This window comes from Budorcas taxicolor, chromosome 10 (assembly GCF_023091745.1).
Source record: "Budorcas taxicolor isolate Tak-1 chromosome 10, Takin1.1, whole genome shotgun sequence".
Lineage (NCBI taxonomy): Eukaryota > Metazoa > Chordata > Mammalia > Artiodactyla > Bovidae > Budorcas > Budorcas taxicolor.
Window position 1 is genome coordinate 50,402,881 of NC_068919.1, and position 288,358 is coordinate 50,691,238.

Consider the following 288,358-nt stretch of genomic DNA (forward strand, 5'->3'; position numbering starts at 1 on the left):
GATGTGAATCGTTTTTAAAGTCTTTATTGAATTTGTCACAATATTGTTTCTGGTTTATGTTTTCGTGGGTGGTTTTTTTTTTTTTTTTTTTTTTGGCCAAGAGCCATGTGGGATCTTAGGTCTCCAATCAGGGATGGAACCCCTACATTGGAGGGCAAAGTCTTATCCACTGGACAGCCAGTGAAGTCCCAAGAATCTGTTTTTTAAAGATAAGTATTTGGCTCTTACTGACTTCTGAAACATGGATGTTCTCTTGGATAAGAGCCTGACCTAGGCAAACTGGGAAAGACAGAGGATTTGAGATTTGAGTGCACGCACCTGGAACAAGAGAGCTTCTTTTTTCCATAAGAAAAAAAAATCTTTCTGTGGTTGATTTCCTTAAGCGCACATTTCCTCTTCATAATTCCAGCCATTAATCACCAAGCAGTGTTTAATGAGCACCTGTGGGGATCATAGATTCCACTGTCCAACCTGAAAACTCAAATTTGAGGTCACCTCTTGATTTGGGGTAAGAAGTACAATGTACCCACGGGGTCTGGTCCTGACTCATCTGGCATCTCTGTTTTTGACAGAACTGGGATCAAGGCACATGACTTCAGTGTCTTCTCTTATGTGTCTGTCTGTTCTTGAATCTAGGGTCTCTTAACCTTCGCACTGAAGACATCTGGGTATGAATGGGTACTGCAGGGGAGAGCTATCCTGTGCATGGTAGGAAGTTCAGCAGCATCTCTAACTTCTACCCACTAGATGCCAATAACACTCCTACTCCAGCTGTGACAACCAGAACTGTCCCCAGACACGGCCAAATGTCCCCTTGCAGGGGTGGTAGGTGAGAGTGAGGAGTAAACTGTCCCTTTCTGAGAGCCACTTCCCTCTAACCCCTGAGGACCCCAAGTCTGAGAATCCTACCAGGAATTACTTGGACACCACTAGACATGTTTCTCAAGGAAACCCATGTACTTTAACCAAACCAATGTTCTCCACACTGGCTACACCCATTCATAATCACCAAGATGTTTGCCAGGTTGTTTTTTTAGAAATTCCCCAGAGATCTTTGTTTGTAGATAGGTCAGACAACCTCTGAACTAACTGGGCTTCACAATCTTATTACTCATAAAAACTCCAAACAAACATGTCACTCTAAATTTATTTCAAATAGGAAATGCCAGTAGTTTCAGAGCAAGAAGAAGTTCCATATGTCGGTCTATTACTGTCTATTAAAGCCCCCTGGAGACATTTCACATACGCTTTTTGTTGTTCTGTTATCATTACAAAACAGTTGAGAAACTGGATAGTCTGGGAATTCTGAGCTTTATAACAGTTTGACTGAAGTGTATCACTTGCTGTAGAAGAATTTCTCATGCTTGTAATTCACAGACACTTTTTTTTACACTTTTAATTTTATATTGGAGTATGGTCGATTGACAGTGCAGTGACGGTTTCATTTCAGGTGGACAGAAAAGGGACTCAGCCATACATGCACATGGATCCATTCTCCCCCAAACTCCCCTTTCATCCAGACTGCCTCATAACATTGAGCAGAGTTCCCTAATTCACCGACTCTTGACTACAGTGACAGGGAGGAGCCTGACCAAGAGGAAATTCCTAGAATGTACAATGCTGGGATGGTCAGGAAGATCAAGACTTGGCAAGACTAAGGGTGGCCTAGGAAGGGTCACCCTTAGTCACCTCTGATAATGTTCTTCAGCAGATGAAAAATCTGGGGCTACCTCTTCCCTTTGTAGTGTTTTTGGGATTAAAATCAAACCGTGGCAGTCTTTATAACTTAGGATCCAGAAGAATGTTGCCCAGGCTGTGTGCAAATTCTGGCAGCTGCCAATCCCGCTTCTGGCAAGCCAGGAGGAGCTGGTCAAACTTTCTGTGCAGTTATTAATCTGATATGTATAGGATGCATTCAATGATGTTCAACTTTCTATGGGACCTTAGGCGACTCAGCTTCCCTAAGATTTTGTTTTCTTATTTGAAAGATGAGCAGCTTGATATTTACCCCAGATGGTCACTAGGAGGATTCAATTAGATAATGTGTGTGAGGATGCTTTGTGAAAGGTAAAGCCCAGTAGGTAGCCAACTGTAGACCCAGACCTGAGCACGCTATTACATGATTGAATTCAGTTCGTATTTCTCTGGTTTTTCCTCTGGCTGCTCTGCCTCCAAGTCTGGGTTCAAATCTGGGTGGTGGATTTCAATGAGAAGAAAATAGACGAGGCCTCCAGCAGCAGCACCAACCAAAGGGCCCACTACAGGGATCCACCAGAAGTTATTCCCAGCTCTGAAAGCAAACAAAGAAATAAGTGACACATCGCTTGGCCTTCCTTCTAGGATCACTGCCAGTTACTCACTAACCAGCTAGTTGTTCTCCTACCCATGGCTCTTTTTCAATCAGCAAGAGCTAAGTAGGATGGCACTCATGGTAGCTTGGTAACCAGTATCCTTTCACTGGCCTGACCCTCTTGAGTTGGATGTGCCGGGCTTAAAGGGAGGAGCATTCCCTGCCTGGCCTTACTGGTAAGCAAGGTCATTTGCATCCTATGATTGAGGGGATGCCAGAAAAATGTCTGTGTTAATTGCTTAAAGGTACTATTTAGTAGGATACTGATTTCAGTTGACCAATTCCATTGTTCTATTAATACCTGTGAGAGAAATGTCCCATTTATTTCCCTTTCAGAAAACATAGCCCCTGAACCCATGGCAACAGTTGAGGGCATCTAGGGCAAGTTCAGGTCAATTATTCAGGAGTGGCCTTTCCTTCATACTGAAGTGGCGAGTCCTGGGGATTGTGAATGGAAGGGGGATGTGGAGAGATTCCTGGACGTGATTGGTGGATGAGGGCAATCACAAGATAAACAGTCAGGATACATTTGTCAATGAATGAATTAAAAACTCAAAGGTAGATATATGAATTAAATACTAAATATAATTTAATTCCATACTTATATTTTGAGGTCACAGCTTACTCAGATGTATTTTCTGATAAGGATTCCCTCTCCCCTCCAGAAGTTCTCAGTGTCAGTACACTATTATTGGAGGTCTAGTTCTGGGAGAAATCAGGTGTCTCTGTGAATTGTCACCATCTCTTTTGGGGACAGAAAATCCATTCAGATAATTCAGTGGAAAGGACCATGAGTGCTCTGAAGCAAGTAAAACTATATAGTATAGTTGTGTAGTTGTTTAAGGATATGTGCATTTGAGATAAAACTTTTTAAAAGAAGGATAATTATGAACAAAAAGTTCAGGGTAATGCAGAGGAGGCGGAGGAAACAAAAGGAGCACAACTCTGCAGAGGAATTTCACAGTGTTTTATTTGGGGGGCATATTCATGGCTGCTATTTACAATTTTATTTTTAATAACTATTTCCATGGGACTGTTTGTTTCTAACTTTTATTAGAAAGAATAATAAAGGAAATATATTATTTAATATAATATTTTTAATAAAATTATTTAAAAATAATAAAGGGGGGCCTATTCTAGAATCCGTGAGACCTAGTTCTAATCTCAGGAGTGTCCTGGGTTTAGAGCACTTAGCACATTGCTGTGTGTGTGTGTGTGTGTGTGTGTGTGTGCGCGCGTGCGTGTGTGCCCAGTTGTGTCCGCCTCTTTATGACTCTACAGACTGTAGTCGCCAGGCTCCTCTGTCCATGGGATTCTCTGCTCCAGTGGAGTGGGCTGCCGTTTCCTCCTCCAGAGGATCTTTCAACCCAAGCATCAAAACCAAGTCTCCCGTGTTTCCTGCACTGGCAGACAGGTTCTTTACCACTGAGCCACCTGGGATCTCAGGACTACAGAAGGCCTTTGAGCAAGCCTCCCCATCTCTGAGCTTCATACTTCCATCTATACCGCGGTCCTTTCCTAATCCGTATCATGCAAGCACTCTCTTAGTTCCTGAATCTTAGATCGTAAATGCAGGCTCCAGGGAAGAGCACTGAGATTGAGCACAGTGGCCACCAGATGGCACTCGTACTGTGCAGGAAAGAGGACGTTGCACTCCACTCTTCTCACAGACCCTTATCCTGTGCCTCCAAATTTTCTATGAAAAGAATTTTCTGTGAGAGGCACCTTCTCTTCAGCACATGCTGCTGTTTAATCAGTCGTGTCCGACTCTGCGAGCCCCCTGGTATGTAGCCCACCAGCCTCCTCTGTCCATGGGATTTGCCAGGCAAGAATACTGGAGTGGGTTGCAGTTACCTTCTCCAGGGGATCTTCCTGACCCAGGGATCGAACTCATATCTCCTGCTTAGCAGGTGGATTCTTTACCACTGAGCCACTGGGGAAGCTCTCTTCAGCACATGGAGTGAGTTTAACCACCTTATTTGGTCCATCACTTCCTTTTTTCCAGCACTGATTTGTGGTGAACCTCTCACTGTCATTTAACAGATTAGGGGCCAAGATACCTGCCAGCATGCATGTCCTTCTTTCACTGTCTGGACCCTCTTGAACTGGATATTTTGTGCTAAGGTCACAAGGCTTAAATGGAGGAGATTTGATGTGGCTTCCTGCCTGGCCTTACAGGTAAACAAGGTCATTGGGGTGCTATGATTTGAGGGGATACCATAAAACTGTGTCAGTTGCATAAGGTACTATCATCAAGGATTCATTTCTTTGGCTAAGTTATTTTTAAAATTAACAATATCCCTGAGATCCTTCACCTATTAAGCTATTAACACTTTAATGTGAATTAGTGAAGACCACGTGCTTACATCCTAATGTGTGTGTGTGTGTGTGTGTGTGTGTGTGAGTTGCTCAGTCATGTCTGACTCTTTGCAACCCCATGGACTGTAGCCCACTAGGCTCCTCTGTCCATGGGATTCTCCAGACAAGAATACCAGAGTGTGTTCCCATTTTCTCCTCCAGATTATCCGTTTGACCCAGGGATCAGACCCAGGTCTCCTGCATTGCAGGCAGTTTCTTTACCATCTAAGCCACCAAGGAAGCCCAAGAATACTGGAGTGGGTAGCCATTCCTTTCTCCAGGGGATCTTCCTGACCCAGGGATGGAACCCTGGTCTCCCTCATTGCAGGCAGATTCTTTACCATCAGAGCCATCAGAGAAGCCCTTTTATATCCTAGTACTTAAGGGAAAGCAAGAGTAAGCTGGGGTCTGTCTTACCCTTGTCAGACCCTGGGGAACCTCTTCCCCTCTCATCCTCACTTCTTGCCATACAGGGGCAAATGAGGGTCTGAGAATAAGGCAGTCTAGGTTTCATCTGAGATCCTGGATGTGGATTCAAACTAGGAAATCTCCTGAGATGCTTGTCTTGGGTGGAAAACCCTGAAAGGACGGAACTCTAGGGACCCTTCGGAGTCCTGTTACCGCTCAAAGATTTTCTTTTGAACTTTTGGTAGAGGATTATCAGCCAGCCTAGCTATCTCATAACTGGTATCTGCCCCTTCTACTCCTTTTTGATTTCTTTTATATAATGATGTCAGATTAATTTTTGGTAAATTGAAGTTCTAAACACATCAAACTTTTGCCCTAAATCCTTTGCTGCTCCCTGTAATCTACAGAAAAGAGAGGAACAAAAATCCCAGAGTCTTGTTCTAGAAATCTAGACCTCTATGATCTGAAACGATTGCCCTTCCAAGTTTCTTCATACAGCCTTCCAACTAGACTAGATCATGTGTCATTTTGATATGCTGTCTTTAGATACAGATGCCTCTCTGCTTGAAATAGCCTCTCTGTCCCTGGCTGAACATGTCCAAATACTATAAAATGCCCCTATTTCTACTCCCATAGTTCCTAAATCTGAAGCTGCAAATCTTCTCTCAACTCCTGGGGTTAGTCATTTGACAGCTTCAACCTGTGTAAGAGGCTATGCTCACCCTCTGAAACAGAACATAAACGAAGCAGTGAAGGGCAGCAACAGTAAAGGGCATCTTTAGCACTGGGCCTTGAATAAGGAATTAGGAAGCTGCATGGATGAATGAATGCATGCATGAGGGGGAAAGTCCTGATCCTAAGGGATGCGGTGCTCAGAGTTTGGCATTAGGTGATTTCAGTATCACAGATGTGGGCTCCTAGCTATTTGGCTGATAATCCTCTACCAAAAGTTCAACAAAGCAAAGAGAACAGGGAAGACCTGTTTTAGAACCACCATCACGCTTAGAGCTTTGGGTGAATCACCAAGCACGGCTCAAAGCGAGGCCAGATCACTCTGGCGCGTCTTTGTTTTAGGGGTCTGTGTGAAGCTCACAGAGATGTCTTGGTGGTGAGGTGAGGACAGTAGTCTCCTGGAGTGAACCTCAGGAAATTGGAATTAAAGGAAACTCATGGGTTAATTCTGGGCTTTGGAAATAAGGAGACCTTTAACATGTTCTCAGTGGTCCATTGAAAGAATACGAAGGATCCCTCCTAGCTGTGAACATTTTTTTCCACCTTTTCATGCTCTAGTATGGTCATTCTGGAACAGAGCTCCTCAACTGTGGCACTCAGCATTTTTGTTTGTGGGGATCTGTCCTGCGTACTGTAAGATGCTTAGCAGTATCCTCCGTTGGACTCTACCCACTAGATACTGGTGACAAGTTCTGCCCCCACCATGCCCAGCTGTGACAACCCAAAGTGTCAACATGCATTGCCAAACATCCTTGGGGGCAAAATTGCCACTGGCTGAGAACCACTGCTCTAGAAAATTCATTGTATTGTTTGTTCCTTAAAGATAGGGTATGTTGGGGACTTTCCTGATGGTCCAATGGTTAACAATCTGCCTGGTAATGCAGGGGACATGTGTTCAATTCCTGGTCAGGGAACTAAGATCCCAAATGCCACGGAGCAACTACGCCTGCATACCACAATGGGAGAGTCTGTGCACCGCAACAAAGTATTCTGCATGACGTGGTGAAAATCCCATGTGCCGCAACTAAGACCCGACACCACAAAAGAAACAAAAAAGACAGGGAATGCTGCTTGATTCTTTTTGTATCCTTCATCTCCTAGAACATATGTGGCACAGAGCATTTATCCATCCTTTTGTTCAGTGGCGTTCACTGAGGCTTCTATGTGCTGGACCCTATTTCAGTCACTGCAGACAAAGCAGTGACCACGCGGTGAAGGCCCCTGTCCTCACAATGCTTACTCTGTAGCGGCTCCAGCGCTGCCAGTGGTGGTGATCAGAATAGTGCCCGTGATTGCTTTCTGTCTGTCTCTGTCTCCCTCCCCCTTCTCTCTCTCTGTCTTGCACACACACACACACACACACATCATAAATCACCAGGGATACGTTCCACACTTACGACGAGGGTGCTCTTACCCTCACCCTCCCATCTGCGCTCTCTTGGATCTCCAGGTCGAAGCCCAGCCCTCCACGTTGAGGCGCAGCATGAATCTTCCTCCCTCTTCCCCGATCATTTTTTTACTTACGTGAACACCTCAAACCCCCAGCCTGCCAAAGCAGTGAAAAGTCTGGGACTCAGGTCTCGAGCCGGGTTCATGGCACAGCCACTGTTCATTCCCAGAGAGGAGGCGATGGTGACAATCAGGAAGCCAATGACAACAGGCTCTAGGCCTCTGGGGACTCCCAAGTTTCTCGAGTCAAAAAAGGCAAAGATGACAATGAGGAGGAACATGGTGGCAGCTACCTGGGTAAGGAGAAAATGTATGAGGGGTTCAGCTTGTGTTCTTCCCACTGGCCCACCTCAAAATGCACCCCCTACTGTTAAAAAACAAACCTAGTAATAAGCAACATAACACTGGCTGAGCACTGTGTCAGAGCCTTTTCTTCTTATTGGCAGTCCTAGGCATGAGTGCTAATATCTCTATCCTTTACAGACTAGTTACCTGACTGAGGTGACACAGTCAGTGGCAATCAGGTGTGGATGCAGAGAGCTTAACTCTAGAGACTGTATCTCAACTGCACTGACCTGTTAAGCTACTACCAGGTAAATAGAGGGCAAGCTGCAGGCTGGAAAAATGAACAAAGGGGCTCATTCAAGTTGGTGAGAAAAACGATATGAGACGTCAGTAAATACATGGGCAAAGAAAATGAAAAGACAGTTCATAAAAGAAAAAGAGATTTGAAAAACAAGTGGGGACAACTGATTTGTAATGAAAAAAATCCAAGCAATACCAAATATTAGGGAAATGATATCAGTTCTCTCAGGCTTTCCTGGTTGAACTAATCATGTTTTATACTTTTGAAAGGCAATTTAACAATGATTTAGCAATATGTATTTTAAAAAGCCCATAAATGTGTGTACTCAATTGGACCCAGTTGGATATTTGAGAACTACACCTTGGAAATAATCTAAAATATGGAAAAATCATAAAATGAATATGCAAATACATATTTAAGCATTATTTATAGTACTGGAAAACTGGATTCCACATCAACAGGGCAAAAGCAATTGTGTAGTGCCCATTCTATAGTCTATTATACAGCCACTAAAAACAATAAATATGAAATCTGTGTACAATGTGATGATTAATATTTACCTTGGTTAACATGAAATATTTTTCTAGGTTAACATGAAAATGAACAGGTATGTTTTCAGAAAAAAAAATTAGAAAACAAAAACTATGTGGTAACATTTAAAAAAAAAATTGGAGGCTTCCCTCGTGGCTCAGTTGGTGAAGAATCTGCCTGCAATGCAGGAGACCTGGGTTTGATTTGTGGGTCATGAAGATCCACTGGAGAAGGAAATGACAACCCACTCCAGTATCCTTGCCTGGAGAATCCCTGTGGACAGAGGAGCCTGGCGGGCTACAGTCTATGGGGTCACAAAAGTCAGACACGACTGAGCAACTAAGCACACACATGTGGTAAAATTTAAAAATACTTATGACACTAGGTAAAAAATTATATATGCATTATGTTTTATACTTGAAAATAACATAAAAGACAAGTTGTAAGGGATTATGCAAACAGTGATAGCAGGTATCTTGAAGTGGTGTGGTATAGTGGGTGTTTCTCCCAGACTCTACTTTAAAATTTCTAAACTATTATTTGGAAATTGTATTACTATTTTACTTTAACAACTAAATGACAGCCACTATTTACCAGATACTTATTATGTGCCAGGTACTTCATTGCTTTTTCTCATTAGAACCTCACACTAATCTGTGAGATAAATCCTATTTATTCACAATTTACAGTTGAGGAAAGGAGGATTGAAAGAGGTTAAGAAACTTGCCCAAGGGCACAGAGCTCCTAAGCAGAAGAATCAGGATGAGACTCAGACAACTGATTTAAGACCAGAATAGTTGTGCTTTTGGCTACATGACAAATGCTTGGATGCCCCTTGTTTAACTGTCAAAAAGGAGAGACACTTCTAGCTGCCTAGAGAGTCTAGATAAACCTATACATATGGGGAGACACCGAGGACCCTCAGCTCGCCTACCACACTTCACAGTTCTTGAGCTGATAACAAAACGTCTTTTCTCCAGATCTGTACATTTACGGGGTTGCAAATAGTCAGACACGACTGAGTGACTGAACTGAACTGAACTGATACGTTTACATGATGTGGACAAATGAGACAGTTTCGCAAAGCAAACCCCATTTGCCCATACAGGGTTGAAATGTCCACTCCTCCACTTTTCTCTGAATTTCAACGGATGTGAAACAAGGGTACTTTTTAAAGAGGAAGTAGGAAACTCAGTGGTTCAACTTTGGCCAAGCACAAGAATTTGTCAGCAAAGCTAGGGTTATGCTTAGGGACCTCCAACTTTGGAAACACAGACTTTCCTTTCTGATAGGCCTGTAATGTTCCTATGCATCCTCCTTATTAGATTATGTCTTTTCACTGAAGTTGGGTCTTGTTGCATATACACTTACTTGTTCTGCAAATGCATTCACCAGAGACAGATACGGAGCTGGGTATGTCGCGAAAATGTGTGCTGTTGCGTTTTCTCCCACGATGAGCAGTTTTCCACCAGCAAAAGACATAAATGCATCTATGGAAGACAGAGCTCTGGCACGTTAGTGTCCTCTGGGCAGAAGAGAGGGAGACTTATGCCAGGTCTTGTGCTGAGCAAGTACAGACAAATAGCCAGCTTCAGTTTGGCAGATCCATATCATTTGCCTCTCTTCGTCTCTTAGTATGGTAGTTTTAGAGATGCCCAGAGAGCTCCCACGGAGAAGGCGATGGCACCCCACTCCAGTACTCTTGCCTGGCAAATCCCATGGACGGAGGAGCCTTGTAGGCTGAAGTCCTTGGGATCGCTAAGAGTCAGACATGACTGAGCAACTTCATTTTCACTTTTCACTTTCATGCATTGGAGAAGGAAATGGCAACCCACTCCAGTGTTCTTGCCTGGGGATTCCCAGGGACAGGGGAGCATGGTGGTCTGCCGTCTATGGGGTTGCACAGAGTCGGGACACGACTGAAGCAACTTAGCAGCAGCAGAGAGCTCCCAGGGTGACGGGTCAGAGAAAGAAAGCCCTGGCTGCCCTGGATAGTTCTCTCCACACTTGAGCCAAATCCTTATTCAGTGGGTCTTGGGAATCAGTTTTCTCTGAGGGGAATTGTTGGAATTTGCAAGATTGACTAAAAGCCAAAGTGAAGCTTAGACCTGCTCTAGGCAGAATCCATGATTCCCAGAGGGTTCTCAGTAACCCCTAATAGCAGTCCAGCATTTGAGGCATCAAGTACAGTGAAGACGCCCTTAGAGCAAGAGACACAGCAGACCCTGGCATAGCCAGTGTGGTCTAGGTTGTCCCAGACCCCCAGGCCTCTCCTGACCCAGCCGCTGACTCTCCAGTTTCTGGTCTCATCGTGAGTTTCTCCTTTAGTTTTCTTACACTCGAATTCTTAGGATAGTCTGCAGGAAGAGGTGCCTTTCCACAGGCACCTCTATTAGGCTTGGCTCATAAATTCTACTTTCCTAATTGTTCCAGTTTGAGAGTTATAAGGTATTGAGATTTACTTTGGGTTAGATAGAAGGAACTACCGTAACAGTTGATTTTATGGAACCCCAAGATTTTTTAGCTTGAAGAGGTTCTGAAGACATCTAGTTCATTCTCTCATTTTCCAGAGGAGGAAACAGACCAATAAGGTCAGATGACTTATTGAAGCGACACAGCTACTTAATTCATATGGAACTAAAGTCTGGGTCTTCCATTGTCAGAACTTTGATTCCCCCAGGACTGCTGCCAAATGGAAACCCTGGCTATTGGACAAAAGGGAGATGGGGTTCCCTACCCACCCCATTTCTCTGCTGTGTTCCTTCCCTCAAAGGCTTTGCTCTAAATTCCTTCTCTAAATATTTACTCATCATTCCCTTTGAGAGAAGTCAATGGTTTCTCTCCCAGCCAATTCAGAAAAAGCTATGGAGAAGCCAGTGGCCTGTTGCTTGCTTTGGCATTGTTTACATTGTAGTACTGGTTGGGTCTAAAGACAGAATTCCTTTATGTTCTCCCCTTCATTTAAGTTGTGATCATTTTCATTAAGAGGCTTCATGAATGTGCCTGAGAATAATGTTAGCTCCATTAACTAGAACTTAGGACCCTTAGAAGGGCTTCCCTGCTGGCTCAGATGGCAAAGAATCCACCTGCAATACAGGAAACCCGGATTCAGTCCCTGGGCTGGGAAGATCCCCTGGAGAAAGGAATGGCAACCCACTCCAGTATTTTTGCCTGGAGAATCCCATGGACAGAGGAGCCTGGCAGGTTACAGTCCATGGGGTCGCAAAGAGTTGGACACGACTGAGCAGCCAACACTTTCACTTTCATTCAGGACACTTAGAACTGCCTGTCAAGTGTATGACAGACTGTGTCCTGTTCTATCTCACCTCTTCCTGCCAAGTAATCCTGAATTTCAGCTTACACTCAGCTCTCCATAATCTCTGGACTCAGGGCCCCTACTCACCATAGTAAATGCCAAAGAGGGTTGCAGCCCCTGCAAAGGCTCCCAAGAACTGGGCCCCGACATAAAAGGGGAATTTGAACCACTTCATCCGTCCAAAAAGACACATTGCAAAAGAAACAGCTGGGTTGATGTGACCACCTGCAAAGAAGACAAGGTGATTAAGAAAGTCAGAGGGCAGGCCAGGGAGAACTGTTGTGAAGAAAAGCTTGTCTAGGGACTGCAGGCAGAACTCAGTCTTCTAGGTAAGGAACCATATGTGAGGACACTGAGGGGTGTGTGTGTGAGAGTGGGGAGGAAGAGAGGACTGTTAATCCTCATGGCATCATTAGATGCTTTTCAGGAAGTTTAGCTTTCTCAAATTTATAAAGAAACTTGTACTCAAGTGGCTTATTTTCCGTCTCTGTCTATTTATATGTCTATCATTCTATCTATCTATCATCTCTCTCTACTGGGCTTTTAGTTCGGTTTAGTCGCTCAGTCATGTCTGACTCTTTGCAACCCCATGGACTGCAGCACACCAGGCCTCCCTGTCCATCACCAACTCCCAGAGCTTGCTCAAACTCGTATCCATCGAGTCAGTGATGCCATCCAACCATTTCATCCTCTGTCGTCTCCTTCTCCTCCTGCCTTCAATCTTTCCCAGCATCAGGATCTTTTCAAATGATTCAGTTCTTCCCATCAGGTGGCCAAAGTATTGGAGTTTCAGCTTCAGCATCAGTCCTTCCAATGAATATTCAGGACTGATTTCCTTTAGGATGCACTGGTTGGATCTCCTGGCTGTCACTCTCAAGAGTCTTCTCCAACACCACAGCTCAAAAGCATCAGTTCTTCAGTGCTCAGCTTTCTTTATAGTCCAACTCTCACATCCATACATGACTACTGGAAAAAACATACCCTTGACTAGATGGACCTTTGTTGTCAAAGTAATGTCTCTGCTTTTTAATAAATGTCTAGGTTAGTCATAGCTTTTCTTCCCAGCGTCTTTTAATTTCATGGCTGCAGTCACCATCTGCAGTGATTTTGGAGCCCAAGAAAATGAAGTCTGTCATTGTTTCCATTGTTTCCCCATCTATTGCCATGAAGTGATGGGACCAGATGCCATAATCTTAGTTTTCTGAATGGTGAGTTTTAAGCCAACTTTTTCATTCTCCTCTTTCACTTTCATCAAGAGGCTCTTTAGTTCTTCTTTGCTTTCTGCCATAAGGGTGGTGTGTCATCTGCATATCTGAGGTTATTGATATTTCTCCCAGCAATCTTGATTCCAGCTGTGCTTCTTCCAGCCCAGCGTTTCTCATGATGTACTCTGCATAGAAGTTAAATAAGCAGGGTAACGATATACAGCCTTGACGTACTCCTTTTCCTATTTGGAACCAGCCTGCTTTTCCATGTTTGGTTCTAACTGTCACTTCTTGACCTGCATACAGATTTCTCAGGAGGCAGTTAAGGGGGTCTGGTACTCCCATCTCTTTAAGAATGTTCCACAGTTTGTTCTACTGGGCTTTGCCTATCCATAAATCAATAACCCCAAAGAGATTGATATAAACTGTTAGCTTCAGTATATTTTAAAGTCAATGTGTTTATATAATATATTTAGCAGATTTAATTCTATATCTAGTAATTCCTAAGTCCATGTCCAGAGGATATAGCAATAATATTAGGACTGAAAAAGAGACTTATCTTTAATGGCCCTCCCTTGGTGGGCTGTGCCTCTCACTGAGGTAAGGGGCTCAGTTTATTTTGAAGTGGTCACAACATCTGAATGGATTCTCTGTAGTTTCTCTGCATAGACAATGTATATCTCACACACAGAAATGGAATAACATTTCCTTCGCTCCAACCTAAACTCTGACCGAAGAAATCATCCTCTTTGATTCTTATCCATTTGCAAGTTCAGGCAGAGGGCTTGTTCCGGGGGTAGGCTACTGCTATCCCTGGCTAACTTTGCTGTAGCAGCAACAACCACACATATTGAACACTTGCCAGATGCTGTCATATGGGTAATTACATGTACTTGATCCTCCTAAGAAACCAGTGAGATGGGTCCTACTCCAGTTCACTGGTGGGGAAACTGAGAAGTAACAGTTTATGGTCACATGGCTAATAAGTGGTAGGTCTCGGATTCAAATCCAAACTTATTTGAACTCTAGGGCCTATGTTCTATGTTTTAACTTTTCTAGGTTTTCTTTACAAGTTCATAAAGGTTTTCTCTGCCTTAGAAGACAGGTGAAAAAATTTCAAAAGTTGAACATATGGGCTTGATTCCTAGGGATGAAGGACACACATGTGGAGAGTATAGAAGACGTTTAGTATGTGTGTTGGGGGGATTAGAGTGACTGTCCGTGTAACCACACCAAAATGTGGCCCCCTGGGTTATGGAAATAGCTGTAAACAAAGCAGTGATAGTGATGATGATGATGACTCGTTGCCATTTGACTCCACACAGAACCTATGGATAAGCTTGTTTTTGGAGGCCTCCCTCCTCTCATTGCCTCCAGGAAGAAAGTTGTACTTTTCCTGAATCTCTAAGCCAAGGTGGGCTTGCAGTGGGGAGGGATTCTGACAGCTGGCTAAACTATGAGGGCCCTGTCTTCACCTGACTCTGCCCCTCAGGGGCTCATATGAGTAAGAAAATGTCAATACATCAAAGCACAGGTGACTTCCTGAAGACTTACACACACATCACCTGTTTTGTTTTGCTTTTAAATCTAAGACAGTCATAATTCTGGAGACTGGCAAGAGTACAGCTTACTAGGAAGCTGGAAACAGGGCTTAGAAGAGGGGACCACACAGGGCAGGGGAAGAGTTCCTGGAGCCAGCCCTGTTTCTCTTTTCCAGAGGCTAGTTGGAGGGTCACCGCCACCCAGCCAGGCTGGAGGGAACCAGTTTGAAAGGACCCGGGGACATAAGAAATCACCTCCACTCAAAAATATCTCCCCTCAGATGAGTCCGCCAATGGGAGAGTTATTATTTACCAAGCTCCTTTTCCAAAATAAAACTTGCTGTAGGTTTAAAGCATAAAAGATTTATGCTTTTAGTCTCTCAAAAGCACTCTGAGGCCAGAACTATTATTCACCTTGACCTTCACATACCAAAAGGCACTTAGTAGGTGTTCAAGATATGAAAGTTGGAGATATAAATATCCATAGGTCTTTATTGAGATAGCTCAGGCCATAAACATCGACAGAGGGAAAGCTGTTTGAGGGTCAGAGAGGGTATGTCTGGGAGGGCACTTTGCAAAGCAATGAGGAGAGTTTCTCTTTGCAGAGATGCGTGATCACTCGGCTCACCCTTACCTGAAGGACAAGACAGAGCAGCACTGTGGGAGAAACAGGAGTGTTAGAGTTGGAGAGGGCCACGGGTGGGTGGAGCTGAAGCCCAGGAGGAGGCCCGAGATGAAAGTCTTACATGAGCAAGGTGATCTGGTTCAGGGTTCTGTCCTAGATGAGTCCCCTTCTCCCTGCCACCCACAGACAACTCTATGATGGAGATAATCCTACTATTTGAGCTCTCATTAAGCAATCTTGCTTTTTTCTGGAGATTTTTATTGCCTATAAAATGCTGCATCAGAAACAGCTGCCCTAGTCTAGGCACAAGTCAGCAGAGCAATTGCTGAGTGTGGGGTGGTGCATAATCAAGGCATTGCAAGTTCTGATTGGCCAGACTGGATTGCCAGACTCCTGGCAAGCTCACAACGGAGCAGGGTAGGTGACTCCTGTGCAGAGAAGTAACGCTTTATGTTCCAAAACCAGAGGTCAGCTGACCTTCCCAGTCTGGACCACAAAGTGGGCTCCCCTTTATGTTTATGCCTAATATACATTGGTTATTTTTGGAATTCCCAAAGAGGGCCTCACAAGTGTCCGCAAACCAGTATGTTGGTTGCAGCCACTATGAGAGAATCACTCCCCCACCCCCAATCTTCCTCTCCTATTCCCGGGCTGTTAAAGCCAATACCGAGTCTGCACTGATGTCATCATTGGGCCAGGGTGTTATCTGTGCCTGTTTCCCCATTTCCCTGGGAGCCTGAATAGCACTTAGTTCCAAACAGAGATGGGAAATAAGCTCCCTTTCTCCAGCTCAATACTGCCATCCCAGGTGGCTCAGGGGCAAAGAATCCGCCTGCCCATGCAGAAGACGTGGGTTCAATCCCTGGGTCAGGAAGATCCTGTGGAGAAGGAAATGGCAACCCACTCCATATTCTTGCTTGGAGAATTCCATGGACAGAGGAGCCTGGCGGGCTATAGCCCATCGAGTTGCAAAGAGTTGGGCACGATCTAGCGACTAAACAACAGCAATAGCTGCCTTCTATTAGCCAGGCTCAGAAACTGTTCTCCTTGGATTTGGGGATCTCACAATCTCTCTGAAACAATTTGGTCAGCTCCCAAGCCTTGCTCAGAAACAGCGCTTCGTGAAAACCGTCCCCTTACTCCTCTGAGCATAGGGGCTTGATCAACCCCAGGCTAAAGGCCAGATGGGAAGACCTCACACCATCTTTCACTCCCTCCTCTCCTTCCTGCTGGTCTCTGCCCCTTTTCCTCCCATGATAACTCCAAATATATCGATATATGCAAACAGACATTGACTGCGGTGGTGGTGAAGTGTCAGCTACATTGGTAAGGTCTGGGACCAATTTATCCAAGTAAATATTTGATTATATTCAATTCAGGGAGTTATATAGGTGAAATACTGCAAAACCACATCTCCACCTTTAAAAAGTAGCTGAGAATATGCCTACATTTATATTGCATGGTTTGTGGAAACCACACTTGTCTGAATGTAGTTGGAAGGGTATGGGGGGAGGCAATAGAGCATTCTGCATGCTTGTTTGAAGCCAAGAAGGTATTCTGTCTCTGGTGTCAAGGCCTGCACTGTCATCAAGCCTTGGCCCATTCAGGATGGCCCGTTGGTTATTTTTGCATCTCGGGTAGGCAGTAGAGTGCAGGGATCACAGCAAAGGCTCGGCATGAGTTTGAACAGAAACACTGCTCCTACCTAACAAACCACATACATGGGAATCTGTAACCTGGACTGCCTCAGGATCTGAGTGCCCATATGATATGGAAAGGCTGCTGCTGCTGCTGCTGCTGCTAAGTCACTTCAGTCATGTCCTACTCTGTGCGACGCTATAGACGGCAGCCCACCAGCAAATGACTGTTCTGTGTACCTAGTCCCCTTAGGGTCTGAGTGGGTCTGGGGAGTCATTCTTCAGTGCTACAATGGCAGTGCTTGTCACCAGTCCAGCCAACTCACCTGCAGGATCCTCCCCTGGGCCGTCCTGCCCTGTTCTGGACCTGCACAGCCCTGTCTAAACTGCCTTTCCCATGATAGATCGTTGGAAGTGTTGTTTAGTAATGGGGACCTATGCTTTGCTGTCTCATGAACCTGGGCCAAATCTTTGATTTGCCTTTTTACCAGCTGCGAGATGTCTGGCAATTAATTTAACCCCTTGGGGGCTTCCCAGATGACACAGTGGTAAAGAATCCACCTGCCATTGCAGGACACACAGAGACACAGTTTCAATCCCTGGGTCGAGAAGATCCCCTGGAGTAGGAAATGGCAACCCATTCCAGTATTCTTGTCTGGGGAATCCCATGGACAGAGGAGCCTGGTGGGCTATATATAGTCCATGGGGTCGCAAAGACATGACTGAGCACAAACCCAAAGCAAAAAGCAAAAATCTTCAGGCCTCCAGTTTTCTCTGTAGAATGGACAGTAATACCTGCCTCAGAGTGCTGCTGTAGGAGAGAGAGGAGATGATACAGAAGAGAGAGGAGATAAATTGTATACAGCACCCCGTACAGTGCCCAGCACACTGGGGTCCCCATCTTCCCTTATCCCCAACAGTCTTACCTTAGTGTTCTGAGTCCCCAAGACAAGGCTGCTAAGGATTCTGCAACCCTTTGGGAAGTGGGTAGTTTTCACAGTTCCTTCTTAAGGTCCCAGGCTGCATTAAGTCTCATTTCATTTTGCTTCTCAGAACCTCGAGAATTGCTTTTAATTAGTCTACCACTCGCGGCAGGGTTGGACCAAGACCTCCTGATTAGCCCTGCACCTCCATGAAAGCACCAGCTACTTTGCAAATGGCCCAGGGCCCTCTGTGATTGCTCTGATAAAGGTCTAGGGAATTGCCTCTGTTGGAGTGATCTTCACGGGCCATTCGCAGAATAGATGGGAAGTGGTTTTCAAGCGTAAGATGGAGCTTATAAAAGAATGTATTGACAGGTGCAGAATACGATTCAGTGGCCAGATTTAGGAATCAGTTCTGAGCTCCAACCCTCATCTCTGTCTCTTGCTACAGGTTGCCAAAGCGGCAAGTCACTTAGCATTTATTTACTGGCCATTTAAAATTGGTCATTTATAAAAATAGAATCAAAGACATATTCTTGCAGGACTGCTGAGGTCTAAAACAGTTAAGGTATGTAAAGCACCCGGAACAGTGATAGCACACTGGGATGGCTGAGTTAGTAGTCATCGTCATAGTTTCTGGTACTTACCAGAGACACCTGCACTCACATAAATGGCCATTCCAACTGCCATTGAAAATCCAGTATTGATAGTGATGATTCCTCCGAAGTGTCCTCGACTGAGAACAGCTTGGGCAACAGAACCACATCCAAGGACCTGGAATGAGAGGAAACTCAATAAGTGAGTGAAGATGGCCACCATCAAAGACAATGGGAAGTCACAGTAACAAGAAGCATTTTTCTTTTTTTTTTAACCATTTATTATTATTTTTTACTTTACAATATTGTATTTTTCAAGCACATTCACAAACCAGGCTGCCACAGGCCTCGTATAAATCAGCTTATAATCTTCCAACTGGGCACAGGTAGCAAAATGCTGGTCCCGAGGCTGCATCTGGATGATGGATGAGTTTTGTTAGGCCTTCACAGTGTTAAAATTTTTAATGAATCTATAAATTGGGTAATTTGGTAATCATTTCATTATATATAAATATCTAATCATTATGTTATAAAACTGAAACTATGGACTTCCCTGGTGGCTCAGACGGTAAAGCGTCTGCCTACAATGCAGGAGACCCGGGTTCAATCCCTGGGTCGGGAAGATCTCCTGGAGAAAGAAATGGTAACCCACTCCAGTATTCTTGCCTGGAAAATCCTATGGACTGAGAAGCCTGGTGGGCTACAGGCCATGGGGTCGCAAAGAGTTGGACATGACTGAGTGACTTCACTTTCACTTTCTTTCACTTTTGTATGTCAATTATACTTCAGAAAGAAAGGGAGAGAGGAAGGGAGGGTAGAAGGTGGGGAAAGAAGGGAACATTTGGTGAGGGAGGGTTATTGGGAAAGATGAAACAGTTGCATAAATTTCAACAGGACAGCACACGACCATTGGCCATCCTCATGCTGTGGTTTAAAGAGCCAGTGTTGTCCTGAAGGAATGTCTGGGGCTGGAGGATCATTAGATCATTGCTCCTAGATGTCAAGTAGCCAAGTTTTTTCTAGAATACAGATCCCAGTTTGGGTTTCTTAACTAAAGAAGAGCACCACCTGGAGGGAGGACTCAGCATCAAGTAATGGATATGATTTGAGGGTATGTGAAGCAAGTTTTCAGAAACAAATGTATTCAAGGAACAAGAGACAAAGAATAGGAAGGCTTCTTATCAGGATGATAATAACCAACTACGGTGTCTCTTCACCAAAGGATGAGAAGGGAAGTCTGAACCTGAAATGAGAGAGGATGCACATCAACCATTTCCTGATAGTGATGAATTAATTCTAAATAGCTCCCTTGGGGCTCATTTGTGAAGTCCTTTAAAGAAATATGATTTACAAACAAGGGATGTTTAACACATATAGAATGGTTTTGTTTTACTCCTCCCTGAAGGCAGAGAAATTACCTAGATGATCTTTTAATATCCCCTCCAGTCCCTGATTCTAAGATATATTGACTTAACTCTAACTGCTAGACAGTAGGGAGAAGGACCTGACATCTGGAGGGATGCACCAGGGCTGCACATCACAGGCATGGGGCTATCTTTGATGTTAATCACAGATCTGGCTCCAGACCCTATACTGAGAGCCAAGTTAAGCTGTAGCAGGAACATGGTTCCCTTTCCCTTTTTAAGAAATGAAATATTCCCGAGTCCATCTCACAGCCTAACAGTTCCACCTAGACTTGACATTATTTTTTCTAGAATCCTTATCTGTTATAATAAATGTCAGAATTAAAACCACACTGCTGTCTTTCTTTTTAATTTAAGATCAATTAAATGCCCCAAGTACAACTTCCAAGCTAACTGTCATTTAGGCAGCCTCTTCTCAAAAGAGGAAAAAAACAAAACATTCCTGACAGCTTAGAAGACCTGATTTAGACAACCAGGGGTAAGGAGAGACACACTCAAACACGGGCCAGTCCTGAGCTATTACCACTTTCCAAATAAACTTCTTCCCTCTTTTATGGTGTGATATTCATGGACTTGTGATATTCTACAGGGGGTGTAAAAGCTTTAAAAGGTCTGAGTGGACCTGGGGAGGCTTCTGTTCTGTCAAACTTCATTGTGATTAATACTGTCCTCTTCCACCCTAGATGCTGAAATTGCTTTTTTGTTCTTTTCTAGGGAGGATAACTGATGGCATCACTGACTCAATGGACATGAGTTTGAGCAAGCTCCAGGAGTTGGTGATGGACAGGGAAACCTGGCACGCTGCAGTCCATGTGGTCACAAAGAGTCAGACACGACTGAGCAACTGAACAAAACTGAACTGATGCTGTGCACTGCAGGAAATGAGCAGGAGAAATAAACAAGGTGAGCACTTCAGTTTGCCTAGTCAGAAATTGCTATTCAGAAGCTTTCAGCCCATGTTGACATCATTTCTTCCTGGTTTTATAGCCTGAAAATTAATGAGGCAGACAAGTAATTGCCTGCTAGGATCTTCTCTTGCCTGCTTCCTCTGTCCTGCATTCACAGCAGCAGGGAAGTAGACCTTGGATATCCTGACATTATCATACTCTGATCACTAGGGAATTGGTCACTTACCCTTGTTTCCTTCTTCTGTAACTTTCTTCTTTAAAAAAATGAGAGAACTGTCATTTATAGTATTGCTGATAGAATTTCCAACATGATTCCATGCTCTCACCATTAAGAACTGCCTTATTGTTCCCCTTCTTAGACACAGAAACAGCCATGCTGTCTCAATTTTTTTGGTCTTCACTATCAAGTAATCTTTCTGGACTCATCACTCTTTCATAGTCTTCTCACTAAGCCTAGTCTTTTCTCTCTGTAATTCATTTGTACTGTCTACTGAACAATTTGTGTTCAGTTGTTTTCCAAGTGCCTGATCCTGGCTTCCTTATCTAGAAAACAATCTCTTAGATTCCTTTGCATACCAACAGGCAGTAGTATGCTCAGTTCAGTTCAGTTGCTCAGTCGTGTTCAATTGTTTGTGACCCCATGAATCACGGCACACCAGGCCTCCCTGTCCATCACCAACTCGTTGAGTTTACCCATACCCATGTCCATCGAGTCGGTGATGCCATCCAGCCATTTCATCCTCTGTTGTCCCCTTCTCCTCCTTCCCTCAATCCCTCCCAGCATCAGGGTCTTTTCCAGTGAGTCAACTCTTCGCATGAGGTGGCCAAAGTATTGGAGTTTCAGCTTTGGCATCAGTCCTTCCAGTGAACACCCAGGACTGATCTCCTTCAGAATGGACTGGTTGGGTCTCCTTGCAGTCCAAGGGACTCTCAAGAGTCTTCTCCAACGCCACAGTGCAAAAACATCAATTCTTTGGCACTCAGCTTTCTTCACAGTCCAACTCTCACATCCATACATGACCACAGGAAAAACCATAGCCTTGACTAGACGGACCTTTGTTGGCAAAGTAATGTCTCTGCTTTTGAATATGCTACCTAGGTTGGTCATAACTTTCCTTCCAAGGAGTAAGCGTCTTTTAATTTCCTGGCTGCAGATACCATCTGCAGTGATTTTGGAGCCCAAAAAAGTAAAGTTTGACACTGTTTCCACTGTTTCCCCATCTATTTCCCATGAAGTGATGGGACCAGATGCCATGATCTTTGTTTTCTGAATGTTGAGCTTTAAGCCAACTGTTTCACTCTTCTCTTTCACTTGCTTTCATCAAGAGGCTCTTTAGTTCCTAAAGGTGGTGTCATCTGCATATCTGAGGTTGATATTTCTCCCGGCAATCTTGATTCCAGCTTGTGCTTCTTCCAGCCCAGCATTTCTCATGATGCATTCTGCATAGAAGTTAAATAAGCAGGATGACAATATACAGTCTTGACGTACTCCTCTTCCTATTTGGAACTAGTCTGTTCCATGTCCAGTTCTAACTGCTGCTTCCTGACCTGCATATAGGTTTCCAAGAGGCAGGTCAGGTGGTCTGGTATTCCCATCTCTTTCAGAATTTTCCACAGTTTATTGTGATCCACACAGTCAAAGGCTTTTGCATAGTCAATAAAGCAGAAATAGATGTTTTTCTGGAACTCTCTTGCTTTTTCAATGATCCAGCAGATGTTGGCAATTTCATCTCTGGTTCCTCTGCCTTTTCTAAAACCAGCCTGAACATCTGGAACTTCACGGTTCACATATTGCTGAAGCCTGGCTTGGAGAATTTTGAGCATTCCTTTGCTAGCGTGTGAGATGAGTGCAATTGTTTGGTAGTTTGAGCATTCTTTGGCATTGCCTTTCTTTGGGATTGGAATGAAAACTGACCTTTTCCAGTCCTGTGGCCACTGCTGAGGTTTCCAAATTTGCTGGCATATTGAGTGCAGCACTTTCACAGCATCATCTTTCAGGATTTGAAACAGCTCCACTGGAATTCCATCACCTCCACTAGCTTTGTTCGTAGTGATGCTTTCCAAGGCCCACTTGACTTCACATTCCAGGATGTCTGGCTCTAGGTGAGTGATCACACCATCGTGATTATCTTGGTTGTGAAGATCTTTCTGTACAGTTCTTCTGTGTATTCTTGCCACCTCTTCTTAATATCTTCTGCTTCTGTTAGGTCCAGACCATTTCTGTCCTTTATCGAGCCCATCTTTGCATGAAATGTTCCCTTGGTATCTCTAATTTTCTTGAAGAGATCTCTAGTCTTTCCCGTTCTGTTGTTTTCCTGTATTTCTTTGCATTGATCACTGAGGAAGACTTTCTTATCTCTCCTTGCTATTCTTTGGAACTCTGCTTTCAGATGCTTATGTCTTTCCTTTTCTCCTTTGCTTTTCACCTCTCTTCTTTTCACAGCTATTTGTAAAGCCTCCCCAGACAGCCATTTTGCTTTTTTGCATTTCTTTTCCATGGGGATGGTCTTGATCCCTGTCTCCTGTACAATGTCACGAACCTCTGTCCATAGTTCATTAGGCACTCTGTCTATCAGATCTAGGCCCTTAAATCTATTTCTCACTTCCACTGTATAATCATAAGGGATTTAATTTAGGTCATACCTGAATGGTCTAGTGGTTTTCCCTATTTTCTTCAATTTAAGTCTAAATTTGGCATAAAGAGTTCATGATCTGAGCCACAGTCAGCTCCTGGTCTTGTTTTTGCTGACTGTATAGAGCTTCTCCATCTTTGGCTGCAAAGAATATAATCAGTCTGATTTTGGTGTTGACCATCTGGTGATGTCCATGTGTAGAGTCTTCTCTTGTGTTGTTGGAAGAGGGTGTTTGCTATGACCCGTGCATTCTCTTGGCAAAACTCTGTTAGCCTTTGCCCTGCTTCATTTTGTACTCCAAGGCCAAATTTGCCTGTTACTCCAGGTGTTTCTTGACTTCCTACTTTTGCATTCCAGTCCCCTATAATGAAAAGGACATCTTTTTTGGGTGTTAGCTCTAAAAGATCTTGTAGGTCTTCATAAAACCGTTCAACTTCAGCTTCTTCAGCGTTACTGGTTGGGGCATAGGCTTGGATTACCATGATATTAAATGGTTTGCTTTGGAGATGAACAGAGATCATTCTGTTGTTTTTGAGATTGCATCCAAGTACTGCATTTTGGACTCTTTTGTTGACCATGATGGCTACTCCATTTCTTCTAAGGGATTCCTGCCCATAGTAGTAGATGTAATGGTCATCTGAGTTAAATTCACCCATTCCAGTCCATTTTAGTTCGCTGATTCCTAGAATGTCAATGTTCACTCTTTCCATCTCTTGTTTGACCACTTCCAATTTGCCTTGGTTCATGGACCTCACATTCCAGGTTCCTATGTAATATTGCTCTTTACAGCATTGGCCCTTGCTTCTATCACCAGTCACATCCACAGCTGGGTATTGTTTTTGCTTTGGCTCCATCCCTTCATTCCTTCTGGAGTTATTTCTCCACTGATCTCCAGTAGCATATTGGGCACTTACCGACCTGGGGAGTTCCTCTTTCAGTATCCTATCATTTTGCCTTTTCACACTGTTCATGGGGTTCTCAAGGCAAGAATACTGCAGTGGTTTGCCGTTCCCTGCTCCAGTGGACCATGTTCTGTCAGTATGCTCGTCTGTTCTGCTTCCTCAGGTGGTGTGTTTCCCAAGTCCACCACCACTCCTTCTGTGCCTGCCATCACAGACCTCCAATGTCTCTTCTGCCTTCATGCCAGGATCCAGCATCTGCTTTTCCAGAAGACTTAGAAAATCACAAAACCATGTAGGCAAGGGAGGGTGTTATAAAGCCATGGATCTAGTCCTCACTGTGCTGCCCAAAATCCTCTATGAAATTCTCCCAACTATTTCACCAAACCTTCTCTTCTCTCATTAGTCCAAGGCACCCAATTCCCTTTCTGCAAATAATACCTCCTTTTACTTGACTCAGCACCTGTTAAGTAGCCTTGAAGACCAATGGCAATTCAGAACATCACATAAACATTGCATTCCAGTTATTCAGTGATACGTAACTATTCCCAAACTTAGTGGTTTAAAATGGCAACGTTTATTTTGCTTGTGAATCTGTCATTTGGGCAAAGTTTGGTAGAGCATCTTATCTCTGCTCCAGTTGGTATCAGATGTGATGATTCAAAACTTGAAGGACTGGAATTATCTGAAAGCTTACCTAGTCACATGCCTAGAGGTTGATGTCGGCAGGCAACTGATGCCTCACCTGGGATGGTGGCCAATACACCTACACACGGCCTCTGTGTGGCTTAGCCAGGTTCCAGGGGGTGAGCACGGCAAGCCTCCAGAGCCTGCACTCTTAAACCCTGCATTATGCTGCCTCTCAGCCATGACTGTGTTGCTTCTGAATTCGATAGCACACAAACTACAACATCCTAAATAACTATTGACCTGGCCCATGTTGGTTGCCTTTAGCGACAGGGAGCTTATTACCACATCAGGTAGCTTGTTCTATATATTTTTGGTGTTCCAGTGGTTGGGGAGCCCTTCCTTACATGAAGTTGTAGTCTTTTATCCTGTAACTTCTTGGGGCCTCAGAGAAGAAGCACCTTTTACACACCAGGCGTTCCACTAAGCGGAGGGAGCGAAAGTCCTCCCTGAATTTTTCCTGCTGAGAGTTTGTCCCTTCATCTTGGATCCTTAGGGCTCCTCAGATCCCAGTGAGTCTCACCTGGGGTGCGCTCAAGGTTGTCAGCACCTCTCTTAAAACACAGAGCCCATGAATGGGCACAATTCTCCCTTATCTTTTTTTCCTTATTTTTTTTAAGCCTTTAAAAATGTTTTTTATTTAAGACTGAAATCCTGTGCAAATTCTCTTAGAGAATTCTCTAATTCTCTAAATTCTGTCTTAGAGAGAATATGAGGAATATATAAAAATATAAAGAAAAAAACCAATCACAATGCCTTTATCTATGAACAGACATTATAAAACTTTGGCTTATTTCTCCCCAGTAATTTTAAAAATATTTATTTATTTAAGTATAATTGACCTACAACACTGTCAACAACAACAACTGACCTACAATGTCAGTTCCAGGTACAACACAATGATTCATTGTTTTCATACATTACCATGATCTCTGCAAGTCTGATTGCCATCTGTCACTATACAAATTTATTGTAATATTACTGACTATGTTCCCCATGCTGTACTTTTCATTCCTGTGACTCATTTATTTGATAATGTGAACTTTGTACCTCTTTAATTTCCCTCACCTATTTCACTCATCCCTCCACTGCCCTCCCCTTTGGCAACCACTTGTTTGCTCTCTATATCCTTGAGTCTGTTTCTGTTTGTTATGTTTGTTCATTTATTTTGATTCTATATTCTCTGTTTGACTTATTTTACCTAGCATAATACCCTTGAGGTCCACCCATATTGCCACAAATTGCACGATTTCATTCTTTTCTTATGGTGGTGTCGTATTCCATTGCACAGACATACCATATCTTCTTTATTCATTAATCTATTGATGGACTGTTAGGTTGTTCCTATATTTTGGCTGTTGTAATTAGTACTGCAGTGAACATAGGGGTGCATATAACTTTTCAAATTAGTGTTTATTTTCTTTGGATAAATACCCAGGAATGGAATTGCTGGATTATGTGGTAGTTCTATTTTTAATTTTTTGGGAAACCCCCATCCAGTTTTGTGGCTGTACCAATTTACATTCCCATGAATAGTGCATGAAGGTCCCCTTTTCTCCACATCCTTGCCAACACTTGTTATTTGCTGTCTTTTTGATGATAGCTATTCTCACAGGTGTGAGGTGACACCTCGCTGTGGTTTTGATTTTCATTTCCCTGATGATTAGTGATGTTGAATATCTTTTCATGTGTATGCTAACCATGTCTTCTTTGGAAAAATGTCTCTTCAGGTCCTATACACATTTTTAAAATTTTATTTATTCTTTATTGAAGGATAATTGCTTTACAGAATTTTGTTGTTTTCTGTCAAACCTCACTGCACATTTGTTTTTCAATGTTAAGCTGTATGAGTTCTTTGCCTATTTGGGATATTAACCCCCTATCAGATATATTGTTTTCAAATATTTTCTAATTTGTAGGCAATCCTCCCTTGTTTGTACATCATATCATATTATGCCATCATATTATGACATGGTAATTAATTACATACCTTCTGTTCATTGCTTCTATTGCCATCTAGTGGGTCACTTAACCACAGGATGTAATTCAACTATTCACATATTAATGCCTGGTTTTCCCAGTTTTATAAGACTCAGGATCATGTAATGAACTTCTTTGACTTTGCAACAGCATCTAGTATATTGGAAGTAATTAAATAGCCAGATCCTAGGTGTTATTTCCAATTATGACACTCGGTATCTGTGTAAATGAACGTGTTACTTCTCAGTCTCAGCTTGCTCATCTATTAAAAAATAGCACCTGCTTGCCTTGTTTCATAAGATTTTTCAGAAAAGTTTCAAATGGGGCAACCCTAATAAAGGCACTATTTAAACAACAAAGGACAATAATAGGTGAAGGATATTTCTGCCTTTAGTATAAACTCAAAAGCAAAACCCCAATTCAAGGTGAATTCAGGCAAAGGGACTCATGGACTTAACCCCTAACTCACTGCTGCTGCTAAACCACTTCAGTTGTGTCCGACTCTGTGCGACCCAATAGATGGCAGCCCACCTGGCTCCCCCGTCCCTGGGATTCTCTAGGCAAGAACACTGGAGTGGGTTGCCATTTCCTTCTCCAATGCGTGAAAGTGAAAAGTGAAAAGGAAGTCGCTGAGTCGTGTCTGACTTTTTGCAACCCTGGACTACAGCCTGCCGGGCTCCTCCGTCCATAGGATTTTCCAGGCAAGAGTACTGGAGTAGGGTGCCATTGCCTAACTCACTGCCTGGCTGTAAAAATGGGAGAGAAAACACATCTATGACTGAAATTATAAATAGCTGTTATTTCATTCCAAACATGAGATCAAAATTTGTGGAAAGAAGAGAAGTGGGAAAATGACAAGAACTTCAAGGTGTTCTGCATATTTGTGATTACTCTCCAAAGTGAGGTCATTTCATAGCTGACAAGATTTTAGTGCTTTTGGTAGTAAAGCAAGACTAGAAAAGAGGAGGGGGGTAATTAACCGTAGCTGTCAGGATCTGTGCATGCAGGAGTGGGAGAAAGCATTTCATTGGAAAAGGAAGAAAGACATTTGAAAGGCAGAATTACTACAAAAGATTGACTGGTGAGTGAGGTACCCTCAGTCATTCTCAGTCACCAAAGCCCATGTTCGGAATTTTTTTGGTACTCTTTCCTCTTCTCTCTCTTCACCCATGGCCAACTATTTCCAGTTATCTCTTCTGTGGGTTCTGACCTGTGTCCCCAGTTCCAGTATCTCCCCACTCAGCTATTATGCCAGATGAAGCACAACTTGCACACTGTCCCACACCCATTGCTCAGGAAGTACTAGCACCAACCCCTCAGCCTGGCTCTCAGGGCTCTCCGGTGCCATGCCTCATGATTCCCAGCCCAGTGTTCTCCCCAGAATAAATCTCCCCATCAGCCAGGCTGGCAACGCACTCACTTTGAGTCCTTCGAACTTGACGCTCATTTTCACCTTTGCACACCTACTCATGCCATCCCTTCAAGCACAATATCTTTTCTGCATTTTCACCGGCCGATATCAGCCTATTCTTAACACTGAGCTAAAATGCTACCTTTTCTGTAGGGCTTTCTCTGGCAACTGAAGCCCCCAAAGACCTCTCCTGCTTATTTCATCACGTCTTTACAATGTCGTTTTATGTTATCCCCACCTTGCCTTGTGGCACCCCACCAAGACCATAATGCCCACCAGGTCACTTGTGCTTCTTTGTATTCTGTGCTCAGACAGTATTTATAAAAGATATTAAAATATCTAAGCATAAATGGGAAACAAAATCCTGCCTAAAATGTCTTTTCTTTCTTTTTTAACATATGTATTTATTTGGCTGGGTTGGGTCTTAGTTGCGGCACGTGGGGTCTTCATTTTATCATGTAAGGTCTTTTGTTGTGGCACAGGACTCTGTAGCGGCAGCACGTGGGCACTGGAGCATGCAGGCTCAGTAGTTGCAGGTGCATGAGCTTAGTTACTTTGTGGCATGTGGGATCTTAGTTCCCTGACCAGGGATCAAACCCGAGTCCCACATTGCAAGGTATGTTCTTAACCACTGGACCACCAGAGAATCTCCAAAATGCCTTTTCAAGAGAAAAAGTTAGTTTGGGGGCACGATGTAAAAAGTGGGAGGTGTAATTTCTGAGGCATACCTCTTGAGACTGTTGGAAAGTTCCCAACTGAGCCGTGAATCCTATGACAGGCCGACTGCTGGACACAATGTGAAACCTCACGTGATTAAGTGATTACCATAAACTGAAATGCTGGCGGTGAGGACAAAGATTCATGAGTCCACAGATTGTGTTTCATATGACCCTTCTCAAATTTCCTTTGTATCTACTATTTCCTTCAAAGTGCTAACCAAGATATTCCTAGCACAGATGTATGGCAAAACCAATACAATATTGTAAAGTAATTAGCCTCCAATTAAAATAAATAAATTTAAATTTAAAAAAAAGTAAATGACCACTCATCAAACCAAAAGTAGGACTATGTAAAGGAAACATGGTGTCTAGAATACAAAATTTTAGAAGGTGCTCAAGCTTAGGTGCAGACCCTGCACTTGGATGAGCCTCAGAGTACCGCCTTAGATTTTCCACCCTTGACAAGTGCACTGCCCAGAGCCAACACTCAAAAAAGGTCCTGGACGACAGAAGAAAACTTGTGGCAATACAAACGTCCTGTATCTTAACTGGATCGATGTCAGTATCCTGGTTGTCATTTTGTCCTGTTGTTCATAAACTATTATTGGGTTGGCCAAATCTTTCCACAAGGTGTTATGGAAAAACTCGAAGGAACTTTTTCACTAACCCAGTGGGAGAACCCTATCAGGTTCAATAAAGGGAAAGGGCATGTGGGCTTTCTTTGTGCTGTTTCTTACACCTGAAATTATTACTTCAAAAGTTTAATTAAAATTTTAAATGTTCTTCAATTTATATAAAAAAAAAGAAAACACAGTGCCTAACAGACACTTAAAATATTTGCTTGATATATAAAAGCTAAGCCCTTTCAGAAAAGCAGTTAGTAAAGGTTGATGATTCCTTAGTAAAATGTTGGCAAATGCATGTACTCTGGGGCCAGGGATTACTGGGGAATTTTGTAGTTAACACAGGTGATTTGTGATTCCCTGTGCACATCAACATTGTCCAAAGAAGGAAAAAATTAACATGTCTTATATCTTCAAGGTGTTTTGCCTATTTGTTATTATTCTCCAAAGATGGGTCATTTCACAGTTGGCAAGGCTTTAGTGTTTGGATGTCTGGTGGTTAGGACTTGGTGCTTTCTCTGCTGGGGCTCAGGTTTAATCCCTGGTTGGGGAACTAAGATCCTGCAAGCTACACGACGTGGCCAAAAGAACAAAAACAAAAAAACAACAACAAAGAAAAAAGAAGAAGAAAAGAGAATTGGTGAATATTATTGTTATCAGGGTCTTTGCAGGGCAGGAGTAGGAGGAAGGATTTCAGTGGAAAAGGAAAAAAGACACTTGAAAGGCAGAATTCCTACAAAAGATTGATTGGTGAGTGAAGTAACCCCAGTCATTCCCAGTCATCCAGGTCATATCTTCTAGAATCTTGTGTTTCAGTATTTTCAGAATTAATGGATACTAAAAAATAGTTTCTATCCTATAGAGTTCCTGAAAATGTTCAAAGTTGAAAGAAACTCCTTGGGAAACATTGTCATGGAATTTGTAGTAAAGGCTGAATGAAACATTGACTATCTTTACTCATCTGTTTAGGGTTATGTGAGTAAAAGAATACAAATACCAGCTACCATCTATTTGATGTGTGCTTTGTGCCAATTCTATGCTAAGGGCTGTAACACAGGTACAGTATTATTTCATCATCATCCCATTAACTTAGGATCCCTCTGAAAGGGAAGTATTATTATCTCCATTTTATTGATGGGGAAATTGAAGTTGGGAAAGGCCAAGCAATTTTCCCAGTGTTACATCATAAAAGGAAAGGAGACAGAACCAGGGTTTGATTGCAGGCCTGTCTTACTCAGAGGACTGTACTCCTAACCATTACATATTGGACAGAGCAAAAGGTCATCAGAAGCAAGCAAGGTCCCCAAGAATTCACAGAAAGTTTCAGGGAGGACACTGGGTTTTCCACAGGAGGTACGATGGGGATACGAGTTTTCCTATCTGCATCCTGAGAATAAAGACTGTCTGGGAATGTGGAAGGGTTTGGAGGCAGCAGTCATCTATTACCAAACCACCCATTATTCACGGCCTCCCTGGAGACCAGATACAGTCTGAGGAGAAAGTACTGAGGTTGAAGCTCATTTGGAAGCCTCCTCATAGAGCCTGCTCTTTGTGACAGGACGAGTGGCTTTTCTGTGACAACATATGTGGTCACTGTGGTTCAGAAAAACACCAGCACTTGTGCTTTATTGCTGAAGCTTCCCATGACCTGGAGAAAATTCCTTTTCAGCCCCATTTCCCTTCCTTTCTCAGAGATCAATGAGACATGTTGGTGATTAAGTGCAACTTTTTCAGTTCATGCACAACCTATTTTTTTGATTCCTGTGTGCTTGATTTTTCACTCCCCTTGCAGAGAGAGCTTCCACTAGACCAAGTGCTCACCAGGGAAGATTAGACCCGAAGGCAGAGTGCACCCTTTCCCTCTCTTGTGTTCTTTTGCTTGTTTCTTTCCTCACAGCGTCTCCCTGTCTTATAGTCATCAGCTGAAGACACACTCCTCCCCCTGATGCTGACCAAGCCTGTCCACTCCTGGCTGAAAGAACGGTGGAGTGGGCCTTTTCCACACTTACAATCCACACCCATGAGCCATGTGGATATCTTGTAGAGCTGGCCAACATTTAGGGCACTTATTTAGCATTCAAACCTATCACAACGACAAGACTCAAGAAGTCAAACAATTCCACCTCTCTGTCCGGGCCCCGTGTGCCCCTTTAATACATTTTACTGAATCAGAGCCAAAGAACTAAGCCAGGTGATCATTCCAAAGTGCTCTAGTACCTTCAAAGCACACCTGGCTAGTGTTTTATTGTGCTTTTAAATACTTGTCTAGGAAGCCAATACCCTCCTTTAACCCAGTGGTGCCAGTTTGTGCCCACTGTGGGCAGCCGCAATGTGATGCAAGAACAGGGATTGTGTATGACTGTTCACCTTATATTGCTGCAGATCTTCCTGGAAATAGGTAAGGAATATATTTTGAATGAAAAATATTCTTCAGTAGGTAATTTGTTATAAAATGATATAAATATTCATAGAACAGAAGTCAGCATTAAAAGAACATATCTGTGGCAACACATATTTTAAGTAAACTGATTTGTTTTGTGTATAGGTGGGTGAGTGTAGGTGTTTTTATCAGATATGTATACATACACTCCATATATATATATATGATATAAATACCTCATTTAATCCTGATAAAAACCTAAGGAGGGAAAAAACTGAAACCTTAGGCCAAAGAAATTAAGTAATTTACCCAAGGACTTACAGTGAAAATATCTTTTTGAATCCCAAATTAACATTTCCATCCAAAGTTGATGTTCCTTCACTTACATGAACAGTCCTCAACTGTACCTGAGTTAAATAAGTCATTTGTCCAGATTTGTATTTCACAAGTCTGTCTTTCAAAAAATCAAATTGCTGTGTAGCAGAGGGAGCCCAGCCTGGTGCTCTGTGATGACCTGGAGGGATGGGACGGGGGAGGGAGGAGAGGGAAGGAGGGGATGTATGTATAATTATGGCTGATTTGCATTGCTGTATGGCAGAAATCAACACAACATGGTAAAAATTTTCAATATATATATATTTAAATTTAAAAATAGAAAAAATGAAATGCAAAAAAATAAAAATCAAACTGTAGGAAACAAAGATCTCCAAGTCTACAAATACCTCTCATTGAGATTTGGTATTCACTTTTATTCATCCAGTCCTCTCTGTTCATGTACCTTTAAAAATTTAAGTGCCATGCATGCTGCCTGGTGTAGGAGGGATGCGAAAAACCAGACACAGGGCCTCTCAAAGCTCGCAGAGCAGTAGGAGAGGTAGGAGCTGGGAACTGCTGAGAATCAGGAAAACTGTATGAGGTTTTATGTTACAAGCTTGTTACTCATGAATGGTGTAAGTATTTATGCCTAGTGAAAGTGCACATGGGATGTAGTTTTGTAAACATTACTAACTAGATGACAGAAAATTTGACATTTAAGTCTCTGTAAATTTTTGAATTACTTGATTAATACCCCAAATTATTGAGCCACCTGACATTAAATCTGAGATATATTAATATATCATATGCATGTATAACAGATTGGTCTCATGAAGAACTTGACTATGATAATATAAGATCAAGATTTATCTTCTGATATTGCCAGAAATAAAATGACTTTTATACTATTGCCTCAACCAATTTTGCCAGAATGAAAGGATGAAGCCAAAGCAAAAACAATACCCAGCTGTGGATGTGACTGGTGATAGAAGCAAGGTCCAATGCTGTAAAGAGCAATATTGCATAGAAACCTGGAATGTCAGGTCCATGAATCAAGGCAAATTGGAAGTGGTCAAACAAGAGATGGCAAGAGTGAACATCGACATTCTAGGAATCAGTGAACAAAAATGGGCTGGAATGGGTGAATTTACCTCAGATGACCATTATATCTACTACTGCGGGCAGGAATCCCTCAGAAGAAATGCAGTAGCCATCATGGTCAACAAAAGAGTCCAAAATGCAGTACTTGGATGCAGTCTCAAAAATGACAGAATGATCTCTGTTCATCTCCAAGGCAAACCATTCAATATCACGGTAATCCAAGCCTATGCCCCAACCAGTAACGCTGAAGAAGCTGAAGTTGAACGGTTTTATGAAGACCTACAAGACCTTTTGGAACTAACACCCAAAAAAGATGTCCCTTTCATTATAGGGGACTGGAATGCAAAAGTAGGAAGTCAAGAAACACCTGGAGTAACAGGCAAATTTGGCCTTGGTATGTGGAATGAAGCAGAGCAAAGACTAATAGAGTTTTGCCAAGAAAATGCACTGGTCATAGCAAATACCCTCTTCCAACAACACAAGCGAAGACTCTACACATGGACATCACCAGATGGTCAACACCAAAATCAGACTGATTATATTCTTTGCAGCCAAAGATGGAGAAGCTTTATACAGTCAGCAAAAACAAGACCAGGAGCTGACTGTGGCTCAGATCATGAATTCCTTATTACCAAATTCAGACTCAAATTGAAGAAAGTAGGGAAAACCACTAGACCATTCAGGTATGACCTAAATCAAATCCCTTATGATTATACAATGGAAGTGAGAAATAGATTTAAGGGCCTAGATCTGATAGACAGAGTGCCTGATGAACTATGGACTGAGGTTCATGACATTGTACAGGAGACAGGGATCAAGACCATCCCCATGGAAAAGAAATGAAAAAAGCAAAATGGCTGTCTGGGGAGGCCTTACAAATAGCTGTGAAAAGAAGAGAGGCAAAAAGCAAAGGAGAAAAGGAAAGATATAAGCATCTGAATGCAGAGTTCCAGAGAACAGCAAGAAGAGATAAGAAAGCCTTCTTCACTGATAAATGCAAAGAAATAGAGGAAAAAAACAGAATGAGAAAGACTAGGGATCTCTTCAAGAAAATTAGAGATACCAAGGGAACATTTCATGCAAAGATGGGCTTGATAAAGGACAGAAATGGTATAGACCTGACAGAAGCAGAAGATATTAAGAAGAGGTGGCAAGAATACACAGAAGAACTGTACAGAAAAGATCTTCACAACCAAGATAATCACGATGGTGTGATCACTCACCTAGAGCCAGACATCCTGGAATGTGAAGTCAAGTGGGCCTTGGAAAGCATCACTACGAACAAAGCTAGTGGAGGTGATGGCATTCCAGTTGAGCTCTTTCAAATCCTGAAAGATGATGCTGTGAAAGCGCTGCACTCAATATGCCAGCAAATTTGGAAAACTCAGCAGTGGCCACAGGACTGGAAAAGGTCAGTTTTCATTCCATCCCAAAGAAAGGCAATGCCAAAGAATGCTCAAACTACCGCACAATTGCACTCATCTCACACACTAGCAAAGTAATGCTCAAAATTCTCCAAGCCAGGCTTCAGCAATATGTGAACTGTGAACTTCCTGATGTTCTAGCTGGTTTTAGAAAAGGCAGAGGAACCAGAGATCAAATTGCCAACATCCTTTGGATCATGGGAAAAGCAAGAGAGTTCCAGAAAAACATCTATTTCTGCTTTATTGACTATGCAAAAGCCTTTGACTGTGTGGATCACAATAAATTGTGGAAAATTCTGAAAGAGATAGGAATACCAGACCACCTAACCTGCCTCTTGAAAAATCTGTAGGCAGGTCAGGAAGCAGTAGTTAGAACTGGACATGGAACAACAGACTGGTTCCAAATAGGAAAAGGAGTACGTCAAGGCTGTATATTGTCACCCTGCTTATTTAACTTCTATGCAGAGTACATCATGAGAAACCCTGGACTGGAAGAAACACAAACTGGAATCAAGATTGCCAGGAGAAATATCAATAACCTCAGATATGCAGATGACACCACCCTTATGGCAGAAAGTGAAGAAGAACTACAAAGCCTCTTGATGAAAGTGAAAGTGGAGAGTGAAAACATTGGCCTAAAGCTCAACATTCAGAAAACGAAGATCATGGCATCTGATCCCATCACTTCATGGGAAATAGATGGGGAAACAGTGGAAACAGTGTCAGACTTTATTTTTAGGGGCTCCAAAATCACTGCAGATGGTGACTGCAGCCATGAAATTAAAAGACGCTTACTCCTTGGAGGAAAAGTTATGACCAACCTAGATAGTATATTCAAAAGCAGAGACATTACTTTGCCAACAAAGGTCTGTCTAGTCAAGGCTATGGTTTTTCCTGTGGTCATGTATGGATGTGAAAGTTGGACTATGAAGAAGGCTGAGCGCTGAAGAACTGATGCTTTTGCATTGTGGTGTTGGAGAAGACTCTTGAGAGTCCCTTGGACTGCAAGGAGATCCAACTAGTCCATTCTGAAGGAGATCAGCCCTGGGATTTCTTTGGAAGGAATGATGCTAAAGCTGAAACTCCAGTACTTTGGCCACCTCATGTGAATAGTTGACTCATTGGAAAAGACTCTGCTGCTGGGAGGGATTGGGGGCAGGAGGAGAAGGGGACGACAGAGGATGAGATGGCTGGATGGCATCACTGACTCGATGGATGTGAGTCTGAGTGAACTCCAGGAGTTGGTGATGGACAGGGAGTCCTGGCGTGCTGCGATTCATGGGGTTGCAAAGAGTCAGACACGACTGAGCAACTGAACGGAACTGAACTGAGGATGTGGAAGAGAAAAGGAACACAGTCTTGTGTGTAGGACTTTGATTTCCATTAGCCAGTCCTCTTCTAAACAGGTAATATCAGACAGCAGGCTTAGACCCTCAACAGTCTCTCCATCTGTGCTTTTCTGATGAGAATATTTTGTCTTTGTAGAATGTGGTTCCGGACACCTTCAGAGCAGAGTCACAGACTAATGGGCCATGGTTGAAGACTGCCTTTAAGTAGGATTGACTCAAAGATGTGTTTTGTTTGGCCCACATGGTGATTTTTAGAAATTGCTGCTGGTATTTAAAAATAGAAAAATTACACATAGAACTCTGGATTTCTGATCATTCTTGCAAAACTGTAATATTTGATGAAGCTTTACCTCATTCCTGCTTACACACAGTGGAGATGGTCTGAATGGCAAACAAAATGCCCTCTAAGGCATGGTGTACACTGCCCACTTCCTCCCTAACTCTACCAGGCCCATTTCATTCAGATATCTTACCTCTCTGGTTTCAATAAGCTCTGGGGCTATTGAGTACCATTTTAAATCCTAGGAAGATAAACCCACTTAGATTTGGGGGCTTGTAACTTTCTGTCCCCACAGACACTATGGTGTTAGCAAACCTGGCCTGAGACACAAGACAGCCTCCTATTTCCTGGAGGAAGGATCTGTGGCCACCTTCAAATGAATGACTAACTATGGGTAAAACTTTATCTAAGTAGGTTAAGTAATAGGAAGACCAGAAAACACAGTCCTATTCTTGAAAAGAAAGTCATTTTGGGGGCTTGCCAGAGTGTCTCCTCTCCCTGTAAGCATTCTGTCTTTTGTCCCTGGAGAGGAAAAAGAATAAATCCCCACCTGTCAGGACCCTGGTCTCGGCAAACCTTGGTGCTCCAGCCTGTGCTGTAGGTGTCTGTTACCAGAAGTCCCACATCCTACTCCATCTGTCTATATATTAATATACCTATTTATTTTATGTGACTTTGTCTATTGGAACATGTAATAATAATAGTAACGACAACAGAAACAAATACTGCTTATTGAGTATAATAGCATATATTAGCCCATTAATTCTCATAAGGACCCAATGAGTCCAGCTCCTCTTATTGTCTCCACTTTACATATAAGGAAACAAAGATTAGAGAGGTTAAGAGGTCAAGAGAATTTCTCACTTTCACAGAGGCAGCAAGTGATAAGGTCCAGGTTTGATTGTCCTTTATTTTGGCCACTGGATGGGTGAATGAGCAAGCATTCACAGCATGTATACAACGGACAAAGTGTCTCATTTCTATTACTTCCATAATAGAAGCACCAATACTTTGGCCACCTGATGCAAAGAACTGACTCATTGGAAAAGACCCTGATGCTGGGAAAGATTGAAGGTCAAAGGAGAAGGGGGCAGCAGAGGATGAGATGGTTAGATAGCATCACTGACTCAATGGACATGAGTTTGAGCAAACTGGGAGATAGTGAAGGACAGGGAAGCCTGGCATGCTACAGTCCATGGGGTTGCAAAGAGTTGTACATGTTGACTGAACAACATTCCTCTCAATATTAAATCCCCATTTAAAAAGTGGAAAACTGGGTGACTTAACAAAAAATCCTATTGCTAACAAGTGGCAGAATCTGAATCTGGAGACAGCTTTTCTGATTTCCAGTCCTGTGTTTCTCCTGTGACAACTGCTGCTATCTCCTTGGGGTTACTTGGTTTCTTTATTAGAACAGAATGTCTCTTTATGCACAGCTTTCCAGTTGGTTAGATTTCCAATTGGAAAATAAAACTTTCTCACTCATAACAAAAATAGTCACAAAGAACTTAGACTGAAATCTGGACATTCTGGTTAAAAATAAAGTATTGGGTGGCATGTAACCTGAGATAATATCAGAACACAATCAATCACAATCAATCGCCTCTAAGAATCAGTTGTACTTCAAAAGAGATGATATTAAGACAGGCTCATAAAAAGAAAGGAATCTGAGATTTGAGAACTAAGTGAATGGGCAAATGGCCAATCTTATAGCTCTTTAAGTAGAAGAGTACCCAGAACCAACACAGTTCTCAGAAATGAGAGGTGGCGAAACTCCACTATTTCCACTAAGCTGAAAAGAATAGTGATCTCCTTTTCTGATCGGCACCCAGTCACTCATTCCCTCAGCTCACCCCAAATAATGCCAGAATAAGAGTCAGAATAAGAAACTAATGAATAATTTGTTAAGGTGTATGTGTGTTCATATCAGGATAACTATGGGGCTGAGTGTGCTGGATATGGATGGGAGGTTGCTGAGGACAATTCTCACTTCATTCAGAGTGGTCCAACAATGTGAAGTATATTTCAGGTCACTCTCAGTCTGGAAGATCCTTGAAGATGGAAGGGTTTAGAGCCCTGATTTGTTTCTCAGTTTCATTCCAGAGCTTGCAGTTCCTAACATATGTTCCATGGATCAGCAGTTCCATGAGACGCTCCTCACAAAATGGGGGTTGTCACCAAGTTAGTCTGGGGACAGCTGTATGTTCTAGTCCCCTCTTAGAGATTAACAGTAAAGGTTAAAGGCTCCAATAATTCCTACAGTTGAGAAAACTGCTTAGCTTGGTTTATCCCAGTGTTTCCAAAGTGTATTTGGGGAGGACAGCATTTTCTTTCACGTAGTTCTTGCATGCATTTTACAGAACTAGTGTTCTTCAGAACAGTTTGAGCAACTCCCTAAATCACTTGGAAGAGATAAATTCCAGTGAGTGAGCTCTTTTATGGGGAGCAGAGAAGTGAAGAAAATATTCATGGACATGTAGAAAATTTTCAGTTATAAAGGGCATATGATAAAATATGAGAATTAGTGTCCTTCTCACTCCAGATTTCATATTTTATTCTCTACAGGTAACTAATAACAATATTTTCTGGTATATCCTGTTAAATGTGTGTACATTTTATACAAATGGGAATATTTTCTACCTGCTTTTTCATTTTAAAAGTTTAGTGAGTCTTTCTATATCAGCATATGAATATTGGCCTCATTATTTTTAACAGCTGCATAAGAGTCCATTACAGCAATATACTCCAATTTCTTTAAAATACCTGTTGATGGAGGCATAGGGTTTAGGGGGAGGTTTCCTGCAAAGAAAGAAATTAAGCCATGTAGACTTATTCTAGGACGAGGACTAAGCCCTCAGGTCCTTTTTGGTCTTGATTGACTGTCCTGGTCATGTAGCTTAGAGTGTATCAGCCCATCTATCAAGATGGCTAGGGGATGGGGTGCACATTTTGCTGGCATATTTACTTTTAAAGCATTTGCTTTGCTTTGCAGGGTCAGTGCACATAGCAATCCTACCTCAGACATGAAATAAGGAGCCCACTAGATGCATAAAGTCACTGCTGGGTGCTTTTACATATTGATTGATTCTATGGATTGTGATCTCATTTCTATGAGGCTTCCCTCCCTCATAATCCTCACATTATGAGTCCTCTGCATCACAAGGGTGATAAATAAGGAGGAGACAGCTTCTGCTCTCATCCCACATTCTCCTTTCTTGTCAAGTAATGAGAACATGTTGCAACAAACTTTGTCACTAAAAACTAAGCAGCTGCACGTCTGGAAAGGAAAAAACAAAAATACTTTCCTTTCAAAACCCAGCAATCCCACTGCTGGACATACACACCGAGGAAACCAGAATTGAAAGAGACACATGTACCTCAATGTTCATCGCAGCACTGTTTGTAATAGCCAGGACATGGAAGCAACCTAGATGTCCATCAGCAGACGAATAGATAAGAAAGCTGTGGTACATGTACACAATGGAGTATTACTCAGCCATTAAAAAGAATACATTTGAATCCGTTCTAATGAGGTGGATGAAACTGGAGCCTATTATACAGAGTGAAGTAAGCCAGAAAGAAAAACACCAATACAGTATACTAACACATATATATGGAATTTAGAAAGATGGTAATGATAACCCTGTATGCAAGACAGCCAAAGAGACACAGATGTATAGAACAGACTTTTGGACTCTGTGGGAGAGGGAAAGGATTGGATAATTTGGGAGAATGGCATTGAAACATGTATACTATCATGTAAGAAATGAATCGCCAGTCTAGGCTCAATACAGGATACAGGATGCTTGGGGCTGGTGCACTGGGATGACCCAGAGAGATGATATGGGGAGAGAGGTGGGAGGGGGATTCAGAATTGGGAACTCATGTACACCCGTGGTGGATTCATGTCAATGTATGGCAAAACCAATACAGTATTGTAAAGTAAAAAAAAAGTAATGAAAATAGCAAGTTTTCTGGGACAAAATTAAAACTCAGGGATCACAGAGCTTATTTTTGGCAGAATCAAATATGGCTTTGAGTCTGCAGCCCTTAGATCAGTGACTCAGAACTGACTTTTCTCCCCAGGTCCTTTGGAACTCTGGAATTTCCCAAGTTAGTCTGGCCCTTCATGTTCACTGCTGATAAGGGGAAGACTGCAGGAAAGCCCTTCTTCAGCTGATACTGACTCAGAGTCTAAGGATTTGAAGAGATTCAGCCTCATTTGGAGAAAGCATAGGGTTTCCCTCTGACCTGCCTCTTGAGATATCTGTATGCAGGTCAGGAAGCAACAGTTAGAACTGGACATGGAACAGCAGACTTGTTCCAAATAGGGAAAGGAGTACGTCAAGGTTGTATATTGTCACTCTGCTTATTTAACTTATATGCCAAGTACATCATGAGAAACGTTGGACTGGATGAAGCACAAGATGTAATCAAGATTGCCGGGGGAAATATCAATAATCTCAGATATGCAGATGACACCACACTTATGGCAGAAAGCAAAGAACTAAAGAGTCTCTTGATGAAAGTGAAAGAGGAGAATCAAAAAGTTGGCTTAAAGCTCAACAGTCAGAAAACTAAGATCATGGCATCTGGTCCCATCACTTCATGGCAAATAGACGGGGAAACAATGGAAACAGTGACAGACTTTATTTTGGGGGGCTTCAAAATCACTGCAGATGGTGACTGCAGCCATGAAATTAAAAGACGCTTACTCCTTAGAAGAAAAGCTATGACCAACCTAGACTCCATATTAAAAAGCAGAGACACTACTTAGTTAACAAACGTCCATCTAGTCAAAGCTATGGTTTTTCCAGTAGTCCTGTATGGATGTGAGAGTTGGACTATAAAGAAAGCTGAGCGGCAAAGAATTGATGCTTTTGCACTGTGGTGTTGGAGAAGACTCTTGAGAGTCCCTTGGACTGCAAGGAGATCCAACCAGTCCATCCTAAAGGAAATCAGTCCTGAATATTCATTGGAAGGACTGATGCTGAAGCTGAAACTCCAATACTTTGGCCACATAATGTGAAGAACTGACTTATTTGAAAAGACCCTGATTCTGGGCAAGATTGAAGACAGGAGGAAAAGGGGACGACAGAGAATGAGGTGGTTGGATGGCATCACCGACTCAATGGACATGAATTTGAGTAAACTCCAGTAGTTGGTGATGGACAGGGAGGCCTGGGGTGCTGCAGTCCATTGGGCTGCAAAGAGTCGGACACTGAGCAAAGTCCATGGGTTGCAAAGAGTCGGACACTGAGCGACTGAGCTGAACTGAACTGAACTGGTAGGGTTTCCTAGTCACTCATGGTCACATATTCCAGGTGGGAGAAAGGGAGCAGAGAGCTCTTCACCACTGCACCCACACTCATCAGTCTTCTCCTTTTCAGTTTTCCACCTTATGGTAATCATTTCTGGTTGGTGATATACCTGGGCAACCTAGCAGAAGCAAATGCACACCTGTTCTGGAAGAGCAGTGCCATAATTTGGGCCCTAAAGATTTCCCACACTGAAGAATAAACCTTCCTAAAGAGCTTACAGTACAAATCCATGAAACACTAAAGGAAATGATCCTTTGTGAATGAAGCAGTGCATAAAATAAGCAGGAGGATTACCAACTCCAAAACTTGAGATGATGGGAATAAAGATGGACAGGGAGGCCTGGCGTGCTGCGATTCATGGGGTCGCGAAGAGTTAGACACGACTGAGCGACTGAACTGAACTGAACTGTAAATATGTTAGGCTTCAGTTAAACAGATTAAAAAAATAAACACCTAAGAACTAAATAGACATTTCTCCAAAGAAGACATACAGATGGCTAACAAACACATGAAAAGATGCTCAACATCACTCATTATTAGAGAAATGCAAATCAAAACCACAGTGAGGTACCACTTCACACCAGTCAGAATGGCTGCGATCCAAAAATCTGCAAGCAATAAATGCTGGAGAGGGTGTGGAGAAAAGGGAACCCTCCTACACGGTTGGTGGGAATGCAAACTAGTACAGCCACTATGGAGAACAGTGTGGAGATTCCTTAAAAAATTGCAAATAGAACTACCTTATGACCCAGCAATCCCACTGCTGGGCATACACACCGAGGAAACCAGAATTGAAAGAGACACATGTACCCCAATGTTCATCGCAGCACTGTTTATAATAGCCAGGACATGGAAACAACCTAGATGTCCATCAGCAGATGAATGGATAAGAAAGCTGTGGTACATATACACAATGGAGTATTACTCAGCCGTTAAAAAGAATTCATTTGAATCAGTTCTGATGAGATGGATGAAACTGGAGCTGATTATACAGAGTGAAGTAAGCCAGAAAGAAAAACACCAATACAGTATACTAACACATATATATGGAATTTAGAAAGATGGCAATGACGACCCTGTATGCAAGACAGCAAAAAAGACACAGATGTGTATAACGGACTTTTGGACTCAGAGGGAGAGGGTGGGATGATTTGGGAGAATGGCATTCTAACATGAATCGAATCGCCAGTCTATGTCTGACGCAGGATACAGCATGCTTGGGGCTGGTGCATGGGGATGACCCAGAAAGATGTTATGGGGAGGGAGGTGGGAGGGGGGTTCATGTTTGGGAACGCATGTAAGAATTAAAGATTTTAAAATTTAAAAAATAAATAAATAAATAAATAAAAATAAACACCTAAGGAGAGAAAATAAAAGCAATTAAGCACAAGAACCAAATAGAATTTCTAGAAATGAGAACATATTAAGGAAACTGAAGACGTAATAAACATATTAAACAGAAGCCTAGATATAACTGAATAGGGAATTAGTGAATCAGCAGATTTGAGAGCACTACACAAAATTCATCATGGAGAGGTTTAGATGGATTTGTGAAAGTGGTTGGGAGAGGTAATGAAAAAAGTGAGAGCATCAAGCATATATACAAGCATATATAATAGGAATTCTGAAAGAAAAAAAATAGAGTCCGGAGGAGAGAAAAGATAATAAAGCTGAGAATCTTCCAGCATTGGTGAAAATTCCAAATCTTAAAATTGAAGATGAACAATGAATCCTGGGCACTACAAAAAAAATAAATTCATTCCTAGTCATATTATAGTAAAGTTTCAGGAAAAAGGGGAAATTTGTAATAGTAGTCAGAGAAATGCAGATTATTAAGGACAAAAATTAGACCAATAATAGACTTGTCAATAGCAATAATAAAGATACTGAGATGATACCTGCAAATTGCTAAACAAAACCAACCATCAACCTAAAACTTATCAGCTAATTTATCATTGAAGCTTGAGGATGAAATAAAGACATAGTCAGACAAACAAAGACTACCCTTCCTGAAAAATTTCTTTAAGAAACCTTTCTTTTTTTTTTTTTACTGCACAAAGAAGCCAGCATCTGAAAGAAAATAAAGGGTGAATGCAGTAATGATTAACAAATAAACTGGTAATTGATAGTAAATTCAAATAAGTATTCACTATTCAAAACACTAATATTAAGCACAATGAGTATAATATTAGATAATAATGTCATAAGACGGAGTAGTTGATTACAATTAGGCTTTTAAAATATTTTTGTGTTGTTCAGAAGGAAAGAGATGTTAATTCATTTTAAAGTTTGTTAGTGCAATAATACATTATGATGATAAATGTGATGAAAATGTAGATCTGGACATTTTTGGTGCATTAATTCTTGGCTGAAATTAAATAAAATTACTTTTAATTTTCTGCTTTTTGGCAAGTTGGTTAATACACAAAAGTAATATAAAACAATAAGTTATTTCTGTCTTTTACATTTTTATAAATTGCTTCTGAGAGACCAACAGAAAAACAAAACAGTCTGTGACACAAATGTAATCTGTTAATACAAATGTAAAATGTAATATGTTGAATAAAATCTAGCATAAAATATAAAAAAAAAATGTAAGGATAAGCACTTAAACAATAGAAAGAGTAAGCGGAGGAGAAAAGAGAGAAATAAAGAAAACTGATGGGAAAATCAACTCAATGGGATAATGTAAGAAATGTCAAAGCAGAAGCTAAGTGGAAAACATAGAAACCACATTAAAAATTAAAGAACAAAATGCATATATATGTATGATTGAGTCATTTTGCTGCATAGCAGAGATTAGCACATTATAAATCAAAATACTTCAATAAAAAATAAATGAAAATTAAAGGGCATCACCACAGGTACAGCAGAGATTTTTAAAAGCTGGAAGCCAATACTATGAAAAATCATTTCAAAATTACTGCTTTCACTATATAAATTTTGAAAATATTAAAAAAAATTTAAAACTACAGTTGAAAACAGGAATGAAGCACAGTTCTCTGGAAAAAAAATAAATTGCCAAAATAGAATTAATAACAAAATGTAAATGAAACATAGCTTTAGAGAAATCTACTTTCAAACATCTCTCTTTCTTTTTCATTTCACATGCTAAGTAATCTTTAATGAACTGGCAATCCTCATTTTATACAAAGTGTTCCATAAAACAAAAAGTGGGAAAAAATTCCAATATATTTCATGAAGTTAATATGCTGCTGGTAATAAAAGTAGACAGGACAATATAATAATTGAAATTATAGTCCAGATCCTTAATGAAACATTGCAAACTAAATGCTGTGATTAGATGGGAATTAATCTCAGGAATGTAAGGATGATTTAACACTAAAAATATTTATCAATGTAATTTTCTTTATCAACAGATAAGAACAGAAACCCATGTGGTTATCTCAATAGATGTAGAAATGTATAATTTGACAGTTGTTCCTAATCAGAGTTTTAGTAAATGAGAAAGAGATAGGAATTTCCTTTCTCACAACAAGAATGTCTACCCAAAACCAAGAGAAACTATTGTTTAATGGTAAAATATAAGAAGCAGATTTTTAAAAGTTGGGGATAGAACAAGAATGACACAATTATAACTTCTAGTAACATTGAACAAGAGGTTCTGATTATAATAATAAGAAGAAATTAAATATTTAAGGACTAAAAAGAAAGAAAATTAAAAGCTCCCATATTCTCAGAGAAAAAGGTATTATCTATGTCAGTACAGTCCAATAGAACATTTTTCAGTGAGTGAAAAGTTCTATTATTATATCTCTGCTGTCTGATATGGTAGTCAATAGTCATATAAGGTTCTTGAGCACATAAAATAGAACTAGGAAGGGTGGAAACTAAATTTCTTATTTTATTTAAGATTAATTTTAATTTAAGTAGCCACATATGGGTAGTGGCACTCAAATTTGACAGCTTTGAACTATACAGAATATCTAAGACAATCTTAGACTTATTTGAATTAATAAGAGAATGACCAAGTTTGCTGAATACAAAATCAATATATAACACTCAGTATTGTTTCTAAACACTAGTAATAACCAATTAGAAAATATCATTTAAAAGGTACTATTCACAGTAGTGATCATAACCAGAAGATAGCTAGAACTATATCAAACAAAAATAAATGTATGACTAATACCAAGTAAATTATAAAACTTTGGAAAGAAATACGAAAGCAGACCTATGAATGAAGAATTATTTATGGGTGAGCAGATTCACTATTTCAAAATATCAGTTCTGTCCAGAATACTATAAATTCAGTGCAATTCCAGTCAAAATCTCTACAGGGTATGTATGGAACGACAGATCCTAAAATTCATGTGGAGGACTAAAAGGCTAAAAATAGCTAAGACAATATTGAAAAAATAACAAGGAAGAAAAATACCAGATAACAAAAATTATTTAGAAAGCAATCATAACAATAATATGTGGCAGTGGTATGGGTTTGGACAGAGAGATCAATGGAACTAAATTAAGTCTAGATATACACCACATTTATATGGGAACTGGTATATAATAGAGATGGCATTACAAGCAGTAGAGTCAAAGTGGTACTGGAACAATTGGTGATCCTTCCAAATAGAGACACCTACTCTACATTCTACCCCAAAATAAATTCTACACAGGGAACTATACTCAGTATTTTATAAAAATCTATAATGGAAAAGAATCTGAAAAATTATATATATATATGTGTGTATATAACTGAATCACTGTACTGAAACTAGCACATTGTAAATCAACTATACTTCAATAATTTTTTTAAATTCGAATAATTCAAGCACCTAAATGTGAAAAGCAAAATACTAAGCTGTAATTAAAACACAAAATATTTTTCAAGTCTGGTTTTAAATATCAGTATCCTATAACCAATAAGAAAAAGTAGAAAAACAAAGAAAAAATATGCAGAGGATATGAAGAAGCAATTTCCAGAGGAGAAAAATCTCAAAGTTTAGTAAACACTAGAAGATCAACTGCACTAGAAATTCATTAAAATTTCTAGTGAACTTTTATTTCCTGTATATCAAATAGACAAAAATAGAAAGTTGAAGCATATCAAGAGTTGACGAGTATATGGAAATGGGAATTCTTATATTACTGCCTATAGTAAAAGTTTGAAACCACTTCGGAGAGCAATGTTAAAATACACATAAAGGTGAAGATCGACACACCCAAGGCCAAAAAACCTACTTCTAAAAGAGGAACTCATGTACTAGGAGGCTTGAACAGGATGTCTTTAACAGCAGAGTTGGTAGCAGTGACATGCTGCAAACAACGTTAACAGTTCGTGACGCAAATGGATATCCACACTCGCTGTCTGGCACAACAGTTAAAATGAATCACCCACATCAACATGGCCCCAAATAGATAAATCTCAAAAAATGCCTTTGAGGGAAAAAAATCTCAAACAGTAGAAGGTATAAAAACTATGAAGCCACACATATAAGTTTATGAAACATCCAAAATAGTAACATAGATTGTCATGGGAGGCAATAGTAAAATGCAAAGCATGTGTAAGAATGAAGAGAACCCAGAGAGGTCTGATTCTAAATCCAGCTCCACCACGCGTTTGCCTGTGAGCAAGGTGTTCCATATGCTAAGCCTTCATTTCCCCACCTGTAAAATAAGAACAGTTTCCTTATCTCACTAGATTTTTCCAGGATTAAAGTGAGTGTTAATGCCCTTCGGCATCCTTTGACTTCATTACATAACTCTATCTGGAGTGAGAGAATCTTCCACTTCAGGCCCCTCTGCACCCACGTTGAAGGCACAGGGCAAGAGCCCACATAAGACCTCATGGCTGACTCTTCCACACTTAGAACCCTGGGCTTTCTTAAAGTGACAGAGCACCCACATGCAGAAGTACAGATTCAGGAAAGGCAGAGTACTAGACATACGCTGTAAATAAACAAAAGAAGCAGATAGCGTTGGCGGTGGATCTTCTTTCCCATGTTCCGCTGTGGTAGAAAGAGCATTGGACAGAATTCTGTGAGCGAGCCCATGGGTCTCTGTTTCCTCATCGGAAAGACATGGGGATCAGACAACAGAGACAACTGCATCCCAGTGTAAGGGCCTATGGATGAGGCTCCTTCCACGGCTCTGGGTAACAAGCCATCCAAGATCAACAGAGGCTCCCGGCTTATTGGCCCGCACATTGACAGCTCTAGCTCTGTGGGGTCCACAGTCCTGGAGGTTGTAGGCCTGGAGTAGGGCGCAGCTTTGCAAAGCTACAAGCTTGAACCAAGCAGAGAGGAGACAGGACAGGGGCATTTCCAGCCAGAGAGGAAGACAGAAGATTTATGAAGTCTCTTAAGGGCCCCTTCCTTTTAGTTCCTTTGTTCTAAGCCACAGATTGGTCTCACAGAGGAGGATCTAGAAAATAGAAATATTAGGGGAAGAACAGAGTGCCATGCACGGCCAACATGTTCATCAGAGCCATGAAGAGATGGCTGAACCACCTTAGAGTTCTGATGTTACAGGGGGGTGAATGTGATTGTAGGTGGTCATGCCTGGGTGCTCAGTTGCTAAGTCATATCTGACTCTTTGTGACCCCATGGACTGTAGCCCACCAGGCTCCTCTGTCCATGGGATTCTCCAGGCAGGAATACTGGAGTGGGCTGCCGTTTAAGAAGTCTAAAAACGTCATGCTAACAGACCTATGAAACGCTCATGTCATGGTCATGTCTGTCCTATGTAATAGTCTTTTGACACTCTACTGTCTAATGTATTGTAGGCTATAAAACTGACAAAGTTCTCTTGGACTTCCACATGAAAGGTGTTACTTCTCACTGAATACTGGTATTGAGGTGGCCAAAAATTTCACTTAAGTTTTTGTGAGATATAATAGAAAAACCCAGATGAAATTTTTGGCCAAACAAATATATTAGGAATGACTGAAGTCAAGATATTAAGCCTAGCTCTTATGTTCTTGGGCTGGGTGACCTTGGGTGAACCTCTTGATTGTGTTACATCTGTTTTCCCATCTGGCAAAATGGAGTTCATCATATTTCTCTTTCTCTCTCTCCTTCCCTCCCTCTCCCCCTCCTCTCCATGGAGAGTTACACAAAATAAGCAACAGCCCAGATGAAAAAACACTCCATGCCTCTTAGAGAAAAAGCAGAGTGGAAACCCAAGGCCCAGTATGTGTATAAGACAGGACAACTGGGCTCCATGCTGATTCCTAGGACCTATACTTGCATCAGCCTGTGCCTTAGCTTCCCACCAACAAGAAGGGCAAAGGACATCCACCCTTACTCTTACCTCACAGTTGTCCTACCAGTCTCTAGGAACTCTAGATAATGTAGCAGGCCAGGATTGCCCTAAATTACACCCTGCAAAGTGGCCTTAGTTTAAGAACTGGCTAATTTTAAGAACTTTCCTATTTCACACTGAATGCTAACCCTATATTCTTTAGTTTCAACAGCTTCCTAATATGGACCAGACCTATTCCAAGATCTGAGCACACTTTGTAATAATCATTTGAGAGCCTCTGCCCTTTCTGTAACCAGCCTCTGCCCTTTCTATTTGCCTTCAGGGCACAGATCAAAGGTATTACTTTTAGCAAAAGTACTTGCATTATTTCATTCTTAGATAGGCTAAAAAGTAGATGTCTAATGTACAGGCTTGACGGGGTGAGGGAAAAAACGTAGGGTCTTTCCCAATATACAAGTAGATGCCATCCACTTCTAAGTCCAGCCCTGGAAGGATGTCCTTCCACCATAAGGGGAAATATGGCTGCTGGCTGGGCTGTTCACCTTAGCATCTCCAATAGGATGGGCTCTGTATGAAAGAATCCTGGAATGTTTGGAGAGAGAGGAGGGTACACAGAATAGTGAGGAGTGAACATAGATCCTGTGAGAAATAATGAGAGATCTTGGGAAGTTCAGCCTCCTAAAAGAATTATTAATTCAATACACATTGATGGGCTTATTTTATATATGGGCAGAGTTCTGTAGTCAATTCTAGGGAAAGGTATGGGCACGATGCCCAGGAGGGGACAAAGCAGCTATTTTTAAATAGTACAGAGACTCTCAAGTAAGAGCAGAAGGATCAAGGGGAAAGGGAACTAACATGTAATGAGCTTCCTGTGTCAGGAATTTTACATGTAGTGTATATTTAATGTGCAACCTGAAACCCACACGTCATGGGCCCACATGCAGGGGGCTGAGAAGACTGTTATCTGCCTTCACCTTTACACCCTTCCACCTGAATTGAGTAGTTTTTTCTTCTTGGTGGCCCAGCTAACAATCTGGTCTCATCAGGTGCTCATCAATTAAACACATATGCACACAGTGTTAACTCAAGGCTCCAGTCTATGGAAATATTAAAGCAGAATCTGATTTACTATCTATCAAGGACACTACCAAAGGAATTCCAGCAATGGGTAGAAGTATGCGGAAAGTGTAGGCTTTATAATTAGAAAGAACCCCAGTTCACTGCAAAACCCACTGGTTTGGGGAAGTTACTTCATTTCTTTGAGCCCTCATTTCTCCAACTGTTTACAAGTGATAAATGTAGGTAAAGAAGCTAACAAACAGTAGATACTTATTACTTACACCCTGTATTTGCAGCTCAGTGCTTCTAAACCTCTTCTCTGTGATAGGAAAGATGCATTGCAACTTGTCTTCCTCACACCAGTAAAGGCAAAAAGGCCTGTCTATCCCAATGTCTGGACTTCCCTGGTGACTCAGCAGTAAAGAATCCGCCTGTAATGTAGACGATGCGGGTTTGATCCCTGGGTTGGGAAGATCCCCTCGAGAAGGAAATGGCAACCTACTCCAGTATTCTTTCTGGGAAAATCCCATGGAGAGAGGAGCTTCGTGGGCTACAGTCCATGGGGTCACAAGAGTCGGACACTACTTAGTGACTAAATCCCCACCACCATCCATCCCAATGTCTAAAAGGCCAAATTAGAGCTAATTTTTTTAGGTTATGACTTAATTATTTTAATATACAGAGAATTTTTCATGGAGCTTCTCTTCCCTTAATGCTAATAGTAGCCCTTATCAGTCATTTATACCACAGTGTGAATGACCTTGAGATGCTTCCCTTAAGAGCACTTTTCAAGATTGGGGTGAAAATGGCATCAGACTCCCAGTGTCTGGGTGAAAATTATCTTTACAAATAAAGTGAGTCCTTCATATACACTCTGCCATTTTTTAGTGCTCCCTTTGCTCCATGCCTTATCAACCTGCAAACTTTTTACTAAAGAAAGTAAGACAAAATGCACGTTTTCTAATAAAGCAGAAATAATTACTTTGGATAACCTTTGAGCAAGACCATGTAGATTTATTAAAAACTAAAATTTTAATTTACATGTATATTGAAAAAATACATTTTTGCAGAATTTCCTTGTTTATACATTCCCACAAGCCTCAACAAAATTGAATATTATAATCAGAAAGATTTCATCAGGGTTCATTTTAGAACAGTATAAATAGAAATCAAACATTTCAAGAAATGATTGGCTTTAGCCGGAAGATACAAAATTTAATTTTTCAGCAGTGTCGAGATATTATTTCTATAGCTGCCACCATGAATTGTAGGGGAAGAAACATTACTATTTGTATGAGCAGAATAGTGAATAGCTAAATTTCACTTTCATTTACTCAATTAGACAGGATGAGATTATGAAATAGATTCTTATGAAGAAATAAAGAGGGTTTTAACTTTTTTTTGGTTACAAAATACACAGATGTTTAGCTCACTTCCTCCTCTATTTTATTTGCAGAGCACTTAGACTTGTAACTGAATTTACTTCACTTCTCTGTATCACAGGTCACCCTGAGGATAAAATTAAGCTGGGGTAACCACCACTCTTCCCTTTGGGACCAAATTGTCAAGGAACATAACCACAGGATTTCTGACTCCCTGAGGGCAATTTTTCAGTAAAGAGTGACTAGAATCAGAAGAATCTTGGACTTTTATTTTCTCTCTTTTTTTCCTTCCAACGCCCTTCTCCCCAACACTGCCCTCATCTAACTAAGTCACGTAAATGAGAGGGGAGGATGGTCAAGAGGGAGTATAAGAAATTGTCCTAATACCTTGAAGATACTTGAATGAATCATATACAAAGAGGTTTTCAGAAACCAGAAAACATATCGCTCTGTCTCATTTTACACTAGTTCAATTTTTTGAGTCCATATTCATTTCTTAGTCTTGGATTAGTCTCCTGAAATGTTATGTATTTACACAAATCAAAGAACTTTAAAAAATGAGGTATAATTAGCATATAGCAATATGGTAGTTCAGGTGTACAATATACTAGTTCAATATTTGTTTATATAGTAAAATGAGCATCACAATAAGTCTAACTAATGTCTATCTGCATACATAATTATATATTTTTTCTTATGATGAGAACTTTTAAGATATAATCTTAGCAGTTTCCATGTATGTAATATAATACTATTAACTGTAGTCACCATGATGCATATCACCCAAGAACTTTTAATGTACAAAGTTTATGGATAATCCTCTATAATCTTAAAAATGAAATTATTCATAAATGGAGTAGGGAATCTTTGAGCAGATTTTTGTCGTTTTAAAGCAAGTTAAAATCAGTAGCGGCTACTCATGAAAATAATTGCACATTTAACTTTTGCTCACTAATGGTTTGAGCCCAGCTAAAAATTCAGGATACAGAGAATGATGGAGCATGCAACAGGATGAAAACCTAGAGCCCATGCCGCTTAAGTAAACTTTCCAGACTTTTGTTAATAGCTGTGCTAATCTTCAGGCAAAATCCTCAAAACGTTCTTAGAATACATCCTTCCTTTACATCTGACAATTTTTTTATAACTGTCTAATTGAAACTCTTTAGAGATTAGTTTGAGTTAAACAGAGGAGGAAAATAATAAACTTACAGCTGGACCATTGCACAGTACACTATTTCTACCTAATAAATTAGTGCATTTTTAAATTTAGTAAAAATCAAGTGATCTGACAACATAATCTTTGCCAAGCACTTGTGATAACAAGCTGTCTCTTGGCACCTATATTTATTGATTATTGATAAATCAGCTTAACATTTTTGGGGAAATAAGCAGTGTATAAATCAGTTAAGCAAAGGGAAAAATTTTCTAACAGCTAACTTTAGTCACAAAGTCATTTTAGAGCCCAAGTAAATCTGTAAAATGAAGAAAGTATTTCATGCCCCTCTTCCTCTCTCATCCACTTTTGTGGCTAAATGGAGTGAGTAAGCAGAAACCTAAAATGTTGGCCACTGAGTAGCCAAACAGCCTGGAAGTAACTTGCTGATTGCTGAAAGAAGTGAGTCTAATGACGAACTCAAAACAAAGATAAAAATTTTTATCATGAGCTAGGTTACAATGAGGCATCCTTGGTTCAAAATTCAGGAAATACTCACAATCATTATAAATGTACCCAAGAACTCGGAGAGTGTTTCCCTGGCTAAAGTGTTCTTCAAGACCAATCTCTGCTTCAAGCTTTTTTTCTTTTGTTCCATCTCAGGCTGCATCTTGGGGCTTCTTCAAAGACCGCTCGTTTCACCAACACCTGCTTCTTCTGATCCCTACTTCACTGGCACATAAAAGTTTTTAACAACTGCTCACAGGTTCCTAGTGATGTCTGATTCGGGTATCCAGTCCCAATTAGAACCTGTGGTTTACTCCTCTGGTGGTGAAGTTGTCATTCCGTGGTTGCTGCTGTTTATTTGAAATGGCGAGGTAGAACCTGAAATCCTGAAAACAACCCTTTTTGTGCCTGATGGATTAATCATTACCTTTCTTTTCATGGTACTTTTTTCTCTGTTGGTTTTTTTTTCAAGAGATGAGAGAAGAGATGTATTGGTTTCGTCGTTGCCAAACCACAGCGATGGGCTCCAGTCCAGGAGAGATTTACATGTTGCACAATTGCAAGCTTCTGACTTTTTTTTTTTTCTGTTTAGAAATGGTTGGTTGAAGTGTAGCTTGGAATTGTCAAATTAGGCACATATACATCCAGTGTAAACATTCTTCTCTGAAGGCACTTTCATGCACATTATAGAACATGAATAAAATATAGATGTGTTGTTCTGCAAAATTAATCACTCTTTTTCTCTTCCAATAACATTTCAGTGATTTAATTGCAGCTCCCTGATGATGTTGAGAACCACTGCATTTGTTCTAGAGATGAAGAGATTACCGTGTGTGTGCTCAGTGTCTCAGTCACTCTTTGTGACCCCCATGGACTGTAACCCACCAGGCTCTTCTGTCCCTGGGATTATCCCAGGAAGAACACCAGAGTGGGTTGCTGTTTCCTTCTCCAGGGGCTCTTCTTGACCCAGGGATCCAACCTGCATCTCCTACATTAGCAGGCAGATTCTTTACCACTGAGCCACCTGGGAAGACCTGAAGAAATGAACGTACAGAGAGACAATTGCAAGTTTCACATGGCAAGTCTGTAGAACAGAATGGGATCTCCTGTTCAGATCCTGTAGCTGGGATTCATCTACCCAAGATAGCTTGGAATCAAGAATCAAGATGATGGAGAAACCAACTTCTTAAGAAGCATTCTAGTTTGAAAACCAAGTTGCCTTCCTTCATTTACCACGAAATACTTAGGCAAAATCTATAGTAAGTAAACAACAGTAGCTTGAAAGTCTATACTGCTTAGAGATCACTGAGTCAGAAAGAGCTCAACCTGAGTATGTCACCCCAATTAAACAAGAAAGGGAGTAAAGATACCTAAACAAGTCTCCTGGGTTATATTTTTTAAGTTTGATGAATAACATCCCTACAGACAGCAAACTGTATTCAAGACTGACTTCTCATCACATCGAACATTCAAGTCTTATTTTTCAAAACTAGTTTGAAGAGGTAGAATCCAGTGGTTGTTTCTGAATCCCAAAACAGTTCCATGGAATTAGTACCTATGCTGTGTGCTTCTTCCCAGCTCTCCCACAGAGAAGCCAGCTCTATTTCAGGCCCTCCCCTGTCTTTGCAAGAGGCCCACAGTTATTCCCAGTTAAGGAGGCAGACTGGAAGAGAAGGAAGGGCCTGGAGAAAAGAGCTGCAGGTATTTCAAGGACAGAAGACATACCTAGTGTATAATTGAAATCAAGAGTTTAGGTCTAAAGAGATTATAACTTGCCTGAGAACATGCCATTGCCAAAACAGTAATGAAGTATTTGACTAACTCCTGGTTAAGTTATGGATACTATTGTCTAGAAGAGTTATTTATGACCACACTATTCCCAAGTACCACTGGATGGACCAGAGAAACAGGACTTTATTGTTGTGTTTACAACTAATACCACACAAGGGTGTTCTTTGCTGTCCTCCCTCACCTAACAAATATTTATGGCGTATTCATTGTGTGTTGTGCCAAGCACTGTACTTAACACAAACACGTGGAGTTCTTGCCCCTTACAGAGCTCAGAGTCTCATGAGGGAAGCAAGCATGAGTGAAATAATCATACACACAGAAATGTGAAATCACAACAGAGATGTATGCTATGGGGGTAGAGGACATATTTCTATGAGCAAATATAAGCAGGGAATTTCACCTTGCTAGAGATCTCTGATAGCTTATCTTAAGGATATCATGTCTGAGCTGAGATCAGAAGGAAGGATAGAGGTTAATCACATGAAGTGGGGAATGTCTTGGGGGGTGAGGATGGGAACAGTATAATGCGTATCCAAGAATGAGAGAAATGATGGGCTCCCAGAGGCAGCAAAGGAGTACAGAGCAAAATGAGCCTAATTCAGGGGACAGACCATACTGAGCCTTGTAAATCATGTTCAAGATAAGAGCAAGAATAAGTCACTGAAGCGGTTTAAGCAGGAACAGGACACCATTAGATTTGAGTATTTAAAAAAAATTATTTGTTATTTTTGGCTGCACTGGGTTTTCACTGCTACGTTTGGGCTTTGTCTAATTGTGGCAAGTGGGGACTCTTTGTTGAGGTGTGGGGTCTTCTCTTTCTGTGGAGCACAGGCTCTAGGCATGTGGGCTCAGTAGTTGCAGCTTGTGGGCTCTAGAATGCAGGCTTAATAGTTGTGGTGCATGGGCTTAGTTGCTTCATGGCATGTGGAATCTTCCTGGGCCAGGGATTGAACCCATATCTCCTGCACTGGCAGGCGGATTCTTAACCACTGAACCACCAGGGAAGCCCCCAGATTTGAGTTTTTAAAAGATCATCTTAGCTGTGAGTGGAGGGGGGTACTAGAGAGGGCCTAAAAGTGGATATTTGTAGACATTGGGGGATATTACAGAATGCCAGGACTAGGTGGTAGCTTAGAACACTTTTTAACACCATACACAAAAATAAACTCAAAATGGATTAAACATCTAAACGTAAGACCAGAAACTATAAAACTCCTAGAGAACATGGGCCAAACACTCTCTGACATACATCACAGCAGGATCCCCTATGACCCACCTCCCAGAATATTGGAAATAAAAGCAAAAATAAGCAAATGGGACCTAGTTAAACTTAAAAGTTTCCGCACAACAAAGGAAACTATAAGCAAGGTGAAAAGACAGCCTTCAGAATGGGATAAAATAATAGCAAATGAAGCAACTGACAAACAACTAATCTCAAAAATATACAAGCAACTCATGCAGCTCAATTCCAGAAAAATAAATGACTCAATCAAAAAATGGGCCAAAGAACTAAATAGACATTTCTCCAAAGAAGACATACAGATGGCTAACAAACACATGAAAAGATGCTCAACATCACTCATTATCAGAGAAATGCAAATCAAGACCACAATGAGGTACCATTTCATGCCAGTCAGAATGACTGCAATCCAAAAGTCTACAAGCAATAAATGCTGGAGAGGGTGTGGAGAAAAGGGAACTCTCTTACACTGTTTGTGGGAATGCAAACTAGTACAGCCACTATGGAGAACAGTGTGGAGATTCCTTAAAAAACTGGAAATAGAACAGCCTTATGACCCAGCAATCCCACTGCTGGGCTTACACACCAAGGAAACCAGAATTGAAAGAGTGTGCCTAAATGTTCATTGCAGCACTGTTTATAATAGCCAGAACATGGAAGCAACCTAGATGTCCATCAGCAGATGAATGGATAAGAAAGCTGTGGTACATATACACAATGGAGTATTACCCAGCCATTAAAAAGAATACATTTGAATCAGTTCTAATGAGGTGGCTGAAACTGGAGCCTATTATACAGAGTGAAGTAAGCCAGAAAAAAAAAACACCAATACAGTATACTAACGCATATATATGGAATTTAGAAAGATACGTGAGACAGCAAAAGAGACGCAGATGCATAGAACAGTCTTTTGGACTCTGGGGGAGAGGGAGAGAGTGGGATGGTTTGGGAGAATGGCATTGAAACATGTATAATATTATATATGAAATGAATCACCAGTCCAGGTTCGATGCATGATACTGGATGCTTGGGGCTGGTGCACTGGGACGACCCAGGGGAATGGTATGGGGAGGGAGGAGGGAGGGGGGTTAAGGATGGGGAACACGTGTATGCCTGTGGCAGATTCATGTTGATGTATGGCAAAACCAATACAATATTGTAAAGTAATTAACCTCCAATTAAAATAAATAAATTTATATTTAAAAAAAGAAATGGAAGAGTTCTTTATATCTTAAACTTGGAAGGGCTTTATGGATTGGATATGAAGGATGAGGAAAAGGAACTCAAGTTTAATGGCTATATTCCTGGCTTGTTGGGAAAGAGGGGCTAAGCACCCAGAGAGGAAATGTTGGAAGAGGACCAGGGCTGCAAGGGAAGGTCATGAATTCTGCTCGTGCAGGTTGAGCCTCAGGGTCTCTCTAGTGCTTCTGAGAGGAGATGTCAAGTAGGAAATGGTCTGTATTCAGAAGAAAGGTCTGTGTGTTGATTGAGGTGATAACTGAAGCCTTGAATAAAGATGAGGTTACAGGCTTCCCAGGTGTCACGGTGGTAAAGAATCCCCTGCTAATGCAGGTTTGATCTCTGAATGGAAAAGATTCTGTGGAGAAGGAAATGGCTACTCACTCCAGTACTCTTGCCTGGAGAATCTCATGGACAGAGGAGCCTGGCAGGTAGGCTAGAGTCCACAGGGCCGCAAAGAGCCAGACACAACTAAGCATGCATGCCATATCTAAAATAAAATAAAATTGAATAAAATTTTTAAAAAAGATAAGATTACCTTAGGAGAGCATTTATTGAAAGCAGAAGTTGAGCTTGTGGTACTAAACATTTCAAATCTTTATAATTTCTTTCCTTTTACCTCCAGAGGACAGTTACCCTTTTCACCTCCATCACCATAAATTCATCCTCAAACCTAATTCACTCACATTCCCCTTTGCAAAGCACCCTCATGCCAAAGGTCCTGTTGGGTAATGAGGCTGCTTAATTTCTTTCATTTACTCATCCAGAAAAACCTTTTATTATTTACCATACATCACGCACAGCATTAAGCAGTAGGGATTCAAAAATAAGGTAGACAGATCTCTACTTTTAAGAATTTATACAGTCTAAGTGACAAACATCTCCAAATGAATACATCATATGGTAAAGCAGAAGCATGTGCAAAATACTAAACCAAAACTCCACTTATCACCACATAGACATCCTAGAGGCTACTGTGCAGCGCCAACACTATGACTCATTCGGCCACCAACAGTCCTAAAATTGTGCATACCTAGACACAGTGCCAGGCTAAATCTTTGGAGCTAGCCTACCTAGCTCTTTAATTTATTTATTTACCTCCGTTTCCTCATCATCTATTTTTAAAAAATTTTTATGAGAGTATAATTGATTTCCAGTTTTATACCCAGCTCTTCTATTTCCCCCCTTCCTTCTCTGTCCCTCCCTAACCTCAACATTGTCTTCTCTGCTTTTTACTGAAGAAGAGAAACCATCTTTTCCACCACCATGGCATTCAACAAGTCTGTTGTTCTTAAGGAGAACTGTCTCTTACTCCGACCTGACTTCCCCAACCTCTTCTACTTTGGCCAACCGAATCCCCACTCTAGTTCAGAAGCCCCTTTGATGGCCACTGTTGGGGTTGTGTCACTATGTCCTCTCTCAAAATCTTTCATACCAGACTACATCCCACTGACTAAAACTTCCAGTTCCCACCTTTCACCCACTCTCTTTCACCAATCTGCTTCACATCCTCTTCAGATTACAGTCTGTCAACTCCTCCCTCTCCACCTAGCTCTTACCTCACTATCACCCAGGTTAATGATGCACTTAACCAGTGTCTCTGGTTCCATTGACCCCTTGACTTTCTTCTACACCCACATTGCCAAAGCCCAACTCTGAGTAAATTCAACCATTGATTTCTCTCAAATTCTTTCCTCCCACAATGTTGAATAATGCTGAAAAATTATATAAAGGTACTGATTGACCCTAAAGATAGCTGTGATCTAGCATCAGCAATGGCCCCATATCTTTAGTTAACCTTTTATAGCAAAGGTTCCAGACTTTAGGATGCTTTCATATCACCCAACTTCAGAAACTATGATTTGGTAGATCTGGGATGGAGCCCAGGAATCTTGCATGTATTCCTGGTAGTTCAGATCCTACACACTATTTCATTCTGCTGCTGCTGCTGCTAAGCTGCTTCAGTCGTGTCCAACTCTGTGCGACCCCATAGATGGCAGCCCACCAGGCTCCCCCGTCCCTGGGATTCTCCAGGCAAGAACACTAGAGTGGGTTGCCATTTCCTTCTCCAGTGCATGAAAGTGAAAAGTGAAAGTGAAGTCACTCAGTCGTGTCTGACTCTTCACGACCCCAGGGACTGCAGCCTACCAGGCTCCTCCGTCCATGGGATTTTCCAGGCAAGAGAGTCCATTCTATGCAGCAGCAATATATCTCTTCCATGCTCCCCCAGTTCCCTGTTCCAATCCTCCCACTCAGCTGATGATCTTTTATCCCAATCCACTGAGAAAACAAACAGGTTCATTAGCTATAATACTTTTGTACCTCTTCTCTTCAAAAAGTTGCCCTAATTTTATTTATAATGTCCTCCTTTCCTTTCCTTTCCTTTCTTTCTAAAGTTAGCTCTGATGCTGGTGTACTGTTCCAGCCCCTCTGAAACCTTCCAGTTAACATTTTCCTCACTCTCTCAATCTCTTTCCCCCATTGGCTTCTTTCCTGGGTCATCAAAAAAGGTTCAGGTCTTAATTCTCCTGCAAAATGTTCCTTCAGAAGTGTTTCACCTTAAATTTCAGTCTTAATCCATTTGGGCTACTATAACAAGATCCCATAGACAGGGTGTTTTAAGCAACAATCATTTATTTCTCACAGTTCTGGAGGCTAGAAGTCTGAGATTAGGATGCGAGTAAGATTGGGAGAAGACTCTTGAGAGTCCTTTGGACTTCAAGGAGATCCAACCAGTCCATTCTGAAGGAGATCAGCCCTGGGATTTCTTTGGAAGGAATGATGCTAAAGCTGAAACTCCAGTACTCTGGCCACCTCACGCGAAGAGTTGACTCACTGGAAAAGACTCTGCTGCTGGGAGGGATTGGGGGCAGGAGGAGAAGGGGACGACCGAGGATGAGATGGCTGGATGGCATCACTGACTTGATGGACGTGAGTCTGAGTGAACTCCGGGAGCTGGTGATGGACAGGGAGGCCTGGCGTGCTGCAATTCATGGGGTCACAAAGAGTCTGACACGACTGAGCGACTGAACTGAACTGAAGGTTGGGAGAGGGCGAGGGTTTCTTTCCTGGTGTAGACAGCTCCCTTCTTGTTGCATCCTCACATGACTGAAAGAGAGCTCAGTCTTGATCCTCTTTTAAAGCTACCAATCCCACCATGGAGACTCCACTCCCTTAACTTCATTCAAAACCAGTCTCCTCTAATCAAAACACCACATTTGGGAATTGGGGCCTTAACCTAGGAATTTTGGGATGACACAAACATTCAATTCATAGCAACCATTTCATCTGTCTCTTCTGCCTTTTTTCATTTCTAGTGGGAAAATATAACCACTTTACCTTGAGAAAAATAAATCATACTAAATTGAAAAAAATTCAGAAGTACTTAAATTAAAATAAAAATCTCTCATAATCCCAGCCCTTGTAGTTTATCACTATTAACAGGTTGAAATATACCCCCCTAGAATTTTTCAGTAGATCTACATAAATATTTCTCCCTTTTTCCCTAAAAGTGGGATTATATTATACATACTAGATTAATGTATTTTATATTTTCCTGTCATTTTCTATGCCAATGTATAAATAATCTTTTTAATGACTGTATAATATTCAATTATACAAATGTGCCATAATTTAAACAACTTCCTTTCAATAGACAATTAGTTGTTGCCACCTCCCCCCACACACATTAAATGAATATCCTTATATATATACTTATCTGTCTGTCTCTTAGAAGAATTGTCTAGAAGTTGAATTACTGGTCCAAGAATATGCATATATAAAGTTTTTAAAAAGTACCTGCTTCTGCAGAACTTACCTGGTGGTCCAGTGGTTAAGACTCTGCACTTGCTGTGCAGGGGCATGGGTTCAATCTCTGGTCAGGTAGGATCCTACATGCCTTACAGTGAAGCCAAGGGGGAAAATGTATCTATTTCTCTCATTCTCTTTAATATTAGTTAATGTAAATTCTTTCTAATTCTCTCACTATAGCAGTTAAAAAATAAAATTGTTTTCATATGTATTTATTTGGTTAACTGTGAAGTGGGATAGAACTAACACCCCAAAAGTACTAGAACTAACACCCAAAAAAGATGTCCTTTTCATTATAGGGGACTGGAATGCAAAAGTAGGAAGTCAAGAAACACCTGGAGTAACAGGCACATTTGGCCTTGGAGTACAGAATGAAGCAGGGCAAAAGCTAATAGAGTTTTGCCAAGAGAATGCACTGGTCATAGCAGACACCCTCTTTCAACAACACAAGAGACGACTCTACACATGGATATCACTAGATGGTCAACAACAAAATCAGATTGATTATATTCTTTGCAGCCAAAGATGGAGAATACAGTCAACAAAAACAATACTGGGAGTTGACTGTGGCTCAGATCATGAACACGTTATTGCCAAATTCAGACTGAAATTGAAGAAAGTAGGGAAAACCACTAGACCATTCAGGTAGGACCAAATCAAATCCCTTATGATTATACAGTGGAAGTGACAAATAGATTCAAGGGATTAGATCTGATAGAAAGAGTGCCTGAAGAACTAAGGACAGAGGTTCGTGACATTGTACAGGAGGCAGGGATCAAGACCATCCCCAAGAAAAAGAAATGAAAAAAGCAAAATGGCTGACTGAGGAGGCCTTATAAATAGCTGTGAAAAAAAGAGAAGCAAAAAGCAAAGTAGAAAAGGAAAGATATACCCATTTGAATGTAGAGTTCCAAAGAATAGCAAGGAGAGATAGATAAGAAAGCTTTCCTCAGGGCAAAGAGATAGAGGGAAACACAGAATGGGAAAGACTACCTTCAAGAAAATTAGAGATACCAAGGGAACATTTCATACAAAGATGGGCACAATAAAGGACAGAAATGGTATGGACCTAACAGAAGCAGAAGATATTAAGAAGAGGTGGCAAGAATACACAGAACTATACAAAAACCATCTTCACGACCCAGATAATCACGATGGTATGATCATGTACCTAGAGCCAGACATCCTGGAATGCGAAGTCTAGTGGGCCTTAGAAGGCATCACTACGAACACAGCTAGTAGAGGTGATGGAATTCCATTTGAGCCATTTCAAGTCCTAAAAGATGATGCTGTTAAAGTGTTGCACTCAACATGCCAGCAAATTTGGAAAACTCAGCAGTGGCCACAGGACTGGAAAAGGTCAGTTTTCATTCCAACCCGAAAGAAGTGAAGTGAAGTCACTCAGTCGTGTCTGACTTTTTGTGACCCCATGGGCAGTAGCCAACCAGGCTCCTCCATCCATGAAATTTTCCAGGCAAGAATACTGGAGTGGGGTGCCATTTCCTTCTCCAGGGGATCTTCCTGACCCAGGGATCGAACCCAGGTCTCCTGCATTGTAGGCAGACACTTTACCATCTGAGCCACCAGGGAACCCGAAAGAAAGGTAATGCCAAAGAATGCTCAGACTACTGCCAATTGTAGTAATCTCACACGCTAGAAAAGTAATTCTCAAAATTCTCCAAGCCAGGCTTCAGCAATAGGTGAACAGTGAACTTCCAGATGTTCAAGCTAGATTTAGAAAAGGCAGAGGAACCAGAGATCCAATTGCCAACATCCACTGGATAATTGAAAAAGCAAGAGAGTTCCAGAAAAACATCTATTTCTGCTTTATTGACTATGCCAAAGCCTTTGACCGTGTGGATCACAACAAACTGTGGAAAATTCTTCAAGAGATGGGAATACCAGACCACCTGAGCTGTCTCTTAAGAAACCTATATGCAGGTCAGGAAACAACAGTTATAACTGGACATGGAATAACAGACTGTTTCCAAATCGGGAAAGGAGTATGTCAAGGCTGTATAATGTCACCCTGCTTATTTAACGTTTATGCAGAGTACGTCATGAGAAATGCTAGGCTGGATGAAGCACAAGCTGGAATCGAGATTGCCTGGAAAAATATCAATAACCTCAGATATGCAGATGACATCACACTTATGGCAGAAAGCAAAGAAGAACTAAAGAGCCTCTTGAGGAAAGTGAAAGAGGAGAGTGAAAAAGTTAGCTTAAAACTCAACATTCAGAAAAGTAAGATCATGACATCTGGTCCCATCACTTCATGGCAAATAGATGGGGAAACAGTGGAAACAGTGACAGACTTTATTTTATTGGGCTCCCAAATCACTGCAGATGGTGACTGTAGGCATGAAATTAAAAGACACTTGCTCCTTGGAAGAAAAGCTGTGACCAACCTAGACAGCATATTAAAAAGCAGAGACATTACTTTACCAACGAAGGTCTGTCTAGTCAATGCTATGATTTTTCCAGTAGTCATGTATGGATGTGAGAGTTGGGCTGTAAAAAAAAGCTAAGCACCGAAGAATTGATGCTTTTGAACTGTGGTGTTGGAGAAGACTCCTGAGAGTCCCTTGGACTGCAAGGAGATCCAACCAGTCCATCCTAAAGGAAATGAGTCCTGAATATTCGATGGAAGGACTGATGCTAAAGCTGAAACTCCAATACTTTGGCCACCTGATACGAAGAACTGACTCATTTGAAAAGACCCTGATGCTGGGAAAGGCTGAAGGTGGGAGGAGAAGGGGAAGAAAGAGGATGAGATGGTTGGATGGCAGCACCGACTAAATGGACATGAGTTTGCGTAAACTCCAGTAGCTGGTGATGGACAGGGAGGCCATCAGGTCGCAAAGAGTCGGACACGACTGAGTGACTGAACTGACTGATTGAGGTTGGGTATCTTTCATGTGCTAACTATTTGTGTCCTTTTATACATTTTCAATTTATGTCCTCTACCCCCTTTCATCAGTTTCATTTTTAATAACTTTTGTCACTCTTTACAATATAAAAATATAAATCTTTTATCTATTATATATGGCAAATCATTTTCTATTTAATCCTTTATGTTTTATTTATAATGATGATGTGTGGCTGCCATATAGAACTTTATAAACTAAGTAAACTTAAGTCTATAAATATTTTTGTGTATGGTTACTAAATTTGATATGGTAAAAGATCTGGCTAAAATTTAATTTATTTAAATTTATTTAATTTGTCTAAAATTATGCCCAATTAAGCTTTGTTTTATATTTTATTGTAATATTTCCATGATTTTACTTTACACACTTAATTTTTAATTTTTTTAGGATATATTATGATATATAGTGTAAGGCAGAACTCTAACATTATTCCAAAATATTTTGGCAAGTTTTTCAACACTATTTGGTTTGAAATTCCATCTTGCCTGTATAAAAAAAATCCTGGAAGTAAAATAGTGATTTTAATTACTGTAGTCCTACAAGACATTTTGATGTCTTTGTGGTAGAATAGATCCCTCCTTATTACTATTTTCAAATATTTATTAGATAAGTGAACTTTAAAATCATTTAAAAAGTTTCATATCCTCCCAACTCTAATTAATGAAAGAGCATTAACTTTATGGATAAAGTTATACTAATGAATAGTCCCTTCAGAAATATGATTCTTATCTCTCCATTTATTCAAGTCTTTCTTATGTCCTTAAGTAAGTTTACATTATTTTCTCCACTGAGTCTTGCAAATTCTTAAATTCTTATTTCTAGGCATTTGGTATTTAGTTGTCTCTACTTGGGGAATTAGAATGAGATCTTCTTTATAATTCTAACTGATCATTACAAGCAAATTTCTGCATGTATGCCTTTAATATTCACATCCTAATAAGCTTTATTACAGTTTTAAATAGTTATCTAGTTGACACTGTAGAGAACAGCATTAGTGTCCTACTTGGCATCTTTTAAGCCCTGTTTCAAATAGTACTAGATTTTTATTGGGATAGCCACTGCTTTTTCTGAGCAACTATAGGCTTTAGGTAGAACACTGATTAAGGGTAAACATAAGTTTAAGGTTTAAGGGTAAAAATAGACTAGTTTAACCTATGAGAATCATTTTCCCACCCTTGAAACCATGCCTGGTTCAGGAATAATAATGTGGTTTAATTGGGGCCAATGAAATTTGAGAAGAAACTTTCTGAGGCTTTGGAAAGAAATTCCTCAACTCTCTGAAAGCTGTAAGAAACCAGTTCTCTGTCATTCCCTGGACATGAACAAGGAAGCTTGTAGCTCCAACTATTGCAGACACCCATCCCATAACTTTGAGGGGAGCTAGAAGGTAATGGCAACCCACTCCAGTACTCTTGCCTGGAAAATCCCATGGACGGAGGAGCCTGGTGGGCTGCAGTCCATGGGGTCGCTAAGAGTCGGGCACGACTGAGTAACTTCACTTTCACTTTTCACTTTCATGCACTGAAGAAGGAAATGGCAACCCACTCCAGTGTTCTTGCCTAGAGAATCCCAGGGACGGGGGAGCCTGTTGGGCTACTGTCTATGGGGTCGCACAGAGTTGGACACGACTGAAGCAACTTAGCAGCAGCAGCGACAGCAGCAGCCTTCTAATTAAGCTGACACAGGGACCAGAATGCAGCTGAGTCCTTAGTGATATCACTGAATTACTGGATCAATCAACCCTGAGGCCCATGCCATTTCTGGACTTGTAGTTATGTAAACCAATAATGTTTAATATTTTCAAAACCAGTTTGAATGGAATTTCTGTTCATTTCAATATTAAAAAGCCTAAATTTTTTCATTATCTTAAATTTTTAAGATAGAATATAATGAACTATAAATAATCATCCTTTGCTCTTTTTTCTTTTTAATCTTTATATTTATTTATTTTTCTTGCCTTAGTATATGGATAGAAATCATTACAAAAATATTGAATCATAATTATAAAAACAGGCATCCTTGTTCTGTTCTTAATTTACAGACAATGCCTTTAGTGAACTGTTAAGTTTCATGTTTCTTGTTTAATCATGAGGAGACTTTTTAAAAAAATGTAAGCAATGTGATTTTTAAAACAGAAATGAATGTTGGAATCTATCAAAATGTCTGTTGAATATTTACTGAGGCTATTACATTTCAAAAAATTCTTCTATTTCTTGTTATGTTATTACTTAATTATACTATATTTTAAATGTTCTTATATTCCTGAAAAGATCCCTATTTAGTCATGATACACATACACAAATACTACTAGGTTTAATTTTTGAGTATATAGTTTTTCATTTTCTTTTGGCTTTGAAATTAGAAGTAGGTGATTTGTATTTTATTTGTCCAATTTGATATCAGACATACTGTTTATGAACAAAAAAACTAGAAAGTTTTCCATATTTCTCTATCCTATAGAACAGTTTAAATAACCTAAGAATGATATGTTCCTTAAAAAAATAATGGGTTCCATTTATACACAAATGTGGACTAATCTGGGCGTCCCAGCTGGTGCTGGTGGTGAAGAACCTGCCTGCCAATGCAGGAGACATAAGGGACATGGGTTTAATCCCTGGGTTGGGAAGATCCTCTGGAGGAGGCCGTGGCAACCCATTCTAGTCTTCTTGCCTGGAGAATCCCATGGACAGAGGAGCCTGGTGGGCTACAGTCAATAGGGTTGAAAAGAGACACAACTGAAGTTACTTACCATGCATGCACACAACCAATCTCCTCTTTGATTAGCAGATCTTTGAGATTTTAGTACCTAAAATAGTTACTGTTACTTATGTGTCTTAAGTGATTTTTTGGCTTCCCTTGTAGTTCAGATGGTAAAGAATCTGCCAGCAGTGCAGAAGACCTGGGTTTGATCCTTGTGTTTAGAAGATCCCCTGGAGAAGAGAATGGCAATCCACTCCAGTATTCTTGCCTAGAGAATTCCATGGACAGACCATGGGGTCGCAAACAGTTGAACACGACTGAGTAACTAACACACATAAGTGATTTTTGGTCAGTCTTTTCTAAAAATTCTTTTATTTGCCTTCGATTTTTAAAATTAGTAATCCTGATGTAGCAAACAATTTTAAAGCATCCTTTTTCATTTTAAAACTTACTTACTTATATTTTCCTCTCTTTTTGCCTTGATCCCTACCAGACAGATATCTCTTTCATAGTTATTTCTGAAGAACAATGTACCGATTTTATTTGTAAGTTTACATTTCTCCTGATTTAGTTTAATTTCTTTCATTGTTCTTATGTCTTTAAGTTTACTGATTAATTCATTTATATTCTTTCTTGTAGAAGTAATTAAGGTTATAAATTTTCCTCTGAGAACTGCTTTAGTTGTATATATATGTTTTGGTATATTGTGTTCTATTATTGTTCATTCTTAGAAAAATCTGTCATTTCTGTTTGATTTCCCTTTTACTACATGGATATTTGTTGGTGTGATTTTTTTTAAACATACTATCCAAGGAAGTTTTATTATTGGTATCTAACTTTATTATAGAATATTCAGAGAATGTATCATAAGGTTTCAATTTGTGGTCTATATTGTAAAAGTTCTTGTGGCCTAATATATAATCAAAGTTTTCTAATACTCTTCCATGTTCGGTTCTTACTGTTGCTTCTTGACCTGCATACAGCTTTCTCGGGAGACAAGTAAGGTGGTCTGATACTCCCATTTCTTTGACAATTTTCCAGTTTGTTCACACAGTTAAGTACTGTAGCTTAGTCAGTGAAGCAGAGGTAGCTGTTTTTCTGGAATTCCCTTGCTTTCCCTATGATCCAATGGATGTAGGCAGTTAGATCTCTGGTTCCTCTGCTGCTGCTGCTGCTGCTAAGTCGCTTCAGTCGTGTCCAACTCTGTGCAACCCCATAGACGGCACCCCATTCCAGTGTTCTTGCCTGGAGAATCCCAGGGACGGGGTGCCTGGTGGGCTGCCGTCTATGGGGTCGCATAGAGTCGGACACGACTGAAGCGACTTAGCAGCAGCAGAGCACATTTTAAGGGTTCCCCTAATTAAATCCATCTCAGCCAGGATAATCTCTCTTTTGTTTAACTCAAAGTCAATTGATCAGTGTTGCCAACTGATATAAATTATAGTTGCAAAACCCTTCAGCCATGTAACCACACAATCACAAGAATGATGTCCCATTGTATTCAAGCCTGGCCCATGCACAAGGGAAGTGCACTATAGTGTATACACCAATGGTGGGAAACTTAGGGACCAACTTAGAATTTTGCCTAACACATTTAACCTATCAAATCCTGAAAAAAGTATGTTCATATCTTTCATCCTGATAATGATTTTAAGAAATTCGTGTGTTATTGGAAGATTTTCTTTAATATATGTCTGTACTAGGCAAAGAATAGCAAGGAGAGATTAGAAAATCTTCCTCAGTGATCAATGCAAAGAAAGAGAGGAAGACAATAGAATGGGAAAGACTAGACATCTTATCAAGAAATTTAGAGATACCAAGGGAACATTTCATGCACAATAAAGGACAGAAATGGTGTGGACCTAACAGAAGCAGAAAATATTAAGAAGAGGTGGCAAGAATACACAGAAGAACTATACAAAAAAGATCCTAATGGCCCAGATAACCACAATGGTGTGATCACCTAGAGCCAGACATCCTGGAATGTGAAGTCAAGTGGGCCTGAAGAAGCATCACTATTAACAAAGCTAGTGGAGGTGATAGATTTTCAGAGCTATTTCAAGTCCTAAAAGATGATGCTGTTAAAGTGCTGCACTCGATATGCCAGCAAATTTCGAAAACTCAGCAGTGGCCACAGGATTGGAAAAGGTCAGTTTTTATTCCAACCCCCAAAAAAGGCAATGCCAAAGGATGCTCATACTACTGCACAATTGAATTCATCTCACATGCTAGCAAAGTAATGCTCAAAATTCTTCAAGCCAGGCTTCAACAGTATGTGAACCGTGAAATTTCAGATATTCAAGCTAGATTTAGAAAAGGCAGAGGAACCAGAGATAAAATTGCCGACATCTACTGGATAACTGAAAAAGCAAGAGAGCTCTAGAAAAACATCTACTTTTGCTTTATTGACTACGCCAGAGTCTTTGACTGTGTGGATCACAACAAACTGGAAAATTCTTCAAGAGATGGGAATACCAGACCATCTGACCTGTCTCCTGAGAAATCTGTATGCAGGTCAAGAAGCAACAGTTAGAACTGGACATGAAACAACAGACTGGTTTCAAATAGGGAAAGGAATACATTAAGGCTGTATATTGTCACCCTGCTTATTTAACTTATAAGCTGAGTACATCATGAGAAATGCTGGGCTGGATGAAACACAAGCTGGAATCAAGATTTCTGGGAGGAATATCAATAATCTCAGATATGCAGATGACACCACTCTTATGGCAGAAAATGAAGAAGAACTAAAGAGCCTCTTGATGAAAGTGAAAGAGGAGAGTGAAAAAGTCAGCTTAAAACTCAACTTTCAGAAAAGTAAGATCATGGCATCTGGTCCCATCTCTTCATGCAAATAAATGGGGAAACAGTGGAAACAGTGAGAGACATTTTTTTTCCCTTGGGCTCCAAAATCACTGCAGATGGTGACTGCAGCCATGAAATTAAAAGACACTTGCTCCTTGGAAGAAAAGCTGTGACCAACCTAGACTGCATATTAAAAAACAGAGACATTACTTTGTCAACAAAGTTCTGTCTAGTCAAAGCTATGGCTTTTCCAGTAGTCATGTATGGTTGTGAGAGTTGGACTATAAAGAAAGCTGAGCACCGAAGAATTGATGCTTTTGAACTGTGGTGTTGGAGAAGACTCTTGAGAGTCCCTTGGACTGCAAGGAGATCCAACCAGTCCATCCTAAGGGGAATCAGTCCTGAATACTCATTGGAAAGACTGATGCTAAAGCTGAAACTCCAATACTTTAGCCACTTGATGCAAAGAGCTGACTCATTTGAAAAGACCCTGCTGCTGGGAAAGATTGAAGGCAGGAGGAGAAGGGGATGACAGAGGATAAGATGGTTGGATAGCATCACCGATGCAATGGACATGGGTTTGAGCAAGCTCCAGGAGTTGGTGATAGATAGGGAGGCCTGTGTGCTGCAGTCCATGGGGTTGCAAAGAGTCTGAACTGAGCGACTGAACTGAACTGATACTAGGCAATATTGTTTGTGGGGTGGCTCTGCACTGAGTCCACATGGCTAGGCTCAATGCATCTCCCAGAATTCCCCTTTCTGTATATTTCTCTTGGGGTGGGGCCACCAAAGAGCTTCTCACTGGATGTGGACAGCAGAATTACAAGAGTAGCCATTCTGTAGCTAACACGGGTTACTGCTTGTCTACTGGCTCACCTTGCTGGTGTGAGGCAGTAACCAAGCTGTACTGACTCCGCCTTCCCCTGGTTCCTACTTCAGTTTCTCTGTTCCTGCACTAGCGGGGTGTGTGTGTGTGTGTGTGTGTGCGCGCGCACGTGCGTATGCATGCACATATGCCTCTATGAGTGTGTGTGTGTGACCGAAGTATCCTAGCTTCTGTAGGATGTTCAGACCTTCAAGGTCAGGGCCAATAAGAGCTGACAGCTTTCAGCAGTTGTCAGTTTGTGCTTGTGGACTCCTGACTATGCTGGTAGTTTCCAGCTTGTTCTTCTTCTCCCTCACTTTTTCATCTATCTTCTGCCATGTGGACCTCACATATGCTCCCCTGTGCTAGTAGTTGAACAAACAAAAATTAAACACAAATTAAAACCCCAATGAGATCACAATTCATACCAATCAGATTGGCCAAAACAAGAGATGTTATAGTATCTAGCGTAAGCCAGGATTTAGAACCACTGCAATACCAGTCCCTTGCTGGTGGCAGTATAGATTAATATAATCCACTTTGTGACCACACCCAGTTTGGCATTATCTAATAAATTTGAAGGTGTGGATACCCAACGACTCAGCAATTCCACATGAACAAATACACCCTGGGAAAATAATTGCTTAAGTATACCTACAGGAATGTACAAGATGATTCCTAGCAGCACTATTTCTAATAGTAAAATAACTGGAAACAACGCAGATGCTCAATCGATAGTTAAATGGATAAATAAACTGAGTAAAGTTTTACAAGGGGATGGGCTTCCCTTGTGGCTCTGCTGGTAAAGAATCCACCTCCAATGCGGGAGACCTGGGTTCGATCCCTGGGTTGGGAAGATTCCCTGGAGAAGAGAAAGGCTATCCCTTCCAGTATTCTGGCCTGGAGAATTTCGAGGACTGTATAGCCCATGGGGTCACAAAGAGTCAGACATGACTGAGCGACTTTCACTTTCTTTCACTTTCACCATAAAGAAGTTGAAATTAATGAATTACAGTTACAAAAAAACAACATAAATGAATCTCAGAAATATAATGTTGACCCAAAAAAGCATGTTGCGGAAGAATTTATAAAGAATGATTCCTTTTACATTAATGAAAAAACTTATAAAATTGTTAAACAATTTTTAAGACCCAAGCCTAGGTGGTAAATCTATGAAGAAATGCAAACAGACGCAGAATTATTAGAGTCTATGTCTCAGGACAGCAGGAGAAGAAAGGGATTTGATGGCTCAGGCAGGGGGCAGTAAGGTAATGATCCTATTGCTCATCATAAACTGGGAGATGTGTTCACAGGTGTTCATTATATCATTAATTTTTATACCTTGCATGTGTTTTATTAATGAAGAGAAAAAATGAATAAAACATGGAAAAAATAATAGAAGAAATGAGCTCTCTGTTTACTGATTCACCTTGTACGTCTTTGGGAGATAAATCTTTCTTGAATTTTTTCTTAAAAAAATTTGGCCATGCTGCATGGCTTGTGCAGTTTCATCCCTGACCAGGGGTGAAACCTGGGCCATGGCAGTGACAGCCCTAAACCCTAACCATGAGGCCATCAGGGAACTCCAAGAGAAATCTTCCTGAAACATGATTCAGTTACAATTTCCCCTTTTCTAAAGCTCAGTGATTCCCTATTCTCCAAAGAGTGAAGTCCAGTCTTCCTAGGCTGATATTAAAGGTCTTCCCCAAATCTGACTCCTCCTGACCTGCCCAAATAGATATGTCAATATCCCCCAAATGAAGCCCTCCATTTCTTCTGGAAGGGCCCTTGTAGGTGGCACCAAGTGTCTTGCTCATTTCTGCCTACAAGGTCTTCCTTCTGCTTTCTTCAGTCACCTCAAATGCCCTTCCTCTGCCTCTGCCTCTCTTCCTGTCCAGACCTTGCTCACTTCTTCTTCCTAAGGCCGTGACTACTTTCTAACTCATTTATGAACCCTCCGCTCCCAATTCCACTGAACAGTGAAATGTCTTGCAATCAAATGCCCCCTTTATGGTGTGTATTACTCACTTAACCCTTAATTATATACAGCTTCTTATCTTTTTTTGTCTGACTGTGTATATGTGTATAGGCACACATGTGGCTTTTTGTCCCTCCCCAAATAGATGATAAACTCATCAAAAATAAGGACTATGCTTTATAATTCTTGGCATGGCCTAAAGGGCTTAGCACAGTAAACACTTGTCATAACAAAAGATCCTGTCGCAAAAATTTTTTAGTGGCATGAGATACTTTGAAAATGCCTTAAACTCGAACCAAATATGGAAACAGTTTTCAAAATTAGTTTTAATTTTGAAATAATATGTGCTATGACTTTCAAATTTTCCAGTTGTACTTCCCCTTCAAAAATATCCTCCCTTACTTGATATTCTGATGTAGCCATTTTTACCCAGGTACCATGTTTTTACATGACTCAAGGTATAAATTTTAACTGTTCAGCTTAAACAAAATTTGCCAGTAATGTGAAAAACAGACCTTACATCCTATCCACTCCCCTGTGTCCTAAAAGACTCAACTTATCTATGACCCTTGACCAAGGGGCTTCAGGAGTGAGGTAAGGAATAGTGTATCTTAGGGGTTGATGAGAGGTAGATAAGTTTTCAGGATAGGATAAGAGAGAGAGTACAGAGCCACTTCATGGTGGTCCTGTCAAATATTCTGCCCTGGAAATATCACCTTCTTTTAATGTACTCCACTTTCATGAATGAAGAAAATCTTTATATCTGTCTTTATCAAACATACAAATCATCTCACAATAAGATTATCATCAAAGAAGTACAACTTAATACTTATAAAGAATCAACTGTGGGCAGAATGCTATTGTTTTCTTTTTTTAAATAACTCTTCACAGTGTATCAAGTATTTGCATAAATTATTTATTTGCATCTCAATTGTATAAAGTAAAAGGAACAGATATAAACTGCAATTTCTTGTTCCTTCTCTCTTATACTACACTGTGAGTGTTTAGAGGATCAGAAACCATGTTGACTATTAGACACCCAGTATGTGGTATGTCCGTGGCACAAAATCTTTGAATAAACATATGTTGAAGTAGGGAGTAAGGCGGAGAAGGCAATGGCACCCCACTCCAGTACTCTTGCCTGGAAAATCCCATGGACGGAGGAGCCTGGTAGGCTGTAGTCCATGGGGTCGCTAAGAGTCGGACACGACTGAGCGACTTCACTTTCACTTTTCACTTTCATGCCTTGGAGAAGGAAATGGCAACCCACGCCAGTGTTCTTGCCTGGAGAATCCCAGGGACGGGGGAGCCCGGTGGGCTGCCGTCTATGGGGTCGCACAGAGTCGGGACACGACTGAACTGACTTAGCAGCAGCAGCAGCAGCAGCAGCAGCAGGGAGTAAGGAGAGCCCTCTCTTTGCAGTTGAGAGAACTGAAGCCTAAGACAAAGCAGCAACCTGTCTAAAACCATGCAGTTAGTGAGAGAGTGAGGATTCAAATCTGAAACTTTGGACTCTGTGTCCAGTGTACCTTCTACCATTGCTCAGACACAGTGAAGAGATCTCATTTGTCATAAAGTGAAAGGAGATTTTGGCTTATGGGTAGATTTTTATTCAACCTTTCTCAGTTTCTTTTTGAGTAGGCTGTTTTGTAGAGTGAACACACTATAGCTGGGGAAAGATTCCTTTGGTAGAATTGCAGCTCTCTGTGAATGAGGCTGAGGCCAAGGGATTGATCTTGCTAGTGCTACTCGGCCTAGATGACTCCACAGCCCCAGCCATGTGCATCTCCAAATTACACACAGCTGATCACATAGGCCAGGGGTGATCTTGTGCAAATTCATCTCCAGAACTACAAAAATAAAACACACACACATATACACACAAAAGCTTGTGCCTTGTGGATAGTACATTAGCAACAACAACTGTGTGTAGGGAAGCCAGTATTATAACTGCAACTTTAGTTTTTCAAGAGCCTACATAATTCATCAGGTTTGGGGTCAGGGTGAGGGGTCACAAATTCCACAAGGACGCCCATTCCCCTGGAACTTCATATACTCCCTCCACCAGGAAGATGTTGGACACAACATCTCAAGAGAGGCATTAAACACATCCCTACGCTGCCCACTCCCTCTCAACAGTTGGGATAGGAGTCCAGGGCCTACTTTTTGAGCTCTGCCGATTATTGTTGTTCAGTCACAAAGCCATGCCCTACCGTTTGCCACCCCATGGACTTTGTGACCCTATGGACCCTCCTCTGTCGTCTGCTATCTCCCAGAGTTTGCTCAGATTGATGTCCATTGAGTTGGTGATGCTATCTAACCATCTCATCATCTGCCACCCTCTTCTTTTTTTGCCTTCAATCTTTCCCAGAATCAGGGTCTTTTCCAATGAGTCTGTTCTTCGCATCAGGTGGCCAAAGTATTGGAGCTTCAGCATCAGTCCTTCCATTGAATATTCAGGGTTGATTTCCTTTAGGATTGACTGGTTTGATCTCGAGCTCTCCAAAGGCCTGCTGGTTCTGTATAGTAGCCCAGCATGCTGTTCATGTAGTCCCAAGACACTGGGAATTCCTTCTTGTTCTAGCAAGTAGCTATCACTCTTTTGGTTGGTCACATTGTCAGTTGTGTCTGTAAAAGTGCTAAGTCAGGCTTTTCTTCCAGAAGTTACTTCACTAATTACAATGCTAACTGTTTCATTAAGTATAGAGGGAACAGAAATCTCCTTTTTAAAGCTCTTTGCAAGGTAGCTCTCTTCTCCTAACTTCATATTCATTGTAGCACAATGGGGAGAATCAGCACTGGTCACTGATCCATTTCTCAGGAAAGGGCAAAGTAAAGGGTAACCTTTACCTTGATTTTAGAGAAAACATGGCATCCTAACCTAAAAAATACCCTGGAAATCTCCATAGACTTCTGGGAGACTCCCTTGAGAAAATGAGGCATGCATGCAAGGTTAACTTCCTTCACCTCCTGAATCCACCAAGGATTTTATTATTATTTCAGTTTTTAAAAATTTTGACTTATTAGATGGTAGAAAATATATTACAGTGACCCCAAGAAATTTTAAAACAAAACCATATAGTTCAAACAGACCATTATCTAGAAACCCACTGCAGACTATAACACTGGCAGTGAAAACTTTGTCCTTGGTGGTGACTTAACAGTGTGTTTTGAAGTGCCATATTCTCAATGGAAGTGCACTCTCAAAACACCTCTAAACATCTTTGTACTAAAATTTTAGTACAAAGAATATGGAGACTATGATAGTGGCTGCTTATATAGACCTTTTGCAGATTAATCTCTGAACAGTTGATTGAATCTCCACCTAGCTGAGGTACATTGTAATAGTTGAATTGATGAAAGCAACCAATCAATTAATGATCCCATAAACAGTAGAGAAAAAATTTAAAGTCAACTCCATTTGATCTGAATTGAATGTAGTAACAGCTAATGTGTGCTTGCCCAGGGGAATCTGATTCCATGTCTGTCATGCCCTCTATGATCTCAGCTTATTGATCTTCTGAGAACAAAGATAAAGAACATCTGTTTACCCAAATGTTTGCTCAGAGAGCATTTAAGGGAAAGTGTGTTGACTAAATGAAGGAAGGTCACTTTTTTTTTTTTTTGCTATTTCTGTGATATCAAAGGATTTGACTGATGAAATTTGGTGTGCTACTAAAGGACATGAAGGAAACCTTGAAACAAAGGTTTAGTTTGAAACAAAACTTTAGTTGACTTGAAACAAAAGGACAGTCAATTACAATTATCAAATGATCATTTGATCTTTAATTTTAAAATAATGTATTTGGTACATGGAGAGAGGCAAAGTGATATCTTGAAAGTGGGTTAATTTACTCTCTGAAAACATATCGGGCATGTTGCTTGTATTGCCTATAGTTATGACATAATGCTCTTATCCACATTGATTCAGTTCAGTTTAACAAACATTTCTTGAATATTCAAGTGCTTGGGACTGTGCTAGGTCCTGGGCACATGAAGATAAATAAAAAGCAGACTGGGCCTTCAAGGTGATCTCAATTTAATTAAGAAACCACATAGATAATTTGATACATGTATAAATGGTTGAAACAAGTGAACTCATAGTCCATGGAATTCCCAGAACTTTTGCCCCAAAAGGATATCAAATAGAGAGGCTGATTGACTCTCTTATGAAAGGAGATTGTCCTTTGAATGGAATCTACTGAGACCTAGGAGGTTGTCTGCAGCCTCACAGATCTAAAACATAATTTCATAGTGTCACTAAAATGTGACTAAGCCCTGGAGGACTGACTCTAGTTACCAAATTCATCAGAGTCTGACTAACAAATGGGATGTCTGTTTATTAATTTACAGTGAGAAAAACAACCATGTTAGTCCTCTTGGCTGATGAGCAAACATGTCTTTAGCAATAGTCCTCACGGAAGCCAAATCATTCTTGAAAGTTTGGAAAACATGGATCAGAACAGAGAACTGGCTGCCCCAGCACCTGCTCCATCCACCCACAGGCTGGCGCCCTTCAGGATGGCTTTGCTTCCCATTCCAGCTCAGAGATTCTCTCTCCAGGGTACAGGTCCTCCTGGTCCTCATTTTCTTGGCTCCTTTTCATATTCTCTTTTTATCAACCTTTTCAGTTTTCACCTTTCAGTCCATCTGCTTTGGGGTTGGTGTTTCCTTAGATGGCCCCTAGATCTTGACCTGACTTTGACTTCTCAATGCTGTTCTTCAGTTAACTCTTGACCCTTCTCAAGTCCCACATCTAGCTCAGCAACCAGAATCTGTCTCCATCCAAAGGCCTAGTATCCCCATTCCCATCACTTTGTCCTGGAGGGGATTCAGAAAGTAACCTGATGGGTGATGTACCTATTTCTACTACATAAATCTGCCCACAGAAGAAATGAGACCATTGTGTCCAGTGGTCATGACCCCATCAGCAGTACTAGAGACCATTTCTTCTTTTGAGAGAGTTCAGTGTGGGGTTGAATTTGCAGTCCCTAGAGTCAGAGAACTTGGGTTCTATTTTCTCTTCACCACTAATAGTTATGGTGCCTTGGGCAAGTTATTAACTGCTTTGCACCTCAGTTTCCTCATTTGTAGAAAGAGGATTATAATAGTTCATACCTCAGAGGTTCTGAGGTGTGAATGAATTATTTTATAGAACACAGTCTATACGTCACATAGTAGACACACAATACTGTTTCTGTTGCTGCTCTTGGTCTATACCTCTTCTGGATTCCAAGTGGCTCTTTTCCTTTATGAGAGCACAGTGACCTCAGATATTTCACAATGCAATTGAGTGGGTTATAGTTTCAGAGTAACACCCTCTTGATTTGATGCAGGACAGGGTTAGATTAGATAGCTCTTGCATACCATCTCCAGGATACACAACTTAGCACTTGCCTAATCACAGTCACAACAGCCACCACTTATTTAGCACTTTTAATGTGTCAGGCACCATATGAATAGCTTTATGAATATTACCACATGTAGCATTGGCAGCATCCTTATAAAGGGTGGTATTGTTTTTGCCATTCTAAAGGTGAGAAAACTGGACTTCCTGGTATTAGGACATTTGCTTGGAATGGACAGCAACTGAATGCCCTCTGAGTGAAGACTCATTTACTAATTTAGAGTTAATAAATTCTTGACCTAGAGTTCCTAAATGCCTCTCCTTTTAGGGGCAGGATTGGTCCTGGGCTAGACTCTTGGGTAGAAGTCAATCCATCATACTGGTAGAGGACTGTAGGTGACTGTAGATCAAGGGCAGCATCCTCACATCCACCTCTATGGCTTCCATGTCCCTTTTCCAGCTACCTTCAATTCCTCGCTGGGAAAACAGTCCCCAAAGACTCTGTGGTTGACTGCCCCCTCAAGCCTGAGTCTGGCTTCTGGGTTTAGGCACACGCAAGTGCTACTCTTGGAGGCCCTAAGTCCTGAGGTGAACTGGCAACTTTTTATTCTGGCCCCACCTGGCTGGCTCTGTATCATAGGCTTCACCCCTTATCTTTTCCAGCCAAACTTTTTATCCTTCTACTTTTGCCATTTCCTGCTGCTGCTGCTAAGTCGCTTCAGTCGTGTCCGACTCTGTGAGACCCCATAGACAGCAGCCCACCAGGCTCCCCCGTCCCTGGGATTCTCCAGGCAAGAACACTGGAGTGGGTTGCCATTTCCTCTCCAAGGCATGAAAGTGAAAAGTGAAAATGAAGTTGCTCTGTCCTGCCCGACTCTTCATAACCCCATGAATCGCAGACATCTTTAGGGGACCTTTACTCAACCTACCATGGAGTTAATACCCTAAATATGCTTATTTAACAACCCAGAAATTATTTCTCAAGCATCACTCTTATCTTGCTATCTCCTGTATAAGTTTATAATTATATCCTCTTGCTTATCAGATCAAAATATTGGGCTGGCCAAAAGTTTGCTCAGGTTTTTCTGTAACATCTTACATTACAGAATCCAGCATTCAAAGCCATTAGCCAATGGGCCCAAATTCATCTCTCTAATCTCATCACCAGCATTCCCCAACTGGGTCACTTAAGTCATTCCCCTGAGAATACTTTATTATGGTCTACCCTGTTCATACTGTTCTTTGCCGAGAATAACCTCCTGATTCACTCCTCTCCACCACTGTCATTTCCTCCCTTTTGATCAAAGACTTTCTTTCATATCATTTATCATCCATAATGTTTTCCTTTATGAAGGCTAAGACTCATTGTTTTGGAGAAGGAAATGGCAACCCACTGCAGTGTTCTTGCCTGGAGAATCCCAGGGACGGGGCAGCCTGGTGGGCTGCTGTCGATGGGGTCGCACAGAATCGGACACGACTGAAGCAACTTAGCAGCAGCAGCAGCAGACTCACTGTTGACCAATACTGTAATCATGTTTTATTTTGACTTATTCTCTAGTTGAGGATGAATAAATATTCCAAGGACAAAAGTTTCTTTCACATTTCTCAAAATGCCTAGAGGAGCTTGTGAATGAATAGTTCCTTTTCTCTCTTCCATGTTTACCCAGAAAACAATTCTATACTCCACACATACACTGTGTCTTTCATTCTGGTCCTTTCTCCACCATCCAACATTAGCTATTCTGAAATATTCTGAAATCAAGTTACTCACACAAAGAAAAAACTTTCATGGACCAGAATTTTTTTAATGTTCAATTTTTAAAGAAAACTATCTTTATTTCAACCTCTGGTATTTAAAAGTCTGAGAGGTATTTTTCAGATTCCCACCCCCCCTACCACCCACCATCAGGGATAGAGGAAAGGCACAATTTAGAAAATCTTGAAGTGGAGGATTACTTTACCTACAATACAATTGGAATTTGTTGTTTATCTATGGTGAGTTAGAAATACCTGCAACCTGTCCCATCCATGGTGGGGAGGAGGGGGAGTTTAGTCAAAGATCCTGGAGAACTTCTTATAAGATTCTCTTTAGAACTCTGGGCAAAGCTCCTCGATGATAATAGAACTCCTCCACCCCTACCTTCCCAACTTCTTCTCTTGGCTTTAACTGCAAATTGTTTTTCCTCTAAGAGCCCATTTTCCTTTGTGACTCTATTTCCAATGGCTCATTCTTCTACATTCCATTTCCTGCCTGCATCTCTGAGACAAGGGAAAGAGACCAGAGCCCCTGAGTCTTCACTATTTGCTTTCAGCTCCAAATTGTTGGGGTCACACTGTCTTCCACTGTCATGCTGTTTGTTTTTGTCATCCTTTGGTCACATCCATACTTGCATTCCCCCAAGAGTGTGTCAAGTTATTCATGCCCCAAACTGAGTTCAGTCTCTTTCCGGTAAAGTCTTTTCTCCCTCCTGTGTACCTATATCTATGAATGGTGTTACCATTTACCCAGTCATTTTATCTGGAAACACCCTTCAACTCTCTCTCTCCTGAAAATCCTATTTGCAATCCATCACTGTATTCTCAGAATCCTTTACTGCAGCCTACAACCTCAGTTTTCATAAACTAGTCCCACTTACTCTTCTGGGTTCAGATCTCATTATTTCCGCCTGAGAACCCTGCCCTCTATTTTTATACATCTGTAATTTAACATATGGTACCCATCTATGCCATGTCATCTCCAGCTTCCACACCTTTACATGTGCAATTTCCTTGGTATAGAACAGCTTCTCTGACTTCATCATCCTAGTTAACTTCCATTTGTCCGTCAAAGTTCAGTTCTAATATGACCTCTTTAGAAGATTACCCTGGTCACTGACCCCACTGTTGCAGGAAGGGGGAGCACTTCCAGGGCCCGAAACTGGGCTCTTGTCTAACACTTGGAAATGAATTGTCTGAGGAAACACATGTGCTGACAAAGCAAGGGATTTTATTGGGAAAGGGCACCCGGGTGGAGAGCAGTAGGGTAAGGGAACCCAGGAGAACAGCTCTGCCACATGGCTTGCAGTCTCGGGTTTTATGGTGATGGGATTAGTTTCCGGGTTGTCCTTAGCCAATTCTGACTCAGAGTCCTTCCTGGCGGTGCACACCTTGTTCAGCCAAGATGGATTCTGGGAGGTGGTCAGACATGTCTCCTTTTGACCTCATGTCCATTGAATCAGTGATGCCATCCAACCATCTCATCCTGTGTCATCCCCTTCTCCTCCTGCCTTCAATCCTTCCCAGCATCAGGGTCTTTTCAAATGACTCAGTTCTTTGCATCAGGTGGCCAAAGTACTGGAGTTTCAGCTTCAGCATCAGTCCTTCCAATGAATATTCAGGACTGATTTCCTTTAGGACGGACTGGTTGGATCTCCTTGCAGTCCAAGGGACTCTCAAGGGTCTTCTCCAACACCACAGTTCAAAAGCATCAATTCTTCAGTGCTCAGCTTTCTTTATAGTCCAACTCTCACATCCGTACATGACTACTGGAAAAACCATAGCTTTGACTAGACAGACCTTTGTTGGCAAAGTAATGTCTCTGCTTTTTAATATGCTGCCTAGGTTGGTCATAACTTTTCTTCCAAGGAACTAAGATTAATCGGGATTAAAAGGATGAAATGCTAGTATACAAGAGATATATGATATTTCAGTATACATCATATGTATCTATATAAAATCATAAAACTGGAGAAAGAATGGAGATAGCATATGCCCACCATTTTTTTGGTAACTATTTTTAGTAATCATAATTAGTCATGGTAGTATTAGACTATACTGTTCTAAGTCAAGATAAAGCGAATAAGTGCTGATGGGATATTGTGATTCTGATTATATCATCCCTTGTGTCCTTGAAAATCAAGATTCTCAATGTGAAAAAAAGTGGAAACAGACGAAATAGGAGTTATGTAAAAATTTTGTAGTCTTGAATCTGAATTGGAAACTTCAGTATGTATGTAGGTATGTGTATATATACTCTCTGCGCACTGAAAGGCCTAGAAATAATGACCAACTTAATAATATGAGGCTTGGAAAACTGTTCTACATTAAAGGAATAAATGTTTCTTGGAGAAGTGACTGATTGCAGATTTGGAACAGGAATTAAAGTATCATCTTCTGAATTGTCCATTATCTTTGTTGCTGCTATTGTTTAGTCACTAAGTAGGGTCTGACTCTTTGAGATCCCATGGACTCCTCTCTCCATGGGTTTCCCCAGGCAAGAATACTCGAATGGGTTGCCATATCCTTCTCAAGGGTATCTTCCTGACTCAGGGATCAAACCTGTGTCTCCTGCATTGCAAGCAGATTCTTTACCACTGAGTCACCCTGAACCTGGGAAAATAAAACAATAAAATAAAAATCCAAGAATTTGTCCTTCTCATCTATATAAACTACCCCACAGGGTAAATAATACATGAGGTGAATGTCTTCCTACAAACTTAATCCAGTTAGTACACAAAAACAGCTATTTTTTTAAGCTATTTCAAATCCTAAAAGATGATGCTGTAAAAGTGCTGCACTCAGTATGCCAGCAAATTTGGAAAACTCAGCAGTGGCCCAGGACTGGAAAAGGTCAGTTTTCATTCCAGTACCAAAGAAAGGCAATGCCAAAGAATGCTCACACTACTGCACAATGGCACTCATCTCACATGCTAGCAAAGTAATTCTCAAAATTCTCCAAGCCAGGCTTCAACAGTACATGAACCGTGAACTTCCAAATGTTCAAGCTGGATTTAGAAAAGGCAGAAGAACCAGATGATCCAATTGCCAACATCTGTTGGATCACTGAAAAAGCAAGAGAATTCCAGAAAAACATCTACTTCGGATTTATTGATTACACCAAAGCCTTTGACTCTGTAGATCACAACAAACTGTGGAAAAATTTTCAAGAGATGGGATTACCAGACCATCTTACCTGCCTCCTGAGAAATCTGTATGCAGGTCAAGAAGCAACAGTTAGAACCAGACATGGAAGAACAGACTGGTTCTAAACTGGGAAAGGAGTATGTCAAGGGTTATTTAACTTATATGCAGAGTACATACATGCAAAATGCCAGGCTGGAAGAAGCACAAGCTGAGATCAAGATCGCCAGGGGAAATATCAATAAATTCAGATATGCAGATGATACCACCCTATGGCAGAAAGCGAAGAAGAGCTAAGTAGCCTCTTGATGAAAGTGAAAGAGGAGCGTGAAAAAGCTAGCTTAAAACTCAACAGTCAAAAAACTAAGATCATGGCCTCTGGTCCCATCACTTCATGGCAAATAGATGGGAAACAATGGAAACCGTGACAGACTTCATTTTCTTGGGCTCCAAAATCACTGCAGATGGTAACTGCATCCATGAAATTAAGACACTTGCTCCTTGGAAGAAAAGTCATGACCAATCTAGACAGCATATTAAAAAGCAGAGACATTACTTATCAACAAAGGTCCATCTAGTCAAAGCTATGTTTTTTCCAGTAGTCATGTATGGTTGTGAGAGTTGGACTATAAAGAAAGCTGAGCACTGAAGAACTGATGCTTTTGAACTGTGGTGTTGGAGAAGACTCTTGAGAGTCCCTTGGACTGCAAGGAGATCAAACCAGTCAATCCTAAAGAAAATCAGTCCTGAATATTCATTGGAAGGACTGATGCTGAAGCTGAAACTCCAATACTTTGGCCACCTGATGCAAAAAACTGAGTCATTTGAAAAGACCCTGATGCTGGGAAGGATTGAAGGTAGGAGGAGAAGGGGACGACAGAGGATGAGACGTTTGGATAGCATCACCAACTCGATAGACATGAGTTTGTGCAAGCTCTGGGAATTAGTGATGAACAAGGAAGCCTGGCATGCTGCAGTCCATGAGGTCGTAGAGAGTTGGACACGACTGGGTGACTGAATTGAATAAGAGAACACAGTGTCACATATAACTTTACCAAAGAGATTAAACTTGAGTCTGATTCAAGTCTCTGGATCCAGCTGCCAACTGGCAGAAAACACAGAGGACAGGGAAACAAGCTAAACTGCACAGTGAGGACAAAATTAGTAAAATCCAGGCTTTGTGAAACTGCGGGTTGAATGACCCAGGTTTTTTAAAAGATGAATTATAAGGGAAAGGAAGGAGTTGAGGGAGAATCTGTGGATTAAAAAACACCTAAAGGAGATACCAAGTTTTACAAAATGAGCAAGATTACATGGTACTATCTAGAACCACACATGAGTCATCACAAAATCTTGAGCAAACACAAGGAAGAGATCACTTACAAAAATCAGGATAGAGAAATGGGCAGGCTGTCTTCAGGATGGATATCTGAAGGGGTTTCTAGAGTGGCTGCAAAAGTTCTCTTTCTTGACTTGGACAGTGGTTTAAAAAGTGTTCTGTACTTTCTGTTCTGTGCCTCTGAGGCTTTCTTTTAATTGTTAAAAAATAAACCAACTGGCGTGCTGCAGTCCTTGGGGTTGAAAAGAGTCAGAGATGACTGAGCGACTGAACTGAACTGAAAACCTTCAAAATGTTCATTTCAGTGAATGAATGTAAGAATGCTTGCATGAATTAACAAATGAAAAGCCTAACAAGTCATGAGGCCCAAAGTATAGCTTTCTTTTTTTTTTTTTGAGCTTTGGTTCCCAGATTTGTGAAATGAATTGCTTAAACAATAAACTTGAGACCCTTCCAATTCTGTCACTTCAATAACTAATGCTTCTAATAGCAAACATCTGTTGATTATTTTGTTGTTGTTTGCTAAATCATGTCCATGTTTGCAACCCCATGAACTATAGCATGCCAGGCCTCCCTGTCCCTCACTATCTCCTGGAATTTGTCCAAGTTCAAACTGGAAAAAAAAAAAATTCAAATTGAAAGAAAAACTAGAAATTTCAACAACGTTCACAAAGGGTGGCGGCTGTCTTCTTTTAACTTATGGTTATTATTATTTTGCCTAAAGAAAGGTGAGCTAATATTTTGGAAAGCTTCATCAATGGGCCAACTTCATCTGGGTCTCTACTTTATGTCTTTTACTCTATGAAAATGTCTTTTCAAAGCAGTGTTACCGCCCACAGAGAATTTAAACAGGTGTCATCATTATTTTCTTCCAGTTTCTTGAGCTCCTTCTGTTTTCTGTGACAGTAGAGCATCAGCTGTTTCTGCACCTCGCTGCTAATGATGGGCTCTTGGGCTGTAGCTCCCTGGCCCCTTTGCTGAATCTTGATGGTGATTTTGACCATTGAATCGGTGATACTATCCAACCATCTCATCCTCTTCTGCCTTCTTCTTCGTTTGCCTTCAATCTTTCCCAGCACCAGGGTTTTTTCAAATGAGTTGGCTCTTTACATCAAGTGGCCAAAGTATTGGAGCTTCAGCTTCAGCATCAGTCCTTACAATGAATATTCAGGACTGATTTCCTTTAGGATTAACTGGTTTGATCTCCTTGCTGTCCAAGGGACTCTCAAGAGTCTTCTCCAGCACCACAGTTCAAAAGCATCAGTTCTTTAGCACTCAGCCTGCTTTATGGTCCAACTCTCACATCCATGCATGACTACTGGACAAACCATAAATTTGACTATATGGACCTTTGTCAACAAAATGATGTCTTTGCTTTTTAGTACACTGTCTAAGTTTGTCATAACTTTCCTTCCAAGAAGCAAGCATCTTCTAATTTCATGGCTGCAGTCACCATCCACGGTGGTTTTGAAGCCCAAGAAAAGAAAATGTGTCACTACTTACTTTCCCCTCTTCTGTTTGCCATGAAGTGATGGGACTGGATATCATAATCTGTTTTTTGAATGGTGAGTTTTAAAGCCAGCTTTTTCACTCTCCTCTTTCACCTTCATCAAGAGGATCTTTAGTTCTTCTTTGTTTTCTGCCATTTGAGTGGTATCATCTGCATATCTGAGGTTGTTGATATTTCTTCCAGCAGTCTTGATTCCAGCTTGTAGTTCATCCAGCCTGGCATTTTGCTTGATGTACTCTGCAAGTAAGCTAAATAAGCAGGGTGACAATATACAGCCTTGACATACTCCTTTCCCAATTTGGGACCTGTCTGTTGTTCCATATAAGGTTCTAACTCTTGCTTCTTGACCTGCATACAGGTTTCTCAGGAGACAGGTAAGATGATCTGGTATTCCCATCTCTTTAAGAATTTTCCACAGTTTGTTATGATCCATGCAGTCAAAGGCTTTTGCACAATGAAACAGTATTAGATATTTTTCTGGAATTCCCTTGGTTTCTCTTATGATCCAACAAATGTTGACAAATGTTTGATTTCTGGTTCTTCTGCCAACTTGTACATCTGGAAGTTCTCAGTTCACATACTGCTGAAGCCTAGCTTGAAGGATTTTGAGCATAACCTTAGTAGAATGGGAAGTGAGTGCAATTAACATTCTTTAGCCTGCTTTTTGGAAATGGGATGAAAGACTGACTTCTTCCAGTCCTGTGGCCAGTGCTGGATTTTCCAAATTTCTGGACATATTGAGTGCAGCACTTTAACAGCATCATCTTTTAGGATTTGAAATAGCTTAGCTGGAATTCCATTATCTCCACTAGTTTTGTTGGTAGTGTTAATTACTTACCAAGTGCTAACTGTTTTGTGTATGTTGTCATTGAATCTTCATAAGAGTCAGGCTTAGAGGGTATGTAACTTGCCCAAAGGTAATTGGCTTGAATTCAGGGCTAGCAGATCTCAAAACTTAACCTTGCTATGCTAAGATGCTATGCTGAGATGCTGTGATAGCAGTAGTTGCTTTTGTAATAGGATATCCTTCCTTGATATCAAATTAAAGGTGAAATGGTTAAGAGGTCAGGTTCTACAGATTGATCTTGTGAGTTCAAATCCCATCTCCAACACTTAGCAATTGCATGACTTTGGGCAAATAATTTATACTTTCTGTGCCTCAGTTTCTTTATCTGTAAAATGGAGATAATCATGGTATCTATCTCAGAGGGATGTTGTAATGATTATATAAGTGCCTAGCATAATGCCTGGCACATAGTAAGCATTAACTGTTTACTATTTTCATCAAATAATCTTTTCTTATTAACTGGGCTCATATGTAATAACTGTTAAATGTCAGATTAGACAAGGGCTAAACTTTACACTTTTAAAAATATATAATAATTTTATTCTTTACCCAGATTCACAAAGTTTTGAAGAGCTAAGTTTTGTATTAGAAGAGTGACTTTAATAGCAACAAGATACTACTTTTGGCTCCACTAGCTAATTTCTCTAAGGAAAAAAATATTCAACTAAATACATAAATTGTCCTTTTGCCCTTCTGTTTTTTGAACCTTGTATTTGGTAATGCCACTTGAATAGTAAATATTGGCATGATTTACTTAGCCTTTGATCCATTTTTCCCAGCAGTTAGATAAGACTCCAGATTGCTTTAAGAGTTTTTCAAAATTTTCAAGTTTTAAAAATTTTATTGACATATAGTTGATTTACAATGTTGCATGAATTTCTTCTACACAGCAAAGTGACTCAGTTATACATGTATAACTATACATGTGCTATATAGTAGGACCTTGTTATGTATTCATCATCTATATAATAGTTTCCATCTGCTAATTCCAAGCTTCTAGTCCCAAACTCCCAGTCTTCCCCTCTTCCACCCTGCTTCTCCTTGGCAACCACAAGTCTGTTCTCTGTATTGGTGAGTATTTTTTGTTCCACACATATGTTAATTTGTATCATGTTTTAGATTCCACATGTAAGTAATATCATATGGTATTCATCTTTCTCTTCTGTTTTACTTCACCTAGTATGATAACCTCTAAGCCCATTCTTGTTGTTGCAAATGGAATTATTTCATTCTTTTTGATAGCTGAGTAATATTCTATTGTGTGTGTATCTATCTCTGTGTGTGTATTCTATTGTATATATATTTATGTGTGTGTATATATATATATACACACACATATATGTGTGCTTCCCTGGTGGCTCAGATAAAGAACCTGCCTGAAAAGCAGGAGACCCAGGTTCAATCCCCGGGTTGGGAAAATCCACTGGAGAAGGGAATGGCTGCCCACTCCAGTATTCTTGCTGGAGAATTCCATGGACAGAGAAGCCTGGCAGGCTACAGTGCATGGGATCACAAAGAGTTGGACACGACTGGGTGACTAACACTCTCATATACATGTGTATGTGTGTGTGTGTTTGTATGTATGTGTGCTTGCTAAGTTGCTTCAGTCATGTCCATCTCTTTGCCACCCACTTGACTACGGCCCACTAGGCTCTTCTGTCCATGGGATTCTCCAGGCAAGAATACTGGAGTGGGTTGCTATGCCCCTCCTCATATATATGTGTGTGTGTGTATATACAAACACACCACACTGAAAAAGGAATCTACTGACCACTAATAAGTAAAAACAAATTAAACCTGTTTTCTAATTAAAAGAAATACAATGCATTTAATTAGCAACACACAAAAAATTGTCCAAAGAATAATCAAGAACCTAATTTTATTATCTTCTGCTTTATACTGAATATAAAAGCCCTATCTCCTTGCTGCTGTCACTGCTGTCAAGGAGACACTTCTTGGGGACTCTGCTTTTCTGAACTAGAGTAGAATTGTCCCTGCCAAGTGATTACAACTCTTTTGACCAATTTTAGACTGTCAAACCTTTGAATGACCTGAGAGTTCACTGCTGTTTTACCTGAGGGAAGCCAGAGGTTGGCCCCTGCTTTAATCCAATTCTATATAAACTATGATTGGGAGAAATTCCTCTATAATAACTAACATTTGAATATCACCCTTTACAAGTTTCTGGCGCTGCTTCAGATTTGTTTTTTAATGTTTATATCACATTGATGATCTAATCAGCATCTTGTCAGGAGTTCATTTTACTTATCTTTGTATTCCTTTTGCCCTGCATAAAGCCAGGCTCTTAGGCCTATAAATGTTGAATGAATAAATGAATGAGCAAATGAATGAATGACATCTATAAGCAAATTTGAGAGGCTAATGGGCAAAGAAGAACTGAAAAGTATTGTGGGCACTCACTTTTCATTGTTTCTCGTTGCTTTGTGGTCCTGTTTTTTACAGAAGTTCTACGTAATCTTCAAGGAACTTCTGAGTTTCTCAAGAAGACAAATTACTAGACAAAAAAGGACACTTTGATGGAAATCCATCAAATACTCATTCAGCAGTGAGAGCTGTAGGTGAGGATATACTAGACATCAACTTGAAAAACAGAAGATAATCTATCTTCTGTTACAAGGAAACAGCTGGGAGGAGTAGGTGGCAGCCATTTTTCTAAGGTTACCCTGCAGAGGCCCTGGACTGGTTAACTCCTGGCTACCATAGCAAAGCTTCCTTCTGCAATGCATCAGACACTAGGTGCCTCCCTTCTTCCCCATGCTGCTGTATATTTAGAGTCATAAAGAGGAAATATGAACATTAAAAAATTTTTTATTCTTTATTTGGGCCTTGAACATTTGCTTGGGAACCTATATCAATTTCTTCCCAATATATCGCATTTTAATAGTTTGGACCAATATAGGTCTCTTTAAAAATAAGTAAATGAAAAGCAATCAAAATAAAATCATCAGGCATACAAAAATATTTTGCTTTAAAAAAAGATAAAAAGTATTTTGTGTAATGGGAGCAAATGTTTCTTATGAAAAATTTTACTTCTTATATTTAAAAAGATAATTCTGAATAATTTCTAATTAATGGCTTCAAGATGATGAAAGAACAAAAGCCAAAATTATCTGAGAATTTAAAAAAATGTGTGGAGATGAAAACTTAAAAACTGTAATGGAAGACTTGTAGGTAAGGATGGTAGATTGAAGCAAGATAACCGATTTTTTTTCACCTCCAAGTCCTTGGAAATTAACTAAACATAGGGAAGAGAGGGTCAGAGATTCATAAACAGCAACCAGTCAAGGCAAGTGGGACAACTATCAAAAAAGGTAATGAGCAAAACATGGATATTTGAGTCTGAGGCAGTCCAGAATGGCCCCTAACCCTTCCCTTACCTCTCAGAGGCCTAGTGAAGCGAGGAGAGTGAACCCAATCCTGAGACTCCTCAAATGCTCTCCAATCTGTAAGAAGTATACTGTAGCAACAAGTCAGTAGCCTTTGAAAAAGCTAAGCAGAAGCCCTGGAAGTGGATGTTCCATTCATGGCACTGTGGAGCTTAGCAGAGGTTGGAAGGGCTGAAGGACTTGCCATCTTCTAGGACCTGTTGCTAAGTTGAAGGACTCAGCTAGTATCCACAGAAGCAGTGCTTACCCATAGTCATGAGGATGGTCCTGATAGAGGCTGTGTATGCTCACTTCCCACAGCTACTATTACCAGTTACTCATAAGCTTAGTGGCTTAAAACAACCCAAAGCTATTATATCATAGTTCTAGAGATCAGAAGTTGAACATATGTCTTCTTGAGTTAAAATCAAGGTGTCTTCAGAACTGTGTTCTGTTCAAAGATAAACTGAGGCATATTAAAATTTTAAGAATTTATTTGAGTAAAACATTGATTCAAATGGGCAGTATCAAAACAGAAGTGGTTAGAAGCACTCCAGTGAAGGCAGCTGGGATGAAACCTGTATACAGAAGAGGCAGAAGCAGAAAAAGGAAATTATTTGATTGGTTTTAGCTTAAGACCTAGTTGACTATTTGTGTTTCGGGGTCCTAGGTTTCTATTTCACAATCTTGAGGCAATTACAGGCTTAGATTTTGGTTTACTTAGGTAGGCTGCCGTGGCCTTAGAGACACCTCAGTCTAATGGCCTCCTTGTTTAATGAATTTAACAGTTTCTTCTGGAGTCTCCAGAGGGCACTCTGTTTACTGTGTCTTTTCCTATATCTAAAGGCCACCTGCAGTCCTTGGCTTCTAGGCCCTTCATTTTCAGAGCACATCACCATCACTTCTCATGTTTTCTTGAATGATTGTTTGCTTGAGGACCAACCTGGCATCTCCCCCTTTCCTTACGCACATCTTACTGCATGAGAGGAGACATCTTACTGGTGAGTCTGGGAGAAATAGCTGCATGGTGAATCCCCTTCTGGAGTCTCTTTCAGATCTGACTAAATGTGAGGTGCAGGCCCTGTGTCCATTTTCACATGGGAACTCATGAATGGACTTTGTTTCAGCTAAGAGGAATCCTATAGTTTGGGATTTTTCAGTTCATGGGAGACATATCAAGATACCTTTGCGGCTGCAAATTCAAGCCACGTTCCTCAATTTATCAAAAAAAAAAAAAAAAAAGATTTTAAAAAATCTGCCAAGAAAACTCCTGTGTCTTATTTTTCAACTGGTTCTGAACTTGACCTCCTAAAATCCCTGGTTTCCAGCTTAGACAGAAATCTTAAATAGACAAACAAGGACTGACACTATAGAGTCTAAAATATTATGCAGTAGTTGAGGCTTTGGGGGTATCCATGTGAGGCACTTTAGGACTTCATGTTTGAGGGTGCATGGGTTTTCAACTTTGACAGTCTGAAAGAATTTATAAGTTGGCAAATTTTTACAGCTATGTGGCTCTTTATGACTGGAGAAGGCCAACACAGCCTTCAAAAGTATATTTGGTATATGGTCCTTTATGGTGGACTTGGATGTGATCTAGGTCACTGTAACTTTGGCCTAAACAGATTCAGTTTAGCTTCAGCCTGGTTGAAATAAGGATTAAATTATTGGGAAACAGATCTTATAGTCCCATGGAAATTTTACCTCAAAATAGGTAGAGCTTCAAAATATGAGAGTTTAGGCTTTAAAGAGCAATTTTAATTGTCTTTACTTGATTTATTGGTGAGGTTAATAACCATGATTTTAAATTAGAAAGATAGTGAGATCAGTCCTATGTGGGCTATGGAGCACTCATATATTAGTTTCTTGCCAGGCCTAGTTAGGAGGAACCAGAGAAGCCTCTTTGTGTTTGACGTGGTCCTAGGACCAGGAGAAGTAGAGGTCAGTGGCCTAGACTCTTGGAATCACATAGTTTGGGGGCTCAAGTAATCTTAAGTTGGCTTTGTTGGCTGTGTTAATTATGACTGTGGTTTGAGATCTGGCTTATACCTCAAGATGGTGGATGATTTTATTCACGTGTGTGTGCTCAGACACTCAGTCGTGTCCATCTCTTTGCAACCTCATAGGCTGTAGCCTGCCAGGCTCCTCTGTCCATGATATACTCCAGCAAGAACACTGGAGTGGGATGCCATTTCCTCCTCCAGAGGATATTCCCAACTCAGAGATCAAACTCGTGTCCCTTACACCTTGCATTGACAGGTGGATTCTTTACCACTAGCACCATGTGGGAAACCCAATTTTATTCATGAACCAATCAAAAGGAATAGAAGCCTTTATTTTCAGAGATTATGACATCTTTCTTGGGTTGAGGAAGAGAAATATTTCAGTGAAATTGTTGCAAACCTAAAGATTAAGAAATAAATAGAAAAAGCCTGTATCTGCAATACCATCTTTGCAAATAAAGTTTGCTTAGAAAATAAAGAAGGTGTTGTTTGAAAAGACTAGATGTGGATCCAGGCTTGAGGTCCCTGTTGATTTATAATTTGGATGTTTTCTTAGTAAAAGAATACAAAATTTATATACAAAACTAATGACTGATAACTTTTAACTTGAAGTGGGATTCAACTTATCAGTCTTTGCCTTTACATTTTTTAATGTCTTTTTTGAGAAATTCTTACCAAATCCTAAGGTCATGAAGATATTCTTTATATAATCTTAGGGATGACTAATTCTACTTTCTGCATTTGATTTTTAATCAGCAGGTATTTATTTTTCCGTCTGGTACGGCGTAGGAGTCTGATTTCATTTTTTCTCACTTGGCAGTCATTCTAGCCTCATTTGTTTAAAAAATCTTTCTTTTCCCCCTTTGTTCGGCAGTGACCCCCAGTCAGTCCTCGCACAGATCTGCTTCCAGACTTTAGAGGTCTGTTCATCCTAGAGATCTATTTCTTTACCCCCAGACAAATATCACACTAACTGAGTTACTGTAGCTTTGGAATAAATCTTGTTATGTGGTAGAGCAAGTCCTCCTATCTCATTCATCTTCAAGACTATCTGATATTTCTTCATGATTCAGTGGAGAAAGAACACAATACATCAGGCAAGATTCTGAGACTGAGAGCAGAAAGTAAGCTCAGGTGAAGAGTCAAATCCTAGCCCCAGGGACGCCTTTCTTCAGAAATAATTAATGTTAATAAGAAAAAATTTTTAAGTAAATGTTGAGGCGGAGTAGGGGGAAGTTGTGAGAGTTCATGTCCTATGGTTTTATACTTCATTACCAAACTTCCTCTCCACCAACTCATGTCTGCTCCCATCATTTCAGGGAAGAAATTTCCTTTTCAAAGGTCACCAGTGAACTTATAAAATCCTATAGCCCTTTTTTGGTAATCTTCGTTCTTGCCTGTGTGTGAGCTAAGGTGCTTCAGTCATATCTGACTCTTTGTGACCCTATGGACTGTGGCCTGCCAGGCTCCTCTGTCATGGGGATTCTCCAGGCAAGAATACTGGAGTGGGTTGTCATGCCCTCCTCCAGGGGATCTTCCCAACCCAGGGATCAAACCCATGTCTCTTATGTCTTCTGCATTGGGAGACAGGTTCTTTACAACTAGCGCCACTTGGGAAGCCCCCATCCTTCTTGATCTTCCTGCTAAAACTGATACTACAGACCACTCCTTTCACCACGTTTTTCTTAAACAGATAGATTGAGATATAACATATACAGTTCACCCAAAGCATTTAAACCGATGGCTTTTAATATATCCACAGAGCTGTGCACTGGTCATCAGAATTTGCTGCTACGTGGGCTTTTCTCTAGTTGCGGCGAGCAGGGGCTGCTCTCTAGAAGCAGCGCAAGGGCTTCTCACTGTGGCGGCTTCTCTTGTTGTGGAGCACTGGTCCATAGGCTTGTGGACTGAGTGGTTGCAGCATGTGGGTTCAGTAGTTGCAGCTCCCAGGCTCTAGAGCACAAGCTCAGTAGTTGTGACACACAGCCTTAGTTGTTTCGCTGCATATGGAATCTTCCCAGACCAGGAATCAGACTTGTGTCTCCTCCATTGGCAAGCAGATTCTTTACCACTGAGCCACCAGGGAAGCCCACACAGTTCATTTCAGAACCTGTCATTACCCCAGAAAGAAACCCACTGAACTTAGTTGTCATCCCATAATTCCCCCACCTGCCCCTCTGACATAAAAGGGGCAGTCGTGTCCGATTCTTTGCAACCCCATGGACTGTAGCCTACCAGGTTCCTCTGTCCGTGGGATTTCCCAGGCAAGAATACTGGAGTGGGTTGCCATTTCCAACCACTAATCTACTTTCTGTCTCTATGGATTTGTCTATTTGGGATATTTTATAGAAATAGAATCTTATATGTAGTCCTTTGTGAGTGGCTTATCTAACTTAGCATTATATTTTCAAGGTTCATCCATATTGTAATGTTTTTAGAACTTCATTACTTTTCATGGTTAAATAATATTCCATTGTATGGATTTACCACACCTGTTTATCCATTCATTAGTTAATGCACATTTGAATTGTTTCTACTTTACAAGTTATTGTGAATAATGTTGCTTTTCTTTTTAAAACTCTCCTTTTTGGGGGCTTTGATATCACTTATGTTATCTTATTTTAATAGTTTTCTGTTACCTTGTGAATTAAAAAGGTAAGAAGTAAAGAAGGAAGGAAAGAGAGAGAGAGGAAAGAAAGGAGAAAAGGAAAGGAGAAAGGAAGCGAGGGAGGGAGGGAGGGAGGGAGGGAAGGAGAAATGGAGGACCAGCTTGATGTTCAGTAATCTCCATGATATCAATTTGCTTTTCTGTCTCTATCTCCTAAGGGCTTCCCTGGTAGCTCACTGATAAAGAATCAGCCTGCCAATGCAGGAGACATGAATTTCATCTCTGATCTGGGAAGATCCCCCGGAGAAGGAAATGGCAGCCCACTCCAGTATTTTTGCCTGGGAAATCCCATGGACAGAGGGGCCTGGCCGGCTAAAGTTCATGAGATCGCAAAGGGTAGGACACAACTTAGCAATTGAACAACACTCTATCATCTATCTCATCTCTTCATCTAGAGGCAAACTATAGCCAGTGATTTCAAGCCTGGATTTTTAGGTATTTTTTTGTTTATCCATTCATGCCAAAGCCACCCTTCCCCATCTTTCAAGAAGCATAAAACTTCTACCAAATCAAGTTTCATCTCAAATGCCACCAAAAGCTTTCCATAACTCTTCTAAACTTTTAGTGCTTTATTTTTGCCACTATTATATCACATACTTTATGCTAAAACTGTTTATTTATTCACTCTCTTCCTAAGAGAGTTTGGACTAAGGACCAAACTTAGTCCTTGAGGACAGGTACTATACCTTATCATCCATAGTTAGTCTTTGAGGGCAGGTACTATGTCTTAGGGGCTTCCCAGGTGGTGCTAGTGGTAAAGAACCTGCCTCCCAATGAGGGCTCGATCATTAGGTTGGAAAGATCCCATGGAGTAGGAAATGGCAACCCCCTCCAGTATTCTTGCCTGGAGAATCCCATGGACAGAGTGACCTGATGGGCTGCAGTCCATAGAGTCACAAAGAGTGGGACATGACTGAAGCAACTTGGCACACACTATGTCTTATCTTGGTATGTTTGTAGCACCTCCCAAACGCGACCTATTCAAAGTGGTGGTACAATAAATACTTATTTGTGAAACTACTTGAGTGGAACCATGTGAACTGACTCAACATTTCAAAAGAATATCTAGATAGCTGAGGGAGAATTATTTGGATATTCTGAGTTATCCTGAATCAAAATCTTCAGTTATCTTTAGTTTAAGGCATGAACAGAGAAGATGATGGTTGTCTTCTGAATAATTCCTATCATATTCTATTTGAGACAATGGCTCACTGTTTTAAATATGCTTGACTCAATACTAATTCTAACTAAATATCTGTGTATTTGAAACAAATAGTGAGTGACTTTAAAACAGCTTATTCACTAGAGTCAGGGGCATCATAGTTTCCAAAACAATACTAGATCATAGTCTTTAAACACACACACACACCAAAAACTCAAAACAACACAGCCATATCCCACGGCAACATAAGTTAAGGGAGTTCTGTGGTCAACCAAATGGAACTATCACCCAGGTCATGATGTACCTGGGTTTGAGGCAAAGATTTCTGAGATGGGTTTTAAAATAGTTAAACATACATCATTAGTCATCCTCAAAAGACAACTCTAGCACCACTTATGAGTGTCCTTATCTATAAAATTTGGACATGAATGTAGTCTAGTCTTAGGAAACCAATTTACAACCAATTTACAGGAAATGTGGGAGATAGAGGAACAAGTTAAACAACACCATGAATCCAGAACAGCTGAATCCAGGGCATAAACCATTCCATGATACAAATAACATGTTTATTTGTTTTTAATAAATAGATGCCATAAAGTAAAACAACAACAAAGCAATTGGAGACTATTTTAAAATAAACTTAAGATACACAATAAAGGCAACATGTGGGCCTTGTTTGGATCCTTATTTCAATGAATTGACTGTAGATAAAAAATACCTTTAATAAAATCAAAAGCATTTATATATCAACTGGATTATAGATGATATTAAGGAATCATTCAATTTTGTTATGGATAATAATGTTGTAATGATAAATCTGAGATGCATAATAAAGTATTACATGTTATATAACATAATGTTTAGGTTTTGCTTTAAAATATCCAGGAACAAAAAGTGTTGAGAGAAAGGGTGAGTTTGACAACTTGTTGACACATGTTGAGCAGTAGGTAATGGATATGTTAGGGTTTGTTAGAATTCTTCTTCTTATGTGTATGTTTGAAAATTTCCATTATAAATTTTCTTTAAAAGTTACAAATAGGACAAATTTGGATTTAAGCAAAATATGTACTTTCTATGGGTAAAGCCCTGTGCCAGGCTTAACACTTTTATAAACTATACCTTACATAATTCTCAGTATACTCCTGATGCAAATGGGAACTTGTGTCCACACTCCAAGAGTGGAATTTCTGTTTCCCCCACTCCTGTGGAATTCCTGTAATGAAACCCCACTGGCCTTTAAAGCCAGATTCTTTGGGGGCTCTGACTCCTATTGCCAGCCCCTCAGGCTGGGGAGCCTAACATGAGGCTCACGATTTTCACTAGTCAAGGCTATGGTTTTTCCAGTGGTCATGTATGGATGTCAGAGTTGGACTGTGAAGAAAGCTGAGCGCCAAAGAATTGATGCTTTTGAACTGTGGTGTTGGAGAAGACTCTTGAGAGTCCCTTGGACTGCAAGGAGATCCAACCAGTCCATCCTAAAGGAGATCAGTCCTGGGTGTTCTTTGGAAGGAATGATGCTAAAGCTGAAACTCCAATACTTTGGCCACCTCATGTGAAGAGTTGACTCATTGGAAAAGACTCTGATGCTGGGAGGGATTGGGGGCAGGAGGAGAAGGGGACGACCGAGGATGAGATGGCTGGATGGCATCACTGACTCGATGGACAGGAGTTTGAGTAAACTCCAGGAGTTGGTGATAGACAGGGAGGCCTGGCGTGCTGCAGTTCATGGGGTCGCAAGGAGTCAGACACGACTGAGCGACTGGACTGAACTGAGGAGAACTTCTGTGGTATAATTATTTTCCAGTTTGTGAGTTGCCCACCAGGCATGTACAGGATTTGATTTCATCATAATTGTGCCCCTCCTATTGTCTCATTATGGCTTCTTCTTTGTCTTTGGGTGTAGGGTATTTTTGGTAGGTTCCAGTGGGGTTTTTTTTGTTGTTGATGGTTATTCAGCTGTTAGTTGTGATTTTGGTGTTTTCGTTAAGAAGGGGTGAGTTCGTCTTTCTATTCTGCCATCTTGCTGACCAAATTCCTCCCTTTTCTTTCTATTCAGGCCCTCTATCGATTTCCTGGGAAAGGCCATGTTACAGCTATTTTCAAGTTTATCAAAAATTTTTGCAGTTAATCCACAGAAAATGTTCTAATCAACACTGGCATTTTCCAGCAGATCCACTTTCTGGGTCTCCCAGGGTTCTGTGTTGCAAATATTCTGTTTTTACATATTCTTATATTACATATAAGCATAGCAGCCCCTGGCTGATGGATGATTGGTTGCACAGGGGACCTTCAGGGGTGGTTTTATTTCTCATGAACCTTTGCCTAGAATTCAGCAAGCCAGTTGAAAGCCCAAGAGGGTTTTACAAGCCACCATTTTTCAACTAAGTGTCTATGTATGTCTCCTACTACCTGGGACAATATCCTTGGGAAATTGTAAGGATTTACATAACTCTAGTGAGGAACCACAGCCTCTACCCAGTAGACATGTCAATATCAACTAAATAATCACATGAAGGGCTGAATTGTGTCCCACCTCCCTCGGAATGTAGCCAGTTTTTGGAGATAAGGCCTCTAAAGGAAATGATTAAGTTAAGATTGACAACTTGATCTTGAACTTCTGGCCTCCAGAATTGTTTGAAAAATAAATTTCTGTTGGGTGAGCCCCTCAGTCTGTGATACTTTCCTATGGCATCTCTAGAAAACTAATGCAGGACATCACTAGGTGTGTTAAGCTATCATAATGACCAAAGATAGAAAGAGACTTTTCAAGTACCAGACAAAATGCCTACCCTCAAGGTCCTGTTTTATCTCTGTGAACTGTTTAACCTTGAGCCTATCAAAATACCACGCTTCAAGGCCCTGCTTTATCACCGTGAGCTATTTAACCTTCTCTTTATCAATTCAGAAATTTTTTCCTAACTGTAAAAATAAAGGTAAAATACTGCTTTGGAGGTTTATGTGATGATTGAGTAAAATAATAAATATGAAAAATCCTGATATAAACTGCTCAATAAAGTAGTTTAGGAAAAGCTGAGTCAAAAATCTTACCTAGGTGAATGAAAATGCATTCAGTTACAGTGCCTGTAAGATATTAGTGCCAACTACTCCTACTAGATAAATCTAGAGATGAACCTAATATTTAATAGGAAGAATGAAGCCTAGATGAAGTGAAGGAAAAGATTTAATCCACTCTATTTTTGGCCTGCATTGCTTTCCTAGACTCTTAGACTTTTACATCATAGCATATATTCCAGTTAATGAACCTTGCTCTACGAAGTAAGTTAATATTATGCACTTAACATTATACGATCAAATCATCTATATTAATAAACATGGTGTTAGTTTTTCAGTATTTACAATCATCTTTGGAGTTAAAATAGTACAAAACAGTGTAAGTCATATAAGCGTCATGATTATCATTGTTTCACTCACCTATGTTAAAAAAGCCAGCATCCCCAACAGTTTAAGATCTTCTTTCCCTCAGACATGTCCTCCCACATCCCCTACAAGACCTCAGATGTCAAATGAGCTAGAGACGACAGAAATTCTAGGTTATAAGACTGGCACCATGACCTTCATCCTTGGAGAGAAGGCAAGGAGCAGAGCCCAGCTGAGAGGAGTGTACCATTAGCTAGTAGACATCAACAGGGAAGGATGAGGGCACCATGAAAGGGGCTCTGAAGGTTCAGGATCTGGATGTAAGGGAGCAGAGGAAAAGTGTGGTCAGGGAAGGTGGGAAAGAACCAGCTCAAGAATTTTGCTGTTCTTAACTGCATCTCACCTTTTGGATTCAGAAAAGTAGTTCCTAAACCAAACTAAATTAAAAGTTTTCCTTAAAAATCACAAATATTTTCCAGCTTTATGGTTCCCACTGGCCTGGGTAACTAACATAATTTTGTTTTCCCAGCCTCTAAGTCACCCTTCCCCCACCATCCCACTTCCAAAGTGACACCGGGGCTATCTTTCTAATTCAAAAGTCTTATCCCACTTCTCTGATGAAAACACCTTCACTGGTTCCCTGGTGTTTTCAAGACAGAGTGCAACTCTTTGGCATGACTGAATCCATTATCTTTGCTGCATAAACATAGAGAACAGACTTATGGAAATGGGAGAGGAGAGGAAGGGAGAGGAGAGGAGAGGGTGAGATGTATGGAAAGAGGAACATGGAAACTTACATTCGGTTCAGTTCGGTCACTCAGTTGTGTCTGACTCTTTGCGACCCCATGAATCACAGCACGCCAGGCCTCACTGTCCATCACCAACTCCCTGTGTTCACTCAACTCACATCCATTGAGTCAGTGACGCCATCCAGCCATCTCATCCTCTGTCATCCCCTTCTCCTCCTGCCCCCAATCCTTCCCAGCATCAGAGTCTTTTCCAATGAGTCAACTCTTCCCATGAAGTGGCCAAAGTATTGGAGTTTCAGCTTTAGCATCATTCCCTCCAAAGAAATCCCAGGGCTGATCTCCTTCAGAATGGATTGGTTGGATCTCCTTGCAGTCCAAGGGACTCTCAAGAGTCTTCTCCAACACCACAGTTCAAAAGCATCAATTCTTCGGCACTTAGCTTTCTTCACAGTCCAACTCTGACATCCATACATGACCACAGGAAAAACCATAGCCTTGAATAGACGGACCTTTGTTGGCAAACTAATGTCTCTGCTTTTGAATATGCTATCTAGGTTGGTCATAACTTTCCTTCCAAGGAGTAGGCATCTTTTAATTTCATGGCTGCAATCACCATCTGCAGTGATTTTGGAGCCCCAAAAAATAAAGTCTGACACTGTTTCCACTGTTTCCCCATCTATTTGCCATGAAGTGATGGGACCGGATACCATGATCTTCGTTTTCTGATGCTGAGCTTTATGCCAACTTTTTCACTCTCCTCTTTCACTTTCATCAAGAGGCTTTGTAGTTCCTCTTCACTTTCTGCCATAAGGGTGGTGTCATCTGCATATCTGAGGTTATTGATATTTCTCCCAGCAATCTTGATTCCAGCTTGTGCTTCTTCCAGTCCAGCGTTTCTCATGATGTATTCTGCATGGAAGTTAAATAAGCAGGGTGACAATATACAGCCTTGACGTACTCCTTTTCCTATTTGGAACCAGTCTGTTGTTCCATGTCCAGTTCTAACTGTTGCTTCCTGACCTGCATATAGGTTTCTCAAGAGGTAGGTCAGGTGGTCTGGTATTCCCATCTCTCTCAGAATTTTCCACAGTTTATTGTGATCCACACAGTCAAAGGCTTTGGCATAGTCAATAAAGCAGAAATAGACGTTCTTCTGAACGCTCTTGCTTTTTCGATGATCCAGCAGATGTCGGCAGTTTGATCTCTGGTTCCTCTGCCTTTTCTAAAACCAGCTTGAACATCTGGACGTTCACAGTTCACATATTGCTGAAGCTTGGCTTGGAGAATTTTGAGTATTACTTTACTAGCGTGTGAGATGAGTGCCATTGTCCGGTAGTTTGAGCATTCTTTGGCATCCCTTTTCTTTGGGATTGGAATGAAAACTGACCTTTTCCAGTCCTGTGGCCACTGCTGAGGTTTCCAAATTTGCTGGCATATTGAGTGCAGCACTTTCACAGCATCATCTTTCAGGATCTGAAACAGCTCAACTGGAATTCCATCACCTCCACTAGCTTTGTTTGTAGTGATGCTTTCTAAGGCCCACTTGACTTCACATTCCAGGATGTTTGGCTCTAGGTGACTGATCACACCATCGTGATTATCTGGGTCATGAAGATCTTTTTTGTACAGTTCATCTGTGTATTCTTGCCACCTCTTCTTAATATCTTCTGCTTCTGTTAGGTCCAAACCATTTCTGTCCTTTATCGAGCCCATCTTTGCATGAAATGTTCCCCTGGTATCTCTAATTTTCTTGAAGAGATCTCTAGTCTTTCCCATTCTGTTGTTTTCCTCTATTTCTTTGCATTGATCGCTGAGGAAGGCTTTCTTATCTCTCCTTGCTGTTCTCTGGAACTTTGCATTCAGATGCTTATGTCTTTCCTTTTCTCCTTTGCTTTTCGCTTCTCTTCTTTTCACAGCTATTTGTAAGGCCTCCCCAGACAGCCATTTTCCCTTTTTTCATTTCTTTTCCATGGGGATGGTATTGATCCCTGTCTCCTGTACAATGTCACGAACCTCAATCCATAGTTCATCAGGCACTCTATCTATCAGATCTAGGCCCTTAAATCTATTTCTCACTTCCATTGTATAATCATAAGGGATTTAGGTCATACCTGAATGGTCTAGCGGTTTTCCCTACTTTCTTCAATTTGAGTCTGAATTTGGCAATAAGTTCATGATCTGAGCCACAGTCAGCTCCTGGTCTCGTTTTTGTTGACTGTATAGAGCTTCTCCATCTTTGGCTGCAAAGAATGTAATCAATCTGATTTTAGTGTTGACCATCTAGTGATGTCCATGTGTAGAGTCTTCTCTTGTGTTGTTGGAAGAGGGTGTTTGCTATGACCAGTGCATTTTCTTGGCAAAACTCTATTAGTCTTTGCCCTGCTTCATTCTGTACTCCAAGGCCAAATTTGCCTCTTACTCCAGGTGTTTCTTGACTTCTTACTTTTGCATTCCAGTCCCCTATAATGAAAAGGATATCTTTTTTGGGTGTTAGTTCTAAAAGGTCTTGTATTCATAGAACCGTTCAACTTCAGCTTCTTCAGCGTTACTGGTTGGGGCATAGACTTGGATTACTGTGATATTGAATGGTTTGCCTTGGAAACAAACAGAGACTATTCTACCATTTTTGAGATTGCATCCAAGTACTGCATTTCAGACTCTTTTGTTGACCATGATGGCTACTCCATTTCTTCTAAGTGATTTCTGCCTGCAGTAGTAGATATAATGGTCATCTGAGTTAAATTCACCCATTCCAGTCCATTTTAATTCGCTGATTCCTAGAAATTCGACGTTCACTCTTGCCATCTCCTGTTTGACCACTTCAAGTTTGCCTTGATTCATGGACCTGACATTCCAGGTTCCTATGCAATATTGCTCTTTACAATATCGGACCTTGCTTCTATCACCAGTCACATCCACAACTGGGTATTGTTTTTGCTTCAGCTCCATCCCTTCATTCTTTCTGGAGTTATTTTTCCACTGATCTCCAGTAGCATACTGGGCACCTACTGACCTGGGGAGTTCGTCTTTCAGTATCTGTAAAATAGACAACCAACAGAAATTTGCTGTATGGCTTAGGAAATTCAAACAGGGTCTCTGTATCAATCTAGAGGGGTGGGATAGAGAGGGAGATGGGAGGGAGCTTCAAAAGGGAGAGGATATATGTATACCTATGGCTGATTCATATTGATGTTTGACAGAAAACAACAAAATTATGTAAAGCAATTATCCTTCAATTAAAAAATAAATTAACTTAAAAAAATTACCCCCAAACCTAATGGCTTAAAACAATAATCACTTATTGTCTCCCATGGTTACTGTGGGTAGAAATCCAGGCAGAATATAGCAAGAGTGGATTGTTTCTGTTCTGTGGTGTCCAGGGTCCGGCAGAGAGACACACTGGGTAAAACCATCTGAAGGCCTATTCATCCCACATCTGATGGCTGATGCTGGCTGGGGCCTGGCTGGGGCCAAGATACAGAACATTTACACCAACGCTCTCCTTTTGTCCTGGGCTCCCTCACAACATGCTGACTTCCAAAGACAAGGATCCAGCGAGGAGGAGAGAGGCAGGAGGAGAGGGAGGGGAGGAGGCACACTGAGCAGAAGCCGCCTGTCTTTCATGACCCAGCCTTGGGAGCCGTGCAGCATCACTCCCGCCATGTCCTGTGGGTCATGGAGGCCACAGGAGCCCAGGGTCACAGAGAGGGAACCGCGCCCACCTCTAGACAGAGGAAAGTGAGATCCTGGGGGATGAGATATGTAATTGTGAGGTCATCTTTGAAAAACACAGCCTGCCACATGACTTAAGCTGACCCTTCACCTCCACCAGCATCATTTCCCTCTACTCCTCACCACTCACTCTACACTTTCCATACTGATCTAGTTTAGTTTTTTCCGTATAACTTTTCCACACCTCGGAACCCTTTTATATGCTACTCCTTATGCTTGGAATACCCTTTCTTTTCTCTGTTAACTCCCTAGTGAAAACCTTCTCAGGCCTCAAGTCCAAATTCAAGCCACATCACTGCAAAGCCTTCTTGTCCCACCCAAAGAAGGCTAACTATTCTTTGCCTAGGCTTCTATATAGAGTATGCACATCTCTGTCTTACAGTATTATCTGGTTGAATTTTTATCCTTAAGACTACGAGCCACTCAAAGAAAGGGACTAAGACTTGTTCTTTTGTTGTTGTTCTTGGTTTCTCTGTTGCTTCCTGAATGCCAGATATCTAACACGGTGCATAACATTAAGTCTTCACTCATTAAATGTGACTTGAATGGCCAAAGAAAACTTTAAGGCAAACTTTGGAAAATTATCGTTTCAAGGGTAGGGTGTCTCCCTTGACCTTCTATTGCAAATATTTTTTTCCACTTCTATTATTGCCTGAAATACATTTTTTTTTACAGTAACAAAATAGTTTATTCACGAGGTCTTAGGAGTTCCAATTCAGAAGACAGATTTGGGAAACCCCAAAGGAGTGATTGGGGGAACAGAAACAATCAGGGGCTTATAAAGACAAAAAGCACAGGTGGCTAAAAGTTGCCTGGTGATGAAATACTGTACTTTTTAAGCCTTACATTTGTGAATGAGAAAGAAAGAGAAGAAGGAGAAGGAGAAGAAGGAATAGGAGGGAAGGGAGGAGGGTAGAAGGAGGGAAGGAAGGGGAGGGAGAGGGAGAGGGAGGAAGTTGAGGAGAAAGCAGAAAGTAAAGAAAGCTGAGTAGAGAACGCTGGTCAAGGCAAAACACTGCCTCAGTCAAAGCCATTTCTATGCTTCTAGGAAAGAAAAAGTTGAGAATAAAGACACACTGGGGGGTTGAGGAGTGAGGACACCAACAAGGAAGGAAAGACCAAAAAAAAGGGAATAATGTGAATACCAGGAATAAATTCTGCCTTGCTCACGATTTTCCCTCTAGGCAAATCTTGCTTATCTTCAGCTGTTTCTGGAGGGCTAGATGCTTGAGGCAAAAGTACCCCATGTTCTTCCCGGTTCCTTAGCAGGAACACAGCCCAGGAGTTTTCACCCTCCCTTACCCTCCTACTGCCTCCTCCAGCCCTGCTGTTGTGCCCTCAGGGCTGGCAAGGGTATGAGGGAGGTCCTCCCTGCATGGATCACTTACTTCCAGGAGCCCCAAAGTGGCCTTTCTATCAGGCTCTGGCATCGATCCCTTGGTGAGAATGCCATGAAGTCTGCAGCCCCATTCACAGCTACCCTCCTTTCTTCTCCTTCCATTCTGGCTCTGGCCCTCATTTTCTAGATCCTGCGACCAATGTGTCTCTTTGGACTTGAGTTTCTTCATCAGGTCCCCCAAACCACCTGAAAATGAGAATGCTCAGGTTATTAAGCACACAGACTCTGAACCCTTCATTGGGAAATGATCCAGCAGGCCTGGGAGGAACATAGAAATCTCTTATATCTACAAGTGATGAGAGTTGAGGAAAGCCTCCAATTCCGTTGTTGGGCTTGAATAAATGGTCTTCGTCTAAGTTTTCTCTCCTGTAACACGTGGTATTATGATTTACCCTCCAGAGTCACAGCTCTGATCATCCTGTAAGGAACGGGAAGCCACTATGGAGAAGAGTAGCATGCTTACATTTAAGATGTTGGAAGGCCAGTCTATCGGTAAAGAGGGGTACAAGAAGAGAAAGCCATTATGGACAAAATTTTTACTATAGTACAGTAATCTTCTTTTCTCATTAGTGTCTTGGAGCAATCCTGCCTCCCATATACTGCAGGAACTCATCTGGTATCACTTAACTGAAATTCATTGTCATCATACACAGTTACAAACGCTATTCAAGAGACCAGGACCGGGACTCCCCCGGTGAGCCAGTGGCTGAGACTCCGTCGTCCCAATGCAGGGGCCCCAGATTTGATTCCTGGTCAGGGAGCTAGATCCCACATGCTGCAACTAAGACCCGGTGCAGGCAAATTAGTTAATTAGTTAATAATTTAAAAAGAGATGAGGAGCAAAGCAGTAGCACTGGAGGTAAAAGGAGGGGCAGCACAGGGGGATAAGACGATAGCAGATGCAGAAGTTGGTGAGGAAAGGGTTAACACAGAGCCGAGGCTGTGCCTTGTAAGGTCTTGTAGTCTGTGGCACCTTCAGGTATTTCACAACCCTTTCTTTCTCATCATCTTGTGGTCTCCTCCAATGGCCCTAGGAATTTCTCTCACACCTGATAATCCTTTGATGCATGCATAGAACTTTTGGACCTTCTGCTTTTGCGTGGCTATTTGCCATGTTTAATGGCAATAACTTACACATCACACTTTTCTAGGACTTGCCACCACCTAACCCATATAATATTCCAGAGTAAAAAGGTGAGCAAGAGAGCTGATTTACCCTAGCTCACCATTCTACTAAGTCAATTTCTTAGCTTATCATTTGGCTATGTCCTAAGTATTCCTTTACCATAGTTACACTTTTCCAGTTTGTTCCATTCTTCCTGCCTCCATGCTGGTCTTGCTTACATGCCTTCCTATTATGTAGGTACAGCTCAAATGCCATGTTTCTGCAGCTCTGTAGAGCATGATGCTACAACTATGCTCCCTGCTGGCCTGAACTCGGAGCTCCTTGTTGTGAGATGATGGTTATGTACTTTTTTAGTTCTTAAGAATGCTGTGCTTGTTTTGTTGAATTATGAAGATGTAATGATCATATTTTACTTAAACCACAACTTGTTTAGCTCAACCATGCCCTAATTCTTTATTCCACAGTTTTGAGAATAACTTTCTGACATAGGTAAAAAAATTGGAATTGTTTTCCTTTTGTAGTTAAAAAAAATAATGCAGATTTCCTAATACAAACTTTGGCAGTCTTCATGAGAGTATAGTCACATTAGCATGGACATTTTCTATTGGGAACACTTCAGTGGCTCAACACAGTGAATAAGGGAAGAGTCCTGACTAAAATTTAGGTTTCCTAAATCCACGGTGGCTCAGCGGTAAAGAATCTGCCTGCCGATGCAGGAGATGACAGCTTGATCCCTGGGTTGAGAAGATCCCCTGGAGAAGGAAAGGGCCGCCCACTCTAGTATTCTTGCCTGAGAAATCCCATGGGCAGAGGAGCCTGGTGGACTATACAGTCCAGGAGGTCACAAAGACTAGGACACGACTAAATGACTAAACAGCTAAACCATCACTAAATCCAGATCCAGTGCCTTTTCCATACTGAAATAAGGAAACCAAATAAAAAATTATTACAGCATAGAGAAAACCCTGACAACACTGACTCAACCTGTTAACGATACATGAATACCACTTTACAATGAGAAGCCGATTAATGTATTGAGTTCAAATTAAAGCAGTGTTTCTGGAGATACTTTACATGTTTTTCCAGAGAAAACTTTAAAAATATGCAGGAGGATTATCACAGGATGATCAACAACAACAAAATCAATGCAAACTAATCAAGTGTCTCTGGAAAGTCCCATAAAACCAGGACATAAAGAAACAGTGATCTGTTAAGCCCATAGACAGCAACTCCTTGTATCTGAAGAGAAAGCGGAAGTGTTAGTCGCTCAGTCGTGTCCGACTCTTTACGACCCTATGGATTGTAGCCCACCAGGCTCCTCTGTCCATGGGATTCTCCAGGCAAGAATACTGGAGTGGGTTGCCATTTCCTTCTCCAGGGGATCTTCCCGACCCAGGGATCGAACCCGGGTATCCTGCACTGCAGGCAGATTCTTTACCAACTGAGCCACAAGGGAAGTCCTACATACCTAGGTCCACCTCTAACGTTTGTGGGGTCCAGATAAAGGAGACAAATGAAGACCCGTTACCATACTTTTGAATATTTTACAGTTTTTAACTAGACTTTTAAATTCTTAAATATAGAGTTTTCTTCCGCTTTAACAAGTAGAACTTCATGGTGGCAAAATGTTTAAATTTGTAAAGCTCCACTTTTTATTTGACTGAAAGACAGTAAATTATCAAGACTACTGAATTTTGTTATTATTGAGTATGTCTTAATGTTCTGTTGATGTGCCAGCAATGTTGGGGTAAGTAATAAAGACAGGTATGACTCATAAATTATATACTTATTCCACAAAATGCACCTTTTGACTTTATTTTATCAACATCACTGTATTGTTATAACCAAGATTTTCACATAATTTGGTGATTTTGACAGTAATAATTTAAAAGTTTCTTTTAAAAAATAATTTGAAGTGTACATACTTGAATATATATATTTCATCAGAAATGTTAATTAAATGAAAGTAGAAACATTGAAGTATTTCTTATATTTTAAAAAAGTTGTTTTTCCTAAAATATTTAAAAATTTTGATTAAAGTTAAAAGGCAAATAGAAATTAAAATTGATGTGTCAAACTTAATAAAATTACTGTTTTTTAAAATGTAATTATATCTCATAAAATATTTTTATAAAAACTATTAGAAAATCTAGAGTTTAATGTCTGTCTAACTGCTAACATAAAGTATCAGTCTTATCACTATTAATGCAAATTATGTCTAGACCTACATGTATACAATACACATTTCAGAGTATTATAAATTGTTTAATGTTGCAAAATGTATGTTTAGTCATGTCTGAGTCTTTGCAACCCCATGGACTGTAGCCTGTCAGGCTCCTGTGTCCATGGAATTCTCCAGGCAAAAATACTATTTCCTTCTCCAGGGGATCTTCTGGATTCAGGGATTGAACCAGATTGAACCAGGTGTTCCACACTGCAGGCAGATTCTTTACCATCTGAGCCATCATACAAAGTCTGGGAAAAATACTGGAGTGGGTTGCCATTTCCTTTTCCAGGGGATCTTCCTGACTCAGGGATTGAACCCACATCTCTTGTGTTTCCTGCACTGGCAGGCGGATTCTTTACCACTTACTCACCCTGGCACTATTTTTTAGATATTGAAGAGCGTTAACTGCCCTTAAAACACATTAAATCTTGTGGGCCTAAGTATTTGCTGTCAGTTATGAATCAAGCTGTGAGTTTCTTGGGGTATTACTAGATCTGATAGTTTCCTTTCACACACTTCCAGGAAGTCTTGTCGCTGCTAGGTACGTAAGAGTCCATCAATATGAGGCACACAAGTATTGCAGTGACTCGCTTTTAGAATATTTGATTAGTGTGTAATTGATACTCTAACAAGGATTTTGGGACTTTGTGCTTGTATAATTGAAAGCAAGAAATATTGGTCTTTTAATAGTACAAGTGTCAGCTTGAATGTAAGGAGTAAAATGGAAGAAAAAGACTTTTAACGCCCTAATAAAGTGTCATGCACATGCCCTGAATTACTCCTCCCTGCAGACTTTGGTCCAAAGCCATTTGTTTAGTGACAGTTACATGGCAGATAATATGTGCTCTAGAAGTGATTTCTGAAGATTTTCCTCACATTCTTGCCACCTTTAATTCAAGTGAATTCTAGCTCTCACCCACCTTTCCTGAAACTCACGGCTTTTTCATAATTATTAAAATTGCTTGTTTTACATAGCCAGAGAAAGGAAATCCCAGAATTTTAATAATTGAAAATATTGTGGAAATTCATTTCAGATTTTTGAATTTTCTAGAATCCAAATATAATTGACTATTGGAACATTTAGTTTCCAAAATAATGTCTGGCCGTATTTTTAAACACATAAAATCACATGAATTTGGGGATGATCCTAACATATACTATAGTAAATTAAAGGTTTTGTTTAATTTATGGTATTAATTTCCTTACTAAGTTTATTACCTTAGGCATTTTAATAAAAATACTCAGGTTAGAAAAACTTAATAATTTGAGATGACAGTCTTGACCTATACATTTTCATATTGAAAAGTGTCTTCAGGTGTGTATTTGTTTTGCAATTCTGATTTCTATATTTGTCTGGGAAGGCAGCTATCACTGGACAATATATTGGTTTTCCCAGGTTAGCCGGCCCATTTGAGAACATCACAGTATGATGTGATGAAAAAAAGAAAAGTTTTCTAGTATGAAAAGTTTTCTAGTATGAAAAAAAGAAAAGTTCGAGTCTTCTCAACCGGCAAGCAGATGTTACCCTGGTGCTGTCTCCATATTCATTAACCTGTAATGAATCTATTAATTGAATATGTAAGTTTGGCTAATTAGATGTAAGACATGTCTTCAGATTTAAAGGGTAATAATAAAAAATTTAAACTGAAACACCAGATCAAGCATTTAAGGGTTGATAAATGTGGCCTGGAAAGTGCACAATTCCAATATAAATTAGTTAATTGCCTCTGTTAATTTAGGTGAAATACATTAGCAGAAAGGTCAATCCATTTGAGGCTTGATGTGTTTTTCAAATAGTAAATTAAAAATAGCAAATAAAAGAACGCTAGAAAATGAGAAGCATGAAGTCCACTTTTCCAATCCAGAGATGGCAGTATGGACTCAAGTAACCCCACAGAGTTAACATTCTATGGGTTAACCAGCGGTTCTCAAGCTGGGCTGTGTCTTACAGGCGCCAGGGAAAATTATCAATGACTAGGGCCCCAGCTTAAACTGATTGAAATCTCTGAAGGTGGGACCAAGTAACTGTAATTTTAAAGCTCTCTATGTGTGTGTGTTGTGTGTTTAGTTGCTCAGTCATGTATGACTCTTTTGTGACCCTTTGGACTGTAGCCCACCAGGTTCCTCTGTCCATGGGATTTTTTAGGCAAGAATACTGGAGTGAGTTGCCATTTCCTCCTCCAAAGGATCTTCCTGACCCAGGGATCAAACCTGCATCTCTTATGTCTCCTGCATTGGGAGACGGGTTCTTTACCTGTTGATCCATCACAGAAGCCATAAAAGCTCCCTAAATTATAATAATTGGAAACTAGGCTAAAAACCATTGGACTATTCCATGAATGTAATAGCAGGAGTAAAACAGCAACATCAGTCAGTGGCTGCTATGCAAGCATTAGTAGTGTCAAACTTAATGCTCTCTTTCATTACTAAGAGAGGAGAAATAAACTGCCCTTAGTCCTTACTGCATTTACTCTTCTGGCTATGTCTGTGTCAGAGTCTACTGTTATTGTTTGGTCATGAGGTCCTGTCCCAACTCTTTTGCGACCTCATGGATTATAGCCCAGTAGGCTCCTCTGACCATGGGATTCCCCAGGCAAAAATACTGAAGTGGGTTGCCATTTCCTCCTCCAGGGGCTCTTCCTGACCCAGTGTATGAACCTGAATCTCCTGCAGTGGCAGGTGGATTCTTTACCAGGGAGCCACCATATAATAGACACATAAAGAGTCTATTACTTGAGAATATTTAACTAGGATTTGGGAAATGGGAGGAAATCCCAGGCCCAGGTGTTTGCTTTTGGGAGTTCCAGTTTTGCAAATAGTTAACTTACTGGATAACATTAGTTACCTTCACACTAAAAAATGTCAAAGGAGTTCTTTGTTGGGTCAGGTTTTGGAAAATGTTCCCTCATCGCTTGTGTCTTCTGTCCTCCATAGCACCTGCAAGAATTTAAGACTCATGGAAACCCCAACAAAAGCATTTGTAATAGGTTGTCTCCTTTCTGATATCCTCTTTCACTCTCATTCTGCCCTGCGTATTCTAACTTCTTTCCTGTCTCATATGGTCCTTTAATTGTTTCACATATGTAGTTACTGTCATCCCGCACACTTCTTTTTGTTCTTCATAGACTCTATGCTGATGCTTAGCCCATAATGTGTCAACAAGGAATATTGTTTGGTTGAAGCTATTTGATTGATAGAGGGGGAAAAAAATCCAGGTTTAGCAATGTAGTCAAGGAGTCACAGATGCTCTGAAATGGGGAATATGTTATGTCTGAATCAAGAAACCCTTCCTTTGTAACCTAGGGCTGGATGTCCAAATTGGATGTCTGTGTCCTGGCTCTTGGAGAAGGCAATGGCAACCCACTCCAGTACTCTTGCCTGGAAAATCCCATGGATGGAGGAGCCTGGTAGGCTGCAGTCCATGGGGTCGCTGGAGTCGGACACGACTGAGCGACTTCGCTTTCACTTTTCACTTTCATGCATTGGAGAAGGAAACGGCAACCCACTCCAATATTCTTGCCTAGAGAATCCCAGGGATGGGGGAGCCCGATGGGCTGCCATCTATGGGGTCGCACAGAGTCGGACACAACTGAAGTGACTTAGCAGCAGCAGCAGCAGTCCTGGCTCTGAATGACTCACACTCTTGACCTGTGCTGTTCATAGACTAAACTGTGTAGTTGAGAAGAAAGAGGCTGGCATTCCCCCTCTGTTGTCTGTCTAACATGTTCCTCATTATCTTGTCAATGGCTCATTCCACCATGTAAAGGAGAATAATTACTATTCATTTAACCTTGTATTCTAATGACCATGAACATGGATCCCTCTCCCAAATATCACCAAAGTTCATATGAGGATTACTTATGCCCAAAGCTCCTCTTATTAAATGACTGTATAAGGATAGAAAGACTTGGGGAAGAAGTTTATATTTAAAAATGCATCATGCTCAGTCACTTCAGTCGTGTCTGACTCTTTGCAACCCTATGGGCTGTAGCCCACCAGGCTCCTCTCACCATGGGATTCTCCAGGCAAGAATATTGGAGTAGGTTGCCATGCCAGCCTCCAGGGGATCTTCCCAACCCAGGGATTGAACAGAAGAGCAAATTTAGCTTAGTTACATGCCAAGCACTTATCTAGGTGAAGGAAAACATAAAAATGTAGGGGCTTGCCCATTAGTAACTCTTCCTCACCCACAATGAGGAATTGGAAACAATACTTGTTTCCAATCTGCCACATACCCATGTGACTTGCTCTGGGATATTACCTTCTCTTATCTAGCATGTGAACGAACTGTAGGTTCTAAATACTGCACCTTTTATGGTAAATTTGGCTGATGAACCCTTTTCTTAAGGGTCACAAAAGATCTTTCAATGATAGGCTAACTGCAGTGTAAAATTTGAATCTCAAGTATTTTTTTTCCTCTAAAGTAATTCAGATTAAAACTGAAACATCTAACAAAAGAGTTCTTACCAGTATCAGATGCATACATTGAATCCAAGCTATTGCTTTTTAAAGTGACAATATTTACTTGCACCTACATACCATCAACTGCAGAGGGAGCTAATGCCTTTTTTTCCTCAGGGCCATCAGGAAAGACTCCATAGCTGAGATTTTAATTTTTCTCTACGCCTGTTAAGTGTGATTATTGATAAAGTACTGAGTTCAACTCTGCAACCAAATTTAAGCCTCTAAAACATATATGAAGTGGAACTGAGCTTTACAACAAAGAGGAATCTAGTTTCCACTTTTAAAATGGTCTCCTGAGGTTCTCAAAAGCTGGAAGATATATTTTTAAAGGAAAGAATTGTGTTTTGTATCAAAACATGATTTTTGGAGTCATGACCAATTAGGAATCTACACCCTGCAACCATAAATACTCTTTTTCATAGAATATAGTGACCAGAGGCCACATTGGGCATAGGGAATTAATATGTAGGGAATTTTTATGGTTTATAAGTGCCACAATCTCAGCCTTTTTTCCTCTAGATATTGGAAGGAAAAGAATAATTAAGTGAGCATTTAGATCCCAAATAAAAAGTTAATATTCACGTTAAATAAAAAAATGTAAGTGAATTTATTTTATAGAAGTTTTCATAATGGGTCCAAAATACTTCATTAAGCATTTCTGGATAAAAATATGTAAAGCTCTTTATAAGCTTTTGTTAGTATATTAAATACCATTTCTCTGTAAATATTCCTTACATTAAGCTTTCCTGTTAAGAGTTTTCAGGAAACATTTCAAATAAAGTAGCCAGACATATCCCATTTGAGATGAATGAGATCATTAGGAAACACTTATATCTGAAATAAGCACTGAGATCATTCTGCATACAACCCAAGGGCCCTAATTTTTTAAATATTTCAAACACCATGCTCCTTTCAAATCATTAGACTTAGAGACATTTAAGGAACTGATTCAATTAACCCAGAAGAAGGAAATGCTATAATGTGTGATTTATTTTTGCAGATAAATTAAAATGCAAGTGTATCTGTTAGAAAAGGTAGGCTGTCAGCCTGGTTAGTGATGGGAACAGGAAAGCAATTAAGCAGGGCCACCTGAGGCTGAAATAGTGCCTAAACATGGAAGCGTGACATTCAAGCTGGACATTCAGTTATTGCCAAAACCAAAAGTGTTCCTTCGTTGGAAGGAATATCTGTGCTCTAGTTAGTCTCCCTCATTGACTTCTAAAAGATGTTTCTCAATTTAACAGATACTTCCTCCCTCCCTTAATTGTAATCTGAAAAGAAGCCTAAATTGCTAGGGTGTCATACCTAAAGTCAAGCTTCACATAAAGCTGATGCCTGAAAATTACAACTTTGCATTCTACTATTTAGGTGAGGAAATATGAGGCAAGAATTTATTTTTCTCCTCTATGACTCCAGGATATTGGCTCCACCAGGCCTAATAAATTGTTTTCACAAGGAAATAAATAGAGCATGCTGTAGTGTACATTCCCCTGTGCAGGGGCTTTAACCAAGATGTATCCTAAACAATAAATAATTACAGATGGGGGAGGGTGGGAGAAGGAAACATTATAAGGTTGGGAAAAAATGTTTCTTAGCTAAATCAGGAAAAAGACTTCCATTCAAAATGTTAAACCTGAAGATAAAGACTGCTATTTCAACCACTGTAAAATCTGTGGAGAAAATAAGAGGACAATAAAACAAGAGAAGAGAACAGGAATATGAGAAAAGTTGCTAAGGCAGCTTTGAAAGTAAGTAACAGAAGAATAAATTCTACTAATAGAAACAAACAAGACTAAAGTAGTTGCAGTTCATTATTCTTTTCTGCTAAATCTTGTCCCCCATCTTGAAAAAGAATGTGCACAAAAAATGGCCACAATCAGGAGCAGAAGATAGGGGGAAAGAAAATGACAGTACAAACAACAACAACAAAAAACTCTTAGAAACGTATGAAAAGATAAATTTATAGTAAAAGATGGGGAAAAGTAAAACAAAATGTAAGATCAGGAAGAGAAAATGTCCCTTAATCAGAGAGCTTGGGAAAGTTACCTTCATTTTACAGTTGAAGTAGTCAGCGGAAATGGAACTGTTTACGAGAAGAAATGTTTTGAAAATGTTTAGGAGAAGCCAATGTTTGGAGAGGGCAATGGTGCCCCACTCCAATACTCTTGCCTGGAAAATCCCATGGACGGAGGAGCCTGGTGGGCTACAGTCCATGGGGTCGCTAAGAGTCGGACACGGCTGAGCGACTTCACTTTCACTTTTCACTCTCATGCATTGGAGAAGGAAATGGCAACCCACTCCAGTGTTCTTGCCTGGAGAATCCCAGGGACAGGGGAGCCTGGTGGGCTGCTGTCTATGGGGTCGCACAGAGTCGGAGATGACTGAAGCGACTTAGCAGTAGCAGGAGCAGCCAAAAGATCCTTTCTGGCCCAAATAAGAAGGGAATCTGTTTATTGCTCTTCCTCACTAGGATTCTCAGGTGGTGCTAGTAGTAAAGAACCTGCCTGCCAATGCACGAGATATAATGAGACATGGGTTCAATCCCTGGGTCAGGAAGATCGCCTGGAGGAGGGCATGGCAATCCCCTCCAGTATTCTTGCCTGGAGAAACCCATGGACAGAGGAGCCCAGCTGACTGCAGTCCACAAGGTCACACAGAGTTGGACATGACTGAAGTGACTTAGCATGCATGCACTGTTTAACAAATGCTGATAACTCTAACATGTCATTCCTTCCAGCCACGGTGATGGAACTGGAGTTCACACACCAGAGTGGGGTCAAGGGTGAATATCCCTGTTTTATACTTTGAGGAGAATATAAATCAGTGGTTTCTGGTTTGCAACAATCTTTCTTGATAATATTCATTCATCAGTTAATTTATACAATTTTCCCTTTTCTCTTCCTCAGAATCTTTTGACGACTTGTCCTTCTCAGTGTCTCGAGTTAAGGCCCTTACAGCCTTGAGGCAACTGCCTTGCCAGCCTCATCTGCTGCTTCTCCAGCACCACTGATGTCCCTAAAAAGCATTCACACATTTCCATGCCTTTGCTCTTGTGGACTCTTCTGCCTATTCTCTCCTCCTCTCCATGCTGAAGGCTGACCTTCCTTTTAAGGCCGACCTCCAAGGTCCATTTCCCCAGAGAGCTGGCCTCTTCCTTGGTGCGGCACCCGGATGGTGTTGTGGATGCTCTTTCCCCACAGCCTGTCACAGTCATCTCTCTCTCCGTGGGGGGTTTAAGCTCACTCTAGTGAGCTGTCTTATTTGTAACCCAGTCTCTACACCATGCCTTGCATCAGAAAGCACTCAAAACATGTTTGTAGAATTGTTCCACAGGCATCACTGATTTCCCTCGCCACAGACTTCTCCCTTTCTCAACTAACCTTAACTTTTTGATCTCTCAGTTGTATCTCTAACCCTCTAAGGTTTTCATCTATTTCATGAACATATACTGTTATTATTAAGGCATAATCTTTAGCCATTGAGATCCCCTGTGAACTGAAATCTCACCGCTTTCTCGGACCCTCAGCTAAGGTCCATAATTTCTCCAAACAAACAAAACACACATACACACACACAGACACAACCCCAAATTCTCTCTGGTAGCTTAATATAGATATGTTGGGTTCTGAGAGGCTGGAAGTTATTTCTTCAGACCTAATACTGAAATGATATATTTAAGTCTATTTCTACTGGTGTTAAGAACCAAGCAATAAATATAGGGCTGTTTTAGTTACTGAAAGTATCTAAGTCAGGATCTTTTCTAGTGGACACTTAACATCCAAAGAATCAGTAGACCTCTGTCAGGCTTACATTGAGAGTGCAAGTGACCTACAAAGGTCTTTTGATCTGGACCCTAGATTTAGACCAGGACCCCAAAGCCAATTCTGAGATGGCGGTCTCTGTGTTCTTGACGTAGACCTACATGCTGACCTCCAGAGTTCCAAAAACTAGATCTGTTGGCGCTTCGAAAAGGCTTAAATTAGGGAGCTCAAGGCAGTTAAGTGAGAAGCCCAATGTCTGGCGACATGATATCTGTTAACGTGGAGAACTACAGAAAAACAAAACTAGTTGTATCCTTGTGCGTTTTGGGACGAGGAGAGTCCCTGTTTCCCTCTAGAAAGAAGTATCAGGAAGGACCAGAAAAGCCAACGCAGCTTGCAACTCCGCGGAGCAGCCCCGTCTTCCCAAGGCCCCATCTTCCCGGCGCAGCCCAGACCGCCCGGGGTGGTCCCGGCCAGCAGAGGGCAGCAGCTGGGCGGGAGAGTCTCGCCGAGGGCCGCGCGGCGTCGACAGGATCGCGGGGACACTCTTTTTGAGTAGTAGGGCGAGAAACTCGCTCATCACTACCCGTTCCCGACCCTGTGGCCACGGCGCACCTCGGGCCGCGTTTCGGGAAGTGGGTTGCGCGGGCACCCGGTAGCTGCGGAGGGCCCGGCGCCCTTGGCGGGAAGAGAGCGGAGGGAGTCCCGCGAGTCCCCGGGAGAGAAGGGGAGCCGGGCTTCCGCGGGTCCGGGCCGGGAGGGGATCTCTGTGCCGGCCGCAGCGTCGGTTGCCCCTTCCTTGGCCGGACCCCCCAGGGCCCGGGCTTCTCCCACCGACACCGCGTCCAGCTCTCGGGGCCGAGTAAGCGCCGGGCCGCTCCGGTCCCCTCGCCAGCCCCCCCGCTCCGCTTCCAGGGCCGGGACGGGCGCCCGACATCGGCCAAGGTGTGCTTCCCGCCGACGCTGCCCCGGCCGGAGGGAGGCCAGTCCCGGCGGCTGAGCCCCGAGCGGCCGCGGTGCAGGTTTGCGCTCCCGCCGTCGAAGACTGCGGCGGCCGCGTGGGCTGGTCCCCGCGGTCGCGGGCGCTCAGGGCGAGGGGGGGCGGCGGGCGCACTTGGCCGTGGGTCTCAAGCGTCCGAGCCGCGCGGCGCTGGGCGGCGGGCTTTATGTAAATCGGGGCTGCGCCGGGGCGTCCTAGGTAGGATGGACCAGCCCCCCGCGCCTCGGCCCTCACGTCCAATAAGAAGAGCCCCAGCTTGACACCTGCCTATATACAGGCGAGCGCGCCCCCGGCTCTCGGACCGCGCGCACAGCCCGCACTGCCCACGCCGCGGGCGAGCGAGACCTCGGCCCGCCCCCATGACTTCCAGTGAGATCGAGATGCCCGGCGAGGTGAAGGCCGACCCCGCCGCCCTCATGGCGTCCCTGCACCTCCTGCCGTCGCCCACGCCCAACCTCGAGATCAAGTACACCAAGGTAAGGCGCCACGGGGGGCCGGCCGTCCACGGAGACTTTCCAGAACCTTCCTTCCTCTCCGTGAGGACAGGGTGTGGGGCTGGGGTCTTCCGGGCCCAGCCCGTCGAGCCCGCGCAGCAGAGGGACACCCGGTCCTCGGCGTTGGGGCTTCTCAAGTCCCGCCGGGGTCTTGGGACGCGTCGGGGACTCGCCTCCGCCAGCCTGCCGCGCGGCGCTGAGAGTCGCCGTCAACGGCTGCTTCCCAAACCGCGTCCGCCGCTGCCTCCTCGTCCGGTTCTCCGGGCCCCGACTGCTGCGAGGAAGGCGTCGGCACCGCTTCCACTCCTCGAAGGGTTCCCCGCCGGGTTGGCCGAGCAGCCTGGCCGTCTCTTCTCGGCCGTCCACCTTTAGGGGACCGTCTCGGGTACCCCGCAGCCCTAGCGGGGCACGGCCAGCTGCTGTCGCATAGGATCGTCCAGGCTCACAGCGCTACGGCCGCCTTTGCAGATTTCATGGAAACCTGGCCTCTGAGTACAGTAGATCCAATATCAGCGTTTTATTCGAATTTTGTAGGTAGTGGCAGTTTTCCTAGAAAACTTGAGAAGTCTTTAAATTCGTGCATATTAACGGGTTCGCTTTTGAACTGAAAAAAAAATTGGTTTTTATAACGAACTCTGACATCTCGGGTTACCCAAGCAGGAATTAATTTTGGTTGCACCGCAACATAAAAAGGAAATGCGTTCTCTACCTTAATGTAAATAGAATTTACTTTCCACAAGTTGGACATAGAATAAAAGTATTGATTACACATACAGGGGAGGTTATGTTAGGACATTGGGGTGTGAGAGAGAAATAGATGCAATTTAAAATAATGTTTCTTGGAGTTCCTTTTACAGTTGTCTTGATTTTCTATTCCTTTCCGTTGATTTCTACTCCAGACATCGCCCATTCAACCTAAACGCATACTGCGCACACGCAACACGGTTTAACTTGTTTTCCGTCATGCTTATTACGAGATAAACTGAATTTTGTCCAGGAACGAATTGTTTGGTTTTGTTTTAAGGATTGAAAGAGAAATATTTTTAAAAACCCATCAATATTGAAATTTTACACGCTGAATTATAGGATAAAAACCAGGGTGGCTCGTGTTTTGAATGCCAATTTAGATGGATTTAATGTACCTGTTAGCTTTTTAGATGGTGTGACAAATTTTCGAAAGTCTTTTTAATGAGAGATCGTTAATGGTTACAACCATTTAGGCATTGTTTGCATAACAATGGTGCCAGTGTGTGGCACTTCTCCGGGTTTAGGAACAAGCAAGGAAAGCATGTAGCATAAGAGTTGTTTTATGAGGGTCCCTAACCTCTTCAGGTTCTTTTTAAGAGGTTTCGGGATGGAAGAGCTGTGCTGGAGAGGGGAGCTCAGATTTGGGACGGTTTGATTTTAGTCTTACTTTGGATTGAATTTTCCTCACAGCTCCTGAATGGAGTTTTAGGTTTGCAGTAGGTATCTAGGAATTTAATTTGGAAGCTTTTCCAGCTCTCTTTCTCTGACAACCCCCGCTTCCTTTTTTCTCTTGTTGTGCCCCAGTAGGAAAGACAACTGATTTATAGCTAATTGAAGCCTTTAATGTGGAGTCCTTTAGCTCAGGGGAGACTTTTATCCAGTATCCACTTTCCCAGTTATTACAAAGAAAAACAATCAGAAATGAAATAATGGATCGTAACTTGATTCTTTAATTTGTGGGGAGGAGGCACCTTATTTTTAGGCTTGACAAACAACCCTCATAAACATTGAGCAAAACTAATCTAAAGGCAAGGTCTTTTCACAAAACCTTGTAAAATCAGGTATCTGTGAACATTCCCAGCAGCTTTGCTCCTTGGCCCTTTAGTGAGACTTCTGAATTTTCTGAGACAAGTGGTATGGGAAAGCAGCATCTTTAACACGGAGAGCACAAGTTGCTCTTTTGATAGCCGAGGGTACTGGGCCGTGATTTTTTACTTAAAAGGAAAATAAGATTAATGGAGAGTTTTTTAAAAATTCACTTATCAAAAGCGAGGGAAATTATACTAGTGATTTTAAGCAGAAGAATGAACAAGGTGCAATAGTTGGTCCTTTAGAATAGTGATACCACATTCATTAGGAATTTTTAAAAGGGCACTAGCTAAAATATTATTATGCTAGAGAGCTTGTTGAATAACACATAGGAAAGAAATACAGTATTTATGTCAGAAAATGGTACCAGATAAATATAGATGGGTCCTTAATAATTTTTGTCTTGTTAAATGAATAATTTTAGTGAAGGATATGTAACAATAGGATTTTAAAATATTATCTGGGGACAATAGAATCATACTTACATGTAAATGGTTATATTTTGAGAATTTTAAGTACCATGCGTTCAGAAAACTTGCACTTGTGATGTTATTTTTTTTTACTTTTCACCATTTCTTTCTTCTTCTAAAAGTATTTTACATTTTTTGTAAAAGAGGAGTAAAGGAGACCATAAGAAATAAAAGTTACTGCTGTTTGTCTGTCCAGTGAAAATGCTCCAAAATTAAAGTTCAATCCCCAAGAATGCTGAAAGGGCTAAACTCATGGTTTTGTATTGACTCTCAGGCAATTACATCTAATTTTTAAACTAAGTCTATCTGTCTGAAATTCCAACACCCATTTAGGACTAATGATCAATAGTACCACTTTTGGAATATGTCTAATTTTATTTCCCTAATATAGCAAGCTAGACCCCCAACAAGTTTTAAAACTGATTCTTTTTAAAGGAATATGTTAAAACAAAAAAAACTGCAGACTGTTAGTCAAGAAAGACTGATAACTCCACCAACATGAAGTAGCAAAGGGTTGGGGCCAGGAAAATGTACACTCTTTTCCTTGTATCCTGAGAAGATTGCTTAATGGCTTGCACAGGAGTGAGCGTGATTGTTTTTAGCTGTGCCTTTATGGATTAAAGATTTTTTCTGAGTTGTTCTGTTTTATCAGTCTGATTGTTAAATTTTTGTATATTTGAATATATTGTCGGAGTATACTCATGATAAAATCAAGGCTTGCACTTTGCTGACTGCCCCTAACTTCAGGGAAGATCTCTTCCAGATTCCCAGACCTTTGGAAAATTTCGGACTCTGTCCCACCCCTACCTTCTCTATTGTCCCTATCATCTTTTCTGCTCTACTAGTCCCTCCTTCCCCCAACTCCCCACTACACACACACACACACAAACACACACACACACACACACACACACACACTCATTGTGCCATCTCTCTGTTCATCACTTTTTCAATGACAGTTTATGACCATAACGAACACTACCATAAAGAGTAGTGTTTTGTTTTAGTAGTAGTTTTATTTTCCTTCAGGATTTGATACTGTGGAGAGCTGGGACATAGGGAAGAAGAGGGTTATGGAACTGACCGACTGAACTAGAAGAGAAAAAAAAATAGGCAATAAACTGAAAATTAGAGCTAATGTGCATTGGGCAACTATTATTTATTCTTTTATTCATTTAGCAACCTTTTCTTGAACATCTACTGTTTTCTGGGATCAATTTCAATTCAGTTCAAAGAATTTTTAAGTGGCTGTCTTCCTGTAATAGTGCTTTTCATTACACTGGTTGGGCTCTGGAAGAAACATCGAACGAACTCCTAGGAGCTTAGAGTCTTTTTAGAAAGATGGAATGCCAAATTTTGGTTATCAGCATGGCAGTACTTCAGTAGATCAATGTAATAATAACAATAATGATAACATTTATAATGCCACTTACATTGTGATGGAGCCTAACAGCTTACCTAGCACTTTCATGTATATGTTAGATCCTTGCAAAACCTTTTGAAGGACACAGAATAGGAAGAAATAGGAATAATTGATAAGGAAGACCTTGGCCTTGATTTATGAAAAATTGATAGAGCTTGCCTCACCATACACTTTGCTTTTCCTAACAGTCTCATACTTTTTTTTTTTGAGAAAAAGTTCAAATCTTTATTTTTATGTGTTGCTTCTGTTGGAAACATGGAGAGAATATGAACTAGTCAACTCCTCTTAAGAAGGAACTCCTTTTTGTGACCTTTGATTTCCTGACTTTAAATTACTATTTTTGCTATTTCTCTGAGTTTGTGGGGTTTTTTTTAGGTCTAGGGCAGGTTCTTATCTATCCCAGGGATTCTCTCTTTAAGGTTTGGTGATTTCTAAACCTCTAATCAAGATTGTCTTCTTGATCCTAAGTTGTTAATCAATTTTCATGTTTATAGGAGACCTCGGGTTTTCAAAAATATACTTTTTCATAATTGGACAGCTTTCTCATGTTTGTGTCATCTCCATTTAACCCAGGGAAGCTAAAAAACTTTATTGTAGGACTTGAGTTAGATAATTTTTCTGAGTTCTGCCTGATGCCTTCTGTTAAATAGGCAGGAATCATATGGAATCATTTGCTGAAGTGCTTCTGTCCTTTATTTCTATAAAAAGAGAAATTATAGTTTTTCTGTATGAAAAAAAGCCTTCTGAGGAACGTGTTCTGTGAGGTCTGATTTTCTTGCAGCCTGGTTTGAGAGAAGCCAGGCGTGCACAGGGAGTTCTCTTTCATGTTAGACAATGATTAACCTGATGATCAATCCATGACCAAAACAAAAATATCTCAAATATCAACATATACAGTTTTCTCTCATGTCTTTCTCAGTTGGATAATGGAATACAAATATTGATGTCTGTTTTTTTTCTTTTAGTTAGTGACAGCTTGTTGGGGTCAGCACACTGTAGACTTTCTGCTTGATGTTATAAATAAAGTTTTATTGGAACACATCCACAACCATTCATTTACACATATTATCTGTGGCTGTTACTACAATGGCAGAGTCAGGTAGTTACAACAGCGCTGTATGGCCCACATTAAGTTTATAAGCCCTTGACTTACTTAGAAAAAAGAAAGGCTCTCGGTTAAAAATAGGCCCTTGTTCAAATCTAGGTCAGATTTGTAAGTCTTAGTGCTGTGCACATTTAACGTTTATTCACCACATAGTGCCAAATAATGGTGCCAGATTCTGGAGATGGATTAATAAGCAACATATGAATGGTGTCTCCTCTCAGGGAGTTTCTTCACTGAGTGTCAATTTCTACATCTGTCAAAACTGAGGTAATAGTAATACCTACCCTACATGATGGTTGTTGTCAGGACTGAGCAAGTATGTAAAAGTAAGTGGCATATAATGACAGTCAGCCAAAGTCTAGTTCCATTTCATTTTTGGGAAGTGATGAATATATTTTTGCTTCAAATTGATGAATGTCCATTTTAAGGAAGATTGGAATTGTATAGTCAACAGCTGTTTTCTGTTTCCTGAAACAGTCCATTGTTTACTAATTAGTCATAAGGGTTTAATATTCTCGGTAGCTGTGGAATCATTATATGTTTACACTGGATTTTTATCAGATGGGACCCCTTGGAGGTTTCCCTGTCAAGGACTTCTCCTTACTAAAAAGTTACTGAATCAAACAATTTCCAGCCAGGATTTTAGTAATCAAATTAGTTATCTGAGACGTGTGCCAAAACTCTGCATCGACATGCCTTTTATACCCAGTCCTGAATGTCAGATGGCAAAGAGTCATTTCTGGTGTTTTGAGTAGCTTAAAGAAAGATCATGTCAAGTTGTTGGTGCATAAATCTGGGAAGTATGGCAGCATAGGAGGACATTCTCAGGAGGTGGATGCCTTTTGAAATGGAAAATAATCTTAGTTTATACAATTTAAAATTAAAGAGCCTTTCAGTGGTCCTGATTTCCCAGTTTGGGGGCACTTCACCCTCCAAACAATAAAAGCACCACATAGTGACTGTTTTGAAAGTCTTCCTAAAACTGTGACAATTAATTTCAAAGCCAGTCATTTCCCCTTAGACAGCAAACCAATGCATAGAAATGATTGCCATAATGTCACCTTGGTTAATTTTTAATTGCCTTTTCAGACCTGTCTTTGTGCTTTATTCCATTTTACCTTTCAGATATATGAGATAACCCAAATTGTGAATTTCTTATCTCTGGCATTTTTCTATTGCTAGTTTGTCTGCTTGCAAGATGGTAGAGTTATGTTTAAATTGTTTCCCTTCCAAATCTTAATGGTTTATTTACAACAACTTTCTGTTTTATCGCATAATTTGAAAACACTTAAGCCTTTGAAAATTCCAGTTGGAATAATAATCAAGTGCTTTCACCATCTAGACTTTAGCTGGGCTCACAACAAACTAGCCTGGGGCTAAACACAGGGGTTTATTGAATTCTGTAGAATGTGGTTAAAAATTAGAATGTCTGTGAGTGAATACTCTAATTTTTATTATAGAAGGGAGCTTTCCTTTTGTTTCAGTTCGGCTCTGTTGCCTCCAGAAGTAGATATCTGCTCTGTTTCCTTTTCTTACCACAGCCTGACCTTTGGAGAGCCAGAGTTGCAATTTCTTTATTTCTAGATCTCTGGAAAGATAAAACCTATTGTCCAGTTGAAAGTGGAAAACACCTTATTTAGACAGAATTGAGGGTATCATGGGGACCAAAACAGTTTCCAATATTGATTATAAATTATGGAGAAAAAGTAAAAATAATTAAAGATTATATTTTATACACTTTCTTCTATATGATTTTAGTTTTTCTAACCTGTCTTTGGATTTCAAGTCCAGTGACTCTTTGGATTTTGCCCCAGGTCATTTCTAGGGATTTCTAAGAGATTAAGCTTGGTCAAAAAATGGTATAAGCAATATGTCTCTTCCCACAGAAAGGATGGAGCCTACATCCAGGTGAGTAGATCTGCCAAAGTAGTGTGAATTTAATAAACTCACTACGAGGCAGAAATCACCTGTTTCCCTCCTCCTGCAACCCCCATCATTGACTAACACCAAACATATGGGCTGAGGTACGTGTAGTGCTGGAGGGTTTAGAGGGAAAGAAAGGGGGAAGTAAGAAGAGCTTGACTGGGAAGACAGAATTATGAAGTATCTCTACAGATCAACAGAGGATAACATAAAGTCTTATTTCATGAGGTGTGAAAAATGGACTCCCTCACTGAATCCTTTTTGGGTGGAAATCAGGAAATAGTATGAGACGGATTGGCTGAACATGAAAGCAGTGAATTCTCTATATTTTAGAGTCTGATAATCAGTGTACCAATATAACTTGATTTTCACAGGGAAGGTTATCTAATTGCATTACTCAGGGTTATTTTTATTTTTATCTGCAGCCAGAGCTCACCCTTTTGCTTTCCTGAATTTATTTACTTATCATCATTTATTCATCAGACATTTATTAGAGCCTCTTGTGTCCAAAGCATTGTTAGTCACTGTCTGGCATGAAAAGATACATAAGATGTGTGCATTGTCCTGAAGAGGCTAGAGAGGATTCCTGCTTGGGTATGTGATGAGAACATGCACACCAATAACTGTGGCGCATGATCAGGTCAGTTCAGTCGCTCAGTCGTGTCCGACTCTCTGTGACCCCATGAATCACAGCACGCCAGGCCTCCCTGTCCATCACCAGCTCCCGGAGTTCACTCAGACTCACGCCCATCGAGTCAGTGATGCCATCCAGCCTCGGTCATCCCCTTCTCCTCCTGCCCCCAATCCCTCCCAGCATCAAAGTCTTTTCCAATGAGTCAACTCTTCGCATGAGGTGGCCAAAGTACTGGAGTTTCAGCTTTAGCATCATTCCTTCCAAAGAAATCCCAGGGCTGATCTCCTTCAGAATGGACTAGTTGGATCTCCTTGCAGTCCAAGGGACTCTCAAGAGTCTTCTCCAACACCACAGTTCAAAAGCATCAATTCTTTGGCTCTCAGCCTTCTTCACAGTCCAACTCTCACATCCATACATGACCACAGGAAAAACCATAGCCTTGACTAGATGGACCTTAGTTGGCAAAGTAATGTCTTTGTGGTGCATGATAGAAGATGCTGAATTCTTGACAGGAATGCACGTGAAGCACCGTGATGATTCAAAAGAAGAGATGTTTCAGGCTCAGCACATCAGCAGCATTTTGTATTCTTAGACGTACTGGAGAGGAGATCAGATACTTCAGTCATACAGGAGAGAGTAGCCAATATAACAAACGTGTATACATTTACCCAGGTTTCTTTGCTCTTAACTATTTGTGCTGTTTGCTTCTAATCTTTTTCAAGAAATACATTGATGCTCTACCTGTGAACTTCTCCCAATCCCCTCTCTCCTTTCCTTTCTTCCTCAGAGGTATTTGGCATCTATCTTTCCCACTGGTATATGCCCATACACACATATTAATAAATGATGTGTACTATTGTCTCGCATTCTAAACCTTTTAATATAAATGGTACCATACCATGCCAAAGTTATGACCAACCTAGACAGAATATTAAAAAGCAGAGACATTACTTTGCCAACAAAGGTCTGTCTAGTCAAGGCTGTGTTTTTTCTAGTATTGTAGTTGTAGTAGTTCAGTCACTCAATCGTGTCCGACTCTTTGTGACCCCATGAATCACAGCACGCCAGGCCTCCCTGTCCATCACCAGCTCCCGGAGTTCACTCAGATTCATGTCCATCGAGTCAGTGATGCCATCCAGCCATCTCACCTCTGTCGTCCCCTTCTCCTCCTGCCCCCAATCCTTCCCAGCATCAAAGTCTTTTCCAATGAGTCAACTCTTCACATGAGGTGGCCAAAGTATTGGAGTTTCAGCTTTAGCATCATTCCTTCCAAAGAAATCCCAGGGCTGATCTCCTTCAGAATGGATCGGTTGGATCTCCTTGCAGTCCAAGGGACTCTCAAGAGTCTTCTCCAACACCACAGTTGAAAAGCATCAATTCTTCGGCTCTCAGCCTTCTTCACAGTCCAGCTCTCACGTGGATGTATAAAGAAAGTTGAGCACCAAAGAATTAATGCTTTTGAACTGTGGTATTGGAGAAGACTCTTGAGAGTCCCTTGGACTGCAAGGAGATCCAACCAGTCCATCCTAAAGGAAATCAGTGCTGAATATTCATTGGAAGGACTGATGTTGAAGCTGAAACTCCAGTACTTTGGCCACCTCATGTGAAGAGCTGACTCATTTGAAAAGATCCTGGTGCTGGTAAAGACTGAAGGCAGGAGGATAAGGGGACAACAGAGAATGAGATGGTTGGATGGCTTCACCGACTCAATGGACGAGTTGGTGATGGCCAGGGAGGCCTGGCGTACTGCAGTCCGTGGGGTCGCAAAGAGTTGGGCATGACTGAGCAACTGAACTTAACTGAATTATGCCATATATATTCTTTGCAGTTTGCTTTATTGGCTTAGCATAGTGTTTTCAAGATTCATTTATGTTGTTGGATATACCTGTAATTCATTCATTGTCATTGTTGCATAGTATTCCATTATTTGAGTATACCCAATTTTTAATTTATTCTACTATTAACATGTAAGATACTGCCAGCATTTTGCTATTCCAGTAAACATTCTTAAGCATATCTCCTTATCTGCCTGGGTGAGACACCTTCTAGAATATATACTTAGAGTGATATTGTTGACTCTTGGATATATCTACAGCTTTATCAGGGATTGACAAATATTTGTCCAACACATTATACTAGTTTCCATTGCTGTCAGCAGTATATCAAAGTCCCCATTGCTCTATATCCTCGCTTGTACTTGGAGTTCCCATACTTCCTGAATTCTGCCAACCTGCTGAATGCAAAATGTTATCTCATTGCTGTTCTAATTTGCATTTCATGATTTCTTGTGAGGTTGAACATCTTTTCATATGTTTGTTGGCCATTTGGCTTTCCATCTTTGTGAATTGGCTAGTATATCATTTGCTCATTTCTGTTTCTATATATGTGTGTTTTTACTGATTTGTAGCAGTTTTTATATATACCCAATTACAATCCTTTGACAGTTACATACTCTGTGAACATTTTCTTCCCCTTTGTGCTTATTCTTCCTTCTTTTTTTGGTATAACTAGAAGAGGATTTTCTGTCTTTTTCCCATTATGCTTAGTAATTTTGAACTTGCTCTTTAAGAAACTTATTCCAGGTTTTTCAAGACATTCTTCTATATAGTTTTCTGAAAGTTTATTTTTATTATTACAAATTTTACCTTTTGCATTTGTGTCTTAATTCATCTATAATTGCTATTTGGTTGTATATAATGATACAGATAAATGTTAAGGATGAACACTGTAACATAGAGGAAAATCAAACAATATTACTGTATAAAGAAAGTTAAAACTGTATTCTATGCAATTTTGGACTAAGATTAAGAGGTCCAGAATTCTTCACTGTGTGCCCTTTGTGTTTGGGACTGGAGAAAAATGGAAAGGTGATGGTTACTATAACGTGAAAACTAACATCTAATAGACCTTTTTTTGATTAACTGATTCAGTACTGTGCTTCATCCTATTAGTTTAGAGAATTTAAATTATTCCTTCGTGCTGGGCTTGAAAATAACATCACTTTATTTTTTGTTAATATTTGAACTCATTGTGTTTTAAACTCAAAGCTGGTGTTACACATTCACCATTGTATTTGGATTTCGTCAGTTATTTGATCCATGCATGTGTGCCTCTAATTCTAAAGAACCAACTGAAGAATGAAATTCTCCAACCTTAAAACTGGATCTAGTCCTTCTAGGCATCTTATGTATGTAATACCTAACGAAGTTGGCTCAACACTTATTTTTTTTTAGCATGAGTATGATCTCTGAAAGTCCTTGTTACTTGTTTGTACTGCTACTAAAATGTGCAGTTTTTGCCTTGTATTATATTTTTCTGTGTACTCGTCTACTCTGAATCTGTACTAGATTATAAACTTTTATTCATGTTGGTATGCGGAAGCCTCTAATTTAGTGTCTTACAGTATAAATAAATGCTTAGAAAGTATTTGTTGAGTGAATACTTGTTATATTTTATCACTGATAGCTACTAATAGCAATGAATTATCTTTTGATTAATACTTTCTTAATTAACATATTATCCTTTCATTAGTAATACTACAGTTTCCAAAGTACTTTCACAGTGATTACTTTTAATAATTGTGGCAGTCCTATTATGTGACTATTCTGTTAACATCCCATTTTATAAATGGTACAATCAAGCATATTAACGTTAATTAATTTTAGCTGTAGGTGGCTCTACTAAGCCTCAAATAATCCTTTTCCTTCCCTCCTCATAACAAGAACAAGCACAAAAACCACAACAAAGACCAAAAAATAATAATAATTGAATTATTAGCCTAAAGCTCTGCTAAATGTTTTACAAGATAATCCCAAACCCAGTTCTCTGACTATAAATCCCAACCTTAAGTCCAGTTGGTATTGCCATAGCTATCATCAGCCACAATTTCTGCCTGACATAAAAGATGAGAGACTGTGTTCAAACAAACAGTTGATGCAATCAACGTTTGGGGTATGAGTCACCTGGGTAGATGTGATTCCATAGGCTATGGGAAAGAATTGTATTTTTGGATTCTCACTGGTTGGCAAAGTCACACACGGCCCTTAATAACACCTGCTCGTTTGTTTTTTCAGTCAAAAAGTGCTTTTCTTTGGTATGGTTATTTCAGATCCACTTGGGAGTGAGGATTAATGAGACTGTTGAAAGTGAATATATTTCACAGTCTTTTGGATTTTTCTCTCCCACTATGAATAAGCCATCACTTTGTGTTACTTGACTGTAAACGGTGTGGGAGAGGCACTTGACTTAGAAAGAGCAGGGTGGATATGTTGTATCTTGCCTTTTACGAGCAACCATTTCTCGCTAAGACTTGACTTGTTTGGATCCATCTATTCCATGTCACTTTAGCAGGGATGCAGAATAGAGAAATAAAGTGCAGTTTTCAAATTTCAACAGAGTTTCGGTGACAGAAGTTGGTAGTGATTGGGATACACAATTAATGTTTCGTTGGAAATGGCTCAGAAATCCTATCTAAAGAAACAACTGTCAAGTTATTGCCCTTAAGCCAGGTTATAATCTCCAGACTTCTGTCTTCACTTTTAGAGAGAAAGCATTTCTCTCTGTCCGCTACTTCCCAGCCAGACACCCCTTTTTACCATTTTCATCTCCTTTAAAATTTTTTACACATTTGTGCTTCTCTTCTCCTTCCCAAAGTATTCCTCTCAGACAAACCCTTGATGACCCTCATTCCTTGGTTAGACTCATTTACCTGTTTTCATAAAAATGGTTAGTTGTGCCTGGGAACCTTTGTAGTCAGCTCTTCCAGCTGTTGGCCTGAATGGTCCCTAGGGAGACCAGAAGCAATGAACCTGGAATAACCACATTTGACTTCTGTGAGCCCTCTTGAGAATTTAGTAATTACTTAATGGATTGAATTGGTGACATATACTATTCCAGATAACAGCCTAGGTTGCATTAAATTAACCTTCACAAATGGGTATTTATTAGGTACTCTTAAAAGACTACACGTGTTGGCTGTAATTGCTCTTCCATGTTTCTCCATGCTGATAGGTATTTGTACCCTGTGAAAAATTTCTCAGACGAGAGCCTGGGTGGTGGCTGTAGCCACTTAGTGATATGTGTCATTGTGTTCAGCACATTGAGCATAAATCCTGTCTTGTAAACAGCAGGAAGACTAATGAGGTTTGCCCACATTCTGGTATCATTACCGGGAATTCCAACAGAGAAGAAATAAAGAAAAGTACATAAAATGCAGTGATTTTTTGGAACTCCTGATGATCCAAATTAAGGAGAGAGATGATTGCTCAACATTAAGCATAGACATGTATGTACAAATACGAGTACATAAACTACATTTAGCTAAAAAAGAAACCAACATTCTGCTTTTATGAACACTGGTAAAGTCAGTGACTTGGTTCTACAGAGAGCTAATGAAGAGCTTATTTATGAGTGTCTTTAATTGTGAGAGTGTAGTGGGATAGCTATTGAAATAATGCAGCTGCTAAAATGATGGCACAGTTTTTGCTTTCTCAGAACTCATCATCATTACAGCCAGCTAAAATCTCACATCATTTTTTTGTCTTACAATTTTTGAAGTGATTCTTCCTGTTATTTTTATAGTCACAAATGACTTCTCAACACAATTTCTGAACACAAAGGGAGAAACCTTTCACATGTGTTTTTTAAGATTTATTTCAGATCTTTATTATTACTGCTGTATATAACTTGTGTGTTTGATAATGTCACATCAAGGGATCCGACTATTACTTATTGCCTAGGCTACTTCTTGGATTCAGATTTTCATAAAAACTGTTATCATCGCAGCTTTGGCACAAAGTATGGTCCAACACATCTTTGCGTTTGTATAAATGCATACATGGATGAATACTGTTAATAGAAAATAATATTGTCTGATCCATTTGCAGAGTTACTAATAGACAAAAATCTGGGACTAGAAAGTGAATTCCAGGGTAAAGTGTTTTGAAATAAATAGCTTTCTCTCTTTAGAGAAAACATATGCATATTCCCTCTCTCTCTCTCCCTCCCTCCTTCCGTCTCTCTTTCTCTAATGGAAAAATCCCCTCCTCCACTCCCGCTTACTTGTCCCTTTCGTTGAAATAGAAGCCCCTCAGGTGTGCTGTAGAGTAGTGAACAAGGCAGGGGACTCTGCACTAGATCTGTGTTCTGGTCCCAGCTCTGCCAGGGATGTGTGCTCTTTTAGCAGTTTCTTATATATGTAGGCACACAGTAAATACACCCTGAATTACTGAATGAACAAATTAATCACTTATTGAGTGCTTCCTTCTATACCAGACTCTGAAAATGTTTTGTGATACTGATTAAGTTACTTAAATTCCTTGGACCAAACTTTTATTACTTATAAAGTGATAGGACAGAATGAGATGCCTATTTACTAACCCATGTAGTACTTCCAAATATGACTAGATGAGTCGTAAGATTTCTTCATCCCACCGTGACTCTTCAGAACTCTTTAATTTCCTGGATCCCAATTTGGGATTATGAGATCAGAAGTAAAATACCAAACTTGTTTGTACATCTAGTTACAGGCTTTCTGGGACCCCAGATTTTCACTCAGTACAGTGGTTGTAAAAAATATTTTCCCAAGGATGTCCTTATAATTACCAAAAAGTAGTCCATAGAAGTTTCTGTTAATGACTCTAGTTATATAAATGAGTGATTAGCGGTGTCATAAAGATCCACTGGAAATAAAAAATTGTTGTGTTTACTGAACACTTAGAGTACTAGAAATTCGATTAGTAACTCCCAAGAGAATTCTTCCTTAAAGTCTTAGGGAACATTGATTTTAATACTTGGTAATGGTGGTAGGAAAAAAGGGCTTGTTGGCACTTTTCTGCCAAAGGATTTTGGCAGCTTCTCTGTCAACCTCGGCTCATGAAAACCACAGTGGGTCGGGTAAACTGTGTGGAGAGGGAACTTGTCAGAAGCTTACAGCTTTTCACTTGAGTCTAATAGAGACTTAGCACTTTGCAGGTCAGGGCCACTGCTATTTGTCTCTGACCCAAGAGATCTGGAGTTCTTCACATCAAAACCACATCTTGCGGAGCAGAGATCAAACGTAGGAAGGTAAGGATTCTGCCAGTGATTTATCATGCCAGGGAGAGTGATCAGGCCATATGGGGCTGCTGCAAATGAAGTTGACATTCCGGCAGTTTCTCTTATAAGTCTCACATGTAGTTGTGGCTAGTTTTCCTTGTAGAGGAATTCCGGGTCAAGTGGCAGCTTTCAGTGGCATTTCTTAGCAAGCCTTAACCCCAACATGAGATTTATTTCAAAATCACGTCCTAACAAGACTTTTCTTATATTTTATGTAAATAGCAAAAAGGAATTTCTTCACCAAATATTGAAGGTTAACTTGAGCTTTTCATTTGATGTCTCCTCCGTCCACCCCTTTTCTGGGATGGTAACTATTTTGAAAAAGAAAAAAGAAAGAAAAAAAATTGAGGTGATTTTAGGTCTACAAAAAAAAATTGCTTTCTAAATATTAGATGTGACTTTAAGATAATGAAATTGACTCTATAAGGTATCCTCAACTAGGCTCATTAATTCACATTTTATTAACTCAGGACTTTTAGGAATGAATTACTACAAATATGACAATTTAATTCTCAGGGTAGGGAAGGCATCAGGCATACAGACCTTTCTGTATATTTGTAATGACCAAGAGCAAAGAAGAATTTAATTACTTAAATACAAAATAGATATAATTATGTTTGAAAAAATTTGCTGACATTTAAGTTGTGGACAAATATTTTAACTGAAAGAAAAAAAATCTAGTAACTGTGCACTATTTGTTTATTTTTATTAACAGACACATGAAAATAGTTGTGCAATATAAAATTCAGCTTGTTGTTTGTTTACCGTCACAAGCAAATGTTTAGTCTCTTGTGGAAAAAACACTCATTTATTGGTTCAAAGACCTCTTCAACCTTAGGATATACACTGGGCCTTTTCAAGCTCCTCTTTGCACAGAATGTTTGCTTTGTAACATAATGAGATGAGATTGGTCGTTAAATGTAGTAGTTTGTGACATTAACTTCTAATTCAACTGAAGATATTATTTGTCCCTTTTGTGTTTTACTTTTTATAAATGAGAAAAATTACCATAAATGAAATGGGCTTTAGTGGTTAGAACTAGGTCTCATCCTGTAGTCAGAATTCAGTTGATTTCCTGAGGTATCTGTTTATTAGCTGGGAATTATTATTCTGACTGATGAAGTACTTCAGATCTGCAGGAAGCAAGTTTAAATATAATATATAATAATAACATGGACTATCTCCCAGTTTTCATCCTTGGAATGTGTACAACATCCATGAAAACCTGGTAGGGTCACCAGGTAAAATATAGGGCATCTAGTTAAATTTGAATTGTTGATATATAATGAATACTTTCTAATATAAGTATGCCCCATGATTTGGGGACATTATTATACTAAAATTTAATTTGTTATTTTTCTGAAATTCATATTTAACAGATCGACAACCCTAAACTGTTACATGCATGGCTTGTGATTTTTATCTGTGACCAACAAATAAATATCATTTTAATGTAAATTTACTTGGCAATAAAATCAAAGACCAAAGGAATCCTTTAAAATTGTTGTACTTGAATAATGAAAATGAGTATAGTAGAAATACCTTTTTTTAACCCTAGCAATACTAGTAAATAAATAGGGCAACTAGGCCCATTGTAAGACAGCTTAATCTCCTAAATGAATTGCTCCAACCTTTTAATTCAAAATCATACAAACAAAAACATTGAGATAAGCTGGGTGCTTTTTCAAATGGGGACCCCCATGGCTTTGAAAATAAACACTTCAGTCTCCTCCCCACCCCAACACCCACACTCACTGGCCTTTCTGATGTCTTCCATTTGCAAGTGAACAGGCTGAATTCTGAGAAAGACAGAAGACTAATTAAACCTAGGAAAGATAGGCAAAGGAACATTTGTTTCCAAGCAGAAACAAAAAGAAGTCAAGTCACATTCTGCTTTCTCAAGATGACAGAAAGCCTTAAAGCCTTTCCTGAAGTTTCTTCTCCAAGCATATGTCCCACACCACTGCTCAGACCCTGTCAGAGCCAGGCTTCAGTAGTGAGTTTGAACATTCCAGCATTAGACTGTCTTCATGGCTGAATCTGGAAAGGGTCTCAATCAGAAATTCTGACCAGTCAGTGTGCTGAATGACCTTCACCATCTTTACCTTCTTTTCCCATCCTTTTGCCCTGTGTGTCTCATGGTTTGACAAAGGGGTCTTACTGGCAACAGAAGAATAAATGAACAGATAAACACAGAACAAGGAGTGAGTAATGTTTTAAAAGCACTAATAAATTGCCTTGAATTGATGATTTGCATTCAGAATCAGAATAAAAAATTTGAGTGTGCACTGTATCAGGTTTTCAGCCATCCAGTACTTCACTTAATCTTTCCAGCCACTGGATGAGCTGATTTTCTCCTTTTAGAGATGAGAAAATTGAGCCATAGAAAGATCAAATAACACACCTAAGTCACACCATTTAGCAGTCTTGATATATGCAGAAATTTGATCCATAAAGAAATAGTTTGAAAGCAGTGGGGAGGCAGAATTTGATCTTAGGACACCTAAGATGACCAAAAAAACCTCCATGAGATTCAATATAGGTGCTAGTCAAACCTGGTGGTATTACTAAGGGAGGCTGGGGAAATTAGGCAGTTTAGGTGTGTGGAAGAGAAACCTTTCCATAACCCTTGGGGTCCTGAAGCAACTACAACACTAGGTCTACCCTAACTTGTATCACAGGTTCTTGGAATTATATCCAGAGCCCTTTAAATGATCCAAGTAGCTTCATTCTGGGAAATGAATACCTCGCCTCCCAGTTCATTTGGTTCTAGCCTTGTGTCCTGAAGGCTGCCCAAACTGAACTGTTCTCTGGGGAACATGACTAATGATCTTTTGTCTCTGTGCTCTCATCAGTGTCCTTTCACTTTCAGAAACAGATCTTGAGGTTAGATGGATATGTGAGAAGCTGGGTGGATCTTGGCTACCTAATTCTGCTAATGTCCTAACTTACTTCTGTTTACAACATTAACACAATTTGTGTAATCATTGTGTATTAGTGTAATATGTTGGGCATATAGCATTTATTTTAAAATACTCTGGCACAGTCAATTTAGATTAACATTTTAAAGCTATTTTAAAATGTTGCCTCTGGTTTCTCATTTCTCTGACCTTGTTCTTTCTGCATACTTTGAAAGTGTAGTTTGCAGTCTTTTCTAATGAAGACTTTTCCTTTTTCCTGCCTTTCAGCCTAGGATGCAGAATAAGGGGGTTCAGGGCATACAGTAATGGGTCTATTATTTAAAACTGTTAATTGATTAAAATTAAGATTGATAAACTAGTCCTTGTCAAAACAGGCTTTATAAAACCATGCTTTTTGCCAGTAAACGATTACACCTATTGAACAAAGGCCATGTCTTTATATCAAAACATTGACTTTAAAGTGAAAAATGTAATCAATCATCTAGGTGTTTTCCTATACAGTGCCATTTGGGTGTTTTTTCACTTTTTAGCCAGATGTTTTGGCGTGAAGCAAAGCAAAGAATGGAAGACAGGAGAACCACTTTTGCTCTGACTACCTAGATATTTCAATAGGAAACTTCTCACCTCACCTCATAAGTGATCTGGACATTTGCTTGTTTTATTTTATATAGGTGACCTCTTAATTGCAAGTAAATAAGGTCAGGATTTTTTTCCTTTAAGTTAAAAATACCTTTATTACCTTAGTTTAAAATATTCAAAGGCTACCAGCTTTGCAAGGTAGTATCCCGAGGTGATCATCAATATAATTTTTTTATAACAATAGAAATTTAATTTCATGTAGTTCAGTGATAGTGCTGTCTGTACCCTATTGACCGAAATGTCTTTGAAGTACGTCAGAAGAAACAATCATGTAAAAGAAGATAACTAACATATGACAAGTCCTCAGACGACTTTTTACTCTTAATTAAAAGTAATTGAACTTTTTCCTATAAATAGATCAGTCTGGTTATTGATTTGCTATTTGGTACTCTCCTTTGATGAACCGAAAGCAGCGTAGTGGCAAGTCGAGTAAAATTCAACTCTCCAAAGCATCGTCTATTGCAGGATTTAATACAGATCATCTGAAGCATTTGCTATTAAAAAACAAAACCTTTTATTACTGAAATAAAACCATGGCAGCTTTGCATCAAAGATTCATTGAGGATAGGAAATTATTTACACCTAACTCCTAATAATACCTGCTGCTTTGAGAACTCCTCAGGGGTTCGTTGCTGCTGCTAAGTCGCTTCAGTCGTGTCCGACTCTGTGCAACCCCATAGACGACAGCCCGCTAGGTTCCTCTGTCCCTGGGATTAGATCCTACAACTGGAAAATCCATGGCAGCCTGTCTCTGTTGTCACGGCCACTTTGCTGTGGGCTGAAAGTGTGGTAAACCTGATTCGTCCTCCATTATCCTCCTGCTGCAGAAGTGGCCAAGTGATATGGCTTGGCTTGTGTGGCTGAGGTGCACTGTTTTGAATCTTTATCCAAGAAACTGCTGAGATTTATAAAACAAATTACAGCTTGTGAAAGAATCAAATTCCTGTTGACAGCCAGTCTGAATTCCTTATCCCATCTTTGCTTCTTTCCCTAATAACTTGATTTATTAAATCTTCTGAATACTGACTGCCTGTTAGATGGTGTGTTAGAACCTGTAGAATGTGGGGGACTCCAAATATTGCCGGGAGACCTTTCTTCAAGGAACTTAGGAAAGGGAGAAGCTTCCATCGTAGCTAGCTAAGCCTTAGGCACATTCACATTTTAGCTCACCTGATTGTGCAGTAGCCTTGCAAAGACTAGGCCTACTGCTTTTTCTGGAAAGGAAACAAAGCTCAAAGAGTTTGAAAGTCTTATTTAAGATGGCTGAGGCTTACACAGGGCTTCCCTTGTGACCCCCCTGGTAAAGAATCCACCCCAGTGCAGGAGGCCTGGGTTTGATCCCTGGGTCGGGAAGATCCCCTGGAGAAGGGAAAGGCTACCCACTCCAGTATTCTGGCCTGGAGAATTCCATGGACTGTATAGTCCACGGGGTTGGAAAGAGTCGGACACAACTGATCGACTTTCACTTCACTTCACTTCTTCAGGCTTACACAAGTGGTAAAAGGCAGGTTGATTTTAACTGGAGATCTTTCAACTCTAGTACTTCCATTCTGGTTTGTTCTATAAGGAAGATAAAGAAGTACATGCAAGGTTAGTCACCTCAGTCCTCAGTAAATTTCCTACTTTTTTTTTTTCCCACATACAGAGACATGACCCTCATGGCATTTAATCATTACTGTTGATTTAATTAAGCAACTTCAGTCTCTACACTTGTCCTGGGGAGAAGAGACTTGCATATTATGTTGTTATCCTGAGGGTGTCTTTTGAAAGAAATCATATAAATTCAACCCAATAATTTGAACTGGCCTGCCTTTTCAAAAACCCTGCCTTTATAATCTTCACTGTTTAAAGCCAAGGACACAACCAGATATTTCATTCATATTTCAGGCCACTTCTCTTGAATGCCATGAGATGTCTGTTCCTTTCTGGTTTGGGAAGGGACACTTCTGTTTGGCAGAAGACCCGTGGAGAATTGTCCTTTTTAGAGTTCTTAAAAGCATTCCACCAGGAAGGGAATAAAATTTGTGAGATGGGGAAATAGATGACATTTCCTGACCAGGTTCCCAGAATTCTAGGATGCTATGAAATAATTACAGAACGAAATTGTACTTACAGGTTTTGTCCAACTCTCTGTGTGGCCTGTCCCTAATAAACTGCCATTATGAATGTACTTTTAATTCCCTTAGCTGGTGAGGTAACTGAGAGATAGATGTGACCGTTTCATAAAGACTGGCATTTTGTTGCCTGTTTTGATACCTAGATTTGGCAGATAAAGGAACATATGAAAAAGGAATTGTTTTGATGCAGTGAACTTGTAACCAGCCCCTAAATCAGGCAAGGTTGGCCATTTCCTTTTTCATCTGCATATTGAAAACTAGCCCTTCTGTGGGAAGTCGTTAGGATAGGGATAGGTTTTGAAGTCCCCTTCCTGGACCCTCAGATATAGCTCTGTGGTTGTAAAAGTGCACAAACTCTTTTTTAAGAAGCCTTGGGAAAATAATTTTCTATCTGAGGATTACAGTAGTGTGGCTGCTGTCCTCTGGCAGAAGTTCCTGCTTCTGTAGGTGAGGAGAATGTAGAATCTCCTCAAGATCTCACCTCTGAGTGGAATCTACTAGGGATGTAAACCACCATTGTTTCCCTAACACATTTTGCCTTCAAGAAAGAAAATGAAAAAGTATTTTGCTGTCCCCATATTGATTGTGCTGAAGGAAGAAAAGACTCAAAATTCCTTATGCTGAATCATTTTGAAGAGGCATTGTAGAAGAGATGCTTATATTTCCTGGTCAACCATCAAATCTGCTTTCTAAACAAAATTTAAATTTAGCAAAAGCCCTGGGCCGGAGATCAGGATATTGGATTCCAGTCCCTGTTCAGCCACTAATGGGCTGTATGACCATGGGCCAGTCATTTTACTCCTTCTTGACAATACAACCATTTCCTTCAGTATAGACGGTATGTAAGGCCCTTTTGGTTCTTTGAATCTCTCTCTTCCTCATTAGAGCAGCCTCTACTATATTTAGACCAAAAAATAAAGTGTTAATTCATTAGTGCGTTTAAAAATAGTGCTTTGATGAGACTTGGATATCAGAAGTATGAGCTTGGTATGCTGCATAATTTCACAGTAAGAAACTAACATCAGTTGGGGGTGAGTGGGCTATTTCCAGTTGTTCTTGGTGGTCACTTTGCATGAGTTTAAAAATGTTTGTTATAGGACTTTTTTCCACCTAAATATACTTTTTTTCAAATGACATCTTTCTAGTACATTAGTTGCATATTCAAGTATTAGACATAATTGGAAAAGGAAGTAACTTTTACCCTGGAGGATGGACTCTTTTATGGGCATGGAGATCTATTGACTATTATTCAAGTAGTTATGAAACACCAGCATGCACTTAGAGAAGGAGTAAGACAAATCTGCAGTCACAGAACCTCTGATAAACTCTCTTATTGAGCGCCCACTAGTGGACACATGTGTGTACCTCAGATAGGCAGAGTATCCGAACTGGGAAGTCCTTAGAGATGGCATCTTCCGTTCAGTTAGTAGTAGCTTTCTAATGTGCCATGCTGAGAAGTATTCAGGAGTTCAACTGGGAAGTGTCACAGTCAATTATGAATGTCTGCCAAGGGGCTGGGCAGAAGATTTGTATCACAGGCGCCATGGATGAGCCTGTCTTTGGTTACCAAGTCTGGTGTTCTCGATGAAAGAAGGCTGGGGAAGGTGGGAGACTTGCTGAACATTTAGTGTGAAACCAGGACCAGAATACAAGCACTTCACCTATTCTTCCTTCTTTCACTGTGGAAGAAAATAGGACTGTTAAAGTAGTTCAGTTCAGTTCAGTCGCTCAGTCGTGTCCAACTCTTTGTGACCCCATGAATCGCAGCACGCCAGGCCTCCCTGTCCATCACCAACTCCCAGAGTTCACTCAGCCTCACGTCCATCGAGTCAGTGATGCCATCCAGCCATCTCATCCTCTGTCATCCCCTTCTCCTCCTGCCCCCAATCCCTCCCAGCATCAAAGTCTTTTCCAATGAGTCAGCTCTTCGCATGAGGTGGCCAATGTACTGGAGTTTCAGCTTTAGCATCACTCCTTCCAAAGAAATCCCAGGGCTGATCTCCTTCAGAATGGACTGGTTGGATCTCCTTGCAGTCCAAGGGACTCTCAAGAGTCCTCTCCAACACCACAGTTCAAAAGCATCAATTCTTCGGCGCTCAGCCTTCTTCATAGTCGAACTCTCACATCCATACATGACCACAGGAAAAACCATAGCCTTGACTAGAAGGACCTTAGTCGGCAAAGTAATGTCTCTGCTTTTGAATATGCTATCTAGGTTGTTCATAACTTTTCTTCCAAGGAGTAAGCGTCTTTTAATTTCATGGCTGCAGTCACCGTCTGCAGTGATTTTGGAGCCCCCCAAAATAAAGTCTGACACTGTTAAAGTAGTATCCTCTTATAAATAGCCTCTAGGTGTAGTCAGCCTAAATAATGAGCTATAAAATGGCCACACTGCATAATTGGTAGTGGTCAAAGGAGGAGACTGAAATTCCAGTTTGGTTCTGCAGGTGTCAGATCAGTCAAGAGAATTCCAGTGTTATGGCCCAAGGCCCCAGAGGAAAGTAGTTCCTTCTGAGCCACTTTCACTGGCAGGGTACTGTGGTTCAGCAGTCTTCCTAGGTAAGTAAATAACTCCATTGTCTCAGTGGTCACAGTGTGTATCTAAAACCGTATTCCGGATGAAGGTTGATTATTGTAACCTCAGTTCAAACAAGAAAGAGTAGGAAGCATGTGGTGTTAGTGAGATGCTGTTCAGTGTCAGCTGAGGGACCAGCTTCCCTGGGTTGATGAAAATGATTCTTGAGTTGCAAGAATTTTGACTCCTGGAATTCAAAACATACATTGTTTTACTTTTTGTTTTCAGAAAGTACTTCTTTCTCATATGATACATATGCACACCTAACATTTATTGAGCAACTACTATTTCACTGTTCGTTTTCTAGGTACTGGAGATAACAAAAATAAAAATGACATAGTGACATAGTATTTGTCCTTAAGGAGGGAACAGTTTAGTAGTGGACGGATACCTTTGGCCAGAGATAAAATAGTTTATGATGTTATAGTACTAGGCAGAAGCCAGAGGACTGCATTTAGCTCTGTCTGAAGGGATTTGGGAAGGCTTTACCAAGAGGTCGTGTTTGAATTGAGTTTTGAAGGATGACTAACATTCTAATGTTTTATCAGGTGAAAAAGTATGTTTGTATTGAAAGATCCTTATAAAAGTTCATGACATATTTAGAATTAGGTGTGGTTTTAGTCTAGAGAGTCACTAGGGAGGAACTTAGATCCACAGATTTTAAATTATTATACTCCTCATTAGATGGCACACTGTAAGACACTGGTCTGTGCAAGACTCCTCCTGTTTGCCCGCAAGCATCCATTCCAGCCTGTGTTTAGATACAGATATATCCTTGATGGGGAAATAGTATTATTTTGTCTGTTTTTCATTTATGTACATGGTATTGTGCTATGGATGTTATTCTGGCTTAGATCCTTAGTGAGGAATGGCCAGAGATGAGACCAGAAAGATTGGTCGGGACCAAGTTATGAAGGAAGCTACCTCTTGGGAAGAAACATTTTTAAATAATTTATTTTAAAACAGTTCACTTGGCCACTTAAAGGTTGTGCAGCCATAAGGAAACTGCCCCAGAGCTCTAGTCTGTTACATACAAGTAGGTACCAGACTGCATCAGTTTTGGATCCCGACTCCACTGCGTCCCTTACTGAGCGCCAGTTCCTTTGCATCTCGGAGCTTCTACTTCCTCATCTATGAAATGGGAATGATGACATTGCCTACCTCATGTGATATTTTTGAGGATTAATTGAGTTACTACATGTAAAGTGTCTGAAACAGTGCCTGGAACATACAAGCACTCACATTTAACTTTCATTATTATTCTCTTGATCCATTTGGTTTTCAGGTCTGACTTTACAGTAAATTTCGTAATTATGTTCGTTCTACTGCCTTTGGCCTAACTGAAGACAGCTCTTTAACTTAAAGTTATAGTTTAGCAGAGAGGATGGGGAAAAACCAGTAATGTTAACAGGCATAAAAAAGCCCTGTACGTAACTTCAGGAGACTTAGGTTCAAATTTTTGGCTTGTGAGTTATTTGCAGTGTTTACTTGGACATAAATCTTAGTTTACTTTTCTGGAAGGAAAATACCTACATCATAGATTTGTTAAATAGATTAAGTGAAGTAGTGAAGATGCTCAGTAAACAGTGGCTATCTAATAATGTTAAGCATCTGAATTATTTTTTGAATGTGTATTGTCCATATACTTTGAGTTAAAATGAATTCCCCTCTGTCGATCTCTGCAGGATGTTTCGGTCTTCATGATATAGCTGGGCTGGTGTAGATGTGCTCTGTTAGCGCAGCTCTTGGGAAAGGACTGACTTATCAAACAATCCTGCTTTTTCAGCTAAGGGTTTGACGATCTGGTGCTTTCTTTGATGAAGCCCAAGTGCTCGCCTTAGAAGGATGTTCTCTTGGCTTCTGTCAGGCAGGCATGGCTCTTTGGTTGGATTTCTCTTTGGCACACAAATTACTTGTCCAGTGCAGTGTTTTATAAATTAAAATATAAATTTTCCTTAAAGCATATTCATAGTAAGTATTCAGTAATACTTTACAATGTTGTTACCACATCATATCACTGGAGCTGTTGTTGTGTTGGTCTTCTCCACTGCAGTGCTGAACACTCATCTCAAGAGCGAGGGCTAACTCTATTTATTTCTGTATCTCCAGTGCCTAGCAGGTGCCTTCCATGCAGTAGGTTCATAATAAGTGCTTGTGAACATGGAAACATGAATAACTTCAAGGGAGATAGAACAAAGGCATTCCCCTTCATACATGACTGTCTTTTCTTTTTCTTCTTTTCCCTTTCTTTTCCGCTTCTCCCTTCCTCCCAATAACTAGTGTCATGAGTCATTTACTAGCCTTAATTCACCTTTTTAGAAGATATTTCTGTCATTTCCCCTTTTCACAAAAATGGAAGGTGACATGTCTTCACGTGAAGAAATTGCTTCAGCCAATTTTTGAAAAACTCTGTGGTTAATCAGTTACTTTTAATTTAAATATATATGCTCAGTGCTGAATTGCATTATAAACTCCCGCACTGATTTATGATCTCAGTCTGCCTTAATTAACATTGATTCTAGGGGAATAGTAAATGGGAATGGCCCTTCACAATTGAGGCTGAACAATGAACTCTCTGGGTGTTGTCCAATTTGTAACATGATTTACATGGAAGCCAGCCCTTCCTTTCCTGGGGTTATCCCTTTTTCATCTGGTGTTTAGGACAGGTTATATATAATCCATAGATAGGAACATTTACTGTCAAATACTTTTGCTGATTTAGAGCTGGGCTGCAAAATGGTCACTATTAATAAAGACAGAGAAAAAAAGCTAATCTGAGGCTTTGCAGGGGTTCCAGGTTCTTGCTATGTGTCATCACTTGTCCAGTCTGTGGCATTTTTATGAAGTGGCCATAATGAAAGTCAGATTAAATGCACAGGATATATACATTTAATCAACAGCCATTGGAATCTGTGGTGCTGGAACAGTTATAAGAGCCCCATGAATGCAAATTTATTGCAAAAGAATCCAAGGGGTGGGGAATGAATGTCTGCTGAATGGTACTACCTGACACGGGACACCAAAAAACTTTCCAGAGTGAGTGATTTAAGTGTAAGGTTTGGCTTGTAAAGCTGCCAGCTGCTTGGTTTCAAAACTTGAAACATTTCCAAAACATTGGATGAGGCACTTTATATGTGCACTAGAGTAAATACTCTGGTTTTACTGCCAATTTAAATGTGCTCAGTTTACAGTAATGAGCTTGTATAGGCATTACCTTGTTTATAGAAAGTGGAACAGGAAGAAATGAACATTAACCATTACCAGTAGCAATTCCCATTGCCTTCTGCCACATCACTGATGGCAAGCACAGTTTCTTCCAATTTGAGACTATGTCACAACTGATGTTGATGTGTATGCGGCTCTAATGCCATGTTGCTATAACACATATCAGAGGAACACATGCCTTAATTCAATATGGCTCTGATAAGGCTGCTCAGACCAGTTGACTGTTTCCTACCATTTTTCCTAAAACAGATAAGAACAGCATTCTTAGATATGGGAATCATGGGACAGTAGAGTAGGTAGGTACCCTGATTACACAAAACTGAGTTTATTTTAGCCAGGTCTGTTTTCTACAAGCAAATCAGTACTGGGAGTCATGTATTTTCTCCTAAAAAAATTATCTGGATGTGTTTTGGTGCTCTGCATGGAAGCATTGGCTTTTGTCTTTTAGGATGACTGAAACAGGAACCCCTTTAGCCTTCTCATACTTTTGAGATCATATACTGGCAGATATATGTACCCTGAAAGACATAATTTGCTCAGCCTGGAAAAGAAAGAAAATAAAGAAATCTAAGGAGGCACCAGTGAACACAATGCCTAGAGTAAGCACTCAATAAAAATTGTTGGAGGAGATAGGAAGGGAAGAAGGGAAGGGAGGGTGATTAATAGGAAGGGAGCATGGAAACCCATATTTTAAGAGACATATCCTCATGAGTTCAGCTGTGTTTAGACTAGACTTTTTAAAACAAAAAAGTCCCTATTGATTGCCAGGGACTCCCTGTCTTTATTTCTGCATTTCTTTGCATGGCTTCTGAGAACCTTTTGGCCCAAATACACATAGTTATGAGTATCTGGATTCTGCTACCCAAGGAATCCCACACCTCCCCTACAGTGTAATTCCTTTTCCATTGTGTGGGATACTAGCAAAATGCAGAAATTGGCCAGAACCACAAGCATGGTATATGTCTGCAAACAGCAGGCTTCTGAAGACACAGGTGTATGGCTATCAGATTGTTTTCATGCCCCAGATTGTGCGTGTTTTCTAGCTGGTGTTGCTTTATGTGCTTTTCCTAGCAGTATTTTCATGGTGCAAAAAGAAAAGAAAGCTAGTCACTCAGCACTGAATAGTTCAAGTGTTGCTACCTGAGCTTTCATGGCAGGTGAGCTCCCCCTCTGTTTTCCCTGTCGGGTCCTCGCCCTGTCCCTTGTTTCATCCCCCCTTCATCCTGTTTCCCTTCTCAGTGCACTGTTTGTCAGTATGAACTCAAGGCTTATTTGTCTCAGTCTCTTCTTTTCAAAGAGAACTGTATTTTTTAAATAAACATATGTTTTCTAACACTTTTTAAATATTCATGGCCTTATTTTTAAAAGTCTCCCCGTCCTATTTCTTCCACAGTATTTTTCACTCCTTTTAATTGCTGCTCTTCTTAAATGTGATTAATTTATATTTTTAAAATTCTTCTTTCTTTTCTCATGACTGCCTTCTTTATATGACTATTTCACTAGTCAGGTTTGTGAGTTTCTGACCTAATTACTGACTCCGCATTTTTGTGAGTGCTTGCCTGAAGGCACCTTGCTTATTCTGAAGACAGTGCTATGGTGGAGGGCAATGCTGAGAACCCAGGTGTCACTCAACCACTGGAGATGGTGGTAGGGTCTGAGGACTTGTAGGTAGGAAGATGAGAAGCTAAGCCTGGGTTTCTTCCATCTCTGTCACATATCTTCAACCTGGGTAATCAGATAATCTTTGAGAGGAGCTGACGTTTGGGAAGAGGGGCTGTTGAGGCCAGCTGAATAATTTTATGAGGGATAGAGTTTCTTTCTTCTACCTTTTTCATGCCCTACCCCAGGTCATACTCCCTCATTATTTCTTGTTTCCCTGAAGTGTTCTTCTAACATGTCAGCCCACACCGATATCTCCCTTTTCTGAAGCGAACTCCTGCAGTGCTTATCTCAGCCATTCATCTTGGCACTAAATCATAGAGTGCCTTACATTATTTAACTTTCCTGAAAGTAATCTTGTCTTTGAAACACGATTTTAAGCTCCAGGACAGCAGAGCACACGTTTTCTGTAGATTTTCAGTGGTACCTACAAACATCTCCATGTTTAGAATAGGCCTTTAATAAACATTTTGCAGTTTTTTCTGTGAAGTCAAATTTCTCCTCAGCTATTTCTTTTCCTCTTAGTTTGAACTCATTCTGTTTTTGTTCTAACAAACCTGTTTCACAGAGGAGAATTGAGAGGATTTAGCAGCGCCCTCAGTTTTAGGAAGTGGTTGCATTGCAACTGAGAGCCATAACTCTGTTTTAGACTATTATTTTAAAATTTATATCAGTTAAAAGAGTAATAGTTGCTATCCAGGATTTCTGCTTCTGACTTTAAACTGTCATACTCTAAAGGGTCCTTCAGTCAGAATGCAACTAGCTCTTGTATGAATTAATGTGTATGTAATTATATGTACTTGAATTTCATTTTCCAATGATTTGTTGATAGCCTACTGATCTTGTATCCTGGGATTGTGCTAAATTATACTTCCTGTAATATTTGGTAGATTTGTCAGAAATCTCTATATAATCTTGTCTTATGAAAATAAAGACAATATTACCAATTTTACTTTCAACTTTTTGGCCTAATAATATCAGATATTATTGCAGTATTAAATAGTGGAAACAGCTATCCTTACATATATTATTTTTAATATATTGCTTAATTAAAAGAACAGTGACCTGAAAACTAATCAGGGGGCTGAAGGAAAATGCAAAAGCTGGGTTTTTTTCTAGAAGCAAATGCCAATACTAGTTCTAGGAATAGTAAAATAAATTTCTGTCCAGCAACAGCATAATACATATTCTTTTTCAAGTTCACGTGGTGCATTCAACCAAGTTAAATCACATCCTGGGTCGTAAGACACACTTTGGCAAAATTGAAAGTGTAGAAATCATATAAAAATATACTGTCAGATTACAGTGAAATTAAACCATAAATTAATAACAGAAAGATAACCTGGAAAATCCCCAAATATTTGGACATTAAACAACACTTGGATCAAAGAATAAGTCTCAAGATAAATTAAAAATATTCTGAACTAAATGAAAAGACAACTTGTCAAAACTGGTGGGATGCACTAAAAGCAGTGTTTAGAGGGAAATCTATGGCATTGAGTACATATATTAGAAAACAAATAGTCTAAGCTTCTGCCTTAGGAAACAGAAAAAAAGAGCAATATAAACATATGTTAAGCAGAAGAAAAATAATAATAAAGTATACCAGAAATCAGTGAAATTGAAAACTGGGAAACAGTAGCAAAAATAAATAAAACCATAGGCTGGTTCTTTGAAAGGATCAATAAAATTGATAAACATCCAGCCTGACTAACAAAGATAAAAAGAGAGGAGACAAAAATTACTAATATCAGAAATGACAGAGAAGTCATCATGGACATTAAAAGGATAACAGAGGAATGTTATGAGCAACTCTGTGCTCACAAATTTGATAACTAATGGGAAAATTTTTTTATAAGACATTCTACTAAAGCTCACATAAGGAGAAGTAGATAATTTGAATTGCTCTGTATTTATTAAAGAAATTGAATTTGTTGCTAAAAAACTTTCTCACAGAGAAAGCTTCAGGCCCAGATGCCTTTGCTGGTGAATTCTAACATATTTTAAAATATACTAGGAAAAAATAATGCCACTTCTACATAAATTTCAGAAAATTAAAGAGGAGAGAATACTTCCCTACTTATTATTTGAGACCAGCATTATCCTGACATCAAAACCAAAGACATTACAAATACATTTTTAAAATCCCAACACCTAACAGATTGGCACCCAGTCTTGAAATAATCAGGGCTTTCCAGGTGGCTCCAGCAGTAAAGAATGTGCCTGCCATGCAGGAGATGCAGGTTTTAGTCCCTGGGTCAGGAAGATGCCCTGGAGTGGGGAATGGCAACCTGCTCCAGTATTCTTGCCTGGGAAATTCTCTGGACAGAGGACCCTGACTGGCTACAGTCCGTGGGGTCACAAAGAATCAGACACCACTGAGTGCAGGTAGTCCCTGAAATAGTCATCACTTCTTGCCTGCCCTTCCACATTTCTTTTTGATTGTAGGTTATCTTGACCCAGGACTTGGGGTTTAAATGGCCTTAAACTGTACTGCATGACTTTTTGCATCCTGGTTACAGATGTTTGGATCCAAGGGCAGTGATTTAATTTACATCTCAAGCCTGACTTGAAAGATTGTACTGGAATCCAGTCAACTCCCCTTCTCCTGAGACTGACCTAGAGACCCAAAAGGATAGAATAGTTGCTGGTGGGAGCTGAGGATGGAGACTCATACTGTCTAAGCCTGGATAGACCTGACCTATATCTGTTAAGAAATTGAATTAGTAGTTAATAACATCCCCCATTAAAAATGTATCAGTTCAGATAGCTTTGGTGATGACTTCTACCAAGCACACCAATTTCTATAATTTCTTCCAGAAAATAGAAGGAACACTTCCTATTTTATAAGCTTGGCATTCCTCTAATATTAAAACCAGGAAGATATTACAGGGAAGGAAAACTACAAACTGATACCTCTCATTAGTGATAGTTGCTCAGTCGTGTTCAACTTTTTGCAACCCTATGAAATGTTGCAAGAATACTGGAGTGGGTTGCAATTTCATAAAAGCAAAATCCTCAAAATATTAGCAAATAAAATGTTAACAATGTTTAAAAAAGTATTATACACCACAACCCAGTTGAATTTATTTCAGGTATCATTCCAATCCCAAAGAAAGGTAATGCCAAAGAATGCTCAAACTACCACACAATTGCACTCATCTCACATGCTAGTAAAGTAATGCTCAAAATTCTCCAAGCCAGGCTTCAGCAATATGTGAACTGTGAACTTTCAGATGTTCAAGCTGGTTTTAGAAAAGGCAGAGGAACCAGAGATCAAATTGCCAACATCCTCTGGATCATGGAAAAAGCAAGAGAGTTCCAGGAAAACATCTATTTCTGCTTTATTGACTATGCCAAAGCCTTTGACTGTGTGGATCACAATAAACTGTGGAAAATTCTGAAAGAGATGGGAATACCAGACCACCTGACCTGCCTCTTGAGAAACCTATATGCAGGTCAGGAAGCAACAGTTAGAACTGGACATGAAACAACAGACTGATTCCAAATAGGAAAAGGAGTACGTCAAGGCTGTATATTGTCAGCCTGCTTATTTAACTTCTATGCAGAGTACATCATGAGAAACACTGGGCTGGAAGAAACACAAGCTGGAATCAAGATTGCCGGGAGAAATATCAATAACCTCAGATACGCAAATGACAGCACCCTTATGGCAGAAAATGAAGAGGAACTAAAAAGCCTCTTGATGAAAGAGGAGAGTGAAAAAGTTGGCTTGAAGTTCAACATTCAGAAAACGAAGATCATGGCATCTGGTCCCATCACTTTATGGGAAATAGATGGGGAAACAGTGGAAACAGTGTCAGACTGTGGGGGGCTCCAAAATCACTGCAGATGGTGGCTGCAGCCATGAAATTAAAGGACCCTTACTCCTTGGAAGAAAAGTTATGACCAACCTAGATGGCATACTCAAAAGCAGAGACATTACTTTGCCAACAAATGTCCATCTAGTCAAGGCTATGGTTTCTCCTGTGGTCATGTATGGATGCGAGAGTTGGACTGTGAAGAAAGCTGAGCGCTGAAGAATTGATGCTTTTGAACTGTGGTGTTGGAGAAGACTCTTGAGAGTCCCATGGACTGCAAGGAGATCCAACCAGCCCATTCTCAAGGAGATCAGCCCTGGGTGTTGTTTGGAAGGAATGATGCTAAAGCTGAAACTCCAGTACTTTGGCCACCTCATGCGAAGAGTTGACTCACTGGAAAAGACTCTGATGCTGGGAGGGACTGGGGGCAGGAGGAGAACGGGACAACAGAGGATGAGATGGCTGGATGGCATCACCAACTCGATGGACATGAGTTTGAGTGAACTCCGGGAGATGGTGATGGACAGGGAGCCTGGCGTGCTGCAGTTCATGGGGTTGCAAAGAGTTGGACACGACTGCTCGACTGAACTGAACTGACTGAACTGATACAAGATTGGTTCACTGTTCAAAAATCAGTTATCATAATCTGTCACATCAACAGGCTAATGAAGAAAAATCATGTGACAATATCAGTACATAAAAAATAGTGCTTGACAAAATCCAACACCCATTCATGGTAAAGACCCTTAGCAAACCAGGAATAGAAAGAAACTTCCTCAACTTGATGAAGAACATCTATACAAACCCTATAGCCAGTATCATACTTAGTGGTGAGGAACTAGATGCTTTTCCTCTATGATTGTAAACAAGGCAAAATATTCTCTCTTCAATGTTGAATTCCTGTTCAGTTAGTAAAAGAAAAAAATAAAAGGTATACAGATTGGGAAGGAAGGAATAAAACTGTCTTTGCTTATGGTGTGATTTCTATGTTGAAAATCCCTAGAATTGACCAAAAAAAAAAAAAAAAAAAAAACCCACACAACAGAAAACCTATGGAACTAACACCGGGTTAATATACAAAAGTCATTTAGTTTCCCTGTATACCAGCAGTGAACAACTGAAATTTAAAATAAGAAACACAATGCCATTTTCACTGCCACAAAAATAAAAATACATAGGTACAGACCTAACAAAATATGTACAAGATCTCTGTGAGGAAAAATATAGAACCCTAATGGAATTAATCAAAGGAAATCTAAGTAAGTGGGAAGATAACCCAGAGATAGGAAAACTCAATGTTGTCAATATGTCAGTTCTTTCCAACTTGATCTGTAAATTCAATGCAATCCCAAGCACAATCCTGATAAATTATTTTGTAGATATTAATAAATTCTGAGTTTGATATGGAAAGGTAGAAGAGCCAATAATACTGAAGGAGAAGAAAAAATCAGTAGTACCCAACCTCAATACTTACTGTGAAGCTACAGTAATCAAGACAGTGTACTGTTAGTAAAAGAACAGACAAATAGGTCAGAAGAATAGAAGAGAGAGAGCCCAGAAATAAACCCACACAAGTATAGAGAGTGATCTCTGACAAAGGAGTAAAGGCAATAATTAAGAAAGGACAATCTTCTTGACATGGTGTTGGGGCAACTAGACATCCACATGCAGAAGTGAATCTAAACACTGACCTTGTACCTTTCATAAAAATTAACGTAAAATGGGTCATAGACCTAATAATGTAGAATGCAAAGCTATACAACTCTTAGAAGATAGCATAGGAGAAAATATAGATGACCTTGGGTTCAGCAATGAGTTTTTAGATACAACACCAAACGGCATGATCCATGGAAGGAAAAGTTGATAATTTGGACTTCCTTCGAGTGAAAAACTTCTGATCTGCAGAAAAGATACTGCAACAGAGAATGACAAGACAAGCCACAGCTGACAGAAAATATTTGCCAAATGTGTTCGATAAAGGACTTATATCCAAAATAGACCAAGAACTCTAAAATTCAGCACTAAGAAAACAGCTCATTAAATAAAGGGCAAAGGGAAGAGAAGATACACAGGCTGCAAATAAGCATATGATAAAATTCTCCACACCATACATCATTGGGGACTTTCAGACTAAAATGAGGTGCCATTACCTATTAAAATGGCTAAGTTCCAAACAAAACAGAACAAACTTGGCATCATCAAATGCTGACAAAGATGTGAAGCAGCAAAAACTCTGATTCCTCGCTGGTGGGAATGCAAAATGGTACACTCACTTTAGAAGACAGTTTGGCAGTTTCTTACAAAGCTAATAGTGTTGCTTATGTGACCCAGCAGTCACTCTCCTAGGCATTTACCCAAATGGGTTGATAATTTATATTCATACAAACACTTGCATACAGCTATTAATAGCAACTTTATTGATAATTTCTCCAAACTGGAAGCAGCTAAGATGTCCCTTAAAAAGTGAATGGGAGGCTTCTGTGGTGGTCCAGTGGCTAAGTCTCTGTGCTCCCAATGCAGGGGGCCCAGGTTCGATTCCTAATCAGAGAACTAGATCCCACATACTGCAACTGAATAAAAGAGCCCCCATGCTGCAACAAAAATGGAAGCTTTCACATACCACTTGAGCAGCCAAATAAATTTTTTTAAGAAGTGAATCAATAAACTGTGGCACATCCATAAATGGAATATTATTCAGCATTAAGAAATAATGAACTAGTAAGCTGTGTAAAAACCATGAAGGAGGCAACGTTTTATGCACTGTGTGAAAGTGAAAGTGAAAGTGAAGTCGCTGAGTCGTGTCCGACTCTTTGCGACCTGTGGACTGTAGCCCACCAAGCTCCTCCGTCCATGGGATTCTCCAGGCAAGAATACTGGAGTGGGTTGCCATTTCCTTCTCCAGGGGATCTTCCCGACCCAGGGATCGAACCCCGGTCTCTCACATTTCAGGCAGACGCTTTATCCTCTGAGCCACCAGGGAAGCCCTGATGCACTGTATACTAAGTGCAAATTACTGTGTGAACGAAGCCAGTCTGAAAAGGCTACCCTTGTATGACTCCACGAGGCCATTCAAGTATGACCTAAATCAAATCCCTTATGATTACAGAGTGGAAGTGACAAATAGATTCAAGGGATTAGATCTGATAGATAGAGTGCCTGAAGAACAGTGGCCAGAGGTTTGTAACATTGTACAGGAGGTGGTGATCAAAAACATCCCCAAGAAAAAGAAAGGCAAAATGTTTGTCTGATGAGGGCTGTACAGCTGAGAGAAGAAGAGATGTGAAAAGCAAAGGAGAAAAGGAAAGATATACCCATCTGAATGCAGAGTTCCAGAGAATAGCAAGGAGAGATAAGAAAGCCCTTTTAAGTGAACAATGCAAAGAAATAGAGGAAAACAATAGAATGGAAAAGACTAGAGATCTCTTCAAGGGAATTAGAGATACCTAGGCAATATTTCATACAAAGATAAGCACAATAAAGGACAGAAACTGTATGGACCTAACAGAAGAAGAAGACATTAAGAAGAGGTGGCAAGAATACACAGAACTATACAGAAAAAGTCTTACTTAATGACTCAGATAACCATGATGGTGTGATCACTCACCTAGAGCCAGACATCCTGGACTGTGAAGTCAAGTGGGCCTTAGGAAGTATCACTACGAACAAAGCTAATGAATGTGATGGAATTCCAGCTGTGCTATTTCAAATCCTAAAAGATGGTGCTGTGAAAGTGCTGCACTCAATATGTCAGCAAATTTGGAAAACGCAGTAGTGGCCACAGGACTGGAAAAGGTCAGTTTTCATTCCAATCCCAATGAAGGGCAATGCCAAAGAATGTTAAAACTACTGAAAAATTGTGCTCATTTCACATGCTAGTAAAGTAATGCTTAAAATCCTTCAAGCTAGGCTTCAACAGTATGTGAACCGAGAACTTCCAGATATACAAGCTGGATTTAAAAAAGGCAGAGAAACCAGAAATCAAATTGACAGCATCCACTGGATAATAGTAAAAGCCAGAGAATTCCAGAAAAGACATCTATTTCTGCTTCATTGAGTACACTAAAGCCTTTGATTGTGTAGATCACAACAAACTGTGGAAAATTCTGAAAGATACGGGAATTCCAGACCATATCTTACCTGCCCTACCTGCCTCCTGGGAAACCTGTATCCAGATCAAGAAGCAACAGTTAGAACTGGACATGGAATGATGGACTGGTTCAAAATTGGGAAAGGAGTACTTCAATGCTGTATATTGTCACCCTGCTTATTTAACTTCTGTGCAGAGTACATCATGAAAAATGCTGGGCTGGGTGAAGCACAAGCTGGAATCAAGATTGGGGGGAGAAATATCAATAACCTTAAATACACAGATGTCATCACCCTTATGGCAGAAAGTGAAGAGACATCAACAAGCCTCTTGATGAAAGTGAAAGAGGAGAGTGAAAAAGCTAGCTTAAAAGTCAACATTCAGAATATTAAGATCATGGCATCCAGCCCCATCACTTCATGGCAAATAGGTGGGGAAACAATGGAAAGAGTGAGTCTTTATTTTCTTGGGCTCCCAAATCACTGCAGATGGTGACTGCAGCCATTAAATTAAAAGACGCTTCCTCCTTGGGAGAAAAACTGTGACCAACCTAGACAGCATATTAAAAAGCAAAGACATCAATTTGCCAACAAAGGTCCATCTGGTCAAAGCTATGGTTTTTCCAGATGTCTTTTCACTTTCATCAAGAGGCTCGTTGATTTCTCTTCACTTTCCATATGTGAGAGTTGGAGTAGAAAGAAGGGCTGAGCATAGAAGAATTGATGTTTTTGAACTGGGGTGTTGTAGAAGACTCTTGAGAGTCCCTTGGACAGCAAAGAGATCAAACCAGTCAATCCTAAAGGAAATCAGTCCTGAATATTCATTGGGAGGACTGATGCTGAAGCTGAAGCTCCAATACTTTGGCCACCTGATGCAGAAAACCGATGCACTGGAAGAGACCCTGATGCTGGGAAAGATTTGAAGGTAGAAGGAGAAGAAGATGACAGAAGATGAGATGGTTGGATGGCATCATCAACTCAATTGACTTGAGTTTGAGTAAACTCTAGGAGATGGTGAAGGACAGGGAACCCTGGCATGCTGCAGTTCATGGGGTTGCAAAATGTCAGACAAGACTGAGCACCTTAACAACAACAACTGTATTATTCCAGCTCTATGAAGCTCTGGGAAAGGTGCAGTAAAGGAGACAGTAAAAAGGTAAGTGTTTGTCAGGGCTTTAGGGGGAAGAGGAAGAGATAAATAGGTGGAGCCCAGGACATTTAGGGCAGTGAAGAAACTATTCTGTGCTAAGTGATGGTGGACACATGCAAAAGCCATAGAACTTTATAACACAAAGAAATAGTGAAGCCTGATACAATCTGTAGATTTTATCAGTACTGGTCCATCAGCTGTAACAAACGTCCAGCACTAAAGCAAGCTACTCAAATCAGAAGACGCTGAGGAAGGGAACAGCAGAGATACGGGGCCTCTATGCTCCATTTTCTGTAAACCTAAAACTGTTCTAAAAATTAAGGTATTGATTTTTAATACAAAAACAAAAAGACCAAGCAGATTTGAAAAAAAATAAAACAGAACTTCTAGGAATAAAAGTTGAAATTAGCTTATTAGACCTTGGTAAAGATAACTGGATAATGGATCTGAAGAAATTATTCAACTGCAGAACAGAGGAAAAAGGAGAATAGAAACAACTTGAATGTCTTCCAGTTTAGGGCTGATTGACTAATCTATAGCCATGCACACACATGCATGCATGCACACACGTACCTATATGTGTGTTAGTCACTCAGTCATGTCTGACTCTTTGCGACCCCATGGACCACAGCCCAGCAGTCTCTTCCATCCATGGAATTCTCCAGGCAAGAATACTGGATTGGGTTGCCATTTCCTTCTCCCACATACCTGTATACATACAAATAAAAATACACACTGGAGTCCAAGGAAACCATTTAAAATTTCTATAGCATATATTAACTTTTAAAAAAGCAAATTATGAAGCTCATGTAAAATTGATCTTGTTTTGGAAAACTGTGTGTGTGTGTCTGTGTATATATATATACACAGAGGTATGTCTAGAAGGATGGTCAGGAACATGTGAACTTTAGTTATTTCTGGGTTATGAAATTTGAGGTGAATTTTTACCTTCTCTTTGCTTTCTTGTATAGTTTGAATTACTTAGAAGAATATTTTTCACACATTTGCAAACACAACAAAGTTATATTTACATAAAATGTTTTTAAAAGAGATGGAAAATATGAATGGTTAAAAGACACTGAGGATAGATTAAAAGGTATAGTTGGAATTCCAGAGCAGAGACTATAAATAATTATATTTAAGGAAATGATGATAATGATTAAGAATATCATGAAATTACAAGACAAAAATTCACAGATGCTACAAGCACAATGCTTAACTATCAAAATAAAAAAAATTAACACTTAGACATATTATGTTAAAACTTAAAACACCAAGACAAAGACAAGATATGAAAAACCCCAGATAGAAGAGGCAAGTCATCAACAAAGAAATGATAACCAGACTTGCAGCAGAGATTTCTTGTAAGCGCCATTACAAGATAGAAAATACTGGAATAATAGTCTCAAAGTATTGTGATATCTTTTGAGTATGAGGATGCAATAAATACGTTAGGAATTGAGACTTTCAGTTCAGTTCAGTTGCTCAGTTGTGTCCGACTCTTTGCGACCCCACGAATTGCAGCACACCAGGCCTCCCTGTCCATCACCAACTCCCAGAGTTCACTCAAACTCACGTCCATCGTGTCTGTGATGCCATCCAGCCATCTCATCCTCTGTTGTCCCCTTCTCCTCCTGCCCCCAGTCCCTCCCAGCATCAGAGTCTTTTCCAATGAGTCAACTCTTTGCATGAGGTGGCCAAAGTACTGGAGTTTCAGCTTTAGCATCATTCCTTCCAAGGAACACCCAGGACTGATCTTCAGAATGGACTGGTTGGATCTCCTTGCAGTCCAGGGGACTCTCAAGAGTCTTCTCCAACACCACAGTTCAAAAGCATCAATTCTCCAGCGCTCAGCTTTCTTCACAGTCCAACTCTCACATCCATACATGACCACTGGAAAAACCATAGCCTTTACCCCCAATAAATTTATTAAATTGAATTTTAAGAAATCTTGAGAATAAACAGTTTTAAAGCTTACTAAATGTAGGAAATCCTTTTCTGCATAAAATAATGATTTTATAACAAATAAACCCCTGGAGAAGAGTGATTAGATTTTGTGTTCTAAGGCCCTTGTAATTATTTGGGGCAAATGTTAAAATATGTATTAACTTTAGACTTAATTTTGCTAGATATGCATGACAAAATATCATGGATAACCAATGAAAGAATAGAAGGGTCATACACAGCTTCAAAACTGATGAAAGAGGGAAATTAAATTGTAAAGCAAACAACAAGCATTAATCAAGAAAGGAGAAAACAAAGCTAAAATAAAGCAAGACAAATAGGAAACATTAAGTCCAAATATCACAAAACACATAATTTAACACAAAATATGATCACAATAAATACAAATGTATTAAACTTGCCAGTTAAAAGACAGAGATTTTCATATGGAATAGAATATAGTCATTCATACATCACGTAAAAGGGGCACATCAAAATAATAAAGATGTAATTAAGAGTAATGTGATAGGAAAGATAAGAAAATACTAAAGAAAAGCTTAGATGGCTTTACTAGTATTAAAATAGTCTTTAAGACACAGAGCTCTATTAGTAATAAAGAGGGTCACTGCATATTGAGAAATGATTTTATCAGAGAATCTAATAATTCTATTTAATTCAGTAATAATAACATAAAATTTATAAGTGTAAAAATGATAGAGCTAAGGGATATTTTGACAGGTCCGACACCAAAGTGGGAGATTTCAACATAGCTTTCTAATTATCAGTAGGACAAGCAGATGAACACTTAATAAATTAAGATCAGTTTGTCCCATTACTGATGATACTGACTTTGATAACTTGATTGAGGTACTGTCTGACATGTTTCTCCAATGATAAGTTACTATTTTTTACTTTGTGATTAGTAAGTATCTTGAGAGGAGATACACTGAGATTACATAAACTTCCAACTTTTCATTATACTTTTGCCATCAATTTAATGATATCTGCTTGAAGCAATTACTGTTGTGGGGTTTGACACCTGGTGACAGTCTAATCCCATCATTCCTTGATAGCTATTAATTTGAGTTCTGTTAAGAACAGCTTTTCCTTATTCTTCATTTATTTATCCATAAAAATTTATATCATATGGACTTTTGGATGCCTTTTTGTTCTTTGGGTAATAATCCATCACTGTCTCACTTGTTTTGTTGTTTGAATTATCCCAGTATTGGCCATTGGGACCCCCTTCATGTTGTCTCCTGTGTCCCTTTGATATGTCCCACCAGGTTTTGAGCATAACTTTATTTCCTGCACCACAATATTCCAAGATCATCTTGTCCTTTTTCTCTACAGCCTTGAGATACAGTATTTCTTCAGGGAGCCTTGATTAGAGGCGAACACTTTAGACAGCATTCCAAACTTTTTGAAAATGCTTAGAAAATCTGAAAACCTTCAAGTATTTTGGAGGAATTTGTTTTCCTTTGGTTTTGTCATAAGACTGAAAAAAAGTGAAAGTGTTAATCACTCAGTCATGTCCGACTCTTTGTGACCCCATGGACTGGAGCCTGGCAGTCTCCTTTGTCCATTGAATTCTCCAGGCAAGATTACTAGAATGGGTTGCCATTCTCTTCTCCAGGGCATCTTCCCAACCCAGGGTTCGAACCCAGGTTTCCTGTATTGCAGGCAGATTCTTTACTGTCTGAGCCACCAGGGAAGCTCGGTCTATAAAAATAACAGCATAGTAAGAATATCAAATATTTTAACTTTTAGTATACCAGGAAAAATAGTCATCATATTTACCATCTGGGTCCAGTGGAGGCTTTATAATTTTAAAACTTTAAGTTATTTTATGAAAAATTTAGAAAAGTGAAAGTACAGAGATAGTGAAAGCAATAGAAAAAGAATTTAAACAAAACCAAACCAATGTTTCTTCCGTATTTTCCTGGTATTGGACATATATGTACATGAAATGAGCAATGGCCTTTGAATGCAACTACCCAGGTGGCATAGTGGTAAAGAATCTGCCTGCCAATGCAGGAGACGTGGGTTTGATCTCTGTGTTGAGGAGATCCTGGAAACAGGAAGTGGCAATGCACTTCAGTATTCTTGCCTGAAAAATTCCTTGGACAGAGGAGCCTGGCGGGCTATAGTCCATGAGTTTGCAAAGAGCTGGACATGAATGAGTGACTGAACATATATACATCTGCTCATCAGCCATCATGTTTGAAACTGGAAACATATATGTTATAAATACTGATTGCATATTTAAACATTTCTAATAGGTTATATCTTATTGTTCTGGTTCTTCTTGCATTTGCCTTATCATAATGTAATACTATTGAAAAGTTTGAAGGCTCCTAATTTGGTAGAAAAGAGCATGGCCATTTTTGTTCCATAATTACTAAAAGATTTTCATTGTAGTTTATAAATGTAAATTAGATTGATCATTCCAATGAACTTCCTATTTCTACATAATATTTGTCCTTCTCAGTCACCTTTGTATATACACATACTTTTAGCATTTGTCCATTTATGAATCATATCAACTAAATTTTTGCCCACAAATATCGTAAAAGATAAAAGAATTCTTACCTTTTTAAAAATCAAAACAGGATGGTTTTAAATTACTAAGTCCTTCCTATTGAATAGCTAGCTAGGTTAGACTATCATATTTCCTTTTTTATAATTATCTTATTTGCTCTCTGATTATTAATTTGGAGAAAGTGCATTTACTTATCCTAAGGGCTCATAGTCCAAGATTTTTGTTTATACAGTCAATTTCACCCTCATCAACAGTGTCTCTGGTGTTTCTGTCTCTTTGCTTTCAGCTGCTGACTCATCTAGCAGTTATGAAATGTCTTTTTCTATTAGATTTCTTCTTTTTCTCATAATGAACAGAAATGAAAAATTCTGAATTCTTAACTATGTTCAATGAAAGGAAAAAGGGATATGACAAAGCTGGTGTCATCATACTTCTTTTACTTATATCCTTTTGAGACATAATAATGCATTACTTTGAATAATGCATTAATGAAATCAAAGGATGGTGGAATTGTTCTGTTGCTCAGTCGTGTCCGACTCTTTGTGACCCCATGGACTGTAGCACGCCAGGCTTCCCTGTCCTTCACCATCTCCCGGAGCTTGCTCAAACTTACGTCCGTTGAGTTGGTGATGCCATCTGTCCATCCCATCCTCTGTTGTCCGCTTCTCCTCCTGCTGCTGCTATGTTTATTTAGTCATTTCTAGATAGTTTCATAAAGTTTTTTGTTTCCTTATTATTTTAAGTTTTTTGGCATAGTTGGAAATAATTGATGAGTGATGATGAAATATTTCCTAGAATGAAGAAATTTGCAAGATATAGAAAAAGCTTGTTAAGATCCCATATTGTATTTTAAAACAATAAATGCTGGAGAGGGTGTGGAGAAAAGGGAACCCTCTTACACTGTTGGTGGGAATGCAAACTACTACAGCCACTATGGAGAACAATGTGGAGATGCCACTGCTGGGCATACACACCGAGGAAACCAGAATTGAAAGAGACACGTGTACCCCAGTGTTCATTGCAGCACTGTTTACAATAGCTAGGACATGGAAGCAGCCTAGATATCCAACGGCAGATGAATGGATAAGAAAGCTGTGGTACAGGAGAGAACAAGATGGCGGAGGAGTTGGTGGATGTGCAGTACATCTCTCTTCATGGATACATCAGGAATACACCTTCAGACACAGAAGCGCCTGCAGAACATCAGCTGAGAGTGGACAGGAGTACCTGACCAGTGGAAAATAATATATAGAACCACGCGAAACTCGGCAGGATGAAGGAACTAGGGGGAAAAACAGGAGTGTTAGTAGGACTGGACCTGCCTTGGCCGATGGGGGAACTGAAGCAGGGGTCGATCCCCACATCGGGGTAACTGAGTCAGAGGAGAAACATTTGAGGCTGAAACAGCTTATCTGTGGCAGCCTGAATGGAATAAGAATCAGACAATCCTTGCCACAGCCGTACATACCCTGGACAGAGATGCAGGTACCCTGGAGCCTGCAGTGGCGGCTGGGAGCTGGAGTTTGGGGATTGTGGAGCAGTCCCAGGGTGAGGGCTGCTGTTGACTGTGGAGAGACAGATCAAGGGGTTGTGAGGAAGGAGACTGTGCTGGCAAATGCCTGTGGAGGAAAGCGCAGCAGCCATGGAAGCAAAGTGATACTGCTGAGTCACGAGGGGGTGAAGCCATCACCATAGCCTCTCTCTCCACACACCAGTGTGGGTAGCTGAACAATAGTGAGGCTGGCCCATCAAATAAACGCCTGATGCACTGAACTACAGAGTAGGACCCCATCCAGGGTGCCCTTTTATGTGCCTGATGTGCCGATTTCCAGAGTACGACCCCAGACAAGGGGGCCCCTCTATGTGCCTGATGTGCCAAACAACAGAGAAGGACCCCAGGCAAGGGAGCCCTCTAAGTGTCTCAACAGCAGAGTTATGGAGATAGACTGGCCAAAGAGGCCTTCTGATCACCAGCTACAAGAGGCTGGAAAAAAGACTGATAGGGCCATAACTCTGCGATGGAGGCAGTCCATGTCCCTGCACACTTGTGCTGCCAGGGTCCTGGCAAGCCAAGCAGCTGCGCCACCCTCACACTCAACTCTTCACTGGGGCAGAGCTGCCACAGACAAAAAAGTCTTGTGCCTATGCGTGCAGGGTTGCTTCAGTAGTGTCCGATTCTTTACAACGCTGTAGACTGTGGCTTGCCAGGCTTCTCTGTCAGGGATGGGGGGTTGTCCAGGCAAGAATACTGGAGCGTATGGGCCAATATTGGTGGCCATACACTTATAGAGCAATATATATCCTGCTGCCTTAGCTGCCAACTCCCCTGAGTACCTGGTGCTGCCAGAACCCCTGCAACCCAAGCAGCTGCACCACCTCCACACCTGTCTCTCACAGGGGCAAACCCCAGTCCTCCAGGGCAGCGAGCAAACCCCAGTGGACAACCCACATGCAGGGCTGGAAATAAAACCACAATTGAAACCCAGGGGCAGTGTGTCTAAGGAAGAAGACCCCAAACCTTTCCACCAGCTGTACAAGCTGTAGATTAAATCAACATGATCAACTAGGCACACTCTGTCTATGGAATATATAAAAGGTCATTGAGAGCTTCCACAAAAGAAAATACACTAGTTCTGGTAGCTGTGGCCTTTGGAGGCAAGAACACAGAGAAGTAGGACCAGATCAGAATCTGAGCTGCCCCCACAGCAGATCCAGAGGTCCGCACAGTGTTGGAGGACATGTTAGGAAGGTGAGGTGGACTGTGACTCCCAGAGAGGGAGAGGACCCTGACAGCAGTGACTCAATAAAAACATTTGTTATTCTTATGTTTTGACTTTTTCTGTAGATGCTTTTGGATTTTTTTTTCCTTTTTCTTACCCCCTCTGTTGTAGTTGTCGATTTTATTGGCACTGTGAAATATAGTTAAGCTTTTGAGCTTTTTTTTTTTCCCCTTAGTCACATTTTTAAGAGTTGTTATAAACCTCTGGGCTTTGGGGCTTTTGCAGTTCTCTGGAGTTTTTTTTTTTCTTTTCTCTTTTTTAATTTCAGTTTTTAATTTTTAAACCTATTTTTTTTCTACATTTATTCCTTTGTTTTTCCTACTATTCTTCTCCCCTTGCAGTTAAGTGTGTATAAATCTTCTTTATCTCTATTAACTTTGCATATCTGTTCTTTCTTTCTTTCCTTTCTTCTTAACATATTTGTTAGCTTTATTTTCATTGCTTTCTTCCCCAGTTAGTAACTTGCTTTAGTTTTGTTTTCCAGTTTGTGCTTTAGTTAGTTAGCCTTTGACTGTGTGGATCACAATAAAGTGTGGAAAATTCTGAAAGAGATGGGAATACCAGACCACCTGACCTGCCTCTTGAGAAACCTATATACAGGTCAGGAAGCAACAGTTAGAACTGGACGTGGAACAACAGACTGGTTCCAAACAGGAAAAAGAGTACGTCAAGGCTGTATATTGTCACCCTGCTTATTTAACTTCTATGTAGAATACATCATGAGAAACACTGGGCTGGAAGAAGCATGAGCTAGAATCAAGATTGCCGGGAGAAATATCAATAACCTCAGATATGCAGATGACACCACCCTTATGGCAGAAAGTGAAGAGGAACTAAAAAGCCTCTTGATGAAAGAGGAGAGTGAAACAGTTGGCTTAAAGCTCAACATTCAGAAAACGAAGATCATGGCATCTGGTCCCATCACTTCATGGGAAATAGATGGGGAAACAGAAACAGTGTCAGACTTTATTTTTTTTGGTCTCCAAAATCACTGCAGATGGTGATTGAAGCCATGAAATTAAAAGATGCTTACTCCTTGGAAGAAAAGTTATGACCAACCTAGATAGCATATTAAAAAGCGGAGACATTACTTTGCCAACAAAGGTCCATCTAGTCAAGGCTATGGTTTTTCCAGTGGTCATGGTATGGATGTGAGAGTAGGACTGTGAAGAAAGGTGAGCGCCAGAGAATTGATGCTTTTGAACTGTGGTGTTAGAGAAGACTCTTGAGAGTCCCTTGGACTGCAAGGAGATCCAACCAGTCCATTCTGAAGGAGATCAGCCCTGGGTTTTCTTTGGAAGGAATGATGCTAACGCTGAAACTCCAGTACTTTGGCCACCTCATGCGAAGAGTTGACTCATTGAAAAAGACTCTGATGCTGGGAGGGATTGGGGGCAAGAGGAGAAGCGGACGACAGGGGATGAGATGGCTGGATGGCATCACCGACTCAATGGACATGAGTTTGAGTGAACTTCGGGAGTTGGTGGTGGACAGGGAGGCCTGGAGTGCTGCGATTCAGGGGTCGCAGAGTTAGACACGACTGAGCAACTGAACTTGAACTTTTAGTTAGTTTTGTTCTGGTAGATATAATTTTTGGTTTCCTTCGTTCGCCAGGTCAACCTATTGTAATTTATTTTTGTTGGCCCGTTTTGATTTTGCTTATAGGTGTATATATGTATATTCAGTCACACTTTTTATTGTTGTTATGAACTTCTTCTTCTATGTTGGGCTTTTGTGATTCTGTGACATTTTCCTTTTTCTTTTTACTTCTTCTGTTTTTTTTTATTATTTTCTTTTTTATAATTTTAATTTTTAAAGCCTATTATATTTTTTCTATATTTATTCCTTTGTTTGCCCTTCCTACTGTTCTTTTCCCCTTGCAGTTAATCTTCAATTTATATAAATCTTTATCTACCTCTATTTAACTTTGCATATCTATTCTTTCTTTCTTTTCCGTCTTCCCAACATATTTGTTAGTTTTGTTTTCATTGCTTTATTCCCCACTTGGCACCTTGCTTTAGCTTTGTTTTCCAGTTGTGCTTTAGTTAGTTTTGTTCTTAACTAGTAAATATAATTTTTTTTATTTCTATACATTAGGATTTTATACATTAAGATTTATATACATTAAAGATTATATATACATTAAGATTTATTAAAGATTAACTACAAGGGGAAAAGAATAGTAGGAAAAACAAAGGAATAAATGTAGAAAAAATAATAGGTTTAAAAATTAAAAACTGAAATTAAAAAAGAGAAAAGAAAAAAAAGGAAAACTCCACATATTTTTTTATTTCCTTTGTTTGCCAGGTCAGTCTACTGTACTTTATTTTTGTTGGACTGTTTTGACTTTGCTCATGGGTGATATGTATATATTCCATTATTTTAATTATTATTTGCCTGATTTTGTAACTGCCATTTGTCTGGGGTTCATCTTTGGTTTCTCATTTTTGGGTATTTATTTTAATCTCACTTAATGCCATAACAAACCACTTGTGAAATCTTCATTCCTGACCAGAGATCAAGCCCTGAACCTTTGGAGTGGAATCACTTACTCCAAGACCCTAGATTACCAGAGAACTAACTGTAGGGAGTATCAATTAGTGAGAACTCACACAAAGGAACCCACTTGAATACAAAATCTGGCATCACCCAATCCTGTGCAGGACACCTCATCTAAACAACAAACAAAACAAAAATATGAACCCAATCGTCAGCGGACAGGATTACCAACTCACTCAGCCTTGCGCATCAGAGGAAAAACAAACAAACAAAAACTCAACACAAATCTCACCCTGTAAGAAGCTTACACAAAGCACTGGACCAACCTTAGGAGGGCAGAAACCAAAAGGAAGAAAGAATTCAACCTTGAAGCCTGGGAAGTGGAGACCTCAAACACAATAAGTTAAAAAAATAATGATGAAAAGGCAGAGAAATACTACATAAATGAAGGAACAAACTAGAAACACAGAAGCCCAAATAAATGAAGAGGAAAGAGGCAAGATACCTGAAAAAGAATTCAGAAAAGTGAGTAAAGACCAAAAACCTTGAAAACAAAATGGAGAAAATGCAAGAATCATTTTAAAAAGACCTAGAAGAATTAAAGAATAAACCTACAGAGACAAACAACACAGTTACTGAAATTAAAAATACTCTAGAAGGAATCAATAACAGAATAGCTGAAGCAGTAGAACGAATCAGTGAGCTGGAAGATAAAATGGTGGAAATAACTTCTGAAGAGCAGAAAAAAGTAAAAAGAATGAAAAGAACTGAGGATAGTCTCAGAGACCTCTGGGACAATATCAAATGCACCAACATTCAAATTATAGGGGTCCCAGAAGAAGAAGAGAAAAAGAAAGGGTATGAGAAAATTTTTGAAGAGATTATAATTGAAAATTTCCCCAACATGGAAAAGGAAATAGGCAAGTCCAAGAGGCACAAAGAGTCCCATACAGGATAAACCCAAGGAGAAACACGCCAAGACACATACTAATCAAACTAACAAAGACTAAACACAAAGAAAGAATAGTAAAAGCAGCAAAGAAGTGACAACATACAAGGGAAACCCCATGTGCTTAACAGCTGATCTTTCAGCAGAAACTCTGCAGGCCAGAAGGGAATGGCAGGATATATTTAAAGTACTGAAAGGGAAAATTCTACAACCAAGATTACTGTATCCAGCAAGGATCTCATTCAAAATTGATGGGGAAATCAAAAGCTTTTCAGACAAGCAAAAGTTAAGAGAATTCAGTACCACCAAACCAATTTTGTAATAAATGTTAAAGAGACTTATATAGTCAAGAAATACAAAAGAAGGAAAAAGATCTACAGGATCAACCCCAAACAATTAAGAAAATGGCAACAGGAACATATATGTCAATAATTACTTTAAATGTAAATGGATTAAATGCTCCAACCAAAAGACACAGACTGACTGAATGGTTACAAAAACAAGACCCATATATATGCTGTCTGCAAGAAACCCACTTCAGACCTCAAGACACATATAGACATATGAAAGTGAGAGGATGGAAAAACATATTCCATGCAAATGGGAAGCAAAAGAAAACTGGAGTAGCAACCCTCAGATCAGATAAAATAGATCTTAAAGATTACAAGAGATAAGGAAGCACACAACATAATGATCAGGGTATCAATCCAAGAGGAAGACATAACAATTGTAAATATCTGTGCACCCAGCATAGGAGCACCTCAATACATAAGACAACTAATAGGCATAAAAGGAGAAACTGACAGTAACACAATAATAGTAGGAGACTTTAACATCCCAGTCACACCAATGGACAGATCATCAAAACATAAAATTAGTGAGAAAACACAAGTCTTAAATGATACGTTAGATGAGATGGATCTTATTGATATCTTCAGGACATTCCATCCAAATGCAGAAGACTACACCTTCTTCTCAAGTGCACATAAAACATTCTCCAGAATAGACCACATCTTGGGTCACAAATCAAACCTCAGAAAATTTAAGGAAATTGAAATCGTATCAAGCATCTTCTCCGACCACAATGCTATGATATCAATTATAAGAAAAAAGCTGTAAGAAACACAAACACGTGGAGATTAAACAACACGTTTTTAAATAACCAACAGGTTAGTGAAGAAATCAAAAAGGAAATAAAAAATTTTTAGAAACAAATGACAATGAAAACACAACAGCTCAAAACCTATGGGATGTAGTAGCAGAAGCAGTCCTAAGAGGGAGTTTACAGCAGTGCAGTCCCACCCAAGAAACAAGAGAAATACAAATAGACAGCCTAACTGTACACCGGAACAACTGGAAAAAGAAGAACAAAAACCTCCAAAGTTAGTAGAAGGAGAGAAATCATAAAGATCTGAGCAGAAATAAATGAAAAAGAAATGATAGAAACAGTAGTAAAGATTAATAAAACTAAAAGCTGATTCTTTCAAAAGGTAAACAAAATTGACAAACCTTTAGCTAGAGTCATCAAAAAAAAAAAAAGAATCAAATGAACAAAATTAGAAATTAAAAAGGAGAGGTTACAACAGACAATGCAGAACTACAAAGGATCATAAGAGACTGTTATGAACAACTGTATGGCAATAAAGTGGGTAACCTGGAAGAAATGGACAGATTCCTAGAAAAGTTCAATCTTCCAAGCCTGAACCAAGAAGAAATAGAAATCATGAACAGCCCAATAACAAGCACTGAAATTGATGCTGTGATTAAAAAAATCTCCCAAAAAACAAAAGCCCAGGACCAGATGGCTTCGCAGAATTCTATCAAACATTTAGAGAAGCGCTAATGCCTGTCCTTTTAAAACTCTTTCAAAAAATGAAGAGGAAGGAACACTTGCAAACTCATGCTATGAGGCCACCATCACCTTGGTACCAAAACCAGACAAAGACAACACAAAAAAAGAAAACTACAGACCAAGGATGCAAAAATCCTCAACAAAATTTTAGCAAACAGAATTCAGCAATACATTGAAAAGCTCATACACCATGATTAAGTTGGGTTTATTCCAGGAATGCAAGGATTCTTCAATATAGACAAATCAATGTGATATACATATTAAAAGATATGAAAGATAAAAATCATATGATAATCTCAATAGATGCAGAAAAAGCCTTTGACAAAATTCAGCACCCATTTATGATAAAAATTATTTTTAAAAAATGGGCATAGAAGAAACATACCTCAACATAGTAAAGACCATATATGATAAGCCTACAGCAAGCATTATTCTCAATGGTGAAAAAACTGAAAGCATTCCCCCTAAGATCAAGAATAAGACAAGGGTGTCCACTTTCACCACTATTATTCAACATAGTTCTAGAAGTCCTAGCTACAGCAATCAGAGAAGAAAAAGAAATAAAAAGAATCCAGGTTGGAAAAGAAGAAGTAAAACTCTCACTGTTTGCAGATGACATGATACTGTACATAGAAAACCCTAAAAATAGTATCAGAAAATTAATAGAGCTAATCAGTTAGCAGAGTTGCAGGATACAAAATCAATACGCAGAAATCACTTGCATTTCAATATACTAACAATGAAAAATCAGAAAAAGAAATTAAGGAATCAATCCCATTCACCATTGCAACAAAAATAATTAAATATCTAGGAATAAACTTACCTAAGGAGACAAAAGAACTGTACACAGAAAATTATAAGATACTGATGAAGGAAATCAAAGATGACATAAACAGATGGAGAGAGTCCATGTTCCTGGGTAGGAAGAATCAATATTGTGAAAATGATTATACTATCAAATACAATCTACAGATTCAATGTGACCCCTATCAAATTACCAATGGCATTTTTCACAGAACTAGAACAAAAAATTTCACAGTTCATATAGAAACACAAAAGACCTGAATAGCCAAAGCAGTCTTGATAAAGATGAATGGAGGTGGAGGAATCAACCTTCCTGACTTTAGATTATACTACAAAGCTACAGTCATCAAGACTGTATGGTACTGGAACAAAGACAGAAATATAGACCAATGGAACAAGATAGAAAGCCCAGAAATAAACTCCTGCACCAATGGGTACCTTATTTTTGACAAAGGAGGCAAGAATATACAGTGGGGAAAAGACAGCCTCTTCAATAAATGGTGCTGGGAAAACTGGACAGCTACATGTAAAAGAATGAAATTAGAACACTTCCTAACACCATACACAAAGATAAACTCAAAATGGATTAAAGACCTAAATGTAAGACCAGAAACTATAAAACGCTTAGAGGAAAACAAAGGCAGAACACTAGATGACATAAACCAAAGTAAGATCCTCTATGACCCACCTCCTAGAGTAATGAAAATAAAAACAAAAGTAAACAAGTGGGACCTGATTAAACTCAAAAGCTTTTGTACAGCAAAGGAAACTATAAGCAAGGTGAAAAGACAACCCTCAGAATGGGAGAAAATAATAGCAAATGAAACAACTGACAAAGGATTAATTTCCAAAATATACAAGCAGCTCATACAACTCAATACCAGAAAAACAGACAACCCAATCAAAAAGTGGGGAAAAGACCTAAACCGACATTTCTCCAAAGAAGACGTACAGATGGCTAACAAACACATGAAAAGATGCTCAACATCACTCATTATTAAAGAAATGCAAATCAAAACTGCAATGAGATATCACCCCACACCAGTCAGAATGGCCATCATCAAAAAATCTACAAACAATAAATGCTGGAGAGGGTGTGGAGAAAAAGGAATGCTTGCACTGTTGGTGGGAATGTAAATTGATACAGCCATTATGGAAGATGGTATGGAGATTCCTTAAAAAACTAGGACTAAAGCCACCATATGACCCAACAATCTCACTCCTAGGCATAATATACCCTGAGGAAACCAGAATTTAAAAAGACACATGTATCCCATTGTTCACTGCAGCACTATTTACACAACAGCTAGAACATGGAAGCAACCTAGATGTCCATCAACAGGTGAATGGATAAAGAAATTGTGGTACGTATACACAATGGAATATTACTCAGAATAAAAAGGAATGTGTTTGAGTCAGTCCTGATGAGGTGAATGGACCTAGAACCTATTATACAGAGTGAAGTGAGTCAGAAAGAGAAAGATAAATATCATATTCTAATACATATATATGGAATCTGGAAGAATGGTACTGAAGAAGTTATTTAAAGGTCAGCAGTGGAGAAACAGACATAGAGAATAGACTTACAGACATGGGGAGAGGGCAGGAGAGGGTGAGATGTATGGAAAGAGTAACATGGAAAATTACATTGCCATATGTAAGATAGATAGCCAATGGGAATTTGCTGTATGGCTCAGGAAACTCAAACAGGGTCTTTCTGTCAACTTAGAGGGGTGGGGTGGGGAGGGAGTTGGGAGGTTGGTTCAAAAGGGAGGGGATATTTGTACCTTATGGGTGATTCATGTTGAGGTTGCAGAAAACCTCAGAAAAAAAAATTTCAGAAAACCAAATTCTGTAAAGCAATCATCCTTCAATAAAAAATAAGTTAAATAAAGAGAAAGTGGTGGTACATATACACAATAGACTATTACTCAACTATTAGAAAGAACATTTTTGAATCAGTTCTTATGCAGTGAGCCTATTATACAGAGCCTAAACTGGAGCCTGTTATACAGAGTGAAGTAAGTCAGAGAAAAAAACACTTAACACAGTATATTAATGCATATATATGGAATTTAAAAAGATGATAACGATGACCCTATATGTGAGACAGCAAAAGAGACACAGATATAAACAGATTTTTGGACTCTGTGGGAGAAGGCGAGGGTGGGATGGTTTGAGAGAATAACATTCAGTTCAGTTCAGTTCGGTTCAGTCCCTCAGTCATGTCTGACCCTTTGCGACCCCATGAATCACAGCACGCCAGGCCTCACTGTCCATCACCAACTCCCGGAGTTTGCTCAAACTCATGTCCATTGAGTCAGTGATGCCATCCAACCATCTTATTCTCTGTTGTCCCCTTCTCCTCCCGCCTTCAATCTTTCCCAGCATCAGGGTCTTTTCAAATGAGTCAGTTCTTCGCATCAGGTGGCCAAAGTATTGGAGTTTCAGCTTCAGCATCAGTCATTCCAATGAACATACAGGACTGATTTCCTTTGGGATGGACTGGTTGGATCTCCTTGCAGTCCAAGGGACTCTCAAGAGTCTTCTCCAACACCGCAGTTCAAAAGCATCAATTCTTCGGTGCTCAGCTTTCTTTAAAGTCCAACTCTCACATCCATCCATGACTACTGGAAAAACCATAGCTTTGACTAGATGGACCTTTGTTGGCAAAGTAATGTCTCTGCTTTTTAATATGCTATCTAGGTTGGTCATAACTTTTCTTCCAAGGAGCAAGCGTCCTTTAATTTCCTGGGTGCAGTCACCATCTGCAGTGATTTTGGAGCCCCCCAAAATAGTCAGCCACTGTTTCCACTGTTTCTCCATCTATTTGCCATGAAGTGGTGGGACCGGATGCCATGATCTTAGTTTTCTGAATGTTGAGCTTTAAGCCAACATTTTCACTCTCCTTTTTCACTCCCATCAAGAGGCTCTTGAGTTCTTCCTCACTTTCTGCCATAGGGGTGGTGTCATCTGCATATCTGAGATTATTGATATTTCTCCTGGTAATATTGGTTCCAGCTTGTGCTTCATCCAGCCCAGCATTTCTCATGACGTACTCTGCATGTGAGTTAAGTAAGCACAGTGACAATATACAGCCTTGGCATACTCCTTTTCCTATTTGGAACTGGTCTGTTGTTCCAGCAAATTTGGAAAACTCAGCAGTGGCCACAGGACTGGAAAAGGTCAGTTTTCATTCCAATCCCTAAGAAAGGCAATGCCAAAGAATGCTCAAACTACCGCACAGTTGTACTCATCTCACATGCTTGTTGGAGAAGGAAAGGGCAACCCACTCCAGTACTCTTGCCTGGAGAATCTCATGGATAGAGGAGCCTGGTGGGCGAAAGTCCATGGGGTCACAAAGAGTCACACAGGACAGAGCAACTTCACTTTCACATGCTTGTAAAGTAATGCTCAAAATTCTCCAAGCCAGACTTCAATAGTACGTGAACTGTGAACTTTCAGATGTTCAAGCTGGTTTTGGAAAAGGCAGAGGAACCAGAGATCAAATTGCCAACATCTGCTGGATCATTGAAAAAGCAAGAGAGTTCCAGAAAAACATCTATTTCTGCTTTATTGACTATGCCAAAGCCTTTGACTGTATGGATCACAATAAACTGTGGAAAATTCTGAGAGAGTTGGGAATACTAGACCACCTGACCTGCCTCTTGAGAAATCTGTATGCAGGTCAGGAAGTAACAGTTAGAACTGGACATGAAACAACAGACTGTTTCCAAATAGGAAAAGAATAACATTGAAATATGTATATTACCATATGTGAGATAGATGACCAGTTCAAGTTTGATGCATGAAACAGGGCACTCAAAGCTGGTGCACTGGGACAACTCAGAGGGATGGGATGGGGAGAGTGATGGGAGGGGGGTTTGGGACGGGGGAACACATGTACCCCCGTGACTGATTCATGTCAATGTATGGCAGTAACCACCACAATATTGTAGAGTAACTAGCTTCCAATTAAAATGAATTAATTAATTTTTTAAAAAAGATCCCATACTATATTTTATACTGAGAAAATGATCCGTGGGCTTAAATAACAGTAAGAGAATGAATTTTATTCTATTAAAAAATAAGTGGGTTTTCTGTTTGACCTTTAGTAGACCTCTAAGAAACAATAGAAGGTCATGGAATATTAGTCTTTACACACATCCCTGGTGACTCAGTCAGTAAAGAATATGTCTGCAGTGCAGGAGACCCAGGTTCGATCCCTGGGTCAGGAAGATCCCCTGGAGGAGGAAATGGCAACCCACTCCAGTATTCTTGCCTGGAGAATTCCATGGACAGAGCAGCCTGGTGGGCTATAGTCCGTGGGGTCAGACATGACTGAGCTACTAAACCACCACCACCACATACATTTAGAACTGTTCAATAAAGCTTAAAAACTGTAATTGGAGCTGATAATATATCACGAGTTAAGAAGTTTTAGTCAAATAGTGAATAAAAAGAATATTGGCACGACCCATTCCATTCTCCCTTAAACCTGATAAGGTCTAGAAGTGAATGTTTAATGAAACTAACCTCTAATAAATGTTTTTCTTTTGTTACCTTTAAGATCATACTGCATTTCAAAGGGGTATACAGATTCAATGAAAAATGTTAGGAAATTTGTTAAACGGAGTGAAAAGAGTCTTATAACCATTAAATAGTTGTGTTTCTTTGGTCTGAGCAAGTCTGGAAACCAGGGTACAGTGGGAAGAGCAACAGACCCAGAGCCCCGGAAATGACCTGCTGTTTCTGACTATTAACCTCTCTCAATGTCTTCATCTTCAGTTGAAATAATAAAATCCTGCCTTTAGGGTTGTTGTGAGTATTTAATAAACTACTAGGGACTGTTGACCCTTGAAAGACTGGAACTCTTAATCATCCTTGCCTCTCCTGTGTCTAGAAATACCTTACATTTATTAAATACATTATACAAATGAATACAGCATATTAAGCATGTTTACACATTCATAGTAAAAACTTAAAAACTATTACAAAATCATTGTGTTTGTGCTCAGTACATTTGTATTAAGTGCGTTTATAGGCTTAAGGTATTTTCCCTCCTTTTATCTTAAAAAGCCTTCAGTAAAAGAAGACTCCTTCAACACATGCTCATTGTTTTATCAAATCAAGGAAAGAGCAAAGATCTGATATAACCTAGAACTTCATATTTAAAATTGTAGATATACACTCACTTTCAGTTCAGTTCAGTCGCTCAGTCGTGTCTAACTCTTTGCAACCCCATGAATCGCAGCACGCCAGGCCTCCCTGTCCATCACCAACTCCCGGAGTTCACTCAGACTCACGTCCATCGAGTCCGTGATGCCATCCAGCCATCTCATCCTCTGTCGTCTGCGTCTTCTCCTTCTGCCCCCAATCCCTCCCAGCATTATAGTCTTTTCCAATGAGTCAACTCTTCGCATGAGGTGGCCAAAGTACTGGAGTTTCAGCTTTAGCATCATTCCTTCCAAAGAAATCCCAGGGCTGATCTCCTTCAGAATGGGCTGGTTGGATCTCCTTGTAGTCCAAGGCACTCTCAAGAGTCTTCTCCAACACAACACTTCAAAAGCATCAATTCTTCGACGCTCAGCCTTCTTCACAGTCCAACTCTTTAGCCTCATCTGTAATTATTAAAATGCCAAGCAGTAGCAAATCAACTTATCATTGTGTTTGTTCTAAATTGACTGGCTACTAAATGGTTCATAAATTCAGAAATTTTTGTTATTGGGCCATAAATTTTATGGAGCAAAATATCTTTGTGTATTCTTTGAGCTTTCATAGTCCAAAATATTAGTTTGGATTTTTTTAATGTCAATAAAAATTTAATGTTTTTGCCCATATTTTCCCTCCTCCTTTAACTCATCTCTTACAAATCTCCTGAGAAATTGACTTGCATAATTTCTTAAACCATTAGTCTCTTTGCCATTTTAAGATAACCTTCATTTCCTATATAAAGAAACCGAGGCTCTTAAGAAAAATCCTGGAGAGACCAATTTGAAAGTTATAGGCCTTTTTACTTTGCCTACCCAGCAAAAGGAAAGTGATCTAACTGGGGTTTACACATGTAAGTTGTTCAACTCACCAGTTGGTTTGGTCAGAGTCATTGCTGTATTCTGGTTCTGACTATAAATTAGGCAAATGCTTGTTCCGCACCATTCAGGTTTCCCTGTGAGGTCACTTAAGGCCTCTGACAGAGAAACTAGTAGCTCAGGCTGACAGTTTGATCCGTGATTTACCCTTTTGGGATATTGGCCAGAGCTTAGACTATAATAAATACTTTCTCAGCTTCAGAATATGCTCTGTATGTAGGTGAGACTCTCCTTCCTTCCTTGTTTGACTCTCTCAGTAATTGACAGGTTCACTAAAGGTAAGCATTGTATTTAATCTTTGGATGACATTGAGGTAAAAATACCACAAAGGAAATTTCTGAATTGGGGGTGAGGCTAGACTGCATAGTGATCAAGCTTTTCTTGTAACTCTTCAAATTCTGTACTTTAGTTACATACCAGCAAGTATGCTGTGCTATGCTTAGTTACTGTCGTGTCCAACTCTGCAATCCCATGGACTGTAGCCCGCCAGGCTCCTCTGTCCATGGGGATTCTCCAGGCAAGAATACTGGAGAGGGTTACCATGCCCTCCTCCAGGGGATTTTCCTAACCCAGGGAGTGCACCCAGGTCTCCTGCATTGCAGGTGGATTCTTTACCGTCTGAGTCACCAGGGAAGCCCAAGAATACTGGCAAAGCAAGTATTACTACTATAGTACTTTCATATAATACATCACCATTGACTGACTTTCTGTCACTTACCTCATGGAGTCCATTCTGTTGTCTGTTCCCTTAGATTTTTATTAACAACGAGTGGCAGAACTCAGAGAGTGGGAGAGTGTTCCCTGTCTATAATCCAGCCACAGGAGAACAGGTGTGTGAAGTTCAAGAAGCAGACAAGGTATGTTCATCTGAGAAGAAAAACTGCTATGAAATAGCTACCTTCAGACAGCGAAACACTAAACTTATGCTGTCCAGACATCACCACTGACGTTCGTTTATCACCTTTTGTGTGTGTGTGTGTGTGTGTGTGTGTGTGTGAAAGCAAATGTTTCTTCCTTTATTGCATCATCATCTCTCTTCCTCTCTAACAGGCAGACATAGACAAAGCAGTGCAGGCAGCCCGCCTGGCTTTCTCTCTGGGTTCAGTGTGGAGAAGGATGGATGCTTCAGAAAGAGGCCGTTTGTTGGATAAGCTTGCAGACTTGGTGGAAAGAGACAGGGCAGTCCTTGCAGTAAGTAACCTAAGAAAACATCGTCTTTACCATGAAATTTACCATCCACTGAAATTTAGATTCCTCAGTCTTTCTGAAAGCATGATATGATGCAGATCTGGGGAACAAGTGAAGGAGTACATAATAACTCATGAAAAAGGGGAGAGGTTTGGCTTTTGGGGACCAGCTGAGTGTCTTTTCTTACTGAATTTTGAAGAACAGAACCATAGCTTCCCATGACTGGTACAGACCTTGCTGCTTTCCTTGTCCCTCTCCCTCCCACCCTCAACGAAAAGAACAAGAACAATCCAGCAGTGGGAAAGTGAGCACGTTGCCTGCAGGAAGCAAACCACTCTGTTGGCATTCCGAAGAGTTTTGCCTCTCCAGTGTGAGCCCGTCTTAACCAGAGAGAATCCTTCAGAAGCAGAAGGTGTGATGCAGACCTCTCATATAGCTCTGCTCCCTTTCTTCTTCTGTCACTTTCTAGAATTAATAGAAAGGAGAGACAGGAGACAGCAACTTTCTTTTGCTACAATGATCATTTTCTCACATAAGGGACATTCGCTTTCCTAGTGGTTTGTTGTTGTTGATGCTGTTTTAAAAATAGGAGTCAGTTTCTTCGAGAATACAAACTCTTGGACACTGGAACCATTTTGAAATGCCTGTAGTCTTCACCTGCATGACCCATAATGACTCAGTCATTGAATATTGAGGGCATCCTTGTCGAGTCAGTGCATTAAGGCCATGAATACTACGGTCTCTCCTCTGCTTGGAAAGTCACATCACTCTTGGGTTTCCTTTGGGGGAGGGGAGCACCAGTCCCTTCGGCATTGTCACTTCCACCATCACTCTCCCTTCTTCCATCCCCCTCATGGATCTGTTTCTAGTGTGGAAACAAAAATGGATGCCTTATGGAGATGGTTTGGAACTCCTGCTGTGTGTAACACATATTTGTCCATAAAAGCATTTTCTGGTTTGGTACTTCAAGGAATGCTGTTTCCAAAGAGATGTTTCTACATGTTGGGAAAAGGTGTTTCGTGAAGATTCATAAGACACTTGGCATATTAAAGACTGACAAGCCCTGCTCAGTGTGTCTCAACCCTTTTGGAGCCCCGACACTAATTTTCTGGCTAATCTGTCAATATTGTACAAAACAGAATTCTTTGGCGTACCTTGGGGGAACGCTGGTCTGTATGCTATCTCTTTACTGGATTTTGATTTCTTTGAGAGTGAAAAGTGTGTTTTACTTCCTTTTGTTGTAGTCCGAGTATAGTTCTTGGCACGTAAATAGTATGATGGGGGCACACTGATGGTCTATAATTATCTATTTCAGTTAAATCCATACAGTATTCATAACATTAGATTAGCAGTACTTACTAGATGAAGACGTAGTTCATTTCTGCAGTTATCTTTTCATGTCATAACATTCAAATGCCATCCTTTCTCTGACGTGTCTCACTGTGGTCAAGTCCTTTTTCCCATCACACTTAAATGAGAGTCCTACTTTTAAACACTCCTAAGCCATGTGACGAATGAATTTTACTAAGAGGTATCCTCTTGAATATAGGGAAGCTCCTGACCAGAATACTGAAGGTAATATTGCATCCAGGTAAACACAATTGAGAATAAACCCAGGGCTGGCGACTCTCAGGTGATCAACAGCTCGTAGGGATGGACTGCTTAGGCGGCCTAGAATCTGATGAATGGCTCTGCTTTAGTCTGTGTAGTCTAGACCTTGGCTCCATGCCCTCTGTGTGGAGAATATAATGCTCATCCCACAGACCTATAAATATTCTAAAAAGAACTGGGAAATACCTTGTTTTGCTAATATACAATGAATAGGTCACATAATATTTTAAAATGAGTTCCATCCTATACACATATTACATGAATAAATTACACTGTAAATACTATTTTTATGTCATTGAATGGAGAGTATTTCAATTTTAGTTTTGTTAGTACTCAGATAATTTTAGTGCCAGTATATATTGTAAAATGTCCTTGAGGAAGAGGACATGAGATTGCAAACATATGTTTTTGTTTATATTATTTGTTAAATATGTAAAACCCCCTACTATTTCTCAAGTCAAAATACTCTTCTCATTCCAGTGAATTCTTCTTAAATTCTTTACATTACAGACTTATCCTATTTAGGAATGTGTCATTAAAATAATAACATTTATAATCTAAAACTGCTTAATAACTCTAACTCTATTTTTATTAAATGGACCGAGTACTTCACTCTTAATAGATAATGGTTGTTAAGCTAAATATTTACAGAAAACCAGCCCTCATGTTGTTACAGTATGAGCTTCCCTAGAGGAGATCTTGTTTATTTGGTGGTAATAAATAAACTCGCTGTGCACCGCGGCCATTCCATTTCTCAGCAGGGGTCTTGGCAGCTGTGGAGAGCATTTTATATTCTCATCAAGTGCATAAAAGCCCATGTCCCTGCTCCTCTTTATGGATTCAGATTACTGATGTAGACTCTGAAAAATCCCCGCGTAGCTCTGATCATTAATATACCAGAAGCTGGTTGACAAGCAGAACACTTTCTTTATCACCAGTGGTGTTTATGTATTGGAATAGTGGTTACTGGAAGCTCATACGCAAGCACAAGAACACGCACATAAATACTCATGGTGGCTTTTACTGGAAACTAAACTCGACAAGCAGTACTAAAATCTTTTCATTTGGGAAATCAGAGTTGACCAGGTATGCGTCATTATTCAGATTCATTTGTATTCTTTCCATTCCTTTTTTTGTTTGCTCCAGCAATCACTTAATGTATCACTGGAAAGTTCTCTCTGTTTCTTTTCCCACAGACCATGGAATCCCTCAATGGTGGCAAACCGTTTCTGCAAGCATTTTATGTCGATTTGCAAGGAGTCATCAAAACCCTTCGGTATTATGCAGGCTGGGCTGATAAAATTCACGGGATGACCATTCCTGTAGGTATGTGAGACCTGAGTACGTTGAAAAGGGAAACATGAGACCTCAGCAGAAACACACTGTCACCATCAAACACAGACAGCAGTCACATGGAGTACAGATCTGAGCACACTTTTGCAGCAGCTTGAACTGAACAAAGAACAAAACAGATTTTGTCACTGCTTCTGACAGTATCCCTATTTCAGTATGTAGCCAGTCCACACATAGGTGCAGAGGAAGCCACATCAGTACATCAGTCAGCTAAGGAACAAGCGTGTGTCAGCTGCAGAGTTCCTTGCACTGTGCTAGCTTAGGTGCTGGGGGCGTGACAAGCATTGGGTGTGGGAAAGCCAGGGAAAACTGAGAAGATTAAGACTTGGCCCTTGGTCTCCTGAAACCTAAGATTTTCTTGTTTAGAAGGAAATCCTCTAAAATGTTAACAGTTGTCTTCTCTGAGTGGTGAGATTATGGATTGTTTATTATTTCTTTTTCATATTTCTCCATATTTTCTGTATTTCCTATAAAGACCATGAACTACTTTTACCATCTGTAAAAACAACCACCATCCTGACACATTGTCTTTTAAGATCCCGTTTTGGAGACAAAACCAGTAAGACAAAACAAAGATCTCTACAGGAGAGTTACAGTTAGGTGCTAAGCTGTGTGGCTTGGTCTGTCAGTGCTGGGGCCCTTAAAGCAATGGGAAGGCATCCAAACTAAGTCAGTGGAAAGGTCTCGGTCTGAGCATGAACACAAGCCCGCCAGGCTTCTCTGTCCTTAGGGATCCTCCAGGCAAGAACACTGGAGTGGGTTGCCAATTCCTTCTCCAGGGGATCTTTCTGACCCAGGGATCGAACCTGTGTCTCTTAGATCTTCTGTGTTGTCAGGCTTTACCACTAGTGCCACCTGGGAAGCCCAAGCATGAGTACTGGGCTGTAGTAGCATGAAATACAGTGCTTTCACAGCAGCGCCAAGGGGTAGGCACTGTTACTACCAGAGGAGAAAACAGGCCTAGAAACGTTACGTTGTCTTCCTGATTTACCCAGCAGATAAACTGTAGAGCCAAAACTTTGGCGTTAGAGCCTGGCGAATCACTTCACTAGAGCATCTGTTTTAGAAACTGGGAGGAAGAAAGATCATGGCAGGAAAGGAGCCAGCTGGAAGAGATATGAGGATATTGGCAGTGGTGAATAGGCATACAGAGAGAAAATACATGTGTTTGAGTGGCTCCTGGATGGGCTAAGTGGTGTACCAGGTGCTCTACCTGTGTTCTCTGGAGAAGAGCCAGCTTTCCTTGTGCACACTGGGGAGAGTGGAGAGTGATGCTGGGGACCTTAGAGTGCCCGTGTGGGCCTTCCTCGTGGAGGAGGATTGGTTTCCCAGGAAAGGAAACCAATGGCTGATAGTGTAGCTGGCTTAGAGCAGCGCCTCTCAAACCTGAATGTGCATATGTATTACCTGGGATCGTCTCCCAGTGTAGGTCTAGGATGGGGTCTGAGAATCTGTGTTCCTATCCAGCTGCCAGGCTATGCCTGTGCTGCCAGTTCTCTGCCTCAAGTAGTGAGGAGTCACAGTGACAAAGAAGAGAGACGAGACTTCTTCAACATTATCTCCATGAATGATGGTGACATGTGGAATGCTGGTTTTAGAAAATGGGTTTCTGGTTATAGAGACTCTTCCCTGCCATTCAGAAGTTTCCCAAGTTCAGACTCAGAAGGATGGAGAAGATAAAGGAAGGCCAGAACCTTAGTTTAGTCCTGGCTCTCAGATATTACGGACCACTGTTCTTTGTAGGATACGTAGGATTGAAGAACGGCCTAAGTGAGACAGAGTCATAGCTTGGTATGTGCATACCTGTGGGAGGGCCTGGGAATTAAAACCTTTGTCAAGAACAGGACATGTGTCAGCCTTTTCAAGCTGACCTCTGCTGTTTCAATGCAGAAAGGAAATTATCAGAATCAAAGGTTCCAGTTTTTTTGCATCCCACCTCACCTGCCATTTCACTGTTTCGGATATTTCAACATCTTTTCAAATGATATACAGAGATCTTAGAAATAAGATAAAATCTAAGGCTGTATGTATACATAAATACCTACTTGGCCTAACAATGTATTGGTTTTCTTTTGCCTCCTTAGGAGAAAAGTCCTTGATTGATTAGATAAAGATTTGTTGGAATTTTTGATCATATTTGATACTTTACTATAACTTTATCTGGCAGTAGAGGTGGTTGGTTTATAAGCCTCACTGTTTTCATCTGATGCTCTTTAGAGATTCTGAGTTAGAAGTACAGGGCTTACAAAAGACATTCACTGTAGTCTCTCCCACCTTTACTCATAAACTGGTGTCCAGCCTGTGAAGGAAAAAAAGAGGAGGAATTCTGTAAAATGCTAAGTAATTTTTGTTTCCCTAATTTCCTCTAATGTGCATTCAGAGGGATACTTTGGGAGAAGGCAATGGCACCCCACTCCAGTACTCCTGCCTGGAAAATCCCATGGATGGGGGAGCCTGGTGGGCTGCTGTCCATGGGGTCGCACAGAGTCGGACACGACTGAAGTGACTTAGCAGCAGCAGCAGCAGGATGAAGAACTCTCCAAGGATTCAGGTCATTAGGCAGAGGTCCTGGGAAGCTGTGGATCTGGGACATAAGATATTTCATTGTGGTGCCTCAGGCAGATGAAGGAAGGACAAAGACAGACATGAACTTGGCCACTTTCCTTTTTGTTCCGTTTCAGACACATTTTGGCATGCCTGTAGGCTACTGAGTGTTCATCTCACAACCCCTTTGACTAGTTCAGTGCTTAGGGCATCTGGTTGGCTAAACCCAGGGGGTCATAGTAGAAGACCAGGGAAAGGGAGGGTCATTATTGTTCACTTATTTATTCTCACGTTTGTTCAGTCAGTCCATCTGTGCTTTATTGTCATTTGTAACTTTATAATTTAATATCAGCTTGATTTCTGTCTCTGTGTTCTTGGCTTTTCTCAATGAAATCTGGACCATAAGAAAGCTATTAGCTTTTAACCATTAGGTCTTTATTGTGTTATATACGTTTCCATGTGCCAAGTCTCTTCAGTCGTGTCCAACTCTTCACGACCCTGTGGACTGTAGCCTGCTAGGCTTCTCTGTCCATGGGATTCTCTAGGCAAGAATACTGGAGTGGGTTGCCATTTCCTCCTCCAGGGAATCCTCCCAACCCAGGGATTTAACCCAGGTCTCCTGCGGCTCCTGCATTACAGGCAGATTCTTTACTGCTGAGTCACGTTTTCCTGTGAAACAGCCTAATTTTGTTTGAGATTATAAGTATAAAGAAATAATGTACTTTATGTTTGAGCATGTAAAAGTCTTGCATACAGGATCTGTGTGATTCTATGTGTGATCCTGTGAAACAAGTCAGTTTTTAAAAGGTATTATACACATTTTGCAGGTAAGAAAATGAGATAGCAAGGGTTTAGTGTCTTGAAAAAGGTCACATGTGAGTAAGTGGCAGGCCTGAGATTCAAACCCAAGTCTCTCTTTGCCTAAGCCATTGTAGACCCTCTGGTAGAGACCTGTCAGCAGAGTGGGAAAGGGAAGAGGCCAGTCAACCTGGTGAAGTCTTGAACCCTCTGCATATTTTTAGATTAAAATTAACTGTTATTCCTAGAGGAAATAGAAGGGTAGAAAGCAGTCATAAAAGTAAATCTGAAAGTTGTGTTTTTTTTTTAATCTATGACTGCTTTGTTACATTGACTCATACTCCGTGGTTCATCCAATTTAGTATCCCTGACACTGAAGGATAAGACCCAGAAAGAGTGGGAGGAATTATGCTGTTGTCTCTCGGACTCCTTCCCATTTAGGAAGGCTGGGCATTCTGCCTCATAATGGGAAGAGCTCTTCCTTTACCTCTTCTACCATGTGTCAGCCTCAGCCTCTCGGGCATCCCCTCATTCATACGTTCATTCAGCAGATTTTTTTAAGCACCTGTGTTAAACACTGGGGCTACAAAGGTAAACAGGTCAGATGCCCATAGAATAGTAAGGAAAACAAGCAGGTAGACAGCCGAGTGCAATATAGAGTGGCTTGTTCACATATGGACATACAAAGTTCAGTGTGTACTCTGTAGGAAAGGCATATCACTCAGCATTAAGGCTTCCTGGAGAAGGAAGTGAGATACAGAGCTGATACCTGTGCAAGGGCTGGTGCGTGAAGATGTAGCCAGGGCGACAACCAGCAGTGCTAGCAGTCTGCGCAGAGCATGGAGGGAGCAGAGTCTGTGTGCTAGTGTGGCCAGTTTTAGCAGACAGTGGGGCCCTGGGCCTGGGGAGGCTGCTACAAGTGTTTTTCCACAGTAATGGTGAGTCACTGAATTATTTTAAGTAAATAAGTGTCTTGATCAAAATTGGTCTTAGAAAGAGATTTTGATGACATAATGGATAATCAGTTGCAGAGAGCAAGTAAGTACTTTTCCCCCCTCCCCCGGCAGGGTAGCCTCCCTCTAGAATATCTGGGAGGAGGAAAAAGGATTGCAGCATGACCACTGCTGAGCCTCCACTGGACAGCCATTTCGCACTCTGAACTGAGAGATTCCCTTATCCCTCTCTGTTACATCCTAACCAAGGCCCACAGTTGGATGTTTTCACAGAATCATGCAGTATTAGTTTGACTCACAATGGTCTTAATGTTCTTGTCTTTACAATATTATCTATAATTTCTGGCCATGGTACTCAATGGAACCATTCTTTCTGACCATAAATCCTATGCTTTGACCCTTCTGCTATAACATCTGCTAATTATGATGATAAATAATAATCATTATTATGATTTATTGTACACTTTCCTTGTGCCTATTATAGTATCTCTAATCTCATAGCAGCCCTCCAGGGGAAGTAGTTTTATCTCCATTCTGATCATTTTTAACCTGTGCCAAAATTCTCGGCTCCTCCTATGGCCGCAAAATCTTTGTGCTGGAGGAAGGAACAAAGATTATCTTCAGTTCACTGAGGGAGAAGTCGAGGTTTTGGTTTACATTACTTATGATTTTTCTCTGTTACAGTGTTGATTTGTTTTGTGATAGGTAAGCAGAGAAAATGTAGTTCATACTTTAACTAAATTCTGACATAAAATTGAGTTTATGATACATTAGCATATCCAAAGGTTAAAAAGCTACACAGGCCACCTGTAGTTATTTATCCAGTTCACCTCCTCTCAGTTTTACCTGTTAAATTAAAGGATAGGCTAAAAATGTGCAAAAATTGTCTTGAATCCTAATGTTCTGCCTTCAACAGCTCGATCTGATTTAATGTTGTCAACAGAGAACTCATATGGTGAGATCATGTTCAATCAATGAGAATGTGGAGCTGTTTGCTTTACTCACCTAAGCAGAACCCAGGGCAGATAGAAAGAAACAAAGTGTCTGACTTTGTGACCCCATGGAATTCTCCAGGCCAGAATACTGGAGTGGGTAGCCTTTCCCTTCTCCAGGGGATCTTCCCAGCCCAGAGATTGAACCCAGGTCTGTACATTGCAGACAGACTCTTAACCAGCTGAGCCACAGGGGAAGCCCAAGAATACTGGAGTGGGTAACCTATACCTTCTCCAGTGGATCTTCCCAGCCCAGTGTCTCCTGCATTTCAGGCGGATTCTTGACCAGCTAAGCTATCAGGGAAACCCAAAGCAGGTTGAGTTCCCTGAATTGGTGGTGACAGATTATGGAGTCTGCTTCACATGTAACCTCTTTGAGAGGCAGGTTGAAGAAAACTCAGGGATCCCTAAGGCCATCCTCCTCATTTTTCAGACAGAGAAACTAAGGTCCAGAGAAGTAAAGTAGCTTTTTTCCCAAGATCATATAATGTGTAGTGGTAGAGCTAAGATATGTTCATAATTGACTCAGGAGCATGTAGTTAAACTTCTGAGATGCTGCCACTTGACCCCTGGGGGAAATAGTGTCATCTTCACTGTATGTAGACTCTCCAGTGTCTGTGTAGGTATCTGTGGTGTTTATCATTACAGCTGTGAAATGCCCAGTGAGATCTGCCCAGTCTCAGAATACATAGGAATCTGCTAGAGGACGTAATGAACTAGTTCAGTGTAGTTGGTCTAACTGTTCATTACTGGGGTCACCAAAAGGTCATTGCTAGTTTAGAAGATGGCCATCCATTCATTGAATTGTTTAACCGATTTTGACGCTATTAAATAAACTCATTTTTAGAGTTACCAGCTGTATAAAAATTGTAGCAGTTCTTGAAATGCTCTTAGTATTATAGTTGGGAGCCATTTCTTGAGGGTCCATGTTTAATAAATTTCTCCTCAATTTCTGGCACATTTCAGAGTCTTCTGATTTCATTTACCCTACATATTACCTAATCATACTCTAGTTTATGTATAGAGTGAGTGTGTCAATGCCCGATACTCTTATGAGAATAATAATTTTGTTAATTTTTTTTCAAGCAGCTGTTAAATCTGCTTTAAGGAGTAATGTTTATCCTGAAGGAATAATCCACACAGTTGTTGTAATTAAGTAACTTCTATCTTTCCTGTGTAATTTGCTGTCAGTCGGTTCAGTCACTCCGTCATGTCCGACTCTTGGTGACTGTGGTCTGCAGCACGCCAAGCTTCCCTGTCCATCCAACTCCCAGAGCTTGCTCAAACTCACGTCCATTAAATGACATAGAACAGTGGCTCAACATTCACAAATACGGAAGAAGTTTTCCTGTTACTCATCTCTAGGGACAAAGACTCTTCTTAGTTTTACTGTAAACTAAGAAATGGCTTAATCTATACATGCTCGGTAAAATTTGATCCATAGTTCAACTAAATTCATGATAAAGCTTTTAATTGTAATTCTTCGTCAAGTTATATAACACTGAGGTGTAAAAACACATCAGAAAAGTTGTCTCTGGGTGTGTCTTAAACTCCTTCTAAGAACAGTAGTTTTTACTTTCTTGAATGAAATGCAAAAGAGGCTAAGAGATAAAAAGTCCTAAACACGAGATTTAGTATTTCCGTCTTGGTGTCTCATCTCTTCTTTAGTTTTCTCCACCATGGTTGTGTCCTAACTTGCTGGCTTGGAATATGGTATTCAGAACATTTATTTGTTATTTTTATCAAATGCAGTCCGTTCTTGCTGAGTCTGAGCTCTCTCTGTAATGCCTTATATTTGGTAAGAAGACCTAAGATGGTTGTAACCTAAAGTGGAGTATCTGAGTTTGGATGGAGATTTTTTTTCCTCTGTCAAGCTGATGTGCCTTATAGTGCAAAGCTAGAGAAATGATGGAAACAATCTTTTTAATCATCTTACTGTATTTAAATAGTGTTACAGCAAAAAGACTAAAGGTGTTTCAGATGGTAAAGAGTCTGCCTCCAAAGCAGGAGACCCAGGTTCTAATCCTGGGTCAAGAAGATTCCCTGGAGAAGGGAATGGCTATCTACTCCAATATTCTTGCCTGGAGAATTCCATGGATGGAGCAATTTGACAGGCTATAGTCAATGAGGCTATATAGTTCATGTCCATGAGGACATGACTGAGCAACTAACCCTTTTACTTTGGGCTTTCCGGGTGGCTCAGTGGTTAAAAAAAAAAAAATCTGCCTGCCAGTGCGGGAGATGTGGGTTCCATCTCTGGGTTAGGAAGATCTCCTGAAGGAGGAAATGGCAACCCTCTCCAGTATTCTTGCCTGGGAAATCCCTTGGATAGAGAAACCTAGTGGGCTGTGGTCCATGGAGTCACAAAGAGTCAGACATGATTGAGTGCCTGAACACATTAACAAAAGATGGGAAATGGGCTGTGATTTTTTTTCTAGGCAGAGAGGTGTACTCATACTTCGTCCTAGGTACAGAAGAGAAGGAGGGAGAAGTAACCCTGCCGCCCACTGGCGTTCACTTATCCCAGATGCAGAGAGGCGCTCAGCCTTAGACTCCCCATCCCAAGAGGAAGCCTGCGCTCTGTAGCATTTCCTTTATAGCTTGAGATACAGGAGTCTATGTGAGTTCTCTCTCCACACACCACATCCTTGAAGAATCATCTTCACCCTTTTTTCCCCCTTCTGCATTCCTTGGCATCACACTCTGATTCTGTGGTTTGTGATATCCACCTAAATCCAAACCTTATTCACCTTTGGTATGTTTCTAAGGGAAGTGAACTTGAAGTCTGATGACCCAGTTTCAAGTTCAGGAGCCACAACTTAACCAGTGATACTACTTTAGACTTAACTTCTCTGTGGCATATTTTCACTACTTGTAAATTTCAAATAATAATAGTTGCCTTAATTTTTCCATACATTGTTTTGAGCATGAAATGAGGCAAGAATATGAAAATATTTTGTTAAAGTTATATATGTTTTTGTTTTTATTTTTGTAATTTAAAAGTGTTAAAAACATTGCTTAGATTCTTCTACACTTCAGATCAGAGAGGCCAAAAGTAAATAGAAATGAAGTCAACAACTGTAGATCATCACGAGACCTGGGGACTTCCCTTTATCCACTTGGCTCCTCTGAACCTGGGTACCTGGAGTGTGATCTGTGCATCAGAGCATTGGTGTAACCTGAGAGCTTGCAGAAATGCAGACTCTTGGGTTCTAGCCTAGATTTACAGGTTCAGAATCTGCATTTTAATAACTCCAGATGCTTTGTGTACACATTTAAATTTGAGAAGCACAGTGTGGCATATTATGTGGCACAATGAAAATCAGAACCACAATGAGGTATCACCTCACCCTGGTCAGAATGGCTATCATCAAAAAGTCTATAAACAGTAAATCCTGGAGAGAATGTAGAGAAAAGGGAACCCTCCTACACTATTGGTGGGAATATAAATTGGTACAACCAGATAAGAACAGTATGGAGGTTCCACAAAAAACTAAAAATACAGTTGTCATATGATCCAGCAAGTCCACTCCTGGGTATATATCTGGAGAAAACTCTTAACTCAAAAATCACATGCCCAGTGTTCATAGCAGCATTATTTACAACAGCCAAGACATGGAAGCAACCTAAATGTCCCTTGACGGATGAGTGGATAAAGAAGATATGTGTGTGTGTGTATGTATACACATAATGGAGTGTTATTATTCAGCCATATAAAGAATGAAATAATGTCATTTGCACTAACATGGATGGACCTAGAAATTATCATACTAAGAGTATTAAGTTAGACAAGGATAATTATCATATGGTATCAGTAATATGTGGAATCTTTAAAAGATGATAAAAATGAAATTATTTACAGAATGGACTCACAGACATGGAAAGCAAACTTACAGTCACTAAAGTGAGAAGGTAAGGGAGGGATGAATTTGGAATTTTGGATTAAGAGATGCAGACTACTATATATAAAACAAATAGACAGGAAGGACCTACTGTATAGCACAAGGAACTGTGTTTAATATTTATAATAAATGCAAAAAGGCAAAATGGTTGTCTCAGGAGGCCTTACAAGTAGCTGAGAAAAGAGAGGTGAAAGAAAGGCAAAGAGGAAAAGGAAAGATATACCCATCTGCATGCAGAGTTCCAGAGAATAGCAAGGAGAGATAAGAAAGCCTTCCTAAGTAATCAATGCAAAGAAATAGAGGAAAACAATAGAATGGGAAAGACTAGAGTTCTCGTGAAGAAAATTTGAGATTCCAAGGGAACATTTCATCCAAAGATGGGCTCAGTAAAGTACAGAAATGGTATGGACCTAACAGAAGCAGAAGATATTAAGAAGAGTTGGCAATAATACACAGAAGAACTGTACAAAAAAGATCTTCATGACCCAGATAATCATGATAGTGTGATCACTCACCTAGAGCCAGGCATCCTGGAATGTGAAGTCAAGTGGGCCTTAGGAAGCATCACTATGAACAAAGCTAGTGGAGGTGATGGAATTCCAGTTAAGCTATTTCAGATCCTAAAAGATGATGCTGTGAAAGTGCTGCACTCAATATGCCAGCAAATTTGGAAAACTCAGCAGTGGCCACAGGACTGGAAAAGGTCAGTTTTCATTCCAGTCTCTAAGAAAGGCAATACCCAAACTACTGCACAATTGTACCCATCTCACACCCTAGCACAGTAATGCTCAAAATTCTCCAAGCCAGTCTTCAGCAATACATGAACCGTGAACTTCAGATGTTCAAGCTGGTTTTAGAAAAAGTAGAGGAACCAGAGATCAAATTGCCAACATCCACTGGGTCATTGAAAAAGCAAGAGAGTTCCAGGAAAACATCTGCTTTATTGACTATGCCAAAGCCTTTGACTGTGTGGATCACAATAAACTGTGGAAAATTCTGAAAGAGATGGGAATACCAGACCACCTGACCTGCCTCTTGAGAAATCTGTGTGCAGGTCAGGAAGCAGCAGTTAGAACTGGACATGGAACAACAGACTGGTTCCAAATAGGAAAAGGAGTACTTCAAGGCTGTATATTGTCATCCTACTTATTTAACTTATATGCAGAGTACATCATGAGAAATGCTGGACTGGATGAAGCACAGCAAGACTCAAGGTTGCTGGTAGATATATCGATAACCTCAGATATGCAGATGACATCACCTTTATAAGATCATGGCATCCGGTCCCATGACTTCATGGCAAATAGATGGAGAAACAATGGAAACAGTGGCTGACTTATTTTTCTGGGCTCCAAAATCACTGCAGATGGTGATTGCAGCCATGAAATTAAAAGATGCTTACTCCTTGGAAGGACCAACCTAGACAGCATATTAAAAAGCAGAGACATTACTTTGCCAACAAAGGTCCGTCTAGTCAAGGCTATGGTTTTTCCAGTAGTCACGTATGGATGTGAGAGTTGAACTATAAAGAAAGCTAAGTGCCAAAGAATTGATGTTTTTGAACTGTGGTGTTGGAGAAGACTCTTGAGAGTGCCTTGGACTGCAAGGAGATCAAACCAGTCCATCCTAAAGAAGATCAGTCCTGAGTATTCATTGGAAGGACTGATCTTGAAGCTGAAACTCCAATACTTTGGCCACCTGATGCGAAGAACTCACTTATTTGAAAAGACCCTCATGCTGGGAAGGATTGAAGGCAGGAGGAGAAGGGGACGACAGAGGATGAAATGGTTGGATGGCATCACCAATTCAATGGACATGAGTTTGGGTAAACTTTGGGAGTTGGTGATGGACAGGGAGGCCTGGTGAGCTGCAGTCCATGGGGTCACAAAGAGTTAGAGACGACTGGGTAACTGAACTGAACTGAACTGAATCCATGTTTATTTTAATTATTAGGCTTGAAGAATATTAGAAGAAAATATTGCTAGCTCATGAAATCTTTTATTTCTTAGATTTTCCTGAATGTGAGGCTAACAAATAGCTTTTAAAAGATGAGTTAATTTAAGATATTATAAGTAATAGGGTAGGTGGTACTTGGATATAGTAAAAATTAAGATGGCTCTTTTTTGCAATTTGAAAATTTTTATTGGAATGTAGTATTTTTACAATATTTTATTAGTTTCTGCTGTCCAGCAAAGTGAACCAGCTGTACGTATGCATATCCCCTCTGTTTTGGATTTCAGGAACGTGGCTCTTACGTGATTGTCCTTTGAGGAACCCTGGTCTAGAAGCTGGTGAGAGTCAGAGCTGGGTCATACTAGTTGTGTGGGACCTCTGGCGTGCCTCCAGCCCTGGTCAGGGGTTACATGTAGGAGGTATAGTTCTCATGTGCCAAGTACCCTGCTCAGACTAAGGGTGTTCAGAATCTTCTTCCACCAACCATCCTAGAATACAGACTGAACTCAAAGGTCTGGGACCCCTTCTTTATCTCTCTCATTCAGTGCTCTTTTGGGAAGAGCTCAAGCACCAAAATGCCCTTTATTTATTTACTGTTTAGAGAAACTTAGAAGAGTCTTCAGTTTCTTTCCTTGTGCCAGCTTTAGCTAAATGTTGATTCTGTGAACATTTATCCAGGAAAGTTCTCATTCCCCATAACTCAGTTTCCCTTTGGATATAGCTATGGAGTTAAGTTCATTTCCTTTTGAGGTCAGCTTTTAAAGATTGCCCTACATTTCTTTTTTCTTCTTTTTCGTTTCTTCAATAACTTTTAAAATTACATACGTAGTACAACTAGACTCCTCAGCATTTAGAATGGAGAGAGGGGAGATGCTTTATGAATTACCATGCTGTGGTTGTGCAAGTGCCCTGTGAATTCTTCTGGACATTCTAGTGCTGCTGAAATATGCACCTGTGTTGCTCTCCAGTTCGTATTCCAGTTTTCTTCTTAGCCCTTTTGCACTTCATATTGACATTACACTCTCTTTCTATAGTCTGGGATTAATACTTGAATCCATCATCTTACCCATATTACAGCATTTATTTGGGAAGAATTTCCTTGCAAATGATACTCTTTAGCCTCTTGATCATTTTTTTTTCTCCCCATGAGAAATCTTCTCAGGGAGAAGAAACAAACATTTATATCTTCTAAAGGAAAAACTGAAAAGTATTAATAGGAAAAAAAGCTTTTTCAGAGATTTATAAATTGAAGAAAGGTGGTAACTGGCACTATTGTAAAGAAAGATATCTATGAAAATTCTTGAATTGTCTGCGTACAAAGCTGAGATAGTTAACTTGATTTTTTAAATATTACTTAGACTTCTTATTGTCCTCCTGTGGATGGTTTCCATATTTGGGCTATTTTTTGTTGTTTTAGTGGAGATACATTCTAAAATAATTTCTTTGCTACAGTTACTGAGTTTACCTACTTCCTAAAGTCTTTAATTTAAAGTATATACATCAAACAAAATTAAGAGACAAGTAGCAGACTAGGGGAAAACTTTGCATATACACATGACAAAGGCCTAATGTCCTTAATGTATACAGAGTTCTCTAACTGACAGAAAAAGAAGAATAAACCAGTAGAAAAATGGGAGAGGATATAAACCTGAAGAAAAAAATTTTAATGGCTATTAAACATGAAAACATATTCAATCCATATATCATCAAGCACAAATCAAAACAAGTTGTCATTTTCTTTCAGGTTGACCAAAATTTAAAGATTTGAAAAAACCCCCATGTTAAAGGATAGGGAGGAAAAAAACATGTTGGAATTATGAACTGAATAATTTTTCTGAAGGGTGATTTGGCAGTATTTATCAAAATGTGAAATGCGTGTACATTCTGACTGTGAAGTTTCACCAATATGCATAGATATATAAAATAGTGCTACAGCATTATTTATATAGCTTGCACTGAAAGTAGTCTCTTTAGTCCTTCAGGACAGTTGACAGCAGTACCATTATTTATTGAGCCAGTGGCAAAACATGCAGCAGCTTAAAAAGTGTGTTAGATTTATATGAAAAAAAAGTGGGAAAAACCAAAGTGTAGAAGCCTATGTATCATATAGTCCCATTTGTATTCTTTTAAAAAGAGAGAGGATAAAAGGATGCTAATGTATGTGGGGGGAAAAGTTCTTTGAAAAGATGTACCAGCAACAGATAGCTGTTAATGCTGGGAAGAATTAACATCTCCCCCTGTCCCTGCTCTTATCCACATCTCTAATAGTAATGCTCTTCCTGAGTATTAACAGAGGGTCTCCACTTTCCCCAGTGAACATCTTTTGAGAGAGAAAACAGGTGTCAGTGAAGTGGCCAAAGGGTTGACAATTAATGCAGGGGGCAGGTGCGAGGAAGACCCAATACCAAAAATGAAGAGCTTTATGCTAAAAACAGGCATTTTTTGGTTATTTCCTTTAGCCACTTAAAATAATTCAGATAAACATAATGGTACTTTCCTAAAGAAGAATTTGGTTTGGATTTCCTGGTATTTGTTCCAGCTGCTGCTTGCTCCTATAGGGAAAACAAGGTCATTAAATCATCCTCATTTCCATGGCTGGTTTGAAGGTGGAGGCTTTGGGTTATTGATGAAATCTTCTTTGAAGTGGACTCTTGCCTTCTTGAAATAGGCCTAGACATGCCTGGGTTCCCCCAGTGCCCAGAAGTGCATTTGGACACCAAGACTGAGTTATGAAACAGGTCTTACTTTTAAATCTCACCTTTTCCAGCTGCCTAGCATTTTAAATTTACCTGATAGCATTTTACTTAGTTTCTTTTTTTTTTTTTAATATTTTCAGAAAGCTATTTAAAATTTTGAGGAACATCAGTTTTTAACTCAAGTAACTATTCCATATGTAAGTATCATTTTGATAGTTGATAAAATATTTAATATTTTCCAGTTTCCAGCCACTCCCCGCTCTTGTCCCTTCCCCACCGTCCACCCCCAGGACTGCATCTGGTGTGATAAACTCATCCTTTATTTTGCCTTCAAGGTCCTCTACCAGTACTCTGTTTGGGTGTCTGGGAACCTGATATGGAGAAACCCTTTGCCAAGTGATAGCTTCTACTAGCTTTAATACACAGTGGAGTGGAAACCATGACAAAAAAGTGTTTTCAACTTTATTTCTGCTTTTTGCTGCCTCGCGTGTTCTCCCTCTGCAGTTCTTCTTCTCATCTGAACTCTGTGGCAGTGACTGTGCTCGTTTCTTTCAGATGGAGATTATTTTACCTTTACAAGACATGAACCCATTGGTGTGTGTGGACAGATCATCCCGGTGAGTGTATCTCCTCACGCCTCGTATTTATTTTCATTTGAACCAGTTCTCTTAAAGATACATAAAACATGGACTTCAGCAATGTGTGTTTTCCATTACTGGGGGAAAAAAACTGAGTTCATGTTGTTGACATATCTTTAACAGCCTCCCTGCAAATGCTTATTTGAACAGGTTAATAGGGTTTCAGCTTCGTTACCAGGAGTCGAATTCTCAAGTTATGGAATTCTCATGATTAAAATAAGCAAAGCAAAGCCCAGTGTATTAATAACCTGCCTTCAGTTATGGATGTCCATTCAGCTTATGGAAAATTAATGCTTTGTTATATTTGCTTGTTTATTTTTTAGAACTGTGACTCTCCATTTTTCCAGGCATATTGTTTTATATGGTCTTTTAATCCCATTCTTCCCCACTGTTTCTTTTCACAAGAATCTAGATAGAAGACCCTACAGAAGACACAGCAGTACAGTTCACGTCATAGTCATAATTGAAACCAGGCCGTGCTGTTGTGTGTCTTGAACAGGGAAATAGATGTAGTGCTTAGTGTTTGGATTGGAACATTAAACACTGTCTTTTTTTTCCCCCTCTCTGCCTCATACATAGCCTTGGCACTATACAGAACATCATCGAGTCTTCCAGCAGGAGAGTCTAGCTAATCATTCTGGCAAGGATTTCAGGGGAGCCTCAACTTAGATTCTTAAAGTACAGACAAGAAGTTTTCTCAAAATATAGGAGAATAACTCAAGATAATCTTCAGCTTTGGGAGCCAAACACTTGGGGGACATATTAATAAATTATTTTAAAGGTCCACAAACTCTGGGTTACTGTGACATGTATTCGAGAATGAAAGGAGAAGATGAGAGATTTGGTTTAAGTCCTTCTGCCCCTAAACCACCCAGGGAAATCCTGCTCAGATCAGAGCCGGGTTGAGGTCTGTCACCTTAATTGCAGGAACTCAAACCTGCTTTTCCTGCCTTCCCCAGACTCAGTTAGCTGCAGCTTTCACTGACAGGACAAGAGCCACTTGTCAGCCAGCTCGGCTCAATTACTGCGCTCCCAAGATTTATATACTGTAGATGGAATTAAAACATCACTGTGTACTCCCAAGTTTATAAACAACTAAGGGGAAAAGAAATTGGGTGTTTGGTGAAGGCAAGACACTTGTATATTTTTGCAAGCTTGCCAGGGCCAGTGAGAATCCTTCAAGGATGGCAGCTGAGATGCTTCAGGCAGAAACACATTGTGGTCAGGGGCTAGAGCCAGGGCACCAGGATTTCTGTTTTCTTTCTTAATGAAATTATCAATGACACCTGATAGTACTGAGGTTCATGCCTGCACTTACAACAATACAAGCTTAATATCCTTTTTAAAATTGGTTTAAACCATCTTAGGCCCCAGTCTCAGATACACACATATATTTTTTAGTCTCCATTAGTTTATTTTGCAGTGGCCAGGAGACAAACTAAGATTTTTGCGTCCTTATCAGTAGATGCACTTTATTTTTTGTAATTGTGTGTTTTGTGACAATACATGTAGGTAAAGAAAAAGGTACTGCCTTGAAATACACACTGACTTCCAGGTCTTCCTCTCTGAAGAGCTTTTATACCAGCCTGAAACCCTGGTATAAAAAAATCACAAATGCAAGAAAAAGTTTTCATACACAAGAACTTACTGGAACCAAAAGCTAATTTTAAAAACATATAAAATGACAACAATGAAAAGCTGAAACAAAACAAAGACTCCCTTTTAACGATAAGATTTCTTTTTGTGGGTAGCTGGAAAATAGTAATTTGCTGACCAGAGAGAGAATAGGGGAGATTTTCACGGTCAATCTTGTTCTCTTCTTAATGAAGTAATTAAAAAATCCAAACATCTATACTCTGTGGTGGGACAAGATTTATGTTGAGGACCAGTCTGAGAAATCTGAGAAGTCACAGCTTGAAAACAAAGTAATGGAGGAATATTTTTCCATCTATCAACCCTGAGATTTTGCCTTTCAGTGGAACTTCCCCCTGCTGATGTTTGCCTGGAAAATTGCTCCAGCTCTGTGCTGTGGCAATACAGTAGTTATTAAACCAGCAGAACAAACACCACTCAGCGCGCTCTACATGGGAGCCCTCGTCAAGGAGGTAAGAGAAACCGACCTCAGGAGTGGCTCCCACCCTCCTTAGAGTTGGGGCCTACTGGAGCATATCCAATTCAATGTGCTTCATCAGCTTTCACAAGCCACGTTTCCTCCAATTCTGTTTTGTTAGGCTGGCTTTCCACCAGGAGTCATCAATATTTTGCCAGGATACGGGCCAACAGCCGGGGCAGCAATAGCTTCTCACGTTGGCATAGACAAGATTGCGTTCACAGGGTCTACTGAGGTAGGTGCCTGAGAAACCACAGCCTAAGGAACAGTTCCACAAATGAGTAGAGGGTTTGAGAGAAAATTGAAAATGTTACCCATGGACTGAACACCCAAAGAGCAGTGACTGCTCAAGGTCTTACCATAGCTAGAAGACGGATGGGTGGCAAAGTAAAGGTGGACATTGACTGTTTGTGCCTCAGATCTCTGGACTCTCGTGTGCTCCATTTGTGTGAGACCTGTCCCGGAAAAACAAAACCCTATTATATTTTGAAATAAAAGGAACAAATATCAGAGGCAAAAACAAACTAACAAACTGTCCCAAAAGAGTCTATCACAGAAGCTGGGCTTCTGAACACTTTCTTGAATCAAGAACACAAGTTAAGAACTGGAGATGTAAGTTAATCTCTGGTCAAGATGAAAATGGAAACACAACTTTGTCTTATCATTATATCCCCAACTCCTGTAGATGCTGTTCGCAGCTAACTATGACCATGAGCCTTAAAAGGTCATAGAGAGTAGAGATCAGCAATTTTTTTCTGCAAAACACGGCCAGATAGCAAATGTTGTGGACTTTGCTGGCAATATGGTCTCTATTGAAACTACTTAACTCTGCCCCCGGAGCACAAAGTAGCCATAGGTGATGTAGTATGAACTGAACCCAGCTGCAGGCGAGCACTGCGTGTCCTATATTGACCTTGCTCTGGGGTCAGGGGGCTCTGCCTGCCTGTCCACCTCTTGGCTCAAGCACTACTGGGCCGCATGTCTTTCAGGAGTTATCAGTCATTCTGGTCAGATGAGACTAGAAGACACTCTTCAGTGAATGGTGCTGTGGTTCAGCTTCTTGTTTGGGCAGGGCAGACTGGGCCCTAGGGCTGGCAGAAGTCCTCATTTGAGGAGATGAATCAGGCCGATCTGCGCCCATCTGTGTTCCCTGGTCAGAGTGTGCCCCTAGTTTGGTTCTGCAGATGAGCAGAGCCACTGGTTGGGATTACTGCTTGGTCACTGCAGATGTGAATTCAGTCTGCCAGAATTTGTGTGTTGCAACCCCTCCCCCTCTCTCTGTTGCAGTCTCATTTCGGTGGTGGTTGAGCTGTGCAGATTCCCCTGCAGTGCCCATGGTGTGAGATCAGAGTAGTGGCTCCCACGGGTCAGCTCACAGTTATGAGTTCTTCTTTCCCACTGGAGAAGCCAGAGGGTCAGGAGAAATGTCTCCCCATGGTGCTGCAGTGGCCTGGGGCAGGGCAGTGCAGTCACAGTGTAGCTGCTTTTCTTACCCTTGTCATGGGTCTCTGGTACAGGGGAGCGCTTCCCGCTTAACCTTGCGTTCTAGGGATCTCTCTGTGATGTCTTGTGTTTTTTTTGTTTTTGTTTTTTTTTTTTCTTAACAAGTGCTCCTTACGCTTCTTGTGAAGGAAAGCAAAGTCTGGAGCAGTCTGTGTTGCCATCTTGGTAACATCATTCCTCAGTATTTTCACTAGTACCAGATTGCTTTAATTATAAGGTTCTAAAAGATGTGTTGGAGTATGGCAGGCAAGATACCCTCTTATTTGGTTTTTCAAAACCTTTAGGCTGTTCTTGCCCATTCTTACAGATAAAATTTCAGTTTTGTTTTCCAAGTACCTCACCTTCCTCCACACAGCTCTCATTGGAATTTTGATTGGCATCCCATTACCTGTCGTATTAAATTGAAGATGAGTGTTCTTTCTAGAAATTGACATCTCATCCAGGAACATGGCATAAACCTCTTCAGTTTTATTTGTCCTACAGTGTTCTTCACTGATGTCATCATCATTTACATCTTAGGCTTGTCTTGATAGATTAATTTCTAGGGATTTTTTTTCTTCTAGGATATTTCAATTTTAAAACTGAGCACTTTTTTTAAAAGTCCCAATACCATGTGTTGGAAAGTCATGTTGAGAGGATGATCTAACCTTTCAGGCCAGACAAGAAGTAGCATAGTGCATCAATAAGAACATAAGTGCTTATTTCCAAGTTGCCTGGGTTTAAGTCTCTGTTTTGCCATTCCAAAAGTTTTTTAAACTTTTGAAAAGACTTTACTGAAGTATAATTTACATACAATAAAATGCATTCATTTAAGTACCAAATATACACTGTCACATAACCATCACCCAAACTAAGATATAGAATATTTCCATACCCTAAAAACATTTCTCATACCTTTAGCCCCAGGCAATCAGTGACCCTCTTTGTTAATATTCATTCCTCTGTTACTTTATATAAATGGAATATACAATATGTACTCTCCCATGCCTGGTGGTTTTTTTTTTTTGGTGAGGGGTTTGTTGTTCAGTATTTAATGAATTATTGATATGATTGGATTTGAATCTCCCATTTTCACTTTTATTTTCTACTTGTCCCATCTGCTTTTTGTCCCCTTTCTCCTCTTTTTCTGCCTCATTTCGGATGAATCGAGTACTCTATTTTATCTTTTATTTTGGATTATCAGCTAAGCCTCTTTTTAAAGTGATTGCTTTAGAAATTGCAAGGTGCGTTTTAATCACAGTCTACTATTTTAAAGTATTATGTTACTATAATGTAGCAACAGTACAATTCTTCCGTTTCGTTTCTCATTGCATCCTTCACGCTGCCACTGTTCTAGGATTCACTGTTATGTATGTATGTAGCCCACAGTACATTGCTACACTGCTTGTTTTAAAAATTCAACTATCTCTTCAAAGTGAAAGTGTTAGTTGCTCAGTCGTGTCTGGCTTTTTTTGCAACCCCATGGACTGTAGCCCACCAGGCTCCTCTGTCCATGGAATTCTCCAGGCAAGAATATTGGAGTGGGTAGGCATTTCCTTTTCCAGGGCATCTTCCCAACCCAGGGATCAAACCTGGATCTCCAGCATTGCAGGCAGATTCTTTACCATCTGAGCCATCACAAGAAAACAAAATTATTTTACGTTTACTCACATACTTACCGTTTCTAACCCTCTCTCTTCTTTTTTTTGCCTATGTTTCTTTCTGATGTAATTTTCTTCTGTATAGAGACTTTTCTTTAGCATTTCTTATAGTGTGGGTCTGTTAGTGACAAATTCTCTCAGCTTCTGTTTGTCTGAATATGTATTTATTTTGTTTTCATTTTTTATGATTTTTTTCTGAATATAAAATTCTGATACAACAGTGTTTTATTTTACTTTCAACACTTTAAAGATGTCATTCTGTTGTTTTTTTTAAATGACTTGCTCTGTTTCTGATAAGTTAGCAGTCATTCTTATCTTTGTTTTACTGTATATAATGTTTTTTCAAATATGTATGCTTTTTCATGTCTATTAATTTTTGAAAGGATACTGAACATTGTGACCATTACATTATGGACCATGTAGATTTTGTTTTCTTTCTTTTAAGAGTGCTGGACTTTTTTCTGTCAGGCAATTAAGTCACTTGCAGTACAGGTTGACCCTTTTGACACTTAATTTTAAGCTTCATTAAAGACTAGTTTATCTTTTACTAAGATAATAAAATACATTAAGATTACTAAGTTGGGATCCTTCTGGATTTTGTAGTGAATGTGCTAAATGTTCAACCAAGTCTTTCTGCTCTGGTTAGTCAGAACTCAGACGTCCCCAACCCTATATGAGCTCTGAGTATTATTCAGCATACAAATTCCCTGATCTTGGTTCTTTATCCCGTTTTCTGAAGTATACCAGTCACCACAGGTATACCCTTTAGCTTAGCCTTCAGCCAGAGAATTGATGGGACCCCCATAAGTTTTCTTGACTGCATTGTCAGTACCTCTGGTACTAAGCCTTTTTAACCACCTCATTCTCTCTAAACTCTAATCTATTTCATCATTTCAGTGAGATCAGCACGTTCTACTTTGGTCTTAACATCCCATGATGCAAAAGGTCTTCCCCTGTTTCTTTTTTTTAATTTTAAAAAAATTTTATTTTATTTTTAATTGGAGGATAATTGCTTTACAATATTGTGATGGTTTCATTCCCTTGTTTCTTTTATCTCTAGAATCACAGTCCCATACTGCATGATATTCCATTTAAAGGAAGCAATTTCATGTACTTTTCTAGTTGTTTCCAGTGCGAGGGCAAGTTCAGTGACAGATTTTGAGAAATAGACTGCCAGTTATTGCTATAGCCAAAATGAGTTTATTCAGAATCAGCAAAGAATTGCAGTTTGGGGTCTACAGCCATGGCAAACCACATGCACATCCTTCCACAGCAAGGAGGGTACTCTTTTAAAGCAGAGAAAAGGAAATTGGAGAGCTGTAGTAAACAGAGTCCACTGGAGAAATTGAGAGTTTGAAGTATAGTTGCTTTTTGTTGCCTGACTTGTGACAGTCTCTTCTCATTGCATGAACTCTTGCCAGGTAAGAAGTTTTTCTTTTTTCTGTTGGGCTTTGCTACTGTCATAAGTGGTAGAGCTCCCTTTTCTGATCTTCGAAGTCTATTTTAATTGAGGTTTCTGTTTATTAAGTTTTTTATCTTTTCTCCTTTTGATCAAGACCTTTCTCTGAAAGCATTGCTGGTAAGAAGTTCAGTTTTCTGGTTTCAGCAGCATTTTATCTCTCAGTGCCAGGAAAGACCTTTGGTGTAGTTTCTCACATCAGAGGGAAAGCATGCAGATTGAAAACCTACTGAGGTCACATTCTAGTAACAAAGAAGGATAGGAGGGAGAACTCTTAGGCGGTTTTTATGTAAAGCCCTTGCGTTATCAAGATTATAGACATCGGAGATCTTCTGAAGTATCGTGTCATCATTAAAGGTCTAGCAGGCAAGTTTCCAACAGACCTGGTCCAGATTATCTTGGAAAGGCTATCTCATCAAATATTGTCTGCTTCAATTCCAGGGAATCTTTACTTTCAGGTCCCCAATGATGTGCAGGCCCAGCCAGAGTTTGGTGCTTTCTTTTACTGTATCACATAAATCCAAAGTCTGTTCCCTGGAGTTCAGTGACACATGGGTTGGTTAGCATTACTAGATAGAGGGATCTTTCCAGCAAGGTTGAAGAAAGTCTTTCTGGAAGTTTTTTCCAGTAGATAAAATCTCCACAGAGCATAAGGTGTGATGCTCAACATCTTTGTCTCCCAAGAGCACACTGTAAAAAGATTGCTGTGCCAAAACATGATTGTTTTTAATAGAAGCAATTTGGCCTTTGCAATATTGCAGGATCTTCCTTACCAGTGAGTCAAGAGGCAGGAGCCAAGTGCACTGGACATTCAATGACTCTTTCAAAGAGTGAGAGTTTAAGAGTTCCAAAAGATATCGATCTAAGATCTAGAAGGACCTCTTGGTGATGCTTTTGGCCAAGGTTTTTTAGGGACTCTACAGATTTCCTGTTTGAATCTTAACAATATCATTAGTGCATTTGACTAAACTAGAGGGTTGACAGTGATAAGTATGGTCAAAGTGTCATGAAACTGGCCAAAAAGTGCACAGTTGTCTTACCTGACTAGTAAGATGAGTTCCTTGATCACTGTGAAGTTCAAGAGTTGTCCAGGTAGTGATAATATTTTTCAAAGGGACTTTAGTCACAGAAGAGGCCTGTCTGCAGGAGGTGGCTTCAGACCAGAACTAAAACATATTTATATTCATGAGATGGAGGAAGTTGTATGAAATCCTTTTCCAGACCTCAGATGGTCATTAGGCAGTTTGAAATGTCCAGGAGCAGTGCAGACAGGCTTATTTGGGGTATATATTTCAGACAAGTGGGTTAAGTGATAAATTCTTGGAGCCTTAGTGTTGCCTCACCAATGTTGATTCATGAATGCTATCATTTTGTCAGTAGACCAATGGTTTAATGTATGTACAGTGGTTAGGAGTGAGAATTTTAGAATCTCCACTAGGACTGAATTGTTATTTGGTCTAAACCGGAGCTTCCTCTTTTTGTCAAACCAACAACTGTTGAATTTCTAGTCTTGTTTTCCCTTCTCTGAGGCCAACAGTGTTTGGCTTCTATACTTTTTCTAAGTCACCATTTGGGGAAATATCTCTTTGGACCATGCCAGAGGTTTGGTTGTTGTTGGTTTCTTTAAGGGCAGCATTCTTTCTGGAAATGTCAACAAGATGATTTCTTTTAGCTTCCAGAAAGTCACGTTTAGAATATCCTGGAATCTTAATAAAAGCAGCAGGTAAAAAGTATTGCATCCAATAATCCCTGAATATAAGGGTCATTTAAAATTTTGGCTTCCTTGGTAGCTCAGCTGGTAAAGAATCTGCGTGCAATGCAGGAGACCCCGGTTCGATTCCTGGGTTGGAAAGATCCCCTGGAGAAGGGATAGGCTATCCACTCCAGTATTCTTGGGCTTCCCTGGTGACTCAAACAGTAAAAAATCTGCCTGCAATGTGGGAGACCCAGGTTTGATCCCTAAGCTGGGAAGATCCCCTGGAGGAGGGCATGGCAACCCACTCCAGTACTTTTGCCTGGAGAATCCCATGGACAGAGGAGCCTGGCGGGCTACGGTCCCTGGGGTGGCACAGAGTCAGACATGACTGAGCGACTAAGCACACATGTGCGGAAGCCATGCTGCCCCTCTGAAAGCAGGTCTACTATCAGTGGCACTTTGAAGGACAAGCTTGTGTAAGAGTATATAATTCAGCCTGTGTAGCCAAAGTAGCCATAAGTAAAGATGCTGCTGCAACAGTATTAAAAGGAGTTGTAATATCATGCCCAGCACAGTATTTGTCATTGTCACTTTTTAAAAAGAAACCATCAGAGAACCATGAGAAGTCAGTGTTTCCTAAAGCATTTTCCTGCATATCATCTCAAGGAGTCAAGCAGAGACCTGTCAGTGTTAAGCAGTCATGAGGGACTTCATCAGTGGCAGAGGGGAGAAGAGCAGCAGGGTTACCTTTACTCTGTGAAAGAGTTCTGTGAAGAGCAGTTCTGTGAAGAGCATGAAGACTTCATAGGAGGTGAGGCAGGTGTCTGAGAAATGTTGACTATGATGAGAATTCAGGTGAGCTTTTCCTACATGAGGTACAAAAGTGGTTAAAGGGGATCCCATAACAGTTTTTTTTGGTAGCGTTCACCGAAAGGGCTGTGGTGATTTTTTAACTAAAGAAGGGAAAAGTAATTAATTTCCCCCTTTTTCCTGGAGGAATTCTGGAATTATACTTCCCTAAGAAATCTCCGGTGAAAATGGATATGGATGGAGGAACTAAGAAGAAAAGAGTATTTATCTCTCAAAGGGTCTAAACCAAAGGGAATAAATTCAGAGAAAGAAACTCATGAAGTTCACTAGAGAGCCTCACTGAACTGTCTCAGTACTCTGAAACAGCGCTGCTTTATAGTAGTGGAGTCGAGCACCAAGATGTGGCTCTAATGTTAGGGCTGGAAGAGATTCAGCCCCAGTCTGGAGAAACATTTCTCTAAGATGAGTAAGAGGGAGAGTTGGGAGGAGCCCCCTGTAGTTCCTCAGAGCCACTTCCTTGAGGATTAGGAGGACAATGGAAAAACTAGTTAAGAGACCTGAAGATGCCAGAAGTTTGAATTTGTAACAGTCTCTTTTCCAATGTCCTGGCTGTTTTGCAAAGGTAACAACTAGGAGGGGTTTTTGTGTGTGTGTTTTGTTTTGTTTTAAGGGGTCTTCATTTGCTTGAGTTGAAGATTAAGAATTTTGTTGATCTTCCTTTTAGATGACTCCTCTAAAGTGTGAGAGAGCTGGTATACCAGATTAACTGCATCTGAACTGGACATCCCATGGGTTACCCATCCCATCCTGGTCCTTTTTACTAGAAGGGAAAGGTCCCAGTTCAGCCCACTGATAAACACAAAATCAAAAGCTCCCCAGGTGGGATCAACATTTGAAGGGAGACCAAAATTTTCCTTAACAATCTGAAGTTGATTATAATTGTCATGAGCAGGTTCAGCAGATTTTTGTGTGCAAGCTTGAATTATGTCCCAGTCAACAGGCTTTGGAAAAGTCCAGAAATTGCTTGATGAAGTTTTGTAGCAGTTGCCTGAGTCTGATCATATAATAACTTAGTGGGCTCATTTCCAGCTTTAATTCTAGACACCTTTCAGGATTCTCCCTGTTAGCAGTTTTCATCCAATACTGGGCCTGGCCTTCACCAGGAAGATGTACATCAGAGAAACCAGGTTGATAAGCTTTGTTTTCTGTATCCTTTAATTACTTATTGTGGATGTAGATAACTTAACTACTTTGGTCTTTTAACTTTCCTACTAGCTTTATAGGTGGTTGAGTTACTATCTTTATCATGTATTTGCCTTTCCCAATGAGATTCCTCCTTTCATAATTTTCATATTTCTAACTGTGGTCTTTTCTGCTTAGAGGAGTCCCTTTAACATTTCTTGTAAAAACTATTTTGTGCTGCTGAACTCTTTCAGTTTTTACTTATCTGTGAAACTCTTGATTTTCCCTTCAACTATGAATGACAGTCTTGCTGGGTCTTTTTGATTGTCGCTTTTCTTCCTTTCATCATTTTAAATGCATCATGCTGCTCCCTTATGACCTGCAGAGTTTGTGCTAAAAAGTCAGCTCCTAGTCTTATGGGAGTTCCCTTGCATATAACTGGTTGCTTTTCCTTTGCTATTTTTAATACTCTCTCTTTAACTTCAATTTTTGTCATTTTAATTACAATATGCTTTGGTATGTTCCTCTTTGGGTTAACCCTATATGGGACATTGCATTTCCTTTCCCTAATTAGGCAAGTTTTCAGCCCTTATGTCTTCAAATGTATTCTCTGCCCCTTACCCTCTTTCTTCTTCTGGGACCCCTATAATGTGAATATTAGCACAGCTAATATTGTCACAGAGGTCTGTTAAACTGCCCTCATTTTAAAAACATTATTTTTTTTGTTAGCTTGGATGATTTCCCCTACTCTGTCTGCTAGTTCACTTGTATGTTCTTCTGGATCATACAATCTACTGTTGATGCGTTCCAGTGTATTTTCTGTTTCAGTTATTGTATTCTTTAGCCCTGTTTGGTTCTTATATTTTCTAACTCTTCGTTAAAATTCTCGTTGTGTTCATTTGTTCTTCTCTCAAGTTCTTTGAGCACAGTTATGATTATTACCTTGAAGACTTTATGGGGTACATTGCTTATCTCCAGTTCACTTGGTTCTTCTGGTACTTTATCTTGTTCTTGCGTTTAGAGCATATTCCTTTACCACCTCATTTTGAGGGAGCCCCAGTGGCCCCCTTCCTCTTTGATAGACTCTCTAAGATCAGCTGGTGGTTATGACCCAGGCTTCTTTCAAATTACTGTTCCTGCCTTGGGTCTCAGAACATGTTCTGTGTGTGCCCTTAAGAATGGAATATTCCACAGCTCTTTGGGTCTCCTGAAAGTAAGCCCCACTGGCTTTCAAAGCTAAATGTTTTGGGGGCTTTTCTTCCTGGTACAGAGTCCCCAGGCTGGGAAGCGTGGTGCGGAGCTCAGACCCCGGCTCCTTGGGGGAGCATCTCCACAATTGTTCTTATCCTCCCGCTTGCAGGTCACCTGTCTAGGAGCATGGGTCTTGATTATATTGCATCTCAGCCTCTCTACTCCATCTCATTGTGGTTCCTTCTTTGTATATGTAGTTACAGAAGATCTTTTCTGCTAGTCTTCCAGTCATTCTTATCAATAATTACTCTTTAAATAGTTGTAATTTTGGTGTGCCTGAGGGAGGAGTGTGAGTTCAATATCTTCCCACTCCACCATATTGGCCACTTCTCCTATTTTATCTTTGCATCTTAATTTTAAAATTTTACTTTGCAGAAAGGCAGTTTTAGGCTCCTGACAACGAAAACTTCAAACTACCAATTGAAATATGTGTTTAAAATTTTAGAGCTATTTAAATTCAAGGATTTCAAAAGTTTCCCATAATCGCCATGGATATTCTAAATTGCCTTTGGTTAGGTAGGTTTCACGGAGAAGGCAATGGCACCCCACTCCAGCACTCTTGCCTGGAAAATCCCATGGACAGAGGAGCCTGGTAGGCTGCAGTCCATGGGGTCGCTACTAGTTGGACACGACTGAGCGACTTCACTTTCACTTTTCACTTTCATGCATTGGAGAAGGAAATGGTAACCCACTCCAGTGTTCTTGCCTGGAGAATCCCAGGGACGGAGGAGCCTGGTGGGCCGCCGTCTATGGGGTCGCACAGAGTCGGACACGACTGAGGAGACTTAGCAGCAGCAGCAGCAGGTAGGTTTCAGGCAAATTTTCACAGTTTCCCATTGTCTCAAATGAGGTATATTATACTCAGTGAGGTTACAAATTTATATACTTCTGTTTATATAACTAAAGTCATAAGAATACAACTCTAGTGATGTTCAGATTTAGAAGTCCTTGGTTTCTTTGCTGTAGGATATTCTTAAAGGATTATAATCCTATAAATGACTAATTTCTAATCTTCTGGGGTGAGATAATTTGATTATTAGTTTAGTATTGATTTTTTAAGCTTTAATCATTGAAGATTACAGTTTCTGGTCATATACATAGATTTGGGGGTGCTGTGTCCTTTAGTCATTATTCTCACTACCCCAAGTAGCATCTGATGTGTAGTCAGCAAACATTATAAGCATTTGTTAAGTATACAAAGGAGGAAAGATTAAATTTGAGAAATAAAAGCTTAATCCCAGAACTAGAAGGTGATGAACACTTTCTTTCTTCAAAATACCACTGATAGCTTAGGGTTTAATATCTTTTACTTTGTAGCGTATAATTACGAACCACTTAATTCTGTACAAAATTTGCTTAATAGTAAGCATACATTTTTCAGAGTTGTGAGAATTAAATGCACAGTGAGTTTTTATAAGTTTTAAGCAACAAGCACATGTTAGTTTGTAATATGTTATTAGCATCCTAAAAAAATGAGAGAGTTCTGTAGGTTGGATGGTCTGTCAAGGCTTCAAGAAAAAGAGAGATTTTGATATTAGTCTTGTAAGTAGAGTAAATTGGGAAGAAGTAGTATTTCAACAACTAGAGGCTGAAGAGTACAGGAAGTCTTAGTGAAGAGAATAGGGATTGAGAGAGGGCTTAGGGAGAAATGTTGGGAAGCAGAAATCAGCAACTTAAAGGATTATATAGTATGACCAAATAGGATTTATCCCAGCAATGGAAGGTCAGTTTAGTATCCAAAAAATCAGTCAGTGTAATATTCCATATTGATAGAACAAAGGACAAAACCATACAATCATCTATGTAGAGAGAAAAAAGCATTTGACAAAATCTAACACCACATAGAAGCATACAAAAATATTATTCCTAATTGCCAAAAGTGGAAACAATCAGAATATCCATTAGATGGTGAGTTGATGAGCAAAACATGGATGTGTCCATATCCATACAATGGAATGTTGCTGTTGTTCTTCAGGTGCTCAGTCATGTCTGACTCTTTGCAACCCCACGTGAACAGGCAGCACACCAGGCTTCCCTGTTCTTCACTATCTCCTGGAGTTTGCTCAAACTTATGTCCATTGAATCAGTGATGCCATCCAGCCATCTCAGTGGAATATTATTCAGTCGCAAAAAAGAAGGAAATACCAGTGTATGCTTTGCCATGGGTGATTCTTACCAACATGCTAAATGAAAGAAGCCAATCACAAAAGGCTACATATTGTGTGATACTATTTCTATAAAGTGTCAATAATAGGCAGATCTGTACACAGAAAGTAGGTTAGTAGCTTCCAGGCGTAGAAAAGAGGGGAGAATGGGAAAGGACTACTAATGGATATGAAATGTTCTGGAATTAAAATCTCTTCTAAAGTGAGAAGCCTAATAGAGATGGGGAAAAATAGTCCCGTGAATCTAAATCATGACAGATAGGACTTGTTGAGGAGGTAGTGTGTGTCTGATTTCCTTGTGCCTCAAACACTTGGGAGAGTGAGACAGCGCTGGACACCAGATGTTCAGTGACTGCTGAACACATTTTCCAGTGTTCTAGTGGAATTCTTTTTATATTTAAGGGACACAAAAGTGTGCAAAACTTAAGTAAAATATTAGGTTTTCTTCTGTACCCATTTCCCATGAATCATCTTTCTAATTCTCAGATTATATTACTCTCACCTAAATTCAGGCCAAGTTAATTTCCATCTACAGAACTATCCAGTGTTTTATGCTAAATAAGCAAAGGTAGTAACTGAGCTGATAGGTTAATAATCTGTCTGATCGATCTCATGATCGAAGAAGACCTCCTCACAGAATTTTACATTAATTTAGGGAGTTTAGAGCTTTAATGTAGTTCACCTTGAGTGTATTTATTTCACTCCTTTATTTAGAGTCTCTTAAAAAAATAAAGTACTCTTCATGGCTTTGCTGAAATGAAAACTGGAAAGAATGCTGCATCTTTCCACCTCTTAAAAAACTAGAGGAAGGTAATTTTTTCAGTAAGATATGCCAAACACAGTCTTCAAATCATACTAAAAGCAATCAAGATTAAATATCAGATCTATATTAGAAAACATAATTATATTAGACATAATTTAAGCGTCTCTAATGGTGGTGTGCATTTGTTCACAGTACATGTTAATATTTAATCTTCCCCATGCTCAGATGCATGTGTGTAGATAAAGGATGATTGTACCTAATTCTTCGATTTTGAGGTTGAAGTAAGCTAGTATATCTAAAGTTTTTAACACAGGGTCTGGCTCTTAGTAAGGTGTCAATGAATATTAGCTGTTATTGTTTTATATTTATTTTTAAATGAAATTTATGTAACAATATAGTCTTGGGAAAATGTGTAATAGAGAAGGGGGCTGGATTCAACCAACCTTGGATCAAATCCTGGCTCTCTTTAGCACATTATTTGATCTTTCTCATCTCTCATTTCTTCCTCTGTCAAGACGGTTAGGAAGAACTCCTTACATGTTTATTTGTGGATTAATGGCACTAGTGTATTTGAAAGTTCCAGTCCTGTTGTTGGCATATTGTGAGAATTCAGTGAATTCTAATTGAATCTGATTGATTCTAGTTGAATCTATTTGCAGATAATGTCTGTCAAAACTAATCTCTGCTTTCCTCTAGAAATTTTACTTTCCTTTTGTTTGTTTTATGGCTTTTATAAATATTTTACAAATATTTTTGTCTTCTAATAAATGTTTGTTTGTTTTGCTGTTCTAGTTCACTTTTTTGGAAGGGCGCCTAGGTGCTTGCTTAAATAAACTGATTATGAATTCTTCTTTTATTTTTTTAAATGGAATAGCGTACTCCATTTAGAGAGTAGTGTTGTCAGAGGACACTTGGTACCTATTAAGGAACTCACAATTTTACTATGGCCTAGATCAGGGGCCAATCCTACAGCCAGAGTGTGCCAGAATTAGGTTCTGGTGTAGGGAGAAATGTCTTTGTAGCAAACTATAATGTAATTACCACTGTTGTTCTCAGTCGGATACTTTCGATTGTTTTCAGTAGTATCACTACCTTCCCTATAGTAATGGGGAGGTGAGCTCTGGGGGAGAGAGGAGTGATTTGTTTAAATTCAGATTCTTGAGCACCACCCGAGATCTTCTAAATTAGAAACTTTCAAGTGGGTCCAGGAATTCTTATTTTAATAAGCTTTCCTAGTGATTCTCATGTTTATTAACATTCAAGAATCACTAGTTTACGCATATTTTGAAGCAGCCTACAAAGAGGTGCCCATAATGATCCTAGGGTGAAATGATGCTGTGTGGTGGCATTGGAGCTGTACTAACCTTACGAAATCCTCTGGGGAAACATGCCCAGAGCACAGGACAACTAGAGAAGATGGGGAGGATTAAGTACAGGAAGAATTCAGGCGATTTTACCAAGAGTCAGTTCAGTGCTCTGTATGCCAGGTAAACCCCAGAATTCCCTCATTTGTAAGATAAGGAGTGAATTAAGGGAATTTTTACGAGTGCCTGACATGGGAGAGACTGCAGTCGCTTATTGGATGAAAGAGGAATTTTATGTTGCTCACAGGGACCCAGAGAAATCAACTGATGGGTTCGTAGAAAACTTTACCCTATAGGCTTAGCCGGTCAGATTTTCTTCTTGAGAAGTTTTTGTTGATTTAGCCCTTATCTGCAGAAAATCAATATTCCTAATGGAAGGTCCAGGGTTTATTTCAGTCATAATTGTTGGTTTCTGAACATGGAAGTTCACCACCATTTCCCACTCCAACTCTCTTCCTTCCCTATATGATCATCAGTATAAAAGATTTTCTACCATAGCAACCTGATTGGTTCATTAAGTTTTTTATTTACCAATGTGAAAGTAATCAAGTCAGTCGGTGCAGTATTTCATGTGGAATATTTCCCTGAAATAAGTCACTTATAGTTACGAACCTCTCTTTTGAGCTCCAGACTTCTATTTGTAGCTCTGGAGTGGACACATCTACCTGGATATTTAATCTGCTTCAGGTAACAGGTTGATTCGTGACCTGAACCCTGCACCTTCCCATGTTCTCTAGCCTCCCCAGACTGCTTGCAAATCTTCACGTGTGATTTGCCTTTCACAGTTCAACTGTAACCATGCACATGCCGTTTTTTCTAACAGAAATGACCACCCTTCCATTATCTACTCAATGAGTTCCTAGCTCAATGATTCTATTCTATCATCTGTGCAGTTAGATGAGAACTGGTCAACTTACATAATGAGTATGATGCCTTATTTTTATTTAGATTCATAATCTCAAAAATTGTCACCCTTTTACTTTTGGTAATTTCTTTTATTAGCCTTTAATCTGTTCTTTATTTTCACCACCTTTTGCTTTCCTTTAAGTTTATATATTTTTTCCTCTTCACTTGTTCTTTTTCCCTTTTGGGCTTTAATTATTTTAAAATTTAATTAATTCATTCTAATACATTTGACTTTAATTAACACCACTAAATCACATTTGAAATAGTCATGTGTATTCAATATCATTTCCCTACCAACAGTTCACAGAGGACAATGAAAAGATGTATGGCATAATTACTTCAATAAAATAACATTTTTACTGCTTAATATATCTTTATTAACAGCTTTATTGAGGTATAATTGATGTGCAATGGATTTCACATATATAAAGTGTACAGTTTGGTAGTTTTGACGTATGTATCCACCTGTGAACCTATCACCACAGCTCACATGGTGCACACATCCATCACCCTCAGACATTTTCTACTACCCCTTTGTAACCTCTCTACCTTCTCTCCCCTTCCCTCCATTCCCATTCCCAGGCACTGATCTGCTTTTTGCCACTATAGGTCATTTGCATTTTCTAGAATTTTATATGAATAAAAGCATACAATATATACTCTGTTATCCACTTGTGATCAACACAATTATTTTGAGATCCATGCACATTTTTGCATATATATATCAAAAATCATCTTTATTACTGAGTAATATTCAATTTTATGGATACATCGCAGTTTGCCTGTTGGACATTTAGGACATTTAGGTTGTTTTCATTTGGGAACTACTGCAGATAAAAGCTCCTATGAACATTTTCTGCGCCAGTTCATATGTGTGTGTGTGTGTGTGGGTGTGGGTGTGGGGGTGTGTGTGTAGATTGGTTGATTCTTTTTTTTTCTCTTGGGCAGATGTCTAGCAATGGAATGGCTGAATCATATTAGGTTCCAGAAACTGCTAAATTTTTTTTCAAGGTGGGTGCATCATCTTACCAGCAATGTATGAGACTTCTAGCTCCTTCACATCCTCACTAGCACTTGGTACAATCAGTCTTTATAATTTTAGCCTTTCTAATAGGGGTACAGTGCTGTCCCACTGTTGCTTTATATAACACAAGAAACTTTATCTTCACAGGAAGAACATTAAAAATGAAATATGTTATCTTCATCAGTGCAGATGTCCAAAGGGGGAGCTGAGAGAGAATAGAGAGTTGGGGAAGAGAATAAGATGCAAGGTGGCCCCATGAACCATTTTGCTGTTAGGAACATTCATGCAGTGAGATAGCGTATAGCAGTGTGCATTAACTAGTTTCCCCCAAAGTTTTCTGGTGGTGTCTGTTGATACTTCTCTGGAGGGGCTTGTATTCACTAGGAGGGAAGCCAACCCTGTCCGTCTGGAGTATCTCCCAGTTTCTTCTCTGGGATGATATAATTGATGGGTAATAGAAGACCAAGTTATTTACTCGCTAAGTCATGCCTCACTCTTTTGTGATCCCATGGACTGTAGCCCACCAGGCTCCTCTGTCCATGGGCTTTCCCAGGCAAGAATACTGGACTAGGGGATCTTCCCAACCCCAGGGATTGAACCCACATCTCTTGCATTGGTAGGCGGGTTCTTTACCAGTGAGCCACCAAGGGAAGCCCAGTAGAAGACCAGAGTATTTGACTAGAATATGGGGGCTCAGAGGTTAAAGCGTCAGCCTGCAATGCGGGAGACCTGGGTTTGATCCCTGGGTTGGGAGGATTCCCCTGGAGAAGGAAATGGCAACCCACTCCAGTATTCTTGCCTGGAGAATTCCATGGAGAGAGGAGCCTGGTGGGCTACAGTCCATGGGGTCACAAAGAGTCAGACACGACTGAGCAACTTCACTTTCACTTTCACTTTCACTTTCACTTTATAATTATATCAGTGGTGCCAAGTGGAGAATTTTCACAGGCAAGTCTAATAATCACGTAATCCCAGACCCCTTACAGCTTGTAGTTTTTTACTTCTTTATTTACCTATCCTCTCTTAATTTTGTAGGCTGCTTGAGAAATTGTATAGATTCTTCCAGAGGGCACATGTCACTTAAATATGGATTTGAATGTGGCTCCACTAACGATTATCCTAGTATCACAAAACGTCTGGAACAGCCAGCAATAAGAAGCTTATTTGAGGTGGCTGCTTTCCATTTTACTTTAGAAAAAAGCCTTTAAAAAGAAAACAAGTTACTCAAAGATAGGATTAATTTCTCCTTATGCAGCTAAATACTTAAGCAATGAATGTAAATATTTAATATGTGACTATGAAAGGGTTCTTATAAACACAGAGGCAATAAACAACCTCAGTGAACTATAGGAAAACAGTTTGCATTTTGCTTAGTATGATGTTTTCTTTATTCAGTTAGGTTAACAAACCATGATTTCATCATTAGTCAACAAGATAACAGAGAGACCATCAAAGCAAACTACAGGAGAGTCCAGATTGATTCGTGCCAAACAAATGTTTGTAGCTAACAGCTGTATTATCACTGATTCTAGTTTACGCAGCCGGGGTTCTCCTTTCATTTCCTAAGTGAGATGAATGTCATCGTACGTGGTACGGACACCCTCTCTGCTGCTTGAGTAATGAATCGGGTCAGCCCTCCCCTCTGGGTAACCTCACCCCTCTTTGTAGGTGGGAGGAAGTGGCCTGCCAGAGTTTTAGTTATTTTTTAAAAACAGCTTATAAGGGTCTTTCTAAGGTTGTATAAGTCCATTAGTAAACTATCTAGCGTTTGAATCAAAAATACCAGTTTGTTATGTCAAAACCATTGGATGTACAAATTTTAAGTTATTACCTTTCTTGTTTAACACTTGAAGAAAAATTTGATTACTGAAGAAAAAGAAAGAGTCTGCTGTAGCCTCTGCCTGCCACCCTGCGATGCCGTGATTCATTCTGCAGTAGGTCTCTTACTGCGAGAGCTCAGGCTGAGGATGAACCGATCCTAGGAAGCCCATCCCTTTAGATCACCTGGTTCGTGGGACATGTGGTACCTTTGACTTGAGGATTCTAGGCTTCTTCCTATCAAAGGAGACCTCCCCAAAATCAAAGTCTTAATTTTTAAAATTTATTTGAAATACAAAAGGAGAGTCTTATGTAACAGAAGGAGGCTGAATGTTCAAGGCAGTCACTCTAGAATACCTGTTAGTTGTGGAGAGTGTGTTTAGTCATCAGGGTTCTGCTCAGAGCAGCAGTATCTAATCCCAGGAGAACATGTGGAGAAGAGCAGCCCTGCCGCTCGGTGGGTGCCTGTCAGCAACTCAGGATTGCTTGACCTGAGTCATGTTTTTTTTCTTTCAAACCTAAAATAAGGTAATAATTCTTGCCTCACAGGATCACCATGAGGATTAAATAATGTTTATAAGAACAAGCAGTTCAGAATAGGTGCTCAATAAATGAGAATGTTCAACAACTGAAAAATAGAACCAACAGGGGAAGATTAGAGACAGTATGAGAGAGGTGCCCTTAAAGATTCTTTAATCCCATGGTTTTTAACCCTAGCAGCACATTAAAAATGCCCATGCCTGTAGGCTCCACTGCAGACACCATGATCAGAATCTCTGGAGGTAGAGCCCAGACAAAGAAAAAGTTTTTAAGAGCTGCAGGAAAATAGATGTGCATTCAGTGTTAGAACCACGAAGCCATTCCCTTCATTGAAGATGTGGAAGTTTCAGCCAAAGATAAGGATGGTGCTAGTAGTGGTGGCAAAGCAGGGCCTTGCACACAGGCATCCTGTCTGCCAATCTCTCACTTCCGTTTCCTTAAAGACTTCATATTCTCCAATTTCCAGAGACTTGAAGAGCAACTGTAATGTCTGGCCCGTTGACTTGTCAGATGTTGTTGAAAATGTCTGTTTGTGCTCACGCGTGCGTGCATGTGCACATGCACAGGAGTCCCTCTGCTTACTGTCAGTCTGGTAGGGAAGGCAGCAGTTAAACAAGAAGAGTATGAGAGTTATGTGGGATCAGAAAAGTGGGAAAACCAAACCCTGTAGTGAGGGCAGATCCAGAAAGCTGGCTTCTCAGAGGAGGTAGCAAAGGTAGGGCTGGAAAAATGAGTAAGCGAGGAGAGGAAAGGCATTTCAAACAGAAGGGAGCTGATAGAGGCACACAGCCACATCCCAGGAAGGGCAAGTGGTTCATGTGCTGGAGTGATAAGTGTGTGGTGAGAATGGTGGTGGAGGAGAGGGGCTGGGGGCACGAGCAGTGGCTGCACTGGTCTTTACAGCCTGAATTTCACAAAGTTTTGAAATTGCTTTTATTCCTTAAATTAAAGGAGCTTCTGTAATGCCTTGGTCCTGTTACTTTCTGATGCAGATCCAAACAGATTGATTTGGTCTGTTATTTCTGGATATTTCCAAGAGACAAGAGATGTCCAGTGACACATATTGGTGGCGCTAGTGGTAAAGAACCCACCGGCCAGTGCAGGAGACATAAGACACATGGGTTCAGTCCCTGGGTTGGGAAGATCCCTTAGAGGAGGGCATGGCAACCCACCCCAGTATTCCTGCCTGGAGAATCCCATGGACAGAGGAGCCTCGTGGGTTACGGTCCATGGGGTCGCAAAAGAGTCAGACACAACTTAGCAACTAACACTACAGTACACACATATTTGGGGCATTTCTGTTTCTATCCTGACAGATCCTAGAGCACATTGAACATCAAGAAAGGAGAGATGGAAGAACCAGAGAGTCAGTTTGTTTGGGGTTTAATAAATGAAATATATTGTAAAAATCATTCATCTTCAACCTGTTTATTGATGTCTCTAGTAGAGATTTTTCCATTTCTTAAAAAAGGTGGCTTATCTCTAAAAGGAATCCACTCCATCATGTATACTTAACTAATCAAGAAAAAGAAGTATCTCTGAAAAGAAACCCATCCTAGAAATATGGATGATTAACTAATGAATAAAAAGGAAAATTTTACCAGACTTTAGATCTGTTCAGGAAGCAACAACCTTAAGTAAAGAGGGCACAGGAAGCCTCTCATGGTCTTTTTTGTCCTGTATAACAAATTATTTTCCATGCAAAGCTCCAAATTGCATTTCCTACCCTGCTGCATTGCCATGAGCATGGTTCTGGTGCACTGTGGCTCTTCCAAGGATACTCCTGATATCAATCTTGAAGACTGTTCGAAATGAGGATGGGAGTCAGAGTTGACTTGTGCCAACATTCCTGCTGAGAGTTAGCCCAGTTCCATTATGTGTGGGCGAGCCCCAGGTCCCTGCCCTTGCCTGTTCAGGGGACACAGATACAGCTGAGAGACTCTGCAGGGAGCGCCAAGTTAAGATGCCACATGATAGAAACAAGATCACTTACTCTTTCATAATGAACTCTTTGTGGGAAACTGAAAAAGATCAGGCTAATTTCCCATTCAGTGCAGTGATGATGCCTCTATGAAAGTTGAGTTCTGCTCAAAGACAAGAACAATCCAGGAGAACTGTAGACAAGACCCTCAGAATGAACAGGGGCCCTGAGTCTTTTTTAACTCTTCCAACTTACTGGGTCTGTGTATGTGTATGTGTTCAGTTGCTCAGTCGTGTCCAACTCTTTGGGACCCCATGGACTATAACCCACCAGGCTCCTGTGTCCATGGGATTTTCCCAGGTTGTCATGCCATCCTGCAGGTGATCTTCCCAACCCAGGGATCAAACCTGGGTCTCCTGCATTACTGGCAGATTTTTTACTGCTGAGCCATTGGGGAGGCCCAGTACTGGGGCACTAAGGGCCAGGTTAACTGCTTGGCAGGTGCCTTTATTCATCAGATAAAGAAGCTGAGGCCCCAGGAGGTGAAGTGACTTTCCCAAATCAAAGGTTAGTTAGAAACCAAGCCAGAGCTTGTAGTAAATAGGTCTTCTCACTCCTGTGGGCCAAATTGTAGTCTGTTAGCCTGGTCATGGTTATAATTAGCTAGGTTGTCAGAAAATAGGACAGGGTATATAGTAAGTATATTGGAAAATCTTATTTGAAAAAAAAAAAGATAATGATAAATTTGGTCAAAATCTGGTCTCTGTGCCTTTTATTCTATTTAATCCGTATTCAGATACAAGATTTAGTTTCTCAAACTGTTTCTCTGTTTTATCTCACAGATTGGCTATTTATCAGAATAGGGTTTAGGTTTACGAAGTCCACCCCATTGCCTTGACTTGAACTACTCAGAAGGCCTGTCCATCCTGGCAGCCTCATTTAGCTCATCATATGTTCCTCCCTTCTGTTCGTGTATAAAGATGACTGGCGTGGCACATAAATATCCCCATGGAACTTTTCTAATATGAGCTACTTAATCCCAGGTCTGTACTTCATTTGATGTCTATAATTCACTTCTTCCTGGACTTTCCTACTCCAGAGATTTTAACTTCGGAAACCTTTGTATGGGATTCGGACAAGTAATATTTTAGGTTGCTTTGCACAGGACGTATCATATTTTTTTGTAAGAATCAGTTCTCAAGTGAACTCTTCATTTTTAAACATTACTCTTTCCTGCTAAGAATTCCCTGCTTTGGAGTCACATCTATTCTTCCTGTTGTCTCTTTCCCGCTGAGTGTAGTGAGAAGTGCCTCCCTTCAGGGTCACTTAATTTCATTCCATTTGTGGGCAGAATTCCTGAGTAGTAATGTATTCTCCAGAGACAGTCTGACCTGGAAACTGAGAGTAAAATGGGAAGGCTTATGATACCCAATCCTGTAATTAATGATGGTTTCATCCTAGCCCACTTCTCTGGGCGAGGTTCAAAGGAGTCTGACCCTGGATTATAACAAAATGCTGCACAACCATAATTCCACTGTTCAGCTCTAATATTAAGTCAGGCCCAGATTTTTTTGTACTTATTGAGCACTTGTTAGTTTACATGGGAATCCTCTTGGCTGTGAGTCCCTTGTGGATAAGGAGCAGTACCTAGCATTGTGCTTGACACATAGAAGGAGAACTGGGAGTACATGTTGAATGAAGGGGATTGATGAGAAACTGGCATTTTTCAGAGTATTCTGTCACGAGGCCACTCTAGATGGCTGTGCTTCTCCTGTAGCGTAGGTAACACATCCATTTCTTTCTTGAGGCTGGGCTGCAATATGACCTTCTTCCAAAGATGAAAAGAAAAAGTGTTATTCATCTGAGATTTGCCTTGCAGTGTTTAGTATAAATTTGGTTTCCAAGGAAAGGTTGGCAAAGCATTGACACAGGAAAAATTTTTCTTAGGTATTCTTCTCTGATGACCATTGACTGAGCAAGATTTTTGTATAGTTACTGTAGCCATGAAAATACTAATCATTGGACAGCATTCTTAGTGCAACAGATACCAAGCCATGGAGCACTTTGATGAATGTCAGGGAACAGAGCTAACAGAAATGTCATGCCAGCAGGCCGGCACTCTCTTCACCAGTACCAAACATTTATTCAGCGTCTTCCTGTGTGTAAAAGCCGTGGTTTCTGCTTCCTTTGGCTTGGTTTTCAAAAGTCCGTCTGAAGGCAGAATATAAGTTTTGTAGCTGATGAACTGTGATCATTATTTGTGTCTGTAAAAAGTGATATTCTTCCTCTCTTCTAAGTTCAAGGACAAGGTTTTGGTGGTATGTGCCATGTGTTAGATGCTCAGCAAATATGTAAAGGAAGACAGTGCTGGGAGGAGGTTAAGGGAAGGAGAGGAAGTGGTCCACAGTTGGACCCTGAAGTCAGCCTGCACAGAGCCCAACAGGCTCTGCAGTAACCATCCAGGTAACCTGGTAACAGCCATTGATTTCTTTTTTTTTTTAATTTTAAAATCTTTAATTCTTACATGTGTTCCCAAACATGAACCCCCCTCCCACCTCCCTCCCCATAACATCTCTGTGGGTCATCCCCATGCACCAGCCCCAAGCATGCTATATCCTGCGTCAGACATAGACTGGCGATTCAATTCTTACATGATAGTATACATGATAGAATGCCATTCTCCCAAATCATCCCACCCTCTCCCTCTCCCTCTGAGTCCAAAAGTCCGTTATACACAGCTGTGTCTTTTTTCCTGTCTTGCATACAGGGTCGTCATTGCCATCTTTCTAAATTCCATATATATGTGTTAGTATACTGTATTGGTGTTTTTCTTTCTGGCTTACTTCACTCTGTATAATCAGCTCCAGTTTCATCCATCTCATCAGAACTGATTCAAATGAATTCTTTTTAACGGCTGAGTAATACTCCATTTCAGACATAAATCACAGCAGGATCCTCTATGATCCACCTCCCAGAATTCTGGAAATAAAAGCAAAAATAAACAAATGGGATCTAATTAAAATTAAAAGCTTCTGCACAACAAAGGAAACTCTAAGCAAGGTGAAAAGACAGCCTTCTGAATGGGAGAAAATAATAGCAAATGAAGCAACTGACAAACAACTAATCTCAAAAATATACAAGCAACTTATGCAGCTCAATTCCAGAAAAATAAACGACCCAATCAAAAAATGGGCCAAAGAACTAAATAGACATTTCTCCAAAGAAGACATACGGATGGCTAACAAACACATGAAAAGATGCTCAACATCACTCACTATCAGAGAAATGCAAATCAAAACCACAATGAGGTACCACTTCACACCAGTCAGAATGGCTGCGATCCAAAAATCTGCAAGCAATAAATGCTGGAGAGGGTGTGGAGAAAAGGGAACCCTCCTACACTGTTGGTGGGAATGCAAACTGGTACAGCCACTATGGAGAACAGTGTGGAGATTCCTTAAAAAATTGCAAATAGAACTACCTTATGACCCAGCAATCCCACTGCTGGGCATACACACCAAGGAAACCAGAATTGAAAGAGACACAGCCATTGATTTCTAACTTGAGTTTACTGTTCTTTAAAATGAGATAATACCTACCTTTAGGGGTTTTGAGAGGCCTAAATGAATGAATACATGTAAATGTCTCATATAAACCCACTTAGTAAATGCTAGTTTTTTAATATAATTAATAATAATGTTTTTGACTTCTAGTGATAGTGATTATCTTCTCTGAGAAAGCGCTTCTCTCCTTATCTTCCTGGACTTTGAAGTGAATCCCCATCAGTTAATATGGATTCCTCGGGGCAGAGAGAGCCAAGCCCTATCGCCCTCGTGTGGGTTTGCCTCTACTGGGCTCTCAGGCTTCAGTCCTGATCTCACCCACCTGCTGTTCTCTGACCAGCATAGAGGCCCAAATTCTCCTTTCTTTTGTGTATCCATACTTCCCTCATGCAAGAGAAAAAGCACATTTGCTTGAGAATGAGGGCTTTGTAAGCCCATATTCCTGGGAAGTAGAAGAGAGAGGCACACAGCAAGTGGGTAAAGGCAGTCTGGCCATGGACTAGTCTGCGCATTGATCCTTAGGATCAGGTGTTAGTGTTCCTTACACCTTTGATGAGCAATAGTGTTCTGCATCTGAGAGACTCTTAATTTCACCTCTTTTAAAACCAAGGTTAGATTTCCTCAGAATGGGAGTACATTTTCTAAATTTTTCTTGCCAGGAGGTAGAGTAACAATAAAAACATAAAAAGCATTTAATCCAGCTAATGAGCAGTATTGGAGATTGGTGGCATGACGGAGAGTTTCCTCAGTGTTTCCCCAAGGTAATTGATATGTGTACATAGTTGGGAACCCTGAGAGGAGACCGGCTTTGGAAGGCCCCACCCCTTACGGACTGTCTGTTTCTCCTCTGGGGCGAGGTGGGGGCTGGCCTCTCGCACCTGGATGTGAGTAACTCATATGGGCACTTACTGTGTGCCAGCCTGGGTTCTGAGGGCCATCGATCTTAGATCACTGCATCCTCAAGACAAGTAGGTTTGGATGTTGTTGTTGTTGTTATTCAGTTGCTAAGTCATGTCCAACTCTTTGTGCCCACGCCCAGGCTTCCCTGTCTTTCACTATCTCACATAGTTTGCTCAAACTCAAGTCCATTGAGTCGGTGATGCCATCCACCATCTCATCCTCTGTTGTCCCCTTCTCCTGCCTTCAGTCTTGCCCAGCATCAAGGTTTTTTACAGTGAGTCAGCTCTTCACATCAGGTGGCCAAAGTATTGGATCTTCAGCTTCAGCATCAGCCCTTCCAGTGATATTCAGGGTTGATTTCCTTAGGTTTTACTGGTTTGAGCTCCTTGCTGTCCAAGGGACTGTCAAGAGTCTTCTCCAGCACCGCAATTTGAGAGCATCAGCCCTTCAGTGTTCAGCCTTCTTCATGGTCTAGCTCTCACATTCATACATGACTACTAGAAAAACCGTAGCTTGACTGTATGGACCTTTGTTGGCAAAGTGATGCTGTCTCTGCTCTATTTAATATGCTTTCTAGGTTTGTCATAGCTTTTCTTCCAAGGAGCAAGTGTGTTTTAAATTCATGGCTGCTGTTACCATCTGTAGTGATTTTGGAGCCCAGGAAAATAAAATCTGTCACTGTTTCCATTTTTTCCCCCTTCTATTTGCTGTGAAGTTCTGATGCAGGTAGTGTTTACGGAGGAGGGAATGGCTCCATTTATGGGGGAGGGAATGGAGGCTCAGAAAAGATTTTTTTTTTAATCCCAAGCTCAAACAGTTGTTAAGTGTTATAATCAGTTAAAAAATCCAGGCTCCAGGGCCTTTTAACTGCTCCGCACTGTTTGAGGAGTAATCAGTCAGGATCTCAGTCAGAGACTAGAGGAGTCCAACATATATTTAGTATTTCTCTTCCCCTAGACTTTTAAAATGGGTTATTTTCAGTAGGATTCCAGGTCATGAGTAACTGTTTTCGTCTCAACAAGGGCACACGGCCTATAAGAACTATATGGTGGCTCAGTGCTTTCCACGGAGTGACCGCTGTCCTCCAGTAGAGCAGCACCTGTCGCAGACCAGGTGCCCTGGAAGGGGCTGCTGAGGTGGAGTTTGCCATGCAGGTTATATGTTATTGGGAATCCCAGCTGAAGGGCAGTGGAGGCAGGGGCAGTGGAGCTGCAGCGTAGGCCTGGTGGCCTCCGCCAAGCATGCGGGTGTGGTGAAGCAGAGCTGTCTAGTGGTGGCGCCACTGCCACTGACAGGCAGTGGGTGTGGGACCCCAGGGGAGGCTGTCCCTTTGGATGAGGAAGCTTTTTTCAGAATGAGCTGACAGCATTCCTAGTCACTGAGGCAAGGCATTCCTTCTTGAATGGGGGCTCTAGGTGCTGCATCCATGCTTCTATCTTGATACTTTCAATGTTGTTAACAGTGTGAGTCTACACAATGGGAAGTGCTTTCTTCAAACTCACCTCTCGCTTGCTTGGATTCTAGATTAATGGGCATTGCACAAATAAAGACAGGTCCTCAGCTTTCTGGAATCCTTTTCCTATAGCCCTAGGCAGAAGCAGAGGTTTATATATATATGTATTTACATATATATATATATATTTGGACCATGTGATTAAAGTCATACCTGGCATTTTTGGAGACACATGAAGAGTTTGTTTTATGCTCATAAAAGTCTTTCAAGTGGAGCCAGTTGGCTTTTTTCTAGAGGCCAGAGTCCAAAGCTAAAAGCCACAGTGTAGTGATGGAAAATCTCTGGTTACATTTTGCTTGCCAGTTATCTTTAGAAAAATCATTCAGTGATTAAGAATCAGGTTTAACCCCCTTTTCCTTGCTCCTTCCATCATGAAACTAAAGCTGTCTTCCAGCTCCCTTCAGCACAGACATGAAACTGAATCCCAGACTACACATCTTGTCCACACCAGGTGACCACAGGAGCCGATCTTGTGTATCCAGCGGGTGCTTTGCCCTGCAGGGTCCACTGCTACCCTGTCCCACTGTTGCATACAGCTGCCTATGGTCTCAACTGCAAGATGTGCAAAACCTGTCTCCATTGCCCTTCTTTCAGGTTGGAAAGCTTATCCAAGAAGCAGCTGGAAGAAGCAATTTGAAGCGAGTAACCCTGGAACTTGGAGGAAAAAGTCCCAACATTATTTTTGCAGATGCTGACTGTAAGTCCACCACATATGTGCTGCCTTGTCCTGGCACACTGCCACGTTGTGGTCACTTTTGTTATCTCCACTTTAGACAGAACATGCAGAGAAAGGTCTTTGAAGCTAAGTGGCAGTCAAGGAGAAAAGTCTAGACCCTTCATTCTAAGGAGAAAAACCTCTCTCCACTTTTGGGAAAGACCACTTATAATCAGATAGAGCTTGTTTTCTAGACATCATAAGCCTTTTGATTCTGCAATGTTGTAGAATATAATAGAAGAGGTGAAGGCTTGGCCAGTGCTGCACAGTGGAAAGAACAGTGTGGTTTAAGCCTCTCAACCCTGGAAATGTAGCCTCCGCCTAGATTCAAGAAATCTGAAACGTCTCATGTATGCCTGGTAGCTTTGTAGATCATTAAAATTTTTTAGTTCACCAGCCCTGCCAGCGTTGTCCCAAACCCACACCCTCTTCTCCGTTTAGCTGCCCACTCCCCTTTCTGTTGCTCCCGTGGCTTTCAGCAAGGTTGATGACACACTGTGGTCAGTTCTGTATGTGTGTTGTGTGTTGTGTTAGTCCCTTAGTCGTGTCTGACTCTTTGGGACCCCATGGACTGTAGCCCACCAGGCTCCTCTGTCCGTGGGATTCTCCGGGCAAGAATACTGGAGTGGGTTACCAGTCCCTTCTCCACAGTTCTGTATGAATAGACCTAAATTGGAGATGATCACACCTTGGCAGTCCGACTATACAGAGGCTTGGAGCTACAATCTAGGAAACCCCATGTCTCCTGATAGGCTGCTCTCTAGTCCACTCTGCATGGGAGTGGTCCTTCTGTTTGGGAAAACTTCCCAGGGAATGAAATTACAAAACTTCTTTCAAGCATCCGTTTTCTTCTCCACATCTTGCCATGCACCCCTGCTCCCTCAATTTCACTATTAGAGATGTCAGAAAACAGATTACCTGAATTTCAGCCCTAGCTTGGAATTTGCAAAGAATTCAGCTTTATACTAGTTGTCAAAGAGATCAGAATTCTATAACTAAATTCCTATTAAAATGTAGGCACTCCACTGATAGTACATTGATGGATTCATTGAGTCAGTCATTTAGCAACTAGCAGACACTGGCTTCCCTCGTGACTCAGTGGTAAAGAGTCTGTCTGCAATGGAGGAGCCACAGGAGATGCAGGTTCAATCCCTGGGTTGGGAAGATCCCTGGAGGAGGGCATGGCAACCCACTCCAGTATTCTTTGCCTGGGAAATCCCGAGGACAGAGAAGCCTAGCAGGCTATAGTCCATAGAGTTGCAGAGAGTCAGATGTGACTAAGGACACAGACACCAGGTTTATTAATACTATTTTCAAATATAAGATACAAGAGATGAAAATGAGTTACCACATGCTATTATATAATTCCATGCTATTATATATGTAAATATAGAGGAAATTTAGTGTCTTCAAAGACGATCATTGCTGTTACAGTTTAATTCACCAAAACACTAATTAAAAGCATAACTGCAAGGTCTTATAGATTAGGGATTGCAAATTGGCAGTCTATAGGCCAAATGCAGGGTATGGCTATGTTTGTGCTGTGTGCGCTAAGTCGCTTCAGTCATGTCCGACTCTTTGCAACCCTATGGACCATAGCCCACAAGGCTCCTCTGTCCATGGGATTCTCCAGGCAAGAATACTGGAGTGGGTTGCCATGCCCTCCTCCGGAGGATCTTCCTGACCCAGGGAGTGAACCCATGTTTCCTGCATCTCCTGCTTGAATGCAGGTGGGTTTTCTAATACTAGCACCACCTAAGAAGCCCCTTAGCTATGTTTACTTCTAAATGTTACACAAAATATTGATTTCTTTTTTTTTTTTTTAAACTTGGAATCTGCCAACCCTGGGCTATGTCTATGCATAGGGGTTCTGAGTCTCTGTCACTCTGCTTAACTACCATTGCATGATCTGCCCAGCCCCTTGGATTATTGGGGTTTGAGACTCCTTTTATAGATAATGTGGTCTGATTTCTCTTTTCTATAGAATAAGAAAGGGATTCCAAGAGTAGATTGCCAAGCTTAACATAGCCAATAGTGCCAGGGTCTGGTTAGAAGTAGGAAAAAGCTGTGTTCTCAGTCCAGTGCTTTTCACTGGGCTGCTCGTGGTTCTGCTCTGCAGTGAGCATGACATTATGCCTGGTTCTTTGGGGAGGGGAGGGAGGCAGTCCCATAGATTGGTGTTGAGAACATGGCTGTTTCCTCTTGCAGTGGACTATGCTGTGGAGCAGGCTCACCAGGGTGTGTTCTTCAACCAAGGCCAGTGCTGCACGGCAGGGTCTCGAATCTTTGTGGAGGAGTCCATCTATGAAGAATTTGTGAGAAGAAGTGTGGAGCGGGCCAAGAGGCGCATAGTGGGCAGTCCCTTTGACCCCACCACCGAGCAGGGACCCCAGGTAGAGAAATCATAGACATGTCCTTTCTTAATCCCTGGTGAGCACAGAAGTAGGATGCTGTGATGGAGCCCAACAAGGCACCAGCCTCCTTACTCCTCCTCCTCAGTTGTCTTCATGGCTGAAGATATAGCCACCAAGGCATTACTTGCTTGTGTCTTACACTTCTCTTTTCGTTTCTAAACTTTATCTCTGAGAAACTAAGGGATTAGGACTCCCTTAAGGGTATCATCAACTTTGGGGGTAAGTTGGAGTCTCTTGGCTCTAAAAAAGGCATGGCAAGATGGATCTTAACTAGAACCCAGTTCTTAACTGTTGGATTCAAGACATCCCCACAGGTGCCACAGTCAGGGAGGGCAGGTATCTCTCCTTCCCGGAAACCATTTATCCTTTTACCGGCTGCCAAGGTTTCTTTTCCACCAACCTGACCCACTCTGGGGAAACTACGTGCAGCTTGTAAATGTGTAGGGAGCAAGAGCTGTCTGCTTTTTCCTCTGTCGTGTGATTCGCTCTTACCCTGAATGCCTCATGCCCTGTGGTGAAGGAGGAGGCCCACAGACCCCATGCAGACTGCACTCCTGAGCTCTGCAGGTCCTCCCGACTCATCTAAGTGTTTTTCCAGATGAATTCTAGTTTTGAACTGAGAGTATTTAAAGGAATATGTAGACCAGATCTCATCTGGATCATGAGAGCACGGGTTTTCCTGATAAGAAACAACATCTCCTTAGTTTGGGGGCCATTTGAGAGAAGACTAAAGTTCTAACAGCAGTTCAAACCCAGGTGAGTGTAGGTTTTTATTCTATTTACAATAGCAATTGAGCAATAACTCTATAACTTGGGGCCTCATGGAGGAGGCAAGAATGACCTTATTTTATGGACTAGGATGCTAGCTCTCCCTCTTTAAACTTAATCCTTTCCTCTGATGGTGTAACTGCAGTTCCATAAAAATGCTACCCCAATAGGATTTGACGTGTAGCGCCATGTACAGGGGCTGCGTGTTAGCTCCTCTGTTGTTTTCATCTGTTTAGTATCAGTACAAGTCACTACACTATTCATTTGTCTATAAGGCTAATTTTTACTTCTGTAAAAAGTCAGTAGTCAATCAACCAATATCTCCGTCATTGAGAAACATTGCTTAAATCTTGAACTGGTAGTTACGATTTGTCAGTAACAGCAGATCAGTGCATTTATTGGAATTCTTGATGTCTTAGGTTGAACCATACAAAATTTCACTTGTTGTAGATCAAAAATGGTTAATTAACAGCAGTTCCATGTGATTTGATTACGTAGAATGAAACTTTGAAAAAAAATCACAAAGGAGAGAGTCTTGAGTGTATTTTAGTCCATTTTCAGAGAAGATTTCACTTGGAGTCATTACGTGCTTTCTTCCACAGATTGACAAGAAGCAGTACAACAAGATCCTAGAGCTCATCCAGAGCGGTGTGGCTGAGGGCGCCAAGCTCGAGTGCGGAGGCAAGGGGCTGGGTCGAAAGGGATTCTTCATTGAGCCCACGGTGTTTTCCAATGTCACTGACGACATGCGGATCGCCAAGGAGGAGGTAGCTCTTAGACCTCAGCAGCAGCCACTTCTTCCCCAGGGTTGTTTCCAGGGCATTTCTAGTGGACACTGTTAGAGGTTTAGTTCTTTGTACCTTATATACATTATGCAATAGCAATAAACATGGCTATGGACATCCCACTTTCAAGAAAAAAGCTAGACAAAAAGGCAAGCCAGCTAGATGGAGGCCAGGTGACAGCACTTGATGATTGTAGGTGCTATCGGTCAACAGAATCATCATAAAAATCATTCACTAGTCTCAGTAATACATTGAACAGTTAAGGTCCCCCCAGCGTGGTTCATTAGGCTGTTAACCAGGAAAGAGAAAGCACCCAAGCATCATCACACTTCTGTAGGAGAGGACCAGTTGCAGATCAACCAGCAACCCAGAGCAGTAGCTCTCAGTTCTGGAGCAGTGCCTGGGAGCTTGTAGAGAACACAGCTGTAGAACATACAGTGAAATGAAGGGATGCCAGGCAGGGCCGGGGAGTGGAGGTGTTACACTCTAAAGGTAGACTTATGTGATCTTACTCTGGGAAAGTTTGGGATATTTTACCGTTATGTTCTGCTAAACTTAAACATCATTTAAATGATGAAGGCAGAATACACTTGCCTGAAATTTGGAGAACAGGTGAAAGGATGGCAAAGCATCCATGTTGGATCCATCTGTTTTGTTGCAGATCTTTGGCCCTGTTCAGGAAATTTTGAGGTTTAAGACTATGGATGAAGTTATTGAAAGAGCCAACAACTCAGACTTCGGGCTTGTAGCAGCTGTCTTTACTAACGACATCAACAAGGCTCTCACAGTGTCTTCTGCAATGCAAGCCGGGACTGTTTGGTAAGATCAGGGTCAGTCTCGTTCTGGCCATAACATATTCTGTGGGGCAGGGTTTGGGGGGTGCAGGGCCTTGTAATTCTTCAGAGCCTGTGTGAAATAAGCACATAAGCTCTGGTAAGATGGGGGAGACCAACTAAAGACTTCACCCTGAGAAGGGACACTTCCTATTGGCTAAATCAGGAAATCTAAAGTGTGGGAGGGAGACTCGAGAGAGAGGAATATATGTATACATATAGCTGATTCACTTTGCTGTACAGCAGAAACGAATACAACAGTGTAAAGCAATTATCCTCCAATAACAATTTAAAAAAAAAACACAGAATCTTAAATTATAGAATTCCTATGTGGGAAAAGGAATTTAAAAATAGAACTTGCAGAAGAAATACCATGCCAGAGGGATTATTTCTGTGTAAACAGAACTCACGCTAACAGGACATGTTTTATTCTTTTAGGATCAATTGTTACAATGCCTTAAATGCCCAGAGCCCCTTTGGGGGATTCAAGATGTCTGGAAATGGGAGAGAAATGTAAGTGTCCCAAGTTGCTGGTGCCCAAAGAGAAACAGAGTTGCAAATAGCAGCTCAGAGTGTACTCACACCAGTGAATTCTCTTACTCCCATCCATTCATTAAACAAACACTATGTTGAAAACACATGTCTATAAACAAAGCACACATTACAAGGACAACTAAAACACAACAATGCCCTTACCTTAAGTGGGAGTGAAGAAAAATTCATGCACCAATAATCTCATGTAATAGGTGCTATTATAGAAGTAGGTTAAATATCTTGTTAAGTACAGAGAAAAAAATCAATTTTGCCTATGAAGTTTCAGAAGGAATAACATTTCAGTTTTTCTAGGAGAAGATATTCCAGGCAGAGGGAGTAGCAAGAACACTTCCTGTGCATGAAGTCACAGAAAGTACAGAATAGTCCAGACACAAGACAGAATTTGGTGTATTTAAAACAGGTCACCAACTGCCTACTCAGGGACAAATCTGGCCTAGAGAAATGTTTTGGGGTTTTTTCCTCATAACATTTAAAAATCTTTACCTGACATCCAAAAAGAGGAGGCTTTCCATAAAATCTAAATTTCTTGCTTATTTCATTCAGCCATGGTGGAATTGTTGCGGCTGTGAGTTCTGCAGTTCACGGAACTTAATATTGGTTGCTGTTATTGTTACACATACGCAGTTCGCTCATTGCCACCTGCTTGGTGCCTGTTGGATCTTTCGAGTGTGGGGCTGTAGAGCTTGGACATGGGGTGAACGGAGGGGACTTGCTGAAGATGCAAGTGGAGAGGTTGCTTTAAACCCAGTCTGAAAGGTCTTTAGAGGGCAGGTGTGGGAGCTGAGGAGATACCAGAGATTTTAAGGGCAGCATTCTTGGTGTAGAGAGGATGTTTTGGTAGAGATTACAGGAAGATGACCCGTTACAAGGATTTTGCGATAACAGTAATAGGTATTAATCAGATGCCTGCTCTGCATGTAGCTTTATTCTCCCTTCTTACCTAACATTGTTTGATTTTGTCTCATTTGCTTTTCACAGTAATTCTATGGAATAGATACATTATGTGTATCTCATAGATGGTTCAGATGAGAAACGAGTGGTTAAGTAGCTTGCCTAAGTTACACAGCCAGTAAATAGCAGATCTGAGCTTAGAACCAGAATTTTGGTGGCTTAGTTTCTGTGATGTCTGGCCAAGGAAGTGTGGGTATCAGGTTTAATAAGGACTCTTCCGGGTCAGGATCAGAGCTGGACTTCCCTCTTGCGATGCTAAGGATGTGAAAAATAGGACTGTGGCAGAGGAAAACTAGAGAGGTTGTATTTGCAGTTTCATATATAGATGGATTCTTAGAATGGCTTTGAAGAAGGAACGGTAGCTAGGGTCTTCCTGAGCTGATACCTCATCCCCAAAACTTGAATTTTCACTCATTTTGAAAAGAGCTGGTTCCATGTTTTCTAAATCCTGTGACTCTTAAGAGAAAATATCTTCTATGCCCACTTTTCCTGGCATTACTGAATATATCCTTTTTTTAAACAAATGTTCAGTTCACAATTAACCTGCTAACAACTACTGAGCATATACTTTGTGCAAAGCATGATCCTTGGTCTGTGGGGAAAGGTCCAGCTCATTGAGTTACTTAACATTTTGTTGGATAAATTAAATACACAACACTTAAAGAATCAAAAGAATTCCAGAACAGCCTATGAAGTGATAGAGGAATTCAGGGGTGATAGAGATGGTATGAGCCAGAGAAGTCCAGGACAACTTTAGACGTGATCTTTTACAAGGATTTGAATTGGCCTTGAAAGAAGAGGAACATTTAAGTAGATGAAGAGAGAGGAATACTTTTCTAGGGTTGGTAGTGAGGGAAGGGTGAGCAAAGGCACCATGAGAGAAAGGTGTGGTGTTTAGGGAGAAGAGGAGTGACCCCATGACCAGCACAGAAGATTTACATCTTTACATACTGTAGCTAATAATTTCTACTCCTGAGCCATTAAACCGTGAAAATGAAGTTTAGCTTTGAGATTTAGCTTTGAGGCTAAGAGCAGAGTTTCTAGAATCACACAGCTCAGATATGTACCCTGGCTCTACTGCTTAATTCCTGTGCCACCTTGGACAAATTACTTAATCTCATTAACCTTCAGTCTCCTCATCCATAAAATGGGCATTGTTATTGCACTTCCCCCACAGGGTTGCTGTGAGGATTAAATGTGAGAATCAAGTATGCCAAATATCCATCAGGGTGTCTGACAAACCTTCAGAAAATGTGAGCTACTATCATCATTATTGATCAACTAAATGACTGCCAAGTAGACAATCCATTTTTCTCTTAATAAATGTATTACTTTAGAAATGCAGCACAAGTTTCCCTAAATTTCAGCTAGTATCATCAGCCTGCTTTCTGTCTGTGGTGACACCAGCGAGAAGCTGCTCTTGCTTGAACCTTTGCTTCTGGCCTTCAGGACCTCCCACTTGCTCTACAGCCAGAACCCATTTGTTGTTATTAGTATTTGTTGTTATTAGTATTCCTTCAGCTTTTATAAAGTCTCCACGTACTCATCTCTTCTTAACTTGCCTTAACTTTCTGCTCCTGCTTTTCAAGATGCATTCAGCGTGTTTCATTCCCCGCCCCTGTGTTTGTGCTCTCTCGGCCTCTGAAATGTCAGGGTCGTCACTGGCTCTGGAAATGCCACTCACATAGACTGTTACAGGTTGTTAACAGCGTGTGTCATGGGCATAAAATAGGCTTGTCATATGTAACCGCTGGTTAGCAGTTTCTCATCCCAGGCTAGCCCTGGACGCTTATCATGGGGCAAGCCTTCCACCAGGATTCAAGCTTGTGACAGTGTCCAGTGCAGAACTTTCTATCGGAAGCATTGCCCTTGCCTAGGAAGAAGGTCCAGGGAACAGTTTGGCTGTGTCAGAACCACACAGACTAGTGGCCTCTCTCTCTACTCATCTCATAGGCACTAACAGTGATTTGGCCTTCTCCATGCAGTTAAAAAACAATTAGGAAACAGTGCTCTCTGATGAGACTCACTTTATCTTGTCTAAATTATATGAGTCTTTGTCCCTGTTTGCCCCCAAAACATGTTTTCTCTTCCTTAAATGACCCTGAGTGGTAGGAAATGCTTCAAATAGAAGAACCTGCCCTGTCCTGGTCCTTCACTCTTCCTTCTTATTTAATACAGTCCCAGAAACTCTGCTTCACCTTCCAGCTGGACAGAACTGTTTCTCTTAAGGCCTGCAGGCTCTATGCAACTTTGGTTCCTGGCATCACCTTGCCCGCCTCCGAGAGGCACAGAGAAGGGAGGCAGCACTTTCTGAGGGCTGTCTGAGCCTCTGATCGCTCCCCTACAGAGAGCTGTGGAGAGGGCTGCCCTCTGCAGGTTACCTGGTGATTGTTGTTCAGTTGTTAAGTTGTCTCCAACTCTTTGCAACGCCATGGACTGCAGCAACGCCATGGACTGCAGCATGCCAGGTTTACCTGTCCTGCACTATCTCCCAGAGCTTGCTCAAACTCATGTCCATTGAATTGGTGATGCCATCCAACCATCTCATCCTCTGTCACCCCCTTCTCCTTCTGACCTCAGTTTTTTCCAGCATCAGGCTCTTTTCCAGTGAGTCAGCTCTTGGCATCAGGTGGCCGAAGTATTAGAGCTTCAGCTTCAGCACCAGTTCTTCCAATGAATATTCAGAGTTGGTTTTTCACCTAGTGGGTTGGCCTTTAATTCCTAGGGTCAGAGACTTGGGCTGAGTTTCTCTCAGTTCTGCCTGTTCAGCTAGTTCCATCTATTTCAGTCTTCATGTCTTTTCCCATCTCATTAAGCTCTCCTGAGACAAGAGGTCATAAAGCCCAAGCTACAAAATATGTGCCACAAACCTGGGGGATGGAAAGAAAGCTGTGAACCTCTGCATTTTAAAAACTAAGGACACAGGCTTTGAAGACAAGAAGCGCTGTTTGGATGCCCTGAATCTGTGGGGGGTGTGTGTGTGTGTGTGTGTGTGTGTGTGTGTGTGTGTACAGTATGCGGGTGCATGGGGAAGTCACCTACAGGCTGGGAGAGGGGCTTGCCAAGCACGCCTATCTGGTGACATCCCTCTCAGAGGTTCTGATTTAGTAGATCTGGGCTAGGGCCCAGGATAGCATTTTTAACAAATTTCTGGAATAATTCTGTACAGGTGATCCAGGGACCCTGCTCTGAGAAATGCTGCTGTAAGCCAAAGGAAAGGGCAGGGAAACAGACACCCTAGGCAGAAACCCTTGTTTGCTTTATGCGTGAGTCTAAGTGATTTCCTAAAATGGCTGATTGAGAGACACCAAAATTCAACATCTTACTTTACCTCATATGTACGCCGAGTTTGGTTCATCTTTGGGAATATAACCTAGTCTGGCCAAGAAGCAGGAATCAGTTCAATTCAGTTCAGTTCAGTTGCTCAGTCGTGTCCGACTCTTTGCGACCCCATAAATCGCAGCACGCCAGGCCTCCCTGTCCATCACCAACTCCCGGAATTCACTCAGACTCAACGTCTATCGAGTCGGTGATGCCATCCAGCCATCTCATCTTCTGTCATCCCCTTCTCCTCTTGCCCCCAATCCCTCCCAGCATCAGAGTCTTTTCCAATGAGTCAACTCTTCGCATGAAGTGGCCAAAGTACTGGAGTTTCAGCTTTAGCATCATTCCTTCCAAAGAAATCCCAGGGTTGATCTCCTTCAGAATGGACTGGTTGGATCTCCTTGCAGTCCAAGGGACTCTCCAGAGTCTTCTCCAACACCACGGTTCAAAAGCATCCATTCTTCACCACTCAGCTTTCTTCGCAGTCCAACTCTCACATCCATACATGAATATAGGCTTCTAAATGTCCTGTGCCCTGAGCCATGACCCAGCTGGACAGATGCCCTTGTAGAGATATTGGGGCATGTCAGTAACAGTGCATCTGCCTTTTGTGCAGCAGTGAGCTGCTTCCTTAACTGTGAAACTGTCTGTGCCACAGAATTTAACTGGATTAAGAAAAATTTCAGTAGATCTGAGAGAAAGACCCTGGAAGGAGATGGCAAAATAGCTGAAGAACTGAAATGTCAAGGCTTTCAGAGACCTTACAGCAGTATTGCTCAAAGTCTGGGTCCAATAACCACCCATCTCATGGTCTCTTGGGCTTTTCCCCAGACCGACTGGAACAGAGTCTTAGGAAGGGATTTGTCAGGAACCTACACTTTAAGCAAGCTTCATGAGTGGTATGAATACTAACATTCAGGAACTGATGTCAGAAAGACAGCTGGGTACCAGGAGATGGGGATGAGTTGGCTGGAGGCACACAGCCAGTTAACACAAAGCCGAGGGGGCGCTGCTGTCTGCTGATCCCCCACCCCAGCATTCAGCTCCACTCAGTGCCCTAGGACGTCTCGCTGGCTTTCCCTGCGGTCGGGCCCATGGGTGTTATTTCTTCCTGTGGCAGATAGGAACCCAGCCCTCCATCTTAGAGCAGTCTGAGCGCTTACTGCAGCTGGCTGCCTGGGGTCCAGGGGAGAAGTGCCCGCGGTCCAGTAGGGCTTTCCATTGCTTTGAGCACCCAGAGGTCTGGGGTCTGACAGTCGCACTGGAGTGCAAGTTCCTGCCTCTGAAGGCTTTCTTACATTTCTCACAGCCTAGCCAGAGATCTGAGGGGAGTGATTCAGGGTCTGCCCCAAGTGCGTGCACAGGCAAGGGAACAAGAAGGGAGTAACGGCGCTTCAGACAGGAGGCAGATGATGTCTGTGATGAGGAGACACATGCACCATTGCCCAGGGGCAGGAAAAAGCCTAGTGAGAGCCAGAGCTGAGCTGGTAATAAAGAGACAGCCTGGTTGGAGCCAGTGAGGGAACCATATACCAAGTGGGGCAATCCCAAGTTTATTCTTCTCATCCCTGGAGCAAGATGGCCAGTGCAGATGAGAGGACGGCACGCTTGCTTGCCCCGGTCTCTGATGTCCTGGGGGCTGGGGGGAGCATGACCCCTCAGGTGCCCTGGTGCTCGGAGGAGGCCCTGGAAATGCATGAGGAGCCTTGCGTGGTGCCAGGAGAGCTCTCCGATAACCCCCCAGTCACCAGGTGCCTTCAGCCTGGCGCTGTGGGCCACACACTGGGGTGGGGGAGGACGGAAAGCTGTATCAGTGAGACCTAGGTTGGTGAGGGAGACAGAGCAGCCACCTCCCTCCCGCACCCTGCCCCCTGGTGCAGACAGTCAGTAGTGGAGGCAGGCACAGGTGCTCTGAACACAGAGGAGTAGGGTGTGCTCCTGAGAGCGTGAGGAGAAGCTTCACAGAGGAGTGACTTTAAAAAGAAAAGAAGACAAAAGTTCAAGTATTTTATAGAAAAAAATTGAGAGAACATACTTCATGTAACAATGAAATAGAGAAGAGAAAAAGAGACATTTAAAGAGAGGTAAAATGAGAAGGAACTTGAGAAAAGAGGTGAAGAAAAGGAGCATTGTGTCAAGGAGGCTTGTCCTCGCCCCAGCATCCTTAGAGCAGCGGTCGCGGGGCTTCATCTCCTGTGGCCACCTAGGCAGGTGACCTGGCACCCACCCCTCCCTCTCAGACAGGACCACCTGCAAGCTCCTCAGAGGCTGGGACCAGTTATGTCGTTTCTCTTTCACCCAGCCCAGTGCTGCCCCATGCTAGCAGTGCCATCAGTGTTTGTCTGCAAATGACACAGACTCCTTGGTCCATGACCAAGACCCCAGAGAGTGCCGTGAGCCAGGAGGGGAAGTGACCAAAGGCAAGTCTTAGGGAACAGCTTACTACCACATCCCAGTTCCTCTTCAGTCAGTTATTTTGATTTCTTGACTCTTTCCCCTGACTCTGTGGAGAACTGTGGACAGTATTTATTTAGGGTTCTATTTTTAAGGCATTATAGGTGATTTGTACTCCTCCATGGGAGGCCTTTAGGTATTTGTTTCCACTTTCCCAGGTGGCTCAGTGTTAAAGAATGCAGGAGATGCAAGAGACCTGGGTTCGATCCCTGGGTCAGGTGGATCCTCTGGAGAAGGGAATGGCAACCTACTCCAGTATTCTGGCCTGGGAAATCCCACTGACAGAGGATCCTGGCTGGCTGCAGTCCAGGGAGTCGCAAAGAGACACGACTCAGCGACTGAGCACACACATTAAACCCAAGGACTAACGGGAAGGAATGTAGAATCCCAAGCCAAGAGGACTGTTACCTGGGAACCTCGTGGTTTTCTTTCAGTTGAAGTGGACTAGATCTCCAGGAGACCCAAGAGAGCACAGACACATCCCAGGTGTCCAGTGGTAGGAGTGGAGTTTCTACCCCATTTCCTGAAGGGGAAAGCCCACGTTGGAATGTTTTGGCCTCAGGAGCCTGATTCTGCCCTTTTCTGTTTTCCAGGGGAGAATTTGGTTTGCGAGAGTACTCTGAAGTTAAGACTGTGACAGTAAAGATCCCCCAGAAGAACTCTTAAGATGGCCAAGAAGGAAGGTGAAGACCAGCCTGCACGATTCCCCTCTCTGCTTTCCCTGTGGGGCCCAGCTCTCAGGAATCCCCAATACTTAGTCCTTATTTAACAATTCAAATGACAGCATGTAGACCATTCGCTGGGTGTAATGAATGCAAGCCAGTGGGCGTGGTTTCTTGGCACTCTGTGAGGGATCACCTTAATGATACCAAATATTGGGAATGGGATAAAGGCTGGGGAGCAGCTGTGGGCACATCCAGCGTGTCTTTCTGGGGTGAGGGCCTGAATAAGGGAGCTGTACTGTTTGGTGCCTCTGTCACAGAGGACCTCACTCAGGAGCAAAGGGAGCCTTTCCATTGTCTTCATTTCCCTCTTCCAGGCTCTCTCTGTTCACGCTCCCCTCCTGCTCCTCCAAGGAGATCTCAGCTGAGCTCATTTGGGGCAGATGTTTGGTCCGGGAACAATTTTCCAAGGTTTTGCAGCCAAATTACCGTTTCATGTTATCCATTTCTTCAAAGCAAAACATGAAATGGTTTTAGTTAGAGCCAGACCAGATTGAAAATGCCAGGAGCTGGTACACTGCAGATGTACTAAGGAGAAAGAACTTAGGAAGTTTCTGACCCAGTCTGGCTTTCTTACATTCATAAATAACCTGAGTGAAAGATCAGGAGATGGAGCTCCAGAGACCATTCTGTGTAGTTCACAGCCTCGGGGCTCACTGCATGGTTTGGGTGGGTGGGTGGGTGGGTGGGTGTGTGTGTGTGTGTGTGTGTGTGTGTGTGTGTGTGTGTGTGTGTGTGTGTGTGTGTGTGTGTGTGTGTGTGCGCGCGCATACATGTGCATGTATGCATTTAATTCCTTCTTGATTATTCTGGAATAAGTTAGGGTCTGGGTTGTTTTTCACAGATTGATAAGATCTTTTCCAAAGCTTATCTTTCAAATCAACCAAAAAGTGATCTGAGTGGACTTGAGAATTTGGAAAGAAGGTAATGCTGGGTGCCTTGTAGAAATAATCCCATGTCCAGTTCTGCAGACAATTCATATGAAGTGAATTCTCCCTGCAGTTGGAATCCACAGTCTCTTCTGCCCCCCAGTCCCCTGTGCCCACCACCTGCTAGTCCTGGTGTAGCAAGTGTTACTTTTGGCCCCCATGCCCTAGATCTGCTGGCGGTAACCTTGGAAGAGCTGGCCAGGCCTGGAGGTTTCCTTCTCCATTTGTAGTGTTCCAGTGTGCCATGATTGCCACGCCCCACCAGAGCTCCACTTGTCATGCCCATGGCCCGTCCACACACCTTTCTTGCCTCTTGGCCTCCTGGCAGGGTGGGGGGCATGGTGTGAAACAGGCCGGCCCCCTGTCCCCCTCTGCTCCCAGCTGAGCACCACACTGCTGCTTCCCAGTGAAGGCTCCATGACGTGGCCAGTGTCAGCTTCCCTTCCAGCTGCCGAATCCAATTCATTTCTAACCTAGATGAAGATCACTTATTTAAAAGTACCAAACCTAACCGAGAGTATATGAAATATGGGCAACACATATATAGCCTTCTGTATTTAATGGTTTTCTGCTTTCTAACATTGCCGGTTGTCTATTTATAACCCTTGTGTCTACTCATGATGTTTTAAAGAAACTTCTACTTGCTGTTATTGACAAAGGACAGTGGCTGGATGCCTTGAGAGATGCCACATTTCTGAGTTCTTTCGTGTGAATGTCATGCTCTCCTCCTATAGCCTGTGTCCCCCATGAACATATCCACTAACCAGCTAGTTACCTTGAACTGCAATATAGAATGTGAAAATGAAGATTTATTTCTTTTAATTTACTTAAAAAGAAACCTCTGTGCTAGCAATAAAGCATTTATATTGTGTACTTCTTGGGATCTTCTGGCTATGTTTATCAGTGTCTTTGTGTAATACTGAGTCCATCTAGGCCTTTGGCTCAGCAGCTGGACTTTTCAGGCATGTTGCCTGCTCTGGTTACTGAGCAGTCTGGGAGGGTATTCTTGCCATAAGGTAAATGAAGCCCTTATTTCTGACTCTATTTAAATAAAGCCAGGTATACATACGGTTCTGTGTGGCAAACCAGTCCAGCCCTGCATGAAACACAGGAAATGACAGTTTTCATGCAGAGTAGCCTCCAGGAGAGTTAACTTGTAGAGGAATCTTCAGGCCTTGTTCTCACAAACGTGGACCATGGGACGAGAGCTCACATTTACTAATGGCATTTATCAGTAGCTTTATTTTTATTTACTGAACAAAAACAAAGTCAGAAACTGACAACCTGATGCAATATTTTTGCAGCTGTAGAAAGGAAGCTGTAAATGGTGACTGTAGGCCCAGCCAGAGCATGTTTGCTTTCTGTGTGTTCTCAGGGTGGTGCTTTAGGAGAGTGGTTTCCACCCTTCAGACCAACACATCCCCTCCTCCAACCCCACTTCCCCAACCCAAGTCCTGGACAAGTGCAACAAAAACAAAAACCGATGACTTCGACACAAAGGAAGTGGGTCCCAGGGAGAGACATGTTGCTTTGGACTGGGATTGCTTGCTCGGACTGCTGGTGTCTTGTTCCTCAGAGGAACAAATTGGGCTTGGGAGAATGCCATCCCCGGGCATGGGGTGAACTCTCAAATGTAGGCTGTAGGCTCTCTCTGAGTCTACCTCATGTTCAGTACTTTGAGATGTCGAGAAGAAAATGAGAACAAGATGGACACAGAATAGTCGTGTAAAAGTGCTGTGTTAAATGCCAAGTAGAGGTTACAAATAACAGGAATCCAGAATAAGGTAAGACATAATTTGATAGTTCTTCAAAGCACAAAGTCCTTCAAACCTCATCTGTTTATGATCCTGACGTAAAGGAAAACAAAGACAGATGGCACTACAGAGGTCATTAATGAAACCAACACAGAGACACCCATTGGTCCTTTGTCATCAGCACTACATACAGTCTTCTTGTTCACCCCAGAGATTTCCATTGTACCTTTTCCTCCAAATCATCCTCAGTGCATTTATAGGGATAATATTCTTTTTCATGACGTTTTAGATAATAAAGGACAAAATACAATGTAGGAAGTAAAACAGAAACAGTGAATCTACTGGAATGTGTAGTTAATATAGGAAGGCACTCAAGAGGACAGAGACAAGTTGTTGGAAGAGACGGATTTTAAACAAGGCTTGAGGTAGGGAAGTAATTTAAGTAAAACCTTCAGAGTCAGCAGAGGTGAGGCAGGCCAAGGCATGCTCTTGTGGTAGGGGATGGACTGGCAAGAGCAGTTACCACATGCTGGAACTCACTCAGATTGCGAGGGCGGGGGGTTGGCCATTGAGTCTGATGGCACTGCCCTGCTCCAGGCTCCCGCCAGCCTCAGAGCTCACAAGTAGCACATGCCACTTTCAGTTAGAAGATTCTAGAGCTGGACTAGCTGGCTGAGGTCAGGGAGGAAACTTGGTGGAGTAGGTGTTAAAGAGTGAGTAGAATTTGGGAAGATATGAAAAGGAAGGATAGCAAGATTGCTGGGGGAAAAAATCTCGGAATTTGTTAATATCGAATGGGTGGCATTCTTGGTTGGGGGGTCACAAGTAGAAATGTTCACTGCCATTTATGTGTGTGTATAGCTATTCATTTGCTTTTCTAGGTTTTTTTTTATTCTTTGGTGGACTGATGTCCCAGAAATATTTAATCAGCCACAAGAGTGCTTACAGTATAGCAGAAAAAGTGAAAACAACAAAATCACATGAATTAAAAGCAGAAGTAAAGAAAAAACAAAGGTGGGAAACTAACGCAGCCAGAATGAGACCAGAAAAATCATGTTATGCAAAGTCCTATCCTAGGACTCATCTTGAGTGCCTGTGATAATCTAATACAAGAGCCGACACAGCAGGCCAGTGATCCTAAGAAATTAACCTCCCTTCATACTTCCCATTCGTCCCCCTTCCCTCCCTCTGCAGATGTTTACTATGCCAGGTCCTAGAATACAGAGCGAGCCAGGCCTGGTTACTGCCCTCGTGAAGCTCACGGTCTAATAATATGGCAACTCAGAGCCAAGAGTCGGTAGTTTTCTCTGCTGTCTCACTGTAACTCCTTGCCAGGCACGTACCTTCAATTTATGGAAGGATAACGTAGACCTTTCCCAGGTCCTTTAGGTAACCCAGAGTGACACCTTTGCACAGAGAAATAGCCCATTAGCAACACGGCAGAGTGAAAAGCACATGGCATCAGAGGGTCAGAGAAGTGATCCAAAGTCCTCAGCTGGAGTCCCATCCTGGCCAGTCTGCAATCGTGTGTCTTGGGGTAAGTCATATAACTTCCATGGGACTCCACTTCCTCCTGTGAAGGATCCAGATGATCAATCCTGCCCTGCATACCACACAATACTGTGTGAGAATTAAACATCACGGATGGATCTCTTCCATTGGTCTGAGACACTAGGCTGCATACACATAACTCTCAAACTAAAAAAAAAAAAACAAAAACTTCATTGCTTTGCAGATCAATCCAGGACATCAGAAGCCATCATTTCTCATGCAGTGTTGAGCCATCATGTAGACTCTCGGTATTTAGGACAGGTTTCCTGTGGTTTCCGGGAGGCCGCCTTTCCCAAAGGTGGACCTCATCTGAATTCCTAAAGCCAGCTGGGAGTAAAGGGGATGATTGCAGCTCCAACTGTTCCCCAGGTTTCAGTTCCATTTATTTAATATGTTGTTCAGACATTCTATAGAGATTTTCTGTGCCACCCTGTTCACACAACAACTGCTCCTTAGTGGGGACAGGCTGGAAACGAGAGCATGGGCAAGGCCACTCTGGAACAGCATGAAGTCTTCTTCCTAAGCATGTACATTGTCTAATCCTCACTTGCTTATTGGACAGATTAAAAGGAAAATCAGCCTGCCATTTAGCCTTTGATGTGAAACTCTTGGATAATGTTTCCTTTGGCCATTTATGTAGCAATGAGGAACTTGAAACCAGCATGGCCAGGCCCCACTCCTGCTGGAGCGTGAACGCCTCTGAATGGCTTCAGGGTCTTTTGGCCCAGCTTTTTTAGTGTGTTTCTCAAGAGCAGGTCCCCATCCTCCTTATCAGGAAATAAAATACATGTTACTGACCAAGTCTGCTTGAGCTGACTAAATTCTTTTATAACAAGTTTTGTTGCCGGCCCTCCCAAGTCAGTCCCCAATAAGGATCCTCCTGGCTGGTGTCATTAGAACCAACAGAATGAGACTGAGTTTGGTTTAGAAGCAAAGAAAAACTATTCTTTGATCAAAAAACCAAAAGATGTGAGCTCTGGATCTAGAGTCCACGGTCTCTTAGACAGGTGGGGCTGCTTTATAGGGATCCTGCCAGCTGGGAGCGGGCGGGGTTGGGGCTCAGTTCACGGCTCTGGACCACAATGCCTCGGGCAGCATCTCTGCGTGGGCTGCCGCCATCTTGAATAGCAGTGTTGTGCTTGGTGCTGAGATACTGGGGAAGCCCTTTCATACTCAGAACTCTGGTCTGAAGGTCTAGGTGCAAGGCCTCTGTCCTTGGCCCCTGTGAGCAAGTGAAACCAGGCTAAGCACCAAGAAAGAGAAAAAGTTAGACTTTGTTTTATTAACCAAACTCTGTTTTTCTTTCCTGGATGGTTAATGGGCTGTGCTAGTGACAACTCCCTCTTCTTTTATCCTGATCCTCATTTTCAAGGGTGCAGGCCCTAGTCTGTAACCATTTCCTGCTGATTTGGGGCATCGTCAGAACCCCGGGTGGAGGAGCAAGACTTCTCCCCATTGCCTTCAGATACGCTTGATTGTCCCAGGCCTCAGCCCTGACCATTCGCATCCCTGAGCAACCACCAGGTTTCTAACCTCTTGGAGAGTGAGGATACCAGACAATTTAAGGCAGCAAGAGATCAATGGTAGCCTTTATCTTATCACCCAGACTCCATCTTATTTATCCCAGGGACCCCAGTGAGCTTCGACGGTGGCCATTTCCCCAGCCTGTTTTTCAGAAATGCACACCTGGTTTCAAGTAGGATAAAAAGCACAGCAACCCAGGTGCCCCCGAGCGGCAAATAGGGACGCCCCCATCCCTACCCCTTCTGGAGCCAAACATGCGGATTCTAGGACCCTGGGAAGACTGCTCTCTTTCTGACTCCAGGCAGATGCATCCAGTTTGTGGAAGGATAATGTAGGACCTTTGCCCAAGTCCTCTTGGTTGATAACCTAGAGTAAAAACTCTCAGGACTCCCACGGGGTAGCCAACGGATAGCAGTAAATGTGAACACAAGCAGTTTGTTAGCTTGCCAGAGCTTGGCAAACCCTAGGGAAGAGTCTGTTTGTTAAACAGCTGGGATCCTAGTCTCCATTTCCCAAGTAAGGCCCATTCATAAACAACACAGTGTTCGTGTAAAATTGAATAAATTCCAGATGCCACTTGTTAATATAATTAGCTCATGTTCCCTAGTGGCCCTGAGGGAGGTGTAATGCCCAAAACGCTCTCAGAGCCTGCAGTCATGTCCTCTTCCATCCCGTAATTGTGTGTGCTAAATGAAATGCCAAGGGTGCAGGGGGCGGGTTGGCCGGGGATGGCGTGGGGGGGTGGGGGGTGTGGGGTGGGGACAGGAGCTTATCAGGCAAAGATGGGACTAGGGTGTGTGTGTGTGTGTGTGTGTGTGTATAGAAAATTGCCCATCCACCATGTGTTCCATCTTTTAAATTCAGATCTGACATGCTAATTTAGGAAAGGGAAGCCTCTTAGTAATATAAAGAACTTCTCTACTGGGCAAAGGCAGAGAATCCTAAAGTGTTTCATGTATCACCAGCTATGGGCCCTTGGAAAATCAGTTAGCCATCCTAACCCTTAAGTTTCCTTAGGTGGAAAACAGGGTGATACAATCATCTACCTCTCATTGTTGTCAGAAATGTGGAACCAGAAAGTGCATGTACATAACTGTTTGCATGGTAAGAGCTCGGAAAAAAGGTAACACCTGTTGGAAATGAACAAATACGTAAGTGTTCAAGCAAGCCACAGTCGCAGAGAAGCTATTGATCTCACATTGCCTTCCTTGGTCTAGCACATCGAGGCCTTGGTCTCCGATGTGAGGGAGGCCTACAGGGGTGGTGTGGGAACCAGGAACCTTGGTGAATGCGAGGCGGTCAGAGGATAATAATCATGCAGAACCGCACCTGTGCCCAGTCAGTTTTGCTGAATCCCCAAGATCCAGGAATTTCTTACCCAGGAGATGTCCTGGCACCCACTTGTTTAAAAGCACAGGTAGCAGGAAGGGGCACATGGGTTAGGGAGGCCAGTGTCAACTTAGAAGGGTTTTTTGCTTGTTTGTTTTTAATAATTGGCTACACCGGGTCTTAGTTGCTGCACATGGGATCTTCAGCCTTCATTGCAGCATACGGGAGCAGCATGTGGGAGCTAGTTCCCTGACCGGGGATTGAACCCAGGCCCCCTGCATTGGGAATGTGGAGTCGAAGCCTCTGAATCACCAGAGAAGTCACTAGAAGAGAGTTTTGCCACCTTGTGCAGAATAAATGTGAGTTGTGTTGATGTTATTTTTTATTATATGTATAAGAGAAAATAATAGAATATTATTGTTATTATTGTTGTTATCATTGTTCTCTAATTCAAGGAACTTGGCAGCTTTTTTTTTTCTTCTTTTTTTGTCTGGAAGGGGAATCACTGGTCTAGTTTGAATATTTAAATGGGAGCCCAGGAGGGATTCTCAGGAAGGGGATGGTGTCACCTGTGGAGGAATAGCATTCTCAAAGATCTCTCGCGAACTACAGAACATGAACTCTCCGCCAGCTCTTGGCCCTTTCCACGGAGCTCAGGCCCAAATGCTGGAAAACAGGAGCCCTTGCCAAGGGTTTAGCTACATCAAATCCGCTCAAAGCGAAGGACTGCAGAGGGCAAACCTGAAAAAAGCCCAGAACACATTCTTGTGCTGCCTGTTTGTTCTGCTTCATTCCCACAAGAAACGGTTATTCTTATGAACTGGATACAAGTCTCACCCACAAGAAGAATTGATAACCTTAAAAAACCTGGGGAAAATAAAACCACCCTGGCTTGGGGCATCATGACCCAGGATTCTGATTTGGCTTTTTTTTTCCTTTTCCTTCTCAAAGATAACAAATAAATTAATGCGGAAAGCCACATCCTTATTGGAAAGGCTTGTCTCTTTTTCCACATACCCTCAGCGATATCGAGGGCTTTGTGATAAATACGTTTGTCAGGAGTTCTTTTCAGGAAACTCAACCACAATTTTAGTCTTGTCTATTCAACACATTGTTCAGAAATGTTTTGGTAACCTTTAAAACCCTACTCTAGGAGAGAGTTTCCCATACACTTCAATTAAGTTTTTTCCTATTTTGAAGGTCATTAAGACTTTGGAAGATATTCTTATACGTAACTTTGAGTCATGAGTCCGTGTCCTCAGCTGAAGAGGCAGGAAGGTCCACGGATGTGAGGAAAACGTTCCACCAAACTGTGCTGTGCCAGGGCCTCGCTGGTCGGGAAGGGAAGCCTGGGGGTGTTGGACACAGCTGAGTACTAGCAAGGGCTCACTGATGAGGGGGGTTCCATCTGCTGTGGTTGATGCCAGGGTGTGACCAGACCTAAAGTGATGAGGGTAGGGGACCCACTCCATGGGAAGGTTATGAGAAACTCTGAAGGGAAAGGGGTTGATCCTCCCACTCAACCGAAACCTCGTTGTAACAGGGACTCAGGTATTTGTATACCTACGTCCACAGTAGTGTTATTTACAGTAGAAACAGAAGCAATCCAAGTGACCTTGAATGGATAAATAAAATGTGCCATAAAACCCTAAATATTCATTGGAAGGACTGATGCTGAGGCTCCAATACTTTGGCCACCTGATACGAAGAGGCAACTCACTGGAAAGGGCCTTGAGACTGGAAAAGATTGAAGGCAGGAGGAGAAGGGGGTGACAGAACATGAGGTGGTTGGATAGCATCACAGACTCAATGGACGTGAGTTTGAGTAAACTCTGGGAGATAATGAAGGACAGGCAAGCCTGGCGTGCTGCAGCCCATAGGGTCGCAAAGAGTTGGGTAGGACTTAGTGACTGAACAACAGCAACACATACTGCAATTTTACCCAGCCTTAAAAAGGAAGGATGCTCTGACATATGCCACAACTCAGATGAACCTGAAAGACATTTTATTAAGTGAATCAGCCAGTCACAAAAGAAGAATATTGCACGATTCCACTTATAAGACGTACCAGAATTGTCAAATCCACAGAGATGGAAAGTAGAAGAGTGGTTCCTGGCAATGGGGGAGGAGGAAGTGGGGAGTTACTATTTAATCGGTGTGGAGTTTCAGCTGAAAAGGATGAAAACATTCTGGAGATGGATGGTTGTGTTGGTTGCACAATGATGAATGTATTGCCACAAAACTATACACTTCAAAGTGGTTAAAATGGTACATTTTATGTATGTTTTATCACAATTTAAAAGACCCTATTTGTAAAAAGATTTGATAATTTCCTATATATGGGACTTCCCTGGTGGTCTGGTGGTTAAGAGTCTGCCTGGCAATGTAGGGCACAGGGTTTGATTTCTGGTCAGGGAACTAAGGGCTTCCCAAGTGGCTCAGCGGAGAAGGCAATGGCACCCCACCCCAGTACTGTTGCCTGGAAAATCCAGTGGATGGAGGAGCCTGGTGGGCTGCAGTCCATGTGGTCGCTGAGAGTCGGACACGACTGAGTGACTTCACTTTCACTTTTCACTTTCATGCATTGGAGAAGGAAATGGCAACCCACTCCAGTACTCTTGCCTGGAGAATCCCAGGGACGGGGGAGCCTGGTGGGCTGCCGTCTATGGGGTCGCATAGGGTTGGACACAACTGAAGCAACTTAGCAGCAGCAGCAGCAGCAAGTGGCTCAGTGGTAAAGAATCTGTCTTCCAGTGCAGGAGACACAGGAGATGAGGGTTTGATCCCTGGGTCAGGGAAGATCCCCTGGAGGAGGAAACGGCAACCCATGGAATTGCCTGGGAAATTTCATGAACAGAAAGAGCCTACAGGCAATCACAGAGTTGGACACAATTCAGTGAGCACGCATGCATGCAAAGGGAGCTAAGATCCCTGTGGCCACAGAGCAACTAAGCCCATGTGTTGCAGCTACTGAGCCTGCACACTCTGGAGCCCATGTGCCGCAATGAAAGATCCCACGTGCTGCAACTAAGACCCGATGCAGCCTAATAAAAAATTCATATATACTTGGGGTGGGTAGTATTGTCTCAAGACACTTGCATTTTAGCAGGAGAGAAACCTTAGATCAAGGCTCTTTACCCCACCTGGTACAGGGGGAACTTAAGGCATTGCCACTGACAGCATCTCTTCTTGAACATTTTCTCAGACACATACCTGGCTTTCCTCCCTCAGCAGAAGCAGAATCACTAGAGGTCAAGCGTATCTGTGCTGACACGCAACTTCCTGTGTTGGGTCTTCTCCAATTCTAATAGGCTATTTTCCATCTTTAACTTTTATTTGGTTTCAGTTTCCTTTTAATGAATCCCAAGCTATTCCTCTTTTTTGTGATTAAGACTGAATTTGCACTGAAAGGTCCCTTTTGCATGTGTGAATGCTCAGTTGCTCAGTCATGTCTGACTCCTTGCAACCCCATAGACTAGCCTGCCAGGCTCCTCTGTCCCTGAGGTTTCCCAGGCAAGAACACTGAAGCAGGTTGCCGTTTGCTCCTCCAGAGGATCTTCTCAACCAAGGGATCCAACATGCATCTACTGTGTCTCTTGCATTGGCAGACAGATTCTTCACCACTGTACCACCTGGGAAGCCCGAAGGTCCCCTTGCTACCCACTTAATCCTGAAATGGCTAAAACCTTGCTACTCAAGCTCAGAGTTACAAAATACTCAGTTACTGAGAACTCTTTTCCAAAAGCACAATTATATCTTCTAGAGCCTATGGTTGAACATGCAGATTTAAACAGAAAGGACAGATTCAGGCAGGGATTATATAATAGAATGTTAAGCATTAAAGAGGACTTTTGAGATTATTCAGTCTAATGCCCTCATTTTACACATGTAGAAAGTGAGCCAAAAAGAGAGATGACTTCCACACGGTAAACCTTTCAACCCAGGTCTTAGGACTTGAGTCTGCTGCTTTTTCTCCCCTGCCTCCTGGGGTAGAATTTTAGAAAAATCATTATACTGAATCCCCCATATTACGTTACAGAAGTGAAACACAGTCATTGATTGCAAATGTTTCCAGAAGTGTTCATGAGTGTCTTTTAATAGAGCACATTGGCCCATTAGTGCCCACTAAACACATAATCACTCCATTTACCAGATTAGCTTGAAGAAAGCAGGGTTTGAAGGGCAAGGGATCCGAGACAAGAAAAGTCTTTCTTGTGTAGAGAAGTAGAATTGAGAGGAGAAGATGCTGGGGCCACGGCGGGGTGAGCATAAAAAACAGCAGGTTGAAGACTTGGCACTGAAAACCCAGATTTTACTTACTGTTCGATAAGTAACGGTGTGACTTGGCCCAATTCCCACCATTCTCAGAACTCAGTTTTATCTGTAAAACAGGATCTTCCATCGGGAGGGAGGAGTCATCCTGGAGGATAGGAGTCCTTGAATCTGGTTTCAGACCCATTTTGGAGACTGGGTTAAAAGCACTGCCCCATTTTTTCTGGACTCAGGTAGGACCTGGAAATCTATATTTGTGGTTCATCTTATTTTAAATGTGAGTTATTTTGTTGTTTTTGAATTATTACATGCAATGGATTCAAAAGTTAAAAAAAAAAAAATGAATTTGTATACTGGAAAGTTCCTTTCCAATGCTCTGCCCTCACGTACCATCCCTCTTGAAATAGACTTGACATCAGTTTCTTGATATCTTTCCAAAGGTGTCATTGATGGTTTTAACGTGTGGCCCAGGTGATTGTGGTACAGCTGGTTTGAAGACAGGCATTTGGGATGTCTGCTCTAGAGTTTCCCTACTGCAGGTGAGGGAAATAAAGCTTGGAGACATTAAAACATCACTCCCCGTGGAGTGTTTGGGAACTGACAGCAGTGCTGCTCTCCGGTGGTCTTGAATCTGTGCTTGGAGTGTCTTAAGGCTTCTGCTTGCTATTGTCATTATCTCGCTGAGGGCCACTGCTGTGTGGGACTGAAGGGCTATGGTGTCCGCCCCTGAGCATGGAACCTTGCCAGGAAGGGTCTCCCACACTTAGAGCCAAACACCAGGCTGGGCTTCAGAACTGCTGTATGAACGACTAGGGAACCCCCAGGCGCTGCCTCAGAAGGAAGCCTGGCAAGGTGAAAAAAGGCATCTGCCTCCCACGCCCCTGGGAAGAGGAGCACTCCACTACAGGCACCACCTCTTTCCCTTCTCTCTCTGTCTTTGGTGGCATCAAAATTTAAATGCAGGAAATGTTCCCCAGATTGACTGATTTCATAACTGGAAAATCTTCCCAGAAAAGGAGCTGGAAATTCTAGAGAGTAAAGAGCCTTCACTCCTGATATTTAACTTAGTAATGGCCTTCAGGATCTTCCAGCAATGGTCCCAGCAACCGTTCGTTTCCACATACTCCTGCCCTTAGCTAATAAATAACACAGTGAAGCTTCACCAGGGGTCTGGTTTTGGACAAATTATCTTTTCAACACTTGGATCAGTTTACTTCATAGCTTGGTTGTTTCCTGTTTCTCAGCATCCAATTGGCTCGCCTTGGAGCTGGCCGTGAGTATAGGCTTTGTGTGCAAGCATACGAAGAATTCTTTTGCATTACTTCAAATCCAACGTTCCCCTCTCTAGAGCTCCCGAGGGGCAGCCCTATGCAGTGGGAGGGGCCCTGACTAGCCGTCCAGGCACCTGGGTTCTGGTCCCAGCTGCGCGCTGACTCCACACCCTCGGGGCCAGCTTCCTGCTCTGCGCATGCTAGCGCCTCTCATCCATGCAGGTTCCCCATGTTGCATTGTTCCATTTTAGTCTCATCACTGCCCTGAGAAGAGGGCACATGAGTTCTGTTTGATTGATGGCAATGAGATTTGGGAGGAATCTGTGGGCAGCGGTATATGGACTCGTGTTCCAGGCGTTGTTCCGTGCCATCAGGAGAAGTGATGGGACCCTAACCCCCAGCCTCTGCCCAGCCACACGTCTCCATCACCACATCCTCCCCCTCCTCTCCTCCTCCAACCTCAGCTCACTCTTTCGTTATTGTTCCCACTCTGGTCACTGACGCTCACTCCCCACCCACCCAGAACTCAACCCCACATCCCTTGACTTCCCCTCTCTTCCTGTCATTTACTTATACGTTTCAGCAGAATGACTGCCCTGTGCTCCATGTCAGGTATATACTAGGTGCTGGGACTACCTAGCCAGTGAGATGTGCTGGTTATCTGGAGCTCACAGTCTAATGGGAGAGACAGAGAAGTAAATACATCACCATAATATCATAAATGCTGTTCTAGGAAGAAGAAAATTTGCAATGGGAAGGCAGAGGAAGAAAGGGATACATTTTTATTTGAGCAGGAACTAAGGTGAGTTTGGGGGGGATATTTTATAGAGAAGGTGACATTTGAGTTTTTTTAAATACCTTCCTACTACCAAAAGTATTTTAGAAGGATGAATATTGGGTAGAGATCAGGGAATGAGAACATGACGAATTATCATGTAGCCTACTACATATCAGGCACTTCTTACCTGCCCATTAGCACATTGCAAGGAGTTTCAGAGGCATATCCAAAGCTCAGAATCTTACTTAACTTCTTACTGACTCTAGGACGTTAACTTCTAGGGGATAAAGAGTACAGATATAAGCAAACGAAAGAAAACCCAAAGTACCTGTAATCAACCTCAAGGGTATTCTGAAGAACACAAATCCTCCCGTGGGCAGCAACACCAGGCAAGTAGAACTTTACCTGCTAGAGACAGGACCTTTCACCTCATGGGTGCCCAGCGCTTCCACCTGCCAGGCACTGCAGTGAGCTCTGGTGTAGCACCACCAACCAGACTTGGCTCCCACCTTCCAGAGGTTTGGTTTGATTTATGCTTTTTGGATCTGCTTGCACATTGTCACACCAAATGACATTAATGGAAATGGATGAGAACTTACTAATTGAATTAAAGAGTTTATATTCATTGCCTATTACAAGAATCCTTGCACTTAGCCAAGTGGGACTGTTAGAAGAGACAAAGTCAAAAGTAATAGTAAGACTGAGTGTGGAAGCAGGTAGGCTTCAAATTCTGGCTCTGCTGTCTGTTGTGACTTGAGGCAAGATGTATATCCTCTATGTCTCCTCTTCCTTTCCTATACAACTGAGGAGAGAGAATAATAAATAGTTTGCAGTGCTGTGAGGATTTATAAAGTATGCACCCAACAAACTAGGAGAAAATATTTGCAACATATGTAACAGTCAAGTTATCAGTATTCAGCATATATAAAGAGCTTCTGGAAATCAATAAGAAAAAGACAAGCCAATAGACTGCTGCTAAAGTATCACCAGATACTTTCAGTTTTCACAATGGAGCACTCTTGGCCAAAGATTTTTGGGGGGAGGGGGAGAGAGTCAGCTGTCTAATTAAAGTTAATACCATATGGTACCCCTCATCAGTGTCCTTTATAATATATATATATATATGTATATATATATATATATATATATATAGTGCAGTGAGACAGCAACTATACAAAATAGCTAAAATAGATTTTTGGATCATACAGTATGTATCTTGGTTCATGTTCAAAATCAGACTGATCTTTGAAACTAGTGGTTTTTCATCAAAGGTTGCTTTGTATGAGGAGTATAACGTGTGCACTGCTCTTTTAAAACAATGTGAGCACTTGGGTGTGTTTTTGTATGATTGAGCCCATTCGTAAGTGTGAACACGTTAGAAACAATGTAGACTCACAAAATAGTAAGCAGATGTGATCTCAGTTGTAAATAGAAAAATCTAATTCAATAAACTCAGTATCGCCCCTTCCAAAAACTATGTTTTCTTCAATAGAAGAATAAACATAAAGGCCAGTTTAGTTAGCATATGAAAATATCCTCACTCTTAGCAGCAGTCTCAGCAGTGCAGATTCCCAATGATGAGATGCCATTAATATTGGTTAAATATACTTTCGTGTAGCTGTCCCATAAAATAAATTACACTTACTGACTCCTTTCCACTGCTGGGCAGAGGGAAAATAATGTGTTTTTAAGCACAATGTTAAGTGAAGAAAATTTATTGCAGAATAATGCATAAAGCATGATACAAGGCAGATTGAAACATACACAAACATACTCTGTATGTCCATAGTGCACTTGTATTCTGGTAAATGTCTAGAAAAAGACTGAAAAACATTCCCACCAAATGTTTATCAGTGGCTACCTCAATGAAGAAAGCTGAGCGCCGAAGAATTGATGCTTTTGAACTGTGGTGTTGGAGAAGACTCTTGAGAGTCCCTTGGTCTGCAAGGAGATCCAACCAGTCCATTCTGAAGGAGATCAGCCCTGGGATTTCTTTGGAAGGAATGATGCTAAAGCTGAAACTCCAGTACTTTGGCCACCTCATGCGAAGAGCTGACTCATTGGAAAAGACTCTGCTGCTGGGAGGGATTGGGGGCAGGAGGAGAAGGGGACGACAGAGGATGAGATGGCTAGATGGCATCACGGACTCGATGGACGTGAGTCTGAGTGAACTCCGGGAGATGGTGATGGACAGGGAGGCCTGGCGTGCTGCGATTCATGGGGTCGCAAAGCATCGGACACGACTGAGCGACGGAACTGAACTGAACTGAACTGAACCTCAATGGAGGGGCCCGCCATGGTTGGTTGGTGGGAACTGTCAAAGGGCACTTTAGCTCTATCAGGAAAGTTTCAATTTCTTACAAGAATGTGTTCATAGGTTAGTTTAAATGAGTCCTTGTTGTTGTTAAGTCACTAAGTCATGTTTAACTCTTGCGACCCCATGGGCTGCAGCATGCAAGGCTCCTCTGTCTTCCACGATCTCCTGGAATTTGCTCAAAGTCATGTCCATTGAGTCAGTGATGCCATCCAACCATCTCATCCTCTGTCACCTTCTTCTCCTCCTGCCCTCCCAGCCTCAGGGTCTTTTCAATGAGTCAACTGGTCACATCAAGTTGTCAAAGTATTGGAATTTCAGCTTCAGCATCAGTCCTTCCAGTGAATATTCAGGATTGATTTCCTTTAGAATTGACTGGTTTGATCTCCTTGCAGTCCAAAGGGCTCTCAAGAGTCTTCTGTAGCACCACAATTCAAAAACATCAATTCTTCGGTGCTCAGCCTTCTTTACAGTACAACTCTCACAATGGGTACATTAAGTGAGGAAAAATTTAGCATCTATATAAGAATTTATCTCAGCACGAGGTATGGTTAACATTTGCAGCTCAGAACCTGGACTGTCCCATGCATACCTTGGCTCCACCATTTACTCTGAGCTTAGCCAAGTCATCTAACTTCTCCTGCCTTAGTTTCCTCATTCTTGATGTAAGCATAATAGTAGAATTTGCCAAGGGCAGTTGTTATGCAGATAGATGAATCAATACATGTGAACAACTTAGTGCCTGGCATGTAGAAAGGCTTAATAATATAGCTTTTACTATAATTGCTCTCCTTCCTATAATGGGGTGGCAAAAACCATCCCATATGGGAGACAGGAAGGCCCACATTTAGCCCAGTGACCTTCTATAGACATGGGAACTAAGACCAGAGAGATTCAATGACTTGTCCAAGTGATACAGTAAGCTTTACACTCCCGATTCAGATTCTGGTTCCCAAGTCTTGGCGCTCTAATAATACAAAATTAAATTATCCAAGGCATAAAAACACTCAGACTCAGCTTCATTTCTGTGCCTGTAAAATGTTAATGTCTTTTTCTTTATACACATCTTACCAGACTTCCTTAGGAAAAATGTAACTCTAGTAAAAGCCTAACTCATGGCCTGAGTATTTTGCTTGAGGGCAGAGGTGAAACACATCCTGGTTGTGGTGATTCTCCTGTTCCAAATCAATGCTCCAGGGAAATAAGTCACTAATTAGTCTTTGAATTTCAAAGCACGTTCATATATTATCTCATTTGGTCTCCAAGACTCAGTGAGGCAGGTATTGTTATTATTCACAAATTAAAGAGGGGGAAATCAAGATGCAGAGCATTTAAGTAATGTGCCCAGGAGTTTTAAACAAGATTTAACTTTCTACTAAATTAAATGGCATGTTTTAAATTATTTTTTTTTTAATTTAAGCAGTGAAAAAGGTTTGGAATATAGTCTTTGTCATTTTTGCAGAGCTGGGATAAATATGTTAAAACACAGTCCATGAGAACATATATTTGTGCTCCTCCATCCATGGGATTTTCCAGGCAAGAGTACTGGAGTGGGGTGCCATTGCCTTCTCCGAGATACTCTCTAATAGAACTCAAATATCTTGCCGTATTGACAGAATTTGCACACTGATGTCCATCTGAGAAAAAGCAGTGAAACAATATTTTCACTCAAGATTCACTAAAGGTCAAAAGTATCATTCTGAAACAGTAATCATACTTTCTAACGTTACACTTTTATTTTTAGTTTTGGGTGGCAAATAAGCATGAGTGGATAAATAGAGCCAAGTAACCTTTTAAGAAAAGTTTCAAAAACTCATCAAAACATGCCAAGAGTCATGTGAGGTCCCCCCTCTTCATGAGGTGCCAACTGTCAACAGAGCCAGGGTAGCTGGAGATGACATAGAAGTATTAAAGACAAATACTCTCCTTGGGAGTCAGTGCTCATCGCTTCCAGAAGATGCTTTGGGAACAAAGATACTCACTCGGTTCTTAAACACAGGGCATGTGTCTGCATAGATGTATTGGTTGATCCCACTCCATCCAGTCAGACCCGCTGTCCATCCGAAACTTTATGTGAATAGAGTCAAGCACTTAGCTCTCTCTAACCCGCAAATTTAATCAAGAGAGGCTTATCAGAGTGGGAGAGATGCATCTATGGAGGCACGCACTATAGATATAAATGAGAAGAGGAAGGGGTTTGCACCAAGTTCCTTTGTCTTGAAGAAAAAGGGCGTCCTTGGACTTCCCTGAAGTAAGACCTTTTCCTGTGGGGAAGGGAAACCTATCTCCTGAGAAGAAGCATTGTGCAGTCTGGAGGGTGTTTTAATGAACTTCTACCTTTAGGTACTGACAAGTGGTGAAGTGCAAAATGCAAACAGTGCAACAGAGAAATGCAAATGGGACACTTGTTTGCTCAGCAGAGCCTACCCTACTAAGTGCTTAGAAGGCTGCTGCTTTGAAGGTGATGGATGGAGCGTGGGTACTCCGCCTAGCCAGCTTTCAGACTCCAGCTGTCCCCTGGACCACTCTGGTGATGAGATTCTCACAGTAGCATCTGAGAATCTTTGTTTTTCTGATACAGACCTGCCATCTTTTATACGTGGCCGGAGGGTGTCAGTGGCTCATCTTCCTTTCCCAGTGTCTGTAGCAATTGAGCGCACTCCTCAGTACATGGGGTTTACTTTCAGCTTCTCTCCCCTAAGGGTTGGGAGCCTGGGAGGAGCTGCTGTCCTGCTGTGGTCATCCAGCCCTTTTGTCCCCAGGTTGTCCTTTCTAGTATGTGGCGTGGGGCTCACAGCTCCTGGCTTGCTCTTCTTCTCACTGTCACTGTAGGACATACACCTACTGATCAGCAGAAGTTTCTCCTATGTGTCAGGTCTTGACTTTCAGTGCTTGTTGATTACGCAAGATGTCAGTGAATATCTCTCTGCTTGCCAAAAGATTTTTTTTAAAGTCTCCAACCTAAGGAATAACTTGGACAAATTTATAACTCAGTTCAGTTCAGTCACTCAGTCATGTCTGCTCTTTGTGACCCCATGAACTGCAGCACACCAGGCCTCCCTGTCCATTACCAACTCCCAGAGCTTACTCAAACTCATGTCCAGTGATGCCATCCAACCATCTCTTCCTCTGTTGTCCCCTTCACCTCCTGCCTTCAATCTTTACCAGTATCAGGGTCTTTTCAAATGAGCCAGTTCTTCACATCAGGTGGCCAAATTATTGGAGTTTCAGCTTCAGCATCATTCCTTCCAATGAATATTCAGGACTGATTTCCTTTAGGACTGACTGGTTGGATCTCCTTGCAGTCCAAGGGACTCTCAAGAGCCTTCTCCAACACCACAGTTCAAAATCATCAATTCTTTGGGGCTCAGCGTTCTTTATAATCCAACTCTCACATCTATACATGACTACTGGAAAAACCATAGCTTTGACTAGACAGACCTTCATTGGCAAAGTAATGTCTCTGCTTTTTCATATGCTGTCTAGGTGGTCATAACTTTTCTTCCAAGGAGTAAGCGTCTTTTAATTTCATGGCTGCAGTCACCATCTGCAGTGATTTTGGAGCCCCCCAAAATAAAGTCTGTCACTATTTCTACTGTTTCCCCATCTATTTGCCATGAAGTGATGGGACCAGATGCCATGATCTTCGTTTTCTGAATGTTGAGTTTTAAGCCAGTTTTTTCATTCTCCTCTTTCACTTTCCTCAAGAGGCTCTTTAGTTCTTCTTCACTTTCTGCCATAAGGATGGTATCATCTGCATATCTCAGGTGATTGATATTTCTCCCAGCAGTCTTGATTCCAGCTTGTGCTTCATCCAGTCCAGCGTTTCTCATGATGTACTCTGCATATAAGCTAAATAAGCAAAGTGACAATATACAGCCTTGACGTACTCCTTTTCCTATTTGGAACCAGTCTGTTGTTTCATGTCCAATTCTAACTGTTGCTTCCTGACCTGCACACAGATTTCTCAAGAGGCAGGTTAGGTGGTCTGGTATTCCCATCTCTTTCAGAATTTTCCACAGTTTATTGTGATCCACACAGTCAAAGGCTTTGGCATAGTCAATAAAGCAGAAATAGATGTTTTTCTGGAACTCTCTTGCTTTTTCCATGATCCAGCGGATGTTGGCAATTTGATCTCTGGTTCTTCTGCCTTCTCTAAAATCAGCTTGAACATCTGGAAGTTCATGGTTCACATATTGCTGAAGCCTGGCTTGGAGAATTTTGAGCATTACTTTACTAGCATGTGAGATGAGTGCAGTTGTGCAGTAGTTTGAGCATTTTTTTGGCATTGCCTTTCTTTGGGATTGGAATGAAAACTGACGTTTTCCCGTCCTGTGGCCACTGCTGAGTTTTCCAAATTTGCTGGCATATTGAGTGCAGCACTTTCACAGCATCATCTTTCAGGATTTGAAATAGCTCAACTGGAATTCCATCACCTCCACTAGCTTTGTTCATGGTGATGCTTTCTAAGGCCCACTTGACTTCACTTATACACACACATATATATATATATAATGACAAGGAAGTTTAGAACGCTTAGTGGTTCATATTAAAGGAAAGTTTGATATCCTGTGGTCACCTATTGCCTTGTATATGAGCCATCTTCCAATAACCCACTATGTTTCTGCATAATCAGTTTTCAAAATAAGAGAGTCCAGGAATTACTGGGTGTTCTCGGGTAGTTGCACCCCCGTTCGTCCTTGAGAAGCTTCCTCAGAATTGTATCCCTCAGTCAGGCCTCTGATCTACAGCTTGAAGAACAGGCTGAGGTATCTGGTTTCCACTGACCTCAGAGGGAAGGCCCATGCATTTAGATGCACGGGCCACATTTGTACCAGGTGAAGAGGACAGTGTAGCTTGAAAGATTCAGTCCCTCCCATCCTGATCTGGGGAAAACTTCAGAATTCATGAGAGCAGAGACTGCTGAGGAGTGGCTTTACTTAGGCCATTCCACTTCTCTTGCACAATAGAGTAAGTCCAGAATAATCTGTGACAAATCACTTACATATGAAGAGGCTGTTGACTGCCCGGGAACACCAAACTCTGGCTCTCTGAGTGGTGTATACATTTTCATGTAGCCTGTGGCTCTTGCTATAGAACACCAGTATTCAGGGCACTGCCACACACAGTTTAGGTTTCAGATAGATGTGCCACTTAAAAAAGTGCCAAGGTGCTGTCTTAAGTTGCACCCATGCAAGGTAAAGGATGGAATGGGAGTGGACCGCAAACCCAGCTTTGCATCAGGTTAGCTGGGGTTTTGCTCCCCCTCCCAGATACACCAAATCACTATCTAGTGAAGTTAAAGTCACTCAGTCGTGTCCAACTCTTTGCAACCCCACGGACTATATAGTCCATGGAATTCTCCAGGCCAGAATACTGGAGTGTGTAGCCATTCCCTGAATCAAACCCAAGTCTCCCACATTGCAGATGGATTCTTTACCAGTTGGCTACCAGGGAAGTCCAAAAAAGTGAAAGTCGCTCAGTCATGTCCATCTCTTTGCCACCCCCTGGCCTATACAGGTCATGGAATTCTCTAGGCCAGAATACTAGAGTGGGTAGCTATTCCCTTCTCCAGGGAATCTTCCCAACCCAAGGATTGAACCCAGGTCTCCCACGTTGCAGGCGGATTCTTTACCAGCTGAGCCACCAGGGAAGTCAGTTTATCTAGGGGGATCTAGAAATAGCACTTTAAAAATCTCCTTTCAAGTTCCATCTGCCACCTGCCTTTCACTCATCATTGGGTTAGTATTTGTGAACCACTGAACCAGATTACTGTTCCCAGTATAGCAACTTCCTAGAAAATAAATTGGTTTCATCTAGAACTCTGGCTAAACCCAAAAAATATTTCTAAGGAAAGATTTTCTGTGGTCATTATGCATTTTTATTTGCCTGAAGTTGTTGCTTTTTAACCACAGAGAATTTCTTATTTGTAATCAGACTAGCAACAGTTAAAAGTGAAATCTATTTCTACTTTTAGGCTATTATATATGCTTGTTGGTAGGGAAAATTCAGAACAGAATTTATACATATATAAATTCATTTATATATATATATAAATAATTACTATTAGTCAACTAGACTAATTAAAATGTCTGACATTTTGGCTTTGAGACTATCCGCCTAATAGAGTGTTTCTCCAAAATAGCTATGGTTAACCCACTGAATTAGAATCGGTTTTCATGAAAAACTAACCGAAACATGCCTCAGCTTGCAGACTTTACAAAACTTCCTTTTGATGGAAAAAACAGCTCTGAGTCTTGCTCCTCTGGATAGCATGGCGGTGTCAGCGACATTCCAGTTCTTTCTGTTAAATCAGTGAGAAGAGCAGATAAGGGAGGTGTGGGAGGTCATTTTCCTGGATTAATTGACAGGCAAAGATTTTGTTCAAACCTTGCACTTTTCTTCCAATTAAGAAAAGCTTTTACGGGAGGGCCTATTTGCTTTAAGATATTTTACATGCCACCCACTCCCCAATTCAGGAATAATCAGAAGTAGCCATATCACATCATAAGGCCTGAATACAGTCTCTACAGTTGTTGAAAAATACATGAAAGTTTGTGGGAGAACACAGCCGGTGAACTGAACAAAGAGAAGAGGGAGACCCTTCTTGCATATGAGCCCAATCCCAAATTTAGAGGCCCATTCGTTGTTTCATACAACCTCTCTCAAGTGCCCTCTGTGTGCCTGACAGCAACACTGGGGATTATAGACCTAGGGACTAACACATTGTTCCTAGAGCTAAGAACACCTGAGTGAGAATGACAGGTATTAATTACTATTTGTCATTGTTCAGTTGCTCAGTCATGTCTGACTCTGTGACCCCACGGACTGCAGCACACCAGGCTTCCCTGTCCTTCAGTATCTCCTGGAGTTTACTCAAACTCACATTCATTGAGTCAATGATGCCATCCATCTCATCCTCTGTGGCCTCCTTCACCTCCTGGCCCCAATCTTTCCTGGCACCAGGGTCTTTTCCAATGAGTCGGCTCTTCACATCAGGTGGTGAACAATACTCAGTGGCAACCCATTCCAGTGTTCTTGCCTGGAGAATCCCATGGACGGAGGAGCCTGGTAGGCTGCAGTCCATGGGGTCGCTAAGAGTCGGACACAACTGAGCGGCTTCACTTTCACTTTCCACTTTCATGCATTGGAGAAGGCAATGGCAACCCATTCCAGTGTTCTTGCCTGGAGAATCCCAGGGATGGGGGAGCTTGGTGGGCTGCCATCTATGGGGTCGCACAGAGTTGGACACGACTGAAGCGACTTAGCAGCAGCAGCAATGTGAATACAATCGGAATATACAGAATGACAGTTCATGAGCTGGACCTTGCATAGGAGTTGTCTAGGTAAGGAAGAGAAGGACATTTCCCTACCTCCCAAATAGTAAAAGCACAAAGGTTGACCGAGGAAACGTCATGCATTGGTAGTGACCAGTGGTTCGATGTGGCTGGAATATAGGACTGTGAGATGTAGTTCACTTGAGGCTACATGCCCAGGTCCTAAAGGGTAGTAGTAACTCATGCTCAGAATTTAGACATGATTCTTCAAGGAATTGTGTAGGCTTTGAAGGGTAAGATTTCTCATGGCAGGGTGGAGGAAGGGGATGAGAGTAGAGGCATGGAGAAGAAAGTAGAGGCTATGACAAAGTCAAGGTGAGTAGTGATGGGCACTTGAACCAGAACAGTGATATAGAGCAGAGAGAGAAGTCAGCTGTGAGAGTTCTTTGCAGGGTGTCTTTGACAGAATCTGATTGGGTGAGGACCAATGGACCTCAGGCTAGGAGGCAAGATGGAAAGTAACTGACCTGAGGATTGATACTGCAACATCTGGTCTCCTCTCCTCTCTCTGTGACATGGTGTTGCCCTTGTTATCTGGGATCCCTTTCCTGTTCTCTTGCTTCTGCTTGTCTTCACACATCATCCATTAAGAGCTGAAATATCACCACCACCATTCACATAGATCCCCATCGCCCCAAACTATCCTACGAATTACAAGAGCTCAGGCTATGAACAGAGGCTCATGAGGCAGCCGGTCCCTGGGGTTCCTCACTTCTCAGTCATAAAATAACAAACATTTGCACATGGTTTCACAGGCCCACATTTTTCCACATCTGTAGCTCCCTAGACTCTTATAACCACCCTGACTCTAGGAAAGACAAGTCTTATTGTTTCCATTTCAAGGAAGAAGATTCCGAGGTTGCATGCACAGCCCACTCCCAGGGAAGCAGTATGGAGCAGCCTAGGAAACCTGTCCCAACAATCCAACTGAGCTCCTACTTCTTGTCTTTGTGACTTTAGGCCTTTTACCCAAACTCTCAAAATCTCAGTATCCTTCTTGGAAAATGGGGACAACAAAAATACCTGCCTCTTGGAATCACTGCACAGGCGGAAGGAAATCATCCACGTAGAGTGCTTGGCACACACCTGGTAATGTTTCCGTGGATGTCAGCTGTTGCTTTTTTTTTCCTTCTAGTTCCAAAGTCTCAGCTATTCTCCTCTACCTCAGTGTCCCCCACTCCTGGGAGGGGGACACTTTTTTTTCCCCAGAAAACTCTAGTTTACCACTGGGTAAACCTGCTTGCTGACAGAAGAAAAACACCCAAAGGAAACATGACTGTTTCACCAGGCCTGCTACCTCATTCGATAGTCACAACTCACACCCTGAAGTTTCTTCACATATAAAAGGGTGTCAATGGAGAGATGTTAATTTTTCAAGACCCAGGTTCCATCTTGCAGTTACAGGAAGTAGAAGTTTGATGGAGTGAAAATCAATACGTCTGTGGGTCTTATAAGATGACCAGCTACTAGCTCATCCAGGGGTTTTGGCTTGTCCTGCTTGGCTTCAGAAGAAGCTGCTGTCAGAGCCATCAGGGTGTTCCCAAGATGCTGGCAGCGCCGTGCATCCACACTGGTGACAAGACCAAGGGACCAATCAGGGTGTTCTCATTCCAGTCACTTAGCAGCTTGAAGTCTTTCTTCAGGAAAACATGTCTCCAGTTCCTACGTCAGGATCTTTGTCTGTCTCATAAGACTTTTTCTACGTGTTTCTACCTAACACTAATGATCCGTAATGAACAACGTAAAGATGGTAGGGGCCCAGGAGGGGGAATGAGCATTGGTGCATTATTTGGGGGCATCATGGGGAAGAATATCATAAGGAAAATAATTCAAGAAGAAAGGAAGAGGACTTCCATTCTGCTGGGTGGAATAAATGTTTGACTGAGCAGCATTCTGTCCAGCTGGGGAAAGGCCAAGACTAATTTAACCTTTGGTCAAATGGTTGGGAGTTAGCTGGTTTCCTTTTTCCTCTTACATCACTCCCAGAGATTCAGACAAAAATAACATGGTCCCGATTATATGACATTATGGGCTCTGAAAATACACTAGGGAGGATAGTGTTGAAACCCCTTGGAGACAAATTAATCCTAGCAAGGCAACAGCTGTAAGACTGATACAAACAGAAGAAACAACAGCATATTGGTTCCAGGCTTGTTTAAGAGTTGATTTTAATCCAAGCAATTAAAAAAAAAAAAGGTTAAAAGCACTAATTTGGGAGCATTTCTGTTACATTAAGATGGTGCTTTACGAAATACTCATCGATCCTCCATGTGTTACAGTCTGCTATTTGGCACACTTTGGGATTTAATTCCAAAATTTGATTTTTTTAAATCCTTGTTGTTTAAAATTGAAATAAATGCAGTGAGAAAGAGATGAGCTCTGCTGCAGCAGAGTTTCTGTATCTTGCCATCAGAAAGTCACAGTGTGAGAATCATTGCTGTCCTAGGCCCACACTTGGCATTCAGAGTTTGGGCACCTGGCCCTCCTCCCTGGGCTGATCACATCCAGAGTGGACACGAGCATTTCCTGAAAGCACAGCCTGCAGCCCCTGGAGGACAATCTGCAGAACTTGTATGCACCACTGACACACCAAAATCAAAATATTTCCTCTCCCAGGGACACAGCAGCCCTCTCCACACTAGCCCACTTTGCAATTGGGCATTACTTGGGCATTACACAGTATGAACCCCAGAATAGTAATCTCATAGCTGGAGGTGAACTCAGAGGAAGGGAACACACTTTTAGAACAAGAAGAAGTTATCGTATGGCTACCGGCATGGTCTCAGCACTCAGACTGCCTGAATCCAAATGCAAACTCAGCCCATTACTACTTGGGTGATGATGGATAGCCCCCGGCCCACCCCAGTGCCTCCATGCCCCCATCTCTGAAATGGAAGTAAGAATAGCATCCATGTCACTGGGTTGCTGGGAGAATGAATGATGATGTTTAGGGAGTACTCAGTACAACTTGCCAAGTAATAAGAACACAGTGATGGAGCTGCTGTCGTTGTCCAAACCACAGTCATCTTGGAGGTATCGGTAAACTCCTGGCAAACCGGAAATTGAATGGCAGCTAATCTCTGTGAAGCAATCTTCAGAACTGGGCTAATTTATAACCTTTCTAATCATAGAAGCAACAATTACCAGGATAGCAGCCACAGAAGAAGTAGAGTCCCACTGCTGAGCTGGCAAGTGAGCTGAAGAGATCTAGGTCTTCTCCTGGGGCCAGGGACATGGTGTGAGCTCTGCTAAGTTTGGGGATGGGAGCAGTCATTGGGGAAGAGGAAGTGAGCTTATTTTTAAAAAAAAGAAAAAACAAAAACCAGAGGGCAGAAGTCCCAGCACAACAGGGAATGTTGAAGCTTAGAAACTGCTGTTTCCATATTCACTTACTTACACACTCGTCCTTTCACCTATTCACCCATCCATCCATCCATTCATTCAGAAGATCTCCATTTACTCTGTGCCTGTCAGGCACTGTGCTAAGTTCTATTCATATAGAATGGGCTTTTAATAGAACTTATAGCCTGGTGGCAGGGACATGTTTAAAACATAATCACACAATATTAAAAGTTGCATAATTTGTATAGTTCAAAAATAGGGCACTGTGATAGAAAATAATGGGGATCCCACTCTAGACTGGGGTTCTGATGATGAGCCAACAGAATTGACCCCAGCTCCTAGAGATTTGAACTTGTGCCTCCTGGTGTCAGATCAGCAGCCTCATCCCATCAACTCTGGTCTCCTTGATTTTAGCCTTGTAAGCCACCACCTCTCCTGCCTCTGCAACAATGCCCCCAGTACCTAGTGCCACCCTTGGAACTGGCATTAAATTAGTACAAGATCTTCATCCTCTACATGCAGAAACTCAGGCTCTGTCTAGGGTGGGGCTAGCTTATCTATCGTCACATGGCAGATTGGGTCTGGAACCAGGACTCCTGAGGCTGGGTCCCCACCTCCTCGTGTGACTCAGAGCCCACACCCTAAGCCCTCTGACTTCTGATTTCTTCCCAAGAAAAGAATGATGAAAGAGGCAAGGTCTCTTAGAGAAATGTCTCCAGGAGAGATTCCTTCTGGGGAAGCCCCACTGTTGGGGGAAATCTCAATCCCTTTTTAGAGACCCTTGATTTACTCTGATCCTGCCATTTAAGAATAATAAAAAGGAAATGATAAGATAAGCTATTATAGGATGTGTTAAAACTAGCCCCTTCAGAATGATACTCACCACTTCTCCGTTTGCTGTGTTTGTATTCTGACTGGTTTGGCTTCCAGGTTGCTCTATTCCGGAGGGAACTTACTTCTGAATATTTCTGACTCATCTGTAGACCTTTTGCTAGCATAGCACATAACTTGTGGGACTTCAACCCAGATCTTTTGACTGTAGGCCCAGTGCTTTTCAACTCCAACATGTAACATTAATAACAAATTCAGGCTAGGGTACTTGGAGGCTACAGAAATGGCAAATATTTCAAATGGAGATTTCCCATAGGCAGACAGACTGAGGCAGATGGTCACTAATCCATTCAGCAAACATTTGCTGAAAGCCAACAAGTCAGGCCCTGTGAATTTCCTGGTGAATAAGACCAAGTCCCACCCACATGGAACTAATAATTCTCCAGGAAATTCATATAATAAACACACAACTACCTAGATAAGGATTAATGACAACACTGCTGAGTGCTGCAGTGGGTTTGTACAGTGAGGGCATAATAGAACTCATGATCTGCCCTCCCAAAACAGGTCCTATTTTAGTCCCTTCTATCTGGGAAATCAGGACTCCTGTTCGCAACCCCTGTGTGGAAGCCAATAACCCAGGAATCGCCCTCATACCCTCTTTGTCCCCACCCCCAGGCCCTCACCACATCCCCTCGACTGCTCCTAAGTGTCTTCCAGAATCTTGCCCCTGTGCATCCTCACTGCATTGTCTCCTCTAGCACTGTTCTCTCTCATCTATAGGGCCCCTCCTGGATCTGACCCCATCTCCGGGGCCCTTGCAAGCCATTCTGTACAATACAGCCTCAGTGATCCTCTGCAAGGAAAACCTGATCATGTCACTCTTACCCTTACCCGTGTTCCTTCCACACCCCTACCCGAACCCCACACTGAAAACCTCAATGTCTCTTTGCTCTTAGAATCAAGACAAACTCCAGAGCATACCCCATAAAGTCCTGATATTCTGCCATTTTCTCTTTTCCCAAATTCAAACTGAAACATGGTCTACACTCTGCCCCAGCCGCCTCATGCCTCTTTTAATTCCTAATACGTGCTTTGCTCCCTCCTGATGAATGACATTTCCACAGGTTGTTCCCCTGCTTGGAATGCTCATATGGCTCCCTCATTTCTCTCTCTAAATAGGTCCAGTTTGTCCAGTGACACATTCCTGGAGCTTATCACAGTGGCACTCTTGTGCCTTCCCACTGGACTGTCTGCTCCCACAAGACTGTGGGCTCCATAAGGGGCGTGCTGGTCTTGGCTCATCATTGTATCACCAACATCTGGTCCAGGGGCTGGTACAGAGCAAGGAAGTAAGGAATAAATGAATTAATGGAAAAACAAATGGACTCCCTTAGGAACTTTGAGCTGAGAAGTGAAAGACAAGCATAAGCCAATCAGACAAAGAAACTGGGGAGGGAGGAACATTCTAGTCTGAAGGTAAAGCATGCCTATGGAGAGGAACTGAAATGAGCCCTCTTTCACTTTCCAGGGGGAAACGGTATGAATACCGTGCCCTGCATCCTGAATGGGGGCAGAGTAATGAAGTTAATGTGGGGATGGAAGTTGAGGTGAGGGGCTTTTTGTAATGAGCATATTTCAGGAAGGAGACAAATACACATCTGGCATAAAAAGACAAGGGTTATTTCACAAGGTCAGAGTCATGTAAATAGAAAAGAAAAAAAAGAAGGGTTTTCTTCACAGATAAGACTGTGTCATCGTCAGAAAAAGTTGGTTTCCACAATGGCATATGCTTGTAGTTTCAAGAAGACACCAGGGATAGGCTGCCCTCCCCGCCCCCCCCCCGCCCCCCCCCCCCCCCCCCGGGGAGAAAGACAAAAATGCAGATGAAGCGATTGCTGGGACTCTGCCCCTCCAGGAAGGGAGAAGCCTGGGAGGAGAAATGGCCCATTAACATCTCCCAAAACTTGAGCCAGGGGCACTGTGCTTTTCTCCTGAGAGGGGTGAGAATCCTGAGGTGTGTCTTAGCTCAGGCTGCTATAACATGTAGCTTACACAACAGATATTTATTTCCCATAGTTCTAGAGGCTAAAAGTCCAAGATCAAGGTGCTGGGAGATTCAGTGTCTGGTGAGTGCCTGCTTTTTGCCACTTCATACTATTTGTGGGGTTCTCAAGGCAAGAATACTGAAGTGGCTTGCCATTCCCTTCTCCAGTGAACTACATTTTGTCAGAATTCTCCACCATGACCCATCCATCTTGGGTGGCCCTACACGACATGGCTCATAGTTTCATTGAGTTAGACAAGGCGGTGATCCATGTGATCAGTTTGGTTATTTTTCTGTGATTGTGGTTTTTATTCCGTCTGCCCTCCAATGAATAAGGATAAGAGGCTTGTGGAAACTTCCTGATGGGAGAGACTGACTGTGGGGGAATCTGGGTCTTGTTCTGATGGGCTGGGCCATGACAGCATATTAAAAAGCAGAGACATTACTTCACCAACAAAGGTCCATCTAGTCAAAGCTATGGTTTTTCCAGTAGTCAGGTATGGATGTGAGAGTTGGACCATAAAGAAAGCTGAGCACTGAAAAATTGATGCTTTTGAACTGTGGTGTTGGAGAAGACTCTTGAGATTCCCTTGGACTGCAAGGAGATCAAACCAGTCAATCGTAAAGGAAATCAGTCCTGAATATTCATTGGAAGGACTGATGCTAAAGCTGAAACTCCAATACTTTGGCCACCTGATGTGAAGGACTAACTCACTGGAAAAGACTGATGCTGGAAAAGATTGAAGGCAGGAGGAGAAGGGGATGACAGAGGATGAGATGGTTGGATGACATCACTGACTTGATGGACATGAGTTTGAGCAAGCTTCGGGAGTTGGTGATGGACAGAGAAGCCTGGTGTGCTGCAGTCCATAGAGTTGCAAAGAGTTGGATATGACTAAGTGATTGAACTGAACTGAGCGCCTTCTTGCTGGATCAGTCAGCCAGCTTCTCACTGTGTCTTCACATGGCCTTTCTTGTGTATGCACGTGGAAAGGAGGTTCTGGTGTTTTTCCCTCTTCTGAGGACACTAATCCGATTGTGAGGACTCCACCCTTATGACGTCATCTATATCTAATTATCTCCCAAAGGGCCCCATCTCCTAATACCACCCCATAGGAGGTTAGGGCTTCAACATATGAATTTTGGGGATCCCCAAATATTCAGTCCAAAACAGTTTTAGATGTGGATAGTTCAAAGAGGACCTCAAAAGTAGATACAAAGATGCATAGCAAGTGGGGAGAAATAGGGATACTATCTATTTAAAGACTAAGGTCAGGCTTTACACCCTTGCTCAATGCAAGGGACAAGTTAGCCTGATAAGTCAGAACTCCCTATTTTTCCAGGTGGTACAGATAGGGGTGTTCTTTAAACTGTCAGGAAAAACAGTTACTAATGACTAATTTGGAGTTGGTATGTGGTCTGTCAGTGGGAACAGACATGGTGGTGTTGCAGGTAAGGAGACAGGGGAGTTACTGGGGAATTTCCCCAGACCTCTCGTCACATCCTGCAGTTACTAAAGGGACAGAGAATACAGACCAGCAGAGGAGCCCAGAAGCCAGGGAGACCATACAACTCCTTCTGTTGATATTTCTCTTCCCTCTCTAAGGGAGAATGCCTGTACCACAGAAAGGAAAGGCCCCAACATATAGATTACAGGTGCTAAACCCTTGTGGCAGAAAAGAATTTTGCGTATTCACAGGACAGGAAGAAGGCTGTGGGGGCAGTGGGGCAGCGGCAGGGGTGGGGGGCGGTCCAGCAGTGTGGGGCGGGGGGGAGAGTTGCAGGGGGGTGCTAGAGAGATGCAGAGACCAGTCCCAGCAGAGGTTGTCGCCCAGGCTGCATCTGTTGGACTTGATTTGAGGGCCATGAGAAGCCGTATGCAGGCTACCACGAAAGCAGCACTTTTTAGATCATGGTGGCTACAGGGTGAACAGAGGATTAGAGGGAGCAAGAGCGGCTGCAGGGAGGCCATGGGGAGCTGCCCCAGCTGAGATGGGCTGCTGGCCTGAGCTGAGGTTACAACTTCCAGGATGTGGGATAGATGATAGTGGAGGGGAGGAGGTAGACTGGACAGAGTTTCTGACACGGGCAGCCTGGACCTCAGGGGACACAGCTGCCTGGGCTGAGAGGCCCTGGAGGGGGGTCCCACACTCTCAAGAAAAGCACTGGGTGGCTATTTCCTCAAGAGAATTCATGGGCAGCTTCCTGGAGGGCAGTGGTTCCTGTAGATCCAGTGATCCCCCTTGTCTGCACAGCTCCATGTGGACTGGGTGCCTATGGGGCTTTTACTTTGCTTTAATGCTTTTGAAATGAATGGCTGGTTCTCATTTCCTCCTCCACACACTCTCTGAAGCGGTGTGTTTGGGAATGTTGCATAACGGCCTTTCCCCATCTCTCTCATATTTATCTTTGTCTGTGGACCTCCCTCCTCAACAGGATGGGTGACCACATCGGTTTCAACAACAAGAGTTTGCCAAGTACCTGCCTTGGCGGTCGGTCAGCCTGGGCTGAGTTCTCTAACCGCTCAAAAGACAACCAGAGACTTGGGGACAAAAGTTGTACTCCTTCCTGAAAAGGCTTAGATCTTTGTAGTTCCCTTCCTTGTGACCTCAGGCACCTTTTGGGGATGGGTTCTCTGGTTAGCTTAATATAGGACATGGCAAAAAATAATACTAAAGAATAATTAAGGACATTACATAAAACTTGGCTAACGAATGCCAACTAAACGCCAGCTAACTTGATTGCAGTTTTTTGACTTGTAGCCAAAGCACTTTATCTTTTGTTTGTTTCAGTGTTTCCACAGGCAGGTTCTGCTCCTCTCTTAGGCCTCCTGGTCTACTTTAGCAGCTTGATTTGTGCCCTTCGTCTTCTTTCCTGCCTCTCTTTTCCTGGTTTCACCCTCCTTGGCCTCCTCGCTGACTCCGGGCTCCTCGCATATTTGCTCCCCTCCCCCACCCGCCGCCCCCTCGCTCTCCTCTCTCTCTCGCTCCTTGTCACCATTTGTTCTCTATCACCCTCCTTTCTGGCTGGCTGATGTTGGAAACATTTCAGGAATTTTTAATTGAAAATACCATGAGAACTGTTATCACCTCCGTTTCACCACGGAGAAGACCCACGGCTGGGGTATGCTGACGGGTGACTCCCAGGGTGGGTGGGGTTTAATATCTCACCTAGGTTAACAGGGGCAGCTGGGCTTTGCTAACCTAGGCCTCGGGGGTGGAATGTGAGAAATGAAATATCGTCTGACGGGAAGGAGGGTGTGTTGAACAACCAAAAATTCCTATAAAGTCTAAAGAGGTGGGAGAGAAGTAGAGAATGAGGAATTAGTTAAAAGAAACAAAACAACCAGAAATTCTACTGCCCCCCCACAACTGTCTGCCACAAAAATGACTGTGAGGGAGAGCAGGTACCACCTGCATGTCGGTGAAGGTTCAGGATCCTCCCTGCTCCCTGCCTGGAGGGCTCCCGTGCCCTCCCTCTGCTCTCACAGCTGGCCCTGGCCCTGGACTCTGCAGCGTGGGTCAAATGAGCTCAGCCTCCTTTGATCTCCTCCTCTGTGAGGTCACCAGCTCCCCTCAAGGTCTCATCCCAGGTCAGCCTTCACATCTGCCAGGGCCTCGGAAACTGGAAGGCTAAGGAAGAACGCAACAGTGGGCTGTGGGGGCTGGGAGTGGGGGCTGGGAGGGGCCTGGGTGTTTTTTCCCTAATGTCAGGCCGCAACCAAAGAATTCTATTTTCAACCAGTTATTGTGGAATGAGGAAGGTGGGCAGGGATCCTGGGACACAAGGGAGAGAGGGGAATACTGTAGATCCTTACTCCTCTCCTGCATCCTCAGCAGGAGGCAGAGGCCATGGCACAAGAATCATCGCATATTGGAACTGGAAGGGCCCACAGCGGATGTCTCCTCTGCTGCTCCCCAGCCTGGGCCCGGGATTCAGGGACTGAGCCCTCTATCCACCTTCAGTCAGGGCAGCTCCCCTTTTATCTGTTTCCTATAGTGAGGTCCTATGCAAGATTTTGCGAAAAGCATTCCACTGCTGAAAAATGTACAATTTTGAAATCCATTGGTTCAGTCCAAGCATCCCTAGTAGCTCAGCTGGTAAAGAATCCGCCTGCAATACAGGAGACCCAGGTTTAATACCTGGGTTGAGAAGATCCGCTGGAGAAGGGAATGGCTACCCGCTCCAGTATTCTGGCCTGGAGAATTCTGTGGACTGTATAGTCATGGGGTCACAAAGAGTCGGACACCACTGAGTGGCTTTCACTTTCACTTTTCTCCTGTTTATTTATAAATAAATGGGATCCAGAGAAATTGTGAGATGAGTCAAAATACTACCGTAGTTACTGCATAGCCGGCCCAGCTATGGGTCTCCTACCAGTTAATTTTCCTGGGGACTGATCAACCTCAAAAGTGGAGGAGCAGGGCCACAGCACAGATGAGGCTGATGGGAGTAGATTTGCTTCTCTCCATCCTTCCAGACTCAGAGCTGCTGTTACTCCAAGTGAGAATTGAGGCCCAAAGGCCCCTTACGTTTCCAAAGAGAATGAAGGTATGATTTTTCAGTACTAGAGCAGAGCAGTCTATATGAGTTTTGAGATAAAGCATCATGAATGTTTCCTGCTGAGCTGTTGGAATGGACAAAGCCGCTTATGCCACCCCACAGACATCTGCATCTATACACTGAACTAAGAATCCTGAAAATCTTTTTTTTAAAGGAAAGAGAGAAGAAAATAGGGGAAGGAAGGAAAAGAAATAAGAAAAGATAAAACTATATAAACATGGAAAAAAGAAAAAATATCTTTGCCAGAGAGTCCTCTCTGACCCTCTTCAGTTCAGTTCAGTTGCTCAGTCGTGTCTGACTCTGTGCGACCCCATGAATCTCAGCACGCCAGGCCTCCCTGTCCATCACCAACTCCCGGAGTTCACTCAGACTCACATCCATCGAGTCAGTGATGCCTTCCAGCCATCTCATCCTCTGTTGTCCCCTTCTCCTCCTGCCTCCAATCCCTCCCAGCAGCAGAGTCTTCTCCAATGAGTCAGCTCTTCGCATTGACCCTCTTATTCCTGAAGAATATCTGGAAAATGGGAGATAAAGACAGATAGTACCATATGTCACAGCTAGATCTTGGGCTTTGGAGGGGGTCATTTTTATCTGATAATTTTCTAAAACAAGACAAAAGCTAAGAAAATGAAAACCCAGGAAGAAGACATAAAGCAGAAAGGCTGCCGTGGAAGGGGATGTCAGGGAAAGCCAAACATCCAGGCAGGGAGATGGCAGGACCAAAGCGATAGGGACGACTCTGCCAGCGTGTGACCGGAAAGGGTGACTATTCCCCATGGGCCCCCAAAGCAGGCAGCACCCCCTCCCTTCCCACAGACGGCTCTCTCTTGGCCCAAGCATGGGCAATTCTGCTAGCACATAATGTTTTCTTTTTTCTCAAATAAAATATCATCACCTGATCTTAGCTAAGTAACTGTGAACTTGTAAAAGTCTGTTTGTTGTTCTCCAGAGACCCATTCAAGTGGCTTTTCATTTGAATTTGTTCATTCAAACACATTGCAATCTTTCTCTAATTGTTTCTCACAGCCCCATTGTGAGGGACAATTATTCCAGTGACCTCACTCAACCCTGTTGCAGGTGAGTAAACTGAGGCATGTGACAAGGGTGATGTGAGATGCAGAAACAACCATGGATCCATCCTCCCTACCCTCAGATACTTGTGGGGATTTTCCACATCTAGAATCTTGCAGAACTCACAGATTGCATGCTTCCAACTAACCCCAGACCATCAGACAGGCATCTGTGTGGTTTGGCCAGGACATAGCATTCTGTTGATAACTGTTTAGTAATTTTACAGCATGTCAGGAGCATAAGTGAAGCTAGTACATTTCAGCCTTAGAAAACTAGTAGTTTGGGAGACAGAAACTAATGAGAACGAGGGTCCTAAGAAGTCTTTAAAGATATTGCAAATGTATAAGATAAATATGTGGGGAAGCACATTTGGGGTTTAGTTCTCACTCTTGTAACTAATGAAATACATTGCTCAGGATCTTTCTGTCTCCCTTGGGGTTCAGTACTCCATGAATATACAGGGATTATATTCATTATTAATGGATCAATTAGCATTAAATAACATTTATGTTATATATTATGTTAATGCCATATATTATACTATTATACACATATAATATGGCAGTATATTTTATATTACTAACCAGTCCATTCTAAAGGAGATCGGTCCTGGGTGTTCATTGGAAGGACTGATGCTAAAGCTGAAACTCCAATACTTTGGCCATCTCATGCGAAGAGTTGACTCATTGGAAAAGACTCTGCTGCTGGGAGGGATTGGGGGCAGGAGGAGAAGGGGACGAGAGAGGATGAGATGGCTGGATGGCATCACTGACTCGATGGACATGAGTCTGAATAAACTCCGGGAGTTGGTGATGGACAGGGAGGCCTGGCATGCTGCAATTCATGGGGTTGCAAAGAGTCAGACACGACTGAGTGACTGAACTGAACTGAACTGATACATTATATACTATATATAATAATGATTCATATAATATGGTGCTAATAAACATACATTTGTATATCTATTATATGATCATATAAATAAACAACATATAAATAAATATAACATGTTGCATTAATAAATATATTAGAATAATATATAATAAATATCAAATATCTGGTGCAGCATTGTCCCTGGTACTGTGTGTATATGTTGGGAATGCGAAGCTGGATGAGCCCCTCAGAGACAGGGTTGACTAGAGCTGAGAGTCAGATATGTCCAGAGCAGAAGAGAGCATAAGCCCATCACCAGCCTCCCTTGATGTGGTCTGACGGTCCCCCTTGGAGGCTGATTTGAAGTCCTATGCCAACAGTATGATGACATCAAGGGCTACCAAGGGAGAAAGCATGAAAAGCTTTCCAGAATTAGGGAAGGAGACAGAAAGACACCTCCCTCCTTCACCTCCACCATCTCTACCCTGCAGTAGGTTGTGACTCTATGCTCAGTCATGTCGAACTCTTTGTGACCCCACAGACTTAAGCCCACTAGGCTCCTCTGTCCATGGGATTCTCCAGGCAAGAATGCTACCATTTCCTTTTCTGGGGGATCTTCCTGACCCAGCATTCAAACCCGGTCTCCCGCATTGCAGGCAGATTCTTTACCATCTGAGACACCAGGAAGTCCCTCTTGGGCACAGATAGTCTTATTGTACCCAGTTGTCTTGTACCCAGTGCTAGGGCAGGGATGCAGAGGGAAAACCACTGCTATTAATATCAATGTGGAGCGGCTTGAGAAGAGTCCTCACCTGGTTATGAGGAGCTGGGAGGTAATCGGATGTCGGTGAGTAAAGAGTCAGGAATTTTTTGAGGTAAGAAGTCAGGGCAACCTGAGGAGACAGTGGAAGAACACTGCCCTGGAGACCCAAGAGGTCTTGGTTCCTCCTGTTTCTGCCTCTAACTTACTGTATGATGTGAGAAAAGTCACTTCTGTGTGGCCTTGGTGTCCTTGTTAGTGAAATGTAAGACCCCATGCCTCAGACAGGGACTAAGGCTCCTTTCTGCCCTCAATTCTGAGGTTTTGTCTGGATCCTGGCAAGAAAGACTTAGGAGAGAGTAAGGACACATGCACAATTCTGACTCAGAACCATAATTTGCTTTATTATTTTTTTAAATAACAAGGTCGGGGGAACTGGCCTGGAAGCAAGAGAAATGGGTTCAGGCCTCACCTTGAACCCTTACTTAGCATTACTTGGGAAAATCATTTTACCTATTTGGGTCTTGGTTTCTTCAATGGAAAAAATCAGAGTATTAATCTTCAAATTTTGATGGCTATATATTTATTTTTATGGCTATTTATTGGGCAACCCTGGAGAAGGCAATGGCAACCCACTCCAGTACTCTTGCCTGGAGAAGCCCATGGACAAAGGAGCCTGGTAGGCTGCAGTCCGTGGAGTCGCTAAGAGTCGGGCACAACTGAGCAACTTCACTTTCACTTTTCACTTTAATGCATTGGAGAAGGAAATGGCGACCCACTCCAGTGTTCTTGCCTGGAGAATCCCAGGGATGGCAGAGCCTGGCGGGCTGTCTATGGGGTTGCACAGAGTCGGACACAACTGAAGCAACTTAGCAGCAGCAGCAGCATTGGGCAACCCAGGTGCCTCAGTGGGTAAAGAATCTATCTGCAATGCAGAAGTTTCAGGAGCCAAGGGTTCGATCCCTGGGTCAGGAAGATCCCCTGGAGGAGGACATGGCAACCCACTCCAGTATCCTTGCCTGGAGAATCCTATGAACAGAGGAGCCTGGTGGGCTACAGTCCATGGGATTGCAAAGGGTCAGACACGACTGAAGTGACTGAGCACGCACGCACATGGCTATTTATTTACAAGAGAAATATTTTACCAGTGTCTCAAATATGACAGAAAAAAACCTCAAAACTATTCTCGTTTATGCTGCAGGAAAAGCTCCTGAGTCTATCCCTGTGACTGGTGAATTATTTAATTTTTCCTGGGCCTCTATTCCCTCATCTGTACCATGGGAATAAAAATTCCTGCTCTAATGACCTCACAGTTAATCAGAGGCAAAATGAGACAAGATATGTGAAAGGGCTTTGCAAACTCTAAATTGCTCTGTAAATTCACATTCAGGCTTGTTGACAACCCTTTATTATCTAGAAGTCAAGTCCTCTCAAAAGCACTTCCAAAGCCCATGGTTATGGAAGGAAAAAGAAATCCATTCATCTCCAGCCCAAAGCATGATATGGGGCCAGTAGCCCCGGAAGCTAGAGGCAGCCCGCATTAGGTCTGCAGGGCAGCTGTGGTTAGGGGTAGAAGCCAGAGCTCCTGCTGCCTACACGCTTACCCTCACAGGGATCCATGAACAGCAGAAGAGGAGACCCTCCACAGGAGGAAAAGGGTTCTCGGGCTGGGGCAGGTGAGTAGACCTCCCAAAAGAAAGTATAGTAGCAGGATCTGGCTTTAAAATGTGTCCCTGAACCATTGATGAGCACTTTTTGTTTGGGATTCCTGTGTCCTCCAGCCTCTACACCCTAGCTGGTTACTCTGGTGATCACCATCTTAGCCCTGGGAACTGGTTTTCCAAGAAAAGAGCTGTGATCGCCCCCAAGCCTCCCCAGATCACTCTGCCTGCCTGCTCCAGTCCTCTCCCCTCCCCCTGGTGCTGCCCCTCATGCATCCTGTGCCTTGGTTTTGACCTGGGCTCCAACCTACAGAACCCTCAGGTTAGTGTCTAGTGGGAAGAGGTGGGTTTGGCTTAGCCTGCTCTTTGCTGCCCTTACTCTTTTGCTTCTCCTGCTTCAAATATGCTCCTGCTGGCTTTAATTAAGTCTGTGGAGCCTCCCCCAGGGCTGGCCCTCACGAAATGAGGTGACCCAGCTCTCTAGGGCTGCTCCCCAGAGGCCCCTCAGCTCCGGGCTTATCACAACAATTTCTGCTTCACATTTTCCACAGAACATTGCAACCTGAACAGGAAATCATTGCCTGTAAGTGCAGGAGCCAACCAGGGCACTAGATCCCCGAACAGGAAGGCTCTGGATACTCTTGGTGCCCAAGGGGTTCAGTCTTTGGAGAGACTGCCAGTGAGAAACTTAGCTTTTTAATACCAAGGAAAATGGCTCCTGGGCAGAGCCATAGCAGGCTAAGTAAGAGTCAGCAGAGCTCTGCAGCCAGGCCACTGCTCTTCCATAGTTCTTTAAGACTGAATCCAGGATGTGCAGCTATGTGGGAGATCTAGTCACCTATTCAGTAGAGTCTATAGTCTATGTTTGGGATTCAAGACCCTCAACAGCTTGCTTCTCTCTGCCGTTTCAGGGTTATAACCTAACATTCTTACACAGATCCTCAGGTCTTGCCAAAGGAAGCTATTGGGGAGTGCGGCATAGTGGTTCTATCAGTCAGTGGTTGTATAAGTCAGAACAGGACACGTCATGCTGTAGTAACAAACAGCTCCACCATCTGTGTGTTAACAGCAAAAGTTTATATTTCAAATAGTTATAGAGGTTCCATTGTTTTGTGGTGGATCAGGTGGAATACACTTAGTCTCCTTAGCTACAAGGAGAAAGACTGAGGAATTGGGCATGTGAATGCCCGTGTCTCTGCTACAGTTGTTATAAATTATATATATATACACATATATACACACACACACACACAATTAATTAACCTTATTTAGTGTAAAGTTCTGTAAGTTTCAGTAAATAAGTATAGTTGGATAACTACCACTGCAATTTAAAAATGGAACAGTTTTACAACCATTCCCACCCCCTACTACCACCAAAACCTCCATTTCATGTTGTAGTTGACATCTCCCAATTCAGCTCCTAATTACCACTGATCTGTTTCCTGTCTTTATAGTTTGCCTTTGTAAGAAGGTCATTTAAATGGAATAATATAATATGTAGCATTTGAGTCTGGCTTAGCTTAATGTACCTGAGATCCTTCCATGTTTTTATATGCATTAGTAGTATATTACTTTTTATTGCTGAGTAGTGTTCCTTTGTATGGATGCACCATAGTTTACCCATTCATCAATTGAAGGACATTCGGTTCCAGTTTTTGCCAATTATGTAAAAAATGGCTGTAAACGTTTGTGTGCAGATTATTGTGTGAATGTTAGCTATCATTTCACTTGGGTAAATATCTAGGAGACAGATTGCTGGGTAACTTAAGTATATATTTGCCATTAACAGAAATTGCCGAACTGTTTTTCTAAGGGGGCCATACCATTTTGCCTTCCTGTGAGAAATGTATGAGAATTTCAGGCTTAGTAATTAAGGGTGTTTTTTTGCTGTCTAGTTGTTTCTTGAATATGTGAGTAATTCTATCACATTATGGTTTCAATATTTCCCAAATTTATGATGGTGAGCATCTTTTTATGTGCTTATTGTCACTGTATTTCTTAGTGAACTGTCTGTATAAACCTTTACTTTGTTTCTTTTCTCATTAATTTTTGAGCGTTCTCTATATATGTGGATTCAAGTTCTTTATCGAATATGTGATTTGCAAATATTTTCTTTCAACTTTTGACTTGTATTTTCATTCTCCTGTTATTGAATTTCAGTATATCAGTTTTTTTTTCCTTAGGTAAATCATGCTATTGCTGATGTTTTGAGGAAGTTAAAGCTAGCAAAGGTTTTATTCTAAGTTTTCTAAAAGTTTTATAGTTTTAAGTGTTATATTTATGACAATTTTGAGCTAATTTTTGTATATTTTAAAAGATCTGAGTTTTTAGCTTTTAGCTTTCCATATAGCTATCCATTTGCTGCTGCTGCTGCTGCTGCTAAGTTGCTTCAGTCATGTCCGACTCTGTGTGACCCCATAGACAGCAGGCCACCAGGCTCCCGCGTCCCTGGGATTCTCCAAGCAAGAACACTGGAGTGGGTTGCCATTGCCTTCTCCAAGCTATCCATTTGGTCCAGTACTATTTGTTGAAAACATCGAATTGCCTTCTTTGCCAATTAAATTGCCTTTGCACTTTTAACAAAAATCAGTTGATGTAAAGGTGTGCATCTGTTTATGGTTTCTTTGTTCTGTTCCACTGATCTATGTCTATTCTTACATCAATACCACCATACTATTGATTATTGTATCTTTTTGGAAAGTCTCAAAATCAGTGTGAGTATCCAACATTGTTTTTCTATTTAAAAATTGTTCCTTTGACTGTTCATAACTTTTTTTAAATGAACTTGTAGATTTTCACAAAAGTGTTTTTTTGTTGAGATAGATTTTTATTAGATTACATTCAGTCCAGTTCAATGACTCAGTTGTGTCTGACTCTTTGTGACCCTATGGACTGCAACACGCCAGGCTTCTCTGTCCATCGCCAACTCCCAGAGTTTGCTCAAACTCATGTCCATCGAGTCGGTGATGCCATCTAGCCATCTCATCCTCTGTCGTCCCCTTCTTCTCCTGCCTTCAATCTTTCCCAGCATCAGGGTCTTTTCCAATGAGTCAATTCTTCACATCAGGTGACCAAAGTATTGGAGTTTCAGCTTCAGCATCAGTCCTTCCAATGAATATTTAGGACTGATTTCCTTTAGGAATGACTGGATTGATCTTCTTGCAGTCCAAGAGACTCTAGAGAGTCTTCCCTAGCACCACAATTCAAAAGTATTGATTCTTCTTCTTTGTCATAGCTTTTCTTCCAAGGAGCAAGCGTCTTTTAATTTCATGGCTGCAATCACCATCTGCAGTGATTTTGGAGCCCAAGAAAATAAAGTCTGTCGCTGTTTCCATTGTTTCCCCGTCTATTTGCCATGAAGTGATGGGACCAGATTCCATGATCTTTGTTTTTAGAATGTTGAGCTTTAAGCCAACTTTTTCACTCTCCTCTTTCACTTTCATCAAGTTCCTCTTCTCTTTCTGCCATAAAGTGGTATCATCTGCGTATCTGTGGTTATTGATATTTCTCCCAGCCATCTTGATCCCAGCTTGTGCTTCATCTAGCCTGGCATTTCTCATGATATACTCTGCATAAAAGTTAAATAAGCAGAGTGACAATATACAGCCTTGTCATACTCCTTTCCAAATTTGGACCCAGTCCATTGTTCCATGACCAGTTTTGTTGCTTCTTGACCTGCATACAGATTTCTCAGGAGACAAATAAGGTGGTCTGGTGTTCCCATCTCTTGAAGAATTTCCCACAATTTTTTGTGATCCACACAGTCAAAGGCTTTGGCGTAGTCAATAAAGCAGAAGTAGATGTTTTCTGTAATTCTCTTGCTTTCTCTATGATCCAGCAGATGTTGGCAATTTGATCTCTGGTTCCTCTGCCTTTTCTAAATTCAGTCTGAGCATCAGGACATTCTCAATTAATGTATTGTTGAAGCCTAGCTTGGAGAATTTTGATCATTACTTTGCTAGAGTGTGAGATGAGTTGATTTAAATTCAGATGACCATTATATATACTACTGTGGAAAAGAATCCCTTAGAAGAAATGGAGTAGCCCTCATAGTCAACAAAGGAGTCAAAAATGCAGTCTCAGACAATGACAGAATGATCTCTGTTGGATTCCAAGGCAAACCATTCAATATCACAGTAATCCAAGTCTATGCCCCAACTACTAGTGCTGAAGAAGCTGAAGTTGATCAGTTCTATGATGATCTGCAAGACCTTCTAGAACTAACACCAAAAAAAAAAAAAAAAAGATGTTCTTTTCATCATAGCAGACTGGAATGCAAAAGCAGGAAGTCAAGAGATACCTGGAGTAACAGGCAACTTTGGCCTTGGAGTACAACGAAGCAGGGCAAAGACTAACAGAATTTTGCCAAGAGAACACTCTGATCATAGCAAACACCCTCTTCCAACAATATAAGAGATGACTCTATACCTGGAAATCACCAGACAGTCAATATTGAAATTGGATTGATTATATTCTTTGCAGCTGAAGATGGAGAAGCTGTATACAGTCAGCAAAAACAAGGCCAGGAGCTGACTGTGTCTCAGATCATGAACTCCTTATTGCAAGATTCAGACTTAAATTGAAGAATTATATTGAACCTATAGATTTATCTGTAGTAACTTAACATCTAATCCAAGAATATCATATTACCATCTCTCCATTTTTTTTAGATCTTTGATTTTCTTCATCAGTATTTTGTAGTTCTTTTTTGATATGTTTTATAACTTTTTTTGTTATGTTTGTAGTACAAATATTACATACATTTTGTAAGATTTATACATAAATAGTTCTTGTGTTTTATACTACTATAAAGCTCCCTTATTAGCTCTCCTGGCTTTTAAAAACTTTCTTAGCATCTTCTAAGAAAACAATTATGTCATCTTAAAATAAAGACAGTTTTGTATCTAGATGCCTTTTATTTATTTTCTTGCCTTATGGCACCTCCAGGACAATTTGAATGAGGTGTTAGAAGCAGATATACACACCTTGTTCCTAATCTTAGGGTGAAAGCATTCTTTTACTATTAAGTAAGATATTAGCTGTTGGTTTTCCATCAATGGTGTTCATCAGGTGTTCTGTTCCTAGTTTTCTGGTAGTTTTTATTTAATTATAAATGAATATTTTGTCCATTTTTTGATCTTTTGACATGATCATATTTTTCTTTTTTACTCTGTCACTATGCTTAATTACATTGATTTTTAAATTTTAAACCAGTCTTGCATTCTTAAAATAAACCTCATTTTATTCATGATGCATTATCTTTTTTCTTGGATTCGATCTGTTAAAATTTTGTTAAGGATTTTACATCTGTGTTTATGAGTTTAGTCTGTAATTTTTCAATGCCTTTATCTAGCTTTCACATCACAATAATGCTGTTCTAATAGATTAAGTTGGAAAATGGTCCCTCCTCTCCAATTTTCTTGAAAAACATACATAGAATTTGTATTATTTCATCTTTACATATTTCATAGAATTCAGCGGTAAATCCATCTGGGACTTGATGTCTGTTCGTGTGATAGGAAAGTTTATAACTTCAGATTCTGCCTCTTTAATGTAAGTATTGGGATTTCCAAGCCCTCTACTTCTTGAGTGAGCTTTGGTTGTGTTCTTCAAGAAATTTGTCCATTTCATCGAAGTTGTTAAATGTATTAATGTAAATTTGTTCCGGTTATCTTCCTATCCTTACAATGTCTTTAATACCAGTAGTGATGATGCCTCCTTCATTCCTATTACTCTTAGTTTCTTCATTCCTGATAGTCTATGACATAATGTTTTCATTTTAATCAATCAGAGTAGACATTTAGTAATTTTATTGATCTTCTTAAGGAACCAATTTTTGCTTTATTGATTTTCTCTATGATTTTTCTCTTTTCTGTTTAATTTATTTCTATTCTTTATTAATTTTAGTTTCTTAATATAGAAGTTTAGATCATTTGTTTGAGACCTTTTTTTCCAATAGTATATGAATATTAGCTTATAATATTAGCATGCAAATTTTCCTATAAGCATTGATTTATAGGAATAAATATTTGTTATTTCTCATTAATTTCATTGTGGTCAGTGGATAAACTTTGTATGACTTTAATCCTTTCAAATTGATTGAAACTTGATTCATGGCCCAAAATATGGTCTATCTTGGTGAATGTTCCATATGCACTTAGAAAGAATGTGTATTCTGCTGTTGTGGGACTGTTTCAATGACATATGAGTTTATGTCTGGCAAAGTATTAAGTAGTGTAATAATGGAAGAAATTTCCCAGCTATAATTATAAATTATGAATGTCAAGATCTCCGTTATGATTCAGGAAAAGGACCAGGAATTTTATTCTCAAGAAAGACATAAAGCATTTGGAATTGTAGTTACAATAGACTGAGTGCTCATAGATATTATCTCATTTATTCCACTTGACAGTCTTTCAGGATAAGAACATCTATCTTGGTTTTAATTACAAAAATATTCAGACTTGCAGAAATGAAATCATTTGTCAAGTTCATAGAAAGTGACAGGTGAAGATTTGAACCTAGAACCTGAAAGGTCATGCTCCTATATTGCCTCTGGTAGGGAGAAAGCCCAGAATTTGGAGGGATAAGTCAAGTATGTCCTTGGACAAGTCAACCTCTCTCTGATTTGTGTGATGGGCAAGATGTTCTTCCCTACTCTATGATTACAGTGGGGATCAAATGAAATGAGTTATGAGACAGCACTGTGAAAGCTATAAAGCTAATCAAATAGTCATCACTATCTTGACCAGCAAGACTCTTAGAGAAGGATATATGGTGAAGGGAGTGGGACTAGATATCAACAAACAGATTAGAACGCAGCCTTACAAAGGCTGGGGAAAAACAGTCTCTAAAGTGATAAAGTAGATGAATCCAAACACTTTATCTTTTGATGCTTTAAAGGACAAATTCAGGGCAAGTAAGAAACTATTTCTTTATGAATGAATGATAAATTTATGTACCACATTATCCCAGGGTGTGTACATGCTGAAAACACAAATGGGTTCCAAAAAACTGACATTAAATTACAGACAATTAAGTGACAGATAATAGTCATTAAGAGAAGCTACGACTCTTTGATTCATACCCCTAAGCTTTCAAGGTTAAAATCAAGAAGATTCTTCAAAACCCCTTAGTGCTACAAAGAAAATCCAGAGCTGGACAGTAGTTAAAGTGGTAAACACAGATTTTATTTAGGACTATTGCAATAGGGGATAGAAGACCCCAGACTTGAACCAGGCTCAACTCTGAATATTGCATAGGCAAGTGGGAATTCATAGCCAAGGAACAGTGTAGCAGTGTCTGGATGGGAGATGACTAAGAGGAAACATCAGGAGTTATGGGGATTCTGACTAAACTGACCTAACAGGATTCTTGCTGAAGATAGGCCAGGGTGGTCAGACACCTGGGAGAGGGTGGAGGATGTGGAACTTGATCAGATATCAAGGGTGGGAGGTTCTGGTTATTGACTTAGCATGATTCTTACTAGAACTGGATTTTATAAGAAAGTGCACAGATGGACCTACGAGAATGTTCAGGAGCCTGATTAAAGTTTGACCAAACAAAGAAACTTTGTCAGTGCCTCTGTCAGAAAAGAGAGTTGGCTGGAAAAGGCTCAATCTAGTATGGTTGGATGGGGCCTGGGTCAACACTCCATGCAGAGCTAATCCAGGAATATACTAAATATAGTACTTGCAGTAGCTGTGTTAACTGTCAGCTTATTTCTTAGGACCTTCAGGATTATATTCATGATAGAAGTTTTGAGTTTGAATTATGGACAGAAAAGAGGAATAAGGAGTCAGGGCATTATGTTCCCCACTACCACCACATGGGTATCTGAGAAGGGTCCCCAGTTCCCCTACCCAAAGAACAGAGTATGATCCTTTGGTCTCATATTATTCTCATCTCTAGCTACCCATTTTCAAAGCCACTTCTCTACCTGGTCAACTGTTCTGCCTCTAAGATCTCAGTTTCTGACACCAGCATCCACACTTCCAGGCCTTTGACTCTTCAACTTGTTCTTGACATCCAGCTTCCCTGTTCCTGCATTTCTGCCCATCCTCATCATTCAATCTCCTTCTAGCTGTTTCTTCCTCCCCTAGTCATTATTATGAGCAACTTCAACTTCTGCACCTCATCCTTCTACACTCCGTTCAGCAGACCTCCAACTCTGGGTTATCCCAACCAGCCTGGATTCCCTTCCTGAACCTGAGCTTCTGGGTGATGCTAGAAAGACATCTCTTGGCTTTGACTGGAAGCCACTTCTCATTTACTGCCTTACCCTCTGCTCTGCAAAGCTTCTCATCCCCTAGTAATGCTCTCTCCCATTCCTACAGTGGCCACTAAAATCCTCACTGCCTTCCTCAAACTTCCTACTAAGCCTTGCCCCTCTCATTTAGCAGATGACTTTCAACTTTGTCAAATACAGGTAGGTTCTCTGTATTTCCATCTAGAATCTCGGTGCATCCACCACCACCTTCACCTCTTTCCTTCAGTCTCAGAAGAGGCAATGTCCTTCTGACATTCAGGGTTAATTTCTCCACCTGAATTGGGTACCACAAGCCTTCCTACCTCCTCCAGGTTCTTGCTTTATCATTTCCTCTATTTAAAATTTCATCCTATTTATTCTGCCTCACCCTCTTCACTGTCTCCACTTTCTTACCCTGTAAACACAGTCATGTGCCTTCTCTCAAAATTAAGTAAATAAAGAGCCTCTCTTGGTTCTTGAACATCTTTTCATGGACTGTGCCTCCCTTCTCAGTTAGTATTTTGAAACTTGTTCTCTGTACCCATTGTGCGCTTTAACCTTCCATCCACTTTTCAATACTTTGATGACATAGAGAATTGTTCTGAGAATCACATGGCCTGGTTTCTGGCTTCAGTCATGTTGGTTAAAAGTTGTGGGAGCTCAATAAGTCATTTTCAGACCTGGGGAAGGACTATAAGACAGAATTTGTTTTTCACAAAGTTCTCCCTTCTCCCTTAACTTCTAAGTAGAAAGTATTTTGGAAATAGAATGGTTCAACCTTGAAACAGATGACCAACAGGGATAGCGGAATATTTCAGAATAAAGTATGTGGTCTTCACCAGTGAGCCATTGTTGTCTGAAGGCAGCAGGATTAACTGCATGACCCTTAGAGGTCCCTTCCAGCACACAGCCCCTCTGAACTCCCAGGAACAAAAACTGGAGAATGAGAACGCCGTGTGAGGGAAATGTTGTCTGCACCTGTCCAGTCTGGGGCCCAACTGGTAAAAGGTGAGAACACACTGGAGAAGTCAGGAAATGGCTTGAAGTTTTCTCATTTTCCATCCGTTCTGTATCCTGGCTCCATATGCTGGGGGTGCAGCAGCTCAAATTTCATAAACAGGGTCTGAGGAGGCAGGAAACTCATGCTGCGTGAGTTGTTTTCTTCCCTGACTTGCCCATGCTTTACAGATCTTTCCTCCATTCCCATTCTGGTTTCTCGCCCCCTTGCCTGTGGCACAGTAAAATCTTGGCAAGCCCTGGAGTTAGGTTTGTTTTGGTTGAATAAACAGTTAAATGAGGTTTTATTTTCTCATTTCTGCCCTGAATTGGAGGAAGGGGTGTTACAATGCTCAACTGGCCTCCTGGGAAGCCATTAATAATTCTGCTATTCCTACAGGAAGATTTCTTATAAATAACCCTTATTTACAATAAATCATCAAGATGTTGAGGAAAATCAGGTCATTTCATACAAGAAAGGTGAACAAATTGAAGGAAATAAGCCAGAGCCAAATTTGGAGGAGGACACCTCTCTGCACTTGCCCAGCCAGTTCTTTAAAACAGCCACCCTGGATGGGCTCCCTTGTCCCTTTTTCTTTATAGAAAAGCTGCCTTTAAAAAGGGTCCCTGTGAAATGACTGGTGATTGCTGCTAAGATATGTCCCATAATTTATCTCTTAAAATGTTCATTGAAGAAGTGATTAAAGAGGCACTTGTGGGTAAATATTTACTTATTATTTATATAGATAAAATGACAATTAAAATAATTTCAGTATCAACCGTGTTTATTAATTGAGGCTCCAAGGGCTGGAGACATATTCAGGGATGATCCCATTGCGTGGTTCCTGTTCACGCACTGGAACCGCTGTGTGTATACACATCCTGGGTGGTTTTGTTTCTCTTTGTACATTTTTGATGATGGAGTAAAAAGTAATGAAGATGAGAAAGTAGTGTGTGTGTGTACACTTACGCATATTTGTGAGTGAGGACATACCAGGTACTTTCACTAACTAGGTGACTTACTGACTGTTCAAATGAATAATTTCCAAAACACAGCAGGATTGTAGGCATGATATCATGCAAATAATGGAGAACACAAAATTATCTGCTTGTCTCTCCACCACCATCCCTACTCCCTTGGATTTCATCTGATGATAAAGAAACCATCCAAAAAAGAAGGAACTGTATATAACTCTCCAATATAGAGGTTTTTTCCCCAAAGAGAAAAGTCTCTCCACAATTCTTGCCAATGTCTAACAGCCCACACTACCCAGAAAGTTTATAGCAGAACTAATCTGCTGTAAAGTTCACTCCTCCCAATTCTGTCTTCAGGGGAGAGGCCAAGTAGCTGTTTTCCAAATATTTATATTACATTAGATAATGGACTATAGAAGGCCTAAGGGCTAAAGTGAAGACCCTTGAGCCATTAGAAAGCCTAATTCCTGGTTAGGAAATTGCCCTTTGAAAGTGAGAGATCCCTGGTTAAACTCTTCTTAAGGAAGTGGACAGGCCAGGGTTCTAGTTTGAGTTCCACAAAGCAACATGCTCATGAGTCTGTTGGCTTCCATTTTCTCAAGAGCAAATATAAAATAAAATAAAGAGAGGGAGAGAGAAAGACTGGGCTTGCTTATCTTTACTCTAATATTCTAGGGTCTCATAAAATTCTCAAGGCCTAGAGATCTTGTCATTTTGGAAGAAACAATGGAAGTGATCAATTACTATTCCATTGGTCAAATCTTTTGAGAGCATCTAAAGAATTGTCTCATCTCCTTGGTTAAGGAAAGAGACAAATAGCACCCCCTTCATCCTCTACTCCAATGTTAGTCCTATCTATCCCAAAGGGGTCCTGCAGAAACCTCTATTAACGTCTCCTCAATTGTGTCCAATAATAATGATGGTAATGATAATGATAATGTAATTATCCCAGTTTATTGATGTCAAGTGCATGTTGATTACAAATGGAACAGGAAGTATTTACTTGCCTCCTGCTTCTCCAGGCTGGTTGTGAAATCAGAGCTGGGCTTTGGAGCAAGCATGAAGCCTGCACCTTTCATAATTGTAATGGGATCCAGATGTGGCTCCGTCCCATGAAGGCAAGTGATGAAAGCAGTAAATAGGTCCCATGCACATACGTTCTGCCCAGGTGGGGGCCACCTCCAGCTCCCTCTCTGTGAGCCGATATTGTTCTCCCTTTCTTCCAATTAATTCTGATGATGTAAAAAGATTATAATATATCCCCATGGCGGTTTGCACATAGTAGTTGCTTGTCCATTTATATTTCAGAGATGGCAATGCATCTCAAGGAAAGGAACTGGAAAGCCAGTGAACTTGTGGCCCTCTTAGGGTGAAGCTCGATGAGATGGAGATTTCTTGATATAGTGGGAGGCCATCGCTGCAGTGAGGGAGGTGCCTTTGAAGGGAACCACAGCAGAATACTAAGGACTGAGCCCCAAGGATGGTGAAAGAGAAGCCCAGTGTGAAGAGCTGTAGAGTCCGAGTATGGTACCCTGAGAGCCAAGAAGTGGGAGTGTCAGGAAGGAAAGACTGTTGTGGGCATAGGTGCTCAAAGGGATCTTTCTTGCTGTGAGAAGACCAGCAGCTCTTACGCCCCCATTGTGTTTAGTTTCTCTGTTGGAAGTGGGTGGGGTGGGCTCTTCCTCTTTTCCTCTTTTATTTCCCTCAGCATTCACCATCCCCTATTCTTTTCTACTCCCCACCCAAATTTTGAAGTGTATTCCTGCAATATCAAGTTTATTGTTTTTTTAAAAATCTTTATCTCCTCAGTTGGATAGAATAAGAAAGAGTTAACATGGTTTTCTTGAAACTATTCAGTACCTTTTTATGAATGAGTACCTTTTCATGAAAATGGAGATAAGTGGGAATTCTTAATACAGTACAGTGACAAAATATCCTGGGGAAAAAAATAACAAAACATTATTTTTCAGAATCTAAACAAATTAATACATTTAAAGAACCTCTTATCAATTATAGGTCCCAGTAGCCAAATAGTTTTACATAGAAATGGCTTGATTTGAAAACCATACTCTGCTGTGATGGGAGTTTAAAAAAAATTGTAATTTTCAGTTTTGTTCCAGTGTTTCAGAGTATTTTAACTTTATGTATATAAATCATATTTGTGTGTTTTTATTCTGTTCTGGAGGTTTATTATAATATTTATTCTATTATCACAATGATTCATATAATTAAGTATTTGAACAGTTGAAGCTGGTTTGATCGAGTCAAATTTTTTTTATCTAAAGAAAAATCTGTTTTTCCTGTTACACAAATATACGTGTTCATTATACAATGTTTAGGAAATACAGATAAACCAATAGAAGAAAATAACAAATCCATATTTTCATCTTTCATAAATCACTTATTCAAAAATATATTTATATTACTTAGTGATATTTAGAGTGCCACTTTAGAAAGAAGCACTAAGGGGTCAACTCCAGACAGTAGGCATAAATGGGGCTGTCCTGAGCTAACCAGCATACATAGCCACCTTATTCATCAAATAGCTCTCTCCTCTCTCTTTAGTCGCAAAGTCGTGTCCGACTCTTTCGACCCCATGGACTGTAGCCTGACAGGCTCAACAACTGTGCTCTAAATCGTTATGGGTGCCATGAAGACAGCAATGAGCGAAAAGACAAAACTCCGCTCTCGTGTTGTTTATATTCTAGTGTTAATATTGACTACAGCTAACATCAGGGTATATATTCTTCTTTTTTTATAATTAAATTTATTTTTAATTGAAGGATAATTGCTTTACAATATTGTGTTGATTTCTGCCAAACATCAACATCAGGGTATATATTCTCCTAGTCATATATATGGATGTATTTTTCTTTCTTAAAGTAACAACATTGCGTATTTCATCATTTTCATGAAAATATTTTAATGCACCCTCTGGACTTCTTATACAGAGGATCCTCACAGTCATTTTGCACCTTCTAAGGAGACAATGCTGGAAAGAACACTAAACAAGAAGATCTTGCCCCAGGTCCTTCCTTCCTTCCTCCTTCTTCCCTCCCTCCCTCCCTTCCTCCATTCTTCTCACCAGCCAGGAGACTGTCCTGATCTTTCCCTTCTTTGGTCTCAGCTTCTTCATGTGCAAATTCAGACAAAATTTAGACATATGTTCTGCCAGGTGCAACCCGCTTCCAGCACCCTCTCTGTGAGCTCCTGCATTTCCTCCAATTAACTCTGATGATGTAAAAAGATTAAACTGTATCCCTCATGGCACCAAGACACTTTGAAATCTAAAAATCTGTGACTCCATGGTTTTATGGTTTGCTTCTAAGTACACGAGCCAAATTTGGTTAAGTGGAGCAAAAATTCTCTGATTTTTCTGACAAAAATAAGGAAGAAAAGGTTTTCTGCATTAAGATGTATTTTATAATGTGATGAATGTAATAATTACTTGATGGACATGTTGATATTTCATGTATCTTTCTGTGATAAATATATTAGGGAGTTTTATTTCCCAAAGTGATTATAAAAGGTACGAAAGAAAAGCTATTTCTTAAATTATTCAATAGGATAGCTTTTTGGGTAAAATAATCAATAATATCAAATGTTGATTCAGCTCCTTAACTCCAAGGACAAACAATACTTTTCTCAAAAGTCTGTTTCTAGGAGTAATGAGGAGAACCAGTATTATCTTTGCTTGTGGTGTTTTAACTCAGATTCTAGTAAACATGTTCCTTTCTTCTAAGTCTTAGCAGATGGAGAGTAAGTTTCACATTCTGTTCATTTGTCCACGTTTCTTGCATGTATACTCATATATTGGCAAAAGTGAAGAGACACTGGATTCTGTAGAATTTGGTAGGTTGTAGGTCCATTTGAAACCACATTAAAAGTACTTTGAGCTAAATTCAATAAGCAGATTTATGGTTATTTAACAATAAACATTCCCTCTAAATTTAATAAGACACAATTTTACTATGTCTATATATTTTACAGTACTAAATCAAATCAGTTTTCAACCTGTAAGAATCATCAACATAACCATATATATATGTTTCAGTATTCCTCAGATTGGCATATACAGTCATAAGCAAAAATAAGTGATTTCCTGTAGAGCTGTTTTAACTACCCATTTTTTAAACACTGTAATTTATAGTAATATAAATATATTACTTATACAATACGTTTATCGGGAGTCCATTCGCAGTCTGCCTTTCTCGTAGGAAGGCCTGTATTCTCCAGTGAGGGGCTGGCTGTCAGTCCCGACAGGGCCTGGTAGGAAACTAGAGGAGGCAAGTGGGGATCCAGACTTGCAGACACCATGGAATGTGCAGGAATGAGGGCCTAGTGGCTCTGAGTCTTTCGAGTTTAAAGAGGAGCCAGAAGCATGAGAAGGAGAAAAATTTAAGGTCAGCTAATTATTTATTTTGTATTTTTTTATTATTATTATTGGCTGTGCTAGGTTTGGCTTCCCTGATAGCTCAATTGGTAAAGAATCCACCTACAATGAGGGAGACCCCGCTTAGATCCCTGGGTCAGGAAGATCTGCTGGAGAAGGGATAGGCTACCCACTCCAGTATTCTTGGGCTTCCCTTGTGGCTCAGTGGGTACAGAATTCGCCTGCAATGCGGAGACCTGGGTTCTATCCCTGGATTGGGAAGATGCCCTGGAGGAGGGAAAGGCTACCCACTCCAGTATTCTGGCCTGGAGAATTCCATGGACTGTATAGTCCATGGGGTCACAAAGCGCTGGACACCACTGAGCTGCTTTCGCTCCGCTTCGCTTCACGCTAGGTCTCCGTCGCCGCCGCAGGCTTCCTCTGCTTACGTGAGCGGGGGCCACTCTAGCTGCGGTGCTCGGGCTTCTCGCCTCGGTGGCTTCTCTTGTTGCAGAGCTTGGGCTGTAGGTGCGTAGGCTTAAGTACTTGTGGCGCATGGACTTAGTCATCCCTCAGCATGTGGGATCTTCCCAGACCAGAGATTCAACCCGTGTCCCCCACATTGACAAGCAGATTCTTAACCAGTGGAATGCCAGGGAAATCCAGCTAATTTTTTTAGTTAATTTTTAATCATTGTACAATCTCCGCTTCGCCCCTCACTCCCCAGTCTACGGTCCAGAGTCAGCCAGTAGGCAGCTGGGTAATGGCAGCTGGGCTGCAGTGTGAGGAGCCAGAGCACTAGAAATCAAGAGAAACAACCGTTGTATTAATAATACTGGCTGTGCTGGAAGTCAGGCTCATGACGGTGCACAGGGAAAAGTTTAAAGGCAGAGCATGTTTGCTGTTGCCCAGATTTAAAGAGAAAAATGAAAATGGAAGTTGCTTATTTGTGTCCAACTCTTTGCAACCCCACGAACTGTAGCCCACCAGGCTCCTCTGTCCATGGGATTTCCCAGGTAAGAATACTGGAGTGTGTAGCTATTCACTTCTCCAGGGATCAAACCCAGGACTCCCACGTTGCAGGCAGATTCTTTACCATCTGAGCCATGAGGGAAGGCCTCGATAAGGTAGGAAAAGGAGTGTTTTCTGAGACAGCTGATTTTCAAGTGTGAAGGCGGGTCAGTGCAGTAGGTACCTCTGCCCTCTGGCTAGAGTTCCATTCAGTGCAGTGATGTGGGACAAAGGCCGAACGTG

At 41.2% G+C, this 288,358-nt stretch overlaps 2 protein-coding genes across 2 annotated transcripts; one reads left to right on the forward strand and one right to left on the reverse strand.

Moving 5' to 3' along the window:
• Window positions 1-2,115: 2,115 nt before the first annotated feature.
• On the reverse strand, window positions 2,116-53,205 carry AQP9 (aquaporin 9). The gene is made up of 6 exons (XM_052647192.1): window positions 53,095-53,205; window positions 18,309-18,435; window positions 11,818-11,955; window positions 9,786-9,904; window positions 7,373-7,590; window positions 2,116-2,290 (listed from the first exon to the last, which is right to left on the reverse strand). Exons 1-6 carry the CDS (start codon window positions 53,203-53,205, stop codon window positions 2,116-2,118), a joined length of 888 nt encoding a protein of 295 aa, XP_052503152.1.
• Window positions 53,206-117,756: 64,551 nt separating this feature from the next.
• On the forward strand, window positions 117,757-234,250 carry ALDH1A2 (aldehyde dehydrogenase 1 family member A2). The gene is made up of 13 exons (XM_052646637.1): window positions 117,757-117,873; window positions 174,782-174,886; window positions 175,080-175,220; window positions 178,025-178,154; window positions 192,575-192,636; window positions 194,634-194,762; window positions 194,889-195,002; window positions 221,380-221,482; window positions 223,709-223,893; window positions 225,285-225,449; window positions 226,129-226,286; window positions 226,739-226,813; window positions 234,178-234,250. Exons 1-13 carry the CDS (start codon window positions 117,757-117,759, stop codon window positions 234,248-234,250), a joined length of 1,557 nt encoding a protein of 518 aa, XP_052502597.1.
• The last annotated feature ends 54,108 nt before the right edge of the window (window positions 234,251-288,358 follow it).

Excerpts from the sequence above, each read along its gene's own strand:
- AQP9 (XM_052647192.1), bottom strand. The coding sequence starts at position 53,205 with ATGCAGCCTGAGATGGAACAAAAGAAAAAAAGCTTGAAGCAGAGATTG. Across the intron at positions 11,956-18,308 it reads TGTGAGTGCAGGTGTCTCTG|GTGGTCACATCAACCCAGCT; the intron begins GTAAGTACCAGA and ends TCTTCTTTGCAG. Across the intron at positions 2,291-7,372 it reads TGGGGGTTTGAGGTGTTCAC|AGCTGGGAATAACTTCTGGT; the intron begins GTAAGTAAAAAA and ends GTTTGCTTTCAG.
- ALDH1A2 (XM_052646637.1), top strand. The coding sequence starts at position 117,757 with ATGACTTCCAGTGAGATCGAGATGCCCGGCGAGGTGAAGGCCGACCCC. Across the intron at positions 117,874-174,781 it reads TCGAGATCAAGTACACCAAG|ATTTTTATTAACAACGAGTG; the intron begins GTAAGGCGCCAC and ends CTGTTCCCTTAG. Across the intron at positions 226,287-226,738 it reads ATGCAAGCCGGGACTGTTTG|GATCAATTGTTACAATGCCT; the intron begins GTAAGATCAGGG and ends TTATTCTTTTAG.